General features: G+C 42.6%; 1 protein-coding gene and 1 pseudogene across 1 annotated transcript; both read right to left on the bottom strand.

Annotated features, from left to right (window-relative positions):
• Positions 1–27,960: 27,960 nt before the first annotated feature.
• SV2C (synaptic vesicle glycoprotein 2C) lies at positions 27,961–265,149 on the bottom strand. The gene is made up of 13 exons (XM_060093060.1): positions 264,719–265,149; positions 214,797–215,477; positions 147,167–147,347; positions 132,825–132,976; positions 65,373–65,506; positions 64,799–64,888; positions 60,057–60,167; positions 59,517–59,605; positions 56,489–56,647; positions 53,513–53,646; positions 51,806–52,009; positions 51,176–51,335; positions 27,961–33,130 (listed from the first exon to the last, which is right to left on the bottom strand). The coding sequence occupies exons 2-13, from the start codon at positions 215,374–215,376 to the stop codon at positions 32,947–32,949; spliced, it is 2,178 nt and encodes a 725-aa protein (XP_059949043.1). The 5' UTR covers positions 215,377–215,477; positions 264,719–265,149; the 3' UTR covers positions 27,961–32,946.
• On the bottom strand, positions 75,022–76,335 carry LOC132485785 (G2/mitotic-specific cyclin-B1-like; annotated as a pseudogene).
• Positions 265,150–271,366: the final 6,217 nt, after the last annotated feature.

Below are 271,366 nucleotides of genomic sequence, written 5' to 3'. Positions count from 1 at the left end.
ACATTAATCACCATATCCTACGTTTTCCTTTTTGTTTATCTGTCCTCCCAGCTTCCAATAAAATGTGTGGTTCGTGAAGACAGACGCTTGTGTGTGTGTGTTTTTTTTTTTGTTTTTTTTTTTTTTTGCGGTACGCGGGCCTCTCACTGCTGCAGCCTCTCCCGTTGCGGAGCACAGGCTCCGGACGCGCAGGCCCAGCGGCCATGGCTCACGGGCCCAGCCGCTCCGCAGCACGTGGGATCCTCCTGGACCGGGGCACGAACCCGCGTCCCCTGCATCGGCAGGCGGACTCTCAACCACTGTGCCGCCAGGGAAGCCCGCTTGTGTTGTTTTTATTTCATTGCTAGAGTCTCCAGGCTAAGACATAGCCTGGCATAGAAGGGGTACCCTATTTGTCCAAGGAATGAATGGTTTACGCCATGTGATTCTGCATGTGTGGCCTCTGTTATAATTGATTAAGCCAGGAACTGGTCCCTAACCCAGGCGCAGCTTCCCATTGGTTGGCCAATGGCCTTTGAGGGGGTCTGGCATGAGAGCCATAGTGACAGGCTGAACCCATCAGACCCCATTGTTAAGGAGACACAGAGAGGGAAGCTGACAGTAGGCTGGGACTAAAGAAAAGAGCCACAGAGAAAAGGCAGCAGAAGCTTGAGGCAGAGAAGTAATGGAAGTGGAGATAGAGAAGAGCTGAGTCATCTTCACGGTAGAGAAACTCCAGCCTGATAATCTCAGAGAAGTACTCTGGAAACCGTGGGTGAGATAGGGGAGCTGCTGGGGGTGGCGAGAGCTGCTCTTCTCTCCCGGATGATGTCCTGGGTGGCCTCACAGCCCAGTTGTGTGCAGAGTCCTTCTCCTTTTGTTCTCTGCACATCCTAAAAACAACTTTCTATCAGCTGAGATAACCAGCCGGGTCCCGGGTCCCTTCAACAAAGGTGCCTGAGGACCAGCCTAGCCCTGTGCCCAGGCAGGGGCTCCCAGCGACTGGGCTGCGCTTTCACTCCCCATGGAAGGCACCGGCACTGGAGCAAAAGCGCCGAGGTGGGGCTGTGGTGGGTGTCCTCGCCCATCCCAGGCAGCAATGCTCAGCCGAGCTGGTGCCTCTAAAGCGTGGCAATATGGAGGGGAAACTTGGGCAATTCCACATTAAACGGGCCCTTTCCCTTTATGACCATGCAGGGAGAAGGTCAGGGGGAGGCCTTGTTACTCAGCCAAGTCGGCAAACAAAATCCCATGTTTGCTGTTCCAGCGTGGCCTTGGAGCGGCTCCTGTGAGGCAGGCTGGGGGTGAGGCGTGTGTCAGAGGTGGATGGTGTGTGTGTGGGTGGAGCATCACCCCTGCCCCCCATCCCCACTCCTGTGTTACCTGATCCACCACAGGGCCCGGCCCCTCCCCACCCTGCCTGCCTGCTGTTTACTGTCCTGTGCCATCTCCCAAGGACATATGTGGAAATCTTCCCACCTGCCCGTTGTGAGCCCAATTTTTCCAGAGTTGCTAGGGCACCTCTAAAACATTTTATGTTGGCCCTGCTCAACATTGAGATTGTCGGGGTTCATATCTTTTTCTTAAATGAAAAACATTCTGTCCAGATGGCATGATAGCAAAGGCTCATTTATCTGTGAATATGTATGAAGTTCCACTAAGTGTTAAGAGCTGGACCAGTTGTTGAGGAAACAGCAGTGACAAGACAGAAACTCCTGCCCTCATTGAGCTTCTGTCAACAGGAAAGACAGATAGTAAACAAATAATGATAAACATGAGGAATATTATGAAAGAAGTACAAGGTACTACTGGAGCTTATCACAGGAGGAACAGGACCTAGTCTGGGAGTCTGAAGAAACTTTACTGAGGAATGAGTAGGTATTTTAGCCTACTAAAGAGGGTGTAGAAAGGGTTCCACGTGGAGGAAACTATGTATTTGTAGGCTCAGGGGAGAGACAGACAGACAGAAAGACAGAGGAGAGAGAGACTGGTGTAAAAAAAAAAAAAAAAAATAGAAGTCCAGTATGGCTGAACTGAAGAGAGGAAGATGGAACCAGTGAAAGACGTTAAATACATCTGAGGAGAAACAGAACAAGCTTTGCTCTTCACACCCTCTAGAATCTGTCATTTAACAGTCAAATGACCTTCTCTTCCCCCAATTCTGCATGACAAATGGTTTTACCAGTTCAGAGCAAACAGACAAACAAATGATCATACTCTGAGTGTCTTTCGTTGTCCACAGTACATTTAGAAAAGTTGGCCACATAGCCTATCATCCAGGCCAATTCCATTGGTCCAAGGGGATGGGGGTGCTTGACCCCAGAGAAGCCAGTCTATAAGCTGGCCAGTGGCCTATGAAATGGCCTGTTAAAAAAGCTTTGTGAGGGCTTCCCTGGTGGCGCAGTGGTTGAGAGTTCGCCTGCCAATGCAGAAGACACGGGTTCATGCCCCGGTCCGGGAAGGTCCCACATGCCGCGGAGCAGTGGGCCCGTGAGCCATGGCCACTGAGCCTGCGCGTCCGGAGCCTGTGCTCCGCAACGGGAGAGGTCACAACAGTAAGAGGCCCGCATACGGCAAAAAAAAAAAAAAGTTTTTCTGGCTTTCCCATTTCCTATTAGTTTTCTTTTTATTCATGATTTTAGTATTAAAAATAACTCAGCGGTTAAGTAACTATAATGTATTTTCTCAATATGGAGAAAAGAAAGCTGTGTTTGAAGGATTCTAGCCCTCAGTTTCCTTAAGTGGGTATTCACTTCCCTATTTGTTGAGAGGCAGCATCTCCCGGGCCTGATGTTTGGGTCTTATCAGCACTTCTCCTTGCTGAGCTGGGAAGGTCATCAATGTTGACATTGATGTTTCCCGTGAATACCGGCCCTGCACCCTCTAATAACAGTCAGTAACAGCTGGAGGGAAAAATGATACTCATACTGCTGAGTACCCACTGTGTGCAGGCAACATATCAGTTGTCTCTAGAACAATCCTAAGAGGAAGTTACAATTGACTTCATTTTACAGCTGCTAGGAGACAGGCTCAGCACCCAAACCCAGGTCTGTCTCCCACTTCCCTGATCATTTTTGCTACACTGAGCTACCTTGTTCATTCATTAAACATATATCATACAGTGCCTACTGTGGGGCGGTATACGATTTTAAAGTTGAAATTGTTCTCAAGATGTTTGTGGTCGAGGTGAGGAATCAGATAAGAGCATTAATGATGATAAACTGAGTGACAAGTGTTATTCTAGAGGCGTGCCCTCGTGTCCTGAGAGCTCAGAGGAGGGACAGCTAAATCAGACTTTAGGGGCTGCCTGGTGATAGTCAAGGACAATGTCTTAGAAAAGGTAACCCTTGACCTGAGTTCGAAGGGTAAGCTGGAATTCAGCAGATAAAGGAGCAGGGAAGGACTTCCCTGATGGCACAGTGGTTAAGAATCCACCTGCCAATGTAGGGGACACGGGTTCAAGCCCTGTTCCGGGAAGATCCCACATGCCGTGGAGCAACTAAACCCGTGTGCCACAACTACTGAGCCTGCGTGCCACAACTACTGAAGCCTGTGTGCCTAGAGCCCATGCTCCACAATAAGAGAAGCCACCGCAATGAGAAGCCCATGCACTGTAACGAAGGGTAGCCCCCGCTCGCCACAACTAGAGAAAGCCCGTGCACAGCAACGAAGACCCAACACAGCCAAAATAAATAAATAAATAAATAAAACTTTATTAAAAAAAGGAGCATTATGACTAAAGTAACTTTGAATGTTGTGAAGGGTTGCTAGATAAAAACACAGGTCACCCAGTTAACTTGAATTTCAGATAAACAATAAATTATTTTTGAGCATAAGTATGTGCCATGCAAATTTAACTTGTGTCTATGTTCTTATTTGCTCTGGATGCCTGCACGTCCGGAGCCTGTGCTCCGCAGCGGGAGAGGCCACAACAGTGAGAGGCCCGCATACCACAAAAAAAAAAACACAAAAACTTTTCACTTTGGAAGGGAGAGCAATGTGTTTAATCAAACCATTTAAGAACACGGTATTAGCATTACCCATTGATGACCACCTGTGTGGAAGAGTGGTCTACATTTCCCTTTTGGAATTCCAGAGTGAAAAATGCCAGGATCAGAGCTTAACATGTTCACAGTAAGCATAAGAGATGATGAGTCTGTGGCAGCTTGAAGCTCACAGGTGTAGAAAGAGTGGTTCTCTATCACTCCTAGAGCATGTTTAAACAAAAAATCAGAAAATAAATAACAAGTAAATAAAGACCCCTTGGGCCATGTTTTAGCTTCCAAATCACTCCAGTAGGGTAGGGTTTTTTATTTAAAGAGCATGAAGAGTGTATATTTTAACCATGTATTAAAAATTGCTATATACCCAAAGCAATCTCTAGCTTCAGTGCAATCCCTATCAAAATCCCAATGGCATTTTTCACAGAAATAGAACAAACAATCCTAAAGTTTGTATGCAACTACAGAAGATCGCAAATAGTGAAAGCAATTTTGAGAAGAAAGATCAAAGCTAGAGGCATCACGCTCCTTGACTTCAAACTATATTACAAATGTATACTCATCAAAACAATAGGTAAAAACAGACACATAGGTCAATGGAATAGACTAGAGAGCCCAGAAATAAATCCACACATATATGATACATTAATTTATGACAAATGAGCCACAAATATACAGTGGGAGAAAATGGTATTGGGGAAACCGGACAGCCACATGTAAAAGAATGGAACTGGGCCTCAATCTTACACCATACATAATATATATAAAATGAAATAGCATTCAGCCATAAAAAGGAGTAAATCTTGCCATTTGAAACAACATGGATGTACTTTGACAGCATTATGCCAAGTGAAGTTAGACAGAGAAAGATAGATACCATATGATCTCATTTATATGTGGAATCTAAAACAAAAAAACCCCAAACAAACAAACAATAAACAAGTAAGCTCATAGACACAGAGAACAGATTAGTAGTTACCAGAGTTGGGGATTGGTGAAATGGGTGAAGGGGGTCAAAAGTTACAAACTTCCAGTTATGAAATAAATAACTCATGAGGATGTAATGTACAGCATAGTGACAATAGTTAACAATCCTATACTGCAAATTGAAAGTTGCTAAGAGAGTAGATCTTAAAAGTTCTCATCAAAAGAAAAAATATTTTGTAACTGTGTATGGTGACAGATGTTAACTAAACTTACTGTGGTGATCATTTTGCAATATATACAAATATTGAATCATTATATTGCACACCTAAAACTAATATAATGTTAGATGTCAATTATACCTCAATAAAAAAAGAAATAAAAATTGCTACAGGGCCTCCCTGGTGGCGCAGTGGTTGAGAGTCCGCCTGCCGATGCAGGGGACGCGGGTTCGTGCCCCGATCCCGGAGGATCCCGCGTGCCGCGGAGCGGCTGGGCCCGCGAGCCATGGCCGCGGGGCCTGTGTGTCCGGAGCCTGTGCTCCGCAACAGGAGAGGCCACAGCAGTGAGAGGCCCGCGTACAGCAAAAAATAAAAATAAATAAAAAAATAAAAAAAAATTGCTACAAAAATTCTTAAGCATTTGTTTGTTTACATATAAAGAAAGGGAAATGGGAGGGAGGCTCAAGAGGCGGGTGGGATATGGGGATATATGTATGCATATGGCTGATTCACTTTGTTATACAACAGAAACTAACACAGCATCGTCAAGCAATTATACTCCAATAAAGATGTATAAAAAAAGGGAAAGATTATTTTCACATATCCATAATGCAGAAGTGAGAGTGTCACATTGGAAATGGTGAAAAGTGGTTTTATGCACCAATTTTTAATTAAACATAATTAACTGCCTACTCACCAAAAATGACTTTCAGTCTTCTTGACCAACTTTTAGTCACTTTAATTAGCATCATACTCAGCTGAAAATGACGGAAAACTTTATCATCATTAGGAAGTCAAGTAACTTCTATCCTCTTGCTATGCCATCCTCGATTTGGCTTCAACCCCATGATCTGAAATGACTGCTTGAGAGCCAGCCATCATGTCAACGTTCCAAGCAGGCTGACCTTTCTGGAAATTATACACAACACTTCCACTTACATCCCCTTGGCTAGAACTTAGACATACAGCTACCTCTGTCTACAAGGGAAGTTGGGAAATGTGGCATTAATTCTGTGCCTATGTATCTAGCTAAAAGCAGGACATCTATAGCTAAAAAAAGAAGAAAACCAATATAGGGGCCACTAGGAGTGGCAGTTAGGGACCTCAGGGGCTAGATGATATAAATATTCAGGAGGAAATGCTTTTTTTAATTATGCTATAATAATGATAATGATTCTCCTAAAAAGGTCAAGTGACTTTCATTTATTACTACAGGGCAGAACATTGCTGCTGGTCTTAATGGAGAAAAATTTCCCAAAGAGAGGCAATGCTAGCAGGAGACAGGGAGAATGGACTTTCAGAAGAGAATCGGGGCCCCGTCTAGCCTGGTTAGTGTCAGTAGGCAGAGAGAAGAAACGCAGCTTCCTCTACAGCAGTTCCCAGCACAAGCCGCTCAGGTCACCTGATGCTTATCTCCTGGAATCAGGACAAATCATGAGCTTTGATGACTTGAAACTTGAGCTCTGGGGAATTTAAAGGAGCCTGCAGTTCAAAATCAAATGAGCACATTGGGGTAATGAAACACATTTGCGTCCTCCAGAGACTAATCCCTATTCAGTTTGCTGGGCTCCCACCTCATTGTGGTGGGTCAGAGCTGTGTATTTCATACAATAGAATTATTCCATTGAAAATAAAGATGAGTGGTCAAAAAATAAAATGAAGCCTTCAGTCGTTAGTGGAAAGTGGCTTTCATTTATTTTATTTTTTAATTTTAATTTAAAAAATTTTTTGAATTTTATTTTATTTATTTTTTTATACAGTAGGTTCTTATTAGTTATCCATTTTATACATACTAGTGTGTATATGTCAATTCTAATCTCCCAATTCATCAGTCTCCCAGGTGATGATGATGGAAAGTAGCTTTTAAATGAAGCTTACATTTCCCCAGATTAAAATGTAATTTGAAAACTGATTCATTCATTTGCTCGTTCATTCTCTAGGTCAAGCATTGTTTGGATGTCTCTGAGCACCTGGCAGGTCTACAGAGATGACCTTTAAAAGCTTGGGCAATTCTGATAGATTTGCATGTGTCCATGGTTCCAGTGGGCTCTATACGTTTCTTGGCTTTTCATTCCGTTGAGAAAGAGCGTTGAGTTAGGAAGCCGGAGTTCAAATAAGTCCCTATGTACTCGTGGGCAAATCTCTTAAACATTTTGGGGCCTAGTTTGCTCAACTGTATGCATTATGGTTAAGTTAGACAAGGGGTCTTAAGTCAAATTCCTGCAGTGGCTAGGCATGTAACACAAGTAAGTGAAGTGGACCTTGGCTTAAGAAAAACAGAGGCAGAAGTCTGTTTTGCTTTCCTCTGAACTCAGGTTTAAGAAAAACAACAATGGAAGCCCAATGATCAACGGTCACCAACACTCAGCTTCAAAGCCAGAGAAGCTTCAGGGAGCAGTGGGGACTGGGGTCATCTGCAGAGGACAGGCCCCTCCCAGGTATTGCTGCTATTGCTTGTCTTCAGTGAGGGATGAGAGCTAAGTGCTGCCAGGTCTTCTGAATTTTCAAGAGACTTGAGAAATATGGATTGCTTTTCCTTTGTGAAATTTTCTATTTTCTGATTTGGGGGCAACTCATTCAAACTTTAAAAAAAATCTGATGCCAGTCAATCTTGTACAGGCCAAACTCAACAAGCTTGGTTTGCAGGGCTGCCCACTTACAGTTTCTGGGTTACACTGTAGTCCCTGGAGCAGTAATTGTAAAGTTGAGATCTCTGACCCACCAAGAGCTTCAGCATGTCAAAATCCCCAGAAATTACATACCGCTTTGTGACTGTACATTTTTGCGGGGAGAGGACTTATAGGTTTCGGTAAAGTTAAGAACCCATGACCAGCAAACTTTTAAGATCCACCAATCAGCTTAGCACAGGTTTCCAGCACTTATTTTCAGAACGCCAAGCAGTTCATGATAATGTAATCAGACGCTTGGTTCACTCATTCATTCAACAAGAGTTATCGAACATTTACTATGTACGAGGCATCTTCTAGGCACTGGGAATACAGAAGCAAATAAAAGAGACCAAGCCTTTGTTCTCATGAAATGTATGTTCTAGTGGAGGGACACGGATGATATCTATAAAAGCAAAAAAGGTACCTATTATGTCAGATAGTAATGAGGGCCATGCAAATTAAGAGGAGAGAGAGTGACAGGGTGGGGCGGAGGTCTATTTTAGGGGGAGTGAACTGGAAAGTCCTCTCTTAAGATTTTACCTGAGCAGAGAGCTGGTTGAAATAAGGAAGCAAGCCGTGCACTTTTCAGGAAAGAGCATTTCTCAGAAGGATGAAGTGAGAGGACAAAGCCCCGAGGCAGGTGCAAAGAGCAGTCTGTTGCTGGAGCAGCAGGGTTAACTATACCTACTAGTGTGGTTTAAAAAAGGCTTTGAGAATTCTTTTTTAATAAAGTAATTCCTTCAAATCATTTGCAACGATTTTATCGCTTTATATTGATAAAGCCCAGTTTTAAAAGCAGATCTAAGAAAAGAGGCACACACCCACTAACTGGCTGGTGCCATAAATTGGCTCCGTCTTTCCTGAGAACTGGCTAGTAAATTTAACAAGTGCTATAAAACTGTTCACACCTGTGACTTTGTCACTTCACTTTGTGGAATATTTCTGCAAGGCAAAAGGGGGAAAAAAAGATCCGAATCTACCAAAATGTCCTTAGCAGGGCCCTGTATAATACAGTGAAAAATGTCAAACAATCTTAATCCTCAAAAACGGGATGAAAAGAAGCAAAAATAAACAAATAATGAATTTCACCATGCTTGGATTCTATAAAGCTATTAAATGACATGTGGGAACAATATTGAGTGGAAACGTATATGGAAATGTAAAGTGGAAAAAACAAGCCACAGACCTGTGTATTTATGTTCATCAAAATTATGGAAAAGGTATTGCTACACATTAACAAAGACCAAAAGAGAATTTGGAGGGGTACAAAAAAATCTATCTTTCAGTCAGCTCTCTTTCTGGGTGGCGTTGCTAAGGCTCATAATGGATCTTTAATTTTTTTCTGTTGTTGGGTTACACGTCAAGATTTTTTTAAGCTGAGGTTTACCACCTGTGAAGTACCACCCCTTTCTCATGACGCTGAAAGGGACAGGGCTGTCCCACCGGAACCGAACTCATCGTGTCATGCTGAGAAATATGCAAGTGGGGTCCACAGGGGCACAGTCTGGTTGACACCGTAACTGGAGCTATGAGACAACAGTGAGCTTTTTACTGTGGTTTTAACATCTGCTCTACAGAGATTCACCTAATAGGACAGAAAACCAACAGCAGCTCCCATGGAGGCAGCTGGAACCGTAAGCTGCTGTTTCCACTGTGGCAGGGTATAGAAGAGCAGAAAGTTCTCTTTGCTGTGACCCTTCCTGAGGCAGCCCAGCATCTAACTTTGTAGTTGTCTCTTCGTGGGGAGAGGGGGTGCCCGGCTGATAGAGTTCCAAAGAAAAGTGCTATCTGGTCCACACTGAGCTTTGAGACTTGTTCTCATCATTCAGGTCAATGGTCATCTCTTCAGAGAGGGCTTCCCTGACCACCCGATCTAAAGTAGCTCCTGCCCAGTGATGGAGGACACACACCCCTCTGTTGGGTTCTGTGTGTGAGTCCAAGAATCTTGTTAATTTACTTGTACATTTCTGTATTGCCTGTCTTCCCCCATTACAATGTAGGCTCCTTGAGGACAGGGAGGACTGTCTCTGTCTTATTTCCTATTGGTGCTTACAATGATTTCCAGTGCACAGTAGTTCCTCAGTATTTATCTTTTTAGTGAATTAATAAACAGACTTGAAACAATCAGCAATTCGGCATCACTGGACCTCATCTGGCTGTCATTTCTCAAGCCACACTGGATGAAGGGGTTTACACTGGAAAATGAAAAGAAACTTGGCTGCTGTTTTCATTAGCATCTCAGCAGGCGTAGCACATTATCTGGGGGCCCAAGACGTGTTGCTCTGGGGAAGGAGGGGGGCCTGTTTCCCTTTCCCTCCTTGAAAAGCTCCCTGTATTTTCATATCCCCACTCTTCCTTCTCTTCCTTCTTCCTTTCCTGTCCTTTGCTTCTTCCGGAGAATGAAGGCTAGCAGTCAGGTACACAGGTACACAGTGGTGGACAGGAGGGAAATCTCTCTCTGTGTCTTTCCTCCAGCAGCTGCAGGGCCCTTAGAGAGGAGAAGGGCATCCATGGAGGCTGGGATTGGGGAAGTGGTCACTCACGACATGCAGATTTGTGGTTGCTTAATTCTTGTATCATTTTAAACAAAGAGCTCACAAAAGAGCTCACAGGGATGATGTCTCCTTCATTCCACAAAATGGGAACTTAGTGTCGGAATGTCAGTGTGAAGTAAAGGCTATCGAGTGGCTACCATCAACATGAAGGTGACTTCTGTCAGGTGGGCAAGGAAATGCTGTCTTATTCTCACACATGAAAGCAAGTCTTCAACAGGGTACCTGGGGTTATTGCTCTGGAATGTCTGATACACCGCTTCATAGTGTGTAAAGAAAAAAATGCAGCGGTTGAAATGAAGGCTAAAAATCCATCTCTTTCTACGTGTTCTTGTCAAGAGCCAAGACTTTCAAAGATTTTTTTTCTACTCAGTCATTTTCTGACAATTTAAACTGAACTGCTGAAAATATGCATACCCTTGGTAATCACTGCTTATGTTTATTGAAAGCTTAGTATATGTCTGGCATTGTGTTAAGCACTTTACATGAACTCCCAATCTGAAGAGGTAGTTACTATCCTTTTTTATTGATGAAACAACGGAGGCACAGAGAAGTTAAGCAACTTGTCTGAGGTCATCCAGCTAGAAGTGCCAGAGCCAGGAAATAGATCCAGAAAATGACTCCAGCATCTATGCTTTTATTTATTTATTTAAATTTTTTATTTATTTTATTGAAGTGTAGTTGATTTACAATATTGTGTTACTTTCAGGTGCACAGTGATTCAGCTATATATATATAAAATTCCTTTTCAGATTCTTTTCTCTCCCCTTATAGGTTATTAAAAATATTGAGTATAGTTTCCTGTGCTATACAGTAGGTCATTGTTGGTTAACTATTTTACTGTATATGTTAATCCCAACCTTTTAATTTATCTCTCCCCCCACCCCCCTTTCCCCTTTGGTAACCATAAGTTTGTTTTCTATGTCTGTGAGTCTCTTTCTGTTTTGCAAGTAAGTTCATTTGTATCATTTTTTAAGATTCCACATATAAGCAATATCATATGATATTTGTCTCTGTCTGGCTTACTTCACTTAGTATGATAATCTCTAGGTCCATCCATGTGAGCATCTATACTTTTAACCTTTAGAGAGAGGGCTTTAGAGGGAGAATCCAATTTTCAATTATGTTGGCTTTTTATAAGACTTGAGTTATGTAAGATTTCAATAAAAGTTTGCTACCAAGAAAAAAATTAATGAAAATAATGTACATAAAGCACCAACTACCATAGATGGAGCTCAACCAATGGTAGCCATTGTATTATAAGGAAGTCTTAGAAAGGAGAATGTCCTTCTCCCATAGAGATTAATTTTCTTTGTAACCAGTTAAAAGTAAGTTGCCTTTTCTGAATTGTCTTAAGTGACCTTGGCATTTAAAGTCATACTTGCTTAGGAAACTGGGGTGAAATCCAATTTAGATCATAAAAATGCTGGCAAATAGGGAGAAGTCAGAAAATAGGGAGTTCAGGAGGATGTGTGAATGCCAGGAAGAAGATTGGGAGCGGGAATAATCGTTGTGATAATCAGTGATTGAGTATAGGGTGATTTTCTGGAGAACTTCCCTAGCCTGTCCCTAATTTGGCATTGGTTGCTATAAACATTATTATACATGTCTTTTGGTGCACATATGTAAACATTTCTATCAGGCATATACCAAGGAGAGGAATTCCATACCATATGATATGTATATCTTCAGCTTTAGCAGACATTTCCAAATACTTTTCCCAAGTGGTCATACCAATTTACCTTCCCACCAGCAGTTCTTCAATGAGAACTCCTTGTCAATACTTGGTATTATCAGTCTTTTAAATTTTAACCATCCTGGGGCTGGGGGATATCTAGTGGTATTGTGATATGGTTTTATTTGCATGTCCCTGAAGACTCATGGGATTGTTTTCATATGTTAAATAGCCATGTTCTTCTGGACATATTTTGTGAAGTTTCTGTTTAAGTCTTTGCTCCTTTTCTATTGAGTTACATGTTTTTTTCGAATTGACTTGTAGGAGTTCTTCACCCATTCTGGATAAAAGTATTTTGTAGGTTATTCAAATTGCCAATATCTTCTCTGTGGATTGACCTTTCACTCCTTCATTGATGTCTTTTGATCTTCTGATGAATACTAAAGATACAGAAAAATGAATTCTAGCTGAATAGAGATCTAAATGTGAAATGAAAAACAACAGAATATGTAGGCGAGGAGAAAATCTTAATGACCTTGGGAAAGACAAAGATTTCTTTTATATGATTCTCAAAGCACCAATCTAAAATGGAAAGGTTGATAAATTAGACTACATTAAAATTAGGAACTTCTGGGGGCTTCCCTGGTGGCGCAGTGGTTGAGAGTCCACTTGCCGATGCAGGGGACACGGGTTCGTGCCCCGGTCCGGGAAGATCCCACATGCCGCTGAGCGGCTGGGCCTGTGAGCCATGGCCACTGAGCCTGCGTGTCCGGAGCCTGTGCTCCACAACGGGAGAGGCCACAACAGTGAGAGGGCCGCGTACCACAAAAAAAAAAAAAAAAAAAAAATCGGAACTTCTGGGCTTTCCTGGTGGCACAGTGGTTAAGAATCCGCCTGCCAATGCAGGGGACATGGGTTCAAGCCCTGGTCTGGGAAGATCCCACATACCGCGGAGCAACTAAGCCCACGTGCCACAACTACTGAAGCCCGCGCGCTTAGAGCCTGTGCTCCACAACAACAGAAGCCACTGCAGTGGGAAGCCCATGCACCCAACGAAGGGTAGCCCCCACTTGACGCAACTAAAGAAAGCCCACGTGCAGCAACAAAGACCCAATGCAACCAAAAAAAAAAAAATTAGGAACTTCTGATGGGCAGAGTCAAGATGGCATACTAGGAGAATGCGGAATTCGTGTCTCCTCACAACTAGGGCACCTACCAAGTGTCGGTGGGGAACCATGTACACCTAAGGGGATGGGAGGAACCCCCAGTGACCGGCTTGCAAGATCCTGGCTCCCAGGCCGGAGGTTGGGCCCAAGCTCCTGTGGTGGGAGCTCTGAGCCCAAACCGCTGGCCTAACAGAGAACCTCAGACTCCAGGGAATATTCATTGGAGTGAGGCCTCCTGGAGGTCCTCATCTCAGCGCCAAGACCCAGTTCTATCCAACTGCCTGAAAACTCCAGTGCTGGACATCTCAGGCCAAACAACCAGTAAGACAAGAATACAGCACCACACACCAAAAAATAAAAAATAAAAAGAAACGACCAAAAAATATGTAACAGACGAAGAAGCAAGGTTAAAAAAGTAAAAGACCAAATAAATGAAGACAAAATAGGCAACCTACCTGAAAAAGAATTCAGAGTAATGATAGTAAAGATGATCCAAAATCTCGGAAACAGAATGGAGAAAATACAAGAAACATTTAACAAGGATCTAGAAGGACTAAAGAGGAAACAAACAGTGATGAACAACACAATTACTGAAATTAAAAATACTCTAGAAGGAATCAGTAGCAGAATAACTGAGGTAGAAGAACGGATAAGTGAGCTGGAAAATAAATTGGTGGAAATAACTACCACAGAGCAGAATAAAGAAAACAGAATGAAAAGAATTGAGCACAGTCTCAGAGACCTCTGGGATAACATTAAAAGCACCAACATGCAAATTATAGGGGTCCCACAAGAAGAAGAGAAAAAGAAATGATCTGATAAAATATTTGAAGAGATTATAGTCAAAAACTTCCCTAACATGGGAAAGGAAATAATCAAGTCCAGGAAGCACAGACAGTACCATACAGGATAAACCCAAAGAGAAACACGCTGAGACACATATTAATCAAACTATCAAAAATTAAATACAAAGAAAAAATATTAAAAGCAGCAAGGAAAAAGCAACAAATAACATACAAGGGAATCCCTATAAGGTTAACAGCTGATTTTTCAGCAGAAACTCTGTAAGCCAGAAGAGAGTGGCAGGACATATTTAAATATGATTTAAATTTATTTAAAGTGATGAAGGGGAAAAACCGACAACCAAGATTACTCTACCCAGCAAGGATCTCATTCAGATTCAACGGAGAAATTAAAACCTTTACAGATAGCAAAAGTTAAGAGAATTCAGCATCACCAAACCAGCTTTACAGCAAATGCTAAAGGAACTTCTCTAGGCAGGAAACACAAGAGAAGGAAAAGACTTACAAAAACAAACCAAAAACAATTAAGAAAATGGTAATAGGAACACACATATCGATAATTACCTTAAATGTAAATGGACTAAATGCTCCAACCAAAACACACAGACAGGCTGAATGGATACAAAAACTAGACCCATACATATGCTGCCTACAAGAGACCCACTTCAGACCTAAGGACACATACAGACTGAAAGTGAGGGGACGGAAATAGATATTCCATGCAAATAGAAATCAGAAGAAAGCTGGAGTAGCAATTCTCATATCAGACAAAATAGACTTTAAAATAAAGACTATTACAAGAGACAAAGAAGGACACTACATAATCATCAAGGAATCAGTCCAAGAAGATATAACAGTTGTAAATATTTATGCACCCAACATAGAAGCACCTCAATACATAAGGCAAATGCTAACAGCCATAAAAGGGGAAATTGACAGTAACACCATCATAGTAGGGGACTTTAACACCCCACTTTCACCACTGGACAGATCATCCAAAATGAAAATAAATAAGGAAACACAAGCTTTAAATGACACATTAAACAAGATGGACTTCATTGACATTTATAGAACATTCCATCCAAGAAAAACAGAATATATTTTCTTCTCAAGTGCTCATGGAACATTCCCCAGGACAGATCGTATCTTGGGTTACAAATCAAGCCTTGGTAAATTTAAGAAAATTGAAATTGTATCAGGTATCTTTTCTGACCACAATGCCATAAGACTAGATATCAATTAAAGGAAAAAAACTATAAAAACTACAAACACATGGAGGCTAAACAATACACTACTAAATAACCAAGAGATCACTGAAGAAATCAAAGATGAAATCAAAAAGTACCTGGAAACAAATGACAATAAAAACACGATGACCAAAACCTATGGGATGCTGCAAAAGCAGCTCTAAGAGGGAAGTTTACAGCAATGCAATCCTACCTCAAGAAATAAGAAAAATCTCAAATAAACAACCTAACCTTACACCTAAAGCAATTCAAGAAAGAAGAACAAAAAAAACCCCCCAAAGTTAGCAGAAGGAAAGAAATCATAAAGATCAGATCAGAAATAAATGAAAAAGAAATGAAGGAAATGATAGCAAAGATCAATAAAACTAAAAGCTGGTTTTTTGAGAGGTTAAAAAAAATTGATAAACCATTAGCCAGACTTATCAAGAAAAAAAGGGAAAAGACTCAAACCAATCGAATTATAAATGAAAAAGGAGAAGTAACAACTGACACTGTAGAAATACAAAGGATCATGAGAGATTACTATAAGCAACTATATGCCAATAAAATGGACAACCTGGAAGAAATGGACAAATTCTTAGAAAAGCACAACCTTCCAAAGCAGAACCAGGAAGAAACAGAAAATATGAACAGACCAATCACAAGCACTGAAATTGAAGCTGTGATTAAAAATCTTCCAGCAAACAAAAGTTCAGGACTAGATGGCTTCACAGGCGAATTCTATCAAACATTTTGAGAAGAGTTAACACCCATCCTTCTGAAACTCTTCCAAAATATAGCAGAGGGAGGAACACTCCCAAACTCATTCTACGAGGCCACCATCACCCTGATACCAAGACCAGAGAAAGATGTCACAAAAAAAGAAAACTACAGGCTAGTGTCACTGATGAACATAGATGAAAAAATTCTCAACAAAATACTAGCAAACAGAATCCAACAGCACATTAAAAGGATCATACACCATGGTCAAGTGGAGTTAATCCCTGGAATGCAAGGATTCTTCAGTATACGCAAATCAATCAATGTGATAAACTATATTAACAAATTGAAGGAGAAAAACCATATGATCATCTCAATAGATGCAGAAAAAGCTTTTGACAAAATTCAACAAGCATTTATCATAAAAACCCTCCAGAAAGTAGGCATAGAGGGAACTTACCTCAACATAATAAAGGCCATATATGACAAACCCACAGCCAACATCATTCTCAATAGTGAAAAACTGAAAGCATTTCCACTAAGATGAGGAACAAGACAAGGTTGCCCACTCTCACCACTATTATTCAACATAGTTTTGGAAGTTTTAGCCACAGCAATCAGAGAAGAAAAAGAAATAAAAGGAATCCAAATCAGAAAAGAAGAAATAAAACTGTCACTGTTTGCAGATGACATGATCCTATACATAGAGAATCCTAAAGATGCTACCAGAAAACTACTAGAGCAAATCAATGAATTTGGTAGAGTAGCAGGATACAAAATTAATGCACAGAAATCTCTTGAATCCCTATACACTAACAACAAAATATCAGAAAGAGAAATTAAGGAAACAATCCCATTCCCATTGCAACAAAAAGATAAAATACATAGGAATAAACCTACCTAAGGAGATAAAAGACCTGTGTGCAGAAAACTATAAGACACTGATGAAAGAAATTAAAGATGTTACAAACAGATGGAGAGACATACCATGTTCTTGGATTGGAAGAATCAACATTGTGAAAATTACTATACTACCCAAAGTCAATTTACAGATTCAGTGCAATCCCTATCAAACTACCACTGGCATTTTTCACAGAACTAGAACAAAAAATGTCACAATTTGTATGGAAACACAAAAGACCCTGAATAGCCAAAGCAATCGTGAGAAAGAAAAACAGAGCTGGAGGAATCAGGCTATTGACTTCAGACTATACTACAAAGCTACAGTCATCAAGACAGTATGGTACTGGCACAAAAACAGAAAGATAGATCAATGGAACAGGATAGAAAGCCCAGAGATAAACCCATGCACATATGGTCACCTTATCTTTGATAAAGGAGGCAAGAATATACAATGAAGAAAAGACAGCCTCTTCAATAAGTGGTGCTGGGAAAACTGGACAGCTACATGTAAAAGAATGAAATTAGAACACTTCCTCACACCATACCCAAAAATAAACTAAAATGGATTAAAAACCTAAATGTAAGGCCAGACAGTATAAAACTCTTACAGGAAAACATAGACAGAACACTCTATGACATAAATCACAGCAAGATCCTTTTTGACCCACCTCCTAGAGAAGTGGAAATAAAAACAAAAATAAATAAATGGGACCTAATGAAACTTAAAAGCTTTTGCACGGAAAAGGAAACCATAACAAGATGGAAAGACAACCCTCAGAATGGGAGAAAATATTTGCTAATGAAGCAAATGACCAAGGGTTAATCGCCAAAATATACAAACACGTCATGGAGCTCAATATCAAAAAGACATACAACCCAATCCAAAAATGGGTGGAAGACCTAAATAGACATTTCACCAAAGAAGACATACAGATGGCCAAGAGGCACAGGAAAAGATCCTCAATATCACTAATTATCAGAAAAATGCAAATCAAAACTACAATGAGGTATCACCTCACACCAGTCAGAATGGCCATCATCAAAAAATCTACAAACAATAAATGCTGGAGAGGGTGTGGAGAAAAGGGAACTCCTAGAGGGGTGGGATAGGGAAGGCGGGAGGGAGACGCAAGAGGGAGGGGATATGGGGATATATGTATACATATAACTGATTCACTTTGTTATAAAGCAGCAACTAACACAACACTCTAAAGCAATTATACTCTAATAAAGATGTTTAAAAAAATTAGGAACTTCTGTGCACCAAAAGACAGAATTTGGAAAGTGTACTAAGCACTTGCATTATATCCTTCAATCTTTTCAAACAGGGATGTAAGTATCCCTGTATTACAGATGAGGCATTGAGGCCCAGAGAGGTTAAAGAGCTTGCCCTGGACCACAAAGCTTACTAGTGGAGGAGCTGGGATTTGAACTCAGGTCTCACTGAGTCTAGAGACCAAGTAACTGCTGGTGGTGCTGTCTTTCCTCTTCTTCCTCCAAAATGTCCCCTGTGGGGCCTGGCACAGTGTTGGGCTCCAGACATGTGTCGCTGTTGGCTTCCTGTGGCGCCTTCCTGTGTGCATTCCTCCCTGTCAATTATTCTTTTCCTCCACCACCGTTTTGTTAGCTTGGCCTGCTGGGAACAGTTGCTCGTTGGTCTTTTTTCTGAGTTCCAAGGAAGCAAGATTCCTCTGGGCACGATTCACCACAGCTGCACCTGGGAGAGAGTTGGACAGCCATCCTGTGTCTGGAGCATCTCTGATCCAGCAGGATGAATGGCAGAGCCCTGGCAAAGAGGGGAAGTGGTGGCTCTCGTGGGGTAGTGCCAGGACCACCAAGCCCCACTCTGTGTACTCAGGGGCTGCGGGAGTCCCTGTGGCCCAGCCTCCTGGTGTGTGGTCCACCGCTTCTGCGTCCTTCCCTTCCCGGCTGCCAGAGGCCGGCCCCTGGAGCTGGGTATCTGGACACTCAAGCAGGGCCCTGCGCAGGCTGCCTCTGTGTGAAGCGAAAGCAGAGCTGGGTTTGGGGGCTGTGGGTGAGTCACTTGGAGTTGCTGCCAGGGTCACCACAGACCCAGGTACCTGCCATGCATGTTGATGACCCTGGAAGGTAGAGGTTGCGTGTCTTGTGAGAATTAGGCAATGCCTGGACTCCACCCCATCTGAGCCTGCTCAGGGCATCTGGATTCCAGGACCCCTGCCTCTCAAGAGGGTCCTGTGAAGGGAATTGCAGGCCTGCCTCCAGATCAGATTTGAGCCAATCATGCTCATCATAGTGGTACCATTTACTGAGGACTTAGGTGCCAGGCGCTTTGCCTTAGCAAAAATGTACATAAAAAGCTTACTTTTTATATACACTTTCTCAATACTTACAAACCTCAGTGAAATACAAATTTTCATTATTTCTAATGTACAGCTGTGGCATGAACACTAAGACTAACCTCCGCCGTGCTCTCATAGCTGCTAAGTGGCGGAGTCCGGATTCAAACCCACATCTGTGTGATGTCAAAACTCAGAGGAGTGTTCACCATAAACTAATGAAGCTTCAGCCTCAGAGCCCCCCATTTGCATGGGTCCCTTCCAAGGCATAGGAGGGCCCTAGCAATGTGTTCACATGGTCATATGTTCTTTAAAAATTTGCAAAACAAAAAAATAAATTGCAAAATAATAGATTATTTCCTTAGTTACTATTTCCTTCCACTTCGTCTTCCCTCCCTCAAGCTTGCCCTGGTTTGGTGCAGAGCCAGGCAGTATGGGGATGTGGCTGAGAGGAATTCGAGTTGGGATATATTCAGTTAGGGTTTGGTGGGTTACTCTTTTTTTAAAAGTTTATTGGCGTAGAGTTGATTTACACTGTTGTGTTAGTTTCAAGTGTACAGCGTAGTGATTCAGTTACACATGTACATGTATTCATTCTTTTTCGATTCGCTTCCCATATAGGTTATGGTGGGTTATTCTGACTTGGCTCGCAAACACTTCTGTGATTGTCTGATTATCCCTAGCTGTCCCACTGAAGGGACGGCTTCCAGGAATACTCCTGTGCCCTGCGCCCACTCACCTGGCCTCATGAACGTACTGGCAGAGATTGGATTGCGACTATGAATGTTGCCTGTGTCTTCAGCACAGGAAGTATGCAGAAATGGAGAAGAAACATGAAACTTTTGAGAAAAACTATTAGTAATCAACACTAATTTTTATCTTTCTATGCCCTCTAGGTAATGATATTGCAAAACTGTTGTCATATAAAGAGGTAATCAAAGAGAATGCAGCCAAAAATATAGACAAAAATTAGAGAGGTGTGTCAGGCAGTGAATTAATATAAGCTGTTATATTATTTTTCTGGATTTTGTGTCTGGAGCATCTCTGATCCAGCAGGATGAACGGCAGAGCCCTGGCTAAGGCCATTCAAAAACATGACTGAAGGCAGGTGGCGGCCGGTGCACTTGGGGTCAGGGTTGAAGCATTTGGAGATAAGGTCTTTAAAGAGGTAACTAAGTTAAAATGAGGTTATTTGGGTGAGTCCTAATCCAATATGACTGGTGCCCTTATTAGGAGAGGAGATTAAGACACACATGTATCAATGATTGTACAGAAAGAGCAAGGTCTCATTTGGAATATCAGTCTGTGATATTTGTCAGTTTTTAAAACTTTGTAAATTGTGGGCGTTTGTCTCATTCTCAACAGTTACTTTTGTAGCTAGTTTTTTGTTTAAAATTGGGTATCATCTTAAAGACGACCCAAACCCAACCCTGGAACTGACTCTGCCCAAACTCATCATGCTCTTAGCATAGGAAGGTCCCCCAGTCCTCAGCGTGGATGGGGACATGGGGCCTCTTTTCTGGAAAAGTCAGCTGCCGGCACTTTAGAAAGTGCTACAGGCATCCTGTAATGGGGATGGGAGGCTGCAGGTGTCCTCCAAGGCAGGCCGCGGAGGCTGAAGAGGGTGCAACAGCACAGCAAAGTCCCTGAGAGAGGGTGGCCACCAGCTTGCAGTGGGATTCGTCCAATGTTTACACTGAGCAAAAGAGGGCTGGGGGCAACTTACGAATCACTTAGCCTTTTGCACTCTGCAGTAGCTTTCTGTACAGCCCCATCCCAAATTGAACTTGCAGATGAGATTTCCTTGGACATCTCGGTCCAAAGGGAATTCTGGTGCCACCTTAGGAGTGAGGATGCAGAGGTGAGCAGGTGTGAGAGCGAGGCTGCTGCACAGGTGGCCTGTTCTGCCGCCCCACGGGCTTTTGAGCAGTGGACACAGAAACATGACTGAAGGCAGGTGGCGGCCGGTGCACTTGGGGTCAGGGTTGAAGCGCACTGTGTCCTCTGTGATCCCAGGTCACACCAGCTCATTCACTCTGGCCCCAGGGAGTTGCAGCAGCTGCAGGGCTGGAGCTTGCCTTCCTTTCAGGAACTCGCCTCCTTTATGATTTTCACTTCTCCATCTGGTGTCCAGACTGCAAATTACAGGAGGTGACGATGCATCTCTTCTCCCGCTGAACAAAGGGACTGCGGTGACAATAGGCTGAGTGGGCTACCCCAGCTCCAGGAATGTTCCTCCTTCTGCGTCCTCTGGCAGCCAACCAGCGCACAGGCTGAAGGACGCTTCACCAGGGACAGGCCCCCAGTGCGGGTGCTTTGCTCAGAGGCTGCCCTGCGGGGCGGGAAGGATGTGCCCATGGACTCTGGGATTAGAGAAAACGATTGTACAGAGAGAGCAAGGTCTCATTTGGAATTCTAAGAAGCACAGAGGCTGAAGGAGGTGAAGAGTCACTGGTCTAAGAACAGCCTGACATAGCCCGTCCTGGGTGTCGCTCAGAGTTAGCTGTTTTCTGGCTTATGAGTGTGGGGATCAAGGGGTATTCCTCAACCTCTGTCTTTATGTCCCCCTCTGCATGAACAGCACCCAAAAGAGTGAACACGTCCACACAGCTACGCTCCCCTGTGACCACAGGTGCATTCAATTACATTCTGTACCCGTATACACATATAATACAATTCTACACACAATACACACACACACAATAAAATAAGTAGCATTTGGGATAATGTTATGGGCTGAATTGTGTCCCCCCCTGAAATTCACATGTTGAAGTCCTAACCCCTGGTACCTCAGAATGCAACTGCATTTGGAGATAAGGTCTTTAAAGAGGTAACTAAGTTAAAATGAGGTTATTTGGGTGAGTCCTAATCCAATATGACTGGTGCCCTTATTAGAAGAGGAGATTAAGACACACATGTATCAAGAGAAGACCATAGGATGACACAGAAAGACAGCCATCTAGGGCTTCCCTGGTGGCGCAGTGGTTGAGAGTCCGCCTGCCGATGCAGGGGACACGGGTTCATGCCCCGGTCCAGGAAGATCCCACATGCCGCAGAGCGGCTGGGCCCGTGAGCCATGGCCGCTGAGCCTGCGCGTCTGGAGCCTGTGCTCCGCAACGGGAGAGGCCACAGCAGTGAGAGGTCCAAGTACCACAAAAAAAAAAAAAAAAAAAAGACAGCCATCTAAAACCAAGGAGAGAGGCCTCAGAAGAAACCAACCCTGTGCACACCTTGATCTTAGACTTTCAGCCTTAAACACTGTGAGAAAATAAATTCACGTTGTGTGAGCCTGTACCAGTCTGTGGTATTTTGTTATGGCAGCCCTAGCAAATTGATACAGATAATGATGGTGACTTCACTGCAATGGACTTTAATAAGCAGAAAAAGATACTCCTTCACGATGGAGGTTGCCTTGTTTTAACACACTGACTGCTAGGCATTTCACATGTGGGATTTCGCAGCCACTGGTCCAGGCCAGGCCTGTGGATGCTCCCCTCAGATACCTCACGATGATCCTTGCCAAGCTCATCTGCAACCCAGCATCTTCTGGTGAGTTCCTGTGCTTGCCATCATCCCTGAGATCACTAGTGGTTTTTAGCCTGGAGTCTTCTTTTCCCCCTCCTGTACTATCCTTATCATGAAACAGGAAAGAAAGGAAAGGGGGGCGGAGGGCAACTTTTCTTAAATACTGAATAGGTTCTAGATCAGGTGGGCTAGGGGCCTGGAGAAAGGGGGAAGACCTGTGTGGGGTGATGGGCTAGGGATTTCCAGTCTGCTGGGGGGAAGGCAAAGGGGAAACAAAGTTGTTAGAGCAAAAAGAGAGGATCTAGCCTGGGGGAGAGAACTTGGGAGAGGCGCAAGCAGGGCCCAGGAGAAGGAATAGCCCGCAGAGGGGAGTGAGTGCACAACCTTGATGAAGCGTTCTATATTCATGCTGTCCAATATGGCAGCCACTAGTCCTGTGGTCGTTGAGCTCCTGACATGTGGCTAAGTGTGACTGACTGAGAAACTGAATTCTTTTTAATTTTAGTCATTTCAAGTTTAAGTATAAATAGCTACATGTGGCTGCAGTGTTGGGTAGCACAGTTCGGTTCTAGAGATCATGGCCTTGCTGCTCGCCTACTCAGCAGCAACCTTCCTTCTCCCTTGCTCACTGAGCCCGTTTTGTTCAGTCATGTGCTTTAGGGAAGAGTGAGCTCCTTCCAAGCTCTCTAGGGGGAGGTAAGTCTTGATTAGTCTAAGCCAGTTATGGTAATTATATTCCCCTTGTTAGTGATTAGTTTAGGAGTAGGCAAATGATGCAAATCCAACCAGAGACAGAGGGGCACGTCTGCTGGAGGATTCGGAGAATGTTCTCCTTGATCTTAGAAAGGATCATAAAGAGGGGATGGTCCCTCTTCTGGCCCTTGGATTTTTCTGTGAAAATCTGATGTTTAGAATGGTTGGAACCACCTCATGCCCACAAGGGGACAAAAGCCAGTATGCTGAGGATGGCTGACCTAAAAGATGCAGAGAACCTGGGTCTTCAGTGATGTTGCCAAGCCATACCATAACCAACCTTGTAATTGTTATGTGAAATAACAATTCCCTTTATTAGTAAAGATATTTGAAGCTGGGTCTTCTGTTAAATGCCGTCAAAAGTTATTCTTTGGGGATTAGCAAGTCCATGGCAGGCAGTTTGTGTTTCTGCCTCCAATGCCAATGCTATAAAATACAGCACTTTTTCTCATCATGTTCCTCAAACTAATGTTCCAAGCAGACACTACCAGTCAGTTGGAGTCAACATGCTAGATGAAAATCAGTTTGCCATTCCTGCTCTGGGGCAGAAGAACACAGCATCTCCTCTGCCACAAACTCCCCAGCAAACACTTTCTTCCCATTGGTCCTGGCTTAACAAGTGGAAAGTACGCCTGTGAAATCAAACAATACATCAATACCCATGACACCAGTCCACAGAAACAATTCAAATAAGCCTGAAGCAAGGGAAACAGGTTTTCCTTATGCCCAAGGACGTTTAAAAAAAAGTACTTATTTTTTTAAGGGTCAATTCATGCTTGCAAGGGAAGTCAGTCACACAGCAACCTTTATTTGAATATAATGGAGCAAAAATGCTCTTTTATTCATCTGATGTCCATTAAATATCTTTGCAGCTGTTACATGAATGGTAGGTGTCTGGCACATAAATGTATACACATGTCCACGGCTGATAGATTTATGCTGTACACGAGTCATCCCACATGGAGCATGCCCTCACTCACACAAGGATACGCGTGGCTGTCTCGGGCATTTGTTAAAACACACTTGGTCAAACATTTTGGCAATACGGGAATCAGACACAGAGAGGCATACCAGAAAGGTGAGTTCACAACAGGACCAGCTGTACTTAAGAGAAAAACTCTAGAAACCCGAAACAGAATTTATTGGGGTTCACACATGCAGCACATATATACGGTACACTTGGGGTAACGGGAATATTCATAGCAGGAGGGCTTACAGAGCAGTAAAAACAGAAGAGAAACAAGACAAAACAAAACGCCCAATTGCCAAAACCAAGGAGAGGACCACTGCCAATATCTCATTGCAAAGGAGAGTGGATTGTTGGTTTAACATGTGTCCAAAATGGAGGTTCACCTAAAAGAACAAACTCTTCCAGGACTTTATTTACAGTATGTAGACATTAGTGAAGGATGTATGGTCTATTCAGTGTGTTCCTGGATCAGGACAAGGATACAGAACCGCATTTTGGACAGTATGAAAGCACATATCAAGAAAGAACATTTCTGGGCTTCCCTGGTGGCGCAGTGGTTGAGAGTCCGCCTGCCGATGCAAGGGACACGGGTTCGTGCCCCGATCTGGGAAGATCCCACATGCCGCAGAGCGGCTAGGCCTGTGAGCTTTGGCTGCTGAGCCTGCGCGTCTGGAGCCTGTGCTCCGCAACGGGAGAGGCCACAACAGTGAGAGGCCCGCGTACCGCAAAAAAAAAAAAAAAAAAAGAAAGAAAGAACATTTCTTTTTGCTTTTGTTTGATTTAGGACATAGACTCAGTCCAATAAACGTATAACGATAGCAGAGGAGACGAGATTAAGCCAATCTGTCCAGTTCTATCTAGGTAGGCCTGGTGAATGTCAAAGGCAAGGAAGGAGTTTCCTTCTTCAACGCCTACCAGGGTGTGAGAGGGGAGACACTTTGTAACTTCGAACGAATTTATTTTTGTTTGCACAGCATATAATAGCCAATTTGCTGTACATCCTTCCTGAAGGAACAATACCTATAGAGAGTGGTGGACTCTCTGCACTGTGGGTCTTATTCTGAATCAATACAAATGCAGAAAGAAACCCTTTGTGTACCACAGGAGATTGAAATTGCTGTCTTTCCCTCCCTTGGGTTTATGGGCAGTGCTGAGCCGCAAACCCATGGAACTCAATTTGGTGTGGCCTGGGTCTATGCAATGGGTGGCCATGTACTGGTCAGGGCCCTAGGTAGCGGCATGTAGGCACATGATGAACCACTGTCTCGGAGGAGGAGTCTGATTTGTAGCATTTGTCAATATCCGTGGTGTGAATATTCCCACCATGGCTGATTTCAAGCTACAAAGGTGATGTCACTGACTTGCAGCTGGGAAGCAGTGCTCAGTAGCCCAGCATCACGGGGTTTTTCTCCCATACAGACACAATAGGTGTCGATTACCTCAAGGGCATAGATAATACTAAAATGGAGTAAAATAATTAGAAAGTGATGAGTTTAGAATATTTATTACCTTTGTTTCTAAATATAACTTAATTGTACTTTCACATATTTTAATCTTTTATAATGGCTGTTTCTCAACCATGTTTGGCTCACAGAATTCCTGAAATGATGGGCTCTGAGGAACTGGTTTGTACCTGCTCTAGCCCATCCCTGGCTTTCCACGACTTGGCCCCTGTGAGCTGCTCGGCCAGTCACTCTCCAGGCACCTGAAAGCTGCTTAGGACCCAGCAGCTGCTTAGAAGCACCCCAGCTTCTAGGGTGGGCCACTAGCCGGTGTTAAACCCTGTGCGGGTCTGAACAGAGGGCTGAGGGCTGCTTTCTCTCCCTCCTGGTTTTGGGCACTCTTGGCACAAAGTGAGCACGGAGGTGGCAGGGTAGGCAGAGAGCGGGCAACCTCTGTAACCTCAGCAGTTAAATCTGAGTGGAAGGCACCTGCTGGCCTTCTGCACCAAGTAGGGCCCTCGGCAGGCACGGAGAGGTGTGTCTGCTCCCCCTGGTCAATGAATTCCGGGACCTCACTGTGGGCTTCCTTGCCTTCCAGGAGTCAAGCATCGAGCTCTAAGGCTTCTGCCTCAGAGACGGGCCTCGCTCAGACCTCATGCCCGTGGTGCCCATCCCATCAGGTGCAGGAGTCGGGAAGGAGCTGGAAATCTCGCCCAGCACGGGGAGCTGTGTCAAAGCCAATGGTCTAGGCCTTCCCTGGTGGCGCAGTGGTCAAGAGTCTGCCTGCCGATGCAGGGGACACGGGTTCGTGCCCTGGTCCGCGAAAATCCCACATGCCGTGGAGTGGCTGGGCCCGTGAGCCATGGCCGCTGAGCCTGTGCGTCCGGAGCCTGTGCTCCGCAACGGGAGAGGCCACAACAGTGAGAGGCCCGCGTACCGCAAAAAAAAAAAAAAAAAAAAAAAAAAAAAGCCAATGGTCTAGAGCTCACAGCTCCTGCACCCACTCCCCTTCTCCCCATTCCCTCTCCCCTGGGCCTCCCCAGCAGGCACGGTCAGCACATTCCTTAGTCCCAAGGGCCCTGTCAAGCTTGTCCCCGTACACTGCTAGAGTCAAGAGGAGACAAGAGGACGGGAGGTGGGGGAGCGGAAGGGAGAAAGGAGGTGAGTGTGTTTTGCCAGTTGGAGGTAAGGAGGAGAAAGCCAGGGGCAAAAAGGAAGTCACGACTCTGGAGGGGAGGGCGGAGGGGCACTGCCAGCCACCTTCTCTCTGCTCTGCCCCTCAGGCCCCAGCACCCAAAGGTCTTTTGCAGCTTTGAGATGCTTTACCATGCACCGGTTTTAAACTGAAATCTGAAAAGCGCCTGCCACTGACTGTCAGAACCTGTTTTCTGGGTGGCTTATCTGCTGTGACTGCGTCACAGGTCTTCAAACACAGAAAGGAAACACCCTGGGAAGCTGAGGCCTGAGGACAGGGCAGCGGCTGGGGGATCTGCTGACTCTGCTCTAGAGAGGACTCCAGCTGCTGCCTGCTCTGAACCGACTTCCCAGCCCCCGCCTCTAGTTTCAGGCCATAAAAAGAATGCCCCTGAAGAAACTGGGACTTTAAAACTGAACTCCTCTATTTTATGCATTCACTTTGCTGTATAGCTGAAACGGACACAGCAGTGTACAGCAGCTATACTCCAATTAAAAATAAAATGAACACCTCTATAAAGATGGGGTGATCTTGGCTGCTGATTCTTTTAACACCTTAGCTTGGTTTCCCGCCAGGATATTTAAAGAAATAGCACACGTATGGCTCCGTTTTTCTCATTTTCCAAGTATGTACTAGTTAGTAGTCCCTCCAACAAAGGCCAAGCAATTGAGGGGCTTTCTCCTCCTGTCAAAGATATTCTCAATTTCTGAGTAGTTCCTGCTCTGCCCATGATAGGCTATTCCTTCTTTTTTTTTTTTTTAACATCTTTATTGGAGTATAATTGCTTTACAATGGTGTGTTAGTTTCTGCTTTATAACAAAGTAAATCAGCTATACATATACATATATCCCCATATCTCCTCCCTCTTGTGTCTCCCTCCCTCCCACCCTCCCTATCCCACCCCTCTAGGTGGTCACAAAGCACCGAGCTGATCTCCCTGTGCTATGCAGTTGCTTCCCACTAGCTATCTATTTTACATTTGGTAGTGTATATATGTCCATGCCACTTTCTCACTTCGTCCCAGCTTACCTTTCCCCCTCCACGTATCCTCAAGTCCATTCTCTATGTCTGCATCTTTATTCCTGCCCCTAGGTTCTTCAGAACCTTTTTTTTTTTTTAGATTCCATATATATGTTTATTTCTTTTAAATTTGGGAAAATAACACTTTGTGTTTATAGGGCAGGGGTAACAACAAGTAATGGGGATCAATAGGAGAACCCCCCATTATAGATGCTTTCTCTTTCATTCTCCCTGTTTCCCTGCCCTTATTTAAGTCCTGCAAAGGGTTAACTACCTACACACAGCACAGCGCCTCAACCTAGCACATGCAAGTTATTCAATAAATATTTATTGATGAGATGACATGAGATGACAAGAGATCAGGGGGTGTTCTGCCCAGCTCTTTCCTCCACCCAGTGCTGTTAGCCTGAAACTATGGCCCATGAACTGTATCCTTGTCACTCAAAATCTTGAGATTACTAAACTGGATCAAGGTCTTGGTTGAGCAAGACAGAAGTCAGCCCTGGCAATGGCTATGCCGGTTGGTGAGACTCCATTGATAGGAGGAATGGTCAATATTTAGAGCAAAAGAACATCACATGGAGAACTGTGACTCCACACCTAAAACAATGAAGGGACACGCAACACATCTAGAAGACACAACTCTGTCTAAGTCACAGATTGTGAGAGAAGCTTTACTCAAAACACACTTTGCTTGGCAGAAACATAAACTGTAAGAAATGTGTAGTCCATTTCAGAGTGCCCTACTGTGTAGGTTTCTTTTCATTGTGGCAACTTGACTGTTGTTTCTGTAGGTTTGTACCTTGACTGAGTTCAACATGATATGAGGGTTCATGGAAAACCAAACATACAGCCAACACGCCCTTAACAATCAACCGACTGTCTTTCAGGTGAAGGCCAAATTCAGACATTTCTGGCTTCAGAGCCTTTAATGCATGAACAAGTGAAGTGCATTACTGAGGAAATAGGTAGAGGCCATTTTGATATTAAGCAGAAAAATATGGAGAATATCATATTCTGTTTTGATTGGCAGAGGGAATCAGAAGCTATTCCCATGGAATGCTTTTGAAATGATCCCAGGGCTGAGAAAATCTCAATTCTGCCCTCATCTCTTCACTGGAACCTTCTCAACATCTTGGACTCTCCCTTTGGTCACCACATGTCTTCTCCCACCTCTCTCTTTCTATCTCGAGACATCCAGAAAAGCAGCTACGCAGTTGGGTGCAAACGTGAGCTTAGGCTTGGTGAGATTTGTAAGTGAAGGTGCATTTGCCGACTCGGGTGAAATCACTTTAAAACTCTGCTTCTGAAGCTCCCAGGTCTGCATAAGGCCATGCATTGCTTCAAGAATAAAATGGAGTCGAGTCAGGAGAGCTATGGACTGCAGCCTTTGTGACGGGACTGTGATCAGAGAGTCTTCTAACTGTCTGCATCCCTACCGGGTGGGGCCCTCTCCTTGGCAGGCGCTGAGAACTGTCAAACCAGCTGTGAACGGAGATAACGCTCAGGGTCCTAAGAAGCTGGCAGCACAAACAACACAGGAGCCACGCTCTCGCCTGCCCCACAGGGGCTTCCCGAACAACTTCCTGAGCTCTTGCATGTCTACCTATTCCCTAATTTTTCAGTTTCTAAACTCAATCTATTTGGTGCTTGTAAAGAAGAGCTTAGCATAAGAAGAAGATAGTAAGATGAAACTATTTTCATGAGGGTCTTCTAGAATCTTAGACTAGTCCCAGTAGCAAACTAGTCCCAAACCACAGATGAGAAAACTGGGGACCAGAGATGTTCAATGACCTACATTCTCCTCAGCAAGATCTGGGTCTCGTTATTGGTGAGTGAGGGAATTTGGGCGGGGACCGATCTATCTTATCTCCCAGCGTCAGTCTTCTGGGTGTAAGATGACCACTAGCTGCTGGGTCTGGCTTCCAAGGCAGCGAGATTAAATGAGAGGAGGGTGAGACAGGAGGGTAAGGTCCATTACTGGGGGTGTAACGTATAGGACTTTCAGTTTGGAGCAGCTGGATTTTTTCCTACTGAGAGGACCAGTGATAATAGGATTCTGGAACATTCTGGATTGATTCAAAGAGCTATTAGGAAATCTTAGATAGAAAAGGAGTTGGAAATATAGGAGCCAGTGGGAGTGTTTCTTAGGCTTTCATTGGTGCACATGCTCTCATTTTCTTTCTACTGCAGGTGAAATGAGTTGCTGGTTGCACGTCCGTGTGCCAACAGCCTGCTGCACTGATAGAACTGAGAGTTTCTGTTTAATCGCATGGCTCTATCTTAATCCTGCTGACCCCAGAACAAGCTGGACAGGCCACACCACATACTTTGGGAAGAACTTGCGCTCTCTCACGGAAAATGACGGTGATGGGGACAACAGAAGAAGGCGGGGAAACTGCAGGAAAAGTGGAAAAGGTGGTGACCAAGAAGGTTTGTGACCACAGACTGTCCAGGAGATTAGAAGAGATCCCTCTTGGGCCACCTGGGAGGTTTGGATTAAGTGAAAAGAAGGTCAAGAAAGGTCATTCTGAAGGGGATGCGTGGTGGCAGGTCTCATCAAGTGCAGTTCTGCTGGTTTATCCCATTCTGACCTAACTCAGGGTTCAGATAAAATACTACGTAAACCGTGCTCTGGATATTTGATGCGTTTAGAACTACAACAGACATTTGAGACATTTCTAAAAGTAAAGACAGTCCAGTAAGAAAAGTTAGCTGCTGTGGAAGATCTACAGACAGCAATACCCATGCACATTTCTCTTCATCTTTTGAATGGGTTGGCGGAGATACACATTACTTTTGCAGTTGTTACCACACATGCTACATTCAACTAAAAAACCTGCTCAGGTCCCCAGATATGTCTTTTTTAAGAAGATAAACCAAGGGGTAGGTAGGTGAGGAAATGAGTACGAATGGAAGAGCATACAGAATATGTTCGTGGGTTGTTTGACCGTCATCTTCATTTTCCAATAATATTCCAGGAGGCAGAGGTGAAAAAAAGTTCTGTTTCTTTCCTGCTTTGTTGATATTGTTCTAATAGATCTCATCTAGTCTTTATTGATTTTCCTTCTTCCTGCCACCTTTGCAGTTTTGGGTTTGAGTTTTCCTGATGCTCTGGCCCTGAGCCCGCATCCCCAGGGAACTACCCTCATCCGGCCAGCCCCCGACACCAGGCTGCCCCCCTGTACAGGCCTGAATTACTTCAAGGGAGAGTCGATTAATTGCTTCTGTTCATGAAAGAAGCTTTTCACAGAGCCTGAACTCTGCTGTCTGGAGCTCTCGGAGGATCAGGAGGAAGGGGAGAGAGAGGCGGAGTGGTCTGTGGGGTTAAGACATCTTTGAATGTAATGACTATTGGAAACAAAGGCTCTCCCTTCCTGGAGGCCCCAGGGCCGTGGCCTGTTGGAAACGCCTACAGTAAGTAATAAGGATAACCCTCTAACAAGACAGAGAGAGTTTAAAAAAGGACTATTGTTTTAATATGGGATTTATTCCTGGCTGCGGGTCATCACTGCAAGTCTACCTGGAGGCTTCAGATTTCAAAGATGAGTGAAAAGGACCAGCGTGGAGGAGGGGCAGCCCCAGGGGTGAGAAGGTCACAGAGCTGACAGCCGTGGGAATGTCCTGCCGACCTCTCTCTTCAGGCCCAGGCAGACTCCAGAGGTAACACGAGCAGCCAGACCCACCAGGAGATGCTGCCCTTGTCTGCCCGAGGGCCCCTTGGAGCACAGCAGGCTGTGATTTCACACAGAGGCAGCGGCCAGGAACATACCGACCAGTGCACCGGCCTAGCCAAGCCATGCGCATTGCTAGTAGGAAGTCCAATGTCAACTCCCCAGGGGTACCGTCCCTCAGGAAACCGGTCCCCTCGAGGTATCATTTGGCATTTACAAACGGATTTAGGTGTGACTTTCTTCCTCATTTTCAATTTACAACCACTCAGATGACTGACAATTCTCTAGATGAGAGAGTTTGGGTAAAGGGCAGAATCAGGTGGGCAGACCCAGTTAGAAAGTGGCTTTTTCCCCTTGAATCTGCCTACCTGGCAAGGTCAATGGCAGCTGGGGGCACGGTGGCGGGTGGGGATGAATGTCGGTCCACGATCTCCCTGAGCTCTGACTTTCTAGTATTCTGAACCACGTGCCGCAGTCACAGACATAATTACAGGCCCTTTTCCTCGTACTTTTCAGAAGTTTCACCGGGGGCTTTCTGGCAGAAGTCTTGCTCATGCAGCTCAGAGATCTTTGCTGCCAACAGCAGAGCCCCTATTTTTCTTGTCAGCAGAGACAGTCACGTTAACTGTCAAGCCTGAAAGAGCCCCACCCAGCTCTGTTTGGTGTCACGTGGGTTTTTTTTTTTTTTTTTTTTTTTTTTTGAAAGGCCCTGCTGTAACAGCAAGAATTGCTGGGTGTCCTTTTCTAAGTAAACAGGAAATATCACTCTGTTTGGAAAAAAAAAAAAAGAATCCCTCTCCTCAGCACAAATGCGATAATACGCCAACTTATCTTTCCCGTGAATGTTGAATTAGCAGCAGGATCTATTTCTTACAGCAGCCCAGTCCTCTTCTTAGCTTCTGAACCTTCAGTGAGCGGAATCTCAGGAAGGCCCGGCTGACCAGCACGTTTAAAAAATCCTTCCACTGATTTCTGGTAGGCAGTAGCATCACAGTTAGGAAAGACAACGATGCATGAAAACAAACAAACAAACTGCAAAATCACACTTAAGGGGCGAGATGGTACACATCTAAATTTTAGTCGCAGCAAGAATCAGTGTTTTGGTATGTGACCGCTTTTCTATATCTGAAAAAGCTGGAGCCTTGAGTCAGTCGGGAGAGTTGACAAGGGGCAGCAGAAAGAAACACAGGATGGATGGCTTTTTTTCCCATTACATCAGGACCTGGGTTCGTGTGTCAGGCAGGCGCAACCCCACCAGTCCTCCACACACGAGCACGGTGGAGGCCAGCAGGATGGGGATTGCTTTGGTGATGCTGACCAGGGAGCCGAATATTAAGTTTCCGAGGACGGCCGCTGCTTTGCACAGTGCATTCAAGAAGCCAAAGCCTGTTGCCCTGCAAAGGACAGAGATATGGACAAGGTTGAGAAAGTGTCTTCCAAGAGTCCAACTTTAGACACAAATGTCTTCTAGGATAATTTTCAAAGATCTTCAAGTAGACCGTTTTGTATGTCCTTAGAGCAAGTAATCAAATATTTGTCAGCACATTTGCAAATAGAGAACCCCAGCTGTTGGTATTGTGCCTTCAGCCCTCTGTTGACTTTCTTGCCACCTCGACTGATTCTTATTCTGCCCATGAGTTTATCGTGAAGAGAACGAGAAAGGACATTTCAGGGAATCAGAAAAGTGACATTAAATTAAAATGTATGACGATGTATTTCTTTAAATTTTACTTTTTACTCCCTTTTTCCTCTTAGCTTAATTCGTGTGTGAGGTTTTAAATACTTAAAGTGCGTGGAACTTTCAGAGAAATTCAGGTATGACTGAGTTGTACTTGCATCGTTCTGGTACCATGGAAGTGAACTATCATACTTTCGTCCCAGATGTTTTTGGTAGCGGGCAGAAACTGAACCCTGAGCTGGGTGGCCACCAATGAGCCAGTGACACATTTTTCACACCCTCACCAGAGTCTTAGGTGGGAAATCAAGCCCAAGACAATGTTACAGAGGAAATCAGATTGTAGGCCCATAGAAGATCTTGTTTAACTCTGCTGACATATAATATGTGCAGGTGGTATATAAATAAGACACATCTCATTTCTTAAGACATTCTTTGGAAAAGAAAAATTTTACTATCTTTATGGGTGTTGAATGTAATTTTACTGTGGTTTTGTAGGCAAGAAATTTAATTTTGTTCATAAGGGTACCGATACTGCTGACATCATGAGATAATACAAATTTCCTCTGCCGTTATGCTGGCTCCCTGTTTTTTGCCCATCACCAGGTATACGTGTGTCATAAAGGCACATTGAATGCAGGGTTAACTGCTGGATACCTTTATCCCCCTCCAGAGGGAAATGCATTTTATACACCGTAAAATGCAGTACTTAGTACACATCTTTCTTTGATTGATTTGTAAATTTGTTTAGTGTAGGTTTTCCTTTGGCCAGGCAGAACAACTACTCTTCACGACCTAAGCTATTCCTAGTGATATTTTCTACAATGTGTAGATATTTACTGTGGGTATTCTCCAGCCATTCCCCTTCCCATACCATAAGAAAGGAATAAGCACCCCTCCTGTGCTGTAGGAACCGAGCCATTGATTTTGCTGGTGAGAACAGACCTAAGAAACAACAGTAAGCATTGCCTTTCTTTTTTGGCCAAGACACCTAGAAAGTCGAGTAAGTGGCCTCTGCAGTGTTGCAAAGTTGCCAGCTGTTTGGATCTTGGAAGGGGTGTAACAGAATCTCTGATGGAGAAAAACAGGAACTTCTTGAGAAGAGGGTAAGCTCATTTTGTATTCTTCCTCTTCTTTTTGGTTTGTTTTTAAAGAAAGAGACTAGTAATAGCAACAACCACCAGAAAGATAAGGAGATTTAATGTACTGATAACTATTTTCAAATGAATTGCTTGAGGTTACACACTGGGTACCATAGAAGACTTAAGCAGAATGACATCATCATCTACCCCTCCCCCACCTCCACGGACAGGCCAGGAGGCCAAACTGTCTATTTTTTTTTTTTAATTAAAAGACTTTTTTTGAGCAGTTTTTGGGCTCCAAAAAATTGAGTGAAAAGAAGAGAGAATTTCCATATAGCCCCTCACCTTCCACCCCTATTATTAACATCTTAGTATGGCACATTTGCTACAATTGACGAGCCAATATTAATATATTACTGTGAACTAAAGTCCATAGTTTATGTCAGGGTTCACTGTGTTGTGTATTCTATGGGCTTTGACAAATGTATAATGACATGTATCCACCATTATAGCATCATACAGAATAACAGTTTCACGGCCCTAAAAATCCTGGCAGCCACAGATCCTTTTACTATCTCCATAGTTTCACCTTTTCCAGAATGTTATATAATTCAAATTATATAGTATGTAGCCTTTTCAGATTGGCTTCTTTCACTTTTTTTTTTTTTTTTTTTTTTTTTTTTTGCTGTACGCGGGCCTCTCACTGCTGTGGCCTCTCCCGTTGCGGAGCACAGGCTCCAGACACACAGGCTCCGCGGCCATGGCTCGCGGGCCCAGCCGCTCCGCGGCATGTGGGATCTTCCGGGATCGGGGCACGAACCCGTGTCCCCTGCATCGGCAGGCGGACTCTCAACCACTGCGCCACCAGGGAAGCCCCTCTTTCACTTTTTTTAAACTACATTTTAGTTTCTAGATTCTAGAGTCATAAATTACCCAATGCATCTTATGGTAGTGAGATAAGCTGTACTGTTCTGGGGAAAATGGCTAGAGTGTATGTTGCTGATAAGCAAAAGGGAAACATTCTGTATGAAGAAGTCTCTTGATGACAAAACTTCAGAATGAGCCATGAGGAATTTACATCTGGGTTAAAATAACCATATTTTGCCAAGCTATAAACCTCTGGTACAACTCAGAACAGGGTATAAAATACAGGCAGTTATCGCCTTTCATTACCGAAACTATAACAAGAATAGACGACTGTTAGAATAGAGATCTCCAAGCAGCACTAAGAGAGATGCATCAGGAACATCTGGTGTCTGAAGCCGCTAAAAATATGATCAAATTCTAATTTCTTAAGAATCTCCGTTTTCATTTATCAAGCAGAGGCAGTTCTTCAGATAATAATCTGGTGTGGCTACAAAGCACATAGCCTCCTTAAATTAGTGTGGGCATTCCAGAAAACATGACTGTCCTTTCCTTGGATAAGTAAATTATTTCTTCAAATAGTTGAAGCTGGAGGGTGTGATTTTCTACACACAGGAGACACAGCTGTATTAGAAAAATTCTTCTCAAAGTGGTTCTCCCTTGGGGTTATCTGTTTATCAGTAAACAAGCTTTTAGCTCATTTATTCCCTTGCTCTTATTTAAAGGAAGGTCATGAACTTCTGCAGACATCCTAAGCACAAGTCACTTTGTGCTCATCAAGGCCTTGGAGGGTGGAGAGCTCAGAGCTGGCAGAGCCCGAATGGACTTACTGACTTCCCAGCAGTAGGAAAAGCTACTGCATTTTTTTTCCAGACCAAAGATGTTCTCTGTCTTCTCTTAACCAACAAGCACCCAAGAGGAAGAATGCAATAATCTGTTGTCTTTTTACAAGTTCCATCCCTTGTTCCCCTACATCTCCAGCCAGAATCCTTTGTTTTCAATTCTTGCCGAACCTATTTATTGAAAGCTTTTAAAGGGAAATTCTTTTCCCAACAGTACCCTGTGACTGCAGCAGCCCTGTTCCCCATTCCATTAAGGTGGTCATTCTCCCTGCACCATTAACTCCCTCTGATGCTGGTGCAGGCAGCTGGCTTGCTGCAGTGCTTAGGCTCAGCTGATGAGGGATGGGGCCACCAGAGCATACCCTCACCACAGCTGCACTGTGGCTTCTTCCCCAGGGCCTTCATAATGCAGTGGGTTCTAGTGCGTTTATATCGTTTTATACTTTAATTGGTGGCCAGGAGGGCTTCCCTGGTAGCCCAGTGGTTAAGAATCCACCTGCTAATGCAGGGGACACGGGATCGAGCCTTGGTCCAGGAAGATCCCACATGCCGCGGAGCAACTAAGCCCGTGCACCACAACTACTGAGCCTGTGCTCTAGAGCCCGTGAGCCACAAGTACTGAGCCCATGCACCACAACTACTGAAGCCCGTGTGCCTAGAGCCTGTGCTCCACAACAGGAGAAGCCACCGCAATGAGAAGCCCACACACTGCAACTAAGAGTAGCCCCCGCTCGTTGCAACTAGAGAAAGCCCACATACAGCAACGAAGACCCAATGCAGCCAAAAATAAAAAAAATAAATAAAAATTAAAAAAAAATTGGTGGCCAGGAAAAGGAGACTCCATTCTGGATAGTGAGGATAGTTTTGCCTTCACATCCAGCCTCTTTCTTATTTGGTTTTTCTGACTTCAATGCAGGGTCAGCCCTAGGTTTTTTGCGGCTCCTGGGAAGACGAAAGGGTCACTGAATAATGGCAGCACTTAGACAACGCCTGGCACACGGTACACACCATGCTGGTGTTGGCCATTGTTTTTAAACACTAGCTGAAATATCTGCCCCATCGACTGATGAAATTAGGGAAAAAAATTAAATGTTACGTTTTGAAAAGGCCTGAAATTGTGTAGAGTGTAGATCCAGACTCAGCTCATGGAATTTACCTGTTAAAGGGTAAAGTGTGAGCATTCTTTTGGTCTAGTCTAAGCTCTGGAAATGAACTTTTTCCAGACAACTCAGTTAAGTCATTGGCAGAAGTTACTTTAGCATGGGACATTTTGGAAAGTACAGGCAGTCCTAAAATCAGAAATACATGTGATCTAAAGATTCATCTGGGAGTCGGCTATTTAAAACACAGAATGAATTTAATTTTTCTCATAGAAACAATAATACAAATGATGGCTAGCTTCCCAGATTAATCTAAAAAAGCTATTTTAACACTGAATCCATCTGAGCAATTGGACTACAATGCTGAGAGCACTAGAAACCCCTTGAATATTTGTCTAATAAGCAAATTGGTTCTTAATATGGTTCTAATACACATTCTCCTATGCATTTATTTACTTATTAACAATCATTCATTAAGCATCTATTATGTGCCTAACACTGCACTAGGCACCAGGGACCCCAAGATTAATAAGATGAAGTCTCCTTTTACACTAAGATAAGTGCAGAGAGATCATGATAACACAACATGCTAAGTGCATTAATAAAGATACCCACAGGCTACTACAGGGGCATAGAGGATGTGAAGTGATCTCCCGCTGTGGGTGGGGACAGTTGAAGAAAGGCTTCTCAGAGGGGAAGGATGAGAATAGAATTGGTCTTGAAGGAATAGGAAGAGCTTGCAGGTGAGGATGGAATGTGGACAAAGGTGTTCTCTGGCTCTCAAAATACCCTCACATCTCTCTAAAGTATCTCTGTGGTACCCCACTCAGGTGTACCTTAGACATCTTCTCCAAAACCTTCTTGAGTGCCAAATGACCTACCTCCCTCCAGTCCCCACACAAGTTTCCCATTTCCTCCTGCAGCTGTTCTCAACTTGGGGTTAGAATAGCAACCTGGTTGAACTAGGGTGCAGACATGTGTAACCACAGCCTCACCCAGCCGTGTGCAAAACACCACTTGTGGAGCTTTTAAAACACAGTGATGTGATTATACCAATGCCTAGGGCCACGCTCCCAGAAATTCTGACTTTACTGCTCTACTGGGAGTCGAGGCATTGGTATTTTTTAGAAGCACTGTGTGAGTCTAAGGGGTATCCAGGGCTGAGCACTCTGCAATTCTCCCAGAAATACCTACACTTTGAATTGATTTTGATTTACTGTTATATACGAAACGAAATTACAAAAGCAAAACATCCACTCCAGCCCTCCAACAAATGGTTTTCAGTTCTGAATTTCCTTTAGTGTGCTTCCAATCATATCTATATTTTTTCAAATCACAGGATTTCTACAACTTTGCTTTCTGCTTTCCCCCCAATCATTCCCAAAGCTGTTTGCGTTTTTTTTTTTTTTTGCCGTACGCAGGCCTCTCACTGTTGTGGCCTCTCCCGCTGCGGAGCACAGGCTCCGGACGCGCAGGCCCAGCGGCCATGGCTCATGGGCCCAGCTGCTCCGCGGCATGTGGGATCTTCCCGGACCGGGGCACGAACCCGTGTCCCCTGCATCAGCAGGCGGACTCTCAACCACTGCGCCACCAGGGAAGCCCTTTGTTTGTGTTTTGTTTAAAACGAAATGATTTAGCACATAACCATTATTTCTGTAACCATACCATTGGATAATTAGAGCTTTCTAAATTTGGAGGAACATAAATGAGATTGCTGTGAACACCTTCATATATAGGACCTCCTTTGTTTGGATGTGTTCATTAGGGAATATCACGCAGTACAACACAGCCAAGGGAAAATGTTCACCATATGGTGTGGGGAGACCGAGGGCAACCAGGCACACCGAGGCCCACAGGAGACGAATTCACTCCAAAGGCTCCGCCCAACCTCTTTTCTTTCCCCTCCCTGGGCCTGCTGTCTTATTTACTCAACTTTGCACAGCTCATTTTCACTAGAGGCAGTTTCTCACCTAAGCTGCCTCATTTCCTTTTCTTCCAACTCTTGGTTGGACTCTGGGCAGCCGTGAAAACTCTCCCTGCTGGACCAGACCTCGTTCCTGCTCCCCTCCTAAGGGTTGGCTTGTACCAACCGCAAGGCTCTCCTGTCAGGGTTTAGCCTTATTTAGATCCTGGCCACATCTCTGGGGTGGGGCTGTGTAGCCTTTTACATTCATTCACTCATCGCAACTTGCTTCAGGGCTGGCACAGGGATGAACAGGATACTTGTGGAATGAACTAAGGAATTTTCTGATATCTTCAAAATACATTGGAAGTATATTTCTGTAATGGGTAGTTTTTTAAATCAACATTGTTAATTTTACTATTCAAATCTTTATATCTTTTTCTTCAATTTTATTTTTTTCATACAGCAGGTTCTTATTAGTTATCTATTTTATACATATTAGTGTATATAAGTCAATCCCAATCTCCCAATTCATCCCACCACCACCCTGCCCCCACCACTTTCCTCCCTTGGTGTCCATACTTCTGTTCTCTACATCTGTGTCTCAATTTCTGCCCTGCAAACCGGTTCATCTGTACCATTTTTCTAGGTTCCACATATATGCATTAATATACGATAAGTAATGGGCATTTTTTTTTTTTTTTTTTGCGGTACGCGGGCCTCTCACTGTTGTGGCCTCTCCCGCTGCGGAGCACAGGCTCCGGATGCGCAGGCTCAGCGGCCATGGCTCACAGGCCCAGCCGCTCCGTGGCATATGGGATCCTCCCGGACCGGGGCACGAACCCGTATCCCCTGCATCGGCAGGCGGACTCTCAACCACTGTGCCACCAGGGAGGCCCAGTAATGGGCATTTTTAAAGAAAACTGAAGTATAGTTGATTTACAATGTTGTGTTAGTTTCTGGTATACAGCAAAGTGATTCAGTTATACATATATATACATATTCTTTTTCATATTCTTATTTATTTATGGCTGCATTGGATCTTCGTTGTGGTGCACGGGCTTCTCATTGCAGGGCTCAGTAATTGTGGTGCATGGGCTTAGTTGCTCAGTGGCATGTGGGATCATCCCGGACCAGGGATCGAACCCGTGCCCCCTGAATTAGCAAGTGGATTCTTAACCACTGTGCCACAAGCAAAGCCTGTTTTTCATATTCTTTTCCATTGTGGTTTATTACAGTATATTGAGTACAGCTCCCTGTGCTCTACAGTAGGACCTTGTTGTTTATCTGTTTTATATATAGTAGTTTATATCTGCTAATCCCAAATGTAATGAGCATTTTAGTGGACATTAGTTGGTCCATGTTTATTTATTGATGCCAGACTATTGTCTTGCTTTTGTGGAGGAAAAATCCCTAGTTTCACATTCTGAAATCAGGACAGACTGAATTCAATTGCTTTCTGGTCTTCAAAGGAAGAGAAAATTTGTCTCATCTAAGCAGTGAGTATGGGTGTGTGGTCTGTGTGTGTCCCCCTTAATTTGGGAAGATGGCATCCTGCAAGCAGGGCTTTTCTCACTCACAAACAAGTGGAGGACTTACCTGCAGGTTTTTTTTTTTTTTTTTTTTTTTTTTGCGGTATGCGGGCCTCTCACTGCTGTGGCCTCCCCCGCCGCGGAGCACAGGCTCCGGACGCGCAGGCTCCGGACGCGCAGGCTCAGCGGCCATGGCTCACGGGCCCAGCCGCTCCGCGGCATATGGGATCCTCCCAGACCGGGGCACGAACCCGTATCCCCTGCATCGGCAGGCGGACTCTCAACCACTTGCGCCACCAGGGAGGCCCTTACCTGCAGTTTTGAGCCCATAGGAATCCCTGGGCCCAAAGTGGGCTTCTATCTCCCTCCCTCCCCACAACCATCAAGGGTCATCCTATTGCTTGTTCCTGTTGAAATGCAAATATATTCAGGTCAGAATGGAAGCCTTTGTGTCTTATCACTTATCTGATAAACCTCGCTAGGAAGTGAGTCCCTGGGCCAGGGTAAATGATGACAGAATGAAAGTGAGCCCTGGGAGGCAACCTGGAGTTCGTCTAAGGCCATGGTTGATGGACACGGCTGTATATCCCAAACACTGTGTGAGCTTCTTGGAAACTGACTCCCAGAGGCCCACCCCAGACCTACTGGGATGGTTCTATATGTCACAGACTAGGTATGCCCGTGCTGGGAGCCGCACCGAAGGGTCATTACATCTGGGTTTGATGCTAAGGGATCCAGGGCAAGTTACTTTCCCCCCTCTGTGGCTCCTTTTCCTCACTTGAAAATGGAATAAAACTACCTACCCTTGTAGGGTTGGAGAGAGGATTAAATAAGGTTAAATGAGATAATCTGAATACTCAGCACTGTGCCTGACTCACCCATTCATTTCTCACACGAGAACACTAAGCTCCAGAAAGGTTCAAGGACTAATCTAAAGTTACCCAGCTGTTTTCTGGTAGCGGCCATACCTGAATTCAGGTTTCCTCCATATTGCTGATGGAGAAGCAGGAGGAGAGGAAGAAGATGTTTCCAACAGGCAGTGCCGAATGGGGAAGGGGGAGCTGACAGCTGCAGGCTCTGGAGGGCACAGGCCGTGGATGGACAAAGTGGAAGAGGGACACAGAAGGGCAGACGGGGAGAACTGAACAGGAATGCTCCCTCACTCACAACTGGTCCAACTAGCTTAGCCTGGAGAGTAGGGAGCCAGACCCCACACAGGGAGGAAGACTATCGCCCATAACCAGCCGGATTGTAAAAAAGCATCTTTTTTTCCATCTTTCTATCCTTTCATCTATCATCCATTCATCTGGAGTCTTGGTAGTGAATAAGGAAAACAAAGTCCTGCTCTCAAGGAGCTCACATTCTAGTGGGTGACAGACAGTAAACAAATGTACACCCTAACATCCTATCATCATATGGTCTGGGAGGTAATTTGCTTTAAAAGTACATCAGTATAAAGAGAAGTTGTCTCTATACCCATAGAATTTAAAACATGTTAATCAGGAATTAACAGGCCAGAGGTGATTCCTTAGGGCTTTAACTATCATTTTAGAAATCTACATGAGAAGGTTCGTTAATGAACATGGAGATCAGTTTTCATTGGTGATATGAGTGCTTGATATGCAGTTGACTGGAATGTTCTGCCCTTAGCACGATGGATGGACAAGCATCCTCCAAGCCCCGCAACCTGGTGAAATGGTACCCTTGGTCCAGATTCCAGACTCTAGAGCCCACTGGTCCTGGACTCTGACACTTACAGGCATACTCTGCTGCCTGACCAGCCCCAAGTCTGGTGGTCCTGCTGTCAGCATGTGATGATGTCCATGGCCCTTTCAGGCAAGGGCAGAGAGATAGACTTCCCTGGAGTCAAGAACGGGCTGTAGGACTGTTTTTGTGGCCATTTGCACATTTGTTAGGGTTTGCTGCCATTTAATACATCCCCTGGGGGTGAGATGGTGGGTGAAGGGCCATATACTGCCCCACCCCCCACTTTCCACTTCTAACTGCCAGAGACAAAAATGATCTGACATTTGCTGAATGGCCAAAGTGACTCAAGTCACATAAAATATAAACATATATAATGATATGGGCTCTAAAAAAAAGAAAGCAGGGCAAAGGGAAATGGATGGAGTGTAGGTTGGTTAGAAAAGATGACTGAATCAAAGATTCCTTCACCTCAAAATCTGTAAACAATAAGTGAGGTCTTTATCTTCATGGGCACAGATGTAGAATCTCCTCATTTTATATCTCAAACAACTGAGGCACAGTTACGCTGAGTGGTCTCCCTGAGGTCACACAGCTGGGCCATAAGAGATCCAGGATTAAAGAACTTCAGGTCTGAGCTCCCGGAAGGAATGGGGAACTTCTCTGTCTAAACAAACACAGTCCTAAGGGGAGGGGCTTAGGTTGGTTAATTCTGGGCAGATGTTTTCATTTTAGCTCATCAAGGAAGAGGACCAACCCAGAGCACTGGGTGACGGCAGCAGCTGCCCAGGATGAGCAGGGAACAGCAGGTGGGAACGATCAGGGGTTTATTTTCTCTTCCTTTCTGAGGTCATATCTGAAACTGGGCATGTGTAAGGGGGGGTGGGTAGGAAGAAGGAGGCCAGTGGCCAGAGAAAGGCAGGAGCAGGTTGCTGGAAGAATCCCCGTGAGACAGGCCTGCAGGGCTGAGGGATTCTGTGCAGAGTTGGTGGCCAGTGGGGACAGCCTCGGTTTCATCACTTACAAGGTGGGGGCTCCTTGCCCTGAGCTCCATAGAGGAGGGGTAAGAACGGCTCTGGGCCATACGGAGATAGGAAGTGTGAGCCGGGGAGCTCCCAGCAGGAAGTCACTGCCTGGATGCAGAAGGACACGCAGGCTCGAACTCAGAACCAAAATGAACCAGAGCATGTGCTGCCTCTAGAGATCTTCCTTGACTTACTATGAGTTACATCCCTCCAAACCCATCATAAGTTGAATGTATCATAAGTCAGAAATGCATTTACTACCCCTACCGAACGTCATAGCTTAGCCTAGCGTCCCTTAAATGTGCTCAGAACACGTACATCAGCCTGCGGTTGAACAAAATCATCTAACACAAAGCCTATTTCATAATAAAGTACTAAATATCTCATGTAATTTACTGAATACTGCATTGAAAGTGAAAAACAGAATGGTTGTATATATGTTCCTTCAAGTCTCAGCTCAGATATCACTCCTTCTAAGGAACCCTTTCTTCTGCTTTCAGAACACCATGTCCTTTGCCCACAATAACCCTGACCACACTGTGTTGTGCCTGACGTTCACTTGTCCTTAAGCTCCATGAAAGTAATGACCACGAATGGCTTATTCATGGTTGTATCACAGGCACTCCAAAAAAGTTGTTGCGTAAATAAATGAACAATATTAAAAGTCATATTGAGATGGAGTAGACATACTTTTCTTATTCTTCCTACTAAATACAGCTAAAAGTCCTGGACGTTACAAAACAAACCTAAGAAGATTCTGGAAGATAAAGAAAAAAGGCAGAGCAGCTGGGGACCTGGGGAATGGTGACTTCCTGAATTTTCTTTTTGCCTCATAAATCTGACACTTGGAACTGACGAAGCTGGCAAAAGGAAATACCAACAGGTACAGATTTCAATAACACCCCAACCAGAGCCTGCTCTCTCTACCCAAAGGACCAGGATAGAGGCAGCCTAGTAAGACAGAAAACATTTAGACAACAACCTCGCTTCTCCAACCAAATACTGGAAAAAAGTGTAACCCAACTGCCAGCCACACCAGCAAAGGCCAAGTGGAGAACCTAGACTTCCATCCTCGTGAACCTGTAATGAGGGGCCTCAACGTCACCATTGGGGTGGTCGGGGAAGGCTAAGTAGGAAGCTGGGATTTTCATCCCTGCTGGCCAGTAATGAGTTTGTCCCTGCTTCCCCTCCATGGTATTGGTTATCTTGAGGGGAGCCTGGACTCCCACCGCTGTGCAGCAGGAATAAGGACACCCTTTCTTGGCTGTCAGTGGAGGCTGAGTTGTAACCTGGACATCTATCTCCACCTGGCAATAATGGGGCAGTGTACCCCTTCCCCTCCCAGAGAGGTGTCTGAGAATGCCAACCAAAACCAAAGGCTTAAATAAGATCAGAAGTCTCAGAACATAATATGAAAATGACTGCTTTCAATTGAATATCACTTATCATCCAAATAACCAGGAAGAGCTCGAACAGAATGAGAAAAAACACAGAATTCCCACAACAGTCTCTGAGCAGTAATTTCACCCTCACCCACTCCAGTTAACACTGAGTTTTTATCCGTCTTTAAAATCTTGGCTTTTCTGCATAATAAAAGAAAATTACATATCACCATTGCAATTCTAAGAACAGGTGCAACATTTTTAGAGTGGGGGAATCTAGCAATCTAACTGTTTTTCCCTACAGGTGAAGTGTTGCTGCTTTCAAGATTTTTTTCTTTGTCTTGGTGTGGATTTCTTTGGCTTATCATGTTTGGAATTCATTCAACTTCTTGAATTTGAGGGGCTCCTAGATGGTTTCTAGATGGGGGCTGGTCTCCAGAAAAACTAACCATGTGATTAGAGGGTTGGAACTTTCAGCCTATCCCACCCTCACCTCAGGGAGGGGAGAGAGGCTGGAGATTGAGTTCAATCAGCAGCAGCCAATGATTTAATCAATCATGTCTACATAATGAAACCTCCATAAATCTGGAGAGCTTCCAGATTGGTGAACGCATCCACATGCCAGCAGGGTGGTGTGCCCCCCAACTCCAGGATGACATAGGCTCCTGTACTTGGGAGCCCTCTGGACCTCACCCTATGTGCAGGCATACCTCATTTTATTGCACTTCATTTTATTATACTTGGAAGATATTGTGTTTTTTTACAAATTGACCATTTGTGGCAACCCTGGGTCTAGCACGTCTATCAGCATCATTTTCCCAACAGCATTTGCTCACTCCCTGTCTCTTTGTCACAATTTGGTAATTCTCACAATATTTCAAATGTTTCCATTACTATTATGTCTGTTGTGGTGATCTGTAAATGAAACCAAGCAGGACCCTGTGGGGCTTCTGGGATGGAAGCCTTTCCTTGTTTGTAGGGAATAGACTCCAGCCTCCATGAGGCCTCCCTAAGTCCCAAAGGGCAGATTCAAACAGTTGCTAGTCAGGGAGGGGAGGGGATGCTGAGACTAGGGAAGAACAGCCAAGAAACAATAGTGCAGCCTTGGGATAGGATCCTGGTTCCGCCTCAAGGGATACATATAACAATATCTTTGAGCTCTTCTGCAGAACTAAAACCCCCAACAAATGGAAGATGTGGAACTATTTGACAGAAGCATTCTTCATTCCAGAGAGGAGGTCACAGTTTGATAACCTTGAGAACCCCAGAATCTCATCAGGAGACCACCTTAGGCCAGATTAAAGGAATGCAGGCCTTGCACACACCTTGATCTTTATCAGCAACTCTACCCTTGAACCACTGCTATGAAACTCACCAGATCCTCCCGGGTTGGGACACACAGTTTTGAGGGCACGAGCCCACTGTGTCCCCCTTTGTGTGGCAAAGCAATAAAGCTATTCTTTGCTACTTCACCCAAAACTCTGTCTCTGAGATTCAACTTGGCACTGGTGCACAGAGGCCAAGTTTCAGTAACATTACCAGAAAGAGCAAGCGATTAGAGGTTGGCACTGGGAATGGGGGGCACAGGGCTGGAGATTAAGTTCTATAAAAACTTTCGAACAACAAGATTTGATGAACTTCCAGGTTGGTGACTGCACGGAAGTACCAGGAGGGTGGCATACCTGGATGGGGCACAAAGCTCTGTGCTCCTTATTCCGTTACCTTGCCCTATGTATGCATCTCTTCTGTCTGGCTGTTCCTGAGTTGTAACCTCTTATAATAAATCGGTAAACACAAGGAAATGTTTCCCTGAGTTCTGTGAGCCATTCTGGCAAGTAATCAAACCCAAGGAGGGGGTAGAGAGAATTCCAATGTATAGCTGGTTGGTCAGATGTATAGGTGATAACCTGACTTGTGTTTGGTGTCTGAAGGGGGGCACTCTTGTGGGAACTGAGTCCTTAACCTGTGGGATCTTATGCTGTCTCCAGGTAGATCGTGTCAGAACTGAGTGAAATTTTAGAACATCCAGTTGGTGTCTACTGGGAATTAGAGAATTGCTTGTTATGGGAAAAAAACCCTCCATATTTGGTGGCCAAAAGTCAAGAACTGAGTGTGAAGGAAAAAAACCACAAGCTTTTCCTTACAAAACGTGTTAGCAGTGGCTGTTCTGCTTCATTTTTCAGGCACAGAAAAGTGCTGCTCAATAAGTACATACAATTTTAATTTCAAATTTTCCTGCCTCTTTATGAAATGATTTAGGGTAGCTTATAAAAGACAAAATTAGGGCTTCCCTGGTGGCTCAGTGATTGAGAGTCCGCCTGCCGATGCAGGGGACACGGGTTCGTGCCCCGGTCCGGGAAGATCCCATATGCCGCGGAGCTGCTGGGCCCGTAAGCCATGGCCGCTGGCCTGTGCGTCCGGAGCCTGTGTTCCGCAACGGGAGAGGCCACAACGGTGAGAGGCCCGCATACCGCAAAAAAAAAAAAAAAGACAAAATTAATAATATAGGAATGCAAGAGTACAAACCAGGATGAGGAGAAGCAAAGCAAATACCTGGACCATGGAGATGTAACACAGACATAGGCACTCTGCCTCTTGACCTCACAGCAGGGAAGCAAATGTGAGGAATTACTAATTTTTATCATGTGAAGTGAAGAGACAAAGCAGCTCCCCAGAGCAGGTCCTGGAACTCGCTGCAGATCAGGTGGTGGGCTCTACAGAGAGGAAAGGTGCGCTACGATGGGAAACGTCCTGTCCTCACTCGTGCTTTCATGGTAAATGCAAGCCAAGAGTATAACATTAAAGGTCAAGTCCGTACTGTGGTTGACAAATGTGGCTTTCAAGTGTTACAACTTTCATAGCATTTAGATTATATGGTAAGTTATGTCCCCCCAGTATAATCATGTTCTCTGGGATTTTGATAGGAGTTGGCTGTTGAATAGCTCAAGAGGCTACTTTTTAGTTTGGGGCCTGGAATCAGAGTGTCCTAGTAAGTGATCATTAAGGACAGATTCTAGAAACTGGGCAAGGAGTTGGCAGTGCTAAAGTTCTAGTATGAAACAATCACAGCCTATAACCAAAATTCTTGTCAGGATGTATTCTATTCTGCTTCCACGGGGAGAAGAGGCCATAGGGTACCTATACACAAAAACAGTTGGGGTTTTCTTCTAAAAGCTGAGCCAGAGGTCAGGGGAGTCCTCCTATGTGACCCAGAGGAAAGCAGCAGAGATGAAACAGAAGGCTTTAGCCCGAAACAGAGTAGGTGGTGCTAGCTAAATCACCATGGCCCTAGTGATGCAGCTCTGGCAGGTAAGTTATCTCTCCATCACTTAAGGAAGTGACTTCCTGTACGTTATGTGGTAACATCAGCTTGAGTGCTAGAGAACATCTGCTAGCAACAGCGTGGCTAAAGTGAGGATGCACCTTGCCAATTTCTGAGTCCTGGCCCAGCTGCCATGCTCTGAAATGCATCCCCATGTTTTGCTGCTCCAGCAGCAGCAAACTGAACGTAAGAGGAATACTACGGCAGGCTGGTGCCTGGGACAGGTGGGACTCCTCTGAAGCTGACTTTGTCACAGCCATGCCAAACCTTCCTGAGACTGCTTGCTGGTGGTCTGGGACACTTCTACCCAACTGGCCTTCCTTCCTTGCTCCTCCATGGGGCTCAGGCTTGCACTGCAGCCAGACTATACCTCCCTCCCCATTTTCTCTCATAACCCACATTTCCTCTAACAAAAATCTGTGCATGTTTAATCCCATCTTGTCCTCTGCTTCTCAGAGGATCTGAGCTAATACACAGGGCAATTTCTGTTTTTATCTTGCTTGAAGTTTAACCTTTCCGACAACAGAAACACAGCAGGTCCATGTTTCTCATGGACAGACCCACCTGATTGGTGGCGTTTTGTTTTTAAGCCAGGTTTTTGCCACAGGAGAATACTCATTGTTCCATTCCTGTGGCAGAGGGATAAGCAGCTGATTCATCTCAAATAGTATCAAGCTTTTACAATGTAAAATAAAAAGGTTACAGCCTATGACATAGCCTTGCTTTAACATTGAGGGGCTTTTTTAAATGTCTAGTTTAGTCCACACCTGGACCCAGTTTGCAGGATGAGAAGGCAAGCAAGCTGCAGAGTCTTAATCTTGTTTTGGCAGCATCCTAGTCCTGTGACACCCATCCCAGGAGCTTGCCCACAGAAGAGAACTAATGTTTGTTGAAAGAAGGGACAAGATGACAGTTATGGGTTGTATGGTTCCTTTCAGAGTGTAAGTCATCAACAGGAGGTTACTAATTAGAATATCTGATAAGCAGACATCCATAAGAGTTCCAGATACTCAGCAGGGAGATGGATACTGGAGTACCTATAGGGTTCCTGTAAGCTCAGTAATACGTGTTCATGAAGAAGAAATATAAGTTAGAGAGTCTGGGTATGCAGAGAATGTGCCCACTGGGGCCAATAAACAAAAGGAGGACTCAGGATCAGTTGAAAATTGATATCTCAAATGTCTCTGCATTGTCCTAGAAAAAACCCTCCTCCATCTCAAAATCCAGAGAATGCTGACTCCATCCTCTAGCAAAGAGGGCCTCCATGGTGACGGAGTGTACACAAAATGAAAGAAGGCAAAGGCCGTTTGTCTTCACTCATGTCAAATGGCAAAACTGGGTTTCTATTCTTTTCATGAGTCAGCTGCTGAAGATCTACCCCAAAGCCCTACCTTCTAGCCCTTTTTATGATATGAGGTGCAAAATCTCTGTGTCTCCATTTTGGGAACAGATGCATAATTTTTTTCCAATAGCTGTCTTTTTTTGGTCACTGGAAATATGTTGGGTTTTCCTTCAACAGACCAGGAAGGTCAAGAGATATGTTCCAGAGACCTCTTTGTGGTGCCTTAATGCAGAGCTCATGTAGATACTTGCAAATGTAAGGTAAGAACCCTCTCAGGACTGATAAGGGGCCTGGAGAGGCTCCTTTTTTTTTTTTTAAGCATTATTATTATTATTATTTAAAACATGTATTGTTTTGCATGCATTATTTTAAATTTATTTATTTTATTTATTTATTTTTGGCTGTGTTAGGTTTTTGTTGCTGTGCTCGGGCTTTCTCTAGTTGCGGCGAGCGGGGGCTACTCTTCGTTGCATTGCACGGGTTTCTCATTGCGGTGGCTTCTCTTGTTGCGGAGTACGGGCTCTAGGAGCGTGGGCTTCAGTAGTTGTGGCACACAGGCTCAGTAGTTGTGGCACGCGGGCTCTAGAGCGCAGGCTCAATAGCTGTGGCACATGGGCTTAGCTGTTCCACGGCATGTGGGATCTTCCTGGACCAGGGCTTGAACTCATGTCCCCTGCATTGGCAGGCTGATTCTTAGCCACTGCACCACCAGAGAAGCCCCTGGAGAGGCTCTTACAGCCCATCCCTCCCTGTTTCATTACTGCTTCCTCATACTGTTAGCCAGCAAGCTAAGTCATGAACACAATTAAATTCCTTCACTGGTTTCATTGCCCTAGTAACTCCGGCTAGCAACTATATTCCCCTACATTTTCTTTTTAAAAGAGATGAGTAGATGTATAAAATAAATAAGCTACAAGGACATATTGTATAACACATGGAATATAGCCAATATCTTATGATAACTATAAATGGAGTATAACCTTTAAAAATTGTAAATCACTATGTTGTACATTTGAAACATATATAATATTGTACTTCAACTATACTTCAAAAAAAGTTAGGTAAAAAAAGAACTTCAATGCCTTACCTTGTCTAATGACTTAAATATAAATATCCATACATATACTGAAAAGCCTTCATAGTTCCCAGGCAAACCTGATTTTCCCATACCACATGATAGTTAAATATAATTATAATATTTAGTATATATACTTAATACTAATATTGACTATATATTTAGCTACATAGTACATGGATACATTGCTATAAAAATATCTAGCTGTAAATATAGTCTAGCTATAAAAATTGGGAACAATTTACATTGTAATTATTTAGCATTTAACTTATGATTGTCCCTTCTCAGCAAACATCATGTAACCCCAGGAATGTTTTCAAATTGAGAAACTAATCTACAAACTGTTTTCAAAGTAATAACATTTTTATGATACTAAGTGTAATAGTCAATGTGGAAGAAATAATGTTTTGCCTTATTAAAAAATAAAGAATAAATAAAAGATATGAGTAGAGCCTACAACTTCATAAGCCAGAATTTTTTTTTTGGATTTTCGCTTTTGGGGGGAAATGACAGTTTGGCTTGTTTTCTCTGACTTTTCAGTGGTCCCATGGGGCTCAGAGAACCTCTTGCTGGAGGCCCATTTCAACATACCTCCGATCTGTAGGGTACAGTTCCACAGTGACCACATCAAGAGAGTTCCAGGCCGAGATGGTCAACCCATTGTACAGACACAGCATGCCTATCATCATGGATTCGCTGGTGCCAAACCAAAGGAAGAAACAGCTGATCCCCGAGAGCACCATAGAGCCACCTGCCAACAAAGCAGACACGGCTGGGACGTTTCCTGTCATCTTAGTAGAGCAAGGACCCTCAGGTCTTTGAGATCTCACAGCAAAACTGGATCCCAAGAGGAAGCCACAGCCTGGGTTCATAAAGCTCAGGTACCAGTGTGTTTACTTGCATATAAGGTTTGCGTCTCTAACTACCTTCTGAACACAGCAAGCATGAAATACACATCATGAATCACTCAGCTATGTAAGTAGAAAAATAGACATTAGTCACACATAATTCGTTTTTCAGTCTGTTAACTCACAGAAGCTGTTCAAATGAGATGTAATTAGACATATTTTACTAAAATTTAGTCCTAATGAAAGGTCTTAAGGGATTTCTCCTCATCTCTGTGGGATGCAAATCCTAGGGGCGTAGGGAGTATAGCAGGAGACAGGCTCCCTCTAGATTGCAAGGGCAGCTCTTGTATTTTACATGAAACCAAGCACATACCTAGCATCGTTAAGCGCCCGATTCTGTCCATTAGGAGAGCAGACACGATGTTCCCTGGCAACACTGCCAATGTCCCCAGGAAGTTGACAAAATAAACCCAGTAGGCACCATAGTCATCTTCAAAGGTAATGTGGCATCCTGTCTTGTTGTGCACAAATGTGCAGTTTTGAAATTCGCAGTTAATGAATTTATACGGCTCAAAATCTGTGGACACAAAGAACGGCAACTTATACTGGTGCAGGAGAGTCGCGCACCGAAAGCCTGCCGAGAATTCAGAAAAAAATCATGGTATTGTAAGCTCCTTGAGGGCTCCCGGGTCTGGCCAAAGCACAGGATCGAGTCTAGGACCCCACATTACGAAGTAGCTGAAGGAAGGAACACTTCTGTTGAATAAAGGGATAAACTAAAGAGTCCACTTATCCTCTGATTTCTTATGGTTGGTCCTTGCTAATTACATGATTGCTTACTCCTTTATGATGCTCCTTTGTTCTAATTATCATGTTACGTAAGGACTATCATTAGAGTACTAAAGCTTCCATACTACAATTACAAAAATAATTTGTTTCCAAATGTGTATGAATCGGCCTCACTACTGCCATTTTATAGGGCTCGGAGGCAGTGAGAAGGAACAGGACTTTCCTTGGGTCCTTGAGGCTGAATTTATAAGAGAAGGCTCAAGGGCAGGAACCCACCGAGGAACCTGAGTCAGCCTCATTGGAAGGTCACCAGCATCCGCTGCTGATTTTTTTTTTCTTGAACTTGGATCTAGCCAAAAGGGGTATCTGCAGAGGATGCTGGGCTCTGCTAAAAGGCAGTGAGAATCAAAACAGCTGTTGTCCTAGCTGAACAAGATGTGCCTAAAAAGCTGGCCTTCTGAGGTTGAATGGGCTGGAAGACAGTGAGAGCACTGTTTAAACAAACCCCGAGACCCCTGACTCCACTCTCACTTGGAGCTAGGCAGAGCTGGCTCCTGTCTGATCACCAAGAAGGCAGGACTGGCAACAGGGTGGAGCGGATCCTCCTACCAGTGTCAGGCTGTTATTCTGGACTCATGGGACAGACAGACCAATGTGTGTCGGTGGCAAGGCTTGGGCTTTGCAATCAGATGAGCCTGGGCTCAAATGGCAGCTGTTACTAGTTCTACAACTGTGGCCAAATTACTGCATTGTTCTAAGCCTCAGCTATTGTGAAAATTAAACAAGATAATGAGTGTCTAATAACCTGAGGTAGGAACCAGCACGTAGTAGGTGTTCAGTCAAAGTTTGTTGCCCTTCCTCTTTTTCCCTGGCGAGTTTTCCAGCCTCCATTAAATGGACTGGACTAAAAGACTGTATCCGATTGAGCATGTTTCATCCATCTCTGTAGATGTGTAGTTCAGGCATGCTCACTTAAGCTAACACCAGATTTTGAAATCAGGATTATCAAAGCAAACAAACCACAGGTTAATCCTTTGCTTTAAAAATTATTCACCAAAGGATTTTGTATTTCCAACTTTGAACTCAGCAAGCTCCATCTGCATTACATGTGACAAAGACAGTCAATACAAGCTCAACTTTGATCCAACCTGATGGAGTCCGTTCATTTGTACTTCAACCTTCACTTCCCCCTTAAGCCTATGCCCACGCCTATCACCAAATGAGTATCACGTTTCTGCCAAGAACTAGGACCTGTGAAGAGGCCCCAGGCAGGGTTAAGGGGCACACCTACCTGTGTTGTTAAAAACAGTATTAATAAACATGCAGTTCTTGAAGTAGGTGTTGACTGAAGTCACATCCTCAAAGGTGCAGGACTTAAAAACCGAATCTTTGAAAATTATGGATTTGAGCCTGATCCCTTCAAATCTGCCCAACACACAAAAAGATTCATATTGATGATTGTGTCTATCAGAGTTGAAAGCTAAGTCAAACAGATTTAGAGATGTGAGGTCCCACTATGGACTCTCTTAATTATAAAGGACATTGGCTTCTGGATTTTCTAAGCTCCTAGCTTTTCCCCTTTTTCCTCATGTGGCCTGTCCTTTGGCTATCTCATTGCTCACCAATATTATTTTCTACCAGAAGAAGAGATGGCATTCAAAATAACTTCATTTAGCTTTTGGCAATCTTGGTAAAAGTTTTTGTAGGGTATAGAGTTGAAGGTATTGAGTTTGGAGATTACTTGTGGCTATTGATTCTTTATTTTTCAATCCTATCCTCTTGTTCCTTCACATATGTTTTTATCTGAAAATTCTCTATTTGGGGCTAATAGCTCTAACTTGAGGATGTGCTGCCATGCTCACTTTTAATGAAAGTCTATTTCCCAAGCTGAAAACCCAAAGCTTCTTCATTCTAGTGTAGAGACTTCCAATTATCTTGAAGAGAGGATGGGAGAATCATTTATGTGAGGAATGATTGTCTTGGGGGTCAAGGAACTCATAGCTTACAGTCATTTTCAAGAATTTTTTTTCTCATTTTTAATTTTTTTTCTCATCTTGGTACTCAAGAGGTACCAAGTAGAATGACCATAGCCCTGCTTATTTTTGGAAATGTGTAGAATGATGAAACTTGCTCAGATCCATTTCTGGGTGATGTAAAGGGGAAGGGGGAGATGATAATAGTCACAATGAGCCTAACATCTTAGAAGAGTCTATGGCTCAGATATTCAGTGTTGATAAGGACTCTTGGGAGACATGGATACATATTCATCAATGTGTCTCGGTAATTTATTAAGAGACTATGAATGTATACTTAGCCAGTCACCGAGAGGAAAATGCTTATTCACCTGGGGAAGAAGTTATTACACCAAATACCACTCTTATGAGAGCAGAAAGGGACTGATCCTCCTAGGCGAGTGAGCTGACTTAAAAGCCATTCATTAGCGAGTACTCTGAAAATCATCCTCACCCTAATGTCGGACTGCATTTGTCCGCTCAAAAGGCACTAAGCGCCTATGAGACCAACCTCCTCAAAAAACAATCTTATTTCAACCCTTACTCTAGAAGTCCAGAGTAAAACCATCTAAGCCATAAATCTATCTACTAAAGGAGGGTAAATAATGGCACATTTTAAGAAGATCACTCATTTTCTGAAGTGAAACTGAATTTAGAAAGGGGAAACAATGTTTTTTAAATGGATACTATATGCACAGAGTACACGTGGCGCAAAACTCAAAATGTTGAAAAAGGAAATAGTAAGTCTTTTGTCTCCCATCCTCAAGCCACCTAGTTCTTTTTCCCAGGGATAACCACTATAGTCAGGTTCTCGTATGCTCTTCCGGGAGCATTCTGTATACAGGGCGCTAGCAAACAGGACAACACTATTCTACACCTTGCTGCGTTCTCCTCGGAGTCTACTTCGGAGGTTATCCCTTATCAGTATATAAAGAATCGCCATTTTAGGATGTTGAATAGGAAAACTATTTTTAAAAAATGAGTTAGCTAGTGGTATTTCAAATTCCCCTGAAAGACAAAAAAAAATTTTCTATCGCCTTCTAAAATAAATGTATATGTTTTAGAAGGATTTAAAAACGATTAAAATGATTAATCATTACATTGCCAAAGTAAAAAATTTCTCTGTGATGACTGAATATCCAGCTTAGAACTTTTTATTAAAAATATGACTGTCAGAGGCACAAACATATTAGAAATTTCTAATGGAGTAACAATAACTTTTAAGTAATTAAGTCAATTTTCATGCTGGAATTATAGAGCACTTGACTCTAAAGTTTCTGCGGAGAAGCAAGTACAGATTCAAGTCAGTCTTTTATGTGGGAGAGTGAAGGTCATCCTATAGGGATTAGGCCCCTCACTGAATTGCTGATCCAAACAATTATCTCCTGGTTGGTAACTCTCCTTTTCATTACACAAATCATAAGCATCCCACAGAATTATTTTTCATCTTTCCAAACTAGTTTTTGCCCAGGGAAACTTTGATCATTTATTTTTTTAGAGTTTTACTTTAATTTTGAAACTGGGAGAATTTCCTAAGAATGATGTAAACCAACAGGAACTCATACCAGCAACTATTTGCTCAGATAACAAATAATGGGTAGAAATGAGGACCCTGTCTACCCCTTTCCCTCTTTGAAAAAATAAACCACAACCACCTTTGGAGTCACTTCTCTCTCCTCATCAAGAGGCATTTCAGACTCCATACTCAAAAATGTCCTTTGCTAACTTATTCCATATTTTCAAAGCTCTTAACTTTGGGGAATCATTCCTATTCTCTAATTGAAACTTTTCCTGGTACAACTTAACCCCAATTCTTGATTCAGCATAGTGGAGAAGGAAGGAAATCTGAAAAGTGGTCCCCTTTTCCGGAGATAGAAAACAGGCATGAGATTACAGGTCAGATTTCCTCTGAGTTAAATAATGCTATAACCTATCTTATTTTCTCATAATCTTCACTCTTCTCTTCCATAACTTATTTTGCTTGTTTTCCAAGGCCTCTCTGAATTTTCTTTTCACACCAGTCAATTCCATTTCTTTATAAATATGAAGCAGCTCAGTTTCAGAAGTAGTTATAACTGATAACTGATATACGTATACCTTTTCTTTAGAGGCCATTTGGAAGTATTTAAATTCAGTCTGAAAATGACTACATGTACAAACTAAAAAAACTATTCATATTTTAGTGCCGTGAAGGCTAATAAGAAATACATTTCTGAGACCAGGTAGGAAGTGAAATGATTTAAAAGTTTCTGGACCTGCCGTTGTCCCATTCCAGTCCAGTAATAATCTTATTTGCTGTTGTAAAGTTAGTAGTTAAATTTGAAAATTTTCCTGTCGGGTCATCTACTTCTTTCAACACATTCGACTGCAGATGTTTAATAACATCAGGGAACCAAATGGATAATCCGTAGTACCTGCAAAGACAAAGAAATGTGAGTTTGTAAAGGTGCCGACACCCTCGCGGCCATGACCATCTCCCTGTCATTTTCAGAGAGGTAGTGGTTTCTGGAGAAGCACTGCTGATTAGGACCCACCCCCTGTAGCATTATGAACCATCAAACAGTAATCTCACTGGCCCCTCCTCATCACAAGTCTGCAAAAATCACGCTAGAGGGATGGCCTGGGTTTCCCTGGAGAACCCCAGGTCTGTAATTCCTGAACCCTTCCTTTGGGAAGAGACATGCGTAAGAACACTATCATACACCAGCACGTGGCATCCTGGCCCTGATGTTTTTCTCATTCCCGTAGGCTGCACTGAAGAACCCCATCTCCTAGTCTGGAGCTACAAACTCCTGGGGTCCCCAGACTGTGAGGGCCCTTAAAGAATGACCTCTTTATTAATGGACAAACTTTCTTGGTTCCTACACTACTATGGTACTGCTAGCCTGGGGGCACAGCCCATGCTCAAAGAAGGTCGAGGCTGGGAAAAAGGCCATTTAAGTTATTCATTGGAAAAGCCACGTTATTGTCCACTTTCTGTCTCTTGCCTCTAGTGTGTTATTCTAACAGCTTACAGCTCGGTCATACTGCTGTGACCTTCATAACAGCAGCCACTAACCACATGTGGTTACTGAGCAGTTAAATGTGACCAGTCTGAATGAGATGTGCCATGAGTATGAAACACCAGATTTGAATACTTATGGGAAAAAAATGTAAAATTAAGTTGTTAATCATTTCATATTGATTAAATGTCAGAATGATAATATTTTGGACAAAATGAGTGAAATAAAATGTTATTAAAATGTTTCACCTGTTTCCTTTTCCTTTTTTTTCTTTAAATGTGGCTGCCAGCACATTTAAAATGACACGTGGCTGACATTATACTTTTACTGGACAATGCTGCTCTAAACTGGTGGTTCCCACCCAAAGCACGGTCCCTGGGCCAGCAGCATCAACATCACCCGGGAACTTGTTAGAAATGCAGACTCTCAGGCCTCATCCAGACCTGCTGAATCAGAAACCGTGGGATGGGGTCCTTCGTGTAACTCTTCTGATGCACACTCAAGTTTGAGAACCACTGCTCTAGCTTATCCCTAGTTACATTGAGCTACACAGGGAAAGAAGTGGTCATGAGCATAACTTTTGCAGGTAGATATGCTAGGTTTGAATCCTGGCCTTGCCAGTTACCAGCTGTGTGATCTTGGGCAAGTTATAAAAGCCTCAGTTATCCCATCTCTAATATCGGAATGATGATAGTACCCACCTTCCTGGGTAGTTGCTTGGATTAAATGGAATGCCAAGTACCTAGCACATAGCGAGTGCTCAAAAGACGAAGTTGGTTGTTTTTTTTTTAATAAATGTATTTATTTTATTTATTTATTTTTGGCTGTGTGGGGTCTTTGCTGCTGCGCACGGGCTTTCTCTAGTTGAGTCGAGTGGGGCCTACTCTTCGTTGCGGTGCAAGGGCTTCTCATTGCGGTGGCTTCTCTTGTTGCGGAGCACGGGCTCTAGGCGCACGGGCTCAGTAGTTGTAGTGTGTGGGCGCAGTAGTTGTGGCTCACGGGCTCTAGAGCGCAGGCTCAGTAGTTGTGGTGCACGGGCTTAGTTGCTCCGCGGCATGTGGGATCTTCCCGAACCTGTGTCTCCTGCATTGGCAGGCGGATTCTTAAACCACTGCACCACAAGGAAAGCCCCATAGTAGGCATTTAATAATCATTAATTTTCAGCCCTCTCTTCCTTCATAGATCAATGGTTTTTTTACAACTTGAGTGGGAGTTACTTTACATGTTCTAAGTCAACCCTGTCAATTTAGAAATAAGGAACTAAAACTTGTTAGTGTCCCCAAGTCACACAGCAGAACAACCCCTACTTTCCTGGTCTCTCCCTTTACTACAACTCACAGCACTGGGAAAGGCTGGTCATCTGCGATCACTCACTGGTTTTCATTTAGGGATGTTAAGACATGGAACTTGCAGCATAAATATTGGGCTCTACCAGAGCCTACTGACCTGAAAGTGTAGGGTATTACCTACCTGCCTTTAAAAAACAATAAATTAGGCAAAAATCGAGTTGTAGACACATATTCTAAAGTGAGTATGTCAACAATTTGCAACTAAAATTCTGAAATGTTCTCCCTACCTCCTTTCTTAGAACACATATATGGTGGTTTTATTTATTGAGCACTTATTATGTGCCAGGGCCATATATCCATGAGCAAAACAGTTTAAAATCCCTGTTCTCACAGAGCTTCCCGAGGAGGAAGACAGAGCTTTCTTTATTCTTTAAAGAATGGAAAAGCTTTTTGTCTATTAGAAGATGATAGAAGGTACGACGGGGAATAATAAAGCTGAGAAGGGGACCGGGAGTACTGAGGGGCTGCAGTTTTTAAAAAGGTGCTTCGGGAGGTATCATTGAGAAGGTGACACACCAGGAAAGACTCAAAGGAGGAGAGGAAATGAGCCAGGCCATGTCTGGGGGGCAGGACTAAGGCCCGAGATGGAACATGTTCAAGAAAGTTCTGACACATTTGAGGAAGAGCAAAGAGGCCGTTGAGCTGGGGCCGCGCCAGTGAGGAGAGGAGGGTGGAGAAAGTATGGGGGCAAACCATTCACGGGCTTATCGAACTTTCCAGACACCGTTGGTTTTGCCACCCCCGCTTTATGACAGCATAAATTAAATGACTGGGTGATAAAAACTGTAATTGCCAGCAAATGGAAAATTTTTAAAAAATTCTTTCATAGAGGTTAACAGCATCAAACAGCATAAGAAAAAAAGCAGCGTGGTTGGGAGTTACAGTGTGGAAATTTAAAGATTTCACTCACCAAGAATTTAGGTATCACTTACCCAAAGGACAGCGTGAACCAAACAATCGTAAGCTTTATGGTATTGTCCCGGACTGGGTAGGTGAAACAGCTCATAAAAGTCAACCAAATCTGTGAAATATTAGAGAGTTAGTTTTCTTAGGCAGTTACCTAGTCAACTGCATTTCCCAACCCCCTCCAACAAATTATACAAAATGTTGAGTTTTCTTTGGGCTGGATTCATTTGAACTTACAGTGCAAAAGCTAAAGGCTATAGGAAACCAAATTTTTGGTTTCTGGAATTTTTATTTATCAGCTTCCAATGGACAAAGTAACTCAAGACATCCGTGTACCCCATCACTGCCAGGACTCCTTGCCTAATACCTTCCCTCGCCAAAGAGGGAATGTCTTGGTAACCCCGCTAATCCCAAGGGGATCCTATTACCTGGTCCTCCTCTAGGAATCGGGTGTCCTGGGCAGAAGCGGGAAGAACCCCATTCGTGGGACAGATTCAGTCAATCCTGTTTCTGCCTAACCTCAAGTACCAAGTTGGCCAGCAAGTCAGGATGGGCTTGTTACTTACTCCATACAGTTCTGTGCGGATCCGAACAAAACACCTCCTGTACCATGTTCCTGTGTCACTCTCGATTTCGATCAGCTCATCTATTTGTCTTGGGGTTTTGATTCTGTTTACCTGTAAGGAGCAACAGAGGGCAAAGTGTTGAGTTCTCTTCTCTGAAGTTGGTGGAGTTTACAATTTGTTTTTAAAGGAGTGAAAGCTGACTCCAATGAAAAGGAAGCAGGTATTTGATACACAAGCAGGCATCCATACATATATGAGACCACTGGTGTAAGTACACAGACTCAAAAGAACTGAATAAAGAATGAATGGGGGGAAAAAAGAACAAATGGGAGGGAATACCCTAAAGAAGAGGGGGAAGAGTAAGTAGTAATGGAATAACATGAAAACAAAATACCCTTCTCTGAATCACTAGTAAAAAGGCACACATTAGGGGGTTGGGGAGGGATGGATTGGGATTTTGGGATTAGGAGAAGCAAACTATTATATAGAGAATGGATAAACAACAAGCTCCTACTGTATAGCACAGGGAACTACATTCAATATCCTGTGATAAACCGTAATGGAAAAGAATATGAAAAAGAATGAATATACATGTATAACTGAATCACTTTGCTGTACCGTAGAAATTAACACAAGATTGTAAATCAACCGTACTTCAATAAAATAAAATTTTTTAAAAAGGCGTACATTAGCAGATTAAACATCCAGATAGATTCGCTTCTGGATTAAGAATTACTTTGCTTAGACTAAAATGACTGAACACACTTTTCTTTGGAATCTGCTTATTTGATGAATTTGGCCCCTAAACAGAGTTCTTAAAGCTTTCCCATCAAACTTCCATTCTTAGAGCATCCCTGTGACCCCTGCTTCCTTCTCCCACAGTCCCTGACAGTGCCTGGTCAGCAAGTACCCGCAGGTGACCATGAGGTGAGGTCCAGTGAATGAGCTTCAATTACAAGCCTCAACATGGACTCTTCAAGGTTAGAAGGGGAAGAAATGATGGAGGATCAGCCTGAAGCTGTATCCATGACTTAAACTAGCCTCCTTTTGCTAAGGAAAAGAACGAAGAGTCAGGAGAAGCAATGCTTCTAACACAGAGAATGAAGCCTGAAAAGAGAGAGAGAGAGAGGAAAAAAAAAAAAAGCATGGTTGCTTTGTGGACCTGTCCCATCTGACCCTGTTAGTCAACATCTACCTGCTTTTGATACACCTGAGAGAGGACACAGGAATGTGTACACATTACCCCTGCCAGGGATAACTCCTGAACAGATCTTTCTGGAGAGTCTGCCAACATCCAAAGGAGCACTTCTATCATGAGACTCCAGGTGCCAAGACTGGCTTTTGACAGAGGTGATTTGGGGACCCTTGGTATCTTTCAAATTATACCAGGTGGGCAGTAGCCTCTTCATGGCTATGTAAACAAAGATGTCCATATTTAATGACAATAATGTCTGAGTTAATGTCTGGGATTCCAAATAGAGTCAGCTCCAAATCATCCATGTAGGCATTATTTTGTGATATTCCAGAATTCCTTTTTTTAAATCACAGAGGTATTCTTCTTCTTCTTTTTTTCTTTTATATTGAATGAAAGATTCATTAAATTCTATAGTGCTTTACAGTTTTCAAAAGTTTCACACAAGTGATTTCATATAATCCCATAATAACCCCTTTCTTTCTCCTACCCCTATACTGCCCCTCCTCCTTTAACTCTCCCCACTGGTAACCACTAGTTTGTTCTCTGTAGCTGTGAGTTTGTTTCTGCTGTTTTGTTATATTCATTAGCTTGTTGTATTTTTTTAGATTCCACATATAAGTGATATCATACAGTATCTGTCTTTCTCTGACTTATTTCACTTAGCATAATGCCCTCCAAGTCCATCCATGTTGCTGAAAATGGCAAAATTTCATTCTTTTTTTATGGCTGAGTAATATTCCATTATATATACATACCACATCTTCTTTATCCATTCATTTGTTGATGGACGCTTAGGTTTCTTCCATACCTTGGCAATTGTAAATAATGCTGCTATAAACACTGGGGTGTTATGTATCTTTTCAAATTAGTGTGTTTGTTTTTTTTGGATATATACCCAGTAGTGGAATTGCTGGATCATATGGTCGTTCTATTTTTAGCTTTTTGAGGTAACTCCATACTGTTTTCTACATCGGCTACACCAATTTACAGTCCTACCAGCAGTGTACGAGGGTTCCCTTTTCTCCACATCCTAGCCAACATTTGCTATTTGTATTCTTTTTGATGAAAGCCATTCTGACTTGACATATTACTTTGGGGAGGCTTCTCCTCCACTCATCAATGTTTCTGCATTCTTTCACTGGCACCCCTGGGGAGCCAGGCCTGGCACTAGTCCCTGGACATATGCAAATATAAAACACCACACCGTCCAAGCAATTACCAGACAAAATTAGAAAGTACTCTCACGGAAATCTAGATCAGATGGGAGAGACATACTGTACAGAACACCCAAGTTGACCCGAGAGTGAGAAAAAAGCCCTCATGGACTGTGGAATTTGTTGGAGCTTATGGAAAAGTTTGTCATTTGTCATGTGTGTCAACTACTTGAAGGGCATTCCAAGTGGGAGGAATATCATGTGCAAATGTCCAGAGGTGTGAGAGAAAAGAGTGTATTGGAAACTGCATAGCATTTGCTATTCCTGAAGAATAGTGCAAGGGCAGAGGGCAGTGAGTAAGGAGGGCTGAACCAAATCAGTGGCAGGAAAGGTGGAAAGGTAAGAGACAATAATGAGAGATATTTAGGATGGTGGATAATAGGACACAGTGATTTCTTGGACATACTGGAGATAAAGGAAAGAAAGAAATAGGATAGTTTTCAGGGTTCTGGTTTGGGTGGTGCTGGTGGTACTTGCTGATAGAATTTTAACAAGGAAGAGGTTTGGAAACTCTTAAGGTGAGAAGTTCAGATTTAGAAATTCAGAATTTGAAGGGCCTATGGTACATAGGAGTATGGCCACAAAGCCCTTCAACATGCACGTCTGGAGCTCAGGAGATTTGTCCATTAGGAGAGAGAGATCTAGGAAGTAGCTGAGATAAGCTAAGGAGAGTGTGTAGGGTTAAAAGGGAAGTTAGCTGCAAATAAAGCCCTGAAAAACAATATTTAAAGTAGGCACATAGGAAGAAAAGCTTAAAAAGGAGAGAAGGAAGGCATGTGAATTCACTGTATTGTATCAATAGATGTAACAAGGAAAAAGACAAATGTGTCATGGTGGAATCATGTAATGCCTTTGAAAGTTACATATAAATGACTTCGAGATGACCCATTCTTTTAGAGTGTTCCCACCTTATTCCCACTTAACCTTTATACAGTAATATTAACGTGGATGACCATGAGTGAACTTGGTAACTCAGACCTTCTGGAAGAAAAAGCAGGTTAGCAGGGCAATGAGGCCCTACAGAGATACCTTCTCAGAAGTCTTGGGTAAAGGGTTTATCCTTATCTAGCTGAGAAGGGTTAGGGACACTGAGTATCTAAATTACATCTCAAGATTCTTCTTGCCTTATGATTCTTTAATTTAAAAATATTCTTGGGGCTTCCCTGGTGACGCAGTGGTTAAGAATCCGCCTGCCAATGCAGGGGACACAGGTTCGAGCCCTGGTCCGGGAAGATCCCACATGCTGTGGAGCAACTAAGCCTGTGAGCCACAACTACAGAGCCTGCGCTCTAGAGCCCACGAGCCACAACTACTGAAGCCCACAAGCCTAGAGCCCGTGCTCCGCAACAAGAGAAGCCACCGCAATGAGAAGCCCACACACCACAACAAAGAGTAGCCTCCCTCACCACAACTAGAGAAAGCCTGTGTGCAGCAACAAAGACCCAACGCAGCCAAAAAAATAAATCAATAAGTCAATTTTAAATAAATAAATAAATTTATTTAAAATAAAATTTCTTGGACTTCCCTGGTGGTCCAATGGTTAAGACTCCGCGCTTCCACTGCAGGGTGCGTGGGTTTGATCCCTGGTCAGGGAACTAAGATCCCGCATGCGGTGGGATTCAGCCAAAAAAAAAAAAAAAATTCTTCCTTTATTGTTAATTTACTCAAAAGAAGAGCCTACTCAAAGGCTCCCAGGGCCTCAGTGGAGGACATCCATTATTGATCTTCATTTCTCCATTACACTGCAGAAAAAATTTTTAGTAATTGAGAATCTGTGATCATTTGAACAGAGGCTAGACTGAGTCTATCTTTACACTATGGAAAATCCATTTCCTATTAAAAAATGAAATGAATAAATAAGATTTCAGGGGACTGTTTAATCAGGAACTATTTTACTTATTTCAAGAACTATAATTGATATTATTTATAAGATACTGAAGATATTGCATATATCCCCTTTACACCTATTTTAGACAACACATTTTTTGTCTATGCTGCATATATCAAAGGATTTAAAAACCACTGTTCTTTTTTATTTTGGTGGAGGTGCTGGGGAAAAAAAAAACATTGTTCTTTCCCAAAAATTCCATGCATCCAATCTTCATGAGTTTAGACTAGTTTTCCCGTTGAGAATAAATTCTGTAACCAGAGGATGGAAGAACATTCCATGCAGAGGGAACAGCACACACAACAGCAGCACGGCAGGCATAGGTAAAATGGCAAGTAAGAAAGACGAGCGGCTGGCGCGGCGAGAGAACAATTTACAATCAGGCCTTTTCAGAAAAGGTTTCTCGACCTCTGGGGCGGAGGATTCACTGAGAAGCAGTACTCACCGTGAAGACTTTCTCAGGCTGACCCCGTGCTCTCATGTTTGTGTCATGAATTAACTTCAGAATCATCCAGGCTTCATCATGTTTTCCAACCTAAGAGATACGAGTAGACAGTGAAGGGCCAGGAGGTGAAACACACATACGCCCTGATTTTCCAATAACCATGTGGTATTGTCAGATCCAATTGGGTGTAACAGTGCAAATGCATTTAGGTTCGTCCGATTGGAACACAGAGGCTACTTGGATATCCTTGAGTGCATTAGCAGCTCAAGGGATGTGCCTCTAACTAGACATAGCACCTTTGGATAGTAAGGTTCATTTATAAAACAAGAAGCCACATTCTCTTCGTTGAGGGAAATGACTTGCTTGAGGAGGAACATTAGTGCTTTCTGGCCACGAGGCAGCTTTTTCACATGCTGGTTGTCGAAAGCATGACCCCATGAAACCAAACCCTCCATGGTTCCGTAGTAGGAAGGAAAAATGTACCACCGAAGAGGCAAACATAGTTTCCTAGAATTGGAAGGGACTCGTTCCACTGTATGCGGTTTCTTTGAATATTTGTAATGACGAGCGTTACCTCCAACAAGAACCGTGGGCTTTCAGGCATGAACGTGAGGGCCACCACTGAGGAGACGCAGGGGAGGGCGCAGACGATGATGAACACACGCCAACTATGAAACTCGTAGGCGGACCCCATGTTGAAGCTCCATCCTGGAAAAGGAAGACAGAAGGGGTGAGGAGAGCCCTCTCCAGACTGCCTGCTGGGACAGCGAGGTCCCCACATCACTGTGAGTGTCCATACCTCAAATTGATTCATAGTCAAATCTTACCACCCCCAGAAGAATGAGCTGATATGGGCACCAGCCACAGTGACCAGTTCAGCTTGAAGACGGCCAACAGCAGTGCTGGGAAGAAAAATGCTTGGAATCAAAGGGGTCGGCACCTACGGATGCGGTGTGTTGCTGAACAACCAAACTCCAAAGGCCAAGGTAAATGAATTTGGGACAGTGCTTTTTCCAACAGAGCCCTGGGCTGGGTATCTTCTGTCTCCAGCAGACCACTCTGCACTCTTGTCTCTGCTGTGTGCCAGGAAATGGCCCTCTATGGACCATACCAACTGGCCCCCTTGCCCACCAACTTCCAGTTGGGTTTGAATAAAGGAAGCACTGGCAGGAGAACAGAGGGTGGCATCAGGGTGCAGGATATTTATTCCTCTTGCTTCCCTTTTCCCCTCCTCCTGGCTGCATGGAGGTTTGACAGTGGGTGTGCTCATCCCCCGGAAGCTTCTCATGAAACCACCACAGCTCTTGTCAGGTTCTGGCAATCCCTGTCTCTCCTTGCCCTTTGAGGCATAAGTGGGCACAGGCTGCCCTTCTGCTACTAGCCCCGAGGTACTTTATTATTCTGTACTGGTTTCTCTTAACTGTTCCCATGTAGCTCTTTTCAGCAACCCCCTCTGAGGGGGTCACTGGTTTCCTTCCAGCATGCTGACCAGTGCGATGATTAAGAACTGGCGTTTGCCAACCTTTCCACATGCACATGCCATACACTAGATCAAGAGAATTTTAAATTTCTAAACAGTTTTTTATTATAATATAATGAAAACAAGCAAATGGGATACTGATGGAAATCTCTCAAGAACTAAAAGAAAAGCAATATTTGAATGAATGTAAAATGGTTGAAAGCAAAATTCCACCATGACTCTAAAGGAGAAAGAATGAAGCATATCAAATCTAATTGAAAACAGAGAAGAGATTTATGGAGGCATAGATTAATTATGTGAGGCAAAATTCTAATTTTTGCAATGCTTGGTATTTAGAAGGCTGCTGTGAGCAAAAGTCAGATAGTCTACATTCCATCCCTGGGAGAGTAGTATAATTATTCATTGTTCGCACAGGAGCCAAGTGAGATTCTGGAGGTGACATGAGTTCCTCAAGGCCACGCAGCTGAAGTTATGCACCAGAATCTTCTCCACTGGGATTTGAGGCAGAATCTTATACCACACATGTCCGCATGTCTGTGCTTACTCAAACACAGACTTTGTTGATAAATCATATAAACACCTACATCATAAAAACATGCTACATCAATCTTAGATTCATAAGCATTTTCTGGTAATTTAATACCTGAGGACTATGTGGACTGCTAAATTAACTACAACATAAACTTTAGGAGGGGATGTCTACTCTCAATGTTTTATGTAGCAGAAGTTCAAATATCTCAAATATCCAAAACACAGAGGAAATCATATGATGGAACTAAGAAAACATACCTTGTTCACTTCACATTTGATCTAAGAGCTTCATATAAAGGAATTCTTTTTTAAAAGTGCTGGAGCCAACAGAAACTGATCCCCACCTACGTATCTGAGCTCATCTTCTGCTGGTCCCCTCCTTCACTTGGTCCATCCCACCGACCTGCTTCAAGTTCTCTGAATACACAAAGTTTAACTCCATTTTAGGGGCTTTGCCTTATTTCCTAGGAAGCCCAGCCATGCATTGAAAGGATGGTGGTTGTATGTCAGCCAGCCTTTCTATGAGTTTTGAAGTGAGAGGATTTTTCAGTATTTCTGTCCTCAAAGGAGTCCCCTCGGGGTCTTTGCATTTGAGGTTTTCCCTGCCTGGACTGCTCTGCCTGAGTATTTGCATACATGCATGACTCCTTTATACTTTCCAGGTCTCAGTTTAAGGCCATCTCTTCAGAGAGGCCTGAACATCCAATCCCACTCTTATCATCAAGACCTGCTTTATTGTCTCCACAGCACTTACTGCTATCTAAAGCTGTGAATTCATTGATTTGTTTACTTTTTTACTGTCTATCCCTTTCCACACCATGAAAGCAGGACTTCTGATTTTTTTACTCATCAATATAACCCCAGTGCCTATAGCAAGTCCTGGTCTATAGGAAGTGTACTTTAAATGTTTGTTAAATGCACACGCGTGCACACACACACACACACACACAAGCATACCCTTTTGTGTTTACATGTGTACATGAACATGTACAGAATTGCTGCAGGTTACTTTTGTTTTGACATTTTTTCTGAATCCACACTAAACAGCAAAACAACTCTGATTTACTTTTTCAAATTAGATTTGCAATTTGTATATACAGTAAAATTTTTGATTACATTTTAAGTTACATTGTTCTATGAGTTTGATAAATGTACAGAGTCACGTAACCACCATCATAATCAGGATACAGATTGTTGCATCACCCCGAAACATTCCTTCTTGTTGCCCCTTCGGAGTCAACCCCTCCTCTATGCCTAACCCCTGGCAATCACTGGTCTGTTCTCTGTCCCTAGAGTTTTGCCTTTTCCACAATGTCATATAAATGGATTTATATTGTACGCAGCTTTTAAAATCTGGCTTCTCACACTTTGCATAATGCATTCATGCAGACTGCTGCACATTTTAATAGTTTCCTCCTTTTCATTGCTGAGTAGCATTTCATTGTGTGGATATTTCATTTGTTTACCCACTCATCAGCTGAAGGACAGCTGGAATTTTTCCATTTTTAGGGGATTATAAATAAAGCTGTTATAAACATTTCAGACAGGTTTTTGTGTATCCCAAAGTTTTCCCTTTCTCTTAGGTAAATACCTAGGACTGGGTAAATTGAGTCATTTAATAAGTATATGTTTAGCTTTATAAGAAACTGCAAACTATTTTCCACAGTGGCTGTACCATTTTGCCCCCCTACCACTAGTATATGAGAGTTCTAGATTCTTCACACACTTCCCACCACCTTTTTGCCAGTTCTTTTTTTTTTTGGTTAAATTTTGGCCTTCTATAGGTGTTTAGTGGTATCTCACCATGGTTTTAATTTGCACTTCCCTAATGCCTAGTGATACCTTAATTTACTTTCTGTTCATTCACTCATACTTTTATTGAGTGCCTCTCTGTGCCAGTCACAGTGCTGAGATGTAGAGGCTAACACTTATTTCCCACCCTCAAGGAGTTAAAGTTCAGAAGAAGAGGCAGATATGTTAACAGACATGATAAATAGTATGACTCATGCTAGAACAGGTTCTAAAGGAAGTGTAGAGGGAGTACAGAAGGGGTGGAGGTACCTATCCCAAGGAGTCTTCTCTTAAGAGCCCTTGATAAATTTCTTGTCTGATTCGGGTCCATGAAAACAAAGAGAGCAAATTCGTAAATTTCTAACATCCAAGTTTGAGATACAGTTCAAACCAGTACTAAAGAAGCAGAAAAGACCAGCCAGGATTGACTGTACCATGCCCGATCCCCAAATCTCTCCTACTATATTACAGCTATTTGACTTGAAGAGAGAAAGGAGAGCCCTAGAAGCAGGAGGGAGTCCTAGAAAAGGAGTTCAACCCTACTCCCCTTTTAGGATATGCACTGGGATGGGAGGGGCGGTACAGAGAGAGAGAGATGGATGGATGATATCCTGTGGCCTGGATGAGGGGTAGACACAGTGAGGGTCTGAAGAAATGACCCTGCAGATGCTTTGTAAAACTAAAATACCATTATCTAGATTAAAAATGAATGATGAGAATGACGGAGTGAAACAATGGCTGCCATAGCTACTCGGCGGTGAATTCTCAGGACCCCTCCTCCCCAGCTCCATTTCAAGATGACTTACATTTGCCTTTGAGAGTGACACAAAGCCCAAACCACAAACATCAGGAAGTGGGGAGACACGAGCATGGAGTGAAGGACTAGAATGTGATGATACAAGCCACATGCAACTGGGAAAGCGGTTGTTGCTTTAGGATATTCACCCGCACTTAGTAAAATGGATTCTCTTCTTCATGTTGGCACCACGCCTTTTTTGTCTTTAAAAAAAAAAAAAAAAAAGATTCTTGCATAGACGGTGGTTCTAATTGTCCTTTGGACTTTAAAAAAAATACCCATTAAAATATCATACTGAGGGATTTATCTAAACATAATGTACATTCCAGGCAAGCAAGGACCTCAATTAGGGTATTACAGAAAGCGGTGACTGTGCAGCGCTAATCAGCGTGGCACTAATAAGAGTGTTATGTGTCTTGCATGATAATCAAGGCCATTTACCAGGCTCAAGCTGATGTGCTCTGAATGCAGAAACCAGATGCCTCCCCAGCTGCCTGACTGTCTGAAATCTTTCAAGGTGCCAAGGCAGAAGTGTGGGACGCACGGAGAAGAATGCTGGCTTTCATGTTCTTTTCTGGGCTCTGTCCCTAAAGTACTGGTGAATTGGCACCTACTCTATTGATCTATATTTGATTGCTAGTTATATGATATTTTCAATGACCTGGTTCCTTGGTAAGAAGGCATATTTTAGGTACAAGACACAAATGTCCTAAAACATTAGTATTATTAATATTAATAAAAAATCAATACTATAGGTGAGATCAGTTTTCAATAGCTAAAACATAAATCACCTATATTTACGTGTCAGTGGTCTTCACTCACAAGGCACATAGCCAGCTAAAATTCTCTTTGGAAAAGTGGCTCCAAATACATTTTCTCAAGTGGCCAACAAGCTTAGGAAGGGAACAATGATCAGATGAATTTCTGCTTTTATTCCTATAGAAATAAAATGGTATCCCCTGTTACTGGTTTAAAATATAAATACTACCTAATCAGCATGAAACATTAATCCTCAGTTAGAAACTCAGGTTGTCACACATCTAGTATTATCTGTGGCTTCATAAGATTCAACCAGTTGCAGCTGGACAGTCCTTGTGGCCAATCTCAGCAGACATTTTTCACCGTCTTCTCATTTGTTAAAAAAAGCGGGGGGGAGGAAGCAAGGGTGAAGAGAATAGGTAAATAAACTATGGTACAGCCATGCTATAGAAGACAGTATAACTATTGGCAAAAAAGTGAGGTAGATTTTTTGAACTGATTTGGAACCTGTCTAAGTTAAATGCTCAGTGAGGAAAAAAAAACTTTTCAAACCAATGTAAATAGTAGTGATTTCATTTTTATATACACATAAACTATATCATTATATCTAGAAAACAAGTGGGAGGAAAAGATACTCAACTATTTTACATGGTTATTCGAGGTAGGGGGTGGGAGCTATTAGGGGCCTTTCGCTTTGGCATTATTTAATTTTTGAGTTTTGTATCACCTTGTATTACTTTTTACTCAGAGGGGGAAAAAACCTTTTCAAAGAGTTGCAAGCCTTTGATTTTTCTGAAATGTAAGGTCTGATGGGAAAGGAGATAAGGAAACTGGAATGATAACTGTGACAGTATTTAGCATCCATACAATTTTCAGAACTAAGCTAACGTTGTTAATTCTGACTCTGACGAATCAAAACACTGACACTACAGGGCTCATTTATGGAGAGCAGTGAGGAAGTGCCTCAGTGTCTCTGGGTGGGAAAGAAAATGATATTCACAGATCTTTCAGCTTTAAACCTGTATCTCTAGTCATAGTCTGATTTGGGATTCTCAGGCCAAGGCCAGTTGCATCTTGAGCGGTAATGGCACAAGCGCTATCGCCAACAGTGATACACAAAGAAATCACACACACAGAGCTCGTGAGGATCTGTCTGCAGCACAAAATCATGCATTCAAGAAGGGAGAGCCAATTCAACTGGCATTACACACCCCAGGGAGAGGGTGCAAGTAACTGTCGTAGTCATCTGTCTCTAAGAGCAGGCCTAGGCAACACGCTGACCTTTCTTGCTGGTTTCTCTGTTTCTGTTTCCAAGCTCTGGTCCTACCATTTGGAATACACAGAGCCAGCAGTCAACAGCAGGAGGAAGTCACATTATGCTTCTGGTTCCTGATTCAGACTTGTGATCCTAACCACACTTTTGAAGAAGCACACTGCCTGGCGGCTTTTGAAACGCAGAAATTTATGGGCTTATTTTTCAGGGTATATCTGCTGTGAGTGCTCCAAAAATGAAAAGAAAGAATGAGAGGACCTTTCCAGAAAGAGTTCCTGGTAAAAGCATGTAAGACTCATTCAAGCATGGTGCTTCCCAAGCTTCACTGACAGAAATGAGTCCAAGGGTTTGAAAAAAGCTGACAGCATAAAGTGTGTGTGTGTGTGTGTGTGTGTGTGTATGTGAGAGAGAGAGAGAGAGAGAGAGAGGAGAGAGATGTGTGTGTGTGTCTGTTTTAAACAAAGGTCCTTTGGAATTTTCTTTTGTAGACAGACAATAATATATTACTAGTACTATGATAATGTAGATCAAGGACTTCCCTGGTGGTACAGTGGTTAAGAATCCGTCTGCCAATGAAGGGGACATGGGTTTGAGTCTGGTCTGGGAAGATCCCACATGTCATGGAGCAACTAAGCCTGTGCGCCACAACTACTGAGCCTGCGCTCTAGAGCCCTTGAGCCCCAAATACTGAGCCCGTGTGCCATAATTACTAAAGCCCATGTGCCTATAGCCCATGCTTTCCAACAAGAGAAGCCACCACAATGAGAAGCCTGAGCACCACAAGGAAGAGTAGCTCCCGCTCGCCGCAACTAGAGAAAGGCTGCACACAGCAACGAAGACCCAACGCAGACAAAATAATAATAATAATAAATAATAATAATGTAGGTCAACTGAAATTTTATCAAAAATTTTTCTATAAATATATACCACAATAGCCTATAGGATAGTCAAATTTTGACCATATACAAATGAAGCTTATAAGTGCATATAAAGGCAGCTCATTACTCTGTAAATACACAATGAATATATTCATATTTATTATCTTATAGCACATATAGGCACACGTTAACTTTCCTTCTCTGTTTTACACACATAAATATTTATTTAAAAGGAACTGTGTATGTTTTGCAAACTTATATTAACATATAAACTCTTACATAAGCTGATGTCCATGGACGAATAATAATAAATCAACTATGTTCATTTTGTGAACAGGCATCGTTTTAGGAAACTGAAAAGCAAACAAAAATAAATATTGGGAGTTCTTACATTAGGTAGAAAGTTGGACTAATAGACTCTAAAGCCCTTTCTGGGGCTCAGGTTCTCTCTGATTCTAAGATCTTGTGCCTGGACCAGATGAAGCCACAGGAAAACCTCTCCTGAGTATAGACCCATGGTAAGAAATGAAACACTTTCAAAATTGAACAGAACAAAACAAACTTCTAAACCACAATATGTACTGACACAAGTGCCCAAAGGTTGGTAGAGAACTTGTAGCAAAATGATACTTATTCTCCATGTTAGCAAATCAGTCAATCTGCTTTCAAATCAGCTGTCCTTAAAAAACTTTTTTTTTTTTTTTTGCGGTACGCAGGCCTATCACCGCTGTGGCCTCTCCCGCTGCAGAGCACAGGCTCTGGACGCGCAGGCCCAGTGGCCATGGTTCATGGGCCCAGCCGCTCCGCGGCATGTGCGATCTTCCCGGACCGGGGCACGAACCCGTGTTCCCTGCATCGGCAGGTGGACTCTCAACCACTGCACCACCAGGGAAGCCCTAAAAAACTATTTTTTTCTAAACAGTGCTCCATATAACTTCATGATCCCTATTCTATTCCAGATGAAGATTTCTCTTTGTTCTTTGCACTTGGTGTCAGCAAGATTTTGCTCATGATCAGTAAAAGCTCTCTCTTTCATTTCCAGCAGATTTTTAATGACAGCACAGAAATGCTTGTGGAATCCACTCTTAGAAGAAAGTTTTTCTCCCCAGGGTGGGGATGAGGAAGGGGCTGTAGTATTTCCCGTGTTATGACAACAGAGGTCAGCCTGAGTGTTCTTTGTTGCTGGTGCCAAAGGTCACACTCATACATCTCCACTAACTGTTGACTTCTCTACCTGCTCCTGTTTTTCTAGCCCCATTTCTTGCCTTGTAGCCTCTGATCCAGAACAAATCGTTTAATGCTTGACAAGCGAAACAGCTGCTTAGCTCATGATTCAGGCCCAAAATGGCCCATAGAGTTTTGTCATTTATGTCAAAAAAATTCCATTCTAACAGGCTAGGAAATGCATGCGATAACAGTCACCTGGGAGCTCAAGGAAGGGGACATCACACCCTGCTTCCAGGCACAGTGGATGGAAATATGAGTCTGGAGAGGTCCACTCCATTAGCCCCATAGCCGGATATTACTCACTTGTATCCAATTTAAACCCACCCAGAGAACAGCCTTCTGATCATCTCAAGCTCCTGATGTTTGTGGTCATAGGATGCTTCATGAAAGGCCCCAGCCCAGGTGGAGATGCTCAAGCTTCCTTCCTCACAGCCTTCCAGACCAGGAATGTGGAAGCCAGCCTCTACTCTCTTCCCTCCCTGTGTCTAGTCAATCACTGAGAAATATGATGCTATTTTCTGTATTTCTCCCAAATCTGTTCCTTTCTTTCCACCTCTGCTTTAGGCCAGGCCCTCATCCCTCATCCAGCTCACCCTAACAGGGCTGATGTGCAGCTGGCATAGATCTGTAGGGCGGTGCCCATTTCTGCAATACTGAAGTATGTGTGTCATGGATACTGCCCTGAGTCCTAAACCTTGGCTCTCTCCATGGTCCAGCAACAGCGGGGTTTGCTTGACCCAGCAGGGGCCTCAGGACCTGGTTCCAGTGCTTTGGCTTTCTTCTCCTCTGACTGGGAAATGCCCTGTGGTTAAATGATTTTAATATCTCCTGTTTTTTCTTCTGGGAACAATGTGTGTTAATTTTATTAGGAATAGCTGATGTACAATATTATATGTTTCAGGTATACAACACAGTGATTCACAATTTTTAAAGACTATACTCCATTTATAGTTATTATAAAATATTGGCTATATTCCCTGTGCTGTGCTATAAAATATATCCCTGTAGCTTATTTATCTTAGACATAGTGGTTTGTATCTCTTAATCTGCTACCCCTATCTTGCCCCTCCACCCTTCCCTCTGCCCACTGGTAACCGTTAGTTTGTTCTCTATATCTGTGAGTCTGTTTCTATTTTGTTATATTCACTAGTTTGTTTCATTTTTTAGATTCAACATATAATTGATTATAATATAGTATTTGCCTTTCTCTGACCTATTTCGCTAAGCATAATACCCTCCAAATCCATTGTTGCAAATGGCAAAATTTCATTCTTTTCTTATGGCTCTGTAGTATTCCATTGTGTACATGTACCACATCTTCTACATCGATTCATCTGTTGATCAACACTTAGGCTGCTTCCATATCTTGGCTATTGTAAATAATGATACTATGTACATTGGGGTGCATGTACCTTTTTTTAAATATGTACAGATGGCACATGATGCCAATTTTATTTGCAGATATTACAGTATTCCAAAGTTCACAAATTAAGCCTTTGCCACAGCCTTGGCTAAATCTTGAACGAGTGCAGAATTCAGCTGTGCTAGAGTGCTGATCTTAGCATGCTTAGATGTGGCATACTTGTTCTTGATAGTCATTTGCTTTGTAAGCCCACGATTCACCATGACTATATTCTTAGCCAGGTGTTGCATAACAACAAGAAGGGATTGTTGACAGTGTATGACAGGTAATGCTGTAGAGTTGGTGTCCATTCACCATTATCAAGAATTTTCAGTGCTAAGCAAAAAGCTCCCACTGCAACCTGAGAAGGAGGAAAGTGCACCATATCGTAGTCCAACATAGTTCCAACAGATATTTGGCCAAAGTTTGTAGCTCAGCATCAACCTCTCCAATCTTAGATGCTCTCCGAAGGAAATGCAGGGGTAGAGGGCGACCCAGACTAAAATTTAAAGCTCTCAGAATCTCCATTTCCATCTGTCTGATTTGGTACTTAGTGTAGGTGTTGTCAGTCACAAAGGCAAAGTCACCAATTTCTGGAGGGTACGTTTCCTCATATTTGCTTGCAATAAACATGGCAGTGACACCAACCAGCTACAGCATCTTCTTGGGCACACAACTATCCTGCATGAACTGATTGATAATGGAAACAGTCATGTACATGGTCTCCTAGAGTAACTGAATTTCATTTGAACCTGCACTAGCCAGTCAATTAGGATGGCTTTCATGTTTCCAGTGATTTCACGACCCAGTAGGTATTTTGGTCTGACTGCTTCCTCTTCCTCAAGTTGTCTCAGATAAGCATAGATATCTTTTACATATGCACTACAAAGGTTTGGATCCGCTCCGTCTTCTGCATCCACATCATTCACTGCAAGAATTACATCAGAGAAAGCCTGGCACAGATACTCTTCTGCAGGGGCACAGCCAGATGTTTCCATGGGGCTTGGAGAGGGAGCATCAACCCAAATAGGCTCAGGGGGAAGTTTCTCTTCTTTAACAGGCTCGGGTTCTGGCTCTGGCTCCAGATCCAGCTCCGTTTGGGGCTCCGGCACAGGTACAGGAGCCTTTTCCAGAGGTTTTGTTAGTTTTTTAGCAATAACTTTTCCAGCACCTAAAGTTTTTGCTTCCTTTTTCAGGGGCAATTTGGCCTGTGGCTGTTCACTGACTTTGTTGCCGATGTCTCCAAGAGCTGTTCTTGGCCTCAGCCTGGGCTTAGAGGTTGCAACAGTGGCCACAGGCACGCGCTTTGTGCCTGCCATACTGACCTTCGCCTTATTTTCAGCATTAATTTTCGTGTTCTTCCTCTCTCCATCCGTCTGCACCCCAAACTCTCCCACCATTTTAGGGGCCCACCGACTGCCATCCTCCCCCCAAATCTGTCCCAGTCCACTCCTGCCAGGAGAACTCCAGCACGCGAGATAGGGAGAGGAGACGCAGCAAGCCAGGAGAGCCACGTATGTTCACCGTCCCTAGCAGCTCACCCTGGTGATCCAGAGCGCCCTGGCTTCCTCTGCACCAGGCAGCAGCTCAGTGGGGAGAAGTAGAGCACGGGAGCCCCTGACCAGCTGGGGACCTTGAACCCACCGCAGGCCAACAGCCGTTCCCTCATGTACCTTTTTGAAGTAGTTGTTTTCATTTTTTTCTTCAGATATATACCCAAGAGTGGAATTGCTGGGTCATATGGTGGTTCTATTTTCAGTTTTCCTTCTTTTTTTTTTTTTTTTTTTTTAGTATTTATTTATTCATTTGTTTGCACTGGGTCTTAGTTGTGGCCAGCGGGCTCCTTAGTTGTGGCTCACCAGCTCCTTAGTTGCAGCACATGGGCTCCTTAGTTGCAGCAGGCGGGCTCCTTAGTTGTGGCACGCAAACTCTCAGTTGCAGCATGCATGTGGGATCTAGTTCCCTGACCAGGGGTCGAACCTGGGCCCCCTGCATTGGGAGAGTGGAGTCTTATCCACTGCACCACCAGAGAAGTACTGTTTCCCACAGTGGCTGCACCAATCTACATTCCCACCAACAGTGTACAGTTCTCTCCACACCCTCGCCAGCATTTGTTATTTGAATACCACCTCTCTTTAACAGAGCTTCCAACCAGCTTCCAACCTGCCTAGTCTAATCTAACTTCCATGTACCTTCAAGAGATCTTTCCATAAGAAAAACGGAATCACAAACTCACTTACTAGCTTGAAACCTTTTATTGGTTCTCCACTGGCCCTTCAGGATAAAGTTCAGATTCTCTAGTGTGGCCACAGGGCCCTCCAAGACCTGGCTCCTGCCCATCTCTCCAGCCTCATTCCTCAGAAATCCCTCCTTCCAATCTTTGCTACCTGCTGTGCAACATCTTTGCATCTTCACCCTTCCCCATCCTTGTCAGTTTGGAGAACTCCTAAGCTTCAGTCTTCTATTAACCAAGTAGAGAGGAACATCCTCTGTAAATTCTTCCAGACACATTAAAAAGCATTCACTTCCCCCGCTGAGCTATCTTGGGATCCTGTGAATTCCCACAGCCCTTAGCATGGTGCCTGACACAGAGAAAAGCCACAGCAGAGAGTGATCATTCATTGGCAAGTCTCTTCCTGGAGGGCAGGGGCCATGTCTTATTCATCTTTAGTACAAAACGTGGCAAAGAGTAGTCACTCGACAAATGCTTATTTAGTTAATCAATTAATAACCTGTTCTTGGATTCCTTTAAACTCATAGTATTTGCCTAATACTTTCAAAAGTGATTTTTTTGGAAACATACCATTATATTTCCTAATATCCAAATATATGAAGTTTTGTTTTGGTAACTGATTTCTAGCTGAATTTCCTTGTGGTAGGAGATCATGCATGGTGGTATTTTGAAATATGTTGGAACTGCTTTACGATTTAAAAAAATTTTTTTATTTCTTGGTCGCACCACATGGCATGTGGGATCTTAGTTCCCCAACCAGGGATCAAACCCACGCCCCCCAGGCAGTGGAAGTGCGGAGTTTTAACCACTGGACCACCAAAGAAGTCTTTACAATTTTTTTGTGTGTGTTTTCAAGCTTTATTGAGGTATGATGGACAATTTTAAAATGTACACGTTTAAGGTGTACAATGTGATGATTTGATATATATATATATAGCTTATGAAATGATTATCATAATCAAGTTAATACATATATACATCAACCCACATTTAAGATCTATTCCACAAATTTCAAGTATACAATATTTACAATATATATATACACAATATTATTTATCTATTGTCACTATGACACACACAGACCTATAGTCATATTAGATCCCCAGAACTTATTCAACTTACAACTGGAAGTTTGTACACTTTGCCAATACTTCTTCATTTCTCCCAGTTTCTAATGTTATAGCTTGGCTTCCCTCTAGAGCAACAAATGTACTTTCTCATGGACAGACTTAAGACTTCCCCCACACGAACTGGACTTTTGGAAAAGTAAAACTCTCGAGAGTTCATATACCAATACGTAACTCAAAGGGGCACTTGTTATGTCTTTAAAGCATGTTTCATACAGATTGTTTGAAAATAAAACATAGGAACCCAAATCAGTTCAACTGTTGGCAGAAACCCAGTTAGTTCACTCTTGCCCATCCCTGATTTATGACCCTGCGTGAGACATACAAATGCTATTTCTCCTCACCCGCCTCCCACCCCCTTTCCCTTTGTTTCAAAATGTCAGGCATCTACCCAGAGTTACATTTCACCTTTGCTCTCTGGAAAGGCTGATTGCTTGGGTCATTAATCTTGGCCCAGAAAGAAGGTCCTCACTGCTACCCACTGTGGAAATGATTGGTCCTGGTGCATCCCAGAGAATGGTTTTCTAGGGTTGCGGCGCCAGAAAAATCAAACCCAGAGTGACTGAGTCTGGGATAAGCGCAGCAGTTTTTCACTCAACGTCACCTTCTCTGGCTGCTACTTAAGAGACATGATATAATAACTCAGGGAGCCCACGGTGACAGAGCGCTAGAGCACAGGCAGACTGCTGCTCCAGTAGAGCAGCTATAAAACCAGCTTTAACCGGAATGCTAGTACCAGCGCTTACAGATTCACACATGAGCTCCCTTTCTCCTCATGATGGCGCACCCCACTCTGATTACAGTTGTGGTAAAGGACAGGAAGCTTTGAGCTTCCAACTGCAGCCTCCAGGAGGGATACAGATGAAGTGCATTCAAGGCCAGTAGCAGATTCCCAGAATATTTATAGTACACTCACCATGGGCCAGGTACCTCACGCACATCATCTTGTTTAATGCATCAACGATCCTGCTTTCCCTGCCACCCTGATCCCCCACCGCAGGGTGGCCACATAAAATCAGGTCACCAGTCATATTCGATCTAAAAAATTTTTAGTATAAGTATGTCCCATGCAGACTTCCCCGGTGGCACAGTGGTTAAGAATCTGCCTGCCAATGCAGGGGACACGGGTTCCAGCCCTGGTTTGGGATGATCCCACATGCCACGGAGCAACTAAGCCTGTGCGCCACAACTACTGAGCCTGCGCTCTAGAGCCCGCGAGCCACAACTACTGAGCCCACGTGCCACAACTACTGAAGCCCGTGCGCCTGGAGCCCGTGCTCCGCAACAAGAGAAGCCACCGCAATGAGAAGCCCACGCACTGCAACAAAGAGTAGCCCCCACTCACCGCAACTAGAGAAATCACTCACGCAGCAAGGAAGACCCAACGCAGCCAAAAATAAATAAATTAAAAAGAAAAAAAAGTATGTCCCATGCACTATTTGGGACATACTTACACTAAAAATTATTTGCTGTTTATCTGACATTCACTTTTTAAAAATTCAAGTATAGTTGATTTACAAGGTTGTGTTAGTTTCAGGTGTATAGCACAGTGATTCAGTTATACATAAATATATATGTATTCTTTTTCAGATTCTTTTCCCTTATAGGTTATTACAAAATATTGAGTATAGTTCCCTGTGCTATACAGTAGGTCCTCGTTGGTTATCTACTTTATATATAGTAGGATGTATAAGTTAATCCCAACCTCCTAATTTATCCCTTTCCCCCTTGGTAACCATAAGTTTGTTTTCTGTGTCTGTGGGTCTATAAAATTCACATTTAACTAGGCATCCTAGTTGCATTTTTATTTGCTAAATATGGTAATCATATCTTAGGAGACATGTGGCAATGTCTGGAAGCGTTTTTTGATTACCATGAGCTTCGGGGAGGAGGGTTACTACTGGCATCTAGTGGGCAGAGGCCAGGGATGCTGCTAAATATTTTATAATGCACAGGACAGCTCCTTCCACCCCCAAAGAATTATCCAGCCCAAATGTCAATAGTGCCCAGGATGAGATCCTGCTGTAAACTAGTCATTGTGCCCATCTGTGGCACAAGTACTCAAAATTGATAGAGATAATAAGGATATTTTAAAACTTGTTTTCAGACAGAGGTTTGGAAACAGACTTCAGAAGACTTTAGATTTCATTCCTGTACGAACGCATTTTGTTTTTATGTTAGTTTTTTGTTATTAAGTTTTAAGCTCTTTTGATTTTTTTGTGCTATGAAATTGATCTACAGGGGTTGCCATTTTTTTCTCCTCATATGCTTTTTTTAAAAAATAAATTTTATTTATTTATTTATTTATTATTTTTGGCTGCGTTGGGTCTTCGTTGCTACTCTTCGTTGTGCTGTGCGGGCTCCTCATTGCAGTGCCTTCTCTTGTTGTGGAGCACGGGCTCTAGGCATGTGGGCTCAGTCGTTGTGGCTTGCGGGCTCTAGAGTGCAGGCTCAGTAGTTGTGGCTCACGGGCTTAGCTGCTCCACAGCATATGGAATCTTCCCGGACCAGGGCTCCAACCCATGTCCCCTGCGTTGGCAGGTGGATTCCCAACCACTGCGCCACCAGGGAAGCCCTCCCTCATCTGCTTTTAAACACACCCTAAAGAACAAGTAAAGGTGGCACACAATAAGAAGAACAAAGGAATGTTTTTCCCCCCCTGGGGTTTTGGTAGAGGGCAGCATTCTCCATCAAATACTTTCTGATAACACCTGCAGCTTATAAATGCTTATTACCAAAAAAAAGGTAATAACCACCTACTTCCTGTAGCATTTGTGTTCTTGTTTCATAGTGTGGGAAAGTTTGCTCTTAAAATTCCCTGCTAATCCTCAGGAATGGGGAAACAGTGCCATTAGTAAAAGCACCTGGCTTTAACCACCTGTCCCGACAAGGTCACCCTAGTAGAGCCGTGGCCATTCAGTGGGAGGGGCCCACACTGGGTTCCAAAGACCTGCACTCAGAACTCTGGGAAACATGTATTGTCTTCGGGTCGTCTCAGCTCCTGCGTCCTGGAGTCCAGCTCTCTGTTCCCATGCCTCCTCCAGCCCCATGATATCACCATCACCAAAGTTCACTACCTTCTCTCGGCGCTCACAGCCCTCATCCACAATGACTCGTCTTTTCTTCCCTCCTGCCTGACCTCCTCCTCAAACCCTGCTGCTTACTTTCCCAGTGTCCTGGAGGACGGCTCCGTAAGTCCACCTCAACGACGAAACGCTCTACTGCAGCCTCTACCTGTCCACTCTCCCCATTCGTGTTTGAACTTGCCCACTAGTGAGTCCCCTATTGTCTACCTGCTGAATACAGTATCAAGATTCCTTTTTTCCTATCTTGAGCTCCTTGTATCCCAGGTGGATCCTCCTCCCCTAATCAGTCAGAGTCCCTGTGGGCACGCAATGACCAGCCTTTCAGATATGCTCAGATAACATACTCAGCTTAGGCTCCAGTGGGACATGGCTACAACCCCCTTTATAGATTTAAAAACTGAAGATTAAAAAAAAATCAGCCTTAGCACTGAATTACCATTGTTCAACATCATTGGTCTTCAGGGTCATGCAAATTAAAACCACAGTGAGATACCATTCCATGCCCACCTAGGGCTGGCAAGGATGTGGGGCAACTGGAACTCTCAGACATGACTGGTGAGAGTGTAAAATGGTACAACTTTATAGAGAACTGGCAGTTTCTTAAAAAATTAAACACACATCTACCCTGTGATCCAGAAATCCTACTCCTGGGTATTGATCGAAGAGAAATGAAAATGTAAGCAGAGCTGAAGCTGCTCAAAAGACTTGTATAAAAATGGTCAGAGGGGGCTTCCCTGGTGGTGCAGCGGTTAAGAATCCACCTGCCAATGCAGGGGACACGGGTTCGAGCCCTGGTCCGGGAAGATCCCAGTTGCTGCGGAGCAACTGGGCCCGTGCACCAAAACTACTGAGCCTGCGCCCTAGAGCCCACGAGCCACAACTTCTGAAGCGTGCATGCCTAGAGCCCGTGCTCTGCCATAAGAGAAGCCACCGCAATGAGAAGCCCACACACCACAACGAAAAGTAGCCCCCGCGTAGCAACGAAGACCCAACACGGCCAAAAATTAAAAAAATAAATAAATAAAACAAATAAATTTATTTTAAAAAAATGGTTGGAAAGCAGCCTTTAGGAAAATTGAAATGAACCCCTCTCCTCCTCCCAAAAAAGCCCCACATAAAACTGCAGGCAACTCAAATGTCCATCAATGGGAGAATGGAGGAACACATTATGTGAATCTATATAAAGGGATACTATTTTACAATAAAAAGGAATGAACTACTGATACATGCAACATTATGAATATTTCAATGAATTTTTAAAACATTATGCTGAGTTAAAGAAGCCAGAAAGTTCTATACTTTATTTCTGTGAAATTCAGGAATGGGCAGAACTAATCTTTGGCTACAGACATCAGAACAGTGGTTGACTTTGGGGTGGGGAGTGGAGGGACTGACTGAAAATGGGTATAATATCCTATTTATCTTGATTTGGGTGGTGGTTACATGGACGTATACAATTGTCAAAATCCGTAGAACGGTACACTTAAGAGGAATCTTTTTGTATGTAAATTACAACCTCAATTTAACAAAGAGTGGTCAGATGACAACAGGAGCAAGATGACATTATCAGTAATATACCAAAGCTCCAGGCATAGGACTAGATACTTTATAAACTAATCTGATTTGGAAGCATTCAAACTGTATTGCTTTGGGCTTAGCACTATGTCAACTGGTTGTGTCTGAACAGACAACATTCTTTTTGCCTTTTTTTTTTTTGCGGTGCGAAGGCCTCTCACTGTTGTGGCCTCTCCCGTTGCGGAGCACAGGATCCGGACGCGCAGGCTCAGAGGCCATGGCTCACGGGCCCAGCCGCTCCACGGCACGTGGTATCCTCCCGGACTGGGGCACGAACCCGCGTCCCCTGCATCGGCAGGTGGACTCTCAACCACTGTGCCACCAGGGAAGCCCTCTTTTTGCTTTTAACAGCAGAGGTGATCAAAGGCCAGGTGGGGCTCAGGTTCCATACTGAAGCTCCTTCCAATCTCTCTTTTTTTTTTTTTTTTTTTTGCGGTACGCGGGCCTCTCACTGTTGTGGCCTCTCCCGTTGCGGAGCACAGGCTCCGGATGCGCAGGCTCAGCGGCCATGGCTCACGGGCCCAGCCGCTCCACGGCATATGGGACCCTCCTGGACCGGGGCACGAACCCGTATCCCCTGCATCGGCAGGCGGACTCTCAACCACTGCGCCACCAGGGAGGCTCGCTCCTTCCAATCTCTTGGCCAAGCTCTCCCAGAAAAACGTAACTCCTGAAGAGGGAGTTCCTAACCCTGGGGACTAAGGAAACGCAGGCCATTCCTCCTTGCCAAAGGGAGATTTCCTGAGGCGGTTGCCCTTCTGATCGTGACCACCCTATGCTGCCCAGAATGGTCTCTAGCAGCTGTCTAGATGCATCACATACAAACTACAGCCTGCAGTGAACCGCCACACAGTCCAGAGTTACTGTTTCTAAGGATTCAAACTACAGAAGAGATAGTTCTGACTTTTGTGACCTCAATGAGGACTTCACCTTCTACTGTATATCTCCTAGCCAAACCCCTGACACACACACACACACACACACACACACACACACACATGAGCTAGAAAGTACACTTAGCCCCAGAGGCAGCAATAATTGTGAGATTATTGAATAGGATTACATGTTAATTAATAAGATTAATAGATAAGGAGGGAAAGCAAGTAATTTCTTTGTTTAACTCAGGGGCTCTCAAAGTTTGGTAGCCAAAGAACAGTTGGAGAGGTTTCTAAATACCACGGATGCCTGGAGGTCGGTGTATCCAGACAACCCGTCTGGATAAACAAAGTGGAGGTGTGCTTTGATACAGAGTTAGATTAAGGAAGATTTTAAAAAAAGGTTTTCAGAAGTCTAGCAGTCATTTTCATTTGGTAGAAGGCAGGTTGAAGAAGTTCAAGCGCAATTTTAGAGACTGACAAGCTTAGTAACAGGAAGGAATTTGCTGGTAAAGTCTGTTTTATAAATGCCTTTGTCTTCTGAGGGCAAGGTGAAGATGTGAACTGGCCAGTGTTTGTTAGTTTTATGAAGGTCTTGAAAAGATGAACGTAGTGACATTTTAAAGGGGAGGCAGATCAAAACAAAGATTTGGGAGTGGGCGGTATTCTGGCTGGGAAATAAGTTTCCATGGAAACACTCTCCTTCCATCAGAGTCCAGTTTGCACAAAGGCAAACCAAACAGAGTTTTAAAAGGTACCTCATGAGCTCTCTGATAGACTGACTTTCCAGAGGTGACAAAGGAAGGAAAAGTTTCTGACATTAAATCAGGACAGGCACAAATTACAAAGCTAAAATGCACCCCTCGTCCATTCTAGGGTGTTCTAAGAAATGGTAGACTGTGATTAACCCTAACCAACACTGGGGGGCACCCTGGGTTCACAGGATACAGAGATGAGGTGCTTTTAAAAGGCTTTTTCCTGCTGACCTTTACTTGCAAGTCTGAGGGGAAGCTGGAATCAAGTCAGACTCGTGCCTGTCCTAAAAGCTAAGCCCACGAAAGTTGTTGCACTTTTTCTTTGCTGCAGGGTTCTCGTTCACATGCATTCTAAGTCAACTGCTGCACTCTTAAATTAGACCTGGCAGGGTACCTGCCCTGGGGGGATAAATACATAGAGTGGAAAGGCAGGGTGCCCTCCAGCTCTGAGGGCCACAGACCTAGCCAGGGGCTGCCAAAGCACAAAGCAGCCTCAGTGAGGGTTAGAATATAAGGTGGAGCACTTAAGGGTTGGAGATCAGTATTGTTTAAAGTGAAAATCCGGACAGACTGGTTCAAGATGGCAGAGTAGAAGGACGTGAGCTCACTCCCTCTTGCAAGAGCACTGGAATCACAAATAACTGCTGAACAATCATCGACAGAAAGACACTGGAACTCACCAAAGAAGATACCCCACATCCAAAGACAAAGGAGAAGCCACAATGAGACGGTAGGAGGGGTGCAATCACAATAAAATCAAATCCAGTTAACTGCTGGGTGGGTGACTCACAAATTGGAGAACACTTATACCACAGAAGTCCACCCACTGGAGTAAAGGTTCTGAGCCCCATGTCAGGCTTCCCAACCTGGGGGTCTGGCAACAGGAGGAGGAATTGCCAGAGAATCAGACTTTGAAGGCTAGAGGGATTTGATTGTAGGATTTCGACAGGACTGGGGGAAACAGAGACTCCACTCTTGGAGGGCACACACAAAGTAGTGTGTGCATCGGGGCCCAGGGGAATGAGCAGTGACCCCAGAGGAAACTGAACCAGACCCATCTGCTGGTGTTGGGTGGTCTCCTGCAGAGGCGGGGGTTGGCTGTGTCTCACCGTGAGGACAAGGACACTGGGAGCAGAAGTTCTGGGAAGTACTCCTTAGCGTGCGCCCTGCCAGAGTCCACCATTAGCCCCACCAAAGAGCCCAGGTAGGCTCCAGTGTTGGGTCGCCTCAGGCAAAACAACCAACAGGGAGGGAACCCAGCCCCACCCATCAGCAGACAAGCAGTTTAAAGTTTTACTGAGCTCTGCCTACCAGAACAACAGTCAGCTCTACCCACCACCAGAATCTCCCATCAGGAAACTTACACAAGCCTCTTAGATAGCCTCATCCACCAGAGAGCAGACAGCAGAAGCAAGAAGAACTACAATCCTGCAGCCTGTGGAACAAAAACCACATTCACAGAAAGATAGACAAGATGAAAAAGGCAGAGGGTTACGTACCAGATGAAGGAACAAGATAAAACTGCAGAAAAAAGAACTAAATGAAGCGGAGATAGGCAACCTTCCAGAAAAAGAATTCAGAATAATGACAGTGAAAATGATCCAGGACCTCGGAAAAAGAATGGAGGCAAAGATCGAGAAGATGCAAGAAATGTTTAACAAAGACCTAGAAGAATTAAAGAACAAATAAACATTGATGAACAATACAAAAACTGAAATGAAAACTACACTAGAAGGAATCAATAGCAGAATGACTGAGGCAGAAGAACGGATAGGTGACCTGGAAGACAGAATGGTGGAGTTCACTGCTGCAGAACAGAATAGAGAAAAAAGAACGAAAAGAGGACTTCCCTGGTGGTGCAGTGGTTAAGAATCCACCTGCTAATGCAGAGGACACGGGTTTGAGCCCTGGTCCAGGAAGATCCCACATGCCACAGAGCAACTAAGCCCGTGCGTCACAACTACTGAGGCTGTGCTCTGGAGCCCACAAGCCACAACTACTGAGCCAGCGTGATGTGACTACTGAAGTCTCAATGCCTAGAGCCTGTGCTCCATGACAAGAGAAGCCACTGCAATGAGGAGCCCACACACTGCAACGGAGACTAGCCCCCGCTCGCTGCAACTAGAGAAAGCCCGTGCACAGTAATGAAGACCCAACACAGCCAAAAATAAATAAATAAATAAATTTATATACTTAAAAGACAAGAATGAAAAGAAATGGAGACAGCCTAAGAGACCTCTGGGACAACATTAAACGTAACAACATTCGTATTATAGGGGTCCAAGAAGGAGAAAAGAGAGAGAAAGGACCCAAGAAAATATTTGAAGAGATTATAGTTGAAAAATTCCATAACATGGGAAAGGAAATAGCCACCCAAGTCCAGGAAGCACAGAGACTCCCAGGCAGGATAAACCCAAGGAAAAACACGTTGAGACACACAGTAATCAAATTGACAAAAATTAAAGACAAAGAAAAATTATTGAAAGCAACAAGGGAAAAATGGCAAATAATATACAAGGGAGGGCCTCCCTGGTGGCGCAAGTGGTTGAGAGTCCGCCTGCCGATGCAGGGGATACGGGTTCGTGCCCCGGTCTGGGAGGATCCCATATGCCGCGGAGCGGCTGGGCCCGTGAGCCATGGCCGCTGAGCCTGCGCGTCCGGAGCCTGCGCGTCCGGAGCCTGTGCTCCGCAACGGGGGAGGCCACAACAGTGAGAGGCCCGCATACCGCAAAAAAAAAAAAAAAAAAAAATATATATATATATATATATATACAAGGGAATTCCCATAAGGTTAACACCTGATTTCTCAGCAGAAACTCTACAAGCCAGAAGGGAGTGGCATGATATATTTAAAATGAGGAAAAGGAAGAACCTACAACCAAGATTACTCTACCCAGCAAGGATCACATTCAGATTTGATGGAGAAATCAAAAGCTTTACAGACAAGCAAAACCTAAGAGAATTCAGCATCACCAAACCAGCTCTACAACAAATGCTAAAGGAACTTCTCTAAGTGGGAGACACAGAGAAGAAAAGGATCTACAACAACAAGCCCATAACAATTAAGAAAATGGTAATAGGAATATACATATTGATAATTACCTTAAACATGAATGGATTAAATGCTCCAACCAAAAGACACAGGCTCGCTGACTGGATACAAAAACAAGACCCATATATATGCTGTCTACAAGAGACCCACTTCAGACCTAGGGACACATACAGACTGAAAGTGAGGGGATGGAAAAAGATATTCCATGCAAATGGAAATCAAAAGAAAGCTGGAGTAGCAATATTAATATCAGATAAAATAGACTTTAAAATAAAGCATGTTACAAGAGACAAGGAAGGATACTACATAATGATCAAGGGATCAATCCAAGAAGAAGATATAACAATAGTAAATATTTATGCACCCAACATAGGAGCACCTCAATACATAAGGCAAATGTTAACAGCTATAAAAGAGGAAATTGACAGTAACACAATAATAGTGGGGAACTTTAACACCTCACTTACACCAATGGACAGATGATCCAAACAGAAAATTAATAAGGAAACACAAGCTTTAAATGACACCATAGACCAGATAGATTTAATTGATATTTATAGGACATTCCATCCAAAAACAGCATATTACACTTTCTTCTCAAGTGCACAGGGAACATTTTCCAGGATAGATCACATCTTGGGTCACAAATCAAGCCTCAGTAAATTTAAGAAAATTGAAATCATATCAAGCATCTTTTCTGACCACAACGCTATGAGATTAGAAATCAATTACAGGGAAAAAAATGTAAAAAACACAAATGCATGGAGATTAAACAATACGTTACTAAATAACCAAGAGATCATTGAAGAAATCAAAAAATACCTAGAGACAAATGACAACGAAAACATGATGATCCAAAACCTATGGGATGCAGCAAAAGCAGTTCTAAGAGGGAAGTTTATAAAAATACAAGCCTACTTCAAGAAACAAGAAAAATCTCAAATAAACAATCAAAATTTACACCTAAAGGAACTAGAGAAAGAAGAACAAACAAAACCCAAAGTCAGTAGAAGGAAAGAAATCATAAAGATCAGAGCAGAAATAAATGAAATAGAAACAAAGAAAACAATAGCAAAGATCAATAAAACTAAAAGCTGGTTCTTTGAGAAGATAAACAAAATTGATAAACCTTTAGCCAGAGTCATCAAGAAAAAGAGGGAGAGGACTCAACTCAATAAAATTAGAAATGTAAAAGGAGAAGTTATAACAGACACCGCAGAAATACAAAGCATCCTAAGAGACTACTACAAGCAACTCCATGCCAACAAAATGGACAACCTGGAAGAAATGGACAAATTCTTAGAAAGGTTTCACCTTCTAAGACTGAACCAGGAAGAAATAGAAAGTATGAACAGACCAATCACAAGTAATGAAATTGAAACTGTGATTAAAAATCTTCCAACAAACAAAAGTCCAGGACCAGATGGCTTCACAGGTGAATTCTATCAAACATTTTGAGAAGAGCTAACACCCATCCTTCTCAAACTCTTCCAAAAAATTGCAGAGAAAGGAACACTCTCAAACTCATTCTACGAGGCCACCATCACCCTGATACCAAAACCAGACAAAGATACTACAAAAAAAAAGAAAATTACAGACCAATATCACTGATGAATATAGATGCAAAACTTCTCAACAAAATACTAGTACATAGAATCCAACAGTAAAAGGATTATACACCATGATCAAGTGGGATTTATCCCAGGGATGCAAGGATTCTTCAATATGTGCAAATCAATCAATGTGATACACCATATTAACCACCTGAAGAATAAAAACCATATGATCATCTCAATAGGTGCAGAAAAAGCTTTTGACAAAATTCAACACCCATTTATGACAAAAACTCTCCAGAAAGTTGGCATAGAGGGAAACTACCTCAACATAATAGAGGCCATATGTGACAAACCCACAACAAACATCATTCTCAATGGTGAAAAACTGAAAGCATATCCTCTAAGATCAGGAACAAGACAAGGATGTTCACTTTCGCTACTATTATTCAACTTAGTTTTGAAGTCCTAGCCACGGCAATCAGAGAATAAAAAGAAATAAAAGGAATACAAATTGGAAAAGAAGAGGTAAAACTGTCACTGTTTGCAGATGACGTGATATTATACATAGAGAATCCTAAAGATGCCACCAGAAAACTACCACAGCTAATCAATGAATTTGGTAAAGTTTCAGGATACAAAATTAATGCACAGAAATCTCTAGCATTCCTATACACTAATGAATGAAAAATCTGAAAATTAAGGAAACACTTCCATTTACCACTGTAACAAAAAGAATAAAATATCTAGGAATAAACCTACCTAGGGAGACAAAAGACCTGTATGCAGAAAACTATAAGACACTGATGAAAGAAATTAAAGATGATACAAACAGATGGAGATATATACCATGTTCTTGGATTAGAAGAATCAATATTGTGAAAATGACTACACTACCCAAAGCAATCTACAGATTCAGTGCAATCCCTATCAAATTACCAATAGCATTTCTTTTACAGAACTAGAACAAAAAATCTTAAAATTTGTAGGGAGACACAAAAGACCCCGAATAGCCAAAGCAGTCTTGAGGGAAAAAAATGGAGCTGGAGGAATCAGACTCCCTGACTTCAGACAACACTACAAATCTACAGTAATCAAGACAATATGGTACTGGCATAAAAACAGAAATATAGATCAATGGAACAGGATAGAAAGCCCAGAGGTAAACCCACGTACCCATGGTCAAATAATCTATGACAAAGGAGGCAAGGATATACAATGGAGAAAAGACAGTCTCTTCAATTAGTGGTGCTGGGAAACTGGACAGCTACATGTAAAAGAATGAAATTAGAACACTCCCTACCACCATACACAAAAATAAACTCAAAATGGATTAGAGACCTAAATGTAACACTGGACACTATAAAATTCTTAGAGGAAAACATAGGAAGAAAACTCTTCGACATAAATCACAGCAAGATCTTTTTTGATCCACCTCCTAGGGTAATGGAAATAAAAACAAAAATAAATGGGACCTAACGAAACTTAAAAGCTTTTGCAAAGCAAAGGAAACTACGAACAAGACGAAAAGATAACCCTCAGAATGGGAGAAAATATTTGCAAATGAATCAACAGACAAAGGATTAATCTCCAAAATATATAAACAGCTCATGCAGCTCAATATTAAAAAAACAAACAACCCAATTCAAAAATGGGCAGAAGACCTAAATAGACATTTTTCCAAAAAAGACATACAGATGGCCAAGAAGCACATGAAAAGCTGCTCAACATCACTAATTATTAGAGAAATGCAAATCAAAACTTCAACGAGCTATCACCTCACACCAGTTAGAATGGGTATCATCAGAAAATCTACAAACAACAAATGCTGGAAAGGGTGTGGAGGAAAGGGAACCCTCTTGCATTGTTGGTGGGAATGTAAATTGATACAGCCACTATGGAGAACAGTATGGAGGTTCCTTAAAAAACTAAAAATAGAATTACCATATGACCCAGCAATCCCATTACTGGGCAAATACCCAGAGAAAACTATAATTCAAAAAGACAGATGCACCCCAATGTTCATTGCAGCACTATTTACAATAGCCAGGTCATGGAAGCAACCTAAATGCCTATCGACAGAAGAATGGATAAAGAAGATGTGGTACAAATGTACAATGGAATATTACTCAGACATAAAAAGGAACAAAATCGGGTCATTTGTCGAGACGTGGATGGATCTAGAGACTGTCATACAGAGTAAAGTAAGTCAGAAAGAGAAAAACATATATCATATATTAACACATATATGTGGAACCTAGAAAAATGGTACAGATGAACTGGCTTGCAGGGCAGAAACAGAGACACAAATGTAGAGAACAAACGTATGGACACCAAGGCGGGAAAGTGGCGGGGGTCGTGGTGGGATGAATTGGGAGATTGGGACTGACATGTATATACTAATATGTGTAAAATGGATAACTAATAAGAACCTGCTGTATAAAAAATAAAATATAAAATCCAAAAATTCAAAATAAAAATAAAATAAAGTGGAAATCCTTGCCCACCGTTTCATAAAAAGAGACTAGCACATATTCTGCAACCCACCTGCCACCTCTTTGTTAGGTTCTGAGTTTTTAAAAAGGGACCAGGGGGACTTCCCTGGTGGTCCAGTGATTAACTTCGCCTTCCAATGCAGGGGGTGCAGGTTCAATCCCTGGATGGGGAGCTAAGATCCCACATGCCTCGCGGCCAAAAAACCAAAACATAAAAGAGAAGCAATATTTTAACGAATTCAATAAAGACTTTAAAAATGGTCCACATCAAAAAAATCTTTGAAAAAGTAAATACGGCTTCCCTGGTGGCGCAGTGGTTGAGGGTCCGCCTGCCGATGCAGGGGACACGGGTTCGTGCCCCGGTCCGGGAAGATCCCACATGCCGCGGAGCGGCTAGGCCCATGAGCCACGGCCGCTGAGCCTGCGCGTCCGGAGCCTGTGCTCCGCAACGGGAGAGGCCGCAATAGTGAGAGGCCTGCGTACCACAAAAAAAAAAAAAGTAAATAAATAAAAATGGTTCAGGAAAAACAATCTTGACAGTGTACTTCATATCTACGAGGGGCTCAAGCGAGGCAGTCCATCCTCTAGTGGACCAGGGCTTAGCAGAATCCCAGGGATGAGCTGCGGGTGTCCTGGTGTGACAGCTCATATGGATTTCACCGGGCAAGGGGGTTTGGTTTTAATGGGCACAGGCATGGTGCAGCAAATGGAAAGGTTATTTGAAACCAACCCACAATCTGAGATGTGGGTAGGCAGAGTCTGATGGAGCAAAGAAATGCCTACTTACTTGGATACAGACCCCAGCTGGGACAGTGGGGCCTGAGGGCAACTCTGGGGTCACGATAAAGAAAGAAGTGTGAGTCTGTGAGGGGCAGTATGAGAAAAGGACTCTAAAATCAGGGCCGAGGGAAAGAAACATGATGGACATGCTGGGGCAGAGGAGGACAGGGACATGGGAGAAATGGATGACGTGAGAAGATGCTTTTCAGACTCACTGGTCTGATATTCAAACCGCTTCATATAATTATAACCAGAGAACATTCATGAATCCTTGTCTGGGAAAACAGAGACTAAACAGAAACTATTGAGCTAGAAACATCTTAAAAGTTAAAGCATTATGGTTCTGACAATTCCTACCAGGAAAAAACCTTTCTTGTATGAAAAAAAAATCTTTGGTCACCTTGATGTATTAGAAATTAGTAATGACAACCACAGAACTTAATAATAGCCTTACTATTGAACAGCTGTTTTTCCTCTTTCCATGGGATAGGGAAAAGCTCAAAATCTTTGGTTAGCAGAGAACTTCCTGACAGTGAGTACTAAAAATTGTAGACAAACTAAAATCCACTGGGCGGTGGGGTGTGGTTTGGCGGGGGATCGTTCTAAAAGAAATAAAAATCAACCCTGAGAGTCTCATTGGTCTGGTATGACCTGGAAGAGGGTAGACTTGATTCAAAAGGATTCTTTTGATCACTTTACTTTACCTTCAAATAGCATTTTGTTGTTGTTTCCTAGTTATGAAAACAATACATGCTTATGTGGCAAATTCAAGCAATATAGAATACAATGTTAAAGAAAGCAAATCACCCCAAGTTTCATTACCCAGAGATAAACATAATTAACATTTTGGATTGAGTACAATTATTAGCATTTACTTAAGCCATGAGAAGATTTAGTAAGAGTCTTGGGAAAAGGAGAAGTTTCATTCACAAAGAGTTTTGAAGTATGCAACCTTGGTTCACAATATGTTGGGGGCAACCTGTGTATTTCACAGGAAATATTCAAGCACATATGCATCAGACATTGCCTTTGTTAAAAAGGAGACAACAGGACTAAAATGGAGTCACCTGTGCTAAGTCCACATCACCAAACCAAACTAATATCTAACCTAATAGCAGTTTCAAACTTCCCCAGGAATATAATCTAAACTGGTCAGCCAGGAATTTCCTGGTCAGCACTAGCGAGGTAATGCCTGAAGACCCCTTCCATCCCCCAAAAGAGGGTGACCTAAGCCTGAAACTATCCACTCTCTGCTGGAAATTTCCCTTTCCTGCTCCCTTTCCATCTGTATAAACCTTCCCTTTTTTTGCAGCTCAGTGCAGCTCCTTCCTACAGGCTAGATGGGATGCTGCCTGACTCAGGAATCATTTAATAAAGCCAATTAGATCTTCAAATTCACTTGGTTGAATTTTTGTTATTTAACACCTTATGTACCCATAAATTTCCATAGAAAACAGGCAGTTCATAAGGGCTGACAGAGTGAGATCATTGTAAAGCTAAATACAGAGGTTGGAGTAATGCTTGTGTTAATGTCTCACTCCAACTGGGTTTTCAGAACCTGCTTCCAACAACTCTCTCAGGCATGAAAGAAAAAGGGGTGAGGTACTAATGCTGTTATTTTGCCAAACTGGCTGGTTAGAATTGTAGATGCATTACATTTCCATGTCTGATGGAGAAAGCCATTCAGATTAAAAAAAAAGAGAGAGAGAGAATAGTCTGCTGTAGTTTTTCATTTTACATTGGAAGAAAGTAATTTTTTTCTTCTTCTAATACTTGGGATGGTTTCTAAATTAAGTTATGCCTGTAGGTAAAGCTTAAAGATTTTGACTTGGTGATTAAGGATTCTGATATCAATTCCAGTGGAGGGAGGGGTGTCTCCTCACATATCCAAGCAATTCTCAGATACCATCTGTGTGCTTTACAATTTAACTCAATTCTGACACTATCTGCTTGGAGATAACATCAGATTCCACAGGTTAAGGCCTCAGTCCCACAAGACTGCCCTCCACCCCCTCCCAGCACCCCACCCACCCACCTCCCTGCAATCCTCAGAGGCCAATTCCAGGCTCAAGTTGTCACCTGTGCTTCTGGCCAACTGGCTATAGATTGGAGGACTCCCTCCTTAGGTTCGAATAATTTACTAGAGTGGCTCACAGAGCCCAGGGAAACATTCTACTCACCAGATTACCAGTTTATCATAAAAGATAGAACTCAGGAACTGCTAGACGGAAGAGATGCATAGGGCAGGGTATGCGGGGAAGGGCTCAGTTTCTGTGCTCTCTCCCAGCAGGTCACTGTCCCGAAATCTCCATGTGTTCACCAACCTAAAGCTCTCCAAAGCCCAACTTTTTTGAGTTTTTATGGCAGCTTCACTACACAGGCATGAGTAAGTCATCGGCCACTAGTGTTGAAACTCAATCCCCAGCTCCTCTCCCCTCCCCAAGAGGGAGGGGGCAGGACGGAAAGTTCCAATCATAAGGTTGGCCTCACCCATCCTTAGATGCTGTCCAGTCACCTTGTTAATATAACAAAAGACACCTTTATCACTCTCTTAAGAAATTCCAAGGGTTTTAAGAACTCTGTGCCTGGGAAGGGGTCAAAGACCAAATATATATATTTCTCATTATAAATCACAATATCACAGTGATAGTAACTAACATTCATTTCACAAAGATAAAATCCTCATGGTAAGAACAGCAAAAAAATAAAATTATTACTTGCTCATTAGAGTCTCTTACTTTCTCATCTCTTACACCAACATTTTGAATAGCCCCTAATTCAGAATCTAGAGGTTACCAGCTGAGGACGCTAGTGAGCACTGCCCGTCTCCTGTAGAGCAGGAGAAGGGTGTGTTCTCAGGTAGATCAACTTAAGGAAAGACTGCTTATGGAAGTAGAGCTTCTGAAAGCTATCAGCATATCTCCTCCTTGGACAGTGAGTTTGCTTACCCTAACATGAAGACCAAAAGGCTCTGGGGTTAGCCTGGGAACTGTCCTAATTCTACTACCACAGTGACCTTAAGCAAGGCACTCACTCTTCCTGAACTTCAGTTTTCTCTAACGATAAAAAAACAAACAAATAAAACCCTTCAGGGTATCTGGAAGCTTGAATGAGGTAATGGAAGTAAAAATGCTTTGTAAACTGTAAAATTCCATGTCAATGTTAGGTACTGTTATTTTCATTACTATTTTTGATACTGATGATCCAAGTGTAACAGCTAAGACCAGGGGTCATGTATACAAGTGACGCCAATCCCTGGAAGAAGGAAACCTTGTTAATAAATTCAAAACACTAGTCTCCTGAACCTCTAACGATAAAATAATGAACAGGTATGTGGCTAGTTCTACCACTGGGGAGCACTGGTTCTCAAGTGTGGTCTCTGAACCACCAGCCTGAGCACCACCTGGGAACTAGATAGAGACGCACATTCTCTGGCTCCACTCAGACCTACAGAGTCAGAATCTCTGGGGCTGGGGCCCAGCATCCTGCATTTTAACAAGCCCTCCAAGTGACCCTGTTACATGCCAAAGTCTGAGAATGGTGCTATTTAGGATGCTTTCAATGTGGGGACCGACTCAATTTCCCAGAATAAAGGGTGGCATAAGAATACAGGAGGAAGCATTTAAAGTGAATTAGTCCTGTATCAACGTGCCACTGAATTCCTCAGAGGTGGGAAGTGCTCTTTCATTTTACAAATGGTGCATATGCTGCAATTGGTCTGCAGTTGGTCAGGGTAAACAAGAGGACCTCAGGGAAGTGGGTGCAGGGTCTACTCAGTAGTTTTCAGAGTATAACCTAAGAGCTCTTATGATAGGGATATATGGCTGGATAATGGATATGACAGGATAATGGCTGCTCCTCTTATGGGCAAGACAAGAAGTCCTTTTGGCCTTTGCTGTTCTTCCAAGTGGACATATAGCTCCTTTTCCCCAGTATAATCTATTGAATGCATTTAGAAAGCAAGTGGAAAGGAGTGGTTCAGAAATACTGGATGTTAAGGGGGTCTGGATGCTGTTTCCACAGGATGCTTATTTAGTACAAAGGAAATAAAGTTAAATGGCAGCCACAATACTAAGTCAGTGTACTCAAGAAGCAAGCTTTCAGTCAGAGCCTCTGATAGGATGACTTTAATTTGGCCTTTTAAAAACATAAAGTTTTTGGTTAACAACATATGTAAGAAACAAAAATAATAAATTTTTATGCTATCATAAATAATAGCATGTTAGGCATTTTATTTTTAACCTAGGTTTGGACTTTTCTTGGTCAAATTTGAAGAAAAGCAGGAGCTGAAACACACAAAAACAAACAAAAACCAGCCAAAATAACAGAGTGGAGAGTGAGGCAAAGATTGGGTATCTGTTGAATGGATAAAGATGTGGTACATATATACAATGGAATATTACTCAGCCATAAAAAATAATGAAACCATGCCATTTGCAGCAACATGGATGAAACTGGAGATTATCATACTAGGTGAAATAAGTCAGACAGAGAAAGACAAATATCATATGATATCACTCATATGTGGAATTCCACCCCAAAAAAGATACAAATGAATTTATTTGCAAAACAGAAACAGACCCACAGACATAGAAAGCAAACTTATGGTTACAAAGTGAATAGTGGGGGGAACTGGGGGAGTTATCCATTAGGAGGTTGGGATTGACACATACACACTACTATATATAAAACAGATAACCAACAAGGACCTACCATATAGCCCGAGAAACTATATTCAATTTTTTTGTAATAACCTATAAGGGAAAAGGATTTGAAAAAGAATAGACATAGACACAGACATATCTGAATCAGTGTGCTATACACCTGAAAGTAACACAACATTGTAAATCAACTATACTTCAATTTAAAAAAAAGAAAAAGATTGGGCATCTGTTGACATTTCTTTACCAAGGAGGTAAACTTTGAAATATGGGGACAGAGAGAAGAATTGCAGTCACCAACCATTTTATTTTCATACCTGATTTCTGCTTTTTTGGAGGATGTGAGTTTGGAAGAGAACTGAAAGATCACCCTACAAACCAAGTGTCCAGAATAGAATGTTCCAATTGTGTAGCAGAGGCCACAGCAGCCCACTGAGGGTTAACATTAAGTCGATACCATTGGAAAAAAATCTCATTACAAGGACTGCGGCACAGAATTGAGCTGCTGTCTGGCTGACTGAACCGAGACTTGGGAGATTTGTATACCCCATGGTTCCGCAGAGGCTTCGATCGGGTCTGGCTCAGCGATGCTGCTGCTACCGCACAGAAGCACAGCTGTGTGCAGTCAGTGACAAATCCACCCTCCATCATTTCAAAACAGCAGAGTAAGGCAGTGATGTCCTGGCCCTGCTGTGTCAGAGAGAAATCTGGACAGATGCACATCTTAAAAACCAATAAATATATTTCCAGTGTAGTTTGTAAAGCTGTAAAATTAGTCATCTTACTAATCTAATAAAAATTAGCTGCTGGTATTAATAGGATGATTCAAAAGCCTCATATTAAAATGTTCCTCCAATTGGCTTTAAGTTACAAGGGTACACTCTTTTTCAGAGCCAATGTTGAATATGTAATGGATAATGGGACTGCATCATGCATCTCTCCAGTTTACTTCTCACGGTGTTTTTGGTTTGGTTGTTTTTTTTTTTAAACTTTGTGAATATGAGGGCAATGTAAAATTAATAAATGCTTTGCATCTGGCATAAGATAGTTCCTGTTTGTGTGAGCGCGTTAAAAAATAACACTGAACTCTAGAGTAAACAAAATATACTGGCGCTTCCAACCTAACGATCTTATAAACTTGGAAGAGCTGTTAATTGCTCCCTCAGCTTTGCATCATGATATACAGTAGAAGAGAACTTACAGATCCCCTGCATGTGTTACTTCATTTGTGTCCTTCAGAGAGGGACCATCCAAGTTCTTTCTCCATGTGTCTTAGAGTTGATCTAGAATTTTATTTTTATTCAGGTTTCATAGTGATATAACTGTTTTTTAAAAAACAGATTGATATGTTCTCTGAGTGGCCCAGTTGCTTCCACAGGATCACCACACTGTTGCTCTACTAACTGCTCTTTCAGCAAAGAGCTTCTGGGGAATACCTCTTCATTTAGTCATTCAACAGTTATTTACCAAACAGTTATTATGTGCAGGGCACTGAGCTGGAAAGGTGGCTGCTCTTATGGGCTTCATTGTATCTCCCCCCAGACTCATAGGTTAAAGCCCTAACCCCCAGTACGCCAGAACATGACTGTATTTGGAGAAAGGGCCTTTCAAGAGGTGATTTAAGTTAAAATGGGGTCGTTAGGGTGGGCCCTAATCCAATATGCCTGGTGTCCTCAGAAGAAAAGGAGATTCAGACATAGACACCACAGACAGATGGAGGACACAGCAAGAAGGCAGCCAAGCCAAGGAGGAACACCTCAGAAGAAACCAGACCTGCCAACACCTTGAACTCAAAGGACTTTTAGCTTCCAGAATTGTGAAAAGATAAATTTCTGTTATGCAAGGTGCCCAGTCTGTGGTGTTTTGTCATGACAGCCCTAGAAAACAAATACAACTGCCTTACGTACATGTATGCTATGCATTTGAATGACTGTAAAGGATCATTTGATAACATGAGTGTGGAAGGCCAAAGCACACAAAGATGTGGTCTTTCCTTAAGAATATTACCAGCTCTGCAGCATTTTGAAGGCAGATAGGACGTGCATATAACTTTGCCATCAGTAGTTCTGAAACAAGAACTCTCCAGGTTTTGGGCAATTAATTTTCCACCTTCAATCTGGCCTTGCTTCTCTTCTTCCAGGCACGTAATCATCACTGTCATCAAAAGCCTCACCAAGTGGGGAGGGACTGGCTGAGACCCGCCTTGAATTTCATGCTTTACTATCTACTTATTTATAAAGCACTAACATGCATGTAGTCTTTGATTTTCAAATTGAATCTTAGAAGCTAATGACAACGGCACTGTGAGGACTTTGGGTAGTTTAACTGTTTTCAGTTTTTTTTTTTTTTTTTTTTTTTTTTTGCCGTAAGCGGGCCTCTCACTGTTGTGGCCTCTCCCGTTGCAGAGCACAGGCTCCGGACGCGCAGGCCCAGCGGCCATGGCTCACGGGCCCAGCCGCTCCGCGGCACATGGGATCCTCCCAGACCGGGGCACGAACCCGCATCCCCTGCATCGGCAGGCGGACTCTCAACCACCGCGCCACCAGGGAGGCCCTGTTTTCAGTTTTAATACACAAAGAGAAAAACTATTTTTGGTCCACAGTTTTGAAAACTTCTGACTTAAATTCCAAATTCAAGGGTACAGAGTGACTACTTCTCAATAGATGGTTAGAATCAACCTAGTTCCCAGATGTTGTTACTGTCCTCCCTGTGGTATGTAGCAACGTTTTCTGTCACCTTCTGTGTGCCAGCGTGCAGTAATTGGAGGAAGGAACAGTATCACCAGCAGTAATAACTCAGAATTTGAAATGAGCACACAGATAATAAACAATCACCTCATAGGAGAAAATGGGCTGTACTCAGAAAAAGTTATTTTTTTCTATTTCTCTTCCACAATTCACAGTATCCACTTCTATCTCTAGATGTGGAAAGGAAAGGTGGTTTTAAGTGAGTGAGAATTACCGATTGATAAGGAGTGACCATGGTGAGTGAATAATGAACACACAAATAATCGCACCATATGCCATGGGAAAACATGACTCCATTACAATGTCACATCCGTTGCACATGGCAGGTGCAACATAAGATACAATTGTTGTTCTGACCTCGCTATTTCCTCTTGTCTTTAGCATTTTCTTAGGTCACTCGGCACTCTGATTATTAGAGAATCCCCTTTCAAGGTGTGTCAGCATCACTGGCCTCTGTCTTGTCAATAAGGGAACAAGGACAATGGTGCTTAAAAGATTCTGAGCTTCTGAGTTTTAAGGTCTGGTCCTTCAATTTCCATTCTGCAAATATGACTGATGTCGATACCTCTCAGCAAATGAATCCTTTCTAATCATTTCTTTGCTAGATAATTTCAAAGGAAAAGTAAGGATGCCTCTTGGCTCTCTTTGTAGCCTCCAGCCTTACCATCCATCCACGGGTCCTAATTCTGTGTGTATTTCACCAGCTCAGGCTCTAGTCTGCCGGCACAAGTAGGTGGTGCTAGGGTGAAAAATACAAGCGTGCATTTGCATTCGTGTGTGTGTATTCTGGGGTGGGGAAGGGGATGCTGAGTTTTAGTGTCTGTGGGGAGGGCGGGGAGTGGTACCACTATGTCTTGCTTAGTTGAGTCTAAGCTGGGTCTATACCAAGTTCTTCAAAGCACTCCTTGCACCCCTCCCCTTCTGTCTTGATTTTCCAAGAAAAGTGTCCCTTCTGCAGTCTGGAAGTCTTTCCACCCTGCCACAACTGCAGGTAAGGTGCCGAAGAAAGGGGTAGGGGTGTGTGTGTGTGTGTGTGTGTGTGTGTGTGTGTGTGTGTGTGTGTGTGTGTGTGTGTGTGTGTGTGTGTGTGTGTGTGTGTGTGTGTGTGTGTGTGTGTGTGTGTGTGTGTGTGTGTGTGTGTGTGTGTGTTTCTTGGAGCATGCATCCAGAAGATGCCTGTTTACACAGCCTCAATCAATGAGTCAGACAGATCTTTCTCCTGAAAGGACTGAACTTGACCAGTTGTTTTGACTGTCTGTAGCAACTACAAAAAATATGTCTTAGGTGCCTGTCAGAGTGAGGTATTCAACAATAAATAAGATAGTGCCCTGGGTAGGAGGAACACGTCTCACTTAACGCTGATGGCACAAATCAACAATTATTTAAGACAAATACATTATTGATGGTCATTTTTCTATTTAGATCAATACTGGGAAGTTTTGACTTGCCTCCTGGTTTCCTAGTGCCAGTAATTTTGGCAAAGAAAACCAGAGGCCTTATAGTGTGAAAAAAGTGAAGATATACTCAAGGAAACAGAAAGGCTTAGGTTCACACTGGAGCCTTAAATATAAATAAAAGGAATTGTTTGTTTTTTTCTTGCAGTTATTCCCCAAATGCCCAGGAGCTCTTGAGATGCAGTCGTGGAGTTAGGAACTTGACATTTGCTATTGGTGCTGGTCAGGGTGTAAGCAAACTTAAAATATAAATATATGCCCTTGAAAATTCCCCAACCACAATCTCTATATGCTGGAAAACATCCTTTTATGTTCTGTGTGTACACTTTATCTTAAACACACACCCAACGCCCCGCTCTCCCCCCGTCTCCACCTTACCTAGTAGATGGAACTAGAGTCCTTTTGTTCAGTTGTTACTGCACTGTTTTAGTGAGGCTTTCAGTAAATTGTCCTCTTTGATTAATCACACCTCTCTTCCGAGCTCCAATAACTCCATCCTTTAAGTATCCTTAGATCAGATGCCCATAAATCACACAACACCCTAAGCCAGCTATGAATTGCTCACAATTACAATTAGCATATAGATTTAACAGCTGTCATTAGTGGAGACTGAAGTTACTGGAAGAATCACAGCTGACCCAACACTTAAGACTGGGCTATGGCCCTAGAATCCAATCTACTCACAACGCTTAAAGTATCTATTACTCTTAATGCGGGGATATCAGTGAATTTATGAAAAAAAGTGTTGAGCTTAGGTTTGTCTGAATGTCTCTGTAGATGCCCATAAAAATGGTCTCTTGGTTACTAACCCTGATAGTTTTTCTTAGCTCTCATCGCTTTGATTCCCTGGAAGTATTCAACACAGGTGACTCAGCATCCTGCAGGAACCAAACTCTTCAGTCATTGCCTAGTTACCGCACCATCCTGGTTCCCTGTTCACACCCTGGCTGCTGTGCTATAACAGAGTGGTCCTGTTCCACCAAGGTTTGGCCATTCAGTTAATTCCTTCATAATTAATTTATTTGTTCCACAAATATGCACTGAGGGCCAGACGCTGGAGAATCCACAATGAGAGCTTCCTGACTACATGGAATTTACAAACTAGTGGGAAATGCAAGTATAAATACATAGATAGCAGTTAGAACACAGCACAACAGACTGAAGATGGAGGACATACAGGGTGCTCTGAGAGCTCTCAGTTGAGGGGATCTAATCTAATGTGGGGGTATCAGGGAAGGCTTCCTGGAAAAATTTATGTAAAACTTGAGTCCTAAAGAAATATACAAATTCTTGTCAGGAAAAGGATGCATGCAAAGGCAGTGTTTAGACCTTGGGTCTCTTCTTTACATGAACTCTTCATGAGTGTGTTCACTTCCCATGTCTATGTGCCTTACCTATCCCACTAGACATACACTGTCCAATATGGTGGCTACTAACCACATGTAGCAATCAAGCCCTTGAAATGTCATGTGTGACTGATGAATTGAAGGCGGAGTTTTTACATTTAAATTCATTAAAATTAAAACTGATGCTCAATTATTAGAAAACTTAAGTATGTTTGGAACAACTTGGGTGTGAATCTACTATTTCAACTGTAAACTTCATGAAATCGAAACACAAAGCAAGCATTGCCAATGAAAACTTGCATCCAAATTGAGATTTGCTGTATATGTAAACTACATCCCGGATTTGAAGACTTAGTACCAAAAAAGAATGTAAAAGATCTCATTTTTGTAAATTAGTTACATGTTGAAATCATAGTTTTGGATATTAGGCCAAATAAATTTTAATAAATTAAAATGAATTGTATGTTTTTTACTTTTTAATGTGGCTACTAGAAAATTTAAGATTCCATATGTGGCTCACATTATATTTCTATTGGACAGAGCTGTGCTAGTCCTTGACTATTTGAAAGTAGGGACAGGGTCTCACTTATCTTTCACATTGGCACTATGTTTTGTGTATAAATATCTGTCAGATGAGTAAGACATTCTACACATGGGTAAGTCCCCATCAACAGATACTTCATGGGACAGTCATTCCACAAATATTTTTGGAGAGCCTATCACCAGTCCTGTTCTAGGCCCAGGGGGATACAGCAGCATGAGACAGGGTACTCGCCGCCATGGAGTTTCATTCTAACTAGAGATGCCACAATGTATGTATATTATAAGTCAGTGTAGGGGACAGAGGCATGGGCTGGGAATGGGTTTGCTACTTTAGGTCAGGGGGTCAGGAATGGCCGCTCCAAACAGTCAAGACTGGAATGTGGTGAGAAGTCAGTCCCTATCTCAGAGAAGAATATTCCAGAAAAGAGGACTGTATGTGCAGACACATTGAGAGGGAATTGTGCTTGGCACAGAGCAAGGCCAGTGTGGCTGGAGCACTACGAGTGAGAGAAAGCAGTAGGATGTGAGGTAAGCCAGGGACCCCATCAGGTAGGGCCATGGAGGCCAAGGCAAGGACTTGAATTGTACTTCCAAGTGGGATGGGAAGACACTGCAGCCAGAGGGTAGGAAATGGTTGGACCAGCCTACATTTTTAGGATCACTCTGGTTGCCTGGTTGAGAATGAACTGGAGGACACAAAGGGGAATCAGAAAGTTCACTTTGGAGCCTCTGGTGTTAGTCAACAGCAGTTTACTGAACATCCCAGGGTATGTGCAGCAGGGGAAGAGAATGAGAGAAATCTGGACCCCTGCTGTGTACCGTACTACAAATTTAAAACAATTATCTTTAAAAAATCCATCTTTAAAAAAAGTCACGCTTTATAGTCAAAAGCATTACAGTGAGCCCACAATATATTCACACAGGTCTGTCTCTTTGTTCCTAGTCCTTGTCTTGGGCTCAGCCAAAGAAGCCTGAGAGGGAAGTCTTTCAGCTACATCAGGTAATAAAATCCCTTCAAGTATTTGTTGACTGTAGAACTGACACAAGAGAGCCCTTGTGGAATCCTTCACTGGAAGACTGCCGGTGGCTGACAGACTAATCCTGGCTACAGACAACATGCACTTTCTCGATTCAGTGCATTGCTATACTGCAAACATACTATACCTATACACATACATTGCTACCACTTATTGAGCACTTGCAATGGTGCCTCCATCTGCACCAAGCACTTAATGTGGGTCACCTTGTATAATTCTAGTAACACAATGAGTAGGTGTCACCGTTGTCATTTTCTTGATGAACAAACTGCCCAAGGTCATGCAGATGGTTGGTGTAGAGTGTGGCTTCAAGTCGGTCACATCTGGGTTTGAATTCCAGCTCTGCATCCACTATCTGCATGACCTCAGAGCCTTTTGTTTCTTCATCAGTAAAATGAAGTGTGTTCAACTTGAAGCCGCAAGACCAGTGTTCTTAAAGTGTGGTCCGTGTACCACCTACATCAGAATCGCCAGGGTTCCTTTATTAAAAGTACAAACTGGCATGGGGTCTGGGAGTCTGTATTTTTAATAAGCAGTGGAGACATCTGGCATCTACTTGTATGGCCACAACTAGGATTAATATACCTTAAACAAATGAGGTCATTTTACACGTTACTTCTCTGAGGTACATGGAACTTCACAAAATCCTACATTTAGAGGCAGTGTCATAGTTTGGTTTCCCTTGAAAAATGCCTGAGACCAGGACTTGAATGCAGGTAGTTTATTTGGGAGGTGAGCCCAGAACAAAGGTGTGAAGGAGCGGCTGGAGTGAGAGAAGGAAGGAGGGAAAATAGATAAAGAGTCCATTACTACTAGAAGCAACAGGAGCTCAGTCCCACAGAAGACCCTCTAAGGAACCATGCAGAATGTGTCGCAGAATGGTTCCTCCTTAAGATGTGAGGTGAAGGCATTTTTTTCACCACCTCCTGTTAGCTATTAGTTGAGAGTTGGCCCCTAAAAGTTAACTTCCTTGCATGCTGGGGCTGAATCTGTGCGGGGCTGAAGGGTCTTTGGAGAGAGCTCTGAGGCCAAAAATCAGAGAGAGCCTCGGTGGGAGCTTGAGTTGGAACACTAGCAATGTGTACTGCACTGATGTCAGGGGACCAGGAAACAAAAACACATCTACTTCAGGCAGAATTCACACAAGAGCTGCTTAATTTAATTGCTCAGTTTGGGGTAGGGGATCTGGGAAAGCAGTCTTTGGCTGGCAGAGAAGCAGCAGCATATTCTTTCCCACACATGCCACACTTTCCTGCTGTGTTGGAGCTACCACAGCATCTCTGCAGAAAATGAAGAGTCTTAAAGAAAAAGAAACCGATTCTGACACTGGCGGGGGGCGGGGGGCGGGTGGGTCTCTTCATGAAAGAGACTGCCGATTGCCAGAACCTGCTATGCTGAGCCAGCCCCATTCTCCACCCCTAGGCAACAAGCACCCCAGAGGAGTAACATATAAATGTAAAATGACCAAACTTCTTAGTCACAGGATTCTCTGTCAGATTTCTGGTGCTTCACTCTTAAATATGAATAGATAGCTGAAGATCTCCAGATACCTAAGCAAAGTGTTCAACGTGAAAGAAACCAAAACAACAGAAAAAAGAAGCTCAGAAGAACAGGCAATGCAGGAAACAAAACAAAACAAACAAACAAACAAACATTGTTCACCACCTCCCCAACCCCCCACTCTCAGAGCTGTAAAAGAACATAATACAGCCATGAAACAAGAAACAGTGGCATGAAAAGGCAAAGAACACACACATAGATCTTAGCAATTAAAAAAAAATAGTAAGAGAAGAAATGAAAACCCAATAGACTGGTTGGAAGATAAAGCTCCTAGACAATAGAGCAAAAAGATAAACACATGGGCAGTAGGAAAGAGGAGATCAAAATATTAGAGAATTAATCCAGGTAATTCAATACCTAACAGACAGACATTCTAGAAACTGAGAACACAAAAAGTGGTGGGAGGTTATCACTGAAAAGAAAAATTATGAGGGAATTCCCCAGGAATGAAGGATGTAAGCCTTCAAATTGAAATGGGCCAGTAAGTCTCAGGAAAGTGAGAAAAAGAGAAAAAAAGAAACACATGAAGGCATATTATGATCATGATACCATGGATAAAGAGAAGAACTCACAGACAGAAAATACAGGTCGTAGATAAAGTGAAGGGGTTCAGAAAGGCATCAGATTTATCAATGCTGCATGCTAGATGAGAGTGGAGCAATATCCTCAAACATTCTGAGGCAAAATGATTTTTGACCTAGAATTCTACACCCAGCCATACTGTCAATCTAGTGTATGGTATAAGGACCAAAAAAAAAAAAAAAAGGTGAAGGTCAAAAGGTCTATGGGTCCTGGGAACTGGAATCAACTCAGGAAAGCAGTGAAGTCCCAGGATGACAAGTATGCAGAAGATCCAAGAAACAGAATGACCAAGGATGGCAGGAGAAATTTTTTCAGTAAAAAGTACTGGAAATGACATCATCTAATCATTATGTTGAAAACTATATTGAGAGGCTGTGGATGTGGAAAGACTTCATGAAACATATACAAATTCAGGCAAATGAAAATATAATATGGTTATTAACTCCAGGAAAGGCAAAAGGTACGTTAAGAAATCATACTCCAAACACTATTTGGCTCAGCAGGAATCAGATTGATGTAAATTCTGATTACTGATTTAACCAAACATTATGAGTTAACTTTATTGAGAGTGTAGAAAGAGAATTCGGGGTGGGTGGGAGTCTAAGAACACTAACTCTCAATTTCCATGCTAGTCAGCAGATAATACGTAACATAGACACAGCGAGGGAAAACAATATATTTACATAATTTAGAAAAAACTAGGCAAACAGAGGAAATAACTCTAACAGTTGAAAGAAGTTGCCCTTGAGGAAAAAGAATGGAGGGTGGAAGGGCAGGACAGAGAAGTTTTTTTGTTTTTTGGGGGGTAGGGTTATCACCTTAAGCGGTGCCTGCTTTTTAGGACTATGGACAAATGTTACTTTGATTTTAAAAATTTAACTAATAAACCTATTCTGAAGCTCAGAAGTAACTGTCACATGCTACCCATTGTGCCAGAAAGCCTGTTTAGTTTGATACAGTCATCCCTTGGTATCCTTAGGGGATTGGTTCCAGGATCCCCTGAGGGTATCAACATCCACGGATGCTCAAGTCCTTTACATAAATGGTGCAGTATTTGCATATAACTTAAAAACATCCTCCCATATACTTTAAATCATCTCCAGATTACTTATAATACCTAATGCAATGTAAATGTTATGTAAATAGTTGCTGGTGTGTGGCAAATTCAAGTTCTGCATTTTGGGACTTTCTGGATTTTTGCCCCCAAACATTTTTGATTTGACGTTGGTTGAATCTGAGGATGTGGATACCGAGGGCCAACTGTAATTAAGGAGTAATATTAAAAGTCTTTGGGCATGCTTCTGACATGGTGAGTGGGACATCTGCCACAAAAAAAGTGATCTCACTTCATCCTACAGGAAAATGGATCAGCTGAGGCAAGGGATTTGGTTCTGTAAGAAAACATGGGTCTCGCCACTGAACTCTGCAGTGTGCAGTTTCTAGGTTGAGATCATTCTGTGTTCTAAAATACACAAACCCTTTAATTTCATATAGGATGGGGTGGGGGAGACAGCTATCACCGACTGTTTCTTCTCCACTTTAGTCAATTTAGATGCAAGAGGCATCATGCTCAACTGTAGGATACACGATTAATGAAATATACTCAATGTATCTGTGAGCTAAACAGAAAAGAAACAAACGTGGATTTGTAAAATCATGAATTTTTTTCCTGGATCTGAAAATGGGTCAACAGACGTTTTATTATGTTTATATATATTTTTAACCTTAATTTGTCTTTTGCACTAAGCAAATGCTGTGTGAAATTGATGTCCTGAGACTGTCAATGTAAGCATTTGCAATACACCCCAATGACAAGATTCTGTGTCCTAAGTTTGTCATATTGCAAATGGTCACGTTGTAGCACTGTTTGCATTTAAAGGTCTATACTGATTGGATTTTTATTTTTCTTTGTAATTTCAGTCTTTCCCTCCATAGATATATTTAGCATCATACTACAATTGTCCCAACTTAGAAATGTTCTCTCTTAGCACTGTGCTAACAGCTGTGTTTCCCTTTACCACTAATGTATACCATGTCTTAGAAAAATCCATAACATAATAGGAAAAAATCGAATGAAGCCTTGTTTACCTTGTCAAGACACTTCATGGCAGTTTTGCATTTTACTAAAAATATCCATTTATTCGTTGACTTTGTGCCTTTTAAGATACTGTCAAATGTCTCATCGCCATTTTTTAATTTCCTTTTTTTTTTGCCCTTTTTCTCCATGGATAATTCTCCCTCTGTTTTGTCTTTTTTCTGACCCTTTTGTGGAAAAATAACACTTTAAATCAAATTGCACTTAGGTGACTTGACCCTGAAAGGCCAAATTAATAACCACAAGAAAATGATTAGCTGGCTTTAAAAGTAAAATAAAATATGAGTGCATTGCAATTCACCTAATGTTAGTTCTTCCATCTCAACTGCTCAAATGCCCCAGTCTTAGAAAATACAGTAAATAATGCTGATGACGTCTGACCAGCATGTGTAGTTGCTCCAGCTTTTAACTCTTGATTACAATCACTGCAGGATGAGCAGTGTGAAATCACTCACCCATATCACTTTTCATTATAAACCAAGTAAGCACAGGCCGCCCTTTTGATTAGCTATAATATACTGTGTGAAGGAAGCTTCAATTTCCCACTGAAGTCTGCACCAGAAGGAGAAGGGAAAAAAATGAGCAAATCAATAACCTTTTCCCTACAATGAAAGTATGATTTATAATGCTCCTACAGATGCCAGGACGCATGTGTGTGTGTTTTTTGTAAGGACAGTTGCAGCGATACTGCAGGCCACCAATGACAATGGAAGCCTGAAATCTGGTGATTATTTGCTGCTCAAAGCACTGCTTTATTGAGGAAGCCAAACAATATGTCAGAATAAAACGTCATTTCTATGGACCCCTCCAATTTCGAAATCACAGTACCACAGGCATAAAGCATTTGATCCTTTTTGAGGTAAAAACCCCAAATAACTTTCCTCTGAAAATTTGCTGTACCTTTCATATAAAACCATTGCAGGCAAACCTTGAAAATGCTGTACTGAGTTTGATAAAATGGGTATGTTATTTGGAATTGTGCTTTAGAATTTGAATCATAATTTTCTTCAGAAACGTGTAGACTAGTATAATAGGGACTGTAGTGTTTAGTGTGACTTTTTGTTACCTACATTTAATTTTGTTGGAGGCAAAAAGGGCAAATATGAAATCACTGTGGCGAGGCAGTTCTAGAAAAATATAGTAGGTGCTTCTAAATTACTGGCTCCATTAAATTTAAATATTTATTGAATAACACGTCACAGTCACACAAATCAAACTGATATGCCCATTTACATCTGGCTTCTAACAATGCCAACACTTGAAAGAAATAAAACAGCATTTGTTTAAAAGACTTATACATACAGAACATTCCTAATAGAGCTTGTGCCTCCTGTTGTGAATTAATGCAGCTTCCTTGTTCTGACATGAAAGTTATTTCACTAACAGACTTCAAGACCAGAAGAAATAAAATCAGCCTTGAGCTGCAGCAGTGCCAGTACAGCAACAACTGTGACTTTGAAGACCAGATGAACCTTGGCAATGACTCTGACTATACTACAGTCACAGGTACTAATTAACCCTGCAGATTTCTGCATTAGAAAGAAGATTCATTCTGAGAGCTCTTAATCCATCCCTCAGGCTTTACAAATTACTTGCCAAAGGATCTCATAATGTTATGTTGGAATTAAGGGGACAGTAAACATTTTCTAGTGCATGTGTGTCAGGGTCTGAGGCTTGGAGAACTCAAGGGCATGGGGGTATAACTAAGGAAAGATGGCAGCTGATTCTTAGTCTAGGCCTCTCTGTGCTACTTTATCTCTGCTCCTCATGTATCTTATGCTCAGAAAATATTTAGTGAATCAGTAAAATGAACTCCAGTGAAACTTTTGACATTTTCTTTTCTTTTTCCACTTTAGGTGTAGAGGACGTAGTTAATTACCCTCCCACCCACACACTATCAACAGCATCGTGCAAATACTGTGCATCTTTATTTCCTCCCTTTTATCAACATTTCCCATCAATTGGTATTCCACCAACACCCCCATAGCCAGTGTGTTTTAATTGTGGATTCAAATTTGAATAAAACCGTTGAAAAATAAATAGTGTGGGGACTTCCCTGGTGGCGCAGGGAAGAATCGGCCTACCCTGCGCTCTAGGGCCCGCGAGCCACAATGACTGAAGCCCGTGTGCCTAGAGACTGTGCTCGGCAACAAAAAGAAGTCACCGCAATGAGAAGCCCGCGCACCGAAACGAAGAGGAGCCCCAGTTTGCGTCAACTAGAGAAAGCCCATGTGCAGCAACGAAGACCCAACGCAGCCAAAAATAAATAATAATAAATAAATTTATTTTTAAAAAAATAGCGTGTCTTGTCACTTACGTAGTGGCAACATACTAGAGTCCTCATTTTGTCTTACTCTCTTCACTCAGCATTGTTTGATGATCTATCACGTTGCTATTACTGTTTCTAATCGATGTAAAGTATTCCACCACCTTCTGTGTACCTATTCCCTTAGTGATGGATAGAGATTGCTCCAACTACCTCTTTTCACAAACAACGTCACTATGAACAGTCTTACACATGACCCCTTACTGATATCTGAATTTCTCTGGGTATATACCAGGGATGGAGTATACTAGGTCAGAGTGTATATGTTTACACATTCGGACAAGCATCATCTGAATGTTCTTTAGAATGACTACACCAGTGTACACTTCCCTACGTACTTCAGAAAAATCTCAGTTCAAGGCTCTGCCACCCCAGACCTCCTCCTCCTCACTTTCAGGTTTTAGTCATCAAGGCCTCAGCCACAGCATGGCTTTGACGAAGAGGGAGGGCTTTGTCTTCTGTCATTTGACCCTCATGGGATAAGGGCACTACCCACATGCATCACTACTGAACACATATCCTCTCTCCTCTGCTGGGCACCATCTTGCCCTCTCTAAACAGGAAAGGGTAGGGGCTAACCACACATTAGATTTAGAACTCAAAGTCTCAGAACCAAAAAAGAAGGTATGTGCATGCAGATGAGTGTGAACGTGGAGAGTCTTAAAGGCGGGAGGGCCAGTTGGCCTGGCTCCTTGATAACTAAGCCCCCTGGAGGATTTGCATCCCAAGCCCAAATGGAAATAAGAAGTCAGGAGCCAGGCTGACTGCCTGGAAGGAGCAGTTGGTCTCTATTTTACTACCTTTCTATCCATTTCTAACTGTCCAGCCTGAAGGAAGAAAGAAAGGAACTTGAAAGCTGGAAGCAAACCTCATCTGTCCAGAGGAGAGTCCCAGGATCTGAAGCAAACGGCACTGCCAAGTCGGATGGGATGGGGAGAGCTCTGAGCGGCCGAACTGCCTTTTCTTACCAGGATGGGGTTCCTCAGCCTGGCAGACATAAGGGGTGGGGCTGGGGAGGGCAGGTATCAATGGGGTTCCTATTTTCTGCCAATTTATACAAATGTCAGTTCTAGAAATGTCCCTGCTTTCCTGGCTAGGCCATCTGGAAGCTCCATCCTGGAAGGAGGAGGAGGAAGGGAACGGCCGCTGAATTTGGAGAGTTTTTGATGGAAAGCTGGACATGAGCCAGTGGATACTTGCGGCTTCTTGGGTGTCAGCCCCGTAGAATGGGAACCCATAAAGTGAGGCCACCAAGAGTGTGGGTGTGGAGGCATGCTGCCTGGTTCTGAATTCCTGCTCTTCTCCTTTACTAGCTGGGTGACTTTGGGCAAGTCACTTAACTTCTCTGGGTCTCCGTTTCCTCATCTGTAACATGTACACAACAGTGTCTCTTTGTGGGATAGTTGTAAAAATTAAAGGATGAACACATGTTCACGTCTCAGAACAGCGTATAGCATGAAATTAAGGTTGATTAAATGTTAGTAAAGAGACTGACACCAAATCTTCTTTCCAGGAGGTGAGTGGGGGGCGTTTCCCCCCAACTCTCGCCTCTCAGTTCCTCCCATTCCCCCTGGCAGGGTGACCTCAGCCTCAAACACAAAACCATGGATGTGTGGAGGGCAAAATGTCAGTTTTCCTGCCTTAACATTCGGCATTTCTCCATCCTTCCCACTCTGCCAAGTCCTGAGTGCAGCACAAGACGGGCCTCCTCAGCATGACAGTCAACTTTGATTTCTGAAGTCTCTCCACTGTGAGGTTCGTCTGCTGTGAGCCACAGACTGCACGTCACCACAGCCCATCTTCTGCTCTGTCCCTCTTCCATCAGGCGTTCCAGTGCTCTTCAAACCATTACCACGTGGGCAAGCTCTTCTGTGAGAGACCCCCAAGTGGATCTGATTTGACTGGAATTGACTCTCAGCAGCAAGAAAGCCTCCCTGCCTGCTCAGCACCTAATGAGTGGCTGACCCTTCAAATAAATGCAACAGCCTGGATCCCTCAAGCAGCCTGCAAAGGCCACTGAAGATGCTTTAGAATCAGAATGTGAGTCACAGGCCAAAAACAGTAGAGAGACAGAGAGAGGGAGAGAGGGAAACGACAACAACCCAGAAGCTTGAGAACCACTTTCAGTTACATTAGTGAAGCATTAGCTTAGCAAGGACAAAACCTGGGGCAACTTGCAATTCTGCAGTTCTGAAGAACAGCTCCCGCAGAGGTCTGAGCTACGTGAAACGTGATGGAACAAGCCTCACTTCAAAGCCATCAGCCACAACTGTCACCAAGATGGCAACCCATTCCTAAAAATGGTGATTCACAAAGGAAGAAAATAACCTCACAGCACAAGTTTGTTTAATGTGACTAATGAGAACTGGGAGTAATTGTCTTGGATCAGACTTGTTGAGGGGCTAACACTACCGACCAGGGCATTTATTACATGGCTCTGTGCCTCAATCCATCAAAGCACTCATTATGGGCTAATCTGGGTCAGGCACTGTGATTGGTACCATGGAGGCTATAAAGATGACTTTTTTTTTTTTTTTCCCTGTACGTGGGCCTCTCACTGTTGTGGCCTCTCCCGTTGCGGAGCACAGGCTCCGGACGTGCAGGCCCAGCGGCCATGGCTCACGGGCCCAGCCACTCCACAGCATGTGTGATCCTCCCGGACCAGGGCATAAACCTGCGTCCCCTGCATCAGCAGGCGGACTCTCAACCACTGCACCACCAGGTAAGCCCTAAAGATGACTTTTTAAAAATGATTTACAATATTGTCTTAGTTTCAGGTGCACAGCATAATGATTCAGTATTTTTATAGATTATTTTCCATTATATTTGATAGGTTATTACCTGATAGTGGGTATAATTCCCTGTGTTATACAGTATATCCTTGTTGCTTATCTATTTTATATATGGTAGTTTATATCTGTTTATCCCATACCCCTAATTTGTACCCCTACTTCCTTCTCCCCTTTGGTAACCACAAATTTTCTATATCTGTCTGTTTCTATTTCGCATATACATTCATTTGTATTATCTTTTAAGTTTCCACATGTAAGTGATATCATATAGTATTTGTCTTTGTCTGACTTGTTTCACTAAGCATAATATTCTCTAGGTCCATCCATGTTGCTACAAATGGCAGTATTTCATTCTTCTTTTTTATAGTTGAGTAATATTTCACTGTGTGTATACACACACACACACACACACACACCCCACATCTTTAGCCTATCATCTGTTGATGGGCATTTGGGTTGCTTCCATGTCTTGGCTATTGTCAATAGTGCTGCTATGAACATTGGGACGCATGTAAAAGATGACTAAGTTTTGATCTCTGGCCTCAGAGCCCAGAAATTGCTTAGAATACTAAAGAAAGCTTTTTTTATTGAAGGCATGAGGAAAATTCTAAAAACTCTAGCCCCAGTAGAAGGTAGAGGTGTGCACCAGGCACAAGAAGGGCACAGAGGACGGATGCCCCAGCAAGGGCCTGGGTTAATGGCTCCTCCTAGTTGGTTCCACTGGTACCACCTTTGGATCAGAAAGGGGTGGATACCCACTTCCACAGTCTTTCTTTCCTTTTTCTCTCTCTCTTTCTCTCTCATGGAACTCTACCCTCTGTCCCCTGCAAGAAAGAAATGTTACCACTGGCCCAAGGCATCCTCGGTCACAAACCATCCAAGCATAAGGGGGATGGTCACGGGAGAAGTGAGCCCGGCCACTTGTTTACCCTAGTGTTCTCTGCCTGGCCAGGCGCTGCACAGAACAGGTTGTCACACAGTTTGACTTCATTTGTGTCATGATGAAACAGAGTCCCTCAAAAACCGAGTCCCTTTGCCCAGTTCATGATTTAACCTCTCTATCCAAAACTTTATTCCCTTTCTTGTCTTGCACCTGTTCCTCCTCAAGATTGAGGAATATCAAAGAAAAAGGGGGATTATAACCAAGCAGGACTCTGTGGGGACTTCCTGAGAAAGACTACCCTCCCCTACCATGTTATCTGCCTGTCTCTTGTTTGTAGGGCAACTTTAACCTCTTAAGCTTCCCCTGAGTTCCAAAGAACAAATTTAATCAGAGAATTGAGAAAAATGAGAAACAAAGGAAAATGAAAACAGTCAAGCAAGACAAAATAATAATATAGTTGTGGGCCTCCCTGGTGGCGCAAGTGGTTGAGAGTCCGCCTGCCGATGCAGGGGATACGGGTTCGTGCCCCGGTCTGGGAGGATCCCATATGCTGCGGAGCGGCTGGGCCCGTGAGCCATGGCCGCTGAGCCTGCGCGTCCGGAGCCTGCGCGTCCGGAGCCTGTGCTCCGCAACGGGGGAGGCCACAACAGTGAGAGGCCCGCATACCGCAAAAAAAAAAAAAAAAAAAAAAAAAAAAAAATAATAATAATATAGTTGTGCCATTAAAGTCAAGGACTTTTAGTTCCTCCTCAAGGGCCATAGTATTCTGAGCCATGTCCTTGAGCTGTTTTGCAGATAATGAAATCTCCACCAGGTGGAAGACATTAACTGTATGTTGACCACAAGCACGTAGACCCCAGACCAGCTGGAACCAGAAGGTGGATGATGTTGACTCCTGCTTACTGCAGCTCCAACCAATCAGAAGAATGTCCAACAGCTGATCACGCACCCCACAACCCTCTCCCTCAGCCTTTAAAAACCTTTCCCTGAAAGCTATTGGGAAGTTTAGGTCTTTTGAACCCCAGCTGCCGGTGCTCCTTGCTTGGCCTTGCAATAATCGCTGCACTTTGCCACAATCCTGTGTCAGCAGACTGCCTTTACTGCACGTGGGCAAGCAGACCCAAGTTTGGTTCGGCAACAATGAGATGATATCTCTGAAAGTCTTTATCAACCACCGAAGAGAATTCTCCTGTGCGATGATGATGCCTACCAATCAGATATTCTGCATCTCTTCCCTCAGAAGGTCCCTGTGAGCCTGTTTTCTTCCTCACCAGGCCATGCTAAGGCCCTGCCCTTCTGGCAATCACTAGCTCACTTCCAACCTCTAAGCAAAACTAAATTCTCACTCTCTTTGGTCACTGGGACTCTTCCTCCAGGGGCCCAGCTCCATTCTCTTTAGCTTAAGGGCACAGCTGCCCTGCAGGTACCTGAGGACCAGGAGTCCCACCTGCCTTTCTCTTGTGAAAATCTTCCTCCCACTCAGACTCTCAGAGACCCGCTGTCTTCTGTATCAGCACAGGGTAATTACCTGTCTTCTCCTCTCCAGGTAAGCTTGGCTCTCTTTGGCTTAAACCCAGCAGTTCCCCAGGCCAAATTTGGCACAAGTGTGTGTTGTTTGGTCCATGTAGTGTTGTGAAAACTTTCAGAAAAAATTAGGTGATTATGATAGAATCACTTTGGAAAATATTTTAAGTTTCTCATCAAATTATACACATTTACCAAACAATCCAGCAATCCCTCTCCTAGGAATTTACCCAAGAGAAATGAAACTTCATTCACACAAAGATTTGTACTCAAATGTTCACAGCAACGTTATTCTTAATAGCCCAACTGTAAACAGTCAAAAAGGTCCATCAGTTGGTGATTGGATTAACAAACTGTGGTTCATCCATAATGGATGCTACTCAACAACAGGACGGAATGAACCCCTCAAACACCCAACTACATGGACAAATCTCAAAGGCATTATGCTAAAGCAGAGTCCAGATGCAAAAATTACATACTCTATGAAGTATTCAATTTATATGAAGTTTTACAAAAGACAGAAAACATATCTTTGCTTACCAGGTGCCAGTCATGGTGGGAGGGACTTGACTGCAAAGGGGCATGAGGTAACTTTTTGGTGATAGAAGTATTCTTTATCTTGATTGAGGTTGGTGGTTACAGAATTATAATCTTTTGCTAAATCTCATCACTTAAATTGATGTATTTTATTCTAGTTTTATTTTTTTCCTTTTGCTCTGTAACAAATTATTGCACACTTAGGAGCTTAAAAAACCACACAAATTTATTATCTTCAGTTCTGGAGGTCCAAAGTCCAAAATGGACTTCACTGCACTAAAAGCAAGGCATCAGCAGAGCTGCATTCCTTATAGAGACTCCAGAGGAGAATATATTTCCTTATTTTTTCTAGCCTCTCGAGGCTGCTCACATTCCTTGGCTCAGAGCCCCGTTCCCCTATCCTTAAAGCCAACACCACCAAGCCAAGTCCTGCCCACGCTACCACTTCTCTGCTTCTCTTTTCCTGCTCCATCTTCTGCTTTTAGGGACCCTTGTGATTAGATTGAGCCCACCGGATAATCCATGGTAATCTCTCTATTTTAAGATCAGCTGATTAGCAAGCTTAATTCCATCTGCAACCTTAATTCCTCTTTGCCCTGTAACCTCACATATTCACAGGTTCTGGGAGTTAGGGTGGTCTTTGGGGACCATCATTCTGCTGACCACATATGTATATCTCTATAAGGATACATTTTAAAATTGGTAGATTGAAAATTGGAGAGACTTCAAATAAATATCCAGAATTCTGCCTTCTGGTAAATCAGATCTGGCCACACCAGGCTTCAATAGCTGCATGGCTAAACCTGCTGCAGCTGAGTAGCTGCCAACCCTCTAGAAAGGGCACAGACTGTCATTTGCTTCAGTCCTCTTTCTTGCCAGCTTCACCTGTTTACATCACCTTGGTCACTAAGATATTTATGTTGGCCATCTCGGTCTTAAACTGTTAAGTCAAATGAAACCAAGACTCTTCTGACCCTTAATACCTCATCTTCCCTTCTAGCCCCACTCCTCCCCAACCCTCCCCCTAACCTGTCAGGTTGATGTGTCCCCTCCATCTTATTTGTAACACCATTTGTATGTTGAAGAACACAGTGGAATTCGAAGTGGTCCCAGAAAGGATGTACTCTCAAGTCCATCACAGTATTTGAGAAAGAGGTACTGTGAACCCACAGGCTGAAACAGGGAAGATGAGAAGCAAAGCTTGGATTCAGGATTCTTCACTGTTACCCAAGAACAGATGTTCCTCCACACTCATAGAAGAATCTCTGGCTTCCAGCATGGGGCCAGGCACAGTGTAGATGCACAAAAATGTTTGCCACTCCCCAAGTGCAGTGTAATATCTCATCGAGCAATTTAAATAAAGGCTAAATCTCAGTTTGTTTAGCGGTGATGGGGGGAAAGTCCCAGGATACATTTCTTTGTAGGATAACTTAGTCTTAAACACAGAAAGAATTATATTGGTTCCATGACCCTCAACTGATTTCCTAACCCTCGCCAATCATCTCATTCAGATACGCTTTGAATTGTTGAGAAGACTGGGCAAGGGAATATACAAATGGTGGAAATAGCTCATCTCTTCCACTACTACTGGATTAAACAGCCAACAAGAGCGTTTTCTAGTTAGGACAGTTCATTTGGTTAAGATCTACAGTAACCATCCCACTCTGCTCTAGCCCACACTATTTTCTTTTGCTGTATCTTGCCTCCTTTAATTTTGCCAGATTTAGAGCCTGACCACTGCCGTGTCTCCATCACACAGTTCTCATGCTCACTGTTTTCCAGCCTCTTTGCAAGTGTCCTCTGTAAGCCTCGGGGCTGCTTTTTGTCCTGGACATTCCACAGTGTGATGGGCAGCACAGCTGAAGAGCTCATTGGGGAGTGAACATTAAGAAGGAGGAATAAGTGGAAAATGCAATTTAATCTGTCCTCAGGTGGAAACATGCTCCAACATTACATAAAAGATTAGACACTTCCTAAAGAAGAAGCACCTTCCAAACTTGAGAAGAATCCCTGTAGGAATTACTAAGATTTCCCTATCATGCCTTCAACCTCAAACTCTGTCCTATTTAATAATCTATTCTTTTAACGAGCTCTTCTAGGCATTAATTGTGTATCTTCAGGAATTAGTTACATAGGTACGCTCACAGTGGGGTCCAGTTGTGCTGAATGGCGATATTTTCTAAGATACCACACCTGCATCTTTAACTGGGCTTGCCTTGAGACCTTCTAAAAGCAACTCAGAGCAAATCTAAGCTCGATTTTGACAGAGAGACAGCTGCATAAAACATAAATGCTAAATCAGCCCATAAGAGAATAGAAACTTCCAGGTCATTCAGCACCAATGTCTCTGCTGGTAGGTTATGTAAAAATCAAAGTTTGGCTTACTCCTTACAAATGACAGAACACTGTGCTTGTAGAAAACAGGTGGTCAGAGCTTCCCTGGTGGTGCAGTGGTTAAGAATCCGCCTGCCAATGCAGGGGACAAGGGCTCAAATCCCGGTCCGGGAAGATCCCACATGCTGCAGAGCAACTAAGCCCGTGCACCACAACTACTGAGCCTGCATGCCACAACTACTGAAGCCCGCGTGCCTAGAGCCCGTGCTCCTCAACAAGAGAAGTCACCGCATTGAGAAGCCCGCGCACCACAATGAAGAGTAGCCTTGGCTCGCTGCAACTAGAGAAAGCCCGTGTGCAGCAACAAAGACCCAACACAGTCAAAAAATAAAATAAAATAAATTTATTTTAAAAAAAAGAAGAAAGAAAATAGATGGCAGCTCTACGTCCTTTCACCTTAACAATCTGGGCAAGTGAATGGAGTATTCCTCCTTCTGGGGACCCCGATATGCATATGGCAGAAAAATGAAGTCCAGATTCTGTAGCTGGTACCCTAAGATATCAGGGAAGCCTTCCCTACCTTTCCACAAAACTGTAAATATCTCTTGCCCTCTAAGGCGGTTCAATATTATTGATGGAAATGCGGGGAATGATCATATGCCCAAACACGGAACATTTTAGAAGATGATGACAATTTTTATGTCCCCCCCAGGTGACAGTTAATTTAGAAGCACAGCAGTTAGTTACCAAGACTTGGTAATGGTGCTAATTGTAAGCCTTGGATAAGAGACCTAATTAGGTTAATGATGAATTCAGCCCAGCAGGGGTATTTTCAGGACAGTTCTTTTCAAAGACAGACAGACAGACAGACAGACACACACACACACACACACACTTTGTCTAGTTCAGAATATAGAGATGTGCAGAGAGATGAGTTGGGGAGCTCTTATGGAACCATGAGGCTATCATTAAGACCTTGTTTTAGAGAGAAAAAAGATAAGTGTTTCAGAGTTAGGTTTGATAGTAGGTATCTAACAAGAAAAACATTAGAAAAAAATGAATAATCCCCAATGCCTTTAAAGCAGGGGGGTGCTTTTGGTGGCTGGAAGGCCCCTTCTTTTCTGGAAGGCCCTTTCAATGGGTGCTGCTATGGACCGACCTGTGTCTCCACAAAATTCATATGTTAAAACCCCATCCCACAATGTGACTGTATCTGGAGATGGGATAATTTCTTTAGGAAGTAATTAAGGTTAAATGAGTTTATAAGGGTAGGGCCCTAACTGGATACAAGGAGAGGAAGACAGAGATCTCTCTCTCTTCCATATGTGGACACAGAAAGAAGACAGCCAGGAAGAGATCCCTCAACCAGAAACTACTGACCGGCACCTTGATCTTGGACTTCCCAGCTTTCAGAACTGTGAGAAAATACATTTCTGTGGTTTAAGCCACCCAATCTACGGTATTTTGTTATGGCAGCCCAAGCAGAGTAATACAGGTGGAGTACCTAAGTTTGGAGCTAGAAGCTGGGCAGAGCTGAATTTCTGTGCATAAGAAAGGAGAGTGGGGTGGGCAATGCAGTTAGATTTCTGGAGGAAGGAGACAGAAGCCAGTGAAATTACGCGCTGTGTGGGGAGAGGGCGAGAGAAGACGCAGTGTAGCCCTCGTAGGAAACACAAATGTCAAGTGAGAATTTACGAAGTTGTGGGATAAAAGGTGCGTGATGTAAAAACCTCTCCTGTCTCATAACATTTTCAGTAGGATAGTTTTAAAAGTAACAGAATTCTGGGTGTGACTGGTTTTTCTTATGGTAAATGATGGAGGCTTAGTGCTTAGAATGCTTGGCAAGGGGCTGTGACAGCATCACCCGGCTAGATGCGGGGATGGATGGTTGCCACATGGGCCATATACACACACTGTAGAGACCTTGAAAAAGATTCCAAATAACCCTCTACGCGTTGTTCTTTGAGGACGGCTCTTAGCTTTGGCGTGTCTGGAGAACATTTTGAAGAAATGAGACTCAGAAGACTGGTTCTAATTGCTTATCTTCCATTTTCTGTGCCACTTTGGGAAATGACAAGCTTTCTATGCAGCAGGCTCTCCATTCCAAAAATGGGAATGATGCTGACTGTTGCTTTTGTTCCCAAGATTATTGGAATAAATAAGATGATATATGTGAAAATGCCCTTCAAAAAGTAGTACTAATTTTGTTTTCTACTTTTTATGTTGAAATACAGCCACAGAAAGCTGGAAAGATAGTACAGAGAGATCCCATGTACCCTTCACTTAGTTTCTCTCAGTGCTTGGAAATGATTAGATCTTACATAACTGTAGTACAATACCAAAGGTAGGAGACTGACTGTGGTACAATGTGTTCTTTGTCATTTTATAAACGTGTGGATTTATGTAACCACCTGCAATCAAGATATGATTCCATCAACACAAAGATCTCTGGGGGCGGCTCCACTCTAGTCACACCTGCTTCCTTTCTCCTCACCACCCCTACCCCCTGCCAACCATTAATCTGTTCTCCAACTCTATCTTTGTCATTTCCAGAATGTTTTATATCTTTTGAGATTGGCTTTTTCACTCACAAAATGCCCTTGAGGTCTCTACAAGCTGTTGTATCAATTGTTCATTTCCTTTTTTTTTTTTTTTTTTTTTTTTGCGGTACACTGGCCTCTCACTGTTGTGGCCTCTCCCGTTGCGGAGCACAGGCTCTGGACGCGCAGGCTCAATGGCCATCGCTCACGGGCCCAGCTGCTCTGCGGCATGTGGGATCTTCCCGGACCGGGGCACGAACCCGTGTCCCCTGCATCGGCAGGCGGACTCTCAACCACTGCACCACCAGGGAAGCCCTGTTCATTTCCTTTTATTGCTGAATAGAATTCTATGGTATTGTAGACATTTTGGTTGTTTCCACCTTTGGGCTATTACAAATAAAAGTGTTCTGAATAACCATGTACAAGTTTTTGTGAGGATACACATTTTCATTTCTCTGGGATAAATGCTCAGGAGTGCAATTGTGGGTTGTATGTTATGTGTGTCTAGTTTTTTTAAAGAAACCCCCAAATTATTTTCCAGAGTAGTGGCACTATTTTGAGTTCCCACCAGCAACGCATGAGACATGCATTTTCGGCATCCTCACTGGCATTTGGTATTGCCATTAATTTTTAAACTAATTTTTATACTCTAAAGTGTATTCACTGTTTGTTTTCAAGACAAACCCTAATGTCAACAGCTTTTGGAGGAGGCACTTCTATCTACAGTAAATGAAACCAACTTTTCTGTTTTTATTTATTGTAGGTTCCACTATCTCTACTGGAGCTCAAGTTCTCCAGGATTCGTGGAAGACACAGTCTGCTGTCAGGCTGGGATTCACATTTGCTTTGGGGAAGTCTCAGGGATCTAGTAGTCAGCTGTGATCTGAGGACCGGGAAAGTTTGGCTCACTGAAATGCTTCGGAGGATTCACTTGTCTGGGGCTTTCTAGAGTCTTGTACCCACATTTTCTGAAACCAACTTGTAAAGACCATACTAGCCTGAACCATACCGACCTTCATATGGGCCCAGGTTCTCCTCCTGACACACATTAGTGTATGCTAAGCACCTTATCTGAGTGAGGGCTTGGGACAGCTTGTCTCTAATGTCATGTGTTAGTAATTATGATTTATTAAGGACTGCATCTTGCAAAGAAAACTCTCCCCCCATGACTTTTGAAGAGCAATCAAACCAATATCAAAGCCCCTTGGAAGCTTTCTACACTAGAAACTGAAGCTGTATACTTTGAGCTAATTTTTCTTAGACAGTAAGTGTTTTCTTTGGGTTCAGGTGCTGAAATTTTTAGTTTGCTGACAGCCCTTCCAGTCACCAAAGGAGACTCCCTCAGTTCCTGCTGTTTTTTTCCAAGCTTGGTTCTCCAGCCTTCCTGACCATTCTGTGAGCTATTCAGTGGCTTTCCAATAAATCCCTTTCTGGTTGAGTTAGCTGGAGTTGCTTTCCATTACATCCATACAAAAACTAATATAAAAAGACCATACTTAAACTTCTGATTATGAAATACATGAACAGTCTTACAAGATTTTCCTACAAGAGATGGCCAGTTGTCCCCCAGTATCCACTTTATCCTGATTTGTGTTCTCCTTACTCCTTAGAATAGGAGTCGGCCATACATTTCCAAGATGCCCTTGCAGCTAGCTATGGTCATGTGTTGGAGTTCTGGCCAATGAGATTTAAGTGGATCTGTGTGGGGCTTCCAGGAAGATTCTTCATGGGAGCACAGACATACCCTTATATGTCCTTCCTGCTCTGTGCTGCCTAAGATGGGGACCTCCTGGTTGGAATGTGCTAAGAATGGTGGAACTCTGAGATAAAATTAATTGGGACCTTTGATGACGACCATGGAGCTACCATCCCAGCCCTGGACTGCCTCCACCCGGGCTTCTTTTATGTGATATAAAACAAGTTTCTAACTTATTTATGCCTGTTAATTTTTTTCTTTTATATCTAGTCAATCCTAATCTTAACTCATACAGATGGTGAAGAAATGGAAGGTGGGATTCTAGGAAGAACCTAGAGTCCAGTGATTCCCTAGGATTCAGAAGAAAGCATTTGTTGATTTTTAGCTTCTATGCTCCTATCTACTTCAAAATTATGGTAGCTATTAGACCTGTCAATAGGTATTGTTACTTAATATGCTAATACATTTTGATAACTGTATTTTGAAACAACTGGTTTCATTTATAATCCTATTTATTTCATTTTCTGCATTTAAAAACATTATTCTGAAAGGAAGTCTGTAGGCTCCACCTGACTACCTGAGGGATGGATTATAGATCCCAGCTCTGCAGTGTCACCTAGTAGTGTTAGCAGCATAGGAGTCTAGCTCTTAACATGAATACACAAGCAAGGAAACTGCCATATTTTTAAAGCCCATTTCTCCATTTTAAGATTATGTGTATAAGATGTGAAAGTCAGTAAGAAAAACCTCAGCTAAAATTAGAGTCAGGAAGGCCAGTAGAGGGAGCTCTCACACATCATCCCTCCCCATCATTTGCATGTGTTCAACTCTATTTGCATGCCCTGCAGAAAGAAGAGTACCTTGTGCCCCCAAACAGGAAGAAGTCTACTACCCAGAAGGAAGATTTCCCTCGCCCAGCAACAGCCCAGCCAATGAGAAACACCACAGCCCAGCCAATGGGAAGCAGTCACCACCCTGAACTTTTGCTTTCTTCCAATGAACTTTCCTTTGGAACAGCCCCTCCCAACTCCCCTCTTTTCTCTATAAAAGCAAGCTCCCCTCCTTTGATCTCTGGATTTGCCTATGGTCTGCCATAGCTTGTGTTTCCCAAATTGCAATTCCTCTGGCTATAACTGAATTTTGCTGGTAAGATAACTGGCTATTTTATTATTAAAGTTGACAAAAATAATGCACCTGGTGCAATGCCTGGGACATAGAAGGGTCTCAACAAATGACTGACATCCCCTCCCTTTCTGGGAAGCTTGAATGGAAGAGTTATGACCTGAGCTCCATGGTGACTGGATTGATGCACAGCAGAAGAGGCAGCTCCTCTAAGTTCACTGTACAAACCACAAAGGTCAGAGTGAGAGTTGAAAAGCACTTTCCCAAACTGTGCAGAACTCTCCATCCCTCAAGGAAGTAGACACATCTTTTGGGTCTGTAGCAGTGGATGGTTTTGTTGTGGGTAGAGGGGCTATTTGCACCCTAGCTGATAAACATGTTTTCCCCAGGTGATGTACAGGGTGAGGAGAGAAACAGGAGGGCTCGGGTGGGAGAGCTGGCTGGTAGCTATGTTTAAGAACGTGAGATTTCTGAAATACTTGCTTCTCTTCTGGGTATTATGAACAAGGAAACATACTCACAGAAGAAATGGCCATACACTTAAACCGTGATAATGCTTTTTTGATCTCACATTCATTTTTTTTTATTTTTTGCTTTATAACAAATTTAATCAGTTATACATATACATATGTTCCCATATCCCCTCCCTTTTGCGTCTCCCTCCCACCCTCCCTATCCCACCCCTCCAGGCGGTCACAAAGCACCGAGCTGATCTCCCTGTGCTATGCGGCTGCTTCCCACTAGCTATCTACCTTACGTTTGGTAGTGTATATATGTCCATGCCGCTCTTTCACTTTGTCACAGCTTACCCTTCCCCCTCCCCATATCCTCAAGTCCATTCTCTAGTAGGTCTGTGTCTTTATTCCTGTCTTACCCCTATGTTCTTCATGACATTTCTTTTTTCTTAAATTCCATATATATGTGTCAGCATACAGTATTTGTCTTTCTCTTTCTGACTTACTTCACTCTGTATGACAGACTCTAGGTCCATCCACCTCATTACAAATAGCTCAATTTCGTTTCTTTTTATGGCTGAGTAATATTCCATTGTATATATGTGCCACATCTTCTTTACCCATTCATCCGATGATGGACACTTAGGTTGTTTCCATCTCCGGGCTATTGTAAATAGGGCTGCTATGAACATTTTGGTACATGTCTCTTTTTGAATTATGGTTTTCTCAGGGTATATGCCCAGTAGTGGGATTGCTGGGTCATATGGTAGTTCTATTTGTAGTTTTTTAAGGAACCTCCATACCGTTCTCCATAGTGGCTGTACCAATTCACATTCCCACCAGCAGTGCAAGAGTGTTCCCTTTTCTCCACACCCTCTCCAGCATTTATTGTTTCTAGATTTTTTGATGATGGCCATTCTGACTGGTGTGAGATGATATCTCATTGTAGTTTTGATTTGCATTTCTCTAATGAGCAAAGATGTTGAGCATCCTCTCGTGTCACATTCATTTCTTAAGCCCTTAAAGACTATCATTATTGGGTTTTTTTGTGGGGGGGCGTTGCTGATGTATTTTATGACTGCATGGCAGTCATAGAGTGGAGGAAATCTGAGTCCAAGGGTCATTTTGTTAAAATGAAAGATTGGATTGCTCGTAAAATGGACAAATTAAGAAATCATATTGGTGTATGTTGATGTACCGAATTGATTCCCTTTTCAGTGTCTTACTCAGACGTGTGAGCATAAAATCTTCAGGGCTGTGACATTCAGTGAAGTATGGCAAAGCTGGGCAGCAGGGCTTGGGGTCACCTGCTGCCTGCCTGTCCTGGCTGGGCCTGGTGCATGGGATCCCAGCTCTCATTTTATCCCTCCCCTGCCATCCTGGAGTGGGCGCAGAATACTGTGGCATGCCTTACAAGTTCCGCTCCTGTGCCTTTCCCCATTTTATCCATCTCCACAACTTTCAAATGATAAGTGAACAGTTAAGAAAACATAGTTAGGAAAAGGGGAGTAAAACCTTTTTAATATTCCAGTTCTTTCTTCCTCCCTCACCTCAACTTCAGCCCCATCTGTGGAAAGAAAAAACTACACTTGACGAACTACTTGTGTCTGGCACTGTGCTAAGTAACCACTTTTTTGTATATAGTCCTTTAGTACAGCAACCCTGTAATGGGTATTATGCCCATTTTGTAGATGAGGAAACTGAGAGTCAGAGAGCCTAAGTAATTGCCCTAAAGGTGACAAAGCTAGGGAATGGCAAAGATGGCTTGGAACCAGGGCGTGTCATATCGAAGCCCATGCGGACTACCTGTGTCCAGAGTGTAGGACACCTTGCAGCTGAGACAGAGCTTGGCTCTGGGGATGTCCACATAATAACCCACAGGTCAGCGGGTCATGTGTCAGCAGGGGAGGGCCATCAGGCTCTTGGTCTTTTTACCCAGGGAGTGGTGCCATGGCCTTTAAAATGAGTCTTTATATAGGATGTGCCCTTTTGAGTATTAATTCATCCAACAAATAAGTGAATGGAAGATTCTGATTCATTGGGTTGCAGGTAGTCAAGATGTTACAGTATTATTTTTTCCTTGATTCTCTCTCATTATCTTACATTTTTTCTTATTTTTTCTTCTGTCTGCTTCCTCTGATCTTCTCACCCTCTAGGTAAACTTTACACATTTTTTTTTTCTTTTTTTTTTTTTTTTTCTGTATGCGGGCCTCTCACTGCTGTGGCCTCTCCCATTGCGGAGCACAGGCTCCGGACACACAGGCTCCGCGGCCATGGCTCGCGGGCCCAGCCGCTCCGCGGCATGTGGGATCTTCCGGGATCAGGGCACGAACCCGTGTCCCCTGCATCGGCAGGCGGACTCTCAACCACTGCGCCACCAGGGAAGCCCAAACTTTACACATTTTACACATTTAGCTCATTCTCCCTCTTTCCCCATAGCTCTGAGCTCACGCTGGGTTGTGCTGACAGAGTCTGGGTATCCCGTGTAGGATATGAACCTGTGAGCAGTAACAGCTACCATTTTTGAACATTAGTTACGAACTAGGTGCTCTAACATGATCATTATACTCAATCGCAAAATGCTGACTTAGGAAATGGGGCTGGGGGTACTGAAAATCTTGACAAAGCTCACACGCCCAGAAGCAGCAGGGCTGAGACTCAGAATCAGCTATCACTGTCGCCTCTTGCCCTTGGCCACAGTGCCTTCCTTCTTGGGAACAAAATGTACACAGCCTTCCCTGTTTCCTTCCTCAACCAGACAGCTACTCGACCATCCCCTCCTCCCTTCATTCCAGTTTCACCATTAGGGAGAAGAAATGTATTAGCTTCACACCTCTTGTAACTGAAGGAAGTAGAAGACATCTTGGTAATTCAGACAACCTTGGGACTCTGTGTGTTTTTAAGCCCAGACATTACATAGCTGGAGGGGGGAGGGCTGGGCTGGGCTCAGGCTCTATGGGCGTCCCCAGCTTGGCCCTGGAGGTCTGCAGCAAGGGGTAGGCGATGGACGCAGCGGGGCTGCTCTAGCCCGGGTGCTGTGGGCTTTAAGAGCTGAGGCGTTTCGTGCCGAGAGCCTTCCCACTTAGCTAACTGAATGTCCTGGCTGTGCACTGTCACACACCTCGGCAGGGGACAGTACCTCATCTGATGTAAAAGTGAATGTAAGCAGAAACTAACACACCACTGTAAAGCAAGGGTTTAATGGAGCAGACAGCACAGCAACCTGGCAGCAACTCCGAAGCCTGGGACTCAATGAAAGCTCTCAGCCAAGGAGGGAAAGGGCCTGGGATTCAGCTCCCTGTCCCACCTTCCCCTTAAAGCACTAGGGCTTCCATTCAATGCTGAGGTGTCCGGATTCATAGGGTACGTGGGGGAGGGGAGAAAGGCTGCAGGGCAACCTTTGCACCTGTGCCATCTGTTCCCTGATACAATGCTTGTTCTTTTGTGAACCAGAAGCCAGTCCCCACTGTGGGTCAGAAGTCTTTGGCTTGAGAATGGGTGTGGGTCAAGAGGAACCACACTTTCTAACACCTGCTCTCAGCTGCTACAGGCCCCTGAGCTCTGAGGCCAAGGTGTTTAATTCTGGGTGGGTTCTTCTCTCCCCCTCCCTTACTTTATGGGGACTGCTCTTTGCCGCAGGGGGAGAAAGGGTCCAGAGGCTGCTGGCTAGAAGGAGCTGCTCACAGGGAGGTGGTGGACAGGAAAGGTGCCTGGTGGGATGACATCCGTATTCTGCACCCTAACGTCTTGTCAGAGTGCGGACCTTCAGGTGCTGGCGTCCATCTGACTCCAGGGAAGTTTGCAGCCCCAAGAGCATTGATGGGAAGGTAAAGCGCATCGTCATCTGATGCTTGTACAGAAACTTGGTTGGCTGCAGGCCAGGTGAGTCCGAGATCCATCAGGAACTTCTGGCACAGCCCGAGTCTTAACTAGTCAGCCCCTGCAGAAAGGGTCCGAACACCCTTTCTGAAAGTTGTGTCTAACTTCCTAAGAATCCCTCCAGGCTTCCTTTCAACATCCTTAGTGACCAGCTCAAGGTCTGCTTTGCATCAGAAGCTTGTCTGGAGCCAGAATTGTGGTCTCACGGCATATGCTCAGGCTTTACGCACTGACTGCTCAGCCACAAATGAGGAAAGGTGACGCCCAGAAACACATGAGCACCTGCTTTCCCCATGACTATGTGCATCATCTATCCCTTGACATCCTTGCCATGTGGATGCCAATTACTGATTCCTTCCCTCCAGAGCAAATCTTATTACCAGTGTGAGAAGGGCCAGTACCTGACTCTGAGTTGCTTTACTGTGCCCTGAATTCCTTCCCTGCTGGGTGAAAATTCAACACACTGTACAGGGGTGGTGCTCAGAGGTCTCCTGAATGAAAGATAGAGAGGCGAGGACCTGCATGCTCTCTTGTTATTTCTGTGGGCTGTGACATCATGTATACCCTGCAGAATTTCAGAGGGAAAATAGAAAGCTTCTTATTTTTTCAGAGGTAATAGGGAAGGTGCATGGACTTTTAACCCTTTGTCTTTTTTAAGTAGAGTAAAAAGATGTGTCATTGGAAAGAAGAGATATCTAGATGTTACAGTTACTTTTAAAGTGTGATTCTGAACTGGATGAATGGAAAAGCCCTTTAGCCTGGATGAAACCAACAATATTAAAACTCAAACACCAACTGAATAAGTCAACCACGCCGGTCAGGCTCGCTCTTTGCTCCCATTCAGAGCTGCCCTGTATATACATGATGAAGTCCTAAGGGCTTTGGGCATCACCCACTGGGAGAGGTACAGAGCTGACGAATCTCAATCTAGGCTGCACGTGAGAACCACCTGGGGGCTTTAAAAGGATAGATGCTGAGTCCCCAGCCCAGAGAATCTGACTCATTCGATCTGCGGTAGGACCCAAGCATGGGTATTTTCAGGAGGGTGCGGGAAGTGGTAAACTTCTATTAAAAAGTGCTTAGGGGGCCTCCCTGGTGGCGCAGTGGTTAAGAGTCCGCCTGCCGATGCAGGGGATACGGGTTCGTGCCCCGGTCTGGGAGGATCCCATATGCCGCGGAGCGGCTGGGCCCGTGAGCCATGGCCGCTGGGCCTGCGCGTCCGGAGCCTGTGCTCCGCAACGGGAGAGGTCACAACGGTGAGAGGCCCACGTACCGCAAAAAGAAAAAAAAAAAAAAAAAAAAAAAAAAAAAAAAAAAAAAGTGCTTAGGAAAAAGTGTGACCTCCATACAGTGACACACACAAATCTTGAGCACCCAGCTTAATGAATTTTTATGAATAAATATTCTTGAAACCCAGCCCATCCCCATCCAGATACAGAACATCATCATCCCCCATAAGCCTCAGCACAGGACTTTTAAAATTAAGCTCTTGGGCTTCCCTGGTGGCACAGTGGTTGAGAGTCCACCTGCCGATGCAGGGGACACGGGTTCGTGCCCCGGTCCGGGAAGATCCCACATGCCGTGGAGCGGCTGGGCCCATGAGCCATGGCCACTGAGCCTACGCATCTGGAGCCTGTGCTCCGCAATGGGAGAGGCCACAACAGTGAGAGGCCCGTGTACCGCAAAAAAATAAATAAATAAATAATAAATAAATAAATAAATAAATATAATTAAGCTCTTTTATTTTGAAAAAATTAAAACTCTTCAAGTTGTAAGAGTATAAAATGAACTTAGCAAGGGTATTTTAAAAATCTCCCCTGTTGATTCTAATACACAGATAGGATTGACAGCAGTAATTTGCTGGTTTTTCTTGTTTCTGTTTTTGTTTTTTTTGTGTGTGTTTTTTGCCACATTCTGGCCATGGAAAGCCTTCAGTAAAGCATGGGCATATGGTTTTAATTTTCTGTTACTGATTTCTTAACCAGGTCATTATTGGTTCCTTCAATATAGAAATTAATGTCAGCCTCAGATACTTTAATTCTGTTGTATTGTGACTGTCTCTGTAACTTTTCAAGCATTGTTTATGATTCACAACCTCCCTCTTTCTGGCTATATATGGTTTAGGTAGCCCTTTTTGCTCAAATAAGAATATCTTATGTGTGCTTGGGAAAAATAAAGGTGGGGATCATGCTAATGTTTTGTGGGTCGGCCACTGACAGTTGGCAAGGCCAGAGACAAACCTGAAGCCCTCCGCAAGGCTCGTCACAGTTCAAGGGCAGGGATGTGCGAAAGGCAGGAGTCTGGGGAGCTGAATACTGAGTGAGGAAACAAAATCAAAAACAAAACCAATCATGTCCAGGCCTGGTGGAAACAGGCAGACTGCAAAGGCCAGCCTGAGTTATGAGTTTAGGGAGGCCAGCAGGAGAAATTCTGAGATGTGATGGGAAGGGAGGACCAGGAAGGGGGCAGCAATAAAGCCAGGAGCCAAGAAGCTGTGCTGTCACCAGAGGCTGAGACACAGAACATTCTGGCCTCAGAAGGAATCCAGCTGCCAGGCTGTGCTCTGTGCAAGTACCTGGCAGAGATGGCCAGGGGGGCTGTAATTGTGACGATCTGCACCTGGCACCTTATTTCCATTTACACAAAGGCTGCGTATGGACTAGTGGTGGCTGTGGGGGCAATGCTGGGTACAGCTGGACTCTGCCCAGGCCCTGCATCTCCCTTTTGTCTCCTGAGCAATTCCTTACATGGTAGCTAAGTGACTCTTCCATTTGGAACAGTGTGCTGAGTGGGGCGGGCGTTAGACACCGCCATACAGGGGAAGGTTCTTAGGGTGACTGAGGTCCTCAGGTCCCAGATGAAGGAGGAGAATCTCCTTTAATTCCTCAGATGGTGGCAGAGGACAAGCCTCACGGTGGATATGGTTAACTGCCTATATGAGGGCATCTCTGGCCCAGAAGTGACCAAAGAGTCTAAAAATGAGAAACCCATCACACTCAAATGTTTGGCAAAGAAAAGTTCTCTTCAGGCCCCGTAACCAATTTCTTATGTCTTGCGTTTTTTTGTTGTTGTTGTTAAATACAATTTTGGTTGCATATAACTTTTTAGGTTTATTAAAAGAAAGAGTGTGACAACATGAATTTTATAGCTCAGTATGAAAAACAAACCACAATGCATCTGAACACTGAAGTCTGTCTTGTCTTTGATTTTAGCAATGAGTTAAATTCACTTAAGGTTTTTCCCTAACAGAACTATGCTTTATAATGAAAAGCTGCTCTGTTCTTAAAAAGAAAGAAAGAAACAAACAAAAAAAGCAGAAAACCAGAAAATGAGCAAGGAGTGAATTTTTGAAATCTAATTTTTTAGATTGATTAGATTTTAGATAAAACAAAGAATGAGTTTTTGAAGTCATAGTGGTTTTAACATACATAGTACTCATAGTTTGTCAACTTCAGCCTGTTTTCATACACATACACACACTCATACATGCACAAATATAACCAGAACACGTCCCCTCCCCTTTCCTTACATATTGAATTCAATTCCTAGATTCTGTTAACCTCTCCCAGCATGTCACTGTTTGTGGGTGAAGCAACTGGGAGCTTGTGCCTTCTGGGAGGGCAAGTGCTGCTCAGAAACATGAAACCTTCAAGTATTCTGAGCTGGCAGGAACGGTTAAGTGCTTAGGAGAAACTGAAGAGGGGACCTGTGGAGCAAGGATGGTAGAGTCACCTCTTAAGTTCTGCAAATTGATGGTCCTTGACAAGATGGGATTCTTCCTGTTCCCATCCCAGTTCTGAGCTGCCAGAAGAGGTGAGGCTGACATGGGCTGAGTCTTGGACTAAGCCCAGAGGAGATGAATAAAGGCACTTGTAGGTGCCTCTTGTGCATGACAGTCTCCAGAACAATTGTAAGTCATGTTGCCTTATATGCTGATTAGGATCTATGCATCCTTTCACTTCCACTTACGTGGGGACCCCAGAGTTGATAGCACAAAGGAAACAATTGAAAGCAGTGGCATTAAAAATAGCAAAATGAAAAAGTATTCCTAAATGAACACTGGCACAGTCTTACCTTACACAGATCTCTATAAGGGGGGTGGGAATCCTAGACATTACAAGAGGGAGAAAGATGATGATGACAGTGTTGTTCTCAAATCAGCATTTACGAGAGAGGAAAGGGATGGGAATGGAAGCTGAAGTAAAACAAGACGACTGCCCAGCTGGTGCAAGGCCAGCCTCTTACCGTAGTGTGGGATGATGGCCCAGGCCATGGCAGAGGCGTATATGCCACCGATCATCCAGAACATGCAGAGCCAGCTCAGATGCTCACCCCGCTTCTCTCGGGCCAGCACTTCAGCAAAGTAGGAGAACACGGTGGGAATGGCTCCTCCAATCCTGCCAAGAGGTACAGAGGATGTGTGAAATCAGGGCCTATACAGCCAATGTGAAGTACGAAGGGCAGAGCCAAAGCAAGCTCTAACAACACATGATCTCTCTCTATCCCAGCATATCAAGGAAGGTGTATTTTCTACCATTTAGTAACTTTAATCTTGAACCTGCAATTAAGCTATGTTACCAAAAGGTGGCAGTGGTGCCCCACTCCTGTGCTTTACAGAACTTAGCTTAAGTTCTCCATGGACTTTCTGTTCCTTGTTGAATGTTCGACATGATATTTATCAAAAAAAAAAAAAAAGCCCACAATATTTGGTATAATCTAGGGAATATTTTAATTAACACATTAGAAAAAGAGATACTACGATTATGTCCTGTCCATTACCTGGAGACTTTGGAAACAGCTTCAAACACCTTGAGAGGGCTGTCTGCAACCTATACTTACTACCCCACAGGATTGGTCCTGGAGCCCAATCTGGCTGATGTGTCGGCAAACAGAGGACCAACAGGGTTGTTTCCTAGACTGGCTCTGGTCCCAATCCAGCAGATATTGCTGAACAAGTATGAGCTCCTGGTTTAGATACCAATAGTATCTATTGTATCTAATAGTACAATGCTTCCTTCCAGTCCGGGTGATTATAAGAGATGCTGACTGATCTCTGGATAGAGGATATGAACAGTGACCTCTATCCAGGTTAAGGGTTCTCAAATGAGGGTCTATGGAATAAAAGTTTTGTTCATTCTGGGGAGATGGGCCATATAGATCTCATCAGAATTTCAAACTGACATTAACCCCCAAATTTTAAGAGCTATTGCCTAAGAAAGTAAGGTAGTATGGGAAAAAATTACTATCATTCCAAACAATATGTGAATTCTTAAACATTTTTTTATAAAATGTGCAAAAATATAAGCAAGTTGTAAAGACAACATCTAGTGATATAGTTTTTAAAATATGTATTGATTCTTTTATGTTCAGAATTCTGTAAGGAAAACTGCTATTGACATTTCATGTAAATTTGATGTCAAGGTGTAACACATGTATTTATTCATTTAGCGATAACTGATTTCCTTAGAGTCTTTGATATGATAAAGAAGTACTGGCAGTGACCTTAGCAAATGCGATTAAGAGAAAGGCCATGTCTGCAGCAAACTAGATGTACCAAATGAACCGCAGCATTCATAATGTCACTCTGCATCAACTAGTAGGTCAAAGTATGGCATCATTTCATAAGTCTGCCCCTGCTTATAGTAATGTGGTAGTTATCTACTGCTGGATATGGGCAGACCACCTAGAACAGTGTTTTTCAATCTGTAGGCTATGGAATTAATTTAGTAAATGTAAACAGCATTTTAAAAATTGAAATAGAGATGAATTATTTGAGTGACACTCAAGTAATAAGGATAAGCATTTCATTAAATTTTGTGTCCATAATAAATATATTTATAGCATATAATGTATATTTGTATATGTATGTGAGTATACATATATATTTAATATATAACTATATATACTTATATATATAAATGTATGAGTCACAATGTGTTTCTTAGTGACAGCGGCTGTTCAAAGAGTTTATTTTTTTCTAAATAAAGCAGTTTTTTATTCTTTAATTTATTTTTTATTTTAAAAAATAAATTTATTTATTTATTTATTTTTGGCTGCATTGAGTCTGTTGCTGTGTGCGGGCTTTCTCTGGTTGCAGTGAGCAGGGGCTACTCTTCGTTGCAGTGAGCGGGCTTCTCATTGCAGTGGCTTCTCTTGTTGTGGAGCACGGGCTCTAGGCATGCTGGCTTCAGTAGATGTGGCGCTCAGGCTCAGTAGTTGTGGCTCGCGGGCTCTAGAGCACAGGATCAGTAGTTGTGGCGCACGGGTTCATTTGCTCTGCGGCATGTGGGATCTTCCTGGACCAGGTATTGAACCCGTGTCCCCTGCATTGGCAGGTGGATTCTTAACCACTGCGCCACCAGGGAAGTCCTCAGAGAGTTTAAAAATCATTACCTTAAAGCATCTGTATCTGTTCCTCTGGGCTATGAATGTGACAGTTCTACCTAAAATCCCTGTATGACTCCACATGACTTCAGATGCAGCACATGGCAACTTAGTACCATCACACCAGGGGTAGCCAGCCAGGACCAAGTCCATCAACCAGACCCCCAAACAAGAAACAGATGCTGTGATGAACAGTCACAGCTGGCTATAAACCACACCACATAGACTCACACAGTTCTCTGCCTGGCTTCTTGAGGACCTCACACCATGCTCAGACAGCTAGCTGAATTTAAAAATTCAACGAAGTTTTGAACAGATTTGAAATGGTTCCATCACAGCACACAATTTTAATGGGAAATAAAATGTGTCATAAATCATTTAATGCTACTCCTTTTGTCATTGGATGTGAAGAATCTGTTTGTCTGCATCATGAAGTCCCAGGTTCCTAATCTGTGCCTTCACTTCTCAGTGCATAGAAAGAGTCCCAGTTTTTACTGATTTTTCACATCCTAATTAATGTTTCATCAGGATTCTGGACATTCTGTATGTAAGAGCTATAACTTACACTTCATAAAGGCACAATTGTATGTCAGGATATGCCAGGCTGCTCTGAACCAAGATGAATGTACAAGAGGGCGGCTAAAAAGGCAAGTGGGAGACTTGCCTGTTAGTTTTAAACAAATCACTGTTGCATAAAAGAACGCCAACTTTAGGGCTTTTAAACAATCCTGCTGGTTTTGATTCAATGCCTCTTTTTTAAAGTGTTTTTTTTGTTGTTGTTTTTTGGATGTTTTTGCATGGATGTCTCAATGTCTGTAAAGCAGACCACAAGGAACTCTAAAATCAAGGGCTAAATGAGTCTGAAGAATGATGGAGGGAGTCTGCTTAATTCCCTTGCAAAGTCCTTCAGACTCAGGGACCTAAAAATCAATCCAAGCATTCACATTTCTCACTGTGGGCTGATCATCTATTTTGGGGAAAACATTACTCCTCATCTTACCGTGATGTCCTTCAAGCAGAGAAAAAAACATTACAGCATGCTGTAATATTAACTATTACTAGTATTTCATACCCTATCAGAGTGCTTACACGTTGTTTACACTAGACGGGAGGCTCTTAGAAGTTGAGGACTATATCGTGTTCATCTTTGAATCCCTTACCTGGCCCACTGAGCATGCACTAAGTGCTTACTCAGAAGAACTGAATTTCCCAAAGACTCTCTGGTGATGTAGGGGAGACGTAATCTGCTCTGACGACCTAAACATCTCCAGTGAGTGGAAACATACATCTTATGTCCTGGGCCAATATGACCTGAGAAGTTGGGGGTGCTGGAATGGCAGTTCTGATAGCAGCAGGGCCCCCAAAGAGTTCTTGAATTCTATATCCTAGCTCTATGTCTTAGTTGCCACCTTTCACCACCAAATCTTATATAATCAAAGTTTCCCTCTACTATTCTACCTCAATATTTTGTGTGAGGGGCTATTACATTTCCTTATTTGTTTTATTGTACTAAGATACAATTTCTGAGAATATTTGAAGAGGTAAAAATATTAAAATGGCAGTTTTCAAATTCCCACATATCAGTGGTTGTTAAATAGCGCTGATTTTGCTCCCCTCTCCTAGCAGACATTTGACAATGTCTGGAGATATTTTTAGTTGTTACAACTCAGAAGTTGCCACTGGCATATAGTGGGTAGAGGCCACGCATGCTGCTAAAGATCCTACAGTATACAAGGCAGTCCCTCACACCAAAGAATTATCCAGCCCCAGATATTAATAGTGCTGAGGTTGAGAAACGCTTGCAATGGGGATAAAATATGGAAAATATAAGATTTCATATTAAAAAGCCAGAATATAAGGCATAAAATAGTTATCTTTTACATTGCTGGGTAACACATGTCTAAATTCAGTTAACATGGAGAGCTTTTTTGTTGTTCCTTATATAATGATCAGTTAGCTGCTGTTGAAGTTTGCTCAAGTTCACTTCTGATGGAATATTCACATAAATGAAGCAATCAGATCAGGGTGGTTTATAAAGAATTTTTCTCACAATTGGATATTAAGTCTACTTTATTAGCTCTCGTAAAAGATCAAATCTTAATTATCCATGGTTAATAGGAGGCATAAAGGGAATAATAATTGAAATGCACACTCTATTATAGGTGGAAGATGAGTCAGATTCAAAATAATTGAATTGACACGAATGAAACAGAATGTTGATATTTGGAATTTGAGCTGGAGTTATTCCCTAAGTGCTATTAATTTTAGGTTTTTACAACTTTAATTATAGAAATATAAAGAAAGTAAAAAATCTGCATAGAACACATGACTAGAATAAACTGGGACCACACCCTCACCCCCACTGCATGTGTGTGTGCATGCATGTGCAGGAACACACAATATATCCCTCAAATGGTCTGCAATATTCCATAGTAGGCATCAAGTAAATATCATGAAACATATTTATTTTCCTCAATAATTTAAGACAAATCACAAATGAGATACTGTATACGGCAAAGGGTGTATCAGCTTTACAGACAAAATTTCTCCTCTGTTGGGAACATGAGACACTTAAGTTGAATGGGTTTAGCACGGCAGGATGAAGGAGAAGGCCAAGCATTACTGTCTCCACAAACCTCCTTGAAAAACTGGGAAGCCTGACTGTCCTAGGCCTGCAAATTCCACAGCCACACCTGGCGTCACTCCAGCCCCGATGACCATTCAGGGGTGGACTACGTTTGTCCCTGTACCTTGTGATACTGATGTATGCTGGCTATTGAGGTGAAGAGGGGGAGGGGGTTAGGTTTCTGCAGTGAAAGAAGGAGGTTGTAGACAAAAAGGCTAATTGTACTTAAAATGGCTTGAAATATGACGTTCGGGGGAGAAATGATAGAATGATGACTTCTTGTCCTGAGGAGGAATTCTACCGAGTAATTCTGTTCTGCTTTAGTTCTTCAGCTGAGCACGTAACGAAGAGTAATTTCATTCTAACTTATTTCACCATGTGACTGTCAACCAGTCTTGTACCTCAGTTTTCCCCTTCCACTGGGAAATGGGGTATTATATGTGAACATAAATAAGGAGGAAGTTGAATAACCATTGTAAAGTCATGTGTTCCATACAGAGAATAAGAGGTGACTCTGGTGGCTTTATTACGATTTTATTATTACGGGTTTATAAACAGACTAGTGAATGGTGTAGTCTATGCTGGGAATCACAATGACAAATAAGTCACATAAAAATATCCTTTTAATCCTTACTCAGAATCAACAAAAAAGGAAGGAAGACACTGAACTGCCCGGCAAGTTGGACAGCAATTCAGAACCAATTCATTATGTTTTCTTTTTTTTGGCTGTGCCGTGCATCATGCGGGATCTTAGATCCGCGACCAGGGATCAAACCCGTGCCCCCTGCAGTGGAAGCGTGGAGGCTTAACCACTGGACCACCAGGGAGGTCCCCATTATGTTTTCAATTGGACCCAGAAGTAAAAACAGCCTCAAAGATGAACTTTTCAGTGACTTCCTTTTCATGGAAGTAAACAGACTATCACAGAGGAGGTTGTACAGAGGCTTAGATGAAAGAACACAGATCTAACATATCTGAATGGGCTGGGTCAGCACACAAAATGAGACTGCTGTATTGAAAAGAAGGCATATGTTTATTATGAGTAATCAAGATAGAAGCAGGAGGGACTTCCCTGGTGGCACAGTGGTTAAGAATCTACCTGCCATTACAGGGGACATGGGTTCGATCCCTGGTCAGGGAAGATCCCACATGCTGCGGAGCAACTAAGCCCGTGTGCCACAACTACTGAGCCTGCGCTCTAGAGCCTGTGAGCCACAACTACTGAAGCCCGTGCATTCTAGGGCCTGTGCTCCGCAATAAAGAGAAGGCACCGCAATGAGAAGCCCGCGCACCACAATGAAGAGTAGCCCCCGCTCGCGGCAACTAGTGAAAGCCTGCCTGCAGCAACGAAGATCCAACACAGCCAAAAAAAAAAAAAAAGAAGATAGAAACAGGAGAACATTTCCTGCTAATGGAACCAATCATCAAATAAGGAATGGGAATCTCCTATGCCCAGTCATAAAGGATGGGTGCTAAAGGATGGGTGGTTAGGGTAGCTTTAGTCCTCCCATCTCCAAAGCCACAGTTTAAACCTGACTATTTTAAGAATATTGAGATGTAAACATGTAAAAGTTGTGTTTCTAAAAAAACGGCATGGACATATATACACTACCAAACGTAAGGTAGATAGCTAGTGGGAAGCAGCCGCATAGCACAGGGAGATCAGCTCGGTTCTTTGTGACTGCCTGGAGGGGTGGGATAGGGAGGGTGGGAGGGAGACGCAAAAGGGAGGGGATATGGGAACATATGTATATGTATAACTGATTAAATTTGTAAAAAAAAACAAAAAAAAAAACCATAACTTCAACTCCCCTAGCCCTTGTTTGCAATCAGGGTGGTGCCCTAAGCTTCCCAAACATATACAGGTCTGCATATCCACAGCAACAGACCTGGTGCCACTGGGAGAGAAGGTGTATTCAGAGATCAGTATCCTAATGCTGTCCTGAAAAAAAATTAACCTCCCTACTGAGAGAGCTGGAAGCATGCATTCCCATAGCACCTAAATGGTGTCATGAATAAAGATGGTGATAATCATTATAATGATCTGTGAGAAATGATGTCAAAAAACATGCAGACTTTTCCAGCCACTTGTGGTATACACCTAGTCATTCATTCCTCCTCTCACCCTCCCACCCACCTGTCATTTACCCATCCATCCATCATCCCCCTATGCAGCCCCTCACCCAGCCAAATTCTGGGCCAAGCACATCACCTGTTGCTGGAGGTACAGGCATGAAGAACACACATTCCCACCCTCAAGGAGCTCACAGTCAATTCTAAAAAGTGCATGAGGCTAATTTTCACAATTATAAATTATGAGTCTGGGAGATCTTTTCCTCTGTTACCTCTTTCTCTCTTGGGATCAACAGTTCTTTTGCCAAAGGGTATAATGGGAAATAAAGTGTGTCCAAAAGGTCAACCATTGTTGGAAATTCTCGTAAAAGGCATTGCCCAAGATAGTGCCTTTCAATAGAAATACCATGTGAGGCACATATAAAACTTTTAATTTTCTAGAAAAGAAATTAAAGCAAAAAATCAGGTATAGTTACTTTTAATATATATTCATTTAACCCAATGTAGCCAACTATTACCATTTTAACATGTAATCAATATAAAAATTATTAATGAGATATTTTACATTCTTTATGTATTTAAAAAAATTTTTTATTGGAGTAAAGTTCCTTTACAATATTGTGTTAGTTTCTACTGTACAGCAAAGTGAATCAGCAGTACATATACATGTATCACCTCTGTTTTGGATTTCCTTCCCATTTAGGTCACCACAGAGCATTAAGTAGAGTTCCCTGTGCTATACAGTAGGTTCTCATTAGTTATCTATTTTATACATAGTATCAATAGTGTATATATGTCAATCCCAATCTCCCAGTCCATTCTTTTGTATGTATTAAGTCTTTGAAATCCAGTGCTATGTATTTTGTACTTACAGCACATCTAAATTTGGTCACATTTCAAGTGCTCGGTGGCTACATATGGCCTTTTTGACAACACAGGCCTACTGTGACCCACTGTTTACAATTTGGGTTTGCGATTATTTTTGGATTAAAGATAATTTAGTTTGTTGCCTCATCTTCCATATTGAAAAAGGTCTTTCCATTCCGAGTCTTTGGGTCAGAAACCTTCTTGAACTGATCTGCTCAAAATGTTTATTTAGTGTCTATCAAGTATCAGACATTGTGTGTTAGGAAATCACAGTCATTTCTCATTGAATCTGAGACAGCACAGCCTGGTGGTTATGAGCGTGGAGCTAGACTGTCTGGGTATGATTTGACTATACCACTTACTGTGTGACCTTGGACAGTTACTTAACCTCTCTGTGCCTCAACTTCCTCATCTATAAAATGGATGGAATAAATAGTATCTTCCTCATAGGGTCACCATGAGGTTTAAATGAGTCAATATTTACAAAGTGTGTAACACAGCATCTCATAGGGCAAGTACCATACAAGTGTTTGAAAAAACACATTTTAAAAGTTGAAAATTTTTAAATGGGTCTGCACTTTTCCCATACGATGAGGAAGTAAAACCTTATAGTTTAGAATTAGAATAAAACTCAGAAGACCTGGGGGTTTACTGAACATGTGAAAGTCATTCTAATTTTAAAAAGGCAGCATATTTTTGCATACCTAATTATTAAAAAAATGTGGAAATAAATGAGCTTCTACATATAAAATACTTTGAAGAATTCAAGTTAGTAGTGATCATCTCTACAAAGTCAAGGTATTCTGGTTATTATAATTTTATAATAATGGATGGATATTGGTTAATGGATGGATATTGCAAGCAGCTATGAACGATGCATTTATGAGCCTCCATTTGCAGAGGGAGAAATGACTGTTCATTCTCCTACCATACACAGACACTGACATTTCATTTTAATTTCTGTTGCTGGTGTATTTTTCTCCTGACCTTTATGCTTAGCAGCGCCAGGCCTTCAGTGAGACGCTCCTAACTCTGACTTTGCCTGGCATCTGAAGCATTATCATTCCCGTAACTAACAGTGACTGGAAGCAAATAATTTAATTCTGGGCAAATGAAAATTAATCAATGGTGTCAACTCCATTTCCCATCTTTCTAATTTTCTGTAACAAAAGAGAGGGAAATGTCTGTTCCCTGGTGTGAGATTCACTTAGGAAAGCGAGAGACAGATAAATAATTGGTGATGGCCTACTCCTCGTTCCCACAAAACACTGCTGTCCCCGGCAGGAAAATCATTCTTTGTGCTGAATAAATATTTAAAGTCACACAGAATATGGCAGCTGGACATATTTATGTTCCTAAGAAAATATACTCATGACTTAGTGTGGTGAATTAAGACGAAAGCACATCTATCGCAAACCCAGGTAGACCTCAGGCTAAAACAAGAGCTCCTTCCAGGCTCCTTTATATGCAGAACAGGACTATAACACAGTGCTGCTAATGATGCCTCAGCAACAAAATAAGATAGAGCAAGGGGAAGCCTGTGGCATTTGCAAAAAATCAACACAAAGGCGTTTTAACTTTGGATTCAGAATGCACAGTTTACTTGTTTACAGAGTGGCTAGTTCAAAGGACTTCATTGCAACGTAAGTCCTGGCTGTGTCCTTCCTGGTTCCATCACTGAACCTTAATCTATAAAATGAAGGGTTTGGACTGTGACCCAGAAATTCTCTTCCTCCTCTGAAATGCCCAGTGTGTGGAGCTGGTGGATAGGCGCTATACCAACGTGGAGATTCTGTCAGTTGCTTTGTCTATTCCAAGTATGCATTCTGGAACTGGGAAATAACCACCCTGTGGTCCCTACTGGACCCACTGTGCGATGGACTTGAGCTCAAACTCCATTGATAACCTGACCTCCGTACATCCCTACCCTGACTAGTGGACCACAGTGACATTTTGATTCTCCTGGAATTAATGTCAGTTCAGAGCCAGTGCCTAGTAAGCCCTGAAAAGTCTGAGGATTTCCTTTTTCCTCATGCAGTTACCCTGGTAAAAGGCTATAGGTCCTTTTGGGGAAGGCTGGGGGAAAGATGAGCAGTATAAACTTTCAGCAATGTACCAGGGTCCTTCCACCAGGAGACCCTGTCTCCCCTTCATTCAAGGGGTTCTGGGTCTGTAAATGGGCTCAAGTCTGGGAATTGACTGAGGGGCCATGCCTCTCTGTTTTTATGATGCAAATTAAACTTTTGATCACTTGATCTAGAACACTTCCCCTTATATAGATCAAGTAAGACTTTAGTAAATTTCCTATCTATTTCATTTCTAGGAACACCATGGCCCTAGGTCTGTGCCAGTCAGACTATTCCACTGCTGTCCTGACTGGTGTCCTTTACAGTAACCCCGCCCACCTTGCCTTGAGCAATTAAGTAGTAAAGAGCAGACAGACCTATCTTGTCAATCTCTGCCCTCTTGGAATTCACATGCTGGTGGAGGAAAGAAATAAACACACAGGAAGCAAATATTTTGGGGCATCAATCAGTGCTACCAAGAAGACATAGCAAGGGACTGTGGTGAGAGTCATTGGGAGGGGTGGTCTTAGGATGGCCTGTCTGAGGTCGTGAGTGCTGAGGGCTCAGGGAGAAGATCCTATGAAGCAGAAAGGATGGCAAGATTGACACTCCTGGGAAATGTGTGGAGTGGTGCAGGGTCTGAGCACCAGAGGCTCACGACAGAAAAATTCCCGACATTCTAAAACCTTATTTCCTTGGTCATCTAGTTTTCCTCAATTTAAAACCAGATCATATGTGGATGGAGGGAGCTGCCTAGTAAACAGAAATAACAAGATCTCTTATTTAGTTATTTATTTTTGTGGGAAAGTTTGACTTTTTCCATATAGCTTTTTTTTTTTAACATCTTTATTGGAGTATAATTGCTTTACAATGGTGTGTTAGTTTCTGCTGTATAACAAAGTGAATCAGCTATATGTCTACATATATCCCCATATCCCCTCCCTCTTGTGTCTCCCTCCCACCCTCCCTATCCCACCCCTCTAGGTGGTCACAAAGCACGGAGCTGATCTCCCTGTGCTATGCAGAGGCTTCCCACTAGCTATCAATTTTACATTTGCTAGTGTACGTATGTCTAGCACAGGGAGATCAGCTCGGTGCTTTGTGACCGCCTGGAGGGGTGGGATAGGGAGGGTGGGAGGGAGGGAGACGCAAGAGGGAAGGGATATGGGAACAGATGTATATGTATAACTGATTCACTTGGTTATAAAGCAGAAACTTAAAAAAAAAAAAAATCTCTTATTTAAGGTCTCCAGGATCAAAGTCTTAATTCTTTGGCTTGAGTTTTAATTAAGAATGTTTAAATAAAAAGGGATTGTGTCAAACTTCAGCTGCTTATGTACTCAGTGCATAAGTAATGGGTGTAAAAAGGGTTTAAACAGTACATGCCTTTAAAAACAAGAAGAACTTTCAAGTGGAAAATGGTTTCTCATTCACAGTTTTGTCATTGTTTTCTCCTTCTTCTGTGAGTCTCCCACGTCCCTTGCTTCTGCCTCTCTTAGGGCACTGATGAGTTCTTAGCAGGTGGAGAATGGGAGGGCTGTCTGTGTGCCTTCCCTCTACAACCAGATGGGAAGCATCGGGGGGCCAGGTCTCATCTATATCCGTGAAAGGTCCCCGGTGGTTTCAGGGGTAGAGCAGGTGTGAAACTGTTTTTCTGAGTTGAATTGGAATGGAATTGGAGAAAATAGAGACTCAGCTGAGACTTCCCTGAGATTCACAGACAGGGTGTCCAGATGAACCCTAGCTGCTGAGAAAACCCCTCTGTCATCAGGGTAGCACTCCACATGTTACAAGTAGGTAACAAGACCCAGAAACTCAGCCAAGGAAGAGAGATCACTTTCTTCATTTCCCTTAACAACTGCATTTCTCAGGCCTCCTCAGCTGCTGGATCCCACAAGGTTCTGGGTGTTTTGGTGAGTAAGCTCACATCGCTCCCCTCAGTCCCACCCCCAGCCTAGGGAATCTCCATCTATTCTGGAAAGCAGGGACGCCCCATTTTAGTCGCCTGTTTTCTCCCAAGTCTTTGCCCATGATTAGTCTTTTCTGTTTCCCTCTTGGGCAAGACTTGAAATTGCAAAGTCAGAAAGAGGCCTCTTTTCCCCTCTCCCTCTGCTGTCACTCTGAGGAAAGGAACACAGGACAGCTTAGCTGAATGAATGGGAGGAAGAACAAAGAAAGAGCAGGAATGCCAAACGGGGTGGGGGTGAGGGGATGTTTCTAGACATTATCCCAAATTTCATTCCCTACCCTGTACTTTAACACATTATCTCACTTGTTCCTCATACTCCAAGGTAGGATGTGAAGTACCATTATCTCTCTTTTCCAAAAGATGAAGCAGGTTGGAGAGCCGGAGGGACTTTGCCAAGGTCTCACAGTAAAGGGCAGGGATAGGGTGGACTTGGGTTTCTGGACTCCCAATCCTGTGCCAACTTTGCAAAGGCACACAGTGCATTAGCCTCTGGTAGCACAATTTACAGAGCCTAGCTGAGTTAGCAATACACAGTCTGCGCTTTGCCAGGTAAATTATCTTATTTAGAGGTCTGCAGCCCTGAGCTGCTGGCTGAAGAATGATTTGTCTGCAATAGAGAAGAGGATGACGTCATGAATATACTCAAGCAGTCTCTGTCTCTGTACTGCCCTTGAACTGGCTTCTGGACAGTCCCTTAGTTTGGAGTATTTTGCAGCCACCAGAATGTTCCTCTTCTCTGCAGTCAACTGGGTTGACCATGTCATCATCCAGACTGGCAATTAAAATTGCCATAATAATTTGACCACAGTTGGGTACTTTTGAGTCTGTGGATATCATTGACATTTCCTGGATAAGATTGTGAATGGAAAGGACTGGAAGTTCAGAACTTAGGCTATTAGTCTTCTCCTGACAGGCTAGTGGTGATATGTAAGTAAAAGAAAGCGAAAGGAAGCTTTCCTGGTAGCAAGAATGTCTTCTGCTATGGACCCTGAGGAGGGCTGAAAACAAATAGCCCCAAATAACACCTGTTCTTCCTCAGGTATCTCAGTTCAATCAGCATTAGATGTGGGGCAGCTCCTTGAATCCATGATCCAAATACCTCCCCAAGGATGACGTATGTAGCCAGTCTCACACAGAGCCCTGCGCACCAAAGGTCCCCTCTGTTAAGGAAAAGCCCTCTTTCCCCATCAGTACAAAGCAAATTATTGATTCTGATCATTTTTCTCCAAGGAAAAAGTATTATCACTCTTTCCCAAACTTTCCAACTCTCTTGGTTTACTGGAGTGTCCTCACTCTAAGGAAATCGCCTGAAATTTGTGCAACTCAGTCACATATTTGCAAAGTGCCCACTGTGTGTAGAATGTAGCACAGGAGAGGTTATAAGAAGAAAAAAAAAGAACATGAGAAAAATCTGTGGATAATCCTCCAATCTCAATATGTGCACAAATCTTGTAGCAGAAAATGATATAAAAAAGTAACAATGTTTTGAATGAATTAAAAAAGTGACCCATTGGTCTGCATGGGGAAATCTCTGTACTTTTGAAATAACCCACTTACACAGTCTTTCCCTTTGATGCCTTATATTCCTACTCATCTTAGCTCTGATTTAAAGTACTACTATATGTAATTAGGAGAGATGGGTTGCAGTTTTCTGATCTTCTCTTTGGGCAAAACTGTGCTTTGCTGTGTGGGTACCGCCATCATCAACCACCATAACTGATCTGCTTCTCAAATTCATAACCCAGCACTGCCTCCTTCCCTTTCTTCATGCATTTTTATTTCACTTTATATTATTCCTATAGAGATTCATCTTATGCTAGACTCCTCAGAAAGAAAGTCTCTAATGAAAACAAAGTACTGAGGCATGAATCAGAAATTTTATATTTTCACTATTTTCTTCTTATGAAAGCAGAGTTTCTTGGATCTCCTAATTGAGCTACTGGGTTTTCCTAAGCTGTGGATTCACTTAGTCTAGTAATAAGTGCTTCGAGTTCTTTAACAAAAGAAACTACATAATTAACTATACTGTGCCATTGCACTTGGCAATAGCACAACACCTGTTAATTCAACAAAAGTCAGGAACTTACAAAAAGAACCTATTGCATCTCAAGAAGCAGGCTTCCTACCTAGTTAAATATGATGTTAACATAGATCAATAAAACAACATTTACTTGAGACACGCTCATGCTGGATTTAAGAGCATACTTGAATGGTTTGAACCTTTAATTTGTTCATAACATATAGGACCAGAGCTATTTCTTGCTTAAATTAAATTTTCAGAAGAAAAAAACATACATTTATGAATGCTCACTGCCATAGAAACAGCATTCCTTTGAAAACAATACCCATTTCCTAGATATAAAACACTAAAAGAATCAGCCACGGGAACAAAGATGTGTGTTCCCTTCTCTTCTGGATTTAAAGGTTGATAATTATATTTCTAAAAACCAGCATTATGGGCTCCTAAGGCTGACACAAAGATGGGAAAGGAGATGCATTAAGGGATAATTTCTTGGTAATGAGGACCTCTAGAAAGCATGCACATTATGTTTTTATGTAGAATAAACACATTACTATAAAATATGAAGAAGAAAAACCTTACCCGAATCCAGAAAGTAAGCGACAGAAGAGAAAGAAGCCATAACCTTGGACAAATGCAGAAAGGAAGGCAAAGAATCCGTTGATACACATGCAAATCAGAAGAGACTGCTTCCTTCCCACTTTGTCTGCCAGTCCTCCCCAGAAGAATGCCCCCACCATCATCCCGAGGTACACTATGCTGCCTGCAACACACAGAAAACAAAGAAACACATCAGAGACTGGGAGTAAGCAACACATGTAACAGCAAGTGAACAAGGGACAAGATACATTCCAGAATTTTACGTGGGAAAAAAATTCCTTTAATAACAGATCCCTCAGGACACACGGATCAGCTTTCAAGTTGGAAAGCAAGCTCTGTGGGCTACCTTTGGCTGCCACGGCCAGTGGCAAGGGCAAAAGACGAAACAGTCACATTCTCACCAGCCTTGTGGGGATGGGTACCCGGTGGGCAAGCATAAGGAGGAGTCTCCACACAGAACAATCCTGCAGTTTGACTCATGGCTGTGTCACCTTCAGTCCGAATGCCCAGCTTAGCGCCGCAACAAGGCCAAGATTGGAGACTGAGTCAAGGGCTCCCAGGTCAAAGCAGATGCCCCTCAGTGTCCCTCTTGGCATCACTGAGTATACAGTTGAATTTCCTAATTCACTTGCTTCTTCTAAAAAAACCAAGCCCTCATAAGCTCTGTCCAGAATCTTCTGCAGGACGAAATAATATTAGGTATGGCAAATGTTACTTCCGGGAGGTTTCTAAAAGGGTGTGCAATGTCTAGGGGAAATGGTATAATTAATAAATGAAAGTTTAGCTTTAAAAAAGCTGCCATAGGGCTTCCCTGGTGGCGCAGTGGTTGAGAGTCCGCCTGCCGATGCAGGGGACATGGGTTCGTGCCCTGGTCCGGGAAGATCCCACATGCCGTGGAGCGGCTGGGCCCGTGAGCCATGGCTGCTGACCCTGCGCGTCCGGAGCCTGTGCTCCACAACGGGAGAGGCCGCAACAGTGAGAGGCCCACGTGACACACACACACAAAAATAATAAAAAAATATAAATAAATAAAAAATCTGCCATATTTTATCCATTTCTACTTTTTCCTTTGCTTCACCAAAGCACCATTTGACTAGTTCCTTCTCAAAGGCATGTTCAAGATACTCAGCAGCATCTGAGTCACAAGCTAAAAAACAGTGCTTTAATTATTGTTTTAGATTAGTCAGGGAAATACTCTACTTAAACATTCACCAGAAATCATTTGCTTAACAGAGTTAATGAATTAATATGAGACCCAGAAGGAGAACATTTGGCAAAGTCTGCAGATGCTGCTTTGTAGATAGTCCAGTACAGACAGCTACAGTGAATGGCGAATGTTGGAGCAGTTATACAATAAGACAAAACAGAAGCTGTTTTTTATTTAGACTGGGGTACTGCAAAGAGGTGGGTGGTCATCCTTTGCCTGGCTAGGGGTGGCATATTTTTCTCCGTACTATGGGGCTGACCATACACAGATCATCCTTCTCAATAAAGAGATTACTCATATCATGAGGCCCAATGCATGGCCGGAAGACAATTTAAAGAATGTATCAGCACAAGGCAAAGGAATCCCCAAAGCAGACAGATTCACCGAGGGAAATGCATATGCAGCATATCTCTTATTTATAGCCTAAGAGGCTTGAGTTTGCCACTCATGCCTCTCAGAAGGATAATCAGTAGTAGCTAAGCTGCTTTACGATAATGTCTGTCTTTAAAAATGCCTACAAATCAGAAAGTGAGCTCCATCCATCAGGAGTGGCCCGTGGCTTCTGTCGTCAAAAGACTTGGGAATCTTTCTTGTAGCTCCAGCCCCAGGAACAAAAAATGGTCCCTAGCACTTGCGGAACCCTTGCCAGTTCTAAACGTTTGCATGAATTAACATCACGACCACCCTTTGAGGTTAATACTCCGGGAGCACGGTTCGTTGGTAGGGAAGCTGAGGTATAGGGAAGTTAATGATTTGACCACAGAAAAGTGAGTGGCAACTACATCCCAGTCCAACAGCAGCTCTTTGTACAATGTGCTTATCACTCCTTTAGCCATCCTGGCTGCCCTCCTGTGAAAACATCCCAGTTTGTCCAGGCTCCTATGTGGCAGTAACATCTAAAATTGAAAGCAGTACCTCAAAGGTCTCTGAGGTGCCTTCTCCCTGGGCACCACCCTCATAGAATTAAGAGTTAAGTCTGTTTCCTCATCATTAATCATTAGAGAAATGCAAATCAAAACTACAATGAGATATCATCTCACACCAGTCAGAATGGCCATCATCAAAAAATCTAGAAACAATAAATGCTGGAGAGGGTGTGGAGAAAAGGGAACACTCTTGCACTGCTGGTGGGAATGTGAATTGGTACAGCCACTGTGGAGAACAGTATGGAGGTTCCTTAAAAAACTACAAATAGAACTACCATATGACCCAGCAATCCCACTACTGGGCATATACCCTGAGAAAACCATAATTCAAAAAGAGTCATGTACCAAAATGTTCATTGCAGCTCTATTTACAATAGCCCAGAGATGGAAGCAACCTAAGTGTCCATCATCGGATGAATGGATAAAGAAGATGTGGCACATATATACAATGGCATATTACTCAGCCATAAAAAGAAACGAAATTGAGCTATTTGTAATGAGGTGGATGGACCTAGAGTCTGTCATACAGAGTGAAGTAAGTCAGAAAGAGAAAAACAAATACCGTAGTCTAACACATATATATGGAATTTAAGGGGAAAAAAATGTCATGAAGAACCTAGGGGTAAGACAGGAATAAAGACACAGACCTACTAGAGAATGGACTTGAGGATATGGGGAGGGGGAAGGGTAAGCTGTGACAAAGCGAGAGAGAGGCATGGACATATATACACTACCAAACGTAAAATAGATAGCTAGTGGGAAGCAGCCACATAGCACAGGGATATCAGCTCAGTGCTGTGTGACCACCTAGAGGGGTGGGACAGGGAGGGTGGGAGGGAGACGCAAGAAGGAAGAGATATGGGAACATATGTATAACTGATTCACTTTGTTATAAAGCAGAAACTAACACACCATTGTAAAGCAATTATACTCCAATAAAGATGTAAAAAAAAAAAAAAGAGTTAAGTCTGGGGTAGCAGAAAATGATAGACGGGAGCTAGGGGGACATGCGGCTTTGTCCTCCCTGAGCACGTGGCAAGGGATGCGCTACTCATTCTCAGATATTCCAGATGGACACATTCCTGACTCTTGGTCAGGGAGGTAAGAGAGTTGATGCTGCAAACAGCTGGGTGGTGCCAGAGCAAAAATGAAAATCCAATCGCTTGCTAGAAAGAATAGGCTCCTGCGCTATGTTCCAAAGGAGGTACTATAACTCCCTTGCTTTTCTGGTGCAGGAGGGATGACGCTTCTGCTGGGCAGGTCTCCATATCCTGTCATCGCCTTCTTCCAGGCAGTCACCTGCAGCCGTGTCATTGCTAAGCCAGATCAGAGCTTTACGAACTGATGATTCCAGCACTTTAAGGGCTCATAACTGGATGCCACCTTTCCCTCACCCAGCAGTAGCATGAGGACACAGCCCCACCCCGGGAGCTTCTTAAACCTCAGAGGTAGTAAAGGCTGAGAGAGCTGAGCTTGCCCTTGACTCCTGTGTTGGAGATGGCTTAGTGGCTTGACAAGGGGCAGAAAACCCTCATTTATTATTAGCACCTTGTACTTAAGCCACTTGAAAATAAAATTTAAAGATAATACTTATGAAGAGTTTTAATATATAAAAGAGTAAAATAAAAATGGCCCATCATTCAATTCCCCTATAGGTGTGTGTGTGTATATATATATATATATATATATATATATATAATCTCCCAAATATGCCTACATAGCCAATAATTCAAGCCACGTAGAAATGTATAAAATGAAAATAAAAGTCTTCTCCCCCACCCTTGATCCTCTTCCCAAAGGTAACTATTGTCAAAATTTTTTCTAATTCTTCCAGAAAGCTTATACATATATAAAAAAGGATATCCTACAGGAATTGCCTGTTAAATATAGTTTCTCTTTTCCTATGCAGTGTTTATCTTTTCCCGTCTTGTGTTTAGGATTTCTAAACTAAGCAAACCAGGAATAAATCTCCTTCAGAATTTTAATTACTTCTTCAAAATACATTTCATATGTTTCAGAAAAGCATTCACCATCAGCTAATAGGGGAAAACCAAACAGTTATTTCTCCCATCGCTATTATTTCCAGGCCTAAAATAAATACACCCAATCTCCCTAGAAAGCAAGTCTATTAAATTCAATTTTAAAGAATTTATTGAGCACCCGCTATGCATGACTTTCCCTGAAGTGCTAGAAATACAGGGATTTATAAGTCGTGATCCCTGACCTTAGGGAAGGGAAAAGTTAGCAAACCTTCGTCTGATGCCTACTCTAAGCCAGGAGAGAAGCGAAACAGTTTCAAACCCATTATTTCACACAACACGTCCCACAGCCCCACTGCACAGGGCCAATACAGAGCGGGGCAGAACCTTCCATGGCCTCCTGGGGACACACGATCAGGACAGAACAGTGCACTCAGGAACCTGGGCTCCAAGTCCCTGAACTCCCTTTCTGCTCCATCAAGATGGCTTAAGGAGCTCATAATTCAGGGAGGGAGACACAGGCCCATAAGAGAATGAGCCCAGCTGCAAAGCGTGTGCTCCAACGGAGGCGTAACTGCGAGCAGAGGGCTGGGAGTTGGCTACTAATTCTGACTGTGGCCTCTGAAGAGGCTTTGCTGAGCAGGGAACATCTGAGAGAATTCTGAAGGATAAGAAACATTTCAGGGCTTCCCTGGTGGCGCAGTGGTTAAGAGTCCGCCTGCCGATGCAGGGGACATGGGTTCATGCCCCGGTCTGGGAAGATCCCACATGCCGCGGAGCGGCTGGGCCTGTGAGCCATGGCCGCTGAGCCTGCGCGTCCGGAGCCTGTGCTCCGCAACGGGAGAGGCCACAACAGTGAGAGGCCCGCGTACCGCAAAAAAAAAAAAAAAAAAAAAAGAAACATTTCAAGGTAGTATTAAATTCCTCCACAACGGACAGGTTTAGAAAAAAAATAGTATCAAGCTGTATCTCACTTCAACTCTGGCTAAAAATACGTTTCAGATCCAAACGTAATAACCTTTTGCGCCTACATGGGATTTCTATTGGTAATTAGACTCTTCCATTGGGCATGCTATGGAGAGAACTAAGGCTACCCGATAGTTGATTTGAGACAAACAGCTGAATTAGAAAATTCATTTCTTCATCATGTAATCTGATTAAAACCAAACCTTTGAATGTTGGCAAAGTCATGATGTGAATAAAAGTGGAAACACTCTGGATCCTTGCCTCGTTTGTTTTCATGTTTCCATTTTGTCTTTACGATGTTGTGATGGGGAGTCCTTGAAGACTGAGAGCAGGGATAAGCTCTTACCATGGACCAGCCTTCTCTGTTCTCTATTCCTCATGATGTTGCTGGTGGTCAGAATTTAAAAGGATTTTAGTCCAAAGTCCCTTATTTTACAGGTGGGAAAATTGAGGGTGAGAGAAGCCAGTACTTGAAATCAGGTCTTCTAGATCCTCGTTCCTCAGAGTATGACCCCTGCACCAGCAGCACTGGCATCCTGGGGAGAACTTGCTAGAAATGCAGACTCTAAGGCTCCGCTCTGGACCTACAGACCCAGAATCTGCATTTGAACAAGGTTCCCACGTGATCTGTGTGCACTTTAGAATCTGAAAGCACTTTTTAGGCTGGCGTGCTCTAACCACGCCCCCCCCATTTTTTTTTTTACTTAAAGTTTGTATTTGTCTAATACATATTTGAGGGGCGGGGGGAGATGCAGGCTACAGAATATTTAATTCCAAAGACACAGAACAAGCAAGATCTCCCTACATGAGTTGGAGATCTCCTAAGAGCAAGCAGAAACTCTGCTTCTCCTAGGACCTGCTTTCTTTACACCAGCTAGAGGCAGACCTCCAGTGCAGAGAGAGGCCAGGCTGTGATTCTCAGATCCTTTCATGAATCTAATGAAGACTTTAATTCAGCTGGGCTGTCAGGAAGTTGAGCTTGGCCTGAGAAATAAATGTGACCTGAAACCCACTCTCCTCCTACCACAGCTGGGGGTCAGGACACCCTTGGCCAGCCAGCCTCTCGGTCCAGGTTTCTCAGAAGACAGAAAGAGGCCTCGAGCATCACTTCCCCCTTAAGGGATTTTCTAACATGGGAGCTGATTCCATTTTATTTAATCGTACCCTTCTTTCCCCTGACAAATATCACATTTCCATTTCTGTCTCCTTGCTAAGCTGCTTTTGATTCTTTCTGACAATCCCTAAGGGGGCACACATCTTTTCCCTGTAGAATTTTAAACCACATTTAAACTAAACAGAACAATTTTAAGAAATAGAATAGAGTGTTTTTTCTCATAATAATTTTAGCCAATAGTTTTTTTAAAAAATTGTTTTAAGCCCTTCAGTTATCCGTGGCTAATGCATTATCCTATAATTCATTCCACGATTTATTTACAGATTGATTTTCAATAAAAAAATTCCTTGATAGTGTTCTGAATTCAATGATAAATAATCTCCATGTGGCAATGCTCACACTCACCTTTTTTTTTTTTTTTTTTTTTTTTTTGCAGTACGAGGGCCTCTCACTATTGTGGCCTCTCCCATTGTGGAGCACAGGCTCCGGACACACAGGCCCAGCAGCCATGGCTCACGGGCCCAGCCGTTCCGCGGCATGTGGGATCCTCCCGGACTGGGACACAAACCCGTGTCCCCTGCATCGGCAGGCGGACTCTCAACCACTGTGCCACCAGGGAAGCCCTCACCTTTTATAAGGGGATTTTCTTAGGTTAAAATAAAATTTTAAGTCAAAAATAAATCTTTAAGAATAACAATGAAACTTCTGGAGATGGCTGTTGAAAATAATAATATAATATCATCTATCATATTCACAGGATTGAGAAAAAATGCTTTATTTCCTAAATCATGCTCATTATTTTTTAGATATTACACAAGAGTCAGGTGCATTTATTGTCCCAAAGATAGGGTTTTCTACCATCAGCTTGTGTTATACCCATAGTAGAAATCTACTTAGCCAATTCTTACTTAACCAGCTCAATGGATTAACCAACCCTCCCACAAACACACTGAGAATTATTTACCATCTTCCCTCTGCTTCCAATAAGCGCTTTAGGCTTACTAGGCTTATATCCAACCTGCTTATATGAGTTCTGCTCTTATTAGTTATGTATCCAATTAAACATCAGTCACATAAATAATGAGATATGAGTGTGAAAGGAATGGGAGCTACTCCTATGAAAACTAACTTAAGAAAGACTTGGGTGGGACTTCCCTCGTGGTGCAGTGGTTAAGAATCTGCCTTCCAAAGCAGGGGACGTGGGTTTGAACCCTGGTCCGGGACGATCTCACATGGTGCGGAGCAACTAAGCCCGTACACCACAACTACTGAGCCTGCAATCTAGAGCCCATGAGCAGCAACTACTGAGCCCATGTGCCACAACTACTGAAGGTCGCGTTCCTAGAGTCCGTGCTCTGCAACGAGAAGCCACCGCAATGAGAAGCCTGTGCACCGCAATAAAGATTAGTCCCCGCTCGCCCCAACTAGAGAAAGCCCATGCTCAGCAACGAAGACCCAACACAGCCAAAAATAAATAAATAAAAATAAATAAATTTATTTTTTTAAAAAAGAGAAAGACTTGGGGAAGATGAGTTACAAAAGTAAATACTTAATACACTTATTAAATAAATTTCTTAAACATCTGTATATTAAATAAATAGTAAATAACATTTATTAAATTATATTAAATAAATTACATTAAATAAAATTTATTAAATAAATGTGAGCAACCCAACTCTAAAAGACCGAGAAAAATCATAAAGATCAAAGATTCTGTGCTTAGATGGTGGCATATTAAAGAAATTAAAACTGAAAATCAAAGCCACATGGTGGCTATGGAGATGCGGGAAAGACAATGGGGTACTTCAGTTTTGAAGCTCCCTATTCAAAGGGCGTCTTTGCTCCTGCACTAGAAGAGGGTCGAATGAATACAAGCCCATATGTTAAAACACAGTGCTTAAGTCCCTACACTTATGTTGCATGGTTTCCTGCTTTTACCAACTTTTCCATTTATTGACCAATTACCAGTCTGGATTTAATTACATAATGGGGTGTCTACCTTGCCTCAGAGGACCCCTGAAGACATGCTTTGTGCTTAAGGAAATCAGGTTTGCATAGCCACTGGAAGAGTCAACAATTACCCACCAAGTGGTTTATCTTATCACTAAAGGCAACACTAAAACAGCATCTCCTTAAGATCAGTTGCAGCACTCACAATCTTCCTTTCCCCCATTTCCTCAAAGATTCCTTTTTTTCCCCATTGTGTACTGGAAAAATCCCTGGAATGAGGGCCAAGATATCCAGGACTAGTTCTAGTCTCCCTAGAACTAGTTGTAAGCTGTCAGGCTAGTCTTTCAGCTTCCTCTGTGTCAAATGGTAGGTGATGGTCAGCCCCATAAAACTGAACCAGCCTCTCTCTTCTGTCTGTCTGGGGGAGGAGGGGGATCTATCTCCCTTGTTGGCCTCTTATGGATCCTCCCCGCCCACCCACTGATATGGAAGCTTTCACAGCTGTTGCCCTAGGGTCGCTGCTCCTGGACCCCCAAAATTGTGAGCTATGAGTGTGGCCATCCCTCGGCCAGACCCCACTGCAGCTTGTAAGAGGCTGATTCCAGGGACCACTGTGCCTCCCCACCTGCCCTTGCACCCACTCAGTTCAAAGAAGGCTGCAGCATCTTCCTCTTTATCTACAACTTGCTATTTCTCTTTCTTACTGTTTTCAAATTATGTACTTGAATTAGAAATGATGACATAAAATCTCAAGTTCAGTATTTATTCTATTGGATTCTTCCATTGAATGTGCTGAGAAGTGGACCCATTATTAAAACAATAGGGGTTGAGACGGGGGAAGCAGAAAAACTTTGGTGTTGTTTTTATTTAACCAAATGCAATATCCTTCATCTTCATTCCACTACTGTTTACCACTCTGAACTTTGCATCAAGCAGCAAATAGTTAAGAGCCCAGGTGCTTGAAACACACGGACTAGATATGAATGTTTGCTTTACCATTTACTAGTTGTTTGATCCTGGGTAAGTTGCTTTATTTCTTTATGCCTCAATTTTCTCCTCTGTATAATGGGGTTAATAGGAATACCCCCTCACAGGGCCTTTGAGGGATTAAATGGGTTAAAGCACTAAGCACTGTGTGAAACACAGTTGTTCGATAAAGAAACAACAACTAATATAACTATTGGTGTGAGGGAAAGAGAGAAAAGGGGAGAACAAAATGGTGATGGAAAACAGGCAACAGGAAAAAGGGGAGGGGCTCTGGAGTGGTGTGGAAGTAAAATGACAGATTTTGGCCTCCCTCAGCTCAAGGGCTGAATAGAAGCCACCTGAAACAGCTCTGGAAGTGTAATTTTTTTTTTTTTTTTTTTTTTTTTTTTTTTTGCGTTACGCAGGCCTCTCCCTGTTGTGGCCTCTCCCACCGCAGGCTCAGCGGCCCTGGCTCACGGGCCCAGCCGCTCCGCAGCATGTGGGATCTTCCCGGACTGGGGCACAAACCCATGTCCCCCTGCATCGGCAGGCGGACTCTCAACCACTGCGCCACCAGGGGAGCCCTAATCTAATTTTTTAAATCTCAAAGACTTATTCTTTTGCAACTTGAAACTAAGTAAATAATCAATATGCTTCTCCTAAAACCAACCCCTGAGTTTTTCCAATTACTACCAGTTTTACTAGCCACAGGTAAGGGCCATTGTGTGTTCAAATGCATCTGTGGACTTTCGGAAAATCAAATAAAAGTAAAGAAAGTACTAATATCAAAGGCACATGGACAAATGAAAAAAACCAAAACTCTAATTTGCAATAGAGAACATATGCAACAAAAGTCAGCTCACCTTTGCCAGAAGTAACTATAAATATCAGGCACAGTCTACAGCACATCTCTGACTTTACATTTGGAAAGTCTGACATTTAAGTCTGTCGGTCCAGGCAGAGACTGATGTAGCTGCTTGTGTAGGCAGGTAATGCCATATCAAGGATAATTACCACTTGTTGCTTAAGTCCACCTGGGCACCAAACAGCCTATGAAGGCCCAAGGACACATCCACTGAATTCATGAGTCAAATGCAGAAGGACAGTCTTGAAAAGAAAGTCCAATCTATTTTCTAAAATCTTTCCTCAAATGGCCAGTATACAGCATGCCCACTGGATAGGGAAAGAGATATTTAAATATTTTTGCATAAAAAATATTTTTGCATGTATGGCTCTGCAGTCGCCAAAAAGGGCAATTATAGCCCCCTTCGTTTGCAAAGCAATAAAGAAACAAGTCTTGGGAATTAAGAGCATTACAGCGAGTCACTTTGTGGTGCGCCACGGATATCACACATCAGTTCTACACCAGTGGGATCCCTGTCTCTGCAGACTTCCCCAACTCCCAGGCCTGTGCTAAGGGAGAGAGGTGGTAATTAACTGAGCCCTTTCTTCAATAGCCCATCACTGAGTCAACCAATGAAGCAGGTGATCATTCATTCCACAGCTCTTAGTTGAGTTCCTGCGGAAAACCAGGCATCTCGTATGAGGAAAGGGGAGGGAGGAGAAGTCCGCAAACAGGGAAGGGACAAGGCCCTCCCTCTCGGCAGCTCACAGCCACGTGTGGTGGTTTCAGACCATGGCTGCACATCAGACTATCTGGGAGCTTTAGGGAAAAGAACACTGATGCCCGGGCCACACCCAGAGATTCTGGTTCTGGGGTAGGGCTTAGGCAACAGTACTTTTTAAAAAACTCCCCAAACTATTCTAATATGAAGCCCTGGGCTCTGAACCTTTGGTTTCTTGGGAGATTAAAAACATGCAAAAAATTAATTACCATTAAATGAAACACATGCTATAATTAAGGTGAGTACATTATGCTTAAGGGGGAAAAGGAAGGAGCGACTTAATTAATTCCAGGGAATCTGGAAAGCTCCCCATAGAAGGTAATGTGGATCACGCTGAGTTTTGAACAATGAAAAAGAATTCTCTAAGTAAGAGGGGAAAATTCCAGGGGAGGGAAGAAGATTCAGTTCAAAGTTCTGAAGGTGTGTCAAAGCACAGCACACTAAGGGGCCTCTAGGTGGTTCAGGATGGATGGACTGCAGAATTCATGTGCAGAGGAGAGTGTGGCGAGAGATGAGGCCAGAAGACACGTTGAAGTCCACCCAAAGGGTTGGCCTTTATCCTTTGGGAAACTCAAAAACATACTGGACATCAGCCACACCTGAAAAGACCATTTCAGCAGCCCTGTGGACGATAAACTGCAGCGGGGAAAGAGAGAGGACAGGGGAGGGGAGGGGAAGGCCCAAACCAGGGTGAGGCAATCAAGTGCTGAGGTGCCCTGAGTGCAAAATTTAAGGAAGCACTCACTCTCAAGCGCTAACTCTGCATTTGCACAACCCTGAGAATGAGTGCTTCCTTAAATTTGTGCTCTAGGCACCTCACTCTCCTCACCCTGGTCCCCGCCCTGGAAAGAAACCAGCTGTTGAAATATCACTGAGAAGTAGCCCAGGGAGGGAACGAAGGCAGCCTGATCTAAGGCTGGGGCGTGGTAGACTTGGAGAAGAGGGTCAGGGCCCACACTTCTTGTAAACTAAGGGGTGAGGCAAGGAAGAGTGGGAACCGACACTGGGGAGTCGGGCTTGGGACAGGTCACAATAAAATTAATAAAGAGAAGGCATCCAAGAGGGGGGCAGCCGTGACAGGGCCAATGTCTTAAACATGTGAGGAAGAAGTTCACATCAGTAACCCTCACAGCATCATGTGTAACAGGGCAGAACAGGGCAGTAGATGCAAATCCATGAAGCGATGATCAATATAGCTGATTATCAGGAAATCGTTCATGAAGGAAGCAGGGCTTGAGTTGAGCCTCAAAAAAAAAACCCAAGAAGAATATGAATAAGGAGATGGGCAGAATGGCATGTTTGCTTACACTCAGACATGTACAACAGCACTGGGGAAGGTCTGGAGTGGGAAATAGCACAAGTAGGTTGGAAGGTGAGCAGGGTAAGCAGCCTAGTTAATGTGGCTGGGTTGGATGTGTGGAGAAGTACAATTAAGCTGGATAGAGAAAATCCTTAAATAACAAGCCAAAACAATTTTTTTTTGAATTTTATATTTTTATACAGCAGGTTCTTATTAGTTATCTATTTTATACATATTAGTGTATATGTCAATCTCAATTTATTTATTTTTTTGGGGGGTGTGGTACGTGGGCCTCTCACTGTTGTGGCCTCTCCCGTTGTGGAGCACAGGCTCCGGACGCGCAGGCTCAGCGGCCATGGCTAACGGGCCCAGCTGCTCCGTGGCATGTGGGATCTTCCTGGACCGGGGCACGAACCCGTGTCCCCTGCATCGGCAGGCGGACTCTCAACCACTGTGCCACCAGGGAAGCCCTGTCAATCCCAATTTTAATTAATAACATAGACAAGGGGAGCCACTGATGGGTTGGTTCCCAAGTTGGGTATTAATGCCACTTGCTTCATTTCAACTACTTAACTCTGATGTTACAACACCAAAGCAGCCATAGATAACATGTAAGTAAATGGGCAGGGCCGTGTTCTGATAAAACTATTGACAAAAACAGGCAGAGGGCCAGATTCAGCCTGTGGGCTATAGTGGGCAGACCCCTGCTTTGAGCAAAAGTTTGCTGGGAGCCGTGCTGGGAACCTAGAAAAGCCTTGGGCTTGTCTTGGAAGAGGTCACCAGTGGTCTCTGAAGGGACAATCTCAGCGCAGCAGTAATGATGAAAGCAGGGGACAGGAGACTAAAGCAGGGAAGCAGTGAGGACACAGAGGCAGCGGGAGAAGCTAGGACAAGTGCCGATCACAGGAGCAAAGGGGCACAACGTTGCTGGACTGGGAGAAAAACTAGAACAAACGCACCAGCACGGGAGAGCAGTGAAAAGTGACAGAGGAAAAACATCAAGCACGCTAATATGGACACCATTGCCCTGAAACCAGAGCCACAAATGTAACAGAGAATAGCAAAGGGCTTCTGTTACCAAAAGAGTGGGCTATTTAGGAAGAAGACTACTTATCAGGTGCCTTATTTCCAGAAAATCCATGAAAACCAGGCTTATGAGAAATTTATTAATCTCAAGTTTAAGCATAACTGCAAGCAATAAAATGATTTTTTTCAGAGATGTCTCGTGTATATCAGCACAGTGAACAAATAAAGCATAAAAATCCAAAAGGAACTGGTATTTTAGAGGAACAGAACAAGAAAATAATTTTTCAACGATGTCCACGTTACATCTTTTGATATTTTAAGCAACAGAAAGGCCTGCGAGAAAAACTCTTGTAGCTTATCTCAGGCCATTTCTAGACTCTGGGGACGTGACTGTGTACAGCAGGAAAATAGGTCTGAAAATGGACTCAAAGTTCATACTGTGCTTCATCAATATTGATGAAAATGATCACACAAGTCCTCCAAGACTCTCTCTTGGAAAATTATGTGTACATTTTCTTTGTTGCTGTTGGTTTAAGTTTAGGTGGCAGATACCAAAATAAAAACCAGACTAGATCATAATCGACTCCAATAAAGATCTAAAGAGAAAATTCAGTAGTCGATTTCTGATGCTCCGACATGACCTTTTGTTTCCTCAAACAGGCAAGTACCTAAGCTGTCAGTCTAGGAAGATGAGTGAATAAATACCGGGATTGGCCTTGGACTAATGGATATTGGTCCTAGTCCATTACTGATGGCGAAGTGGAGGGGAATTCAGGGCAGCACTTTTTGACACTTGAGATTTATTTTGTCATTAGGGATGAAACATCACACAAAGGTTCCTCAACCCAAACTGTCAGAAGTACACTTGGGTGTTTCAGGGAAGGTCACCCAGACAGGTGTTGATCCATAGTACTGAAGCTGTTATTTAGTGGCTGATTATTCTTCTTATGATTATAAATGATTTGGGTTTAGCATGAGCAGTTAGCCATCTGCTTCTCAGATTAGGAAGGAAAAAATGTGATCACTTTGAGAGTAAGATGAAGTAGGAATTTTAGTCAATTATTATATTATGTCTCAAAAACAAGAAAAAAAATCCAAAGAATGTTTAATTCATTTTATTTTCTCCTCTAAGACAAGGCATGTTAAAAATCGACCTATCCCCCAATCCCTCAATATCCCCTAAACGCATCATAGTCATTCTTATCTTTGAACCCTTATCCACTTAACTTTACCTGAAGTATCTTTCTCTTGCCTTTCATCCAAATCCTGTACCTTGAACTTGGCCTCCACATTCTTTGTGAAAACGCCCCAAACTACTTTAGTTTTCATGAGTTACTTCTACATAGTCTCACCCACATTCTGAATTGTATTCTTCTGTCAGTATTTCATGTGCATCAGCCTTACCTCTAGAACTAATTTGCAATTTGATCTCTGATAGGTCACAAATCTTACAGCATCCTATTCTGAAACTCCATGAGACTATATTGTTCTAGATACATTTTAAATAATCATTAAAACCTAGCTAATTTCATTTGAATTTAACATAGGTGGTTTAACTCAAACCCTAGTACCTCTCAGATACAGCTGTGCAATTGATGGAACTAATGTAAATCTGAAATTCTAACCATAAGACCTTGAATGTCCTAAGAAAATGTGATGAATGGCACACTTGAGAATTTTGTCTAGAAGAGTGATTCCCAAATGCACATCTAGAGAACAGACTTCATGAGAAAGTTTCCACCAGCCTATAGTGAAATGAGAAAAATAAGGAAAATAGTATGCTTTTTTCATAAAGATAAATTTATTCAACTTGAAGGTCATTTATTAAGCATATGTCCTTCCTGTTATTTTGATGTGAACATGCCTTTTGTTTTATGAAGTGACAGTATAATGAGTAGTGTGTGTTGTTGCAATTATTATTATTATTATTTTTACATCTTTACTGGAGTATAATAGCTTTACAATGGTGTGTTAGTTTCTGCTTTATAACAAAGTGAATCAGTTATACATATACATATGTTCCCATACCCCTTCCCTCTTGCGTCTCCCTCCCTCCCACCCTCCCTATCCCACCCCTCCAGGCGGTCACAAAGCACCCAGCTGATCTCCCTGTGCTATTATTATTTTTTTTTCTTTTTTTTATTATTTTACAAATTTAATCAGTTACACATATACATATGTTCCCATATCCCCTCCCTTTTGCGTCTCCCTCCCACCCTCCCTATCCCACCCCTCCAGGCAGTCACAAAGCACCGAGCTGATCTCCCTGTGCTATGCGGCTGCTTCCCACTAGCTATCTACCCTACGTTTGGTAGTGTATATATGTCCATGCCGCTCTTTCACTTTGTCACAGCTTACCCTTCCCCCTCCCCATATCCTCAAGTCCATGCTCTAGTAGGTCTGTGTCTTTATTCCTGTCTTACTCCTGGGTTCTTGATGACATTTTTTTTTTCTTAAATTCCATATATATGTGTCAGCATACAGTATTTGTCTTTCTCTTTCTGACTTACTTCACTCTGTATGACAGACTCTAGGTCCATCCACCTCATTACAAATAGCTCAATTTCATTTCTTTTTATGGCTGAGTAATATTCCATTGTATATATGTGCCACATCTTCTTTACCCATTCATCCGATGATGGACACTTAGGTTGTTTCCATCTCCGGGCTATTGTAAATAGGGCTGCTATGAACATTTTGGTACATGTCTCTTTTTGAATTATGGTTTTCTCAGGGTATATGCCCAGTAGTGGGATTGCTGGGTCATATGGTAGTTCTATTTGTAGTTTTTTAAGGAACCTCCATACCGTTCTCCATAGTGGCTGTACCAATCCACATTCCCACCAGCAGTGCAAGAGTGTTCCCTTTTCTCCACACCCTCTCCAGCATTTATTGTTTCTAGATTTTTTGATGATGGCCATTCTGACTGGTGTGAGATGATATCTCATTGTAGTTTTTTTTTTTTTTTTTTGTGGTATGCGGGCCTCTCACTGTTGTGGCCTCCCCCGTTGCGGAGCACAGGCTCCGGATGCGCAGGCTCCGGATGCGCAGGCCCAGCGGCCATGGCTCACGGGACCAGCCGCTCCGCGGCATATGGGATCCTCCCAGACCGGGGCACGAACCCGTATCCCCTGCATCGGCAGGCGGACTCTCAACCACTGCGCCACCAGGGAGGCCCTCATTGTAGTTTTGATTTGCATTTCTCTAATGAGTAAAGATGTTGAGCATCCTTTCATGTGTTTGTTGGCAGTCTGTATATCTTCTGTGGAGAAATGTCTATTTAGGTCTTCTGCCCATTTTTGGATTGGGTTGTTTGTTTTTTTGCTATTGAGCTACATGAGCTGCTTATAAATTTTGGAGATTAATCCTTTGTCAGTTGCTTCATTTGCAAATATTTTCTCCCATTCTGAGGGTTGTCTTTTGGTCTTGTTTATGGTTTCCTTTGCTGTGCAAAAGCTTTTAAGTTTCATTAGGTCCCATGTGTTTATTTTTGTCTTTATTTCCATTTCTCTAGGAGGTGGGTCAAAAAAGATCTTGCTGTGATTTATGTCATAGAGTGTTCTGCCTATGTTTTCCTCTAGGAGTTTGATAGTGTCTGGCCTTACATTTAGGTCTTTAATCCATTTTGAGCATATTTTTGTGTATGGTGTTAGGGAGTGATCTAATCTCATACTTTTACATGTCCCTGTCCAGTTTTCCCAGCACCACTTATTGAAGAGACTGTCCTTTCTCCACTGTACATTCCTGCCTCCTTTATCAAAGATAAGGTGACCATATGTCCGTGGGTTTATCTCTGGGCTTTCTATCCTGTTCCATTGATCTATCTTTCTGTTTTTGTGCCAGTACCATACTGTCTTGATTACTGTAGCTTTGTAGTATAGTCTGAAGTCAGGGAGCCTGATTCCTCCAGCTCCATTTTTCGTTCTCAAGATTGCTTTGGCTATTCGGGGTCTTTTGTGTTTCCATACAAATTGTGAAATTTTTTGTTCTAGTTCTGTGAAAAATGCCAGTGGTAGTTTGATAGGGATTGCATTGAATCTGTAGATTGCTTTGGGTAGTAGAGTCATTTTCACAATGTTGATTCTTCCAATCCAAGAACATGGTACATCTCTCCATCTATTTGTATCATCTTTAATTTCTTTCATCAGTGTCTTATAATTTTCTGCATACAGGTCTTTTGTCTCCTTAGGTAGGTTTATTCCTAGATATTTTATTCTTTTTGTTGCAATGGTAAATGGGAGTGTTTCCTTGATTTCACTTTCAGATTTTTCATCATTAGTATATAGGAATGCCAGAGATTTCTGTGCATTAATTTTGTATCCTGCAACTTTACCAAATTCATTGATTAGCTCTAGTAGTTTTCTGGTAGCATCTTTAGGATTCTCTATGTATAGTATCATGTCATCTGCAAACAGTGACAGCTTTACTTCTTCTTTTCCCATTTGGATTCCTTTTATTTCCTTTTCTTCTCTGATTGCTGTGGCTAAAACTTCCAAAACTATGTTGAATAAGAGTGGTGAGAGTGGGCAACCTTGTCTTGTTCCTCATCTTAGTGGAAATGGTTTCAATTTTTCACCATTGAGGACGATGCTGGCTGTGGGTTTGTCATATATGGCCTTTATTATGTTGAGGAAAGTTCCCTCTATGCCTACTTTCTGCAGGGTTTTTATCATAAATGGGTGTTGAATTTTGTCAAAAGCTTTCTCTGCATCTATTGAGATGATCATATGGTTTTTCTCCTTCAGTTTGTTAATATGGTGTATCACGTTGATTGATTTGCGTATATTGAAGAATCCTTGCATTCCTGGAATAAACCCCACTTGATCATGGTGTATGATCCTTTTAATGTGCTGTTGGATTCTGTTTGCTAGTATTTTGTTGAGGATTTCTGCATCTATGTTCATCAGTGATATTGGCCTGTAGTTTTCTTTCTTTGTGACATCCTTGTCTGGTTTTGGTATCAAGGTGATGGTGGCCTCGTAGAATGAGTTTCGGAGTGTTCCTCCCTCTGCTATATTTTGGAAGAGTTTGAGAAGGATAGGTGTTAGCTCTTCTCTAAATGCTTGATAGAATTCCCCTGTGAAGCCATCTGGTCCTGGGCTTTTGTTTGTTGGAAGATTTTTGATCACAGTTTCAATTTCAGTGCTTGTGATTGGTCTGTTCATATTTTCTATTTCTTCCTGATTCAGTCTTGGCAGGTTGTGCATTTCTAAGAATTTGTCCATTTCTTCCAGGTTGTCCATTTTATTGGCATAGAGTTGCTTATAGTAATCTCTCATGATCTTTTGTATTTCTGCAGTGTCAGTTGTTACTTCTCCTTTTTCATTTCTAATTCTATTGATTTGAGTCTTCTCCCTTTTTTTCTTGATGAGTCTGGCTAATGGTTTATCAATTTTGTTTATCTTCTCAAAGAACCAGCTTTTAGTTTTATTGATCTTTGCTATTGTTTCCTTCATTTCTTTTTCATTTATTTCTGATCTGATTTTTATGATTTCTTTCCTTCTGCTAACTTTGGGATGTTTTTGTTCTTCTTTCTCTAATTGCTTTAGGTGCAAGGTTAGGTTGTTTATTCGAGATGTTTCCTGTTTCTTAAGGTGGGATTGTATTGCCATAAACTTCCCTCTTAGAACTGCTTTTGCTGCATCCCATAGGTTTTGGGTCGTCGTGTCTCCATTGTCATTTGTTTCTAGGTATTTTTTAATTTCCTCTTTGATTTCTTCAGTGATCACTTCGTTATTAAGTAGTGTATTGTTTAGCCTCCATGTGTTTGTATGTTTTACAGCTCTTTTCCTGTAATTGATATCTAGTCTCATAGCATTGTGGTCGGAAAAGATACTTGATACAATTTCAATTTTCTTAAATTTACCAAGGCTTGATTTGTGACCCAAGATATGATCTATCCTGGAGAATGTTCCATGAGCACTTGAGAAAAATGTGTATTCTGTTGTTTTTGGATGGAATGTCCTATAAATATAAATTAAGTCCATCTTGTTTAATGTATCATTTAAAGCTTGTGTTTCCTTATTTATTTTCATTTTGGATGATCTGTCCATTGGTGAAAGTGGGGTGTTAAAGTCCCCTACTATGATTGTGTTACTGTCGATTTCTCCTTTTATGGCTGTTAATATTTCCCTTATGTATTGAGGTGCTCCTATGTTTGGTGCATAAATATTTACAATTGTTATATCTTCTTCTTGGATTGATCCCTTGATCATTATGTAGTGTCCTTCTTTGTCTCTTCTAGTAGTCTTTATTTTAAAGTCTATTTTGTCTGATATGAGAATTGCTACTCCAGCTTTCTTTTGGTTTCCATTTGCATGGAATATCTTATTCCATCCCCTTACTTTCAGTCTGTATGTGTCTCTAGGTCTGAAGTGGGTCTCTTGTAGACAGCATATATATGGATCTTGTTTTTGTATCCATTCAGCCAGTCTGTGTCTTTTGGTGGGAGCATTTAGTCCATTTACATTTAAGGTAATTATTGATATGTATGTTCCTATTCCCATTTTCTTAATTGTTTTGGGTTCGTTATTGTAGTTCTTTTCCTTCTGTTGTGTTTCTTGCCTAGAGAAGTTCCTTTAGCATTTGTTGTAAAGCTGGTTTGGTGGTGCTGAACTCTCTCAGCTTTTGCTTGTCTGTAAAGGTTTTAATTTCTCCATCAAATCTGAATGAGATCCTTGCTGGGTAGAGTAATCTTGGTTGCAGGTTTTTCTCCTTCATCACTTTAATTATGTCCTGCCACTCCCTTCTGGCTTGTAGAGTTTCTGCTGAGAGATCAGCTGTTATCCTGATGGGGATTCCCTTGTGTGTTATTTGTTGTTTTTGCCTTGCTGCTTTTAATATGATTTCTTTGTGTTTAATTTTTGACAGTTTGATTAATATGTGTCTTGGTGTATTTCTCCTTGGATTTATTCTGTATGGGACTCTCTGTGCCTCCTGGACTTGATTAACTATTTCCTTTCCCATATTAGGGAAGTTTTCAACTATAATCTCTTCAAATATTTTCTCAGTCCCTTTCTTTTTCTCTTCTTCTTCTGGAACCCCTATAATTCGAATGTTGGTGCGTTTAATGTTGTCCCAGAGGTCTCTGAGACTGTCCTCTGTTCTTTTCATTCTTTTTTCTTTATTTTGCTGTGCAGCAGTTATTTCCACTATTTTATCTTCCACCTCACTTATCCGTTCTTCTGCCTCAGTTATTCTGCTATTGATCCCATCTAGAGTATTTTTTATTTCATTTATTGTGTTTTTAATCGATGCTTGATTCATCTTTAGTTCTTCTAGGTCCTTATTAACTGTTTCTTGCATTTTGTCTATTCTATTTCCAAGATTTTGGATCATCTTTACCATCATTATTCTGAATTCTTTTTCAGGTAGACTGCCTATTACCTCTTCATTTGTTAGGTCTGGTGGGTTTTTATCTTGCTCCTTCTCCTGCTGTGTGTTTTTCTGTCTTCTCATTTTGCTTATGTTACTGTGTTTGGGGTCTCCTTTTTGCAGGCTGCAGGTTCGTAGTTCCCGTTGTTTTTGGTGTCTGTCCCCAGTGGCTAAGGTTGGTTTAGTGGGTTGTGTAGGCTTCTTGGTGGAGGGGACTACTGCCTGTGTTCTGGTGGATGAGGCTGGATCTTGTCTTTCTGGTGGGCAGGTCCACGTCTGGTGGTGTGTTTTGGAGTGTCTGAGGACTTTTTATGATTTTAGGCCACCTCTCTGCTAATGGGTGGCGTTGTGTTCCTGTCTTGCTAGTTGTTTGGCATAGGGTGTCCAGCACTATAGCTTGCTGGTCTTTGAGTGAAGCTGGGTGCTGCTGTTGAGTTTGATATTGTGTGGAGCTGGGAAGTCTCTTGTGGACCAGTGTCCTGAAGTTGGCTCTCCCACCTCAGAGGCACAGCACTGACTCCTGGCTCCTCAATTTGGGATGATTTGTTGTCTATTCATGTATTCCACAGATGCAGGGTACATGAAGTTGATTGTGGAGCTTTAATCCGCTGCTTCTGAGGCTGCTGGGAGAGGTTTCCCTTTCTCTTCTTTGTTCTCACAGCTCCTGGGTCTCAGCTTTGGATTTGGCCCCGCCTCTGCGTGTAGGTCGCCGGAGGGCGTCTGTTCTTCGCTCAGACAGGACAGGGTTAAAGGAGCAGCCTCTTCGGGGACTCTGGCTCACTCAGGCCGGGCGGGAGGGAGGGGCACGGAGTGCGGGGCGAGCCTGCAGCGGCAGAGGTCGGCGTGACGTTGCACCAGCCCAAGGCGTGCCGTGCGTTCTCCCAGGGAAGCCGCCCCTGGATCCCGGGACCCCGGCAGTGGCAGGCTGCACAGGCTCCCGGAAGGGCGGTGTGGACAGTGACCTGCGCTCGCACACAGGCTTCTTGGCGGCGGCAGCAGCAGCCCCAGCGTCCCACGCCCGTTTCTGGGCTCCGCGCTTTCAGCCGCGACTCGCGCCCATCTCTGGAGCTCCTTTACGCGGCGCTCTTAATCCCCTCTCCTCGCGCACCAGGAAACCAAGAGGGAAGAAAAAGTCTCCTGCCTCTTCGGCAGCTCCAGAGTTTTCCCGGATTCCCTCCCGGCTAGCTGTGGCACACCAGCCCCCTTCAGGCTGAGTTCTCGCCGCCAGCCCCAGTCCTCTCCCTGCGCTCTGACCGAAGCCCGAGTCTCAGCTCCAGCGCCGCCCGCCCCGGCGGGGGAGCAGACAATCCTCTCGGGCTGGTGAGTGCCGCTCGGCACCGCTCCTCTGTGCGGGAATCTCTCCGCTTTGCCCTACCCAGGTATGTGGGGAGTTTCTTGCCTTTTGGGAGGTCTGGGTTCTTCTGCCAGCGTTCAGTAGGTGTTCTGTAGGAGTTGTTCCACGTGTAGCTGTATTTCTGGTGTATCCGTGGGGAGGAAGGTGATCTCCGCGTCTTACTCTTCCGCCATCTTACCCGGAAGTGTCTTATTATTTTTTTTAATGGCCTTCCCTAGCAAAATAAAAAGTTGGTTTCCCTATGTCAATCCATCTAATTTTTTTAAACTGGACCTTAAAATCTGAAAGACTGGGAGCCACCAGTATAAAACTCCGAATGGTGAGAACAATGTTTTGGACATACTGCACTCTGAAAAACGGCTAACAGAAGAAAATTAATTTACTAAGCCGTGGCTCACAAATGAATTTCTAACATGGAACAGAATAGAGCTGTCTCCTTTGTGCATGTGATTATACAGGGTGGCTGCAAATTCCTCAACATTCCTCCCATCAGGAGGTGAAGTCTATGTTGCCTCTCCTTGATTCTGGATAACCACTTGACCAACAGAGTATGACAGAAGTGATGCTGTGTGACTTGCAATATTGGGTCATAAAAGGTCGTGTAGACCTTGCTCGTTAGAACACTTGCTCTTGGATCCTTGAGCGACCATCTAAGTCTGACTCCCCTGAGAATGCCATGCTAGAGAGGTCACAAGTAGGTGCGATCCTCCACATTCCCAGCTGAGCCCTGCCAGGATGGCAGCCATCTTGGACCCTCGAGAACAGTCCATCTGCCAGCCAAACACTACTGAGTGACCGCCGATGGCACCGCAAAGAACAGAAGGATCAACCAGCCAAGCCCGGTCCAAATTCCTAACCCACAAAAATGTGAGGTATAATAAAATGGGTTTTGTTTAAAGCCACTAAGTTTTGGGGTAGTTTGTTATACAATAACGTATATCTGTAATAGCATATTCCCTAAAACACTTCTAAGAACATTTCATTCACTGAGATACTCAGATTCTAAGGAATACAGTATTAAGAATCATAACTATTTCTCCATTTTCAGTTTGAGGAAGATCAGAATGGTTCGTTAATAATGCTTTTAGTACTGCAAATCATTTCAAAGGAAGAATAGAGTCAGCACATCCATTAAGGCATTCTCCTTTCCTCCCTTAATTCCAGCCCTAAAAACAGTGCGTGGGGGGCAGGGGCAGAAACAAGCTAGAAAGTTCTCCCTCTGCCTCCAGTCAAGTCTTTTTCTAGAAAATTCCAGGAAGGATTTTTGGGGGTTTTTGTTTCATTTTGTTTTGACGAGTGGGTTTTAAAAGTAGGGGAAGGAGAGGAATTAAATAAATGGGGAGCAGAAATGAAGAAGCGGGTGTTTTATGGGTAGTGGTGGTTGTGGGTGATTTGGTTCTAAGATGGGAGACTTGATCATGACTACAAGGAAGGGAAACAGGTAGAGAGCTCTTTCTCCCCAAGGAAAGCATATTCATTAGCTCCTAGAGGGAAGAGCACGAGGACATAAACTCCATGTCCTCTGGAGCATGCCCACCGCACGGTGGCTGATTAATAAAGCTCAGAGGCAGGATGGAAGAGAACGACAGCTCTCCTTGGGAAACTGGGTAGCAAATTCACTACCCAGGTTTTCTCTGCACGACTTCCCTCCCCCAAATTGAGACCCTCCAGGTCCCTCCCTATCTTGAGACCCTGCAATGCATGAAATCAGTGATCACTTATATCTCACAGCACAAATGAGACTAAATGTGTTAAACTTTGACTCACTGGGGGTGGGTGTAGGGGAAGAGGGCACCGTGCACACAGGGTTGTCACAAATAACAAGCTGCTTCTTGGGGCCAGGCTAGAGCCTCACAGCTGTGTGTGCAGACAAGCAGAGCCGTGTTGCATGCTGGGATCTGACGGCTTTGCGCTACATCCATGCTCATTCAGAACTTAGGACAACGCCGTCACCTGCCGAACTGCGATCCGCCCCGTCCCAATGGAGACATGTTGACAAAGGTGCAGGGGTGCTGTCGGACAAACCTGACAGGATTTGACTATTGCCTTTATTACTGATTCTAACTCTATCTCTCTTAGTGGCCCACACACTGAGTTTCCCAAAGAGAATGACTCATTAAACCTCTGGGTTGTATGGTTAGTTTTCATTTTATAAGTTTCAATTTCAGCTTTTTGAAATAATACGTTATGTATATTTTAGATCTTATGTCTTAATTGTTTAGCAATATAAAATACAATTATAGATCATTTTTCTAAAGTTTGGCACACTCAGGATTAGTGTTAAGAGTATCCCATCAGCAAATCAAGTCCCACTGTAATAGGGAAGAACAAATCTGACTCCATATTAGATCTGTTTCTTTTACTTTAACCTTTGTATTCTATTGCTTTTGCTTCCAGGTAAGAATGTTTCCTTTAGCCTGAAACATACAGGATAGCCCATTCTCAAGGGGCTGACCTTTAAGGGTATAACACTTTTCCATTCATATAGAGACAAAAAGTTGCAAAACAGAGTATAACATTCATCTTGCTGGAGGTTTACAGGAACATGGTAACCTGAGCTATGTGGACAGCTGCAAGAACAAAGGATTCCAGGGTTTCCCTGGTGGCACAGTGGTTGAGAGTCCGCCTGCCAATGCAGGGGACACAGGTTCATGCCCCGGTCCAGGAAGATCCCACGTGCCGTGGAGCGGCTGGGCCCGTGAGCCATGGCCGCTGAGACTGCACGTCCGGAGCCTGTGCTCCACAACGGGAGAGGCCACAACAGTGAGAGGCCCACGTACCGCAAAAAAAAAAAAAAAAAAAAAATAGGATTCCAACACCAAGAAGTCTGCAGCAACCAACCACACCCCCTCCCCCTTTTTAGTATAAAAGCAGCCTGAATTCTGACTTGAGTAAGATGGTTCTCTAGGACATTAGTCCACCATCTTCGCAGACACTGGGCTTTCTGAATAAAGTCGTTATTCGTTGCCCCAGCACCTCATCTCCTGACTTACTGGCCTGTTGTGTGGCGAGCAGAATGAGTTTGGACTCGGTCACACCACAAGCAAAGTTTTCTAGAATGTGGGGGGAAAATTTTTAACATTATTTAACCCTTCTGTGTTAGATCCAATTTTTTCTCTGCACTTCAACAATTATGACTGTCACTAGTGTCTAAACATTCACAATTATATTCGGTGCCAATTTTTCATATGCATGTATATATATATATATATATGCATCCATATGCATACATACATACATATACATATATATTCCCTCCAACTTTACAGGATAAATTCTCTTTTTACTTGAATTATACCTAATCCCTGGGGCATGTGAGTAAAATCTAGTCATGGTCAGATTTCCTTTTGCTTTATAACAAAGGGCAATAGGAGATTACAATTTATGTTTTAGGTACCTAACAGTCCTTGGCAAACTCTAGCCTCTAGGGGGAACCAAAGACTCCCCCCTCATTTCACCCAGCAGGGAAGAGCTCTGACTCTGTGAAGGACAAAATGGAAACTTTGGAGACTTAAAAACGAGGCCATGTAGTCGGGATGGAAAATGATCTCTTCATTTGGATCATCTCTCTTGACTGTAATGTTTTATCTTGTATCATCTCCTGCCCCCACGCCCCCTTTCCCCACTCTCTCTCTCCTTCCAGCTTCTCTCAAGAACTATGAGATTTTTACCTTGCTTGGAAGCTAATAAATTAGCCTAGTGGTTTCATGGACATAAGTAGAAGACACAAGGGTCCTGGCTCTGACACAAAGGACTCTCATACTCCCAGCAATAGCAATCACCAGGGTATGAGCATGTGTGCTGACCAGGAAAGAATGGAGAAGGTAGCTACAGCCTGCCTCTAGCCTTGGTGTGGTGCTAAACAAAGAGCAGCCCAGCTCATCAGGGAAGGAGACCACATCCACATTTGGTGACTTATTTTTTGCTAGTAACCAAGAGTGTACAGCACTCCTGTGCTGTACAGGTCTACAGCAGGGGTGGACAAACTACATTTTTGTATAGCAAAGAATGGTGAGCTAAGAATGTTTTTTTTTTTACATTGCAAAAGGCTTATAATAAAGAAGAATATGTAACATAAATCATAGGTGGCCCCCAGAGCCTAGCGTGTTTACTATCTGGTCCTTCATAGAAAAAGTGTGCTGACCCCTGGTCTACAGCATCCTCTGTACTTGGGGACCTATAGGGGTGGAGGATGGGGGTGGCAGTATGGCAAACAGAGGGTTCAGGGTCTCTCTCTCTTCTCTTTCTTAGTCCATCAGAGCTACAAAAGGCAGGCCTGATGGAACAGGTGCATTATGAGATTATCTTGTTCTTTCATTATTACCTCCCATCCCCAACATAAACACCAGAGGCAGGCAGAGTTCATAAGATGGGGTTGAGATAATAGCTCACTGTCTTATCAACATTTTTGTGGAGAAGGGTTTTTTGACCAGCATGCTGCTGGTGCAGCTGATTTCTTTCTTTTTTTATTAATTTTTATTGGAGTGTAGTTGCTTTACAAGGTTGTGTTAGTTTCTGCTGTACAGCAAAGTGAATCAGTTACATGTATACATATATCCTTTTTAGATTTCCTTCCCATTTAGGTCACCACAGAGCACTGAGTAGAGTTCCCTGTGCTATACAGTAGGTTCTCATTAGTTATATATTTTACACATAGTAGTGTATATGTGTCAATCCCAATCTCCCAATTCATCTCACCCTCCATTCCCCCCTTGGTATCCATAAGTTTGTTCTCTACATTTGTCACTCTGTTTCTGCTTTGCAAATAAGTTCATCTGTACCATTTTCTAGATTCCACATATAAGTGAAATTATACAATATTTGTTCTTCTCTTTCTGACTTACTTCACCCCGTACGACAGTCTCTAGGTCCATCCATGTCTCTGCAAATGGCAGTATTTCTTTCCTTTTTATGGCTGAGTAATATTCCATTGTATATATGTACCACATCTTCTTTATCCATTCCTCTGTTGATGGACACTTAGGTTGCTTTCATGTCCTGGCTATTGTAAATAGCGTTGCAATGAACATCAGGATGCATGGATACTTTCAAATTAAGGTTTTCTCCAGATATATGCCCAGAAGTGGAATTGCTAGGTTATATGGTAGCTCTATTTTTAGTCTTTCAAGGAACTTCCATACTGTTCTCCATAGTGGCTGTACCAATTTACATTCCCACCAACAGTGTATGAGGTTTCCCTTTTCTCCACACTCTTTCCAGCATTTATTGTTTGTAGATTTTTTGATTGGTGCAGTTGATTTCTAACAGCTGCCATCCAGCCCTCCAGAGGACATCTCAGATTCTCTTGGGAAACCACTTCTTTCCTACCAACCACAATATTTCTCCACAAACCGACACCACTATTCTACCAGCCTAGTTTTTGTAGCCAGCCAAATTATTTTGCTACCTGGAAAGCTGATTCACCTTGTACCACCTTTCTCAAGCCCCTCAAACTCTATGTGCTATTGTTGTTAGGACAGGTTTCCAAGCAGCATCAGCAGTGTCTGGTAGCTTTGGTAAGTGGTTGCATGTAAAGGAACCTATTAAGAACATTATTATTGCCAACCTTCAGTCGACACAGGATTTACACAAACCTTGGCTCATCAGGTAATGGTTTGATACAGGTGATGGATTCCCCTGGTGCTACTGAGGGACTTATCAGTTTTGTTTTATCTTCTTGATCCAGCAGTTCTCTCAGCTTTAGAAACAAAACCCTAACTGACAAGCCTGGGATAAAGTACATCTACTTAAGCTTTTGTAATACCCCTAATTCCTAGTTTGTCACAATCCTGACACAGTTTTCAGCCAACAACTCAGAAGTTCCCTCTGAAAATTACATCATGTTTAGATGCTAAGTACAGTGCGCTAGTCACAGAGATCTGGGCCAATCTTATTACACCAGTAAATTGGAATGACAACCATCATATTGCGACAGCAGTTCTGGGGAACGGAATGCTTCTAAATGGAACCACTAGCCGAATCTCACCACCTACTAACCAGCCAATGTTCCCACATTAATTCAGTTTTAACATACATTCAGAATTCTCCCTTAAAGGGTTTGATGGGAGAACTGTTTGTCCTCATCCATCTTGTCCAATAAAATGTATTCTATGCTTCTATTTTGTTATGTTTTACTTTCACACTGTTAGTAGAACTTCCTGACATGGGAACCCCGTTAAGTCAGCAATACCTTAAATAACAGTTCATTAATTAATAGTGAAAAGTAGGGGGAAGCTTGCTAACGTACTTACCACAGCTACAGTAGCATCAACGAGTTTCTCAAGATTTATGTTACACCAGAAGAACTAATTAAGCAATGATGTCTTCGGGGTAGGCTCAGCAACAAGAGCAGAGCAGGAGATTTTCTCTTCAGGGTTAAATTCGATCCTGGAGCTGCCCTGGAACATCTTTTCAGAAACACTAAAACCCCCAGAGCCTACATATGTTCAGAAAAGGGAGACTGTTTTATATTTTATGAGAAAATTTGTTGAGAATCATTGTTCTCTGAACTTTACAGTGCATACTTATTAATAGAATGTAATTTAGGAGAGAGGTGAGAGCTGACAAGGGAGGGAAGACATATTCACCTCAGGACACCAGGAAAGCAAGGGAGTGGTTGGGAGAGCAAGATGGCTAAAGAAATACAGTGTGGAGAGAACCAGCCGCCTCCTAGGGCTGACCTGTGGACGGGCACCGGGCATCGGTCAGAGTGCTCCATTAGCCTTCAATGACACCATCTCCAAAAGGAGATGAGAAATTTAGGAATACCTTTTCACTTAATTACGCTTTATGGATCTGGGACACATGAACATTTCTAAAATTTTATGACATCGTCTACACTTTCTGCTTTTTTGCCTGCCTGCTTTTGTTTTTGGCCAACGTGATTAAAGTAGTTTTACTCATTATTGCTGACCTGGATCCAAGTTGAGAACGGGAGCCACGGAGGGTAGTTCTGGTAGCCAGGAGGGGGTCTGGCAAATACTGTAGTCGGGTGAGCAAGGGGGTGTCAGCTAAAGCAGCAGGTGTCAGATAGGGCCACAGGGTGCAGAGTCCTGGAGGTCAGGGGGAGCCAGCAAGGGCTGCACTGGCAGGAACCCTCCAGCAAAGGACAGTCAGACCTGGGACTAGTTAACTCTGAACCCATGGATTTTGATTCTACCTAGAAGAAGTCCATGATTCACATGAAGAGTCAAGAGGCCCAGGGGCGTTTGGAGCATTTATGCAGGAAATTCAGGGACCGTTTCACCAATATGTCCTAACCAGGACTTATAAAATGATTGCCTTTCACTGCAAGGAAAAAGCAATTAAAGGTTATATAATAGATGTACAGATATCATGTGTCTGGATGTACCATGAAGGTAGAGTCCATACATTCTGCCTCAAAAGTAAAAGTAGTTTTCTCTGTCCCACACTGACTTCCTATTTTTCCTCTATCATTTTAGGACCCAAAAGTGGTGTGAAGCATCCTCTAGATTGGGATTTTTTTTTTTAAGCCTAGGAATAACTCAGTTGTAAAGATTCTGATTCCAATTCCCAGGCCTAAAGATTCTTCACCACCAGACACTCAGTAGAGGAAGACTGCATGCCTTCTAGCCAGACTCTGACACTTTTTAGCCATGTGACCTTGGACAGACTAATTAACCTCTCTGGGCATCAGTTTCATTGCTTATAAAATAGGGATAATATGGGCTTCCCTGGTGGCGCAGTGGTTGAGAGTCCGCCTGCCGATGCAGGGGACACGGGTTCGTGCCCCGGTCCGGGAAGATCCCACATGCCGCGGAGCGGCTGGGCCCGTGAGCCATGGCCGCTGAGCCTGCGCATCTGGAGCCCGTGCTCCGCAACGGGGGAGGCCACAACAGTGAGAGGCCCGCATACCGGAAAAAAAAAAATAGGGATAATAACAGTACGTTCCTTACCGGGTTATTAACAAGACAAAATGAGTTAAATCTTGTAAAGTGCTCAGAACTATTTCTGACGCATAGTAAAACCTTTATAGGTGTTTGCCGCTATTATTATTCTTCGTTTCCCATTTATAAAGACAAGCTAATGCTGTCTTCCTCTAGCTCACAGAAATAATATGAATGCATGCACTCAACTCTGAGAGTTATGGCAATTTAGGGCTTTTCCCTTCACAGTAATCAGTCACATTCAAGGCACATCAAGACACAAAAGCCTAGGAGGATATAGAGGTAGAATGGACATGAGATATTGAGTCAAACTACTTACTTTACAAATGAAAAACATACGGCTAAAACCTGCTATGGTCCTAGAGTTAGTTTGGCAACACACCCAGGACTAGAATTCCGTAAAGTGAATTTGCCAGTGTCTGAAGATGGAGGTTCACATAATAATATCAGGTGCCTATCAAGTCAGTATTACCATTGTTCACTGTCAGTCCAGTCTGTTCTTTTCAGTAGCATGGTCAAATATGAAAATGTCTTTAAGTTCTGCAGAAGATGTCACATATAATTATGTAGGGTTGGCTAAGGGTGGGGCATGATGGTGATGTGCAGCTCATTCAAATAAAATTCATGTGGCTTGACTTCCTTCCAATGTTCTAATTTTGCATCATGTATATCAAGTAGAGAGACCTTCTGTGTCATAAAACCCCATGCCCAAGCATTCCCTCTTAGAATAGCCTTTTAACTGGCAAACTTGACCCCTGAACACTGGACTCTATTTAAATGGGCAAAGAGCTCTGCTGTAGAAAGCTTGGCCTGTGGTGTTGAAGAAAATGAGGTTTGTTGAACAACAAGGGCTCTGCTGTTAGTCAACGTAAATCCAAATAATCTCTGCTGTTTTATGGAAGGAGCATAAATGGGGGCCCACACACTGCTACGTTCCTGAACTTGAAAGTGAGGGGAAAATAATCCATGAAACATTTTTTGAGGCAGCATTTAATAGGTGCAGCTGTTTTAATGGTGGGACCCCAGCTCATAGATATCTGCAGGATTTATTTACCATAATATCAAGTGATGACTCCTACAAAGGTGCCTTTTATTTTAATTTGTCACAAGTCCTATTCCTTCTATCACGTTATAATTGGATCTGGGCTAACTGCTCAAATATGGGTTTGTTGATATTAATTATACACTTGGAATTGAAACTCCAGTTTCTACTTCTTCCCTCTTCCCCGCCTTTAAAAGCTTTGGAATTTGAGCCAAATCACCTCAGATTCCACACTGCAGGGATGTGGAATGCTGCTGTGTCATGTGCTAGGTCAAATGACAAAAATTTCCTTTACTTTCAAAAAATGCCTAAAACTCTTACCCATGAGGGTATTCACACCCCTACCCCTTATCTTCATTTCTATTCTGGGCATGATATGAACCCAAGATACTGCAGGGTGAAAACAGTTAGCAGGAGACTCGGTAAGAACAGTGGGCTTGAGGCCCTGGGGTTAGCCAGGGACAGGCAGAGGAGCCATTAGGTATTTATTACCCACCTCCCCTCACCCCCGGCCCAGTCCCCCTAATCCTTCTTTCTGGCCACACCTAGTTCTAGACTGTGAATGTGATTCCTGGCACATCTCCGCAGCAGCTCTCACCTTCCTGGTCTGGGCTTGGCCAGACCAGATCCTTCGACTTCTGGATCTGGATTCCATTCTGCTTTCTACCCCAGTCTGCCCTGCTGCTTTTCTCCCTCTTCCCAGGCTCAACTTATTTGCTCCCAGTTCCTGAATCTACTCAGCTACTGGCTTGGTCTTTTCGAATTTGGTCTTAACCTAACAAAAAACAAACAAACATAAAACCCCCAGCTCAACAGATGCTACTCATACTATTCAGCAATAAATAGGAACAAATGATTAAAACATGAAACTACTGATGGATGGCCAGGGCGTGATGCTGAGGGGGAAAAATGTCTCCAAAAGTTGCAGACTGTATGATTTCCTTTCTATAACATTCTCAAAATGACAAAATTACAGAGATGGAGAACAGATCAGTGGTTGCCAGGGATTAGGGTTAGGGAGATGGTGTGGCTATAAAGGACATAAAGGAGTAACGTGAGGAGATTTCTTTGTGGTGATGGAACAGTTTTGGACCTTGATTGTGTGGTGAGGTTATAGAAATCCATACATATGATAAAATTTCTTAGAACTAGTCCCAATTCTACTCCCAACAAAAAAAAAGAGAGATGTTAAAAAAAGAAAACCAAAAAACTGGTGAAATCCAAATAAGGTCTATATTGAGTTAACAGTATCATACTGATGTCAATTGCCTGGTATGACAATATATGAAGGCTTTGTAAGATATTATCCTTGAGGGAAGCTGGGTGAAGGGTAAACAGGAACTCTTTGTACTATTTTGCAACTTCTTACAAGTCTTAAATTATTTTAAAAACATATATACAACTACTGAATAGTAAAGTCATGAGTTCTATCCCCAGCAATAGCACATTCCAAAAAAAGGACAAAAAATGACAAGCAGAACGTCGAAATCGTAACTCAGTTGTGTGGTGTTCTTAATGAAAATATCATATGGAATTTCGTGTCAAGTTGAAAAGCCTTGGGTTTTTTTTTGTTTGTTTTTTTGTTTTTGCGGTACGTGGGCCTCTCACTGTTGTGGCCTCTCCTGTTGTGGAGCACAGGCTCAGGATGCGCAGGCTCGGCGGCCATGGCTCACGGGCCCAGCCGCTCTGCGACATGTGGGATCTTCCCGGACCGGGGCATGAACCCGTGTCCCCTGCATTGGCAGGCAGACTCTCAACCACTGAGCCACCAGGGAAGCCCAAGCCTTGGTATTTTTGAAAAACAAAACAAAACTGGTTAAGTCACATGATTTAAACAATGATTTGTCTTTAGTTGGCAGAAAAACGGTGGGCACATAAAGTCAAGGTGACACTCAACAAAAGTTTCACATTACTCAAATCTGGTTGGCTTTTCTTTCAGCAATTATTTTCCACCATATAGCTCTTGTTCTACAATTCAGATTGTAATGTCTTCCTGACATGAATAGCAACCCCTAACAAAAGTGTCCTATGTGTGTTTTTCCCAACACCACCAAGCAATGAACAATTCTGACACTGTCTACCTGGAGAGAGCATCAAATCCCATAGTCCTACATGACTGGCCCCCTCCCCCTACTTCAGACCCCATCACGAGTCCAGATTGTTACCTGTGCTTCTGACCAACTGGTTATGGAGGGTCCCACAACCCCTTCCTAGGGTTCAATTAATGTGCTAGAGTGGCTCACAGAACTCAGAGATACATTTTACTGACTAGATTACCAGTTTATTACAAAAGGAGATAACTCAGGAACAGCCAGATGGAAGAAATGAATAGGGCAAGGTATGGGAAAGGGGCACGGAGCTTCCATGTTCTCTGAAAGTGCCACCCTCTCCAAATTCTATCTGTTCACCAACCCAGAAGCTTTCCAAACCTTGTCCTTTTGAGTTTTTATGGAGGCTTTATTACATAGGTGTGATTGATTAAGTCATTGGGCATTGGTGAGTGCACTCAACCTTTAGCCCCTCTCCCCCCACCAAGGAAGTTGGGGTAAGGGGTTGGGAGGGTGGACTGAAAATTCCAACCCTCTATTCACCTGGCTGGGTCCCCTGACAACCAGCCACCATCTTTTCTTTTTTTAATTTTTTAATTAATTAATTTTTAAAATTGAAGTATAGTTGATTTACAATGCTATGTTAGTTTCTGCTGTACAATGAAGTGAATCAGCTCTATGTATACATATATCCCCTCCCTCTTGGGCCTCCCTCCCACTCCCCCATCCCACCCATCTAGGTCGTTGCAGAGCACAGAGCTGAGCTTCCTGAGCTTTATATCAGGTTCCCACTAGCTATCTATTTTGCACATGGTAGTGTATATATGTCAATCCTAATCTCCCAATTCGTCCCACCCTCCTCTTCCTGCCCTGTGTTCACATGTATGTTCTCTAGTCTCCAGTCCCCATCCTGAGGGGACCTAGTGGCTTTCTAGAAGGAGGATCCTTAAAAAACTAAAAATAGAACTACCATATGACCCAGCAATCCCACTACTGGGCACATACCCTGAGAAAACCATAATTCAAAAAGAGTCATGTACCACAATGTTCATTGCAGCTGTATTTACAACAGCCAGGACATGGAAGCAACCTAAGTGTCCATCGACAGACGAATGGATAAAGAAGATGTGGCACATATATACGATGGAATATTACTCAGCCATAAAAAGAAACAAAATTGAGTTATTTGTAGTGAGGTGGATGGGCCTGAGTCTGTCAAAGAGTCTGTCATACAGAGTGAAGTAAGTCAGAAAGAGAAAAACAAATACCATATGCTGATATATATATATGGAATCTTAAAAAAAATGGTTCTGAAGAACCTAGGGGCAGGACAGGAATAAAGATGCAGATGTAGAGAATGGACTTGAGGACACAGGGAGGGGGAAGGGTAAGCTGGGACGAAGTGAGAGAGCAGCATTTACGTATATACACTACCAAACGTAAAATAGGTAGCTAGTGGGAAGCAACGCATAGCACAGGGAGATCAGCTCATCAGCTCGGTGCTTTGTGACCACCTAGAGGGGTAGGATAGGGAGGGCGGGAGGGAGACGCAAGAGGGAGGGGATATCGGGATATATGTATACGTATAGCTGATTCACTTTGTTATACAGCAGAAACTAACACACTATTGTAAAGCAATTATACTCCAATAAAGATGTTAAAAAAATAAAATAAACAAGCAGCTCTGTGCCTGGAATGGAACAAAGACCAAATAGGTATTTCTTATAAATCATAGTATCACAACATGACTATTGTATGGAAAATGATCTTCAGATTATCTGGGAAAAGAACAGGATAATTCTTTAACATTCCATGAGTTCCTGAAAGGTATCAAAAAAGCCAGTAAAATAACCCTTAATACTTCTAGATAAGATTAGAGTGCTTAAAGGACACGTGGCACCTTATAATTATTCACATGTGGCTTGAGTGCTTCAATGACTTCAAGAAAGGAGAGGGCTGGATCGTTTAACTTGGCAACTGAGTTAAGGCACAGACAATCCCATCCTTGTCTGCTGAGACAAAGGCAAATATGGGTGAACACATCTTCACAATTCTCAGAAGACAGTGGGGGAAAAGTACTTACGGCAAACCTATTGACCATGAGGACTTTGGGAGGGGCGTGTGCCAGTCAGGAAGCTATCCAGCAACAGCGTCTGCCCTACCGTACCTGACTCAAGGGCTCCAGAGCCATTTTGCGTTGCATTTGCAGAGGCTCATTCCATATGCATTGAGTGTGAGTTTCCAGAAAAGAAAAATGAATATATGACAGTTCATTCCTCCTTCTTAGGACAGGGAGGAAAGGCTGAGGTTCAAATGGCTCAGTGATTGATCTCTGAGAAAAGGAAGAGGAGAAGGAGATCTGCTTGCGAAGCTGGGCAAGGAGCTAATGAAGAGCCAGGAGAGAGCTGGGGCAGGGCTAGGCCAACAACACTGATAAAGTACATGGTACCATTAAAGAGGGTTATAACCCAGCTGGGCGACAGCACCCTTCATACCTCACACCCGAAACTCACGGGAAAAATTATTAACAAGCAGAGCTCATTTATAATATGCAATACATGCACAAATATTGATTAGAAGAGAGAACAGTTGGATATAGTTCACCATGTTCATTTGTTCATTCAATCACTAATTCCAGAAACACTTCTTGATTAATAACTAAGTGTCAGGCACTGGTGACCCCAGGATGAATAAATACAGAGCAACTAAAGAACGTTTCCTGAAGGCATGGAATTTTGACGCTGGTTCAGAGGCATCCCAGGCAGAGGCCTCCACACTGGATTCCTCTGAACTCTATTCAGTGAAGTATTAACACTGTGTTCTATGAAACAAAGGGTTTCACAATCAAATCACTTTGGAAATGTTGTACTGATTGTCTCAATTTTCGCATTTTAAAGACTCTGCGAAGTCCTGCGGTAAAGACTTTAAGGCCTCGTAGGATCCAGTTTGGGAAACACTGCTCTCAGGACTGCAGACTGGTAAAGAGGTGGAGGGAGTACAGACATCCAAAGTGAAAAGACAGGATCAAGCAAGTTGTATTTCATGCCCTATGAAACACTCGTATGGCTCAATCCATGGAAGCCAGTACATTTCCAGAAATGTCACTACTGTCCAATTATCTGAGAGGATGCCATGTGATGTGTATGCAGTATTTTTACCAACTTTCTTCTGGTTAAGACACAAAGAGATGGTTCATCTTTCATAGAACCTCAGCATCATAGAGGGCTGTTGCTGATAAGACTGTTGGGAAACCTCTGGTATAATCCTCTCATTCTACAGATAAGTCTGGACAAAGCTAACAAGTAACCCTATTCTGAAGAAACCCGGGGCTCTGATTTTCAGCTGAAAGGTCCTACTGAAACACTCCCTGCCTTTTCTGTGCTCTATAGAACATTTATTGTACCATGGGAGCTAAATGACAATTACTAAGTCATTATAGTATAGTATCTCTAATATCACTATATAAAAATAAGAACAATAATAAAACATACAGCCATTTCCTTGGAAGCATTCACTGAATATTTCAGGGGGAAAAAAGATGTATGAGGGCAAAAGAGCTAGCATGGCCTCAAGAATATTACTACCTGACTGTACCTTCTCACATCACCTTGTCTATGAGACTTTTTTTATATCTTTGGTGTTGCTATAATCTTATTAACCTACTGACACAGGGCTTATTACTCTGAATACAGCTCTTTTTTTTTTCTCTTCTAAGCCAAACTTATCCAAGAGCATCAGTCTAAAGACTATAAATAGCCCAAGTAAAGGGATCAGTGACACAATGTAGGCTACAGCAAACAAAACTAAGTAATAGGTTTAATTTAAAATCAGAGAACCAGATAAAATCCCACTACTTTCTCGTTTCTGTCCCAGATTTTACAGTCATTAAAATGACGCTGCACACGAGGAATATATGTATCAATACACTTGGTCTAACTTTACAAAGCATGCCAGTCAATTTCCCAAGCAACCTTACATGTCTATTCTTTTTTAAAAACAGCTTTATTGAGATATAATTTATACACTACCCAATTCTCCCATTTAAAGTATAAAATTCATTGGTTTTTATCTTATTCACAGATACATGTAATCATCAACACAGTCAATCTTAGAATTTCATCACCTCGAGAAGAAATCCCGTACTCTAGCTATTGCCAACCCCTTCATCCTCTCATGCCCCTCATCCCTAAGCAGCAAATAATTTACTTTCTGTCTCTATAGATATGCCTATCCTATATATTTCATATACATGAAATGGTATAATATACAGTTTTCTGTGACTGACTTGTTTCATTTAGCATATCTTCCAGGTTCATCCAGGTTTAGCATTTTTCAGTACTTCATAAAAATGGCCAAGTAATTTTCCATTATATGCATAAACCAAATTTTATTTATCCATTCATCAGTTTATAGACATCTGGGTTGTTTCCACCTTTTAGCTATTATCAATAATGTTGCTATAAGCATTCACATACAAGTTTTTGTATGGACTTTGGTTTACATTTTTCTTCGGTGTATAACTAGAAGTAGAATTGCTGGGTCACATGATAACTCTGTGATTAACCATGTAAGGAACTGCCAGACTTTTCTCAAAGTGGCTGCACCATTTTACATTCCCACTAGCAATGTATAGGGTTCCAATTTCTCTAAATCCTTGCCAACACTTATTATTATCTAATCGTTTTATTCTAACCATCCTAGTAGGCAGGAAATTGTATCTCATCTGGTTTTGATTTGCATTTCCTTATGACAATGATGTTAAGCATCTTTTCAAGTGCATTTTGGCCATTTAGAAATTTTTGTAGAAATGTCTATTTGAATCTTTTGCCCATTTTTAAATTGGGTTGTCTTTTTATTATAGAGTTGTTAGGGTTCTTTAATTTTTTAATTGAAGTATAATTGATTTATAATACTATATTAGTTTCAGGTGTACAGCATAGTGATTCAGTATTTTTATACATTATACTCTATTAAGTTACTATAAAGTAATGACTATAATTTCCTGTACTATACAATATATCCCTGTTTTTTTAATACCTCCTAATCCCCTACCCCTTTCTTGCCCCTCCCCACCTCCTTCTCCCCACTGGCAACCACTAGTTTGATTTCTATATCTGTGAGTCTGTTTCTATTCTGCTATATACATTCATGTTTCATTTTTTAGGTTCCACATATAAGTGACATTATACAGTATTTGTCTTTCACTGTCTATTTTATTTCAATAAGCAAATGTTCTCTAGGTCCATCCACATTGCTGCAAATCGCCATATTTCATTCTTTTTTGTGGCTAATGTTCCATTGTATATACATACACCAAATCTTATTTATCCATTGGTCTGTTGATGGACACTTGGGTTGCTTTCATATCTTGGCTATTATAAATAATGCTGCTAATGAACACTGGGGTACATCTATCTTTTTGAATTAGTCTTTTCATTTTTTCCAGATGTATACCCAGGAGTCAAATTGCTGGATCATGTGGTAGCTCTATTTTTAGCTTTTTGAGGAACCTGCATACTCTTTTCCACAGTGGGTGCACCAATTTACATTCCCAACAACAGTGTATGAGGCTTCTCTTTTCTCCATATCGTTGCCAACATTTGTTATTTGTAGACATTTTGATGATAACCATTCTGACAGGTGTGAAGTGATATCTTATTGTTTTCATTTGCATTTATCTAATAATTAGTGATGTTGAGTATCTTTTTATGTGCCTGTTAGCCATCCATATGTCTTCTTGCAAAAATGTCTGTTAAGGTTTTCTGCCCATTTTGTGATTGGGTTGTTTTCTTGATAGTGAGTTGTATAAGCTGTTTATATATATTGGAAATTAATCCCTTGTCAGTCATATCATTTGTAATTATTTTCTTCCATTCAGTAGGTTGTCTTTTATTTTTTATTTTTATTTTTTTAAACAGAGTCACAGATGGATGGATTTATTTATTTATTTATTTATGGCTGCTTTGGGTCTTCGTTGCTGCACACAGGCTTTCTCTAGTTGCGGCAAGCAGGGGCTACTATTCATTGCGGTGTGCAGACTTCTTATTGTGGTGGCTTCTCTTGTTGCGGAGCACGGGCTCTAGGCGCGCGGGAGATCTTTATATATTCGGGATACAAGTCTCTTATCAGATAAATGATTTGAAAATACTTCATCCCAATTTATAGGTTCTTTTCACTTTTGTGATGGTGTGCTCTGAAACACAGACTTTTAAATTTTGATAAATCTAATTTATTATTTTTTTCTTTTACTGCTTGTTTTGGTGCCAAATCTAAGAATTCTTTGTCAAATCAAAGGTCAGGAAGGTTTCATATTTTTGTAAGAGTTCTATAGTTTACCTCTTACATTAAAGTCTTTGATCCATTTTGGTTTTACCTTTGTATATGGCATGAGGTAGAGGTCACATCATTCTTTTCCATGCAGCTATCCAGTTGTCCCAGCACCATTTGTTGAAAAGACTATTCTTTCCACATTGGATGGTCTTGGCACCCTTGTTGAAAATCAGTTAACCATAAATATATGCTTATTTGCAGACTCTGAGTTCTATTTTACTGATATGTACATTTAACCTTATGCCAGTACCATACAATCTTGATCACCATTGCTTTGTAGTAAGTTTTAAAATTGGAAAGTGTAAGTTCTCCTAGATTTTAAATAATAGTTCATTCATTAATTTGTTGTTCTTTTCAAGATTGCTTGGATATTCTGGGTCCCTTGAAATTCCATATGAACTTTAGAATTGGTGTGTGAATTTCTATAGGGAAGCCCGCTGGGATTTTGATAGTGAGTTTGTGGATTTTGTAGATCAATTTGGGGAGTATTACCATCTTTTATTGTCTTCCAATTCATGAACATGGGATTTTTCTTCCATTTATTTAGGTCTTCTTTCTTGTTTTTTTGTTTTTGGTTTTGGTTTTGAGGATGTAAGTTTTACACTTGTTAATTTAATTTCTTCCTAAGTATTTTATTCTTTTGGTGCAATTATATAAACAGAATTGTTTTCTGAATATCATTTTCAGTTTGTTATAGCTAGCGTCTAGAAATAAAATTAATTTTAGTATATTAATCCTGAAACCTTGCTGCTATAGGTTGAATTGTGTCCCCCTAAAAAGATATGTTGAATTTCAAACCTCTAGTCCCTCGGAATGTGAGTTTAATTAGAAATAGGGTCATTGCAGATGTACTTAGTTAATATGAGGTCATACTGGTAGGTCCTTGATTCAATATGACTCATGTCATTATAAGAAGAGGAGAGATTCATACAGGATGAAGATGGCCATATGCTGATTGAGTCAGAGATTGAAGTGATGCATTTACAAACTAAGGAACATCAAGGATTGCCAACAAGCACCAGAAACTAGAAGAGGCGAGGAAGGATTCTACTTGGTATCTCAGAGGAACTGCCAACACCTTGATTTTGGACTTCTAGCCTCCGTAACTGTGAGAAAATATATTTCTATTGTTTTAAGCCACTCAGTCTGTGGTACTTTGCTACAGTAGCCCTAGGGAACTAATATACTTGCTGAATTTGCTTAATAGTTTTAATAGCATTTTAGTAGAGTCCTTAAGATTTTCTACAAATGAGATCATGTAATTTGTGAATAGTTTTACTTCTTTTCCAATCTGGATGCATTTTATTTCTTTTTCTAATTCAACTGCCCTAGCTAGAAGCTCCAGTATAACATTCTAAAATGTAACAATTATAAAAATGTTGGGTTTGTTATACATGTAATATATATAACAACATCACAAAATGGGGGAAGGGAATAGAGCTATATATAGGAGTAACATTTCTATATCTCACTGGAATTAAGTTGGTGTAAATCTAAAGCTAATTCTAGGACAAATTACCAAAACTGACTCAAGAAGAAACAGGTAACATGATCAGATCTATAAGAAATAAAGATATTGAATTAGTAATGCAAAAAACTACCCACAAAGAAGAATCTGGGCCCAGATGGTTTCACTGCTGAATTCTACCAAACATTTAAAGAAGAATTTTGTTTCTGTGAAGAAGAATTTGTTTCGTAAAGAAATTTGTTTGTTATGAAACTGAGATTCTATCCACTATCATTTTCATAGTCCAATACAGCTTTGTTCCACATATGTTCTTTGTGCTGTTATCCACAAATATGTTACATTTCTATAAATTATTGGCCTGACATTATATTACATATACATAGTTTTATACAATTGCTTTTTAAATAAGTTTAGAGAAGAAAGAAAAGATATATGCATTCATACTATCTTTTGTAATTATTTTTACCAGTGCTCTTTGTTTTTCTCACGTGGATTGAAATTACTGAGTGAGGTCAGTTGCTTTTAGCCTGAAGAACTTCATTTACTATTCCTTGTAAGGCAGCTCTGTTATCAACAAATCCTCTCTCTGTTTTTGTTTATCTAGGACTACCATTATCTTGCTTTTATTTTTGAAAGACAGCTTTGCTGGATATAAGATTTTTGGTTAGCAGGGTGTTTTTTTGTTTTGTTTTTTCCCTTTATGTACTTTGATAATGTTGTTCTACTGTCTATGGCCTCCATTGTTTCCAATAAGAAGTCAGCTGTCAATCTGGATGTTGTCTTTTTATTGAGTCTGACAATCTCTGCCTTTTGATTGTATTTTTTAATTCATAAATATTTAATGTCATAGATATAACTAAATTTACATGTCCTATTGTGCTTTTTGTTTTCTATGTCTCATGTCTTTTCTCCCCTGTATTTCACCTTCATTACTTTCTTTTGCATTAAGTTAATATATTCTAATAAAACTTTAAAATTTCTTTAATGATTTCCCACTACATTTTTTGAATTATTTCCTTAGTGATTGCTCTCACAGTTATGGAGGCTAGAAGTGAGTCATTTTTCTTTTGTTGCTTTCAAGATTTTCTCCTTGTCAAATATTTTCAAACTATATATCTGAGAAAGGGTCAATATCCAAATTATATAAGGAACTCCTACAACTCAAGAGAACCCCCACAACTCAAGAGAACCCCCCAAATGATTAAAAATGGGTAAAAGACTTGAGTAGACATTTCTCCATAAAGACATACAAATGGCCAACAGGTATATGAAAAGATGCTTAACATCATTAATCATCAGGGCAAGGCAAATCAAAACCATAATGAGATTATCACCTCACATCTGGTAGGATGGCTAGTATCAAAAAACCAAAAGTTAACAAATGCTAGTGAGAATGTGGGGAAAAGGAAACCCTACAGCCATAATGGAAAACATAATGGAATTTCCTCAAAAAATTAAAAATAGAACTACCATATGATCTAGCAATCCCACCTCTGGGTATATACCCCAAAGAACAGAAATCAGTATCTCTAAGAGATATCTGCATGCCCATGTTCATTGTAGCATTATTTATAATAAAAGAGGAAACAACCTAAATGTCCACTGACAGGTGAATGAATTTTTAAAATGTGGTATACACATACAATGGAATATTATACAGCCTTAAAGAGGAAGAAAAGCCTGCCATTTGCTTCAACATGGATGAACTTGAAAGACATTATGCTAAGTGAAATAAGCCAGACACAGAAGAACAAATACTACATGATTCCACTTATATCAGGAATAAAATACTCAAACTCATAGAAGCATAGATTAGTGGTTAAGAGCAGCTGGGGTGAAGGGAATTGGGGATGTGTTAATCAAAGGGTACATGGTTTCAGTTATGCAAGATGGATAAGTCCTAGAGATCTACTACACAGCATGGTGCACATAGTAAATGATATTGTATGGCATACTTAAAAATTTGCTAAGGCAGAGTTTGTCAGTGATGGGGAGGTGAATCTACTAGTACTGTTCCAGTACCAGGTGCTTTTCATACACTGTCTCTAATTCTCACAGCAACTCTCTAAGGTGACATTTTGTACTAACAACTGGCTGTAAGCTATTTGCACTTGACTGGTACAAGGACCGAAGAAACATTTCAGGGCACCTAAGGTTAGCTTTAAGAAGTCCACGACTACTAGCAAGTCACTAAAACAGTTTGAAAGCCTTCACCCCACTTATTCTTGTCTGCCTACTGACACCGCCAGATCAGGAACAGAGGATGAGAAGCTCTGGAAAAGTGATGATCACAGTTAAAAAGAAAAAAGAAAAGAATCTGCAAGATAAAAATACTATTTACTTTCTCTTTCCAGGTTAGTAAACTGAAGCTCAGAGAGTTTAAGAAACATGCCTAAAGTCACACAACTCCTAAGTGTCAGGTGTAGGATTCAAATCCAGCTCTACCTCGAAGGCTTTGTTTATCTTTTGCTTCTTCCTTTACATCCTAATGGAAATATAAAACCAGACATTTGAAGACACGTGTCTGGAAATCATCAGCAAAGTCTAGGGTTGCTTCTATTAAATCTCTCTAGTCTTACCTTTCAGAGTGCTAACTGTTCCTTCCATTGAATCTCCCTGCTAGAGCATCTGTAACCAATATGTCTGTCTCCCTCTCTAGCCTGTAGTGTCCAAAAGCAAGGACCACATCTTTGCAGCTCCAGCATCTGGTCTGGAACCTGGCACATAGGAGTCAATCCATGTGCTGAGAGGAAGCTCAGGGAAAGAGGCCTTGCACAGGAATTCCTCTCAGGCTCCAAAGTGGGGGAAGTGCTGGGGTCCTCTACCAAAGAGGAGCATCTCAAGATGCCCCAGGGGGGTCAGAGGAAGTACCTTCCCCACCTTGAGGAGAAGCTGGCAATCCCCTGGCCTTTCCTGGGCTTCGCAGTGGTCCAGCCAGGATGAGCTTCCGTGTCACTACCATAGAATTTCTTTCTCTCTAAGGGGGGAAAACTGCATCTCTGGGGGAACAATACATTGCCTTGTGACTCTGAGAAAATACGATCTGTGATCCCATACGCCGTAAGATGTGCAGTAGGAATCTGCAGGGGCCACCATCACATGACTGTTAACTGTATCTCTGCCGAGGTCCCTACATTATAAATATAGTGTGCCCAATGAGGGGAGGGGGGAAGGGGACAGGAAGCTTCTTTACTGATCCAGCAGGAACCTAGTGGGTAAATTTGTGGTGTGTGGTCTTAGAGGATCCTCTGACTGAGTCAGTTCACCCCTAGGGAGTGGTCAACTGGTAGCTGCTTTTCCCCGTCTGCACACCTGCCCTGAGCAATTCTGTACCATTTTATCATTGCTATTTGACTGCTTAAATGGGACCATTATGGCAAAGTTCATTTTACTCTTAAATCCAGTAACTGACGCAGTTTTCAATTTGGAAAACTAAACAAAATGAGATAGCAGCAGCTAACCCAGTCTGCTTCTGGTTTTTGCCCATTTATCTCCTATAGATATTCCGGATGTGAGGATTAGCACGTGCTGATGCAGAAGTACGAGATAACGGCTACAAATCTGCAACTATTCCTTTGCAGAAGATGAGTAATAGTTTTTCAGCTGCTCTGGTCTATGGTGTAATTATGTTATTAGCAGTATTATCCAAAACAAATATACCATAGTACCTTATGACCAATTTTTTTTAACACTGATTTGTTTCCTTCCCTTTAAAAATATACATTAAAACTCCATTTAGCAGTTACCCTGATGTCTGTCCTTTCCACTCTCCGGAACAGTTTTCTCACTGCCACGGCCAAAGTCCTTTTCTCGGTCAGTTATGACCACCTCTTCTGCCCTTGGCCTCTAGGCAAGAGACTTTTCCTATCATTCAAACCATTTATTTTATGACTTTTCTCCTCTCCCCTCCTAAGCATTCACAAAAGGTCTGTGTTAGCCCCACTCCTCCTCATGCTATCCCCTCCAAAACTCACTTGTCTCCTGTGGGCTCTGCATCTCTGTTCAAAGATGTCTTCAATGCCCATCTCTAGGGCTAGTTTCCCCATCAAGCCTCAGAACCCACTTCCAAATGCCTTCCTGGCCAGTTTCTCCTGAGCAGCTTGGTTGGCTTCTCAAACCCAACAGAAATTCACTGGGTACCATTTACCGCCAGGCTCTGTGCTATGTGCTAAGGGTGGTCTGTGAACAAGACACTCAGTTCTTGTGCTTATAGTACAAGTAACTAAACTAATTTTCCTTCCTCCCACTCACCTCCCCACGAATCCCAGAGCTCCAATTTCTGTTTAAGGCACTGCGCCAAACACAACACCTGGCAATGAAGCCTCAGTAGCATACGAAACGTTCCTCGTCCCTGCTCCCATGGTTAGTCGGTTGTGAAGGTCCCGGAATTCTCTGGGAAACACCCTCTCCCCTCTAGTCCCCCTGCCATCACCCACAGTCAGGCCCTTGACACCTACTGTCTGGACAGTTCAAATGCATCTTAGCCACTCCTCACCTCAGTCCTCTCCAATCCAGTCCAAACGCCCAGTCTCCTAAGGGAGAGCTCGCACCAGATCACTTCTCTTCTAACACATCCACTGCTCCCCACCTGCACCAGAAGAAACTCCCGGAAACCTCTTCATGAACAGGTAGGTCCCCAGCCACCTTTCCAATTGCTCGCCTCTGTGTATGTTTCACTTCAACAAAACTGAACAACATTTGACTCCCAATACTCAGTCTAAGATCTCCTTGCCTTTGTGCCTTTGCTCAGCCTATTCTCTCTCCCAGAAGCAGCCTTTCTCCACCTGCATCTCTGCAAGTCCCAATTCTACCCACAATTCCAAGCCTGGCTCCAATACCACAGTCTCCCGAAGACTTTTTCCAATGTATGCCTCCCTCAAACAGAATTCATCTCTCAGTCCTCTGGTTCCCATATCATTTTGGTGACAAGTGTCTTGTGCCCTGGGTTTCGTCTGGTTGAGCTTTGTATTTGCCATGATGCAGAGCACAGTGCGGTGTCTTTAGGCTCAGTGAGAATCTGATGAATGAATGGATAAGTCCCTGCTAGTCTTCTTTCTGGGTGAGAACTGCTAAGTTTTGAAAGGTGGCATTCCACAAAGACATCTCTAATCTATTAATTGGAATAATAAGTAGATAATTAAATAAATAGATACAGGGTTCTGAGAAGCCAACCACCTCACATATATAATCTGCCTCTACTCCGGTGTATATGTTTATGGATGAATTCATTCCCACAGCAGGATTTTCTTTTGTCCCTGTTAGCAGTTTGGCTAACTCTTTTAGCTTTCAATCAGTTCTTCTGACACAGTAGTATTCTTAATATTTCTGACTTAACTAGATTCTGCTGAGACAACTAAGCTACTCTCAGAAAAGCCATTAAATTTCATGTAGATAGGAGGGGAAAAAACCTGCAGTCACATTATAGTTTTATCACCATGACTCTGGCACTAAGAAACTATTTCTACAAAGCAAAGTCACACTGTGCCCTGCACATCTGGGGTCTGTTCTGGGATGCAGAGCTGTAAATGTGGTTAGGGACTATGATGGCCCCCACTGTGTAGGAGAAAGACCAGCCTAAAGAAGCCAAATACCCATTTCTGTGGAGGAAAAAAACAACTGTGCCTCCTTCAGCTTTCGATAAAACATTTAGTCTTTGGAAAAAAAAAAATCCTCCCTCAAAAATGGCACGTAATGCTCCCTTGTCTATGGATGTTACTGTATATTAATGAATAAGGAAATCAGTCCCATTTACATGTACCCCTTCCATTGTTTGAAATCATAATATCATTTAGAACCTTTCTATCATAACTGTTAGGGATGCTGCTGCTTCTTGGCTGGGGGGCCTAAGACAGGGTTGCTCAGTGAGGGGTTTGAAACTAGCAGTGCCAGCATCACCTGGGAGCTTGTTAGCATAAAAGGATCTCAGACCCCACTCCAGGTCTGCTCTATCAACACCTGTCTCCTCCGGTGACTTGTCTGCACTTTTATGTCTGAGAAGCACTGGTCAAAATCACAGTGTTTCTGAAACTTCCCTTTGAGTAAGAATTACTTGTGGTACTTATACAACATATACAGTTTCCAAGGGTCATCCCATAGCACTGATTCAGAAAGTCTGGGATCAGATATAATTTTGGTTAAATGAGATAATTAAATTAATGTGATGTAAATGAGGCCTGACACACAGAAGGCAAAGAACAAACTCTAAGCCCTCCTGTCATCACCACTACAAGTAGGGTTGCCAGATTTAGCAAATAAAGCCACATGATGCCCAGTTAAATTTGAATTTCAGGTAAACAAATAATTTATAAACATAAGTATATACCAAACATTGCATGAAACATACTTATATTAAAATATGATTTCTTTGTTTTTTATCTCAAATTCAAATTTAACTGGCCATTTGGTATTTTATCTGGCAACCCTAATTACACTTGACTTCGGAATATCTGGGGCAGGGGAGTTGGTGGTAGCTACGACTGGAAAAATAGATTAGGCCCAGACTGTGGAGAGCTTGAATGCCATTCTAAGGAGTTTAAATCAACCTATACTTAACATTTTTGAGCAGGGACATGATATGACCCAAGCCCTCCACCCCCTACTCCTAGGAATGATCAGAAGACAAGCCAAGTGGGCTGCAGGGACAAGAATCTCCATCCCAAAGACCCTTTAGGAAGGGAGACCAGAGGATCGTAGTCATAGCTAGTGATCATGTCATGAAGAATAAATAAGTTAAAATTCCAAAATCTTAAATTTATTTTGTATTAATTCTAAACTCTTAAATTATTTATTTATACCCTGCCCTGACCCATAAAAATAATTTAAACCAGCTACTTGACTCTTCTTTTTGAAGGAATAGCTGGTGCACAGCTGAGCCCTAGCCTTATTTACAGAGAGCTACTTGCAGTTGGAGAGAAAAGATATCTAGTAACCCAACAAAAGCCAAATTTCCAATGTCTTTCCAATGCCTACCCTGCCAGAACCCAGAATTTGGTTTCTGGACATTCCAAATACCTGGTGCAAAGCTCAGTTGTAAAATCAATCAGTTCTCCTAATCACAGTCTATTTGCTCTTATTTCCCGTAATTCTTTTTTTTAAATGAAGTATAGTTAATTTACAATGTTGTGTTAGTTTCAAGTGTATAGCAAAGTGATTCAGTTATACATATATATATATATATTCTTTTCCATATTTTTTCCATTATAGGTTATTACAAGATATTGAATATAGTTCCCTGTGCTATATAGTTGGTCCTTGTCACTTAGCTATTTTATGTATAGTAGTTTGTATCTGTTAATCCCAAACTCCTAATTTATCTCTCTCCTGGCCACCCTAACCCCTTTGGTATCCATAAATTTGTTTTGCATGTTTGTGAGTCTATTTCTGTTTTGTAAATAGGTTAATTTGTATCTTTTTTTTAGATTCCACATATGAGTGATATCATATGATATTTGTCGTTCTCTCTCTGACTTACTTCACTTAATATGATACTCTCCAGGCTCATCCATATTGCTGCAAATGGCATTACTTCATTCTTTTTTTATGGCCAACTAACACATAATTCTTAATAAGCTTCGCTATCTAGCTTCCTAATCCACGGCCCAGAAAGATCAGGAGATGAATTAAAGACAGCTAAAATGGCAACGGTGACAGGGTAACAGAAAGGGGTAAATAAAAAACAAAGTATAAAGAATAAAAATGAACATCCTGAATCATCAGGAAGCATTTAAATGATATATGATAAATTTAGATATCATATAAAACACTTTGATTTCCATTTTTAAAAAAAGGCTTAAACACGAAGCGCTTTGATTTTTTTTTTATTTTACAAATTTAATGTTATACATATACATATGTTCCCATATCCCCTCCCTTTTGCGTCTCTCTCCCACCCTCCCTATCCCACACCTCCAGGCAGTCACAAAGAACCGAGCTGATCTCCCTGTGCTATGCGGCTGCTTCCCACTAGCTATCTACCTTACGTTTGGTAGTGTATATATGTCCATGCCGCTCTTTCATTTTGTCACAGCTTACCTTTCCCCCTCCCCATATCTCAAGTCCATGCTCTAGTAGGTCTGTGTCTTTATTCCTGTCTTACTCCTAGGTTCTTGATGACATTTTTTTTCTTAAATTCCATATATATGTGTCAGCATACAGTATTTGTCTTTCTCTTTCTGACTTACTTCACTCTGTATGACAGACTCTAGGTCCATCCACCTCATTACAAATAGCTCAATTTCATTTCTTTTTATGGCTGAGTAATATTCCATTGTATATATGTGCCACATCTTCTTTATCCATTCATCCGATGATGGACACTTAGGTTGTTTCCATCTCCGGGCTATTGTAAATAGGGCTGCTATGAACATTTTGGTACATGTCTCTTTTTGAATTATGGTTTTCTCAGGGTATATGCCCAGTAGTGGGATTGCTGGGTCATATGGTAGTTCTATTTGTAGTTTTCTAAGGAACCTCCATACCGTTCTCCATAGTGGCTGTACCAATTCATATTCCCACCAGCAGTGCAAGAGTGTTCCCTTTTTTCCACACCCTCTCCAACATTTATTGTTTCTAGATTTTTTGATGATGGCCATTCTGACTGGTGTGAGATGATATCTCATTGTAGTTTTGATTTGCATTTCTCTAATGAGTAAAGATGTTGAGCATCCTTTCATGTGTTTGTTGGCAGTCTGTATATCTTCTGTGGAGAAATGTCTATTTAGGTCTTCTGCCCATTTTTGGATTGGGTTGTTTGTTTTTTTGCTATTGAGCTGCATGAGCTGCTTATAAATTTTGGAGATTAATCCTTTGTCAGTTGCTTCATTTGCAAATATTTTCTCCCATTCTGAGGGTTGTCTTTTGGTCTTGTTTATGGTTTCCTTTGCTGTGCAAAAGCTTTGAAGTTTCATTAGGTCCCATGTGTTTATTTTTGTCTTTATTTCCATTTCTCTAGGAGGTGGGTCAAAAAGGATCTTGCTGTGATTTATGTCATAGAGTGTTCTGCCTATGTTTTCCTCTAGGAGTTTGATAGTGTCTGGCCTTACATTTAGGTCTTTAATCCATTTTGAGCTTATTTTTGTGTATGGTGTTAGGGAGTGATCTAATCTCATACTTTTACATGTCCCTATCCAGTTTTCCCAGCACCACTTATTGAAGAGACTGTCCTTTCTCCACTGTACATTCCTGCCTCCTTTATCAAAGATAAGGTGACCATATGTCCGTGGGTTTATCTCTGGGCTTTCTATCCTGTTCCATTGATCTATCTTTCTGTTTTTGTGCCAGTACCATACTGTCTTGATTACTGTAGCTTTGTAGTATAGTCTGAAGTCAGGGAGCCTGATTCCTCCAGCTCCATTTTTCGTTCTCAAGATTGTTTTGGCTATTCGGGGTCTTTTGTGATTCCATACAAATTGTGAAATTTTTTGTTCTAGCTCTGTGAAAAATGCCATTGGTAGTTTGATAGGGATTGCATTGAATCTGTAGATTGCTTTGGGTAGTAGAGTCATTTTCACAATGTTGATTCTTCCAATCCAAGAATATGGTACATCTCTCCATCTATTTGTATCATCTTTAATTTCTTTCATCAGTGTCTTATAATTTTCTGCATACAGGTCTTTTGTCTCCTTAGGTAGGTTTATTCCTAGATATTTTATTCTTTTTGTTGCAATGGTAAATGGGAGTGTTTCCTTGATTTCACTTTCAGATTTTTCATCATTAGTATATAGGAATGCCAGAGATTTCTGTGCATTAATTTTGTATCCTGCAACTTTACCAAATTCATTGATTAGCTCTAGTAGTTTTCTGGTAGCATCTTTAGGATTCTCTATGTATAGTATCATGTCATCTGCAAACAGTGACAGCTTTACTTCTTCTTTTCCCATTTGGATTCCTTTTATTTCCTTTTCTTCTCTGATTGCTGTGGCTAAAACTTCCAAAACTATGTTGAATAAGAGTGGTGAGAGTGGGCAACCTTGTCTTGTTCCTGATCTTAGTGGAAATGGTTTCAATTTTTCACCATTGAGGACGATGCTGGCTGTGGGTTTGTCATATATGGCCTTTATTATGTTGAGGAAAGTTCCCTCTATGCCTACTTTCTGCAGGGTTTTTATCATAAATGGGTGTTGAATTTTGTCAAAAGCTTTCTCTGCATCTATTGAGATGATCATATGGTTTTTCTCCTTCAGTTTGTTAATATGGTGTATCACGTTGATTGATTTGCGTATATTGAAGAATCCTTGCATTCCTAGAATAAACCCCACTTGATCATGGTGTATGATCCTTTTAATGTGCTGTTGGATTCTGTTTGCTAGTATTTTGTTGAGGATTTTTGCATCTATGTTCATCAGTGATATTGGCCTGTAGTTTTCTTTCTTTGTGACATCCTTGTCTGGTTTTGGTATCAAGGTGATGGTGGCCTCGTAGAATGAGTTTGGGAGTGTTCCTCCCTCTGCTATATTTTGGAAGAGTTTGAGAAGGATAGGTGTTAGCTCTTCTCTAAATGCTTGATAGAATTCGCCTGTGAAGCCATCTGGTCCTGGGCTTTTGTTTGTTGGAAGATTTTTGATCACAGTTTCAATTTCAGTGCTTGTGATTGGTCTGTTCATATTTTCTATTTCTTCCTGATTCAGTCTTGGCAGGTTGTGCATTTCTAAGAATTTGTCCATTTCTTCCAGGTTGTCCATTTTATTGGCATAGAGTTGCTTATAGTAATCTCTCATGATCTTTTGTATTTCTGCAGTGTCAGTTGTTACTTCTCCTTTTTCATTTCTAATTCTATTGATTTGAGTCTTGTCCCTTTTTTTCTTGATGAGTCTGGCTAATGGTTTATCAATTTTGTTTATCTTCTCAAAGAACCAGCTTTTAGTTTTATTGATCTTTGCTATCGTTTCCTTCATTTCTTTTTCATTTATTTCTGATCTGATTTTTATGATTTCTTTCCTTCTGCTAACTTTGGGATGTTTTTGTTCTTCTTTCTCTAATTGCTTTAGGTGCAAGGTTAGGTTGTTTATTCGAGATGTTTCCTGTTTCTTAAGGTGGGATTGTATTGCCATAAACTTCCCTCTTAGAACTGCTTTTGCTGCATCCCATAGGTTTTGGGTCGTCGTGTCTCCATTGTCATTTGTTTCTAGGTATTTTTTAATTTCCTCTTTGATTTCTTCAGTGATCACTTCGTTATTAAGTAGTGTATTGTTTAGCCTCCATGTGTTTGTATGTTTTACAGCTCTTTTCCTGTAATTGATATCTAGTCTCATAGCATTGTGGTCGGAAAAGATACTTGATACAATTTCAATTTTCTTAAATTTACCAAGGCTTGATTTGTGACCCAAGATATGATCTATCCTGGAGAATGTTCCATGAGCACTTGAGAAAAATGTGTATTCTGTTGTTTTTGGATGGAATGTCCTATAAATATCAATTAAGTCCATCTTGTTTAATGTATCATTTAAAGCTTGTGTTTCCTTATTTATTTTCATTTTGGATGACCTGTCCATTGGTGAAAGTGGGGTGTTAAAGTCCCCTACTATGATTGTGTTACTGTCGATTTCTCCTTTTATGGCTGTTAATATTTCCCTTATGTATTGAGGTGCTCCTATGTTTGGTGCATAAATATTTACAATTGTTATATCTTCTTCTTGGATTGATCCCTTGATCATTATGTAGTGTCCTTCTTTGTCTCTTCTAGTAGTCTTTATTTTAAAGTCTATTTTGTCTGATATGAGAATTGCTACTCCAGCTTTCTTTTGGTTTCCATTTGCATGGAATATCTTTTTCCATCCCCTTACTTTCAGTCTGTATGTGTCTCTAGGTCTGAAGTGGGTCTCTTGTAGACAGCATATATATGGGTCTTGTTTTTGTATCCATTCAGCCAGTCTGTGTCTTTTGGTGGGAGCATTTAGTCCATTTACATTTAAGGTAATTATTGATATGTATGTTCCTATTCCCATTTTCTTAATTGTTTTGGGTTCGTTATTGTAGTTCTTTTCCTTCTGTTGTGTTTCTTGCCTAGAGAAGTTCCTTTAGCATTTGCTGTAAAGCTGGTTTGGTGGTGCTGAACTCTCTCAGCTTTTGCTTGTCTGTAAACGTTTTAATTTCTCCATCAAATCTGAATGAGATCCTTGCTGGGTAGAGTAATCTTGGTTGCAGGTTTTTCTCCTTCATCACTTTAATTATGTCCTGCCACTCCCTTCTGGCTTGTAGAGTTTCTGCTGAGAGATCAGCTGTTATCCTGATGGGGATTCCCTTGTGTGTTATTTGTTGTTTTTGCCTTGCTGCTTTTAATATGATTTCTTTGTGTTTAATTTTTGACAGTTTGATTATTATGTGTCTTGGTGTATTTCTCCTTGGATTTATTCTGTATGGGACTCTCTGTGCCTCCTGGACTTGATTAACTATTTCCTTTCCCATATTAGGGAAGTTTTCAACTATAATCTCTTCAAATATTTTCTCAGTCCCTTTCTTTTTCTCTTCTTCTTCTGGAACCCCTATAATTCGAATGTTGGTGCGTTTAATGTTGTCCCAGAGGTCTCTGAGACTGTCCTCTGTTCTTTTCATTCTTTTTTCTTTATTTTGCTGTGCAGCAGTTATTTCCACTATTTTATCTTCCACCTCACTTATCCGTTCTTCTGCCTCAGTTATTCTGCTATTGATCCCATCTAGAGTATTTTTTATTTCATTTATTGTGTTTTTAATCGATGCTTGATTCGTCTTTAGTTCTTCTAGGTCCTTGTTAACTGTTTCTTGCATTTTGTCTATTCTATTTCCAAGATTTTGGATCATCTTTACCATCATTATTCTGAATTCTTTTTCAGGTAGACTGCCTATTACGTCTTCATTTGTTAGGTCTGGTGGGTTTTTATCTTGCTCCTTCTCCTGCTGTGTGTTTTTCTGTCTTCTCATTTTGCTTATGTTACTGTGTTTGGGGTCTCCTTTTTGCAGGCTGCAGGTTCGTAGTTCCCGTTGTTTTTGGTGTCTGTCCCCAGTGGCTAAGGTTGGTTTAGTGGGTTGTGTAGGCTTCTTGGTGGAGGGGACTACTGCCTGTGTTCTGGTGGATGAGGCTGGATCTTGTCTTTCTGGTGGGCAGGTCCACGTCTGGTGGTGTGTTTTGGGGTGTCTGCGGACTTTTTATGATTTTAGGCCACCTCTCTGCTAATGGGTGGCGTTGTGTTCCTGTCTTGCTAGTTGTTTGGTGTCCAGCACTATAGCTTGCTGGTCGTTGAGTGATGCTGGGTGCTGCTGTTGAGATGGAGATCTCTGGAAGATTTTCGCCGTTTGATATTGTGTGGAGCTGGGAGCTCTCTTGTGGACCAGTGTCCTGAAGTTGGCTCTCCCACCTCAGAGGCACAGCACTGACTCCTGGCTCCTCAATTTGGGATGATTTGTTGTCTATTCATGTATTCCACAGATGCAGGGTACATGGAGTTGATTGTGGAGCTTTAATCCGCTGCTTCTGAGGCTGCTGGGAGAGGTTTCCCTTTCTCTTCTTTGTTCCCACAGCTCCTGGGTCTCAGCTTTGGATTTGGCCCCGCCTCTGCGTGTAGGTCTCCGGAGGGCGTCTGTTCTTCGCTCAGACAGGACAGGGTTAAAGGAGCAGCCTCTTCGGGGACTCTGGCTCACTCAGGCCGGGCGGGAGGGAGGGGGACGGAGTGCGGGGCGAGCCTGCAGCGGCAGAGGTCGGCGTGACGTTGCACCAGCCCGAGGCGCGCCGTGCGTTCTCCCAGGGAAGCCGCCCCTGGATCCCGGGACCCCGGCAGTGGCAGGCTGCACAGGCTCCCGGAAGGGCGGTGTGGACAGTGACCTGCGCTCGCACACAGGCTTCTTGGCGGCGGCAGCAGCAGCCCCAGCGTCCCACGCCCGTCTCTGGGCTCCGCGCTTTCAGCTGCGACTCACGCCCGTCTCTGGAGCTCCTTTACGCGGCGCTCTTAATCCCCTCTCCTCGCGCACCAGGAAACCAAGAGGGAAGAAAAAGTCTCCTGCCTCTTCGGCAGCTCCAGAGTTTTCCCGGATTCCCTCCCGGCTAGCTGTGGCACATTAGCCCCCTTCAGGCTGCGTTCTCACCGCCAGCCCCAGTCCTCTCCCTGCGCTCTGACCGAAGCCCGAGCCTCAGCTCCAGCGCCGCCCGCCCCGGAGGGGGAGCAGACAATCCTCTCGGGCTGGTGAGTGCCGCTCGGCACCGCTCCTCTGTGCGGGAATCTCTCCGCTTTGCCCTACCCAGGTATGTGGGGAGTTTCTTGCCTTTTGGGAGGTCTGGGGTCTTCTGCCAGCGTTCAGTAGGTGTTCTGTAGGAGTTGTTCCACGTGTAACTGTATTTCTGGTGTATCCGTGGGGAGGAAGGTGATCTCCGCGTCTTACTCTTCCGCCATCTTACCCGGAAGTGCCCTTTGATTTTTGAAGAGGTAAGTTTGTACCAGGTATTTGGAATGTCCAGAAGAGGTAAGCTATTTTATTTACCAAAAATAAACACCTCACTTCTCAAAAAAGTTACATAAGTGAAGCGACACTTTTTAATCTAATGATTATTTATCTGACTCCAGGTGAACTAAAAATTGCCTCCAGAATGTTTTAGGTTTTGTTTGTTTCCCCTCTGATTTTTAAGTAGCCTAGTTGATCCACCCCAAATCCCTCCCTACATTCTTAAGTATTTCCCAGGAAGCTCAACAGAAATTCAGCAGTCCAGAATATTCGTACATGAGAGGCCATTACAGCCAACTCCATGCCAGAATTACTCAGGAATCCCTTAGGAAAAAAGCTACAGGGCGCAGCTGCTACTGACAAAGAATGGGGGGCCCATCAGGCCCCGATTCCTGTGAAGTTGCAAGAAACATGGCAGGAAAAGCTGTTCTGTTATTGCATTTTTTAAAACATCTTTATTGAATTTGTTACAATATTGCTTCTTTTTTATGTTTTTCATCTGAAAGGCATGTGGGATCTTAGCTCCCTGACCAGGGATCGAACCGGCACTCCCTGCATTGGAAGGCGAAGTCTTAGCCACTGGACCGCCAGGGAAGTCTCTGTTATGCATTTTTATCTGTATAGGACTCACGGCCAGTTCCAGCATCTCCTCAAACACAGGAGACGGGTGAACTCCATCTATCTCTGAGGATGACTGGGCACACCTCCAAATGACTTCCTTCCTCCTGTTTTCTTTTTTTCCCTTTTTGTATTGTGTTAAAATGTATATAACATACAATTTGCCATTTTAACTATGTTTAAGTGTACACCTCGGTGGCATTAATTACATTCACTATGCCATGCAGCCATCACCGCCACCTATTTCCAAACTCTTTCATCACTCCAAACAGAAACTCTCTAACCATTAACCATTATCTCCCCATTCCCCTCTCCTTGTAGCACCTGGTAATTCCAATCTACTTCCTGTCTCTATGAATTTGCCGATTCTAGATAATTCATATAAGTGGAATCACACAATCTTTTGTCCTTTTGTGACTGGCTTATTTACCTAGCATGTTTTCAAGGTTCATCCATGTTGTAGCATGTATCAGAACTTAATTTTTTTTCTTTTTAAAATTTCTTTTTTGGCTTACTTTTTACGTGGTTTTTCTTGTTTTATTTTTTCTTATTATCCAATTTCTTTATCATCCTTCCTTCCAATTTTTGACCTCACTAACCACCATGCAGCTTCCTCCTGTCCATCCATTTCCCTCTTTAACATAACAAGGGGGAGATGCTGACTCCACCTTAAGGTGGAATCTTCTTTACACATGAGTTCAATCACTGTCAGGAAGCATCGGGCTGCAGAAACAGTAGCCTTGCTTTTCACAGAGAGTGTAACACAACGTGTTCTCATGGTCCACTTGAATCCCTAGGAGAAGATTTCTTCGTGTGGTAGAAGTATCTTTGCTACGCCAACCTGAATGAGCCTACAGAAGCCAAGGATGATCCCTGAGTGCTGGGAGGAAGGTTCACACAGAAGGCCACAGAGGTAAATTGGATTCTTGAATCCGGAGGTGAAAGCACCCTCCCCAATCCTCTTCCAAATATGCCCATGTCCTGCTCTCCCCCTCCTGACAATGGTACCACATATCCCAGGAGGGGAGGAGATCTCCCTTGGGTAGATTTGGTTTTATGTAGTCGTTGGGAAGGGTAAAAGGACCCCATGCTAAAATCTTGCTTGGGAGCTTAAACTTGACCTCTCACCATCGGTTCTCTCCTCTCTCTGATGGGCATGTTATGTTCATATTAACTGTGCCGTTATGTCACATGGTGTCAGCATTTTTGCAGAAAAGGGGGCACACAGATTTCATTCTCACTTTGGTTCACACAAATCCCTCCCAAGGCGTAAGACAGTCTTGGTAATGATTTTACTTAAAACTACTTTTTCTCTTCTCTTTGGACATTGTAAATACCTAACTTTAAATACCAAAAGCTATCGGGAACATAATTTATTTTGTGTATTGATCTTTGGTAATTCAAATGCTACAGAAATAGTCCCCTGGTTCTCCAAAAAACAACAACAAATCTTTGTCTCTGAGAAGAAAGCTGTGCTCCAGCACTTACTTCAAAGCACCTTATTTACACAAGGCAGAGCAATTCCAACTTTCACATCTTCCTAAATTCCCCAAGTGCACACTGAATGCTAAGCAGCCCCTTTAACTTCCCCTCTGCGAGCTTGAGCCTATGCTAGGTACCTAAACAGAACTCCTCTCCCAGGCACTAACTGAGGGTGCTATGGAGATGCCCTGCAAAAGTGCCCGTGGTGAGGCTCAGTCCTGCTCTCTGTGAGCGCTTCCCTGGGCCTCGGGAGAGAAGCTGCTCTCCTTCCCTCCCTTTCCACGATGTGGCTGGGCCGACGTGATGGTACAGATGGGTGCTGACCACTCTACCAAGCCCCAGCCTGGCCACAGTGCAGGGTGGGGGGCTCTTACATGTGGGTGAGAACTCCCTCATCAGTGGCATAACTAGCAGGGTCCACTGTCCTAAAGCAGAGCCTTCTCTCTTGTTTTTAATGGTAATTATATTGATGTCAGTTATTGAGGACAATGGTGCCAAGTGACCAGAGGAGACTGTGTGAACGCAAAGCTGAGACAGGCAGACAAAGTGGGCAAAGCATGAAGCCCGTCACATGCTCGATTCCCCAACGCCCAAGGGAACCCCATCCTGTCCTCCACGCAAGGACCCTCCTTCGGGGGCTGAAGGGCGGCACGTCTTTGATATGCCCACCCCCCTAATTTTTGTTCTGCTCCTTGCCCCTGAGATGCCAGAAACACAGGTTAGTGTTGGAAGGAAAACCTAGCTATGATCATGATCAGATGACATCTGGAAATCCCCCCCACCCCCAGCCCCCCGGCCCCCAGCCCCCATGTCCTGGGGCTCTGGGCCTCAGAGCTTCCCAGATCTCTACCCAGAGTCTCTGGAGCACCAGCCTGTCTCCAAAGGATGCAAAGAGGAGGCTATGCTCTCTCTCTCAGCTCAACACAGCAGGCAGGCCGGTGACTCTACAGAAGCCAAGCACCTCCCAGTCCTGCTGAGCCAAACGCAAGCCCCAGGTGGAAGGGACTCGACCACACTGTTGAAGGGGTTTCCACCCCATTCCTTTGAGAGAAACCTCCTGGTGTCAGATTTTGGAATGAGTGAAATAGGAACCTTAAGACAATGAAACCTATGATTGATGGAAGTTGTAAATGTCGTTTCCTGTTTGTTTTTTTTTCCAAAAAAATAAACCTCAGCAACTTCTGGGCCACCAATACACACATGCTCCCTGGTTAGGAGTGGGACTGGAGCCCCCTGATGGAAGCATTTTTCATAGCCCTAAGTCCATTCTGGTCCATTCTCTCCAACTCTATCGTTCTGAGGCATTAAAAGGCATTCCCTCATTTCTCAACATTTCCCAATACTTTAAGCTAGTTTGACAGTTTGACAGGTGATGTGCTAAAATAAACCTCCTACTAATCTGAGTGTGCTTAAAATCCAACAACTGTAACTGCTTATGTGAACATCTATAGAGTTATATTTGCACTTTATTTTTTATTTTTTAAAATAAATTTATTTATTTATTTATTCTTTTGGCTGCGTTGGATCTTCGTTGCTGCGCGCGGGCTTTCTCTAGTTGTGGGGAGTGGGGGCTATTCTTTGTTGCGGTGTGTGGGCTTCTCATTGCGGTGGCTTCTCTCTTTATTCATTCATTCATTCATTCATTCATTTACTTATTGACTTATTTATTTTTGACTACGTTGGGTTTTTGTTGTTGCACACAGGTTTTCTCTAGTTGCCACGAGTGGGTCTACTCTTCATTATGGTGCGCGGGCTTCTCATTGCAGTGGCTTCTCTTGTTGCGGAGCATGGGCTCTAGGCGCGTGGGCTTCGTGCTTGCAGCACGTGGTCTCAGTAGTGGTGGCTCATGGGCTCTAGAGCGCAGGCTCAGTAGTTGTGGTGCACGGGCTTAGTTGCTCCGTGGCATGTGGGATTTTCCCAGACCAGGGCTCAGACCCATGTCCCCTGCATTGGCAGGTGAATTCTTAACCACTGTGCCACCAGGGAAGTCCCTATATTTGCACTTTAGTTATACTTTCCCCTTGATCTCTTTTACTCTTTTGAATATTCTGAATCTGCCCTAAGTTCTTGGAGGGGTAAGACCATGCTTTCTTATCTCCTTTCTCCTTTGTATCTCCTGAGGTTCCTCACTACCCAATGTTGATCCCCAAGTAACAGAGCCTCCAGGCACAAAAGGCACCTCTGTGTGACTGGGAAAAGGTGCTCATCTGGGTGGATGAATGACAAAAGGAACCTCTTTGGAGTAGAAGAATTAGAAAGTCAACCCTTCCTCCAAGCAGGAGAAAACAGCCCCAGTCTGGGTGAGTGGCTTGGTGAGTAGAGGAGGGCTGGATTCCAGCCCCTTCATCACCAGCCTGGTGTCTTTGTGCAGGTCACAACCTGCACAACTGTACATGGTAGCCCCACAAATTAAGTTGGCTATGGAAATTACTTTCATTAGGATTTGCAACAGTTTTCTCAGCTGTCAGCTTCTCTTTTTCCAGACTCTGTCTTGAGAGTAAAAAAATAAATTTAATGGTAGAAATAAGCATATTCCAATATTGAGAAATATTTGCTCATTCCTAATATGCACAAGAAGACTGCATCTTTTTTCATTGTGGTAAAATATTCATAAAATTTATCATCTTCACCATCTTTAACAGAGAGATGTGAAGATAATTTAAGGAGCATTACATTTTATTTTTAAGCAAATTCCTTACATTTAAAATTTTTAATTGGAAGAAGTCATTGTTTGCTGATCATTTTGTATTTGATTACAGACCTTAGTTTTGAAATTGAAGGTAAGAACTATACCCAAGGACCTCTTTTACTTTTCCTCTCACAACCTTAAAGACCAGTAAGAAATTTCAAAGTGTAAGGTAAGAATGTCAGTCTGCAAATACGTGGGTTGGGAATACGTACATCAGCAATTCATCAGACTAATGCTTCAAGACGAATGTAATCAAATCGTTTCCTACTCTCTGAAGCATTCTGCAGAAAACTTAAGTCCTATAAAAGCCCTTGTTATGTGAGAATATTGAGACATTAGATTTCCCATGAAAAGGTGCAGTTGCATCTTGGTGTTTAGAATTCAAACTTACAAGTCTGTATTATTTGTATTTGGCTTGATCCAGTTATTGGATGATTCACAATTCTGACTGCCTTATTTAAATCAAAGTCCACAATGAACAGATTCCGTAATCCGATGACACATCACCAAGTTCTCCAGTGCCTTCACTGTGTGTGCCAGACTGAATTAGGATATGTAAAGCCAGTACTCCCAGTGGATCAGAATCCTCACCCAGGAATAATCTAGGACATAGCGATATAGGGACTCAGGATGCAAGAATCAGCCTTCAGGTTCAAAGCTGTATTGTGGGAAACCCCCCAGGGACCATCCAGGTGACCGAGGGCATGTACCATCACGCTTTCACAGTCCCAGAACGTACTTATTGGTGAGTTTCAGGAATGCAACACGGAGTTTCTGTTCACTCCTCTCCTGTAGACCACTCCTCTCCTGTAGACTCCTTGGATGGAGGAATCTTTTCAGCTTACTTAGTCCGACTGCATTCGGATGTCAGAAACCTCTCTCTTCCCAGGAGCATGTGAAAGACCCAAGAGAATAAGACCCAGGAGTATAATGGCAAGGAATTATTGAGTCTTCTTTTCCCATTTGGCAATAATGAATCCAAATAAGATTTTGTTAGTTTTGGTGGACAGGATGTTCTCTATGAGTCAGTAATAAGTTTTTAATTCCAATCAGGATCACTATGACAGCAAGAGGCTAAACAGAGCCAGAGGGCGCACTCACAACAGAGATCAAACCTCCCTCCAGGATACAGAGGCTGACGTAGAGAACAATGGGATTGGGCAGGCTGCAGAGCTGCTGATCCTGAAACCTGCAGCGTACACTTTTAGGGTACAAAGCTACAGGTTTTAAGAGCACACCTAGATGCCAAATGATTAAAATCTTAGAATAAAGCTAAAAGAGGAAAAACTCTGCATCACTCTTTGTTATCAGCTTGGATATGCTGGTCCCCTGGCAGCGCTGGGCAGGGGTGATACACACCTGGAAAGATGCTAAGTACACAGGGAGGAAGTCACTACACTCTGCTGGCAGTCTAGTGGTAAACAACAGTCAATGGGACTTAAAAAAGGGGATCTCAGAAACGTGAAGCTTTTTTCCCCCCCACAAATACAGACATCTAGATATAAAGCAGCTAGAAATCCCAGCAAACTAGTTCTTGTTTTGTTAATAGCTAAAGGAATAAGGGACCATATGGAGGGATGGAGAAAGAAATTAGGTTTGAGTTCAAGTCATATCCATCCAGCCCAGCCTTCAAGGAAAACTACCCTTTCTACAAGTGGTAAATAAAAATTAAAGAGAGAGAGAGAGAGAATTCTGTATGTTCTAAGGAATTCCACACCATCCAAGTAAAAACTATAAAAAGAGGTTAAAAGACATGCTTAAGGCTTACCAGAGATCTTTTTTTCTGTTTTATTTACTATCGTATCTCTAGAGTTTAAAACAGTGCTTGTCACATAGTAGGTGATGTAAAAGAGCCAAGGAAATAAGACCCAGGAATATAATGGCAATAAATTATTGAGTCTTCTTTAATTTTAATTCTTTTTTCAATAAATTTTTGTTGAATGAACACTACAGTTGTCAATGGGAGATACAGGAATGCCAAAGAGTCTGACTTGAAATGATTGATAGCAAAATATTGAGTAAAGTGAAAATCACTGCTCCATTCCTAGCCAGAAATATATCATAAACTGACAAAACTCTGTATTTATTCTAGAATTATTTAGAAATATTTTTAAAACTTTCAGGAGTTTCCAAAAATGAAAAAAAAAGGTCAAGTAAAATTCCATACATACAAATATACTCTTCTTAATGTTTTAAATGTTCTTGGTCTAGCTCTGCTTTTGCCCAATATGCCAATCAAATCTAGCCATTATTATAGATGTTTTAAAGGAAAACTAGTATGTACTGCAGATGGGATATTTCTCTGGGAAACCCAGGTGATGACCCAAGTAGGCCTCCCAGGGTGATAGCTACTTCCTCCCAATCCTGGTCTGGACCTCAGTTCTACATGTTCAGAAACCAGACATGTCAGCACATCAAGGAGAGATCCATCTCTCAGAAGCAGACTCCCAAGAGTCAACCTCACCATAGACTGATGGAAAAAGCCCAGTTAGTAAAAAAAAAAAAAAAAAAAAAAAACCACAGAATTGCCAAGAAGACTGGCATCCTTTGGGAAGCACATTCCTGATGGGCAAATTCTAGAGAGCTAAACTTTAATCTTCATGTTACTTTGGAGCATAGAGTTAGAACAAGAGGTCTTAGCTACAGGATTCATATCTTCACGAACTCTACGCCAACACTGCCTAATGCAGCCTTCACTACGATAGGAATACATGTAGCCCTCAAACCAGACGGGTTAAATCCTTTGGTTAGGGGACCCCAACCCCAAGCAACATTTAGAAGGGCATTGCCAACATCTGTATCTATGACTTTCCCTTTTGTGTTCCTCCATTACTGATGAATTCCCATTCAAAATAACACATTTTAATTTAGATATGTCTATACCTTCAATGGGGTCTTAAAGTGTTAATGATCTCAGAGACTGTCATTCATTCATTCAACAAATATTTGTATTAAGGTCTTTCACAACTTGCCCCACAACTTGACCTTGTCTGCCCCCAAAAGATCCGCCTGTCATGGTGAACTCCCCACAATTCCCCACAAAGTTCAGATCCTTTGACAACTTTAACATCTTCCTGGAATGCCATTCTCCCTCTTTTCTGCCTGGTAAACTCTTATTTATTCCTCAAAACGCTATTTAAACATCACTTCCTAGATTAATTTTTTACCACTTCCCAAAGGAATTCCTCTGTGATTCTAGAGCATTGTGCTCAATAACTCTGTCATGGAAAAAACATAATGTACTTACATTCTCTTCACAAGGTACTTATCCCACTGGAAAAAAAAGTTCCTGGATGACACAGATCACAATATACTCATCAGAATATCTCCTGATGTACCTTGTCAGGTATCTGGTTCACAGTTGGTGCTCAACTAATACTTATTAAATGAAATGGCCTTGCTATTTCCATTTTGCTTAACTCCTTTCACTTTTGAACCCTATAGTAATCTGGCTTTGTCCCAACTACAGTACCAAAACTCATCCCGAAAATCACCAGGCCATGTGGAAATTAGGCATTATAGTTGATAAATGATAGAAGAAACACTTAGATGATGTTTAGTTATCATTTAGTTCGGGCTTAGTTCCCACTATGCTTTGGTTTAGAATATATTATATTCCATCTATTTTGTACTAGTCAACACTTGGCCATGATAATGTTTTAATTCCTAAAAATTACTAAGCTTTGTGATCGCCATCCAGAAAGCAGGTAGACCAATAATGATTAGGCTCCCTGCTTCACTAGGTGGGTCTTAGGAGGAAACAGCCCCCTCTGAAGGAAGAGCGCAAGGAAAGAGCAGCCAGTGAGGTGCTTGCTGTGCTCTGATGGGCGAGTGCTGGGATGTGGCTGAGCCTGGTCATGCCTTGAGGCTGATACCGCCACACATCCTTCCTGTCTGGGGCTTTCCGTAGAACCCAACCTGCCCCGCTCAACTACTCTTAGACAAGAACTAAGATGTGGTCAGAGAGGGCTCACTTACACAGCATCAGCTGTGAGGCACAGCACTGTGAGGGGAGAATGCTTGATGCCTGTGCGACCCTGTGACAGGGGCTGGGAATCTGGAGGATGTTCTGTCACTTCACTCGATACACAGACTCTTCCCTTAAAAAATCTTCCTAGCCTGGCACACTGTGTTTGTTTGAAGAACCATTAGTAGCAGCCAAAACCTTCTTAAAATGCCAGGCCTGAGGAGCCTGTCTCTATCTTTACTACAAGACTGGGCAGCACCTAAGAGTCGCACATCCCTTCCTTCTTCCAGCAACTTCCGGACCTCCTCTCTCTCCTGGATGCTTCTTTTCAGCCTCCTTGATGACATTTTCCTCACCACCAGTCCCACAAGTAGTATTTGGCAGGAAACCTCCCTCTCCCTGGTTAAGGTCGTGGGCAGTTTCATCTTAAATGAGATGGCTCTCAAAATGCTCAATATCTTAGCCCAAATGGGCAGTGGCCCATTGGGCGCTCTTCTTTGGTTGCTCCCCCCGCGAAATCTCAAAGTGATAAGTCTAAAACTAAACCTTTCTTCTTTCTCCCTCATGCTAAAACCTATACTCTGCATTACCTAACTTGATGAATTGCCTTCCTTTCATAAACTGCCCTCTTCCTCCCCCTTCCAAACTAACCAATGACCAGATCCTTGCTGACTCTACCCCTGGACCAGCTCTCCAATCCATACCTTCCTTCCACTGCCTTAGTCAGGTCTGTACCCCTTACGTGGTCTCCCAGCCTGAAGTCTCTTTATTTACACTTCTCTTCTGGTTATTTATACTTGCTTCCTTATCCTGGCGGTGTGCAAACATCTGTCATTTCTCCATGCTGAACTATGACTTCCCTGGATACACAAAGCCTCTTTTGTTTTTTGTCCTATTATCCCCCGTGGTAACATTTATTATGCTTTGCACATAATAAATTCTCAATAAACAGACTTTGGCAACAGAAAATGGATTATCTTAAAGGGATGGTACTTATTCCCCCAAAGGACAGCTCATTAGATAATTAATTAAATATTTTCTCTAACCTCTTCCCAGCCTGATTAACAATGTTACATATGCACACAGGCCATATGCACGGACACACGCACACGAGATATGCCCTTGGCTACCTGGAAGTCAATCTTCTAGCAAACACAAAGAGAGGAGCTATCTCCCAAAAAATTAAAACATAAATTGGTTAGCATTCTTCATTCCTAGTTTTCCTTGAGGGAAATGACACAATGTTTAGTGGCAAATGAGAAATTATTTTGCAAATTTATCTCCTCCCAAGGCTATCAAACACGGGTCACGCATCTTCCTCTCTTGCATTTTGATCCCATATAGTGTGGTAATTATATTACAAAGCTATTATCCCATGAAATGAAAATGGCAAAACAATTTACATGCTTGTCTAAAAAAGACTCCATTAGAATGCAATTATAAGTGAAATTACAATGGCAAATTAATTGAAATGCAAGTCCGGAAGGCACAGTTAGGAGACCATTAAAATGCTTCTGTGGAGGACTCACAACGTGGAGTGAAACCACACATTCCTGGGGCCACATTTTTAATTCACTAAAGCAGGCAACATTTACGAAGAGATGAAAATATCTGCACTCCTATTGTTCCCCAGCATTATCTACACTTGTGCATGCCACCTGGGGGTGTGTAGCACCATCAGGGTTTATGGGTTTATGGGACAGACTGACAGGAGCCCCATATGTGATACTGCACTTCCATTCAGCACAGAGAAGATAAAGGGCTAGCTCAGCTTAGATTTTTCTGAAATGCTTCCAATATAAATGCTAAGATCATAACATGAAAAGTTTGCTACTCTAAATTTAAGCCTGCAAGTATTGAATATTTGTGTAGATGTATTTCTAACTATCTGTCTTCTTAAAACATTCTGCTGATATATTCCATTAGCAAAATCGTGATAAATATTTTGACTCTGAGGCTTACAGTGGGTAGACTTGCTCACCAAAGGAAAAAACAAAAAACAAAATACAGTGCTACGTATGAAACAGATATGCTGAAATGATCAATCTGACAAATAACTAAGGACCCTCCTCTGAACCATGATTTGCATTTTGATAGTTGAACACACAAATGAATCTACCAGCAAAAGCCATGCAATATACGTCCCCACTCCCTCCCCTTCACCCCTCCCGGCTTCTATGGATCCATCTCTTCCAGGTATGAAATTAAAGAAACAAATGCCTAAGTCAGACAGAGAAAGACAAGTATCACATGATATCACTTATATGCGGAATCTAAAAAATTAATACAGATGAACTTATTTACAAAACAGAAACTCACAGACAGACTCACAGACATAGCAAACAAACTTATTGTCACCAAAGGAGAAAGGGGGGGAAGGGATAAATTAGGAGTTTGGGATGAAAATATACACACTACTATAAATAAAACAGATATACAACAAGGACCTAATGTATAGCACAGGGAACTATACTCAATATTTTGTAATAACCTATAATGGAAAAGAATCTAAAAAAGATATATATGTATAACAATCATTTCGCTATATACCTGCAACTAACACATTGTAAATCAACTATATTTCAATAAAAATTTTTTTAAAATAAAATTTTATAATGAATATTTAAAAATAAAAGAAGAAACAAATGCTAGGAGTGGATCATATAAGAGAAACAAGATGTAAATCCTTGTCTCATGCATGATTCTCTCTCTTATGTTGTCATAGAGCAGGTAAGTAGATGACATTTAATTTTTTTTCCACAGAAAAATTCTCAGCATCAATAATGGTAACATTACTTAATAGAGTTACTAAACTACAAAAAGATTTGTATGCTTTGGTTTTTCAAACTTTAGTTTTAAAAAGTCCCTTGGAAACAGAGACACCAAGTATTCTTTCTTTCACAGACTCTGAAACACATAAAGGTTTAATATGCACATAAACATGTTCTCTGAGGTGAGCTGAGCAAAAGGGGTTTGAAAGGCCTCATGATTTAATGTACCAAGTGTTTGATGTGAACCTTAAGCTTTGGGGATAGTCTGCTGTGCGCATGTTTCTTGGCCTTCTTATTTTCACTCCCATAGGCAAGTGGGAATGTTAACTACAGCTGTGTAACAATATGAACCTTGAGTGCATGGTAACTTTAAAATAAAAATCAAACCTGCTCTCTAGCTATTTTACAGAGAGGTCATATTATTTTAACACATATAATTTAAATATTAATATGATTCGAAATTGACTTTTAAGTCCTATGAGAAAAGGAAGTTTTTCCAGTGTAGGCAAAAAGGTACAAACTTGGAAAAGGAAAAAGTCATCTAGAGACAATTCTATAAATAAGGGTAACTGAAAAAAACCAACAAGAAAACATACACATAGATTATAGAAAAAAAAATTGTCAGAGTCCCGAAATTATTTAAACCATAAAGTTATAGATAAATTTGAAATCACATTAGTCAGATTTTTGTAGAATTAACCTCTGTATTTAGAAAAGTGTCAGATAAGTTTCATATAATGGCTTTGAAAGTTAATAAAGGAGAAACTAATGCAACATTTGTAATAGTGTAAGTTAAAATGTGTTGCTCTAACTTACTTCAAAATACATAAAAATAAAAGTGGGATTGATGGATAGATAGATAGATAGATGGATGGCTAGGTGATAAAGAAAATACAGTAAATCTTAACCAGAGAATCTGGGTGGTAGATATATATGGGCATCACTGTACCATTCTTTTGATTCCTTTGCATGTTTAAAAATTTTCAAATGTTGGAAAAAATGCAGGGCTCCATATGAAAAGTATTTATTCTATTTGTTAACTGTCCTCAACAAATAAAGCAGTTTCAGAACGTGTCTCTCTAACACGATGCACTCACCTAGCCATCCGGATCCCGAATCTGGTATGCACAGGTCTGTCTCAGCACTGGGCAAAACAAAGCCCACGACAAACACCTCCACGCCATCCGCCATCAGGGCCATGCCCAGGACAAAGAAAAGGGCCCACTGGAAGCGGCCATGACCACACTCTTGGATTATCAGCTCATACTGCTGGGCTAGTTCTTCCTCGTCAGCTTTCCTCTCTGATTCCAGCTCCCGGCGGTCCTTGTACTCATCGCCCTTGGGCTGCCCCACTGCCACAATGCTGTCTTTCCCTTGGTTCATGTTGGGGATGCCCTGATACTCCCCTTCGTAGATTTCATCATCTTCATCATGACCCTCAGTTGCTTCACTGGAGCCTTCATCATCATTGGCCTCCCCATTATAGGTTTCTCCCGGTGGGTAATAGTCATCATCCTCTTCCTCGTCTTGGAACCGACTGTAGGATCTCTGGGTGTATTCATCCTGGGCCCGGTCCACTGCTTGATTCACCTTCTTTACAGTCTGTTTCTTCACCTCTCTGGCAATGTCCTTGGCACCCTTCATCAGTGAAGTCCTATCCTTATAGGAGTCTTCCATCTTACCTCAACTGATGGCCAATGAGAAGATGGGAATTTTTCACAGACTCTGGTCAGTGGTTCAGTCCTGACAGCATCATCCACTTTGGGTTCAAAATGGAACTGCAAGAGAAGAAAACCCACAGAAGATATTTTAAATTTTTTCCAAGTCTTTTTCACCATCTAATTCTTGGTCTCTTTTCACTGGCCCCATAGACTAAGACACAGAATTCACTTCTCCTTTCTTTTGAGCACTCAGTTTGCTGGTTCTCTGCTCAAGTGAGATAAGAACTTGGAGTATTTCGGGTTTTTACTATTATTATTATTGTTTTTAAGGAACCCTGTCTCCTGGATAAGTTTGCATACAATGCACAAGCATTCCCCTGAAAATACAACAGAATATCTTACACCTTTATAAGTACATCCAACTTATTTCAAAAGTGCTAGAAAGACAGACCCCGACTGAGACAAGTAATATTGCTCACAGATACATACATATGCTGCAAAGGCAAACCCAGAATAGTAAAAGAATCCTGTCTGACCTCATTTCCTCACAATGAAAAAACAAACAAACAAACATCAAAAAACTAAGCAAGCATCCCCATATATCATATATGGGTACACCTCATTTTACTGTGCTTTGCTTTATTGCACTTTGCAGATACTGTATTTTCAACACATTGAAGGTTTGTGGCAGCCGAGAGTCAAGCAAATTTATTAGCGTCATTTTTGCAACAATATTTGCTCACTTTGTCTCTCTGTCACATTTTGGAAATTCTTCTAATATTTCAAACTTTTTCCTTATTTGTCATGTGATCTGTGATCAGTGATCTTTGATGTTACTACTATGACTTGCTGAAGGCTCAAGTGATGTTTAGCATTTTTTAGCAATAAAGTATTTTCTAATTAAGGTATTGTCTATTATTTTTTAGATATAATGCTATTGCACACTTAACCAACTACAATATAGTATAAACATAACTTTTACAGCACTGGGAAACCAAAAAAATTTGTGTGACTTGCTTTATTGCAATACTCACTTTACCATGGTGGTCTGGAACCGAACCAGCAATATCTCTGAGTTATGCCTATAAATATTTATAAAATACATTTCCTTTCTACCTTCATTGCATCTCCTTCCAGTAAATGATAACAGAGACTCACATGGCACCCAAAACTGACAATGAGTATTTTCCCCGAGTATGGCAGTCATATCTGTAGGAAATTGGAAGGGTTCATCAAATGATTTGACAGACATTTTTGATAATCACTGAATTAGAACATGTGACTTGTCCAGTGGGGATGTGCCCTTTCAGAAGCCACCCCCAGGCCAGCAGGAACAGGGAAGCCACTCCTTTCCCAATGCACCCTGTAAGAACCCCAGGCTTTGTCCTTACCTTCTTCATCTCTAGACACGCCCCCCACAACACACACACACTGCCTGCCACCTTATCTGACTGCAATAAGCTGCTGCCTTGGATACCAGAGTCAGCAGCCTCCCAGGACCCATCACTTGGTTTCCTTTCTCATGGACAGCCCCTTAGGTCTTGGCTCAATCAGGCTGACTTCTTTCACTTGTCCACTGAACTGTCTGCTCTGGTGGCCCAAGTCAGCCAATATCAGGCCCACCTTGCACAGAAATGATATGAAGGTGAAAAAAATCATTCTCCCCCATCATTAATTCCCCAAGCCTTGTGCTGTAGCAGTATTCCAAATACTGATTCATATAATGGCCATTTCTACTCTGTTCTTTTGCATCCAGTGTAAAATACTTGGTAAGCAGCTATTACAAATGTACATTTAAACTGCTCTTCCAGACATGACAGACACACCCAGCAATAAAGACAAAAAGATGTTTGTTTGTAAATGGATTGGGCATCATTACCACTGGATACCTGCAAATGGCCAGTAGGCAAACGGAAGCATGGCTCTGCTCAGGCCTGTGTTTTAGAAGAAGACAAAATGAAATGAAAATAAACATATGATTACAAGGCTTTTTTGCCAAATGTCTTAATGATGTTCCTGTTTGTTCTCCCTTTTCTTTCCATTTTGGAGAGCTGAGAGGCAGGGGAAGGGAGAGATGGGAGGATCCATATGGAGAGTAAGATGGGAAGGCAGTGAGAAACGAGGTTGAGGATGGAGCACTCAGAAAGGTAAGGGGGAGGCAGGAAAAGAGAGAAAAAGGGAGGATGATGATAGATGATGTTGGCGATGGAGAGATGTCTCCTACTTTAAAAATGAAAGGCAGCATTAAAAGACTTCACACAACAAATAGAGCCAACTGGTCTACCATTCATAAATGGACGATTAAATCAGACACGGCACATCAGCTGCTTCCTGGGCACCACGGCAGCAAAAACACCATTAAAGGGAAAGATTGGTGAGTGTGAAAGCAGAGCCTGACCCCTGTAACATGCCATCTACAAACAGCATGCTGGTTAGTAGTGGAAAGCTTCCTCAATTGTTTTTTTCTAATAGACAGTAAAGAAATTGACTGTATTTGGCTTTCCTGCTTTTGTTCCCAGGCACAAATATTCTCATCACAGGCTTTAAGGGGCTCTCACCCACCAAAATTTCCCAGTATGGGAGCCACGTCGATGACAGAAAACAGGCATGGTGTCCTGAAAGTCATGACTGTGACTAGAAAATGGATAATTCTAACTCCCTAAGGAATCTAATCATGTGAGTAATGAAAAGACATTTAAAAAATTTTACAATTAAACATTTTCGTTTTGAAAAAGAGAAAAAAACACTCCTTGTAAAACTGTTTTTGACTCTGAGGTTAAAACAAAGCTGGTGTGTATGTAAGTTCTCTTTGGGACTCTGGGTTCCTCAGCCAAAAATCGAGACTCCAGTTGATTTTTGGATCCTTGATGGAAGAGATTAGGTCTTACAGTTTGTAGTCTCACTAAAGTAAAGCAGATTTTTCAGTGCTTTTGCATTGAAACGGGCAATTAGGAATACTTATTCAAAACTTCGGTTTAAATCCAGATGTTTGTAGATGTCGCCATTGGAGGAAGTCTCGGGGAAGGGCAGGATCAGGGGGTCTCTCTGTGTTATTTCTTAGGACTTCATGTGAATCTGCAAATGGCCCCAAAATAAAATGTTAAACTGGAAAATAAGTTTCTACCACCTATACCTGGAAAATATGCAAGATGTTTGGCCAGTGGGCAGATTACTCAGGGGGAGAGTTATCTATGACTATTACTCTTTCTGGTAAATAGAAAAATGCAAAAAGCTGGGCTCATTCCAAAGGTCACCAGGAAGATGGCAGCCTGGGATCTATGCTGGAAGGCCAGGCCTGTCTTAAAGCAGCAGTTCTCAGGTGTGGCCTGCACACCAGGGGTGGCCTAAGGGATGTCCATGAGCCCCTGCTTATCACATCATCAATGTCTGCAAACAATATACCTCTGTTTCAGGGTGGATCACCCAGTTACACCACATATATGTGCCAGGCACTGTTTTAATGAAAAACGGTTAATTTAGTGCTTACTCTATGCCAAGAATTGTGATAAGAATTTTACAGTAAGTGCCCTACATAGGAATCTTCAAGTTGCGAACTGTCAAAAGATGCGAACGTGTGTTTGCACGTCCAATCACGTAAGTTAGTTCGTGTGTCTGGCATACATTGTCACGTGCGTGCATCCTCTGCAAGTGGCTGTGCTTTTGTGTACTTTATTATACAGTACTGTATAGAGTAGAGTAGTATAGTATCTTTATATCAAGCCCAGGATGTTCAGAGGCAAGGGTAAAAGCAGCGGAGATGTAGCTGGTACTGCTAAAAAGCGCCAAGCGATAACAATGGAAACAAAAGTGAAAATAATTGAGTGGAGCGAGGTGAAAAGATGCTAGATGTCGCTCGTTCTTACAACATGAACTGTTCAACCATCGGCATTATTCTAAAGAACAAGGACAAGATCATGGAAACGTGAAGTCTGCTGTGTCAATGATGTCGACAATAATATTGAAGAAGCGTGGAAAAGTGATGGAGGAGATGGAGAAGCTTCTCAGTATGTGAATGAAGGATCAGCATCAGCAAGTCCTGCTCAGCTTAATGCTGATTCAAGAGAAAGCTAAAAGCCATTATGAAGACTTGAAGAAGAAACACAGTGAAGAATCAGAGGGCATGTCTTTTAATGCCATCCACGGCTGGTTTTATGCGTTCAAGGATAGAGCCAACCTTCATTCACAATGTAAAAGTAAGTGGCGAGGCAGCAAGTGCAGATACGGTAGCAGCCCGTGAATTTCCTGAAACGCTTCGAGAAATTATTGATGAAGACACGTATTTACCTGAGCAGGTTTTTAATGTGGATGAGACAGGGCTGTACTGGAAGAGGATGCCAGACCAAAGCTACATCAGTAAGGAGAAAAAGTTGATGCCAGGCTATAAAGCAGCAAAGGATAGGCTAACCCTGTTGTTTGGTGGCAATGCTTCCGGCGATATAAAGCTGAAGCCTCTCTTAGTTTATCATTCAGAGAACCCAACAGCCCTTAAAAACATAGCCAAGAGAGCCAAACACTCTTCTTTGTGTTTGTGTGGAAGAGTAACCCCAAAGCCTGGGTTACCCAGGCCATTTTCCAGGACTGGTTTTTCCACCACTGTATCCTGGAGGTAGAGAAATATTGCTTGGAGAAGGACATCCATTCACTATTCTTTTGCTGCTCGACAATACTCTGGGCCACCCCCCATTTATGGACGACTTTCATCCCAAGGTCAAAGTAGTGCATCTGCCATCAAATACTCTATCACCCATCCAACCTATGGACCAGGGAGTTATAGCGACTTTTAAGAAATATTATTTACGTCATGCTTTTCAACAGGAAGTAAAGGAGAGTGATGAATCAGGAACAACCTTGAGACAATTTTGGAAGGACTATAACATTTACAAGGCCATAAAAAACACTGACTTTGCTTGATGTGAGGTTACAGCCGTCATCATGGGGCTTGGAAGAACCTCTGCCCACAGTTTGTTCACTGTGGCTAGCCAGCATTTCTCTATGGATGATACAGTGTATAGACTCACATTCAGAAGCAACCTCTTTGACCTGAGTAGTGAAACCAGAAAGCCGTCCAGTCATGGCAGCCGCTCCGGTGGTGCATATACCAACATAAAATGACCAATTCAGTTTTCCTGATATGTAATCATTCAAAGACTTGAATAGTTCTGCAGCTATGGTGTTGGCTGGCAACAAAACTGCACATAACATATCCTCATGTACATCATCCTGAAAAAATATCACACAAAAACAAGCATTTTGGGGCTTCCCTGGTGGCGCAGTGGTTGAGAATCTGCCTGCCAATGCAGGGGACATAGGTTCGAGCCCTGGTCTGGGAAGATCCCACATGCCGTGGAGCAACTAAGCCCATGAGCCACAACTACTGAGCCTGCGCGTCTGGAGCCTGTGCTCCGCAACAAGAGAGGCCGCGACAGTGAGAGGCCCGCGCACTGCGATGAAGAGTGGCCCCCGCTTGCCACAACTAGAGGAAGCCCTCGCACAGAAACGAAGACCCAACGCAGCCATAAATAAATAAATAAATAAAAATTTAAAAACAAGCATTTTTGCCTTATTGTCAGCAGCAGTAGACTCGTCAACCTGGATTGCGTATCACGGGGACTCATTAATCCTCTCTAACAATTGTGCCTCAACATCCTCTGCTATTTCATCAATTCGTGTAGATATGGTGCTAGCCGAAAGAGGAACACGTGCCACCTTATGAACTGCAGCTTCTCTTAAAAGTTCATGACACATGTCCTTAGCAGCAGGCAGGATCAACTCGTCACCAACAGTAAGGCGCTTCTTAGCTTTAGCAATGCTGTTAGCCACTAAGGATGATGCTCTCAGCACAGACACATTTGATGACGTGGTGGCCTTCAATAATTGCTTCTGTTCTTCATGTTCACATTTTTTTCTTTTGAAAAACTCCAAAGCCTTCTCTTTTAATGCAGGGTGCTTGGTCTCCACGTGGCGAAGCAGTTTTGAAGTTTTCATGGTTTCGTTGCATAGCTGGTCGCCACATATTATACAAAGCAAGTTTGGAGAAGGTGAATCACCTGTTGCAATGAACCCGTAATTTAAGTAGGACTCTTGGTATCTTCTTGTAAACGCAGCTTTCTTCTTGTTGGCAGTCTTAGAGTCTTCTGCTGTCTCATCACTGGGTCTTTCCCACTTTTCAAAGAAGCTCTCCAGTGATGTTTGTTTTTTACTCATTTTGGCTAGGGTTAGCTTGCGGGCTTACCAAAACTGTGACTGAGACAAGTGTGCAGTGTGGGAAAGAGGCGTGGATGGAAGTGGTAAATAAAATAATGGGTGGGCCACGTGTGGACTAAAATAAGTGTCGGATTCTGACTTAAAGCCTACCACCAGCTGCAGCTGTACAATTGAAGTACATCAACTCACTTGCCACTATAAAGCCTGCCACCAGACGCAGCTTAATTGTCACTTGCCACTCACTGATAGGGTTTTGATATGAGTCTGCAAGCAATTTATTTATTATGGTCTCTATGTGGTCAAACCTCTCTGCTAATGATAATCTGTATTTGCAGCCACTCCCCAGCTCTGGCATCACTGCCTCAGCTCCACCTCAGATCATCGGGCATTAGATTCTCATACGGAGTGCACAGCCTAGATCATGTGCAGTTCACTGTAGGGTTTGCGATCCTATGAGAATCTAAGGCCACCACTGATCTGACAGGAGGCGGAGCTCAGGCGGTAATGCAAGTGATGTGGAGCGGCTGTAAATACAGATGAAGCTGCGCTTGCTCTCCAGCTGCGCACCTCCTGCTGTGTGGCCCGGTTCCTAACAGGCCACGGACCGGTACTGGTGCATGGCCTGGGGGTTGAGAACCCCTGTCTTAGAGTAATGAAAATAAAAACAAAAGGGACCTAATTAAATTTCAAAGCTTTTGCACAGCAAAGGAAACCATAAGACGAGAAGACAAACCTCAGAATGGGAGACAATATTTGCAAATGAAGCAACTGACAAGGGATTAATTTCCAAAATATACAAACAGCTCATACAGTTCATCAAAAAAAATGCACAACCCAAGCAAAAAATGGGCAGAAGACCTAAATAGACATTTCTCTAAGGCAGACATACAGATGGCCAACAAACACATAAAAAGATGCTCAACATCACTAATCATTACAGAAATGCAAATCAAAACTACAATAAGGTATCACCTCACACCAGTCAGAATGGTCATCATCAAAAAATCTACAAACAATAAATGTTGGAGAGGGTGTGGAGAAAAGGGAACCCTCTTGCACTGTTGGTGGGAATGTAAATTGGTGCAGCCACTACAGAGAACAGTATGGAGGTTCCTTAGAAAACTAAAAATAGAACTACCATATGACGCAGCAACCCCACTCCTGGACATATTCCCAGAGAAAACCATAATTCAAAGAGACAGATGCACCCCAATGTTCACTGCGGCACTATTTACAATAGTCAGGACATGGAAGCAACCTAAATGTCCATCAACAGATGAATGGATAAAGGAGATGTGGTACATATATACGATGGAATATTGCTCAGCCATAAAAAGGAGTGAAATTGTGCCATTTGCAGAGATGTGGATGGACCTAGAGACTGTCATACAGAGTGAAGTAAGTCAGAAAGAGAAAAACAAATATTGTATATTAATACATATATGTGGAATCTAGAAAAATGATACAGATGAACTCATTTGCAAAGTAGAAATAGAGACACAAACATAGAGAACAAATGTATGGATGCCAAGGGGGGCAGGGGGGTGGGATGAATTGGGACATTGGGGTTGACATATATACACTACTATGTATAAAATAGATAACTGATGAGAACCTACTGTATAGCACAGGGAACTCTACTCAGTGCTCTGTGGTGATCTAAATGGGAAGGAAATCCAAGAAAGAGGGGATATATGTATACGTATAGCTGATTCACTTTGCTGTACAGCAGAAACTAACACAACATTGTAAAGCAACTATACTTCAATAAAAAATAATTTAAAAAAAGAACATAGTCCAAGAGATTTGGTGCAATACACCATCTAGATTATGAATATGTTTATTCTGGCAAGAAATGGTTGTTGAAAGGCTTATTCAGCACAGGTTTGAAACCTCTGGCCTTTATATTAACTGTCCACAAAAAAGATCAGCATGCTGAGCTCCGGACTTCGGTGGCCTGGAGCCAGGCTCTGGAGACAGCAGAAAGATCAGAAGATGGACATGGCCTTGTAGAAACTCTAAGTGCCATGTGAAAACATCCACATTGCCCCACTCCAGCCCCTGCACCCAGAGACCGGCTCCAGGCAGCGCTGGGGGTGGCGGCAGTGGTGGGGTGTGGGCTGAGGAAGCTGAGCCTCGACGTCCCCCCTCACCCCCATACCCCAGGAGCTGTGCCTAGTCCAGAAGGGGCTGGGGAGCCCCATGGAGCTGAAAGTCGCATTCCGTGGAGGTGCGAATCGCTGCTGGAACCTCAGTGCTGACGCCAGCAGTCGGCTAACATGTCTTCAACAGCGTGATGTTGACGGGCTCCCTCTCCTTCTATGATTGCTCCACATCACAGAGTGAAGTCAGTGTAGACCTAAGGCAGACCTATGCTCCACTTGCTTCATCAACAGAATATGCAAGTTCTGCAACGAACACTTGGTCATTCCTAAAATTATACAGAAACTCCACAACATCTCTTGAGCAAACGGGTGTCCTAGGCAAATTAGAATGACTTCAATGATTAGACATAGACAGTGATCTTGTTTGTGAGTCAACACACATCTGGGTTCTAATACTGCTTTTGCCACTTACTACTTTTGTGACACTAAGCATGTTATCTGTGGTCTTTAATCCTCAATTGCATTATCTGTAAAATGGGAAATAAAAGTACTGTTGGGAGGATTAAATAACATCAAAAAGCAACACATGGCACATGGCACCTACTTAGTAATTGCTAGGTTACTTGAAATTAAAGAAGAATAAAAGAATGTCATTTATAAATATAAGTCATCGTCCAGCAGGAATAATGCTGGCAATTTCCTGTTTTGAAAGGGAAAGTGACCATTAAACATAGGTTGGCTGTGCTCTTCTCTAGCCAGGAGCACAGGATGGGGAGTCACAAGGGAGGTGACTCAGGCTCTTTCAGAAGACTCACCCTGGGTATTTATGGCTGTTGCTGAGATACACACTGAGGTTTAGCCTCAAGGAAAGCTCCAAGAAGAATGACTGTTTGCTTGTCTTTTCTGAGCGAGTCAGGCAATGCGAGTACCTGTAGAGTTTTAAAGCAAGTCTGTCTCATTCACACTACATTGATAACAGCAAAACGCTTTCTCCTGGACCTCAGTTAACTCCCGTGGATGTCAACAGGAGGAGGGAACACACACACACACACACAAACACACACACACACACAGGCTTGCACTGTTTTCCCCTTTATGCCTAGAAATGATGAGTTTGCTCTTTCTGCTTTGCTCATGTTTTACTTAGTAAATATTTCATTTTGCAAGGTTCCTAGGATGTGGCTACAAAAGTGGCAGCCTTTGTTTACTTCAGCACCTCCCTCCGAGCACGTAATAAAACCTCCAGAGCATTATCCTCACAGGATGCATTCCTCATTGTTCCCTTGGCTTGTGGCCTCCAGAGACTTCCTTACCGCCCCAGCGCTCTGTGGCTCAATGTGGGAGCAGCTTTGTGACCAGGTGTCTTGGTGCACAAGTCCCCACAGTGTGATTCGTGAAGCAAGAGGACTGGACTCAGGGTTGACTCAGGGTTCCACGTTTTGCCTTTTAGTACAAGAGGCAACCTCAAGGCAGCCCCTAGAGAATGGGTGCCCTCATCTCTTTTCCAACAAAACCTGCTCCTTTACGGTCATAGGGGAAAAGCTGCTCAACTAATTCACACAAAACATATCAACAAATGGCTAAGGAGTCCCTAAAGCACTACTCCCTTCCCTGAGGTATTTCTCTTTGAATTCCTTAGTTCAAGGAAATAGGTCAACTGTGGGATTTCAAGCTCAGTAATTGGGTAGATAAGTTAGATACCGGAGGACAGGAGTGGCTTCTTGATTTAATCCTCCCAAGAGGGCTACTGCATATTCCACCAAAGTATGAGAACTGACATGGGCCCAAATCTATAGTCACAAGGGAAGTCAGAATTCATCCATCCACCCATCATACTACTAGGTCTTTAAAGAAAGAGTCTATGTTTTGGTTCCTCTCCTATTCTTGGTGCCCAAGGCAATCCTGGACACTCAGTCATTCACTCCAGCTAATAGCTATTTCTCTCCTACTCAGTAGAAGGGTCTAGACTCTCCCTAGATTCTGCATACAGAAATTAAAGGCACAACTCCTCACCACCAAGGAATTTTCCATTTAGTGGAACAGCCAACAACTAAACAGATAATTGGCTTGTAATGTGATAAGACCTATGTGCTGGCACATGGCATCATGATATTATGGAATAGAGCAGTGTTGACCAGGTGAAAGGTGGACGAGTAAAGCATCCACGGACCAAGGACTTAGCTATCAAAGGCCATAGTAGGAATTCGGTATACATTGAAATAAAAAAACCACAAACGTGTAATGAGAGCCTTTTGCACACCTGCACCTGTGTGCAGAACACACAGGTGCAGGTGTGCAAACAAAAGTAACGAACAAAAGTAAAAGCAACAAGCAAACAAACAAAAAGAACAAACAAAAGTACAAACAAAAATGGATTTCCAGGGCTTCCCTGGTGGCGCAGTGGTTGAGAGTCCGCCTGCCGATGCAGGGGACACGGGTTCGTGCCCCGATCCCGGAAGATCCCGCATGCCGCGGAGCGGCTGGGCCCGCGAGCCATGGCCGCGGAGCCTGTGTGTCCGGAGCCTGTGCTCCGCAACGGGAGAGGCCACAGCAGTGAGAGGCCCACGTACAGCAAAAAAAAAAAAAAAAAATGGATTTCCAATGCCTTCTCTGACTATCACAACTCTGGGGCCAACAGCCAAACTCAACCGCGACCACACTTGCTAAAATTAAAATGTTCAGTTTCTTCCATTAGTTTTTTGGGGTCTCACCTCTCCAACGTTGTCATCCACTACAAACTAGCACAGGGAGGAAGGTATAAACATACTTTCATGATTGACAGAAACATATGGTCGACATCTGTTTATATATAACACGTTTTCCAAAATGCATTCTAAGAGATATTAAAAAGTATTCCTCAAAAAGATTTTATGGACAAGTAAGATGGGGAAACACCTGTCCCTTTCCTACCACCTCCACTGCCCATCCCCTGGTCCCAGCCAATATCCCATCTCACCTGGACACTATGGCCTCCTCACCAGTATTCCTGGTTCTGCCTTTGTCATTTAGAGGCTCTTCTCCACAGAGCAGCCAGAGAAATCCTTTCCAAAGGTATGGCATACATATCACTCCCATGCCAAGAACCCTCCAGGGGTTTCCTTCCCACTCTCTTTATCCCTACATGGCCTGGCCCACCTCCTCTGTGGTCTCATCTTCCACCGCACCCCCTTCACTCCACGCAGCCTACTCCAACAGGCCAGGCACTCCTCTGCCTCAGGGCCTTTGCACTTGCTAGTCTCTCAGCTTGGAATACTACCCTGCCCCCCACCACAATAACTGCTGCCCTCTCTCTCATCCTTCCTGTCTCATCTCAAATGTCCACCTCCACGCAGAGCTGTACACACATGAGAATGTGGGGGCACTCTCTAAGCCAGTGCCCCTACATTATCATGCTCTGACCCTTTACGCTGTTTGTCTTATCATCTATCACCATCTGACAACATATTATGTATTTTTTATTTGCTTATTGTCTGACTCTCCTCCAAAACTATAAACTCCATGAGAAAAGGAACTTTTTCTGTTTTGTTCTGGCTAAATTCCCAGCACCTAGAAGGATGCCTGGCACATTCTAAAATTATTTGTTAAAGAAATCACTGAATGGAATACTAAATTAAGGAAAATTGAATTTTGTTGTTGTTTTCATAAGCCTTCTCAGAGCCTTTGGTAGGCTGGCACGCGCCACGTGCATTCACCCTCCAAGAAGGGGAAAGAACGGTATCACCTAAACTTGTCTGACCCTGCCACCCAAAATGCTTACAGAAGAAGCATTCTCAGGACTAGGGTTGGGGCACCCTCATCAGGGGTGAGACGCACCTGGGGAGAAAACATTTTTTTCTGGTGCTGCCACCAAGGAGAAGGCTCCCTCGAGAAAGACAGGGGCCTTCTCTTGCTCTCAAATGCAATTCCCACAGTACAGAGGCAGGATGAACACCCCTGCTTCTCAGCAGGATCCCAAGAAAGCAAATTAATTTCGGTGTTTCTTGGTCTAATCTTGGGAAAACAAATTAGTTTGATGCTCTCACTATGCTGCTTCTGACATGGCCCATGTGGTCTGCGGAAAGATGCCTGCCTTTGTCTTCCAGTCTCCATCAGCAGCAATGGAATCTAATTATAACAGTCCCACAGGCCACTCTCCAAATGGAGCTACACTGCTGGGAATTTTCAGGGGGGAGGGAGAGGGACAAAATACATTTCCTTTCTGGAAATTGCCTTACTTTACCCTCTCTCAACCTCTCTCCCATAATTCACAGGTAGTGATTTTAAGTCTTCAGCATTTAATCATCACCTTTGCTCTAGTCATAAGGAAATCATATGTGATTCTTTTAAGAAAGACAGGTCTAGATTCTTTAAGACAGGTCTATATTAAAAAGAGAGTCAGCGAAGGAAAAAATCATTCAAAGGGCCATTAAAGAAATAACTCCTGGGCCATGGTAACGTTAATCTAGCACATATTTGTGAGTGCCCACGGCATGCAGAAGCTGAGGGGTGGGAGAATGGTGCTGAGAGAGGGCTGAGGTGGGAGACCAGGGAGGAGGGGGTGTAGCCTCTTCCCTCTGAAGTCACCCTCCGCTGGGACTCCAACCCTATTACAGCTAGCTGGAATCCAGGGCATGCTGTACGCACAAAGGGCCAGGACAGGAGGAGGAGGGAAGGGTCATTCCACTCACCTGTTAGAAGGCGGGAAGGGCTATGGGCTGAGTGTGGACTCTACCTTATAGTGGATTGTATTTTAAAGCAATGCCAGTAGGTGTGTGAACCAGACTTTGAAAGACCTGTCTTGAAAGTGACAATCGACTTGCGCTTTCACAGAGTATTTGGGACATCTGGGCTCTGAGGACCTGCCCGACATGTCTGAAAGGAAACAAACAAGCAAACGCAGGAAGTAGATTATTTTTCCCCTGGCTGGAAATGGTTTCATCTGTTCTAAATGGAATTTTTTACTTACGTGAGAGCTTTGGGTCCTAACGATTTTATAGATCCTAGAAGGTTCTCGAAAGATAAGCAGAATCAGTCAGGCTCATCTGCTCACTTCGCCACCTCCCCCCTCCACCAAAGTTTCCTCACTTGGTACATAATACAGAAACGGCAGTACAGGCAAATTCAACTCCCAGCCCTTGCCTTCCGGAAGATGCATTTTGGTGTGTCATCCGTATAGCACACTAACATTTATAAAGTAATTTAACATATGTTATCTCATTGGATCCTCGTTTATACTTCGAGTGGATTCTATAGAGGTTGAAGGATGTATTGGGACTGGCCTAGAGTCACAAAGGGCCAGTTCCAGTGAAGCCAAGGTCAAGCTTTTGGCTCTGAATCCTGTTCTCTTTCAGCTGCAAAGTCGCGCTGAACTTCAAACACTCACGATCTTAGCACCTTGATGGCAAGTAGGCTTACTCTGCCTGCTTTCTGATGTGTTTCATCCCATCCTGGCTTCCTGAATTCAGTTTCCAATTTCTCTATAAAATGCACAGAAGGAGGCAAACTGAGATCAACAGAGCTCCAGGGCGATGCCGGGGCTGGTGGACAGCTAGGCTGGCTCGCGCCCCATAGCTCACTCCGGCACACCAGCCTGGCAGCCCTGTGACACGTTACCACAAGTCAGAGGCCCGTGGGACGGCTCTTGACTGTCCAGTCCCAAATGTTAATTCCACAAACTCTGAGGGTCTGCCGAATTAGATCAATAGTTCCACCAGGAACATGCCTTTGCCCAAGACAGCACCCTGCCTACTAACTTCACAGGCAAGAAAAGCAATTCCGGGCTTCCCTGGTGGCGCAGTGGTTGAGAGTCCGCCTGCCGATGCAGGGGACACGGGTTCGTGCCCCGATCCCGGAAGATCCCACATGCCGCGGAGCGGCTGGGCCCGCGAGCCATGGCCGCGGAGCCTGTGTGTCCGGAGCCTGTGCTCCGCAACGGGAGAGGCCACAGCAGTGAGAGGCCCGCGTACAGCAAAAAAAAAAAAAAAAAAAAAAAAAAAAAGAAAAGCAATTCCACCAAGTGCTTTCCTACTGATGCTGCACTGCCAAGAATATTCATGCGCCACACCCTGCAGTCGCAGAGCACGCCCACAAGCGATACTCCCTCCGTGCCCTTGGTTTCAAGCAGAGGGGGCCTTTGTGACATGCACGCTAGAAAACACTTCACTATTTAGTAGGGAGACACCACTTACATTTGTTAGTTGACGAAAAATACTGTGGGAGGTCATTTCTCTGAAGAACAGATGGTAACAACATGCAACCCCTAATTGTTATTCTGTTTCTATGGAAAATCAGAGCTGACTTAAGTCATTGTGTCTTGAAATATCTTTTCTGGGCACAAACCATTGTGTAGGTTTCTTAATACAATACATCTGAGATATAGAAAATTCTAGGGACTCCACTTAAAAAAGAGTAAAACTAATAAACAAGTTCAGAAGTATATTGGTTCCCTAGGGCTGCCAGAACAAAGTACCACAGGCTGGGTGGCATAAAACAACAGAAATTGATTATCTGCCAGTTCTGGAGACTGAACATCTGAGATCAACCTGTCAGCAGGGCCATGCTTCCTCTAAAATCTGTAGGAGAAAATCGTTCCTTGCCTCTTCCTAGTTTCTCATGGTGGCCAGCAATCCTTGGCTTGCAGCTGCATCACTCCAATCTCTGCTCTGTCCCTGTGTCTGTGTCCAAACTTCCCTCTTCTTATAAGGACAATAGTCCTGTTGGGGTCCACTCTGACGACCTAATCTTAACTTGATTACATCTGTAAAGACTCCATTTCCAAACAAGGTCACATTCACAGATACTGGGGCTTTGGATTGTAACATATCTTTGGGGGAGATGCTATTCAACCCATAAAACTGTTAGAAAACTGACTGTAAATGAAGTGAACCCATATTTGACCATACTTAAGAATTATGACATATGATCCCTCTCTGATCTCCAGAATGAGATTGGCAGATACTTCAAGTCTCAGAGATATACTGTCCATTTGACATAGTAAATGGCACAATTCTTATAACCTCAGAGGTTAGCCCTTTACATCTCCTCTGATATTAGAACAGAAAGAAGAAAAATAGAATGTTTATGAACACATATGAAACATTCCGATCACTTTCCTTTTGTCCTTTCTTTCATTCCTTCACTGCAACCTTCATGTATCTTAAAGTCGTATGCAATAAGACAGCAAGCAATTAAGACTTGAAAACTAGTTCCTGAACACAAAGTCTTCTTTTGAGTTTCCCTCTCCAAGGGGCTGACAGCAAAAAGGTTGGTTCCATAATCATAAACTCGCAAAGACCATCAAAAGGAAAAGAAAGTCAGACAGTTTGCCCTTACATCACTAGTTTGTCAGTTATTGGCTGGGGGACCTTGGGCTACAGTCAAAAGAACAATGGTGAAAATAACAGGAAAACAACATAAGCACATAGCACATTAGTTAGACAACCTCTTCTTTGTCTACACAATGCCAGACACCAGATCATTTTTTTTTTCAGCACAATCAAACAAATTAACAAGTTGTCTCCATTTGCTTTATGATGGGAGTACTGAACTCAAATTTTATTTCCATTTGATCCCTAGGTCAAGGAGAAGATAATTAAGGCTTCAGCCTGAAAACAAAATATATGGTTTCTTATGTCCTAAAAGGTTCAATGATTTTAAGGTTACACAATGAAAAGAAATTTTTTCCTCTATAGCATACAGATATATAGTTTTTCTAGAACAGAAAGATATTTTCCCCTCTAATACGGTGAAGAATAGAATTTCAACAACACCTGTGCTTAGAAAAACACATATATATTAAAACACTTCTTTAGAGCAAGTTCTTCCAATGTTGCCCATGGCTCTCCTCTAGGATAAGCCTCGTGTCTGAACTGGAGACGCCCTGCTCCCATATTCCTATCATTGTCCCTCAATGTGACTCTTGCAAATGTTTTTTTTTTCTCAGTCCCTCTCTTTATGTCCTCCTTTATCCCTACATGGGAGACATCACTCCCTTGTAACTGACCACATTATAGAACAGAAGTTACTTTAGTATTTTCATATTACTGTTTAATTATATGTCTTTGTTATTACTTCTTAAAAAGCAAGTATTTTTAAAAATGCCTTCTAAATGCTTAAAAGAATTCTTAAGTTGCTTTCACATCACATGATTTGTTGTTGAGTCCCACCCTCTGCCAATCACGGATCAGTGGTCCTTAAAAAATGTTCCCTATGCTCAGTGTAGATAAACACTTCCAAAAAAGAATCCTGTAAAACAAATATCTTCAACATTTGCCTACTGTGTCGTGTAGACTAAATGTGAGTGATCTTTTCTTGAGATGTGGTTTTTGCATGCTTAGGTGTAATGTAAAGTTTAAAAGGATCTGTAGATATTTTACTGAATTCAAGAATTAAACATTATTTTTAAATGGCTGATCTTAAAAAACACTGTAAAAAAGTAATTCTTTTGAGAAAATTTTTCCTTTATGGGTCTTCAAGTACTCCTCATATATATCTTATGTAATCAATTCTTAACTGGCAAACATAGTACCAAATGAAGGTGCAATTAAAAATAATCTGAAAACTATAAGGTGCTATTTGCATGTTATATCTAAACGTGTATACACAAAATCTGACTCTTGTGCCAGTTCATTACTCTACGGCAGCATTTTCTAAATGGGTTCAGTATGTCAGAGAAATATTAATAGGTGTTATTATAAATTACACATTTAGAATTCACAAAAGCAACAAGGTCTCATTGTTGAGATTAAGCAAAAAGTTTATAATCCTCACATCTTGCAACACTCTGTTGCTCTTGAATTAGAATACTTCAAAACTTGTTACTGATGTCATGTTTGGATCACTTATTGATTTTCTTAAGAAGCCTAATATTGGAAGTGTTTATTTTTCCATTGGATTATTTGGTCATTTCTGGCAGTGTTTAATTTTTGTGTGTTCTCATTTTCGTGGTCTACTTTTTTTTTTTTTTGCGGTACGCAGGCCTCTCACTGCTGTGGCCTCTCCCGTTGTGGAGCACAGGCTCCGGACGCGCAGGCTCAGCGGCCATGGCTCATGGGCCCAGCCGCTCTGCAGCATGTGGGATCTTCCCAGACTGGGGCACGAACCTGCGTCCCTTGCATCGGCAGGCATACTCTCAACCACTGCGCCACCAGGGAAGCCCTTTGTGGTCTACTTTAACCCAGTGTGTATCACATTTCTTGAGCTTCTATTGGTGATCTGGGAATACATTCATTCTTTTAACATTCAGCAGATGTTCACTGACTTTCTCCTATGTGTCAGGCACTGTTCTAGGCACCCAGGATGCAACAATGACAAGCAAGATCCCTTCCATGGGCGGTTTTCATGCTAGCATGGGGAGAAACACAATAAACATACAAATATAAATCATGTGGTTTATTAGAAGCTAATCTATCATATGAAAAAATAAAGAGCAAGGTAAGGGGAATTGAGAGCAGGGAGGGGAAGGTTGTAGTAATAATTAGGAAACTCAGGGTAGGCCTCACTGAGATGAGATCTGGGCAATGAATTAAGGGAGGTGAGAGTCACCCAAGAAGTTATACAGAGAAAGAATGCTCAGGGAAGAGAAGACAGAACGAAATCCCTAAGTCAGGATAATGCTTGGTGTATTAGAGGAACAGCAAGGAGGCCAGTGTGCTTGGAACAGTGTTAGAAGAGTGGGGGATGAACTCAGAAAGATAACAAAGGGTCAGATAATGTAAAGCCTCGTGGCCATTTGCAAAGACTTTGGCTTTTACTCTGAGTATGATGAGGACCATTGCAGGAATTTGAGCAGAGAAGGGAAATGATCTTTCTTTCTTCCTTCCTTCCTTCCTTCCTCCCTCCCTCCATCCATCCTTTTTTTTTTTTTTGCTGCTTCGGGTCTAGATGCGGCACGTGGGATCTTTCATTGTGGCGCGCGGGTTTCTCTCTAGTTGTGGTGAGTGAGCTTCTCTCTCATTGGCATGTGGGTTTTCTCTCTCTAGTTATGGCGCGCCGGCTCCAGGGCACGTGTGCTCAGTAGTTGCAGTGCACAGGCTTAGTTGCCCCGTGGCATGTGGGATCTTAGCTCCCCGACCAGGGATCGAACCCGCGTCCCCTGCATTGGAAGGCGGATTCTTTACCGCTGGACCACCAGGGAAGTCCCTGACTTCCTTTTAAGAGATTTCTCTGGCTTCTATGCTAAGAATGGGCTCTACAGGACAAGAGTAGAAGTAGAGACCACGTGGGAAGCTACGTCAGTAATTCAGGTGGTTCAGACAGGGGTTGGGGTGGCAGCAGCAGAGGTATTAAGAAATGTCAGATTCTGGATATAATTTGAAAGTAGAGACTTCCTGATGTGTGGTATGAGAGGAAAAAGAGCAAGGCGAAGGATGGATTTCCCATAATCTGAGATGGGGTAGGCTGCAGGAGCAGCAGATTTTGGTGGCGGGTGGGGAGAAAGGATCAAGAATTCAGTTTTTGGACAAACTAAATTTAATGTATGGATTAGACATCCAACAAAGATGTTGAGTATGTAGCTGAAGTTCAGGGACATTGGTCTGGATCCAAGTTATATACATTGGGGAGTCAACAGCATTTGGGAGGGTTTTAAAGCCACAGGAATGGATGAGACCACCAAGAGAGTGAGTGGAGGTAGGAAAGAGAGAAGAGAGGGAAGAATTGTACCTTGGATCACTGGAAGGTTATGAGGTTGGAAAGAAGAGGATAACCAGCAGAGTGGACTGAGGAGTAAGCTACATGGCAGGAGGAGGTCCAGGAGGGTGTAATTTTATAGGAAATTAATGATGAGAGTGTCAGGGTTATGTGTATCAGCCAGGATCCAGCCAGGAGAATGAACTGAGTTTAATGTAAATAATTATAAGTATAAAATTGCTAACCAGGTAACCAAGATCTCTAATGAGATCAAAACATGGGTTTGCTAGGAATTAGCTCTGGGGAAGTCAATTCTGCCCAACTGATCAGAGGAGGACAGTGCTTGGTGGAGCCTGGGTCAATTAGCAGGAACTAGAATCCATCCAGAGGGCAGTGGGGTAGGGGGGCACCAGGAAGAAAGTCAGTTACTGAAGATCAGGATAGGAGGTGCTAAGGGCAGGGACAACCAAGTATAAAATTGCTAACCAGGTAACCAAGAGGGTGAAAAGAGAACTCTAAGGTATCATGAAGGTAGAAACTGCAAGAAAAAATCTACCACCGCTAGGGCACGAAGAATGAGGTTTAAATTACTCAAGAAGCTTAAAGGAAGGGTCCCACAGAGCTGAGTTCAGTCCCTTGAGAAGCAGGGGCTGCTCAGCCGGTGCTGGTTTTTCTGAGCTCAAAAGAGGGACCCCATGAGTCTGGGAATGCTTTTCTAAAAGAGGCTGTCAGCCATCTGGTGCTTATGTCGTTGAGAGGGCTATGAAGAGGTAGTGTATTCACTTTCCAGGGCTGTCATACAAATTGTTTGTTGTCATACAAACCTGGTGGCTTAAGACAGCAGAAATTTATCCTCTCACAGTCTGGAGGCTTGAAACCTTAAATCAAGGTGTAAGCAGGGCCATGGTCCCCCTGAAGGCTCTGAGGGGAAATCTGTTCCATGCCTCTCCTAGCTTCTGGTGGTTGCCAGCAATCCTTGCCGTTCCTTAGCTTGAAGGCACATCACTCCAATCTCTGCCTCAGTCTTCACATGGCCTTCTGATAAGGACACTAGTCATCAGGCTTAGGGCCCACTCTAATCCAATATAACCTCATCTTAACTAATTACATCTGCAAAAACTCTATTTCCAAACAGGTCCCATTCTGAGGTTCTTGGGAGACATGAATTTTGAAGGGATAGTAGTCAGTCCAGTAGAGGCAGGTTCTTCAAGTGCTGGGAAAATGGCAAACTGGAATCATATGCAACAACAGGAAGGCACTGTCACATCTGGGGTGAAGAGGCTTTTGTAAGCCGTGACACTCACAAGAACCACATGCAGACAGGAAACCCATGGGAAGCAGATGAGAAGGAGCAAGTCCATCTTTCTCCTGTAGCCTCCCAGGCTCCCTCTAGCATCCCCTATGCAGAGCCTAACAAGGAGCCATCTCAGAAATCTACTTTGCAGTTTCACCTCCAGCATCTCAAACATAATCATAGAAAGGTAGGTTTGGGGCTGAGAGGCAATATCTTAACTGGCACAAGGAGGGAATGGTCAACTGTGTCACAAGTTGCTGTTCGGTAAAGAAAAATGAGAATTGATAATTGCCCACTGGATTTAGCTTCAATTGTTCCATGATCGTATAAGTTCAGAAAGTGCAGTTCTAGGACTTTTTGTTGGACTGGCCAGGCATTTCAGCACTTTGGCCAGCTCCTTTCCAACAGGGCTCAGCTGATTCTGACTGATGTTGTAACAGTTAACAGTCATCATACACGTGTTCATCTACCAAATGCTCTCAGTGCTACCCACAGCCACCAGAAACCCTGTCCCTCCCTCTGCTGAATTTTATTTTGGTGATTGCAAATGAGTTAAAGTCACCTTGGAAAGGAAGCTATTCCTAAGGCCAACCATAGACTACATAGAGAGGCTACCAAGGAAAATCAGGCAACAAGCTTAGAAGAAAATGAAAATTCAGTTCCCTCCCTTTTTCCTTCACTTCTGTAATTTCAGTACAAAGTCCATGGATGATTGAAAGCAGGTGCTTATGTTTTCTTAGTCTGTCTCTTCAGAGGGTGACAGAAGTAAGTAAAAGGAGTAGAGAGAAGTTGTTTTGGTAAATCTAGAGCAAACTCAGTGTACATTTTAGAGCCCTAGATGCATCCTTGATATCTCATTGACCTGAGGGGGGAAATATTTTCCATTCTTCCTTAAAGTAAAATTCATAAATCATGCTACTTTCCTGATTATTTAAAAACATACAATACGGAATAAAAACAAAGAAAAGACAATATAAAACCAGCATTCAACTGTGAATGAAGAAGCCTGGATTCCAAGACCATCTTTGTAATTAACTAGTTACATAGCTTTGAGCAATTGTTTCAACAGCTTTGGTCCATTTTCTCCATCTGTTAATGAGAAAGCTAGCATCAAGGATCTCAAAAAAAGCTCTCTACTTTTGACTTGTATTACCTAACTACTAAATCTAGCATGTATGGTTATCAGTGTTATTATCTGATTACCATGAATTTTTTTTTTTTTTTTTTTGTGGTATGCAGGCCTCTCACTGTTGTGGCCTCTCCCGTTGTGGAGCACAGGCTCCGGACACGCAGGCTCAGCGGCCATGGCTCACGGGCCCAGCCGCTCCGCGGCATGTGGGATCCTCCCGGATCAGGGCACGAACCTGTGTCCCCTGCATCGGCAGGCGGACTCTCAACCACTGTGCCACAAGGGAAGCCCTTCATCTGTTTTTTATTTATTTTATTTTATTTAACTTTCTATTTTATATTGAAGTATAGCTGATTAACAATGTGTTAGTTTCAGGTGTACAGCAAAGTGATTCAGTCATACATATACATGTATCAAGGACCTACTGTATAGCACAGGGAATTCTGCTCAATATAATGTAACAACCTAAATGGGAAAAGAATTTGAAAAAGAATAGGTACGTTTATTTATTTTACGCTTAATATATGTTTATGGTGTTGCCGAAAGGGCATGATTTGGAACTATCAGAACTATTAGGAGAATCTCAGCTTTAGTCTCCCATGAATGAAAACAGCATTCAATAAATTTCCCTCCCTGTATGTGCTAAATGGACAATAGGCACACTGTGTACACTAGAAACCTAGATAAAGAACAAGAAAACTGGACACTATCATTCAGTGGCTTGGGTGAGCCTGTGGAAGCAAACAAATGCCAAGGGAAAAAGGTGGAAAGACTCTATCCTCTTCTAGATAGGCAGGTGAGGAGTAAGAAACTGCCATTCGCTGGCTGCGGGGCAGAGTGTAATGAGATCAAAATATGGGTTTGCTAGGAATTAGCTCTGGGGAAGTCAATTCTGCCCAACTGATCAGAGGAGGACAGTGCTTGGTGGAGCCTGGGTCAATTAGCAGGAACTAGAGTCCATCCAGAGGGCAGTGGGGTAGGGGGGCACCAGGAAGAAAGTCAGTTACTGAAGACCAGCATAGGAGGTGCTAAGGGCAGGGACACCAAGTCAGAAACAAATCTAGATTATGTGGAAGAACAACTTGGAGAGGAGACGCATTGTTTTAAAATCTTTCGTTAAGACATAATTTGTATACAATAAAACTCACCCTTTTGAGTATATTAGAGTTCTGCAAGTTTTGACAAACACACCACACATCACGATCAAGATCTAGAACAGTTCTACCAAACATCCCAAGCCCATCTGTAGTCAACCTTTCCCCTAACTTCAGCCCCTGGCAACCATTTTTGGCCATTTCCAGAATGTCATATAATCACACAGTATGGAGCTTCTGTATCTGGCTGCTTCCACTTTGTATAATGCATTTGAGATTCATCTTTGTTACATTTATCAGTAGTTCGCTCCTTTTCTTTTTTATTAATGAGTAGTATTCCATTGTACAGATGAACCACAATTTGTTTATCCATTCACCACCTGAAACACATCTGTGTTGTTTCCAACTCTTGAAGATATGAAGAAAGCCCATATAAACATTCACATACAGTTTTTTTGTGTGAACATAAGCTTTTATTTCACTTGGGTAAATATGAAGGATGGGGACCAATGGATTGTATAGAGATGCTAAATTTTATAAAAAACTGCCAAACTTTTTTCCAAAGTACCTGTTGTATTTCCACCAGCAATGTTTTAAGAGTTCCAAGTGTTCTGCATCTTTGCCAGCACTAAGTATTGTCAGTTTGTCTTTTTTAGTCATTCTAGTATGTATGAACCTTGATCCATACCTGTTCTAATCTCCCATGAATGAAAATATGTTATAATAAGTTCCCATCTGTGTATGTGAAATGAACAACAGGCACACGTGTAGTTATAATTTGCATTTCCTTAATGAGAAATGACATTGAACATCTTTCCTTGTGCTCATCTGCCATCCACAACTCTTCTTTGGTGAAGTGTCTGTTGAAATATCTTGTCCATTTATTTATTTTTAACATCTTTATTGGAGTATAATTGCTTTACAATGGTGTGTTAGTTTCTGCTGTATAATAAAGTGAATCAGCTATACATATCTTATGATATCTCCTCCCTCTTGAGTCTCCCTCCCACCCTCCTTATCCCACCCCTCTAGGTGGACACAAAGCACCGAGCTGATCTCCCTGTGCTATGCGGCTGCTTCCCACTAGCAGGAATAAAGACGCAGACATAGAGAATGGACTTGCCCATTTATTTTAAATGGAATTGTTCTCTAATTTCTAAGTTTTGAGAGTTATTTATACATTATGCATACAAGTCCCTTATTGGATAAAAGTTTTGCAAATATATTCACCCAGCCTATGGCTTCTCTTTTCATTTTCTTGATAGTGTCTGAACAGAAGTTCTTAATTTTGATAAAATCAAATTTATCAAGTTTTTTTTAATAGACAATGCTTTTGATTTCGTATTGAAGAAATACTTTCCTAACCCCAAATCACAAGCGTTTTCTATTATGAGAATTTTCAGAGAATATTTATAATTTTATGTTTTACAATTACTTATATGATCCACTTGTAATTAACTTTTGTTCATACTGTAAGGTATGGATCAAGGGCTTGGGGGTTTTTTTTTGCACATAAATGTCCAAAGATTTGTGTACATTTGTTAAAAAAATTATTCTTTCTCCACTGAATTGTCTCTGTACCTCTTACAAATATTAATTGATCATATGTGTATGGATCTATTTCTAGACTCTTTATTCTTCTGCCAATCTTCTATATGTCTATATGACAAATCAACACTTTGTTGATTTTTATAGCTTTAGAGTAAGTCTTGAAGTCAGGCAATATGAATCCTCCAACTTTGTTCTTTTTCAAAGTTGTTTTGGTTATTCTAGTTCCTTTGTCTTTCCACATACATTTTAGAGGCAGCTTGTTGATTCATATATTTTTTTAAAAATCTACCTGGAGTTTTGATTGGGATGCACTGAATCTATAGATTAGTTTGAGGGAAATGGATAGCTTTATTATATTGAGTGTTCCAATCCATGAACACAGTATAGCTTTCCATTTAGATCTTTGATTTCATTCATCAGTGCTTTGTGGTTTTCAGCATAAAGATATTGAACATATTTTGCTAGATTTATAACTAAGTATTTCTTTTTGTGTGCTATTATAAATGGTACTGTTTTCTTAAATTTGAATTGCCAACCGTTTATTGCTCATACTTAATGATACGACTGACTTTTGTATATTAGTTCTAGTAGCTTTTCGTGTGGATTCTTTGGTACTTTCCATGTAGATAACTATATCATCTGTTAACAGGCAGTTCTATTTTTTCCTTTCCTATAACATGCTTTTTATTTCTTTTTCTTACTTTTTTCACTGGCTATGGCTTCTAATATAATTGTGACTAGGAGTGGTTAAAGCAGACATCCTTGTCTAGTTCCCAGTGTTAATGGAAAAGCACTCAACCTTCCATCATTAAGGATTATCTTAAGTGTAAGTTTTTGTAGATGTCTTTTATAAGGAAGTTCCCTTTTATTCGGAGTCTGCTGAGAGTTTTTTAAAAAATCATAAATGGATGCTAAATTTTGTCCAATACTTTTTCTGCATCTATTAGACTGTTGATATGATAATTTACATTGACTGATTTTCGAACGTTGAAACAGCATTGTGTTACCAGAATAAACATGGTCATATGATATATTATTCTTTTTATGACTTTCTGGATTCAATTTGCTAGTATTTTGTTGGAGATATTTTTGTCTATGAAGGATACGGGTCTGAAGCTTCTTTTTTTGGTAATGTCTTTGTCTAGTTTTAGTAGGAGGGGAATGTCGGCCTCATAAAATGACTTGGGAAGTGTATCCACCTTTGCTATATTCTGGAAGAGCTTAGGCAGCATTGGCATTATTTCTTCCTCAAATGTTTAGTAGAAATCACCAGAAAGCACATTAGAATTTAGTTGTACCAATCTCATAGAACTGTGAGGGTTAAATGAGATTGTGTACGAAAATAGTCTAGGTGCTATAACAAAGAGCACCCAGACAATAATAAATATTTGCTATTATTATTAGTCTATTAATCCAACTTACTATAGTAGTTAGCATATTGCTAGAAGAGTGTACACCTACCCAGTGAAGAAGCTTATAAGTCACAGGCTGACATGCAAACCCATCTAGGCTGGCAGAAGTGGTTATGGCAAGAACTCCAGAGATTAGCCCAGATTTGAAAGAAAAGAACTTTAGGTTTCTTTGCTACAATCATTACACACCCATTTAAGATACATACCAGAGGGGCATTAAAATTCAAAAGGAATTTCAGCATTATACTATTTGAAACATTTTGTTTTGTAATTGTTCTCTAAATTCCTACATGTCTGAGAAAAACATGCTGCTGTTTACTAAAGTCATGAAATTATGAATGAGCTTAGATGCAGGTGAATAATACCACAAAATTCCTCTCTACTTTGTGTTTCAGTGACTATAAATAGGCATGAGGACTAAACAAAGAATGGTAGATAATGAATCAAAGGTGCTGTAATTTCACAAATCCATTAGACAACATAGTGAATATTTCTGTGGTTTCAACTATGCATTTTTACATACTCCACAGCTTCCTCACACAACCTTATATGGTTTTGCAGACTGACATTATAACAGAATTGGAAGGGACAGGGAATGAAGCATACCAGGTGCTGTAACAAAAAGCACTTGTGTAAATGTCTAACAGAATATTGAGTCAAACAAATGAAAAACAAAATCCAGATCTTCCAAATGCTAAGCTTCCATTGGCTACGAACACAGAGGACCCAAGCCTCGGCAGCCCTAGGCTGGTGATAATCACAGAAGCACATCGATGAAAGAGACTGCTTAAAGTCAGGGTCTTGTTTCCCGTTTGATTAATAATGAACATTTATTGAACACCTCTCAGCAAGGCTACAAGTAAACCATCTAAGCCAAAGAGTCTCTATAATGCTCTTACGGAGCTCCGCAGAATACACAGACTCCCCTGGTATATGCAGAGAACCTGAAATCTGAAGCCCCACAGGTATGAATCCATTATTTACAGTTCTGTGACCTTGAGCAAGTAACATATGCTCTCTGAGCTTCGGGCCGGTTCATTTCTAAAATGCACTGCCCTCTACTGATTCATTCCACAAATATTCCTTGATTGTGCCAGGCCCTGGGTCACCTGCTAGGTCCACAAGGATAAACCTTCAAGAATCAAGGCAAGGAAATGAGCATTCACAAACAGCAGCAAGTGCTGTCACTGGATAAGGAGAAGGTGGTTCGGCTGCACGTTGAAAGGGCATCTAAACTGGACCTGGGAAGATCAGGTTAACACTTCCCTAAGGAAGCTACCTTTAGGTGAGTTTTGAAGGATGTGTGAGAGTTAGCTAGGCGAGCTGTGGGGTGAAGGGTGAAGGCGAGAGCCTCCAGACAGGTGAAAGGCTCAGAGGAGGGACAGGGAGAGCATGGTGCCACCAGGACCTAAGGTAGTTCACTGTGGCCCTAGTAAGAAATTGCTAATTGAACTCAAGGCCATGGGGAGCCACTGGAGACTTTTAATATGAAATGGACATGGTCTTTTTGCGTTTTACAAAGGTCATTCTGAATAAAGAATTGAAAAGGGACAAAACTGAAGGCCAAAGGACCTGTTAGGAAGCTATTGCATTATTCCAAGGGAGAGATGATGGTGGCCGGGATTCAGGGTATGATAAAAACTAAATAACAACTGCCTGGCTGGCGTGTGCTGGGAACTCAGCAAATGTTAAGGGCCTGTTAGCAAGCTGCTGCATTATTCCAAGTGAGAGATAATGGCGCCCAGGACTTAGGACATGATAAAAACGAAATAACAAATGTCTAGAAGCATGGCTGGCGTGTGCTAGGAACCCAGCAAATGTTAGTAGCCTTCTTTCTTTCTTCTTCCCTTATAATCTGTCCAGTGTTTTCAAAGGAATTGCCCACTGTGCCAGTGGCCGTGCAAGTAAAATCCTTTTCCAAGGATTAATTTTACAAAGAAATAGTCTTCGTAACAGATACTTTCATATGTCAACAGGGATGAAATATTCTATTTTACCTCTATTTTTAGCCACCTAGGGATGAACTTTCTAGTAAACAATGATGTAAATGCAATTTCTTTGCAACAAAGTTGTTAGCATGTCTTAGTTCACTGTAATAATAAGTTTTTATCACTAATATTAGCAGACTTTCCAATCACTGATGATCACATCAACTGTTTAATGTCTTCATAGGGTTTAGACAGCATTGTAAGATTATTTTGACAGTTTCATTTTTGCTTATTGTCTGTCTTCTCCACTCTGGGATGTAAGTTCCAAGAGAACAGGGACTTTATCTGCTTTTGTTCTCTATTCTAATTCCAGGAGCTGGATCAGGGCCTAGCACTTAGTACAGGTGCAATAAATACCTGCAGGCTAACTCACAGAATGAGTGAAGAACGGCGTTCATCTATATGAAGTAACTGAAATTGACCACTCCTAACTGGCATCTCTATCTCAAGGCTCTTCCTACTCTAAGCCATTGCACACCTGATTTCAAATTCACCTTGCTAAGTGTATAGTTCTAATAACCATAATTCCCTGCTCAAATTGAGCCCAAACCGCTGCCTCTGACCTTCAAGGAGTCCTACTCACCCTTGCAGCTCAATCTCCCACCACTGCTGACATTCTGGCCCTCACAAGCCTCTCTCCCAGATCCACAGGATCACTTGCCACTCCCCACCTGCCCCCAGTATGCGCTACCTCTACCTCAAACACCTTGCGTCTCCCTCTCTGCCTGATAAAATCCCACCTGCCTTTTCTTCCCTCTTGGTTTCCTGGTGCGCGAGGAGAGGGGATTAAGAGCGCCGCGTAAAGCAGCTCCAGAGACGGGCGCGAGTCGCGGCTGAAAGCGCGGAGCCCAGAGACGGGCGTGGGACGCTGGGGCTGCTGCTGCCGCCGCCAAGAAGCCTGTGTGCGAGCGCAGGTCACTGTCCACACCGCCCTTCCGGGAGCCTGTGCAGCCTGCCACTGCCGGGGTCCCGGGATCCAGGGGCGGCTTCCCTGGGAGAACGCACGGCGCGCCTCGGGCTGGTGCAACGTCACGCCGACCTCTGCCGCTGCAGGCTCGCCCCGCACTCCGTGCCCCTCCCTCCCGCCCGGCCTGAGTGAGCCAGAGTCCCCGAAGAGGCTGCTCCTTTAACCCTGTCCTGTCTGAGCGAAGAACAGACGCCCTCCGGCGACCTACACGCAGAGGCGGGGCCAAATCCAAAGCTGAGACCCAGGAGCTGTGAGAACAAAGAAGAGAAAGGGAAACCTCTCCCAGCAGCCTCAGAAGCAGTGGATTAAAGCTCCACAATCAACTTCATGTACCCTGCATCTGTGGAATACATGAATAGACAACAAATCATCCCAAATTGAGGAGCCAGGAGTCAGTGCTGTGCCTCTGAGGTGGGAGAGCGAACTTCAGGACACTGGTCCACAAGAGACCTCCCAGCTCCACATAATATCAAACGGCGAAAATCTTCCAGAGATCTCCATCTCAACACCAGCACCCAGCTTCACTCAACGACCAGCAAGCTACAGTGCTGGACACCCTATGCCAAACAACTAGCAAGACAGGAACACAACGCCACCCATTAGCTGAGAGGCTGCCTCAAATCATAAAAAGTCCGCAAACACCCCAAAACACACCACCAGACGTGGACCTGCCCACCAGAAAGACAAGATCCAGCCTCATCCACCAGAACACAGGCACTAGTCCCCTCCACCAAGAAGCCTACACAACCCACTAAACCAACCTTAGCCACTGGGGACAGACACCAAAAACAACGGGAACTACGAACCTGCAGCCTGCAAAAAGGAGACCCCAAACACAGTAACATAAGCAAAATGAGAAAACAGAAAAACACACAGCAGGAGAAGGAGCAAGATAAAAACCCACCAGACCTAACAAATGAAGAGGTAATAGGCAGTCTATCTGAAAAAGAATTCAGAATAATGATGGTAAAGATGATCCAAAATCTTGGAAATAGAATAGACAAAATGCAAGAAACAGTTAACAAGGACCTAGAAGAACTAAAGACGAATCAAGCATCGATTAAAAACACAATAAATGAAATAAAAAATACTCTAGATGGGATCAATAGCAGAATAACTGAGGCAGAAGAACGGATAAGTGAGGTGGAAGATAAAATAGTGGAAATAACTGCTGCAGAGCAAAATAAAGAAAAAAGAATGAAAAGAACAGAGGACAGTCTCAGAGACCTCTGGGACAACATTAAACGCACCAACATTCGAATTATAGGGGTTCCAGAAGAAGAAGAGAAAAAGAAAGGGACTGAGAAAATATTTGAAGAGATTATAGTTGAAAACTTCCCTAATATGGGAAAGGAAATAGTTAATCAAGTCCAGGAGGCACAGAGAGTCCCATACAGAATAAATCCAAGGAGAAATACACCAAGACACATATTAATCAAACTGTCAAAAATTAAACACAAAGAAATCATATTAAAAGCAGCAAGGCAAAAACAACAAATAACACACAAGGGAATCCCCATCAGGATAACAGCTGATCTCTCAGCAGAAACTCTACAAGCCAGAAGGGAGTGGCAGGACATAATTAAAGTGATGAAGGAGAAAAACCTGCAACCAAGATTACTCTACCCAGCAAGGATCTCATTCAGATTTGATGGAGAAATTAAAACCTTTACAGACAAGCAAAAGCTGAGAGAGTTCAGCACCACCAAACCAGCTTTACAACAAATGCTAAAGGAACTTCTCTAGGCAAGAAACACAACAGAAGGAAAAGAACTACAATAACGAACCCAAAACAATTAAGAAAATGGGAATAGGAACATACATATCAATAATTACCTTAAATGTAAATGGACTAAATGCTCCCACCAAAAGACACAGACTGGCTGAATGGATACAAAAACAAGACCCATATATATGCTGTCTACAAGAGACCCACTTCAGACCTAGAGACACATACAGACTGAAAGTAAGGGGATGGAAAAAGATATTCCATGCAAATGGAAACCAAAAGAAAGCTGGAGTAGCAATTCTCATATCAGACAAAATAGACTTTAAAATAAAGACTACTAGAAGAGACAAAGAAGGACACTACATAATGATCAAGGGATCAATCCAAGAAGAAGATATAACAATTGTAAATATTTATGCACCAAACATAGGAGCACCTCAATACATAAGGGAAATATTAACAGCCATAAAAGGAGAAATCGACAGTAACACAATCATAGTAGGGGACTTTAACACCCCACTTTCACCAATGGACAGGTCATCCAAAATGAAAATAAATAAGGAAACACAAGCTTTAAATGATACATTAAACAAGATGGACTTAATTGATATTTATAGGACATTCCATCCAAAAACAACAGAATACACATTTTTCTCAAGTGCTCATGGAACATTCTCCAGGATAGATCATATCTTGGGTCACAAATCAAGCCTTGGTAAATTTAAGAAAATTGAAATTGTATCAAGTATCTTTTCCGACCACAATGCTATGAGACTAGATATCAATTACAGGAAAAGAGCTGTAAAACATACAAACACATGGAGGCTAAACAATACACTACTTAATAACGAAGTGATCACTGAAGAAATCAAAGAGGAAATTAAAAAATACCTAGAAACAAATGACAATGGAGACACGACGACCCAAAACCTATGGGATGCAGCAAAAGCAGTTCTAAGAGGGAAGTTTATGGCAATACAATCCCACCTTAAGAAACAGGAAACATCTCGAATAAACAACCTAACCTTGCACCTAAAGCACTTAGAGAAAGAAGAACAAAAACATCCCAAAGTTAGCAGAAGGAAAGAAATCATAAAAATCAGATCAGAAATAAATGAAAAAGAAATGAAGGAAATGATAGCAAAGATCAATAAAACTAAAAGCTGGTTCTTTGAGAAGATAAACAAAATTGATAAACCATTAGCCAGACTCATCAAGAAAAAAAGGGAGAAGACTCAAATCAATAGAATTAGAAATGAAAAAGGAGAAGTAACAACTGACACTGCAGAAATACAAAAGATCATGAGAGATTACTATAAGCAACTCTATGCCAATAAAATGGACAACCTGGAAGAAATGGACAAATTCTTAGAAATGCACAACCTGCCAAGACTGAATCAGGAAGAAATAGAAAATATGAACAGACCAATCACAAGCACTGAAATTGAAACTGTGATTAAAAATCTTCCAACAAACAAAAGCCCAGGACCAGATGGCTTCACAGGCGAATTCTATCAAGCATTTAGAGAAGAGCTAACACCTATCCTTCTCAAACTCTTCCAAAATATAGCAGAGGGAAGAACACTCCCAAACTCATTCTACGAGGCCACCATCACCCTGATACCAAAACCAGACAAGGATGTCACAAAGAAAGAAAACTACAGGCCAATATCACTGATGAACATAGATGCAAAAATCCTCAACAAAATACTAGCAAACAGAATTCAACAGCACATTAAAAGGATCATACACCATGATCAAGTGGGGTTTATTCCAGGAATGCAAGGATTCTTCAATATACGCAAATCAATCAACGTGATACACCATATTAACAAACTGAAGGAGAAAAACCATATGATCATCTCAATAGATGCAGAGAAAGCTTTTGACAAAATTCAACACCCATTTATGATAAAAACCCTGCAGAAAGTAGGCATAGAGGGAACTTTCCTCAACATAATAAAGGCCATATATGACAAACCCACAGCCAGCATCGTCCTCAATGGTGAAAAACTGAAACCATTTCCACTAAGATCAGGAACAAGACAAGGTTGCCCACTCTCACCACTCTTATTCAACCTAGTTTTGGAAGTTTTAGCCACAGCAATCAGAGAAGAAAAGGAAATAAAAGGAATCCAAATGGGAAAAGAAGAAGTAAAGCTGTCACTGTTTGCAGATGACATGATACTATACATAGAGAATCCTAAAGATGCTACCAGAAAACTACTAGAGCTAATCAATGAATTTGGTAAAGTTGCAGGATACAAAATTAATGCACAGAAATCTCTGGCATTCCTATATACTAATGATGAAAAATCTGAAAGTGAAATCAAGGAAACACTCCCATTTACCATTGCAACAAAAAGAATAAAATATCTAGGAATAAACCTACCTAAGGAGACAAAAGACCTGTATGCAGAAAATTATAAGACACTGATGAAAGAAATTAAAGATGATACAAATAGATGGAGAGATGTACCATGTTCTTGGATTGGAAGAATCAACATTGTGAAAATGACTCTACTACCCAAAGCAATCTACAGATTCAATGCAATACCTATCAAACTACCAATGGCATTTTTCACAGAACTAGAACAAAAAATTTCACAATTTGTATGGAAACACAAAAGACCCCGAATAGCCAAAGCAATCTTGAGAACGAAAAACGGAGCTGGAGGAATCAGGCTCCCTGACTTCAGACTATACTACAAAGCTACAGTAATCAAGACAGTATGGTACTGGCACAAAAACAGAAAGATAGATCAATGGAACAGGATAGAAAGCCCAGAGATAAACCCACGGACATATGGTCACCTTATCTTTGATAAAGGAGGCAGGAATGTACAGTGGAGAAAGGACAGTCTCTTCAATAAGTGGTGCTGGGAAAACTGGACAGGGACATGTAAAAGTATGAGATTAGATCACTCCCTAACACCATACACAAAAATTAGCTCAAAATGGATTAAAGACCTAAATGTAAGGCCAGACACTATCAAACTCCTAGAGGAAAACATAGGCAGAACACTCTATGACATAAATCACAGCAAGATCCTTTTTGACCCACCTCCTAGAGAAATGGAAATAAAGACAAAAATAAACACATGGGACCTAATGAAACTTCAAAGCTTTTGCACAGCAAAGGAAACCATAAACAAGACGAAAAGACAACCCTCAGAATGGGAGAAAATATTTGCAAATGAAGCAACTGACAAAGGATTAATCTCCAAAATTTATAAGCAGCTCATGCAGCTCAATAGCAAAAAAGCAAAGAACCCAATCCAAAAATGGGCAGAAGACCTAAATAGACATTTCTCCACAGAAGATATACAGACTGCCAACAAACACATGAAAGGATGCTCAACATCTTTACTCATTAGAGAAATGCAAATCAAAACTACAATGAGATATCATCTCACACCAGTCAGAATGGCCATCATCAAAAAATCTAGAAACAATAAATGCTGGAGAGGGTGTGGAAAAAAGGGAACACTCTTGCACTGCTGGTGGGAATGTGAATTGGTACAGCCACTATGGAGAACGGTATGGAGGTTCCTTAAAAAACTACAAATAGAACTACCATATGACCCAGCAATCCCACTACTGGGCATATACCCTGAGAAAACCATAATTCAAAAAGAGACATGTACCAAAATGTTCATAGCAGCCCTATTTACAATAGCCTGGAGATGGAAACAACCTAAGTGTCCATCATCGGATGAATGGATAAAGAAGATGTGGCACATATATACAATGGAATATTACTCAGCCATAAAAAGAAATGAAATTGAGCTATTTGTAATGAGGTGGATGGACCTAGAGTCTGTCATACAGAGTGAAGTAAGTCAGAAAGAGAAAGACAAATACTGTATGCTGACACATATATATGGAATTTAAGAAAAAAATGTCATCAAGAACATAGGGGTAAGACAGGAATAAAGACACAGACCTACTAGAGCATGGACTTGAGGATATGGGGAGGGGGAAGGGTAAGCTGTGACAAAGTGAAAGAGCGGCATGGACATATATACACTACCAAACGTAAGGTAGATAGCTAGTGGGAAGCAGCCGCATAGCACAGGGAGATCAGCTCGGTTCTTTGTGACCGCCTGGAGGGGTGGGATAGGGAGGGTGGGAGGGAGACGCAAAAGGGAGGGGATATGGGAACATATGTATATGTATAACTGATTAAATTTGTAAAATTAAAAAAAAAAAAATCCCACCTGCCCTTCAAGATTCATCTCAAAAACGATGGCTTCTGAAGGTTTTCTTTTCTCCTTAAGTCCATAGTTCTCAACAAGGGTGATTTCCAACGCCTTCTACTCCTACCCTGAGATGTCTGGCAATGTTTGGAGATGTTTTTGGTTTTGACAACTGGAGAGGAAAATACTACTGGCGTCTAGTGGGTAGAAGCCAGGGATGCTGCTAACCACCCTAAAATGCACAGCACAGTCACTCACAAAAGAGAATTATTTGGCCCAAATATCAATAGTGCTGAGATTGAGAAACCCTGCCTTAGGCAAATATCCTTCTGCTGCCTTAAAACCACCATGGAGTTTAGGACTGCTTTCATTGGACTCCCACTGTTTGTTTTACAGGACGTCTATGTAACTTGTCAGAGCCATCCCTCCAAGGTCTGTATGTTTGACATCACATCTCATTTTTCCTAATGAGCATAGCATATCCCCTGCACAAGGGAGATGATCAATTTGTTGACTGAAATTGAATTGAAATTTCTATTTCATTCAATTTTCTACTCAAGTCTATTTTCTCCTGTTTCCTGTTAAGAAAAGGTAGGCACCATCTTTTGTGCATTTACCCTTTTAAATACTTAAAGACTGTTATTAAATAACTTATCTGTTTTCTTACCTCCAGATAAACTCCAGTACCTTTTAGAATCTCATAAGGAAGAGTATGCTTTCAGGGCAATTACTGGGGCTAAATTGGATTAAACATAGTTTTGATGCTAGTTTCCATTACATACTGTGAACCTGCATTTATTTCATTTAGCATATTGTAGCTTTTGAGGTAATAAACAAATAAATAAATATCCAAGCTTGACCTCCAGTTGAGGTAAAAGGCAGCTTTTCTAAAATCAGGACTAAATAATAAATGCCATGATTTATCTAAAGCACCTCCTTTTCTTATTATCCTAATATTTAACAAAGCTAATAAACATTTGCTGATTTTACAGTTGATTGACATTATAAATATTCACTGAGCATTTTACAAATAAAATATTATGGCCAATCTGCTGAAAGAGCTGTACATTTTAAGACTTTTAGCACATTTAAAAAAATTCAACTAAGAGTCAGAATTCATATCTGATCCCCAACTTCCAATTTTATCTCTTCTAAGACATGAGAAATCTGTTAAGCTAAGGAACATATACACACAAATACACCCTGGTTCTCAGAATTAAGTTTGAAATTTTGAATGAAAGATTCAGCTTGAGTGAAAAGAGGGAAAATCTCACATGATCAGAAAAGATCATCATAAATCCCTCTCACTATTACTAGAAGGTAAGCTGAACTCTTTTTTTTTTTTTTTTGCTGTACGCGGGCCTCTCACTGCTGTGGCCTCTCCCGTTGCGGAGCACAGGCTCCGGACACACAGGCTCCGCGGCCATGGCTCGCGGGCCCAGCCGCTCCGCAGCATGTGGGATCTTCCGGGATCGGGGCACGAACCCGTGTCCCCTGCATCGGCAGGCGGACTCTCAACCACTGCGCCACCACGGAAGCCCTGAACTCTTTTGAATATAAACCCAAATAGCCTTCAGGCTAAGGACGAGTGCAGTGGCTGCCGTGACAAGCTGTCACATTAAGAAACTGGACATCCTGATTCCCAATGCTGCCATTGAGAAATGACAAAGAGACGGTGAAAACTGTTATGAAAGGGCATTTTGTGTTGTCATCTGTCAGCCAGACTGAAAATCAGCGATTAGATATCTTTCATGAGAAGGAGGAAACCCCTCCAAGCAGAAAAGCACAATATGATCAGAAGACCCTAAGAAGGCACTTAACATTGTCATGGTTTCCTGAGTGAAGATGTCACAACCCATCACCACTGGGCAAGAGGAAATGGAGACACACACACACACACACACACTCTCCCTCAAGAGACACACATATACCAGCTAACACGGCCAGCAGGAGGTGCAGAAGTAACCTCAAAAGCACCTCTGGGGGCTTCCCTGGTGGCGCAGTGGTTGAGAGTCCACCTGCCGATGCAGGGCACATGGGTTCGTGCCCAGGTCTGGGAGGATCCCACATGCCGCAGAGCGGCTGGGCCCGTGAGCCATGGCTGCTGAGCCTGCGCGTCCGGAGCCTGTGCTCCGCAGCAGGAGAGGCCACAGCAGTGAGAGGCCCGCGTACCGCAAAAAAAAAAAAAAAAAAAAAAGCACCTCTGGGAGCCCCAAGAGCTCAGATCCACACTTTATTGCATTTTAATCTTAGGCAAAGATAGTTCATCGTCTGATTTTTAAAATTATGCAGTACCCAGTTCCAAAACCATCTACTAAGTGGAAAAAAATTCTAAGCCAGCAATTGGACATAGCGTGAACCATTATTCTCCATCTTATTTAGGAGCTTTATTAAATGGAATACGATGCTACACCAAATGTCTGATGTGGTCATCAACACAGCACTGTGTAACACGGTAATAATAAGGGAGTGTATAATGCCAAGAAGTTGGGAGTAAATGAATTAATTATTTGTCCCAAAACATCTTTTTAATCTTGGCTCAAGCCATATCAGTGTGTAATTTAGGTGGAGCTCAAATGCCTCCAAATCTTCCATGGCTAGTAGGATTCATTAGTAGCAGCCCTTAAGAAGAATCACATCATCCTCCTGATGTTAAATAAAGCTGCAAGTATAAGATGGCCTGTGCTCCTGGGTCTCACATTCAATTATATTAATCATTGGTTTTCTCCTCAGATTTGCTGGGAAGTGTATGTTAACCTTTACAGGTTTGGATTTTTTTTTTTTAACTTACTGCCTTTGGATGTAATCAAACCTTCTTGTGCACACACATCTGTATTCCAAAAGGCAGACACGATCATTACATACTCAGGTTCACAGTAATGAACGCTTGGGAAAACAATTAGCTGTAATGTATTTATCAGTAAATGAGGTCTGCTCCAACAACATGTCCTCTGCTCGCCATAGATAGAGTGTGATGCCCTTATCAATATTCCAACTCTAGAGTAAAAGGCACGCAGAGCGGCATATATCATCCAGTCCTGCGTCGCTTTTTCCACATCTTCTGATTTAGTCCTTCTGAATTACCCTTACATCAATTTCAGTTGATCGGAAAATATTCATACCTTTGACCTATGGACCAAAACAGGTCACCAAGTTTTCACTCCCTCTTTTGTCAGTCTCTTCTGGAAACAATTCAGAGGCTCCCACTCTCACACACAGAAGACTCTGGCAGGGGACTCCCACAGGATCTATTGTCTGGCCATGGCCTCAGAAAATAATAGTATTTTTAACACAGGGTTAGAAAGGAACCACCAGATTCCTACTGGGCATCCCCCACGGTTGTTGGAACAGCCATCTCGGAACACACCTGTCTGTTTCTTCTCTCCTCTAAGCCTCCCCTGGTCTTGCCCATCACTGGTCAAGATTACAGCGGCACAGTAAAAACTCGGTGCCTTCACAGTCCAAATCCCCAGACTGCCTGAATTTAGGGTGAGCCTCAGAAGCAGAACTATGATAAAGGCTTGTCTATTCTCTATGGACACGCCATTTCTGTAGGCAGGTCCAGCTCACACTCATCACCCTTCACAAACACTGCTAGAGAGTAATGTGACAACTGTCACAGAAGGCACATGTTCCCTTCAGGCACGGTGCTAAGATGGAAGAGCCCTCCCTGTGTTACAACCTGCCCCTTCCCACCCCCGAATATAAATTGGCTTATTACACATAGTGCTAATATAGAGAATTTAGAGCAGTCCAACAGCGCCTACTAACACCATATATTTTGCAATGCCTTATTAAATAATTTTCAGATGAAATAACCTATCTGCACACATAAATTTAAAATACCTATATAATATCCTAACAGTAATAAGGAGAAATCAAACAAATAATAATGTTTAAAAATATGTAAATGTCCCAGTGTAACAACTTTAGAATATAAAATGAAGACAAGAGATGCTTGCTTCTTTCTTTATTTTTTTAATATTTATTTATTTATTTATTGGCTGTGCCAGGTCTTAGTTGCAGCATGCGGGATCTTTAGTTGTGGCATGCATGCAGGATCTATTTCCCCAGCCAGGGATCGAACCAGGGCCCCCTGCATTGGAAGCATGGAATCTTACCCATTGGACCACCAGGGAAGTCCCAAGAGATGCTTGCTTCTAAATGTAGAATCACCATGAATGCAAAAACCACCAATGAAGACAAATATAGGTGAGCTTATTAGCAACTTAAATATCACAACTAGTGTTTTGTTACTACTGGTGATGTGATGTTTGGAAATGATGAACAACTCTTGGTAAGATTTTAAATAAAACAAAATAAAGGGCTTCCCTGGTGGCGCAGTGGTTGAGAGTCCACCTGCCGATGCAGGGGACACAGGTTCGTGCCCCAGTCTGGGAAGATCCCACATGCCGCGGAGCGGCTGGGCCCGTGAGCCATGGCCGCTGAGCCTGCGTGTCCAGAGCCTGTGCTCCACAATGGGAGAGGCCACAACAGTGAGAGGCCTGCGTACCGCAGAAAAAATAAATAAATAAAATCTTCCCTTGATTTATAAGCAGTTTGACTCCTGTATATAAAAACTATATAAAAATACTTGTGTTTGGGCTTCCCTGGCGCAGTGGTTGAGAGTCCGCCTGCCGATGCAGGGGACACAGGTTCGTGCCCCGGTCTGGGAAGATCCCACATGCCACAGAGCGGCTGGGCCCGTGAGCCATGGCCACTGAGCCTGCACGTCCGGAGCCTGTGCTCCGCAATGCGAGAGGCCACAACAGTAAGAGGCCCGTGTACCGCAAAAAAACAAAAACAAAAACAAAAACAAACTTGTGTTTATATATAAAACAGAAAAAAGGTCTCAGCTTAAAGTAATAGAAACAAAATTTTCACCTAAATGGTTATCTATTAAGACACTGGAAAGTTGTACAGTATGTGAGCCAGTGCTTTATTATATGTAACTGTCCTGTGTATTCTGTCTTTGGTCAATGGAATGTGGGCTGAAGGGACAAGGTTCAGAGCCTACCTTAAGAGGCATCACAAGTTTCCACTCACCTTTCTCATACTTCTGCCATCTCCATGCAAAAACATATGAACTGGATAGCCAATTGTTCCAAGGAGGATTAAAAACCTGAACCTAATCTGCAACTTAGAGAAAACCCAGCAAAGCGCAACCTAGATCAGCCAGCCCCAAGCCAATCTACAGATGCATGGGTGAAAAGAAATGATCATTGCTTTCAGTTACTAACTTTTAGAGTGGTGGTAAGGCAGCATGACATAGTAATAAATGTCTGGCAAATACCTGCCCACCCAGCACAGGCAGTAGGGGCAAGTATGGTTAAAGGAGAAATAGAAAAGTCAATGAGAAATTCAGGATGCTGGACAGGGAACAGGTGGACACTGGGAAAAAGAAGGACTGGGTGGGATCTAGGGAAAAGGTAGACGTTAATTGGTGCTATATAAACACACAATGCTGAGTCACTAGCTGTATGAGTCACTGGGAATTGGGAGAGTCCTACACGAACCACACCAACAGGTATCTCAGGAGCTCACTCTCCTACAATCACCTTGAAGGACAGAATAGGTAAAGTCTGCCACAGTCTGACAGATTCACGTAAAGGTAGGCAGAGATGAAATGAGGATTGATTAAGGCCCATGGATGTCACAAAATAAAACCCGTCATCAAAATTCAAATCGTGGTTCATTTACCCTTTCAGATTATAAACACGGATAGCATTAAATAACCAGTAGGCCCACCGAAGGCTCATGGGTATTTGATTTTTGTCAACATTTTTGCCTTCAAAGGAACTGGTATCTTCTACAAACTTGGCTTCTAACATTTAGACACTTTTAGAAGTAATTAAATATATCTGTCACTCTACTTACTAATGTTCTGAATTTTTAGGGTTATTCAATGCTAAATAGAAAAAATAATGAGTTTTTTAAATTACATATAACCACAGGCAATGATTACAGGTTCAAATGACATAGGGATGCATTTCAAATAATTCATATATATTTTTTAAGATCTTCATATAACACCACATGACTCCATAAAGTTTCTAGAATCTACACAAAAAAATTGACTAAGCTTTTAACTAGTCAAAGCAATGAAGAAAATACAATTAGATACAAGAATCACAGAGTTCACAAAATAAAAACAAAGCAGTGATTATAAGTAACTATGCAATAAATTTGACAATCTGGATAAAATTTAAAAAAAAATTTTTTTTCAATGCAGCTTACCAAAACTGACACAAGAAGAAATAGAAACCAGCTCAGTGCTTTGTGACCACCTAGAGGGGTGGGATAGGGAGGGTGGGAGGGAGGGAGACGCAAGAGGGAAGAGATATGGGAACATATATGTATAACTGATTCACTTTGTTATAAAGCAGAAACTAACACACCATTGTAAAGCAATTATACTTCAATAAAGATGTAAAAAAAATGATTTTGTAATTAATCAGAGGCTTAAAAGCATTAAATTCTATACACATTCATATGAAATTTCAGCACGTTAGAAACAGAAGGAACCTTATCCAATCTGATGAAAGTGGAGATCAAATGACAGAACTGCCCATGAGGGACCTAGACTTGGGTCACAGGCAGAGCTGTCCTGTAGCTAGTAGTGTGGAACAAATTAGGGACCATTTTCTCTGACTGTGGCATGTTGTGAAGTGGGAGTTTGGGCATCTAGAGACAGCATAGCCATGACATGCTCATGTCCACTGGCAGGGGTAAGGCTCTGGCAAGCAGTTTCCCAGACGATGGGCATGAATAAAATGGGCATCTGGGCAGGACAGGGAGAGCTGTGTTAGGCGCCTCCAGAGGACTCAAGTCAGGATAGCAGAAGGGGTTATGACTGGAAGGGACATGCAAGGGGCTTCTGGGGCACTGGGAATAATCTCCTTCATGATCTGGGTGCTGGTTAAAGAGATGCGCTCAGTTTATAAAGATCAATTCAGCTATCCACTTTTAATATGCGCACTTTTCTCTCTGTGTATTACACTGCCATAAAAAAGATTTTAAAATAATTTAAAAGGGTTTTAGCCTCTATGTGTCCAGCGCCAGGCGTTACAAAGATCCCAGTGACTTGGCCTCTTCCCTTGAAGTTCAAGGGACTCAGTCTAGGGACTCCTGAGCCAAGGGACTCAGGAAAGCTCCTGTAGAGAGGCCACAATAACACAGCGTGAAAAGCACTCCTTCAGTGTGGCTGCAAGGGGACTGGGAGAGTCAGAGAAAGGGGCCCGAACTCTGCCATGGAGGGTCATGAAAAGTGAGTTTTAAGCTGAGGCTTGGAGGACGGGTAGGAGCCTATTCCATGGACCAATGTGCAGATGTTGGGAAGGGGAGGAGGAGAGGTGGTGGGAGGGAAGACATTCCAGGTCCACGAGAAGAGAAGATAAAAGAACTGTCAATTGGGCTTCCCTGGTGGCGCAGTGGTTGAGAGTTCGCCTGCCGATGCAGGGGACACGGGTTCGTGCCCCGGTCCGGGAAGATCCCACATGCCGCGGAGCGGCTGGGCCCATGAGCCATGGCTGCTGAGCCTGCGCGTCCAGAGCCTGTGCCCCACAACGGGAGAGGCCACAACAGTGAGAGGCCTGCGTACCACAGAAAAAAACAAAAAACAAAAAAAACTGCCAATCTCCAGTCCCATCAAATATACAGTCACAGTAGAATAAATAATGTCCCTCAAAACAAAACATGCAGTCTATTAATATAGGCTTATGACAGCTATTGGACACATAAGACTTACTGAGAACAGAGGTGGCGGGAGGAGGGAGGTCCTCAGCTTTAACAACCTAGGTCAGCAATGAGCAGTCATTCTCAAGGGCCATTGTATCAAACGTTTATAGGTATCTGCCTTTTTTCATTCAAAATGAAAATAGTTTTTATGAAACATAACTAATTTATGTTCTCACAACTTTGATTACCTTACTGATATTATGGACTAGAAAAGTATCCACAGGAGAAACTGGCATTGCTTTCTACCACTTAAAAATTAATTGAGACATATTTATATTTATTAAATACATTTGAGAAATAGCATCACAGGGACATCTTGAAATTAACTTTCACCACCTTTACTGATGCCTTAATTATAAAAGTAATATGTGCTTATTGTTGAAAACTCAAATGATTGAGAAATGTATCAAGTAAAAGTGTCAGGTCCTCTCCATCTTTTACCCCAAATAGTTTGGTCTTCATCCTTCCAGACTTTTTAACGTACCTTAATTTTTTAATAGAGACATAACAAATATTCTGGTTAATAAACTGCTATATTTTTAACTAATAACATATCTTCAAAATAGTTCCAGTACGTATAGCTTCACCTCATTCGTTTCAATGGCTGTGTAATATTTCATTATTTATTTATTTATTTATTTATTTATTTATTTATTTATTTATTTTCTTTTTGCGGTATGCGGGCCTCTCACTGTTGTGGCCTCTCCCGTTGCGGAGCACAGGCTCCGGATGCGCAGGCCCAGCGGCCATGGCTCACGGGCCCAGCCGCTCCGCGGCATGTGGGATCCTCCCAGACCGGGGCACGAACCCGTATCCCCTGCATCGGCAGGCGGACTCTCAACCACTGCGCCACCAGGGAGGCCCTTTCATTATTTAAATGCACTGTAACTGATGTAAACATCCTCTGATGAGCACTTAGGTTGTTTCTAATTTTTCACTATTGCAAATAATGATGCCGTGAACATCCTTCCAAAGTTCTGATGATTTATCTGAATATTCTGATACCTCTTAGTATGTCTAAAAGGGAGGGACTAAGACGTCTCCCAGGAAAGGGCTCACCCCAAGCGAAAGGCAATTTCAGACCCACTATTTATAATCCTAGGACAATGGGCCAGCATCAGCAGGGACAAGTAAATGTGAATACAGGACACTGTGTCACTTGAAGTGTCCTTTCACCAGCCCCCCAGCATTCACACATTCTCTAAGCTCCCCAGGGACATTAAGAGCACATGGTGGCATCAGCAGAGTCTACAGTACTGGAGCCAGGACGTCCTGGGCAAAGGGAAGCAGGTTTGGCAGCACTGTAGTGATGTTGCTGCAGGGAACTAGGGACAAGGACTGCAGGAGTGACCCCTAAGGATCCAAAGAAACAGTGAGGAATCAAAGAAACAGTGAGAAATCTTTAAAGAAGGCTGGGAATCCACAACTGGGGGAGGAACAGAACTGGAGAAATGACTGTAGAGGCTATTGTGGGTCTATAATTCTACCTCTACACTGATGTGGCCAATAGGAAACCCAGGCTGCAGATTTAATTGGATACTTCCAAAAATAATAATCTTTATACTTAAATTATTTGTGTGTTCAATGCAGCTCCTTCTGTGTTTAATGTGCAAGAACTGGGGGCATGCTGTCACGTGTTAAAAATAATAACAGTATGAGGGCCTCCCTGGTGGCGCAGTGGTTGGGAGTCCGCCTGCCGATGCAGGGGATACGGGTTCGTGCCCCGGTCTGGGAGGATCCCATGTGCCGCGGAGCGGCTGGGCCCGTGAGCCATGGCCGCTGGGCCTGCGCATCCGGAGCCTGTGCTCCGCAGCGGGAGAGGCCACAACAGTGAGAGGCCCGCATACCGCAAAAAAAAAAAAAAAATGACCTTTTCACAGCTGGAGAAATTAAGGCTCTGAGAGGTTAAGAAACTTGTCTATGGTTACACCATTTTTCTCAAACAGCTCATTAATTCATCTGACAGCATTTACTGAGCTCTTTAGACACTGGGGAGAAAACAGCAAAACCAAACAGCCACCTCCCTCTAATCCTGTCCTTGGCCTCCTGGAGCTTAACGGTTTAGTCAGGAGAGATAGATATTAATGAAAGAATCTCATTTTTTTAAAAAAGGGAAATGGTAAAATTAATGAGCTTTATAAACAGAGTTGCCAGATTTAGCAAATAAAAATACAGGATGCCCAGGTAAATTTAAATTTCATATAAACAGTAAATCATGTTTTAATATAAATATGTCTCATGCAATATTTGAGACATTTATGTTAAAAGTGAATTCAGATTTAACTGAACATTCTCTTTTTCTCTGACAACCTTATATATAAGGAAAAGTACACTGTGATGGGAGAGGGAATTTTAACCTCACAAAAGAGGTTTGGGAGGCTTCCCCAGAAAGAGAAGACCGGACTAAAATCTGAGTTACATAAAGCATTAACGTGACAAAGGAATGTTGGAGCAGGTGATAAGGTTGCCATGGGAGCCGAAGACTGATGTTTGAAGTTGCGAGGATGGGAGAGCTTTGGGGGTTATGTAACATGAGGTTACGGAGGTGAGCTGGGGCCAGACCCCCTAGAGCCCTGAAGGCTGTGAAGGCTAAGGTTTTCAGTCTTTATGCCACTGGACTGACCGGTTACATACGATGCTCGCTCTGCCTAGGCCCATCTGTCTCCACAGAGTCCTTCCCAACCCCCTGCCTCAGTCACTCTGCCTCTGACTTACCAAAGAAGTTAGCCATCTTGAATCCTCCTTGCCAGCTAGAATGTGATTTCTCTGAGAGCTTCAGGTAGATAGTCCACAAATATCAAAGAGAACAACAGAGCTTAGAAAGCCCATGCATTCTGGGTCCTTGCTGCACTGCCTAGTACTAGTTCAAGTGTTCCTACAACTGTGGTCCCCAAACGACAGCATCCAACCCACGTGGCAGAGCCTGATAAACAGCATACTCCGGGCCCACCCATGAAACCACTCATTTAGAATGTCTAGGATGGGGCTCAGAGACCTCCATTTGAACAAGCTCCCCTGGAAAGTATGATACACATGACTATTTGAGAGCCCTGATCTATTAAGCTATTCTAGGATTCTAGTTCATAAGATTTTCAAAGTGGCAAATGACAGGAGAAAGCACTTAGTCTAACTTGTCATAAATCTCATTGTGCTCTTGAACTGTAAGAGGGCCCAAGTGCTATAAGAAGACTAAAACCCATCAATATAGTTCTCAGTGTCTGGTCTTAATCATTTGTATTATATACGGTTCACAGTAAAAGATATAGCAGGCATGGTGTGCATTAGGTAGTCAAGAGAAAACATTTAAAATGTTGTCACGTTAAAGCGATCTGAATATCCACTTTATGTCAAGCTGAGATTATTATTTTTCAAATTTGGTCTTTTAAAAACGTTTTAACTCATACCCCTCATGGCATAATACAAAATCTAATAGACAAATTATACTACAAAAACAAAGCCCATAGTCCCATGTAAAATTTCAGTATGAGTTAATCAAAAACATTTCTTATACTCTATTTATAAGAAAAGTTCAAATTTAAACTATAACTCATTATATATTTCTATATTTCACAGAGGAAAAGAATATTAGCACCAGAAAGGACCAAACCATCCAATTCACCCCCTCCATCCATTTCATTTTGTTCACTTCGTCCCAATAAGGGAAGCCATCGTGATATGCAACCGCTACTGACCCTTCCTAATGACAAGGGGTGTTTGTGATAAAACTAAATGGTGTCTTTATACCCTCTTACAACATCTTTTCAGCCAGAATTAAAACAGTAACTTCATCTTCCATTGTTATTTCATCTGTGTCAAAAAGAAAGAAGCTTCGAGTTCTGTCCACTGCAACATTTTGCAATGGCTGCTCAATAGAGCTGGAATTTAAAAAGCAAAACCCAAAATAATTTATCAACGTTGGACCAAAACTGCATGAGCGGGCTGGGGGTGAGGAACTGCCTCTCCTAGGTTTACAAACAGACTTCATCTAAATGATGAGTTTGTGTTAAACGAGCAATGATATACATGTTGTAAACCATGGCTCAGACCGAAACTTCAGCAACATAGAGCCAAGAAGCACTGGTGAATCACAGATCTTCCCCTGATGCAGCCACAGAGAATAAAAAGGACATTTTAACTTTTAGTCCACAGAAATCTACCATCATGAGTAACATGAAAAACAACATAGTGATCTGCTTAGGAAGGCATTTTGACACATCAGATGTTTTCATTCATGAAATATGTCATCAACAAGTTTCCCTCAGAAGAAGAGCTAATATCCCTAATTATAGGAAATGGATTTTCTGGTACTCGTGGTCACGTAATATACTGCAGATTTTGATGCCTTTTGCGGTAATCGCCTTGAGGGTGGAAACTGCATCCTGTTCTCTGAGGGACCTTCCACACTTCCGGAATATGACAGCATTAATAATGAGTAGGATTTTTACCTAAAAGCTTGTCGGCTAGTCTGCCGCTCACACCAGAGAAGCTACTTTTAAATGTCACTGGGTCATGAAAAATAAATTTGATTTCTCTACCACATCACCAAAAACATTCAGATGTAATCCAGAGCTTCTCCCCCACCCCACTTCTCCAGACAGCCAGCAGCTAACGGCATTTGATTTTATATTAGACTGCTAGGAAAAGTCTATTGTCTGCATTTGCTGGCATTGAAGGCCAAGTTTCATTAAAGGAACAGTGCCCAAGGAAGTCTCCAGAATTTTTTTTAAAAGATAAGTGTTTTCTTTCTCCTTAAAGGGACTTTGTTTCGTAATATTTTCCATTCATAGAGAATCTGTATGTCCAAAACTCTCTGAGACTCTTTTGTCCCCAAAACAACTTTTTAATAAGAGCTAGTCTCAGCTATTTTTCACATTTCTCAAACAGGGAGGATGAACCCAAGAGGGTAAGTCACTTGCCCATAACATAAGGTGACATAATACTTGGGAAAATGAGACCAGGATCTTTGTCTGTGGGCTCTTTAATAACTGCTTTTCCTCCTTCCTCCCTTAACCCCACCCCACTATCCCCCTGCGTTCCCTTTGCCACGCGTACGGCAGACTTAGGCTCATTCAGGAAAACCAGTAGAAAAACCTCTGCCATTAGGTTTCCAGAAAGTAGGGTCCTTCTTTTTTGTTAATACATAGAATGAAACATGGATTGGGCTTTTTATTCTCTACCACGGAATGCATTTGTAGTACTGTTTTTAACATATTTTTAGGTTATAAAGGAGGAATGCGACACATCGTTTTGCAAGCCTTTCTCAGCTCCACTTAGAGGCCAGGCCTCCTGACAAAACTCCTGAAGAATGGCGAAGGAATGGATTAGCCTTACGATATCTCAAGAACCTCAACATCGAAGCTTTCACATGAAAACTTGCCGCGAGCACGAGGCCTTTCGGAACGTGCCACTGAAAATGAGTGGATGTCAAAGAGATTAATGCCAAATCCTCCTCCAGGATTAAGGATCAGAATTAAACTGAAACGGGCTTCCCTGGTGGCGCAGTGGTTGAGAGTCCGCCTGCTGATGCAGAGGACACGGGTTCGTGCCCCGGTCCGGGAAAATCCCACATGCCGCGGAGCGGCTGGGCCCGTGAGCCATGGCCGCTGAGCCTGCGCGTCCGGAGCCTGTGCTCCGCAACGGGAGAGGCCACAACAGTGAGAGGCCCGCGTACCGCAAAAAAATAAATAAATAAACTGAAACAACTTTCTTTCTAGCGCTGTCAGTCAGCTAAGAATGAAGGGAGGAGGTCCAAGGAGAGAGGAGACCATCAGGGAATTCCTGTGGTGGCGCCCTGAAAGACGCCCCATCTTTTCGGTCCCCCGGGGAGCGCCCGGCCGCTGCGGCGCCTTCCCGGCACTGCGGCGCACTGCGGAGCCTCCTGCCCACCCGCAGCCCCGGCCCGGCGGGGCTTCGGTAGCCGCCCGGCGCCGCCGCCGCCCGCCCCCGCAGCAGTCTGCCGGGTCCCGCCCTGCCCTCCCGTCCCCACCCCCACGCCGCGCCGGGTCGCGGCTGTCCGTGCCGGGTGCGCTGCAGGGAATCCATCACCCGAGAGCCTTTGACGCACACGCGCGCGCTCCCGGACCGAGACTCCGACGCCTCCCCATCCCCCGCCCCCGCCCCCGCCCCCGGGTCTGCATTTGCATCACTCGCACACGTAGCCGGTGACGCTAACGCCCTCCCCTACCCCACCACCCACGCTCCACCTCCCCCCCGACCCCGGCTCCAGCCTTCCAGGCAGCACCTCCAGCCCCTGGGACTCAGCCCTCCCTCTCCGCCTCCGCGCGCCGGGCGCTTAAGGTCCCCGCACGCCCACACTAAGGCTCTGAGTTCTGCATCTGCGGCGAGGTGCCTGCTGCCCCCTGCCAAGTTCATCACCATATTCCGCAGTCCTAATGGGCCCAGCCCGGGGAGGTCCCCTAGGCACTCGAGAAAAAAGTCTTCCCAGTTCTAGAACCCAGGAGGAGGGGAAAGAGCCCGCCAAGAGAAAGGGTCAATTGGGTTGGGTGATCACCTCCACAGCCCTCCTCACCACCTGAAATCACTTGGATAGTTAGTTTGTTTACGGGTGATGGCCCCTCTCCCAGCTGAGCCTCAAGCCAGTGAGTCTATTTCGCTGTGCCTGGCCACAGTAGGCGGTCAATAGGTTATTACTGAATGAAGGCGTAATGCAGGCAAGCGCAGACACTCACAAACAGCCCCGAGGGTTTCCCTGCTCTCCATCCCTCGCTTGTGCTCTCGTAGACGCTAGGCAGGGGCTTCGGGGATTTATGTGGAATAGTTTTTAAATCCCCGATGTTTCTTTTAGGCTCCCGCAGAGCCTACTGCGGCTGCTTTCGCCCTCCCGCCACCCACACGTCTGCAAAGGGATTCCCGGCTAAAAGTTGAGCCCAAGGCTGGGTGGGCATACAGGTCGCGTAGCCGGCCAGGGTTTAGGAGCTGCTTGTTTTAAATCAGCCTCCCCGTGACCGTCGAACCACGCAAGCAAAGGATGGTGGAGGTCCCTACAGAAGGCGAGGGTGGCCCCCACATCCCCGCGGCTGCCTACCTGCCTCCCCCGGGGATCTGGGATAAAGTGCACCCGCATCCCCTGACCTACCCCGGGCAACCGGGGGTCACTCCATCTGCTTTACCCCAGACTTCCTCGGTCCTGCTCCAGCGAAGGCGCCCGGCCGGGCAGCACCTGGCACCTGCAACCCCTTCCCCGGGGGCAGGTGGGGCAAAGTTGCTCTTCTAAAAGGCTACGAAAAGTTCCCCAGGCTGCAGCGCCCGGCCAGCGGGTCCGGAAAGGAAATAAAGTAGCGTAGGGAAAACCCGCCAACGCTGCCGGGGTCCCTCACTCACCGCTCCAGTCGCCGGGGACCCCCTGCCCAGGATGGTGTCAGCGCTTCAGCGGCGGCCGCCGCTCGGGCTCGCTCCTCGGGGCCGCCTCCTTCTGCCGCTCTCTCCTGCAGCGCACGGAGTGGTGACTCCTCCGAGCGGGTCAGCGGCGAGAGGAGGGGCGAGAAAGTGGCTCGGGGCTCGCACTCTGCGGACCTCCTCCGCCGCCGCCGCCTCGCCTCCGCCCCCGCGGTGCTGCAGTGCCCGGAGACGGCGTGGCGCGAATACTAGCGGCGCGCAGGGAGGGAGTCACTGCGCGCGTGGGAGGCGCGAGCTACGCACGATTTGCTGCGGGGTGGGCTGACGCGCCCCGGGAAGTCTGGGTGCGAGGCGCTGCAGCTGCGCGGGATGGGGGTGGGTAGGGCCACCCCCAAGTCGCTGGTACTTTTGGAGAAGTCAGGGCTCCGAGTTCGCAACAGAATGATGGAAAGGGCCCCAGTTCTTAATTAGTCACTGGGTGTGACTATGCATTGCGCACCCGCGGGCGGCTCTTCGAGTCTGTCCCGTGGGACAACAAGGAATTCTGAGTGCTGGACCCGGCTAGTGCCAGGGGCAAAAGGATTTGCCTCCTATTTCTGGGCCTGGGGCTGACCTGTTAACTTTGACTCGGCTTCCTGGGAGCCCCCAGGCTGGGCGAGGTTGCCTATTCCCCCTCCCCACCGCCACGCTGACAGACAAGTCGAGGCAAGCCTTGGGGCGCAGCAGGAGCAGACAGGTGGAAACTTTGCCTGGCGCCTCGCGTCACCCCAGTGCCAGGTAGGGCCAGATAGCCGGACTCCCAAGCAGACATTTGAAATGGCCTTTTGGGGGGAAACTACCTTATAAAATTTTCTTTTTAAATAGCCAAGGGAATTTTGTATTTTTAGGAACACTTCGCCCCTCGCAGTGCTGGAGACCCCAGCTGGAGCTTCCCCCATTTCAAAGCGGTTGGGTTCAGCGGCTCGGGAGAAACCTGCCTCGAAGAGGCCACACCCAAGGCTGGCGTGGCCACCTCGCAGCGGCAAGAGAGGGCGTTGCCCCCCGCGGGCCTGGCGCCGCCGCCCCTTCCTCCTTCCCACGCTCACAGCCCCCTCAGCACCACCTCCCGCGCTGCCACCTAGACGCTGCGGGAAGGGGGCCTCCCCTAGTCCCCGACCCAGCCAGCTCCGCGCTCACGCGGAACCCAAGCCGGGTGGGAAGCGGCCGCACAGGCAGGTGCCTTCCCCGCGATCACTGCTCGGATGACGGGTGCCCCGAAGCGAGACAAAGCGCAGCGCCTATGCAGGCTGCCGTGCGTGGAAACCACACACACACACACACACACACACACACACACACACACACACACAATCTCCCAGTGTGTTCTATTCGTGTAAATATGCCTGGATGATTGAATGGACGGACGTGTGGGTATAAATATAAATATTACATGTACATGTGCGGGGAGAAGGAGGTATCTGGCACCTTGGGCAGCCTGCTGCCCAGAGAGGGTGGTGGGAATGAGGCGGTTCACCCTGATCAGTGTTGCAATGTGAGCTTTCCGGCTTGGTTTGTGCCACTATGCCTGATACTATGGAAGGAAGAAAATACAATCCTTGGCCTGTAACTTTCCCTTCTCTCCATTTTGGGCACTCTAGAATTTAAATTATGATTCCCGTGTCCCATGGAACCTACACTTGCTGCACTGCTCTTTGAAAGCCTGACTGGGTCTTGTTTTGGTTAAAGACTTCGCAGTTTGCTACTGGGCATATACCCTGAGAAAACCACAATTCAAAAAGAGTCATGTACCAAAATGTTCATCACAGCTCTATTTACAATAGCCAGGACATGGAAGCAACCTAAGTGTCCATCAACAGATGAATGGATAAAGAAGATGTGGCACATATATACAATGGAATATTACTCACCCATTAAAAGAAACGAAATTGAGTTATTTGTAGTGAGGACCTAGAGTCTGTCATACAGAGTGAAGTAAGTCAGAAAGAGAAAAACAAATACCGTATGCTAACACATAATATGGAATCTAAAAAAAAAAAAGGTTCTGAAGAACCTAGGGGCAGGACAGGAATAAAGACACAGACGTAGAGAATGGACTTGAGGACACGAGGAGGGGGAAGGGTAAGCTGGGACGAAGAGAGTGGCATGGACATACACTACCAAATGTAAAATAGATAGCTAGTGGGAAGCAGCTGCATAGCACAGGGAGATCAGCTCAGTGCTTTGTGACCACCTAGAGGGGTGGGATAGGGAGGGTGGGAGGGAGACGCAAGAAGGAGGAGATATGGGGATATATGTATATGTATAGCTGATTCACTTTGTTATAAAGCAGAAAGTAACACACCATTGTAAAGCAATTATACTCCAATAAAGATGTTAAAAAAAAAAAGACTGCAGTTTGCTACCATGTGTGCTGCTGAAAAGTGGTCAGGCAACCTGAAGATCATACTCATTTGTATACCATGGATCCTTCTACACTAACAAATTATTTAATTATGTAGGCTAAAATTATTGTTGTTACCATGAGAAGGAAAATATGCCTTATGGGAGTGCCTATAAATCCAGCATTGGAAATAAAATTTTTAAATTTTTAAAAATCATAAATCTTCCCAGATCGCCTACATATTATATATATATATATATATATATATATATATATATATATATATGTATATATAATTCTGAGCTCTCAACTGCAAAATGTGCTGGAAATTCATTGGGTTCCCAAGTGGATAACCTCTTGAGAACTTCCCCCCAAATGTCACAGTATAATGGATTATTTCTCCAGTGATAGTTCAGAAAACTATGAAACAAATCTTAAAAATGATCAACAGGCTCTGTGTTATGCTCTCTCTCCTTTAAATCATTCCCCTGTGCTGTCCATGGAAGATATTTAAAGGAGTGTATAAATTTTCTTGCTGCTGAGTTTTCATGTCTTGATGAACTTGAAGATAATAGCTCCTACAGGAAAATTCTTGATTGTGTGTTTGCAGGAAATGGCCAATTTAAGACCAGGTTGTGTTGGAGGAAAGTATTTTCATGTCGTGTCTCTGGAGCACAACACACATTTGCTCACAGTGATGGTGTGCAGAGGCTCCTTGGCTTGCCCTCCAGGGCCGTCCTCCTTATTGGGTCTCACCTGGTGCATCCCTTGGCCCCAGGCCTATTGGATCAGGCACTCAGAACAGTCTTCTTCATGCCTCCATTATAAGGATATGTTTCTCTCCTTAAAACACTTGCCTTGCAGGAGCTGATAAAGGGTAAAGGGGACACGTGCCTTGTCCCCACAGAATCCCAGTGTTCTAAAGTCACTACACACCTACAAATCAGGAATTTTATTCCTCTGTGTAGTGGGTGCTTGTGATGCTAGAAAGCAAGCTAATAAAGACACCTAAGGAGCATCAAAGATCTGTCCTCACATATACAAAATGGGTTCAATACAGTTAATTCATACTAAGTACAGAAGCCATGGTGATTAAATTTGATACCATATTCAAGAAGCACAGTGCCTAGCACATAGTGGCCAGAGAATAAATATTAGTCCCCTTTCCCCTTTTAGTAACCAGAGCAAGGTTTTCCAAAGGCTGTGCCATGGAGCGCTAGTTCTATATGATGCCCCTGCAAGCTCAAAGTAACACCTAGCTTCCAGAACTGGGGTCTAGAGAGAGCCTCACACCCTTGCAGCATGGCCACACCTTTCCTTACTTTCATCATCAGGAATCAAGAGCGAGGCACAGACACCCACCCTTCTCACCCCCCAATACTCAGAGCTTTCCCAACACTCTGTGTCTTGAACCTAATATTAATCTCATTAAGCCCTTAAAGCCTGTCACAAGCAGCCCCAGAATTCCAAGTGCACTTCTCTCCCCTACATCCTAAAGCTCATAAGGCTCAGCACATCCTGTATTTTGTCCTTTTCTCCCTACCCAATTCCTGAAACCCTTGACTAGGCCTTATGGAACGCACAATCCACCATTAGCAAAATGTCCTTTATCCTCAGCCTCTTCTCTGAATGTTCCCTTCACTTCAGGCTCTCATGGAAGCCTCGTTCTCCCCCCAGGAGGCTGCTCCCCTGCAGCCCTCTCAAGTGGTGGCTGTTTTTTCCTTCTCCAGTTCTTATATCACCATCAGGAGGTAGGAAGGTGATGTCTTTCTTGTTCCTCATTGCTGCTTCCAGAACATTCTTCACCCCTTCTCCCTAAAACCTACAGCTTTAAATCTCACCCCAACAGGTTATTTCACCCATTACTTTTTTTTAATTGAAGTATAGTTAATTTACAATGTTGTGTTAGTTCCAGGTGTACATGTATATATGTTTGTGATTCGTGTACATGTATATATGTTCTTTTTCAGATTCTTTTCTATTACAGGTTATTACAAGATATTGAATATAGTTCCCTGTGCTATATCACCCACTAGTTGTTTGTTTGTTTGTTTGTTTAGCAGTATGTGGGCCTCTCACTGTTGTGGCCTCTCCCGTTGCGGAGCACAGGCTCCGGATGCGCAGGCTCAGCGGCCATGGCTCACGGGCCCAGCTGCTCCATGGCATGTGGGATCTTCCCGGACCGGGGCACGAACCCGCGTCCCCTGCATCAGCAGGCGGACTCCAACCACTGCACCACCAGGGAAGCCCTACCCACTAGTTTTAAATGTCGATTTCATGTTCAGACCTCCAGGTCACTCTGCACCTTTCCTGACAATTTTAGCTCCTAGCTTAAGGTCACTGCCTAAACTCTAATCCTGCCTTAATCCATGCAAATTTAATATACACAAAGATGTTCATTCCAACCAGTAGTACTGTTAGTCCTGAGCAAGCTTTGATGAGGGGGCTCTGTGCTTTAGAATGTTTTACTTAAAAGTAAAAAATTTCCAAATTTTCTTTAAACTGTGAATTCAATTTAATATTGGGCTGGTAATTTCCCAGGGCACTGGCAAAAGGAAATGCACATACTTTTTGGAGGAGCTCTCCTTCTTCCTAGCCTTCAAAACAATTCCCTCAAATAAGTTTTTAATGGAAATCAGAAGCACACAACTGAACACACAAGGAAGGATGGCACCATGAAGGAGAGCCAGCAGATGTAACAGAAGAAACCTCAGTCTTTCCTTAAAAAAAGACTTCAGATGTTGGAATTATCAGTCACGATTCTTATTTTACTTGAAGAAAAATAAAAAACAAGCTTAAAAATATTTGTAAGCCATAGGAAACTATAAGGATTGACCAATCCTATTTGAAAAGGCACCAAATCAACCTTCTATCCAACTCTGCTGATTGCCTTACCAACATCCAATCCAACTTCCACACACACATACACATCTTAATCCCTCCTTAAAGAACCCTGATTTTATTCAGGGATCCACCAGTTTTTTAACTGCACACATACATTTAACAACACAGTTTTACACAGACTACTAAGTACTTTTCTTTGTATTTTACAGAAGGGCTTGGAATTCTATTAAAATTCATATCATCACACAACCAAATGTATAATTTGTTTAGAGTTTAAAGCCTTAATGGTAGTAGTCATTATTATGACTATTACATTAATAATATAATATAATAATTATTATATTAATCATGAGTGAAAAATAAATTCAAGAGATAGTAAATAAAATGTTATATGGTCTCATGTGCCCTGAAGGAGGTAGTGTCTGATTTGGAGGAGTTTTTGCTATATCCAAATAACCTCCTATTTTGAACTTCTGTGACTGCAGCTTCATGAATCGTAAGTTCCCTTTCTGCTAGACATGACACTACCAATCTTTTTTACTTGATGGCCAGGTCATTTAAGATCTGTAAAAACAATTACAACATTGAAGTATATGCCCCTCTTTCTAGGTTCTGGGTAGACTTCTTTTACTAGTCATTTCTTTCAAGGTTGCATCCATTCAAATGTAGATCTGAAGCTTGTTGGGCCTCAGGAGAATGCATCCAGTCCATTCTGCCATTATTGGTACTGAAATTCCATGGCAGCAGCAGCCCACATGTTTTCTCCCAGATGGCTCCACCACCACCTTCCTCCTGCTGCCAGAGAGAGAGATGCCTACTCTGACCCCTGACCCCTGCAGTGAGCCAGCAACCACCATTTTTCACATGGCTTTTTCACATGGCCACATGCTTTAGGGGTTGGCCTCAGTACATCTTGATTGGTCCAAACCAGTCATATAATCCCATTCCCCTTTCCAGGGATTGGTTTTGGGCATAGACATGTTACACAATTCTGGCCAATAATATGTGAAGGGAACACACTTCTAGAGAGCTTTTGGGAATGGTTTCCTCACTTCTGAAAATATGAATGAAGAACAAAAGTCTCATTTCTATTTTTAGACATTATCATGCCTAAATGTGACATATAGAACTTCTGCAAATGTCCTATAGTCATGCAGGGGAGGTAGTCTAATGACAAAACACATGAAGGATATAAGAACCAAGTGAATTTTAGAGAAGTGGAGCCAGAGCCCTGAACCACACCTGGAACAGTCCTACCTCTGTTGTGTAGTAGTGAATTTCCTTATATTTAAAAAGCAACTTCAAGTGAAAGTCTTCCTCGATACTGAAAGCATTCTTATGCTTACACTATTCCCAACTCTAAAAGAGTATCTGGCACATGCAAGATTCTCCACAAATGTCTGCTGATT

This window comes from Mesoplodon densirostris, chromosome 3 (assembly GCF_025265405.1).
Source record: "Mesoplodon densirostris isolate mMesDen1 chromosome 3, mMesDen1 primary haplotype, whole genome shotgun sequence".
NCBI lineage: Eukaryota > Metazoa > Chordata > Mammalia > Artiodactyla > Ziphiidae > Mesoplodon > Mesoplodon densirostris.
Note: the sequence above shows the minus strand (reverse complement) of the source record. Positions and strands in the feature narration are given on the sequence as shown.

What these genes read in the sequence shown, in the direction of transcription:
- SV2C (XM_060093060.1), bottom strand. Translation starts at nt 215,376, where the DNA reads ATGGAAGACTCCTATAAGGATAGGACTTCACTGATGAAGGGTGCCAAG. An exon ending in TTCGGGATCCGGATGGCTAG is followed by an intron (nt 147,348 to 214,796) that starts GTGAGTGCATCG and finishes TGTGTGTTGCAG; the next exon opens with GCAGCATAGTGTACCTCGGG. An exon ending in TACTGTTTTTAACAACACAG is followed by an intron (nt 52,010 to 53,512) that starts GTAGGTGTGCCC and finishes TTGTGTCCACAG; the next exon opens with ATTTTGAGCCGTATAAATTC.